This window comes from Perca fluviatilis, chromosome 1 (genome assembly GCF_010015445.1).
Source record: "Perca fluviatilis chromosome 1, GENO_Pfluv_1.0, whole genome shotgun sequence".
Classification (NCBI taxonomy): Eukaryota; Metazoa; Chordata; class Actinopteri; order Perciformes; family Percidae; genus Perca; species Perca fluviatilis.
In genome coordinates, this window is record NC_053112.1 from 41,293,930 (window position 1) to 41,582,287 (window position 288,358).

At 41.5% G+C, this 288,358-nt stretch overlaps 5 protein-coding genes and 1 long non-coding RNA gene across 9 annotated transcripts; 3 read left to right on the forward strand and 3 right to left on the reverse strand.

Annotated features, from left to right (window-relative positions):
- Positions 1-13,079: 13,079 nt before the first annotated feature.
- Positions 13,080-141,712, reverse strand: glra3 (glycine receptor, alpha 3). 3 transcript variants are annotated; one of them, XM_039811268.1, is made up of 10 exons: positions 141,245-141,712; positions 78,623-78,753; positions 74,716-74,783; positions 41,624-41,843; positions 40,405-40,491; positions 26,563-26,700; positions 25,997-26,211; positions 24,405-24,554; positions 15,471-15,602; positions 13,080-14,796 (listed from the first exon to the last, which is right to left on the reverse strand). In XM_039811268.1, exons 1-10 carry the CDS (start codon positions 141,307-141,309, stop codon positions 14,509-14,511), a joined length of 1,494 nt encoding a protein of 497 aa, XP_039667202.1. In that variant the 5' UTR covers positions 141,310-141,712; the 3' UTR covers positions 13,080-14,508. The 3 variants fall into 3 exon arrangements, with proteins under 3 accessions (XP_039667202.1, XP_039667195.1, XP_039667210.1); XM_039811261.1 differs by having other exon boundaries at positions 15,438-15,602; XM_039811276.1 differs by lacking the exon at positions 15,471-15,602 and having other exon boundaries at positions 141,245-141,710.
- On the forward strand, positions 89,931-90,702 carry LOC120565475. Of its 2 annotated transcripts, none has more exons than XR_005640257.1 (3): positions 89,931-89,977; positions 90,256-90,393; positions 90,554-90,702. It is a non-coding gene; the product is annotated as an uncharacterized LOC120565475 (long non-coding RNA). The 2 variants fall into 2 exon arrangements; XR_005640258.1 differs by having other exon boundaries at positions 89,936-89,977; positions 90,259-90,393.
- Positions 141,713-166,264: 24,552 nt separating the features above from the next.
- Positions 166,265-179,114, forward strand: LOC120565479 (docking protein 3-like). The gene is made up of 7 exons (XM_039811302.1): positions 166,265-166,375; positions 170,408-170,486; positions 171,136-171,275; positions 171,357-171,467; positions 175,408-175,477; positions 177,512-177,681; positions 177,862-179,114. The coding sequence occupies exons 1-7, from the start codon at positions 166,319-166,321 to the stop codon at positions 178,750-178,752; spliced, it is 1,518 nt and encodes a 505-aa protein (XP_039667236.1). The 5' UTR covers positions 166,265-166,318; the 3' UTR covers positions 178,753-179,114.
- An 8,153-nt stretch (positions 179,115-187,267) lies between these two features.
- Positions 187,268-216,642, reverse strand: LOC120565486 (neuronal membrane glycoprotein M6-a-like). Its single transcript, XM_039811315.1, has 7 exons — positions 216,420-216,642; positions 203,572-203,764; positions 199,779-199,935; positions 197,964-198,117; positions 194,375-194,451; positions 194,224-194,289; positions 187,268-190,080 (listed from the first exon to the last, which is right to left on the reverse strand). Exons 1-7 carry the CDS (start codon positions 216,454-216,456, stop codon positions 189,928-189,930), a joined length of 837 nt encoding a protein of 278 aa, XP_039667249.1. The 5' UTR covers positions 216,457-216,642; the 3' UTR covers positions 187,268-189,927.
- A 19,197-nt stretch (positions 216,643-235,839) lies between these two features.
- Positions 235,840-258,951, forward strand: wu:fc21g02. The gene is made up of 14 exons (XM_039811325.1): positions 235,840-235,966; positions 239,893-239,938; positions 242,916-243,063; positions 243,149-243,206; positions 243,671-243,752; positions 245,901-246,016; positions 251,200-251,368; positions 253,052-253,182; positions 253,975-254,058; positions 254,196-254,225; positions 254,357-254,425; positions 254,582-254,737; positions 255,266-255,388; positions 256,683-258,951. Exons 2-14 carry the CDS (start codon positions 239,893-239,895, stop codon positions 256,791-256,793), a joined length of 1,323 nt encoding a protein of 440 aa, XP_039667259.1. The 5' UTR covers positions 235,840-235,966; the 3' UTR covers positions 256,794-258,951.
- Positions 258,952-271,215: 12,264 nt separating this feature from the next.
- On the reverse strand, positions 271,216-276,524 carry tmem109 (transmembrane protein 109). The gene is made up of 3 exons (XM_039811336.1): positions 275,981-276,524; positions 274,950-275,052; positions 271,216-271,923 (listed from the first exon to the last, which is right to left on the reverse strand). Exons 1-3 carry the CDS (start codon positions 276,179-276,181, stop codon positions 271,553-271,555), a joined length of 675 nt encoding a protein of 224 aa, XP_039667270.1. The 5' UTR covers positions 276,182-276,524; the 3' UTR covers positions 271,216-271,552.
- Positions 276,525-288,358: the final 11,834 nt, after the last annotated feature.

Below are 288,358 nucleotides of genomic sequence, written 5' to 3' on the forward strand. Positions count from 1 at the left end.
TGTCCAGCAGTAGTTGAACCCTCTGGAGACCAGAGCCCCGCCGGCGGGAGCTCAGCAGGATCAAAATAATGATGTCATGTTTTTAGATTAATACATTCACAAGTTTTCATCATACAAGCATGGCGAACATATTGACAGAATCCTTATAGTTTACACTTTCCAAGGTGCCCACTGCCAAGTAATATGTCTTTATTATTAGGTGAATTAGATAAGACAACTTTTCACATTACTCACTCGCATCAGGTAACATTCCAAAGGGAGAGTGCAAACCCAGCCCCTGCATATTTGCGTCTCTATTCACATGCCGATTAGTTTCAGTATGGAGTGAGGATCCAATCACACTGGACTTACGCCCAGGTAAACCAGTGAAAATGCCATGCAGCTTTGAGGATAATTCATTTGGATACAAGCGTATTTTGGAAGATAGGCAGAATTCTGAACGCCGATGTCCGCTCCACACACACAGCAGAGCAGAGAGGTATAGTGTGTTCAACACGCAGAAGATGTACCTAACTGGGAACGGTACAGAGAGGATTATCAACGGCCCAGTGTGCAGATGAAGTAACGCTACGCTCATTACTGGAAGTACTATAAAACCTTCATGAGTAAAAGCCAATACTTATCAATGCTTACTTACCTGTTCAACAGGCATAAACACGTAGAAAGCGATATTCCAATCCACTCCAACAAAAGCTGTCGGTTTGTAGTCTAACTTTTTGTTAGTTTGACATGAATCTAGAAATTTTTACAAATTCTTGTAAACTCAGCTGCTGCTTGCCGTAAACAAAGCATCCTCTCCGCTGGAGCGATAAATCCACATGGCTGCTTGCACGTGAAATTCCTGATACTTTAATATCAGGAATTATATTAATTATTTTATAGAAAATGGTTCAAAGAAACATGGGAAACAATCATGGTACTTTGAAAATACTGCTTAGATTTGTTTAAACTGACAATATCAATATCAGAGCAAGCTAAAATAATCTGTTTGTCTGAAAACACCTTCCAGTCCAGAGGGTTAAAGGGAAAAGAAGTCTGTTTCTATAGAAGTCTATGAGAAAATGAGCCTACTTCTCACTTGATTTATTACCTCAGTAAACATTTTCATAATGAGTTCATGGTCTCAATCGCTAGTTTCAAGTCTTCTTTAATACAGCATGATGTTCTTGATGGAATTAATAAAAATAATTATAAGAAAAAGAAATACAGCATGATGTTCATTTAGTAAATGATGCTCCCATTTATTTAAAAAAAGATGATAAAGCACATTAAATCACTTTTTTTTCTTCATTTACAATATCTCCTACTAAAAGGCAGGTAAAGGGTATTCAATATAGGCTCTATCTACTATTCTATCTACTTTGACCTGTATATAAAATAAATTAAAAAGGGTTTATCCTCTGTACGGTGGCCAATTAAGGACATCTCAGAGTCTTAGCTGTGCTTTGACCTGAACACTAATGCTGGTTTGCTAACATGCTAAATGTTAAGGTGCCATAAGATCTGATATTTGCATGTTAGAAAGCTACATTTGAGCTAGCCATATAAATGCTTTAGGACCTGTATATTGTCTCTGTTTCTGTATTTATTGTTTATTCTTATTAATGTTTAATATGTTTGTTTGTGTATGTATGCACCAATCACCAAGCCAAATCCCATGTAGGGTAACTACTATGGCAATAAACTCTGATTCTGATTCAATGCATGTTAACACTGTGGACGTTAAAATAGACCTCATCTAGTTTTTGGCTATTGTCCATGTTTTCATCTTAAACTTTGACCCTCTCACTGTGTGTTTTCATTTCAGCAAAGTCAACTGGGACTATTTGGTTGCCTAAAAATGTCTTGTTCAGTGTTCTGCCAACCAAGCTTGCTAGCTACTGCTAGCGTTAGCTGGTAACTAAAGTTTGCAGATTTTCTGTTCTGCCGTACATGCAGATGAATATCTCCAGTACCTGGAGGTCTGTGTTAACCCGCTGGTGAATCTCCTTCAGAAGGGTTGAAAATCAGCAACTTTCCCTCTTTAGCGTTTAGCTTAGCAGTGCCACAGCAACCATAAACAACACTGGTTTGGCCACGTCATGCTCCCCATCCATGGCTCTATATTCATGGTATTGGAAGGGGGGTTTAATTCTTGCATGTTTTGTTTTCTAGTAGAGTCTAGCAGTCTTTATTCTAGTAGATCTTTACTTATTGTACTTACACTTTTTTGTTTTAATTTCACATATGCTTTGGCAATGTAAACGTCTCTCTCCCATGCTAATAAAGCTCCTTTGAATAAAATTCAATAGTGGTGTAAGGTTTCTCTCCATAAATGGGGCTAGCAAACATGAGAGTGAGGGAGATGTAAATCCTGAGAAGAGCTCTGATGAGGCAACGCAAGTGGTAACCCCTGTGAGTGAACCGTAGGATCTTTAAGGGTTAAGGCTGTTCCTACACTGGAGCAATATTAAGGACCATACTCATGTTTTTATTTACATCATTAGTACATTAACAACAAACAATGTTGACCTTAAATAACTGTCCACCTTTTCCACACAGATTTGGAAGGTTTTCCTTCCAGACAGCGACTGATTTGCTTTTTGAGTCGTCCAATCATGACTCACAGTTTAGGCTGCGGCCGTTGCATAGCATACTGACAAGATTCAATTATATTGTTTTAATTTTAACAGCTAACAATCAACCTTATCTATACCGTCATCTGAGTGATCACGCCTCAAGTCAAGTCTTGAGTAATTAACTTACAAGTCCAAATCAACTCTCAAGTCATTTTTTTTGTCAAGTCGCACATCAGCAAAACGCTGACTCGAGTCGACTCGAGTTTAAGTCACCAAGTCTCAAGTACACATCTCTGGTCTTGTTATGATTTCAAATCTGCAATTGAAAATTAATTTAAACACAATGCACATTGACAAAAATGTAAGCAACGATGGTCACTGTGAAGTTGATTTTGATATGAAAATATATCAATGTCATCACGGCACATATTAAGGTCTTCTGCTTTTTCCCAGATCCATAAGCACAGGCTTTGGAAAATACAGACCGTCCTCACCCAGAAAACGGCCGTATATGTCGATTGTGCAAGCCCTTAATAATGACCTCTTGTGGCTGTTGAAATTATTGCGGGAGCAAACGAGAAAGTGGGTTGACAAAGTATATGAGGGCCAAACACTGCATAAGGACACAGGTTATGGTCAAAAAACACAGGTTGGATGGTCAAAAAACACAGGACTTTCACACTTGATTTGTTTTTTAATTTTGTTACGGACGTCTGTGACGTAGTTACGTCCATTTATCATTTTAAGCCAATCTCTGACGTTTTCCTAACCCTAATCAATATTTTTTGTGAACTAGTTATGTTTCAATGTTGTCTACATGTTTAAAACTACAACCATTACATTAAATAGAACGGACAGGTGATTAAAAAGGTTGCAGAAGTCAAATATTTTTGAAGTCATTGGCAGTAGACTTAGTGTGTTATTTAAGTATGAGGACATTTTGGAAAAAAAGACTAAATGAAATACAGTGGGAAAAACATCAATACTCATAGAAAAAATTGGTGTGATAAAGTATGCACAGACAGTTACAAAATGTGAAGGATGATGAAGAGAAAGCTCCAGGCAGTGGCATACCTAAACCACAAGTATTGTACCATTTCCTACTAGTAGGCTACAATACATTGATTGCTTGTATATTAAGTGAAAAAGTATACTATGACCAAGTACTGTAATGCATAGAGTACATATGGGTACTAACAGTATGTAGCAAGGAATTTGGACACTGCTTTGTATTACATTTGAAACATCTAGATGCAAATCATATTTTACATACATAGGTCATGGTAGGAACTTGGCAACAGAAAGACAGAATGAAACAGCAAGAAGTTGTTTTCATTAGAAGCATGCAAATATTTTTGGGGGAAACACTGCTGTAAATATTGCACAGCAACTGCACGGGAAGGCTTGATGTTAACAAGCTAACTGAACATCCTTCCAGGAAGCACTGGACAAACTCAGTTTGTAGAACACAGAGTCTTTGAATGGGAAAGTTGACCCGTCATTCATTTAACTCTTAGAGTACCTCATATATTGTATGTTTTTAGTCCATTCAGGAGGAAACTATTTTTAAAGCATGCTGGAGAAATATATGTTTTTTGCATTTATTAACAATTAAAATAAATGTACAGAAAAGTGAAATTCATCGCAATAAACATTCTGTCTACCTTCATTGTTGTAAATGTTAAATTCAATTCAATTCAATTCAATTTTATTTATAGTATCAATTTATAACAAGAATTATCTCAAGACACTTTACAGATAGAGTAGGTCTAGACCACACTCTATAATTTACAAAGACCCAACCATTCCAGTAATTCCCCCAAGAGCAAGCATTCAGTGCGACAGTGGCGAGGAAAAACTCCCTCTCAAGAATATACCTCGAACAGACCCAGGCTCTTGGTAGGCTGTGTCAGACGGTGCTGATGAACAGTTGCAATAATAGTCACAATAAATAATGGATCCGATAATGGATCAGTGACTAGAAATAGTAGTTGTAGTAGTTAATGGCATAGCAGGGCACTGCAGGGTGTCACGGGATGTAGCAGAGTATAGCAGGGCGTCACAGGACGTAGCAGAGCACTGCATGGCGTAGTAGGACGCAGCAGGACGTAATGTTAGGTCCATATGTGTTTGTGTTATGTGGTGAATGTGAAAATTAGCTGCTACCTCCTCTGTCAGCTGTAGCCACTGAAAAGAAATAAGCGGAGAAATCAGGCCAATTCCAAAAGCTGGTCAGTCTGATGTGGTGTTGCCTGAGCTCATTTCTATTCATGAGCTCGTCCAGTTGCGCTGGGTAAAGGATGCTGATAGCCAGACTCTCATTGGCTAGCTGTTAGCCAATCAGAGTCAAGCAGCTTAGCTCGTTGAATATGAATGAGAACTGGCACAAATCGAGCTGAGCCTTCCTGCAGGCTTTTTATACCACACTAGAATGGCTTGAAACAAGGTAACCAAGGCATTTTATCCATGAGTCCATGGTAGAACTTCAGACATTACCACAAAGTAATGAAATACGTGTGTCAGGGCACCTTTAATATTGTATGATGGCTGACATACAGATGACTGCCTGGTTGGCAGCAGGCTACCAGGAAGTGTGCGGGGCTTTGAAGCAAATTGAAGCAGCCAAACAGTGCAATTACAACTCCTGGTCTGTCACATGATACCCTCTGGCCCAAAACTACTTTTTCCCACAGACATACATTGAAAAGAGATGTCTGTAAATCAGTGGAGACATTTGTTACATTATACATATTTGTTATTACACAATCCCCGCGGAATGATTTGTTCCACAGTCAGAATTTCTGAAAACATTTGGAAAGTCTACAAGAGTCACATGATTAAATCACCCATTCAAGTTAGTGGAGTGCTAAACAGGAAGTAGCCGTCAAGGCTCTAGTGTTCTTGCTCTATGCCGCGCAGTGAGGAAGCAGCGCTGATCATCCGAGTCATTTTTGTCTCCATGATGGATGGGTGCACTTTTAATATGTGGGTTGGTAGGGGAAAGACACATAAATGTAACACACAAGGTCCGTTTTAAAAGCATCAGTAATAAGGAGTGCATGTGAAATAGTAAATAGGGTAAAACATGCAAAAACACCAAAGTGTGGTTTGTGCCAAAACGTGTGAGTTAGTGCGAGGTCATGCTCGTTGGTGCATGACTGGCTCCTGGAAACACTGATCAGTGTTTGGGAGTTTGCAGGTTCACAGTCTCAGGGCCCTATCTTGCACTCAGCGCAATTGCCTTTGTACACCGACGCATGTATCATTCCTATTTTGCACCCGACGCACAGCGGACTTTTCCCTCCACAGACACACGTCTGTAAATTAGGGAATGTATTTGCGCTCCTGGGGGCGGTTCAGCGAAAAGAGGAGGCGCAAACGTTCCCTGGTGCTATTTTGCAGTTTCAGAAAACAATTCCGCCACAGACCAGGAAAAACCTGGTCTAAAGTCAGTGGCGCTAGTCTAAAGTCAGTGGCGCAGTTATTCAGATGCTATTTTAGGGGCACATGCTTGGCCATAATGTAGCGTGTGCACACAGCGCATACACTTTGCTTCTCTCATCTACACGGACGCAGCAGTTCCCATTTTTGCAAACCATACATAATTACAAAGAAAAATATTACTGAAAATGTGCTTCAGGTGTTTGGATAGGTCAGGAGGCACTTTACAGTACAGTCCTCAAAAAGTCACAGCATTCTTTGTGGCTTGTTGTGTTTTACACAACCTTTCCATGAATCATGGATGTGTTGATGACATAAATGAGGAAATATTAGAGGACTTATATTGTGATATTGAACTACGGCGGAATTGGACACTCCGGCGGAATCTGGTCCGGGAGTGGCAATGCGCGATGTGCTCCTGGTGGAGTGGGTGGACGGAGATGGAGTGGGGGGAGGAGGAAGGGGCACAACAGGTGCAGGTGGTGCGTTTGGAGGCCCACGCTCCATTGCTGCAGCAATCTTCTCCAGACTTGAGGAGATGCGCCCGAGACTGCAGCAACATCGCCACCCGGTCAAGACGGGAATGTATTACTTTGCCGCATCCCAGACAGCTCCCGCTGGCGTGCGCCAGGCAAATCCGCCGTCATAATAGCAATCCGCCACGGAACAAGCGCGGATCAGATCATTAAAATAGGGCCCTCAGTCTGTGTTCAACATGAGATGGACTCTATCTGAGACTTGTGTGCAGCTGGCTGTGCACAGAGCACAGAGCAGCCATTGGCTGTTTACTATGTCATGCAGATCCTGGTTCAGGGCCAACTATGCAAAAGGTAACTATTTATGAGTGACTATGCATTTTTTCTGTCACAGAAGGAATGTTTAAATGTTCATACAGGACTATGCTGCATATTTTAGCCCACACATTCTGTATACATTTCCATAGTATTTTTGACTTTTGAATGTGATTTCTAAGGTATGTAAATCAACTTGTAAAGGCCTGAAACAGTGTCCATCATATTACTATGATCACTATGACATATAGCATACATTACGCAAGTTTCAAAACTCTGCAAGTCACACTGTAGAACATTCTGAAGTGAAAATCTAAAATACTACAGTATGGTTTGAGAAACATTTGTCAGGAAATGAATTGTAGGTTGTAGGAAATAGGCTAAACCTGCAAATATATGTACCACTCATTTTGTGTAGCATGTATTTAAAGCACTCATGGTTGTCTCAGTAGAAAGAAAACACATCAAGAAATACTACAGCACAGAAACCTTTACAGACCCCTGCAGTCTGAATGTTACAGCTGATAGGAATGAAAGTTAGAGCCAAGCTGTTCCTAGAAAACACAACGCAATTCCAATGAAATGGTGTGAACTCTAGGGTCAGCATTTCACAAACCAACAATAGTTTGGCTTCAGACTGGATCTTATCTCTGTATAATTACAAAATATAGCATAGGAAGTTCTTTTCAGACTCATTTTGACTTTTATGGGACACAAGACACTTTACATCCATCACACACCATGTCCTGCTCATACTAACCTTTCACTGCACTCACCATTCCACTTATTTTCTACACAATGTTTTTTGTGCAAATGAATTTAATTTAAATAGTTTTTATCTAACATTGGTTAAATTGCTTATCAAAATGTCTTCCATTTGAATGTCATTTGCAGGAGATTTGACTGCTCAGAGACACAAAAACAATTCACTTTACATTACCTTTATCGTTTCAAAAATGTCCACACAAATAAGGGTTTATAACTGTTGGTTTTCTGAACAGTTAGAAAACACAGACTGTGGTTGTGAGTTGTCTTAATGCTTGCTCAGAACAAACCTGTGTGTGTGAATCTAAGGGGGAACTGGAAATGACCACAGAGCATTAGTCTCAGTGCAAACAGGAAATCAGTTTAGAGATATCACAGGAGGTGTTGAAGCTGAATAACAGTTCAGTGTGTGTGTGTGTGTGTGTGTGTGTGTGTATAAGAGATAAGAAGTTTGAGGTGGAACTGAAAGCGGACAAAAGTACAACATTGGCAGCTGAGCTGTAAGACACAAGTGGGCGAAACAATGTGTAATTCATGTGTGTGTGTGTGTGTGTGTGTGTGTGTGTGTGTGTGTGTGTGTGTGCTCTCTCTTGTGTATCCTGATATTCCACAATCCTTCAAGGAGACTTTCCACCTCCAGTCTGTTACAGTTTCTTTAATGAAACTCCTCCATACGTGTTGTCTTCCCATATTGTATCTGGAACCTTTCCTAGACAGTGAAGTCTATAAATGGAGTACAGTGTTTATCCAATCCACTTTCTCTTTCCGTTTTTTCTTGGTTTCTGTCACAGTGTTGGAAGTCTTGAAAGTCCCATGTTAGGGCAGATGTCTCACAGTAATAGTGTCAGGAAAAGAGAACTGGAAATTTGATCAAAATATACACAAAGAAACATGGATATAGCATCTTCAGTAAAACCACTTTGCGGTGCTTTTAAAGGGATACTGTGAGTTTCTGGCAGTTTTAAGTAAAACACGGATTGCCTCACTAGCATCAGAAACCTGAAGATGGTAATGTTAATTGATCAATGGCAATGTATCTTAACAACTTATGACTATTAAACAGATCACACTCATGCTCTCCACAGATTGAACCCTTTCCTGTTAAGACAAGTGTAACGTCCAAGATATTTTACAAAGTTCCATGAAATATGCTGATCACATTTATACTCTGTGTAGAAGAAAACCTTTTTTAATCGACTGCTTCGGCTGACTAACCAAAAGTTGGACTTCTTTCAAAAATGAGGCAAGTTTGCAAGTCTATTTCGTCATAGACTCAATGATTATATAGGTCATCTCCACCAATGTCAGTACAAATGATGGTACCCCCCCTTCATGGGGGTTGTGCATTATAGTGAACAGTTCACACCTGTGTAATGATACACCAGTGTGTAAGTACTGCAAGTGTGTCAACCAACAAACACATCTGGTTCACTGAACATTCTCCTAATAACTGCCCTTAATGACTCAGAAATGTCCCTTAAATGAGAATATATTAGTCAATTTAAGAATTGAAAGTTACATTTAGAGTAATATTTTGTTTTTTTTTTTCTCCCTCCCCCCCCCCCCCCCCCCTCCCCTTTTTTTTTTTTTTTCTCTCTCCCCCCCCCCCCCCCCCCTGCCTGCCTGCCTGCCTGTCTGTCTGTCTGTCTGTCTGCTCATCCATTCATCCATCTGTCTGTCTGCCTGTCTGTCTGTCTGTCTGTCTGTCTGTCTGTCTGCCTGCCTGCCTGCCTGCTCATCCATTCATCCATCTGTCTGTCTGCCCAAACACTAGTCAAAGCTGTCCTCCTGCTGTCCTCAGTTGGGCGGGATCTCCTGTATTAATTTAATGTTGTTCAAATTTGTAATGCTCCTCTGTTATTGGCCACAACATATGATGCTCCAACCATTCAACAACCAGGATACAAGATTGACATGGCGTTGGTCCAATGATAATTTCCAAATTTAATCAATTCTGAGTGTGAGGGAGTGGCAGTAAACTCTTTTTTCTTTTTTACAGTGTATACCCTGCGCACAGCGCACACACACAAACACAGACACACACACACACTGACACACACACACACACACCGCTGCACAGCGCACACACACAAACACAGACACACACACATACCGCTGCACAGCGCACACACACAAACACAGACACTCTGTCTGTTACATGCCCAGGCGCGAGCCGCAGCGGCTAAAACAGCACTTTCATTATAACTAGTGTTGTTCTAAAGTTACTCTTGCGACATAAAAAAACCTCCACCAATGAATCCCAACTCACCACGTAGCTAGTAAGCGCGGGGAGAGGAGAGTGAACCCCTGCAAGCCTGTCCTCTGCCAGTGCCTCTGCAGCGCTGCGTTAGATCCACAACTCCCTCTCGTCCGATATACTCGTTCTAAACCCTTTTCTCTGGGCCAGTAGGCTATTCCGTTGTACAGTCTGGAACACTGCATTTACGACCGTGGTTCTTTTTCAATATCCTTGCAAAACCTCCAAACTTTGTTCTTTTCTAAAGTACACTGCGCAGCTCGTGTGGGAGATCCTGACAGAGCTCCAGCTCAGCGGGTCTGTGAAGGGGGAGAGGCCGTCAGGGAAGGCAGCAAACCGGACCAGCAGCCGCCGCCTGTCTCGGCAGATTGTGGAGCTCGTAAAGTCTGACACTGACTTACCAAATTTGCAATTAGCCATCAATTTTCATAAAACGGCCCATATTTGAGCTTTACATGGTTGATTTCTCGCATAAAAAAGTCTCAGAAGTGAATTTTGTAATGGAATAGCAGAGATCTGCACGACCTAGATTTAGAAGACTAAAGGTGTCTTCACACCAACCAGACGGCCGACCCTTGGCAGAAAAGCCAGTCGAAATGATCAGTCTCCCCGTGTTGGTCCAAAAAGTGCCACAGAACACATCAACAAGACGAGAAGAGACGAGACGTAATGGCGCTAATCTGTATTGTTGCCCGGGAAATGAAAACCGGCAGCTGATTGGACGAATGCGTCACATGGGTTTGTTTTCTCCGGAAATTCAAAGCCAGACTGTCGGCGGCCGTTCAGAATACGATCTCATATTGTACTAAAATAGTTCACTGAAACATGTTTCTGAGAACATTTTAAGCGAGAAATAGGCCATGCAGTTGCTGAATCTGTCTTCATTTCAGATCAACAAAGGTCAGTTTAAAAGATTTTCGTCAGATTTTGAGAGACTCTAGTCACCTCATTCCGCTCCCCATTTCCGGGTGAGTCCCGACTGCCCTGCCGGCGACTGAACATGTCAGGTCGGCCAAAATGAAGGCCGACGGCCCCTCAGAGTGACGACGGCACGGACACACCGAACAGATTTGAGTCACTGACCTCGCCAGACTGTCTAACGGCCGATAATCGGCTAAGTGTGTCCCGGCTATAACTGACCTCAGATCAATTAGTGGCCTATGTAAATTGTGGGGCGTTACAAAGATAGAAGGTAGAGCCAAATGAGGAGGAAATGAGAAGTTGACGTCAACTTTTAGCTTTGTTAAGATTCGCCTGTTTTCAGCAGCAGTTTCAAATTGTGAGACTTCCATTGGAAAGAGGTGTCAATGGGATTTTGAGGTTCTTGTATGTCCTATTTACCCACCAAACAACCTGTCAACTATGACAAGGTAAAATCGGTTTTACATTATATCATCCCTTTAAACACCTTACTAAAAATACATTTTATTTAATCCTTTTCAACAGGGGCAATATCCATGCAGTTTCTATTCTTAGTGTGCAAATGCAATGTCCATTGATCTACAAGGACAGAATAGGATCTCATGTCTCAATACCTTTTTGCTTCTATTCGTTGACTAGTGTTTGTCTTTGATTATCTCATCAACCCACTAGCTGGCCCAGTGGAGTGTGGCCCGGGTGGGCTGGGTCTGACCCATGGCCCCTTTTGCTGCATTTCCTCCTCCTCTCTCCCCCCTTTCCTGTTTTCCATCGACAATTAAAGGCCAAAAATAATAAAATATAAATAAAAAAAGGTTAGATTATCTGGATCAGCTGTGTGAGAATCTCTGGCAGGTTCCTGGCTGCTGTTTTTTTGTTGCCAGTTATATAATTTTTGGGTCGGCACTTATTAGACTCTAAAGACGTCAGTACCTGGTAATTGGCTTTCACACTGGCTTTGCTCTCTGACAGGATCCCTGAGACAGAGATTATTGTGTAGCTGCTTCGTCAGAGCATCCTGTCACACTTAGAGGCTAAGGGACCATCTAGAATCAGATTGTTCAACTAAATACTGTATGTCTCATCACACATGAGCACTTACAATGAAAGAGTTCCACATAGCTGCTATGATTCTCTTATCTAGTGTGTAAATGTGACCAGATATTTGTTTGGTTTAAATCTCTCTTTTTAGTGTCACACTGTAACAACTATCTTGTATCACCTGCTGGGTTCTTCCATTCCTCAGCAGATTGATGATTCTAATATTAAAGTCATAGATTTGGATTCTGATGGGCCACATCACTCATTAGTGGGACATTGTCTTTATCTTGTCAGTTTATACTGGCTCTTTGACTATAGGATGTATCCATATGCTGGATAGGTTTCTGCATACTGTTCCAGACTTTTGAAATTCAGACACTGTCACATGGAGTAATTACCTCCACAATGTTTTCAGACATGGTTCTCTACAGTCAGTCTCTTAGAAAAATAATCTCATCATTCTGTCAGTGCAGTTTGTACTCTTTGATTTGCTCATCCTTGATTCTTTTCTAAACTTAGCACAAAAAGTAAGGACATTTGTGTTTGGTAGATAATTTCTCTATGGTAACAATGCTTTTTGGCAATAAATATTATACTGTTAGAAAGCCTGTTTAGTTCCCTTTCAAATGGTGCCCCATTTGTAAGGAACATGCTTATTCTTCCATTGACTCGTTTGGTGTTTGGTGGATTGGATGATTCTGCCTACGGCAGTTGGATCGTAGGGTCAAAGTGTGGAGAAGATGTGGAGAACGCTATGCTGATTGCTGCACCGATAGAGTAACAACTTTTGGTGGAGGCAGTGTGATGGTGTGGGGTGCCATCTCCCTCATTGGAAAAACGAGGTTTGTCATCATTGGAGGCAATCTCAATGCAGTGAGATATACAGATGAGATTTTTCAACCAGGGGCAATCCCATATCTCCACAGTCTGGGACCGAACTCTATCCTCCAAGATGACAACGCTCGCCCTCACAGGGCGGGGTTTATCAGAGACGACCTCCAGAATGTGGGAGTGGAGATGATGGAATGGCCTGCCAGCAGTCCTGACCTCAACCCCATTGAACACTTGTGGGATCAGCTTGGGCGTGCTGTTCGTGCCAGAGTGACCAACACAACCACGTTGGCTGACTTGCGACAAATGCTGGTTGAAGAATGGGATGCCATCCCACAGCAGTGTGTGACCAGGCTGGTGACCAGCATGAGGAGGAGGTGCCAGGCTGTTGTGGCTGTGTATGGTTCTTCCACACGCTACTGAGGCTCCTCTTTGTGAAATTAATAAATTATTAAATTGCCAATATGTCTTGTTTCTTCAAACTTCAATCATCCAATCCATCAAACAAGAATCAGCTGTTTGGCATTGTCAGAAAAGATTTGGAAACTTTTTCATGGGTGCAACCCACATACTTAGCACTGCTGCTCATCCCACAAAGGCATGTTCCTTACAAATGGGGCACCATTTGAAAGTAAGGTTTAGCCCCATGATGGAAGGATGAGACATGGACTCAGGTGTTCTTCACCTGGTGCTTTGATTTATTTCTTCCCCTCTCACGTGGAAAGTGCAGTAGTGCAAGGGTGAATTATTACAAAAATATATAAAAAATAACAAAAACAAAACAAGAAAACTAAGTACAAACTATTCAAATTATCATACCAAACAAATATTAAACAATACAAAAGACTAAATAATGCCCTGACTATTGAGATTGAGATTGAGATTGAGATTGAGATTGAGCACCAGCACCAGCACCAGCACCAGCACCAGCACCAGCACCAGCACCAGCACCAGCACCAGCACCAGCACCAGCACCAGGCCAAAACTGTTCTGGCCAGAGGAGCCTCTGCCTCCTTCCTTTATACCAGAAGCCCCTCCTACAAGACAAACCAAATTCAATTGGAAATCAATAAAACCCCATCATGTTCCCTCAACATTCCAAAATATTTCTGGCTACATTAATACACAAGATACCGACTATAAAACCAGAAATTAAATGTTACATGCTGAACAAGCTTCTCAAAACAGAAAACTTTAGGCACTCCAGTACCCCCTCTGAACTGGCTTACACTTGGACCATTCCATTTCTTCCCCCCTATAAATTACTCCAGACTCTGTCAACCCAGATCCCTGCTTGAAGATGAGAACAGGTGAGTGAAACATGCAAACATTTGGATGACCTTGGGTTAATCCAATAATCCTAAATAAATGACTTGAAATTAACTGTGTATGTGTTGTATTCATCAAATCATGATTTCTACTCCTTCGACTAGTACTTAAATACATTGAAATGAAATGACTTGAAATGACAAGCCATGTGTCCATTGATGCTAGCCCACATGCTAATAGTAATGCTAACAGTCCTATGCTAACGCTCATGCTAGGGTTAGCTTTGCATGCTAAGACCAATGCTACCACTGGCTTAAATGAAGGCATGAGGTAGCCCCATGACAGAAACTAAACAGGCTTTCCAACGGTATAAAATGTATTGCCAAAAGCATTGTTACCACAGAGAAATAATCTACCAAACACAAATTTCCTTACTTTTTGTGCTAAGTTTAAATTATTTGTGAGAACTAATATGACCATTTATGCCTTCAGAATCAGGAGCGTTTTGAAAAGGTGAGGTCATCCTGAATGCTCCTACAGGTCAGGGTTAAGGAAAGAGAAAGTGGCTAATTAAGTGTCCTCGTATGAATAGAGGTAGAAGGATGTGTGTGTGTGTGCTCACATGCTCTTTCTTTCTCTATTGCTTGAGTACATCTTCATATCGAAGGATCTTATAAAGAACCCAGTAGAAGATGTTGAAGAAGAGGAAGGCCAGAGGGAAGCCGGCCCTTGACACAGTGTCAATCTTTTTGGCTCTGTCGATGAATAGCTTCCTCATCTCTTCAATGCTTTTCCCCCCTCCACCTGCTGCTGTTCCAGGTGCATTCTTGGTGTTTAGTACAGTAACAGCATTGTTGGCGCTGGCCTTCGTGTCCTTGCTCTTACTCGGAGTGGAGGTCAGTCTGCTCTCGTGTACTTCCCCTTCCTGTTGGAGAGACAAGGAAGAGGAGGACGGCTCACAGATCAGATAAAAGTTATTATTCTCATCACAGACTGTCACTGAACAAGGCTTACAATGATAAACTTATTTGTTTTTATATATGTATATATCCTACATATGGCCTCGGATTGATTAGTGCAGAACAGATTAATTCACACCTGATGTCTTTAGGAATTTAAAAACTAACCATTCTAAGTTCACATATTTGCCTTAGAATGTATGCTCTGTATTTTGTTCACTTTAACAGCCTGACAACAATTTCACACTTTAGCCAATGTGAATATTTTCTGTATATTGATATTTTTTTGTTTTTTTATATGCAGCTAATGCCATAGTCCACTATCTCCACGCACACACACTGTTCCTGGAGACAGAATACTGTACAGAAGTGTTCTCAGTCTGAAGTGGAGCATCAGTAAAAGCTCTGCCAGTGACTCCCAACCTACAGGAAGTTTGAATAATCATCACACACATACACACACTCAATCACTCACTCTCTCTCTCTCTTTCTCTGTGATGTTAGTCACCCTTCTGCGGTCGTCGGTGCAGATGTTAGTTACCCTGCTGTGGTTGTCGGTGCAGATGTTAGTTATCCTGATGTGGTTGTCGTTGCAGATGTTAGTTACCCTGCTGTGGTTGTTGGTGCAGATGTTAGTTACCCTGCTGTGGTTGTTGGTGCAGATGTTGTTCAGAGATCCATTAGGAGGCTCTGCTGGTTTGAGGCTGTTGTCAACATTAACACGATGAAGGGAATCAGCAAGCTCCTGTGGATCGACTGCAGCTCCACTGCTCTACAGCCGACAGCATGCACACCAGCATCAACACAGACAAACCAAAAGGACAAAAAACAAATAGCATCCAACAACAGGGCTGGGACAGCCAGTCATTCAGTCAACCAATGTGTAAAAATAATACTGATTTATGACTTATGTGTTGCTCTGTTGCATCCTCATTTCTTCCATTTGACTTTTCTTCATAAAGGTTATCTTGAATAAGCATTATTTGGCTTGTTTACATCAGAAGACTTCCCTTTTCTTGGGTGTATTGTGTTTTTGATTAATCTCGTTCTGTATGCATCGACATCCATCCTCTAATCAATTTAAACGGCAGCTCTACTTCTCACTACTTTTTAGTCAAGTCTTCTCGCTACTTTTTTTCAACACACAGCAACACATCCTACACAATATACAAAGATACAGATATCTGTATTTATATCTGGAAATATACACTAACAAGACAGAGAACTTGTGGTTGACAGCTGATGGTAAATCCCACAGGATGATTCAGACCAGACTGAAGCTATTTTGCATGGGCTCTTTACTCATTGCTAGAGATGTTTCAACCCATTTTTATGATAATTTCCTCAACATTAATTCAGTCATATATTGACCTGTTTTCATAAATTGTAGTCAGATCAGTACAGGTCTTACATCAATTAATAATTTCATTAGTATCTGCGAAGGTGATATTTTACCTGTAACTAGTTTCACAACCATTTAAAATGAGTGGATACACAGTTTTCGGCAAGATAATTATACTGCACACTGAGAGAAAATATATATGTATTAGGGCTGTCAAAATCAATGCGATAATATCGAGTTAATGCAAATTCCTTTTAATACCACTAATTCCTTTGATGCGCTATAGAGGCACGTGCCTTCTGTGTTTTGGGACTTGGGCCGTTATGCAGCAGTAACACTGTGGATGGCTAGCAGAAAGTTTTCTTCCAGGTGAACAAGAAACCTGCCCTCTGCCGTCTGGCTCAACTTAAAACATGAAAATTATCCCTTTTAATTAAAGTTACCTAGCAGAGTTTCAGGAACAGGACCACGCCTCAATCAAGTCCCTTCGTGCATTTCTATAAATACCAGTCAAACCCACTCTTCCTGTTCCGCTCTTGATTCTTCATTGCATTCTGCATCAGATCAAGAGCAAACAAACACCTCTACGAATGCTTCAAGTAAGGAGAGTTACTAAACATTTGGTAACAACGCCACCTACTACTACTCACCACCTCTCCAGCATGGGCGCCATCTCACTGTCTCCCTTGGAGACAATCTTTTTGTATGGAACCAGGACGTACAAAATGAAGAAGTCCTTAGTCATCGCCAGCAGCTTTAGCTACAGAAGGTGAACATCTGCTATGCCCAAGACCCCGCTTTCCACCATCCATAGTTAATCCCGGAAGCGAGTAGTCTATACCCTTTGCGTTCCACTTCTGGGATTGCTCCAGTGCTGCAGGAAATTCTGCTGGATGCATGTATTTTCCATTTCCTTCCGCTGGAATTTTAAATTCGGTGGATTAATGAGGACTATTGTTTACTGCTCCTCATATCTCTGCAGGGTAAATTGAGACAGCTAGCTAGACTAGATGCTGTCCCCTCCATTGCCATCTACCAACAACCGCAGCATTCAGCTCTAGCTGAGGCACCCAGCACTGGGATTCTGGCGCCCCCCGCTGCACACTACCAACAACTGCATCATTTAGCTCTAGCTAGCCTTTCGTCCTCCCAAGGCACTAATTCGTAGTCCTTCTCCAGTCCCAGCCAATGTACGCAGATTATCGATGGTAATTACATAGACCTTGCCTGTCTGATATTACCTTCCCTTCATCAGCCACCCGCCAACAGATACCTTCAAGATCAAGATTGCCCCCATCCGAAAGGGGGAACATTTGCGTATGCCTGTTCTCTCTTGAGAGATGCACTCTGCTTACAATTCCCCAGCCGCCAGAAAGCATACCTGCAAACTCAGAAGGGCTGAAAATGTTATGGGCTTGGTGTGTTGTTCTGTGTTTTGTGTTTTTTTCTGTTTTGTATTTTTGCCCCATTTCCTGTTTTATTTTGACGGTCTGGTTTTACTTCCTGTCTATTGGTTTTTCCCGCTCTTGTGATTACCTGATGTTTTCCACCTGTTTCCCAGCCCTTGTGTCACCTGCCTCTCGTTACCTCATTACCCTGTGCATTTAGTCTTTGTTTTCCCTTGTCAGATCATTGTTTGTAGCATGTCCCTGCATCAGTGTGCTGTGTGTTTCCCTGCCTTTTCTCTGTCAGTCAGTCAATCCTTTATTTGATAGGGACAATGCACATTAATGAACATCTGCATTGAAACAAAAAAACAGACGTAAACACGCCGGATTATAGCCGCAGGGGCTAATTTACATCCGCAGTCCCTAGACAAATTACAGAGATACATACATTACATTACGTTACGTTTCTGTGTACATTACATTACGTTTCTGTGTACTTTCTCGCTTCCTGTTCATCTTGTTTCCTCGTTTTTTTTTTTTTTTAACCTGCCGTTTTTTTATGGACTTTTGTTAAAATAAAGACTCAAGCTCAGTACTTCGCCTGTCATCTCTGCAATTGGGTTCAACCTTCTCCACCACCCTTAACTAGTGATGGCAAACTGAAGCTTTCTGAACCAGTGAAGCTTTCAATCCAATTGTATTGAAAAAAAGGTTCAATACTCGAAGCTTCAGAAATCTATGAGGACATCTAGGGGTGAAAGGAAGAATAGCACTGTGTCACAAACTGTTTCACAGATGCTCCTGGGACGCGTTGTTATGTACCAGTGTATTGTTTGTTAATTGTATAAATAAAAATATGAGATCATGACAAAAATAAAAGTTTCACAGATATTAGGCATGAATGTCTACATTTTGAGTATGAATTCATGAATAAATATATGACAAAGAAATTAATGCAAAACAGACATTGTACACACGTTTCTGTGATTATATTAACATTAATTTCAAAACTCCGCACCAATATTATTTATTATTTTTATTCAGAAACTCAATTGTCTGTCTTGTAAACCCGAAAATACAAATAAAAAATCATTAAAATCATGAACTCAAGTGATGACGGGAGCTGGCTGCAGGATGACTCAATTAAAAACCACCATGAACAGTTTTTAATGTTCAATCAGACTATAAGTAGGCCTACTCCAGAGTCTGCTCTTGAGACTTTGCTCTAATTTTCGGGACACCGGAAATCGGGACACCTGCTTGGATTTCGGAACTGTCCTGAATTTTTCGGGATGTCTGGTCACCCTATTTGGGACAGTGATGGTGCTTATGGACAATAACAGTGCTCGTGGACAGGTCAGGGGGATAATATTGTGCTTGGTGACAAATATGTGTGGGAATAGACATCAAATGTCATTTTTATTCAGAAACATAATTATTTCCACTGTTCCAGGGCTGAGCCTATTTCTTTTCTTACCTGCAATAAACTCTCTACTCACTATAAACTTTCTATGAACTCTCTACTCGCTATAATAATCTCTATAATAATCTCTCTATATTCACTAACTCTCCTGACTCCTACTGCAACAACCCACAAATATGCACCCTGTGTCGCACTATTTTTAAAGCTTTGAATTCAACTTCGAAGCGGTCACGTGGGTGTGTGTGAAACGAAGCTTCGGACGTCACTGGTCACGTGATTATCTCAAAACGAATCAAGCTCCGATACAAAGCTTCATTCCAAATTGGTTCATTTCTTCGATACATGCCTCGAAGCAGGAGGTTCACGGGCAACATCACTACCCTTAACATAATGATCTGACCAATTGGACCCAGCAGAGAAGCTTCCTTTTTCCTGGTGGGTTCTCAGTTTTTTTTTGTTTTTGTTTTTTTTCTACTGGTTGCTGCTCAAGACCTATCTGGACCATGGATCCTGCACACCCTTTGTCTGATGAACTTTGCGAGCTAATTTGTGACCTGATAGAGCTGAAGGCAATGTGGAAGGAGACTGGCAGTGATTGCTAGAAAGAGGCGATTTTGTCGTTAGCTCGTAAAATGCTGGCTTAATGACTCAATTCCTGACTGGGTTAAACATTTTATTTCCTCTCCAACTCCACCACCTGCTAATGAGGTTTGTTCTTGCAAGCCTGTTAGCTCCATCAAGGCTCCTCCTCAGATTTTCGGCCTACCTCATTGCCAGCTAGCATCCACCAGCCTGCCTGTTGCTAGACCAGCTAGCATTTTGACTACTGGGGTTTTGTCCCTCACCCAGCCTACAACTCCTAGTCCTGTCTGTTCTCCACCTGGAGGAACGCAAGAGACTTTATTGACCATATTCCAGTATATGGCTAGGTGTGCTAGACGGACAGAGGAGGCCAAAGCTGCCAGCCTTCAAACTGGAAGACAACAGTCCAGTTCGCCTTCTAGCAGTTCCCCTGAAAGTTTGGCTATCGGCTCAACGGCAACCTACTCTGCGGGCACCCTCAACAACAAGCAGTCCTTTGAGGGGATCCGCCTGGCTTTATTCCCTGGGAACTGTGGAGGATGTAGACGGGAAAGAAGACAACATGGCTCCCGCCGCCATGCTCTCTTCAGCCCCGAGCCCGTGCTGTCCAGCAGCCCCGAGCCCAAGCTGACCAGTGTTCCAGAGCTGACTAGTGTTACCAGTGTTCCAGAGCTAACCAGTGTCACCAGTGTTCCAGAGCTGACCAGTGTTCCAGAGCTGACCAGTGTTACCAGTGTTCCTGAGCTGAGCAGCCGCCCAGACCCTCCGCTGACGTGCAGCCGCCCAGAACCTCCGCTGACGTGCAGCTGCCCAGAGTCTACGTTGGCCGCTCTCCCAGAGTCTACGTCGGCTGCTCTCCCAGAGTCTACATCGGGACGGCCTCCAAAGAGTCTTCACCGATCTGTTCGGCCGCCTGGGGGGCTTCGCCTTCGCAGCCAGCTGCCTCTGAGTCCTCGACGTCCTGCTTGGCCGCCTGAGGGTCTCCACCTTCACCGTCCTGCTTGACCTCCAGAGGGTCTCCACCTTCGCCATCGTGCTCGACCTCCTGAGGGTCCTCGATGGCCTGCTCGGCTGCCCTAGGGGTTCCACCTTCGCTGCGGTCCGTAGCCCTGGACCCCAGGCCTAGCTAGCCACAGTACCTCGGTGCCTAAGCCCCTCTGTCCTCTGTTCCCTAGCCCCATTTGGCTCTTGTGTCTTCCCTCGCCCCTTCGGGGTTGATTTATGTTGACTGTTTGGGGCAATTCGGTCCGGTAGATAACGGTCGTTAAGGCACCGGTGCCGTATTAGCACCGGGTCTCGGACCCCCCATCTACACGATTCACGTGGATGACATTTTCCCATTCAAAATGACGATTTTTGCCGAAAAGCGACTAGTTTGTAGGTATGAGAAAGAAATGGATGACTGAATGATAATGATTCTCAATCTGGGCTCTGTTTCGGAGGTAATGGTTTTTACCAATACCATATCCACTTCAGCTCCGAAGCTGCAGCCCGCCTCCACAAATTCAACAAATGCAATCTGGGGAACTCTTGATAACGAGTTCTACTGCCGCATCTTTGCTGCTGACACAGCCTGTGTTGCTCCGTCCCACCCAGCCTCTTCTTGCTTCATTCCTGCCCATGCTAAGCCACAGCATGCTCACACAAGAGCTTCAGCATTTCCTCTCTTATCAACAGCTCCTCCAGCAACCTTACCTCCAAAGCAAGCATCATCAACCCCATCTGTTATCTCCCCAGTGCCAAAAAGCATCAACAACAGAGGCAGACCCATTTTGTCCCAAGGAGCTCGAGCATTTGCAATAACTTAACACTAATGATAGTGGTTGCACCATGTCTCAGTGCCGCTTCCTCTATGTCTGCTTTTTCTGTGGCAGAGGCCATGTACATACCATGCACCATACAATACATGCACCAGCCTACCCTAACAACCCAACTTCACAAAACCTGGGGAAGTACCTTTCAACGCCCATTAACATTCCGGCCATGGTGGCATTTAAGGCAAGGCAGCTTTATTTATATAGCACATTTAAGCAACCGGGCAATTCAAAGCGCTTTAAATAAAACATTAAAGAGCAGTTCAAAACAATTAAAAATATAAAAACAGATAAAATACAAGATTTTAGGATGCTAGCATGGGACAATGTATAAGCTGTTGCTCTATAAACGTAATCCACCCGCAATCCTTGCCGTTCCCAGAACGGCCGGTCTCACTGGACTTAGTTTTTAATTCTCATTATATGAAATTCCAATTTTCAACAATGTAACTTCAGTAACAATTAAAAATATAAAAACAGATAAAATACGAGAATAAAAGTTACAGTGCAGTATAAGAAATTAACAATTATTTAAAGAAAGGCAGCATCAAAAAGAGGTCTTCAGCCTTGATTTAAAAGAGCTGAGAGTTGCGGCGGACCTGCAGTTTTCTGGGAGTTATTTCCAGATATGTGGTGAATAGAAACTGAACGCCGCTTCTCCATGTTTAGTTCTGACTCTGGGGACAGGAAGCCGACGTGTCCCAGACAACCTGAGAGGTCTGGATGGTTCATAGTGTAATTCAATTAAATTTTATTTATAGTATCAAATCATAAGAGTTATCTCAAGACACTTTACAGTAAGAGTAGGTCTAGATCACACTCTATAATTTACAAGGACCCAACAATTCCAGTAAATCCCCCAAGAGCAAGCATTTAGTGCAACAGTGGTGAGGAAAAACTTCCTTTTAGGAAGAAACCTCGGACAGACCCAAATTCTTGGGAGGCGGTGTCTGACGGTGCCGGTTGGGGGTGTGATGAACAGTGGCAATAATATTCACAATAAAGATAATGGAACTATGACTGGAAGTAGTAGTTGTAGTGGTTCATGGAGTAGCAGGGCACTGCAGGGCATTACTGGGTGTAGCAGGGCGCAAAGCAAAACCACGGCGACAGCTGCAACCATGATTTAGGTGCCACCCTAATCCAAGGAAAACTGCCGGGCGAAAAAAGTAGCAGATCAGAAATGTATTTTGGCCCCAAAACGTTAAGTGCTTTATAAACCAGCAGGAGTAGTTTGAAATCAATTCTTTCAGGCACAGGAAGCCAGTGTAAAGACTTCAGAACTGGAGTGATGTGATCCACTTTCTTGGTCTTAGTGAGGACTCGAGCAGCAGCCTTCTGAATCAGCTGCAGCTATCTTATTGATTTTTTAGGGAGACCTGTAAAGACACCGTTACAGTAGTAGAGTCTAGTGAAGATAAAAGCATGGACAAGTTTTTCCAAATCCTGCTGAGACATAATCCTTGAAATATTCTTGAGGTGATAATAGGCTGACTTTGTAGAGTCCACAAGTACACCAAGATTTCTGGCTTTGTCTGTTGTTCTTAACATTGTCGATTGAAGCTGAGCACTTCTTTTTAGTTGCTCTTTTGCTCCAAAAACAACCACCTCACTTTTTTCTTCATTTAATTTTAGAAAGTTCTTGCACATCCAGTCATTAATTTGTTCAATGCACGTACTCAGTTGTTGTATTGGACTATAGTCCCGTGGCAATAAGGTTATGTAAATTTGTGTGTCGTCCGCATAACTATGGTAACTTATTTTGTTGTTTTCCATAATCTGAGCCAGTGGAAATAAAATATCTTGGTCATTTTATAACTAATGACTTGAACGATGACAGAGAGATATACAGACAGTGCTGTAAGCTGTATGCTCAGGCCAACATATTGCTTCACAAGTTTAGTATGTGTTCTGCAACTGTAAAATGTTACTTATTTAGAACTTTCTGTACTCTGATGTATACAGCTCATCTCTGGTGGAGCTACAGGAAAAGTAGTCTGCGCAGACTCACTGTGGCATATAATGATGCAATGAGGCTGCTACTTCGAGTCCCCGGACGGCATAGTGCCCGCCAATTGTTTGTAAATGCTGGTGTTTTTACATGAGAGGCACTATTGAGGCAATAAATGTATACATTTATGTGTCGTTTGGATGAGTCAGAAAATAGCATCATAGAGGCTCTATCAAGTCGTAGGAAGAGCTTCGTTCGATTCTCATCTAAACTCAGGCAACACTGGCATGACAGCTTGCACACAAATCCTTAAAATGACAGATGTATTTTATTTTGTATGTATATTTATATATATTTTTGATATGGACCTACTTGTGAGTCTGAAATAAAGAATATATTTATTCCGGTCACTCCTTCAGGAACGGAGCCGCTACTTCGGCCTCCTGTAACGGCATCCCAGAACACCTAAATCATTGAAAGTATATTGTTGATGGTGTGGTCCTTGCTAGTGAATACATAAGTACATTTAGAACAGATAAAAAATGTGACATTACTTGGCAATATATCTTGAGTTAACTATGGACAATGGTGTGATTAATCACAGTTAAAATGTTTAATCAATTGACAGCCCTATATATATATATATATTTTTTTTTTTTCAATTTCATTCTACAAGCTTAAAACTTGTTTTAACTAAGTTCTCCCTTTGAGCCAGACTACGACAAACTAACATTTTTGTTGTTGACTGAATGTGGAGCCACGGACGTCTGAATCACTGACACTGACTCCTGTCACAGAAATAATACAACCAAACAATTATAAAAGCACAGAGATGAAGTTACAGCCATGCTGTGTCATGCACTAACACAGTGACACACACATGAAAAGTCACATGCACTGACACTTTCTATCTACTGTTGCACATCAGGAATCTAAAGTGGAGCAGCATGCCGCCACAAGGTGGCAGCCTCAAACCAGAGGTGAGGGAACAGCAGAATCAGTCCAAAGGTGTGTATGTGTGTACACGTGCACACTGTGTGCACATACAGATAGTGCTGTAAGATGTGTGTGTACCTTGCTCTTGTTCTTGTGTTGCCTTCTGAATCGCAGCAGCTCTTTATGTTGCCTCGACACAAAGTTGACAGCAGCATACTCCAGCAGTGCTGAGAAGACGAAGAGAAGACACACTGCCATCCAGATGTCTATGGCCTTCACATAAGAGACCTGTGAACACACAGGCACACACACGTCACCTACCAGAGGCCTGTGTATAGATGGAATTTTGTTTCAAGGTAAATGATTGTTTTATATGTTTTAACCACTAGTGAACTTAGGATTTAGCCATGGCCATTAGTTTGCTCTTAATCAGTGCTTAAGTCCAATTTTGACTTTTTTGATGTAGTTATGTGTGAAATAACTACATCTTCAAGATAGTCAGTCTGTACTTCCCTTGCATCTCAAACCCTACCAACAGAGTGGGATCCAATATGTTAACAACTGCACTGACAACTAAAGTCTTGACCTGGCTTACTTTCTATCTCACAGCAATAAAATTCAAATTTTTTATACCATAGTTCATTTCAATTCTTCGAATGTATGTCCCATTATTTTCTATCCAATTTATATTTACACACACACACACACACACACACACACACACACACACACACACACACACACACACACACACACACACACACACACACACACACACACACACACACACACACACACACACACACACACACGGCTGTGCCACTGATGCTTGTGGTGTCAAAATGATGCCAGCTCATTTCTTTATGAAATAATGACTTATTCAGACGTGTGTTACATACTGGAGTGCAAAGTTCTGTACTGAAGCACTGAAAACATGAGAAACCTCCTAACCTCTAAACACACACACACACCATGAGCCATGTTGTTGAGCTGGATGTGTACAGTGTGTTTGAGAGAGATGGTGTGCTGATAAGGGTTATGTAACAAAGTGCTCCATTTTTTCTCTCATGCATACAAAAGAGCAGAACAGACTGAGGGACTCACTGACAAAAACATATCAACACATACCTGTACACCAATAAAGAGGAGCTCTGCCACACACACACACACACACACACACACACACACACACACACACACACACACACACACACACACACACACACACACACACACACACACAGAATACTGCATGTGTGTATGAAAGAGAACAGAGCTGTTTTAGGTTTGGAGCTGGACTCTGTGGCGCCCTCTCCTGTGTGCCGGCCCTTCAGGCTACCTCAGGACTGTTCGCTTTGTGTTCTCTTTTCTTTCAGCATGCAGAACCCTCTTACTCCATGTTCGCCCCGGCACTTACTTATACTCACTTGATCACACTTCATTATTTATTTGTTTAATAATATTCTGTAAGAAATGATCTTCAACTCCAACCACTTGTGTGATCTGCCTCTTTTTGTCTGAACTCTGAGCCTTGATGGTTTTGTCATGGAGCGGAGACAGCAGACTAGAGTGGATCTCCTGAGCCCGAGGCTGGAGCGTATCCCTGAACACGCTGGGGGAAGAAGCAGTTCCCCAGACTATCACAGGTTCAACAAATACTCACATCCACACCTGCATGTGTTGGGACACCTTAGAGACACAGATCAATGATGAAATAGACAAAGACAGACCTTTGGCAGTGAAGTCCTGGAGCCTGAGCTCTGCGTTGTCATGGTGAGGACTGTGGTGATGCCCAGAGCCACTCTGGCCGGGGCAGCATCCATGTTGATCCAGAAGGAGACCCAGGACAGGATGACGATGAGCAGAGACGGAATGTACATCTGGATCAGGTAGTAGCCCATCTGCCGCTCCAGGTGGAAGCGCACCTCAATACAAGTAAATTTACCTGCAACACAGCAGAGACACGCTCACATGTTATAATGACATGATAATGAACACGGCAGAGACACACTCACGTCATAATGACATGATAACACGGCAGAGACATGCTCACATGTCATAATGACATGATAACATGGCAGAGACATGCTCACATGTCATAATGACATGATAACAAACACAGCAAAGACATGCTCACATGTCATAATGACATGATAATTAACACAGCAGAGACAACTTCACATGTCATAATGACATGATAATGAAGACAGCAGAGACAAGCTCACATGTCATAATGACATGATAATGATGATAATGTGTGTGTCTGTCTGTGTGTGTGTGTGTGTGTGTGTGTTACCCGTGTTGTAGTGCTTGGTGCAGTATCTGAGGTCTGATTCATCTTTGAGGATGAACTGTGGGAGCGTGAGGCCTTCGGCCACTTGGACTGGTCCATTTTCCTGCCACTCAAAGATCAGGTCGTTCATGGTGTAACCAACTGAAACAAGCAAAGCACAAGTGAATAATCCACAATTAATAAAAGTGATGCAACATAAATATAAAGGTACATATGGTGCAAAACGTGTAGACTTGATGTGAGCACTTGTAGTAACAAGTCTGAACTTGACTGACAATATTCTGTTTCACAAATATTCACAAATGTGTAGATTGATATTTACATAAATACAATGAAAGCTGCAAACTTGTAATGCAACATTTACTCTTATATTAATTGTTTTTTACTTGAGTCCATTCTCCATCACAACCACACACACAAAGTGGCCAAATCTGAGTGCCTTTTGCACACTTTTGTGATGTGATTTGGTGCAAAAAGAACTTGTAGCTGTGGAATTGAGAGAGTTTTCAATTTCACACGTGATGTTGACCAACCCAAGGTTTTAAGCAGATTTTCAACTCTGTCACAAAAAAAGAATTAAGAAGATGTTGAAAACAAAATCAGCTTTATTTTCCTGCAGACTTAGGCCGTCATGTTCACATCATCTGCATAAGGAAAAGTCAGCAGCCAGCAGTGGAACAAGTATTATGATTGAGGGAGAATTTGAGGTGGAACGTGCACACAGAACCGCCGAGCAGACCCAGGCAGGAGGCAGACCCAGGACCAGCAGACCCAGGCAGGAGGCAGACCCAGGACCAGCAGACCAAGGCAGGAGGCAGACCCAGGACCAGCAGACCAAGGCAGGAGGCAGACCCAGGACCAGCAGACCAAGGCAGGAGGCAGACCCAGGACCAGCAGACCAAGGCAGGAGGCAGACCCGGGACCATTCTAGCGATATTTCTGAGATCACAGGTAAGGTGACCTGGTGTTGCGGGCGGCGAGAAGCAAGGGCAAGCTGGCTTGGCGGAGCAACAACATAATGCTTTCCCTGGATTACTCCAAAACCACACAGATGAAGAATTAGTTAGGGTTGGGGGTTAACTATAACCAGACTCCGCCAGATGGATTGCTTAGCATTTGCTCGACATATCCATCTGGGAACTTTCCGTTGGAGAACTTTTGGGAAAGGGAGAAAATACTGGTTAGCTGATTGGATAAACCATCTGTCTATCACTACCTACAGTATGTTGGTGATAGACGGGCCAAATCACCAGACCAGGACCAATCAGATCAAACTCTTGCCGAAACCAGTCGGGAGAAGAGCAAAAACATATTTTCCTCTGAGAAAAGCCTCCAGTGACGTTTCTTGCTCTTCTTTCAATGAAGGAATACTTTCTCATCTGCTGCCATGTTGTTTAGACTAAACAGTCGCTTCTTGTTGCGTCACACCTAAACCCGCCTCAAAACCAACGCTGATTGGTCGGTCGTTTGGCGAATGGCTCCAAATTTTCTCTATCTCAAGATGCCAGACTGATCTGATAGTGGAAAACTGGAGCTCGCGAGATCAGGAAGGTCCCACGAGGCTAGGTTAACTAACCCTAACCCTTACAAGTTCAAGGAGTGTATGAAAAAGCTTAAAGGTGCTCTAAGCGATTTTTTAGGCATTTAACTTTTTTTGTCACATACAGCAAACATCACCTCACTATCCACTAGCTGCCTGTCCCCTGAACACACCGTAAAAAAACGCGGTCTCTGTAGACAGCCCAGGCTCCACAAACGCCAACAAAAACAAACTGCTCCAACCTGCACCACGAAACATAACAAACAGTGTTCCAGCATTCCAGCCAATAACCGACAAGAAGGATTTTGGGGTGGGGGTTGAGGGGTTAGTGCGCAGAAGCACGGAAGGGAGGGAGAGGGGACGGGATGAGGAGGAGGGAGGGGCGAGCTAGCCTCAGTTTTTTTGACAATACTTTGAATGTCAGCAAGAAGTAACGTCACCCAACATCGCTTAGAACACCTTTAATGAGAGAGGTGAGATTCAGAATCCTGTATTCTGCCAAAGCATAATGATGTGCAGCATCGTGCTCAATGTCGGACTTCTTTTCTGTGCCACTTGCTGTTGCCCTGTCTCTGTTCTCTTTTTTCAGTTTTCTCCTAGGGTGGACTGGCACTAGTGGACACTGGCTGGGATTCTGGTTGGACACTTTTTTTGTAACAGTGCATGGGAGACAGAGCGAGTGGAACGAGTGTGGATCACCGACTGTCGGTGATCCACAAGGGATTTGTACTGCGCATTGTTCAGGTTCTGGTGCACATGGACTGTTCTGTGAGTATTTGGGCGTTTGTTGTGTTGATGACAGTTATGTTTTCGAACTTAAGCTCTGTACGTTTCTCCACCTGGAATGTTCATTGAATGGGGAATCCCATTAAGGGGAGGAAGGTTATGTCCAGTCTTAAAAAAAATGTTGTTGCAAGAAGCATGTCGGCTGTGGAATCTGAAAAATTGTGTGGAGGATGGGTTGGATATGTGGTTCATAGTGTGGGGTCTGATACACTGATTAGCAAGCACCTGCAATTTAAATTAATTAAACAAATTAAGGATAATTCTGGAAGTTATTATCGTTCTGGCCAGAGCCGGCCCTAGACCTTAGGGGGCCCTATGCAAAATTTGGTTGGAGGCCCCTTTGACCATTTCAAGTAAGGCCTAAAGAAAAGCAATGACTACCTAATAACTATACGGTACATATTATTATTATTATTATTATTATTATTATATCTACTATGTTTGATGTCTAACAGAAACAATTATGATACCACTGAGCTGAGTGGCAGTGCAAGACTGAACACACACTGATGAACTTGCTGAATAAAAATACTGAAAAATACTTTTCACTGACCAAATATACATTTTTAATTGACAACAGTTTAAGAGGCACAAGCATATATATAATTTAAATTAAATAGAGCAAATAGAATAACATTTAAATAAAATATTATATAAAATAATAAATAGAACATTCAAATATTAGAATTTTTCAAATAAACAAAACAATAACATCTAAAACACCACAAACAAGATCAATAGTAACAATAATAATATATAACTGGCAGTTGTGACAGCCTCAGCTTTCGAGATCCTGTGTATTACAGTTTCTCTCATTGAATTGACCATCACAACTGTGCTCTGAAGCCACAACTCCATAACAGAAAGCATGGCAGAGGCACCTTCATTGAAGGTGGAGATGGCCATACTTGCTGCTGCTTCAAGCTTACTTCCCCCTCAGTCAGCCGATGGTGAAGCTAACTAACCAGGCTCCCATCAGCACTGGTTCATAACAACACAACAGAACTAAACTAATTATGAATCATTCAAAAGACCAATATTTAGAACATTGGCGAAAGCAAACAAAGTAGACTAAATTGTTATTTGACCACCAACTAGGTCAGACAGAGATGCATTTCCTCCTCCGCTGGGAAAAACTATCTTCACTAAGAGAATTACACCTTGGAAAAATAGCCGAAAAAAATAAAACTTCCCAAAGTTAATACCAGAAAAGAAGCCGGAAGTTCTCCTAGGAGAGGGAACAGCAGCTCTACTGACAGCCACAGCCTGAGGGACTCACAACCACTTTAGGATCCCAAAATTACAGATTTGTTTAGTAGCCTATTATATAGTAATTATATTATACAACAATTTTAACTGTTGTGTAATGTAATTGTTTTATAATATAGTGTGTTGTATCGCGATCAGTACAGTGTAGTATATATATGACACATGTAGGCTATTTGACTTTCTGTAAACTGCTTTGAGAGAGAGAGGGTCTGATTACCTCCGCTGTCTGAAAACTCCTGTTTTCTGAACGACAGTTTAAACATCGACGTACTATGTGAAGGCATTTCATCATCTAATCCCCTGTGTCTTCTTGCTGATAACAACTGTTTACTTCTTCTCTGAGGTGATTTTCGACCGTTTTCGAGCAGTTTTCGACGTACTTCTTTCGACTTTCTGAACTACCGCGGAAATGTCAGAGCACGTCACGTGACGATTCTGAACGAATCACGTTGTCAGAAATTGGCATCAGCCAATGAGATTGCGCATTTTGAGTTAAATCCCCCTTTTACTTTCATGATTGGTTGCTGATGAAAAGGAAATGACCATATTTGGATCCGACAGCATTATAGCAAGGGGGTAAGCTTCGCTTCAGAACTCGAACCTCCTATGGCGCCATTTTGACGCTACAAAGAGATCACCTCCCGTTAGCATTCCATTGACTAGCATACATTTTGGCGCCACTTTGACAGTGAATAACTTTACATCAGAAATGTTTAAAGACTCTATTTGTCCGTTGTTTATTTCTAAAGAAACACGACAATGTATAAAAGGCTCCATTACCTTGTACCTCACGTTATGGCTCCGTAGCAGACGGTTTTGTAAAAATAGGCTAACGATTGTGTCATAACCACGAGACTTACTGTCGCACAGTAGAGGAATTACCGTATAGTACAGGAGAAGCTCGCAGGCAGTTTCGATTTACGTTAGCTGTTTAGGTTTAATTACTAATGTTAACTAGCATGTTAGTTAGCAATAATTAGCCTGTGCCTATGTTATCTCCTTACATATACCTACGCTCTGCGTCTCTGTAAGATTGGGAATGATTGAGATTTCTCTTGGCACAGCTACTAGAAGACTTACAACTTTCAGACAGGTTGCTCACGTCACATTTACGTTGTCTCTGTCAGTTGGAGGCTGTGCAGTAAAGCAAGAGATCACCGGAAAAGTGCTTCTAATAGCCTTCACTGGTCTCCGTCCAGAGCAACGGGTGTCAATGCATTGTAGAGGAGAGAGAGAGGTTTCCAACAGTATATGTCTATGGCCATGACGAGGCAGACAGCCATTGCGGAGCAGCGGGATGATTTAGAATGCCAACTTGCTAGCAGTGACTCTAGGGGCCCTTTGCAATTGCAAAGGTCGCTTAGTGGCTGGGCCGGCTCTGGTTCTGGCTGAACTACAAGGGCAAGAACTCATTCTGGATAACATATCTGCACCTAATGTAGATGATCAGAGCCTCATGACCTCCAGAGCCTCTCTCACATTACAGAGGATGTGGAAGAATTTAGGCTTGGTTGATATTTGGAGAATTTTGAACCCAGCTGGGTCAGTGCACAAGACATACTCTAGTATAGATTTTGTTTTAATGTTCATCACTGGCTCCCTCTGCTATAAGATGTGTGATGGGAAATATCATAATCTCTTACCATGCACGGGTGTGCCTAGACCGGCTGCCTCTAAGTGAGAGAGGGTGCTCTGAATTCCTCCCTTTTACAGGAGCCAGAAAACATAGAATGGCTTAGGAGTGAGCTAAAAGATTACTTGGCGATCAATTGGTACTCATTTTCGTCTTCAGGGGTGGCATGGGAGGCCTTAACCCTCTGAGCCTGAGCTTGTCGTATACAAAAAAAAATGGTACGGAGGATTGGCGTACATATGGGCCTTTATTGAAGAAATGTAAATAGTTTGTCCACTAATGTTCATTATAATGATGACAACCAAGACATTGGAGAACTGTTTTAGACAACACAAATGCTTGTGTAGCATTGCTGTGTGTGATATCAATAAATATGGCATTACTCTTTTGAGTATTGGCATAAGCAAATGTTATGAGGGCAAAAGCGTCTGGACTTCTTTTGAAGAAATGGAGATATTTTGTCCACTGTATAAGTTATGTTTTTTTTTTTCTTCATTGTTTGACTCCCATGACATTGGAGAACTGTTTTAGAAAACAGAAATGCTTGAGTTGCAATGCCGAGTGTGTGATATCAATATCTGTGAGATACAATTTCTTTTTTTTTCATTTGTCTTTATGGTCCCATAACCTTTTTTTTACCTTCAAGTGACATCACTGCAGCACAAATATTCTAATAACCCAGTTTGTCCTGAAAAAAAGGTGTTTATAGATGTTTGAGACTCTGAGAAACCTGACTCAATTAAAATACAAATATAATAATATTCTACATCTTAGAAGGTTGAGACAAAAAATGTTGAATCGGGAGACAAAGAAGGAAAATGACTCGCTATATACATAAATCAGCTAACTATAGTAGCTACGTGCTAACGGCAGTAAAAGATGTCATCTTGCCTCAGCCAATTTGTTAAACTCTCCCCAATTCCAATGTCCGATTGGGTAGTGTTTGGTTCAGAAGCCTTTATCTGCGATTTTTTATGTAATTTCTCCCCAATTTCGGGTGGCTTTACTGCTGGGACAGGTCCGGTTGTGTAATATTTGGTTTAGAAACCCTTATTGGTGATTTTTCATGGTACAAAGTCCTGCTATATACTCTGTTGCAGTAGCTCCAGTTGAGTGAAACAGTGTGAAACAGCAGCGGAGGAACACTCTGGCCAATCAGAGCAGACTGGGCTTTGTCAGGAGGGGGGCTTTCAAGAGACTCGCGCTCCTACAGAGGGGGAATACAGGTGCCAAAGCCATTGGCAGTATGAGAAAAATAAAGTTGTTTTTTTTTATATTAAAGCATGTTCTAGTACAAACACAAAATACAAGTATTAGCCTGAAAAATTATATATAATAGTTGCCCTTGAAAAATAAAAAAAAAATTGTTAATCACAAATCTTGCAATTGCCCCTGGTGAGCACTTAAGGCAGTTACACACCAACCAGACTGACTGATCAGTCTCCCCGAGTTGGACCAAAAATTGCCTCGGAACACACCGAAGAGACGAGACGTAATACGTCTCCATAACAGCAAGCGGCACTAATCTGTATTGTTGCCCAAAAGATGAAAACCGGCAGCTGATTGGACGAACGCGTCACATGGGTTTGTTTTCTCCGGAAATTCAAAGCCAGACTGTCATGGTGGCTTGTTCAGAATACGATCTCATATTGTACTAAAATAGTTCACTGAAACATGTTTCTGAAAACATTTTAAGCGAGAAATAGGCAGTTGTTGAATCTGTCTTCATTTCAGCTCAACAAAGGTCAGTTTAAAAGATTTTCATCAGATTTTGAAAGACTTTAGTCACGCTCATTCCGCTCGCCATTTGCGGGTGAGTCCCGACTGCCCTGTCTCCGACTGAACATGTCAGGTCGGCCAAAATGAAGGCCGACAGCTCCTCCAACGGACGACGGCACAGAACACACGGAACAGACTCGAGTCACCGACCTCGCCAGATTATCGGGTTAGTGTGTCAGCGCCTTTACAAGTTCTGCTGGTCACATCAACTGCACACCTCAAAACATTCTTTCCATTTCCAACTGCTTCAGTCCAGTAAAAAAGAAGAATCAAATATATCACTGATACAGATGAGATTACCTGAGCAGGGACAATCCGTTACCCTCCAATCTAATTACATCCTACAAATTATAGCAGTATATGGAATATTATCTCATCCTCTCTGTCTGTCTGTCTGTGCGTGACTTTATATTTCCTCAGATAAATCTATAGTCATCTATAATATAGACAAACATAACTGGATGTGTGTATGCTAATGTCTGTGGCCAGTGGCTGGAGCTAATCTGCCCCCTGGGGCCAGGCTGCGCTCCTGATTGGATAAAGGAGGAATTAGTCATCATAACCCTATCAACATTATTAAACATGATTTTGTGTTTCCTTAAAAAGATACGGCCACGTGTCTGCCATACTGTATCCATATCATACTAAACTATGAGCTGTATGGATAAATGAAAAACGAGAGAAAACTTAAGATACAATATATGGAAGGATAACTAAATGGAAGGATAACATGGAAAATTATATATAATATGATGTGGAAATATTATCCACACATTGATACTTCACTGGGAATTACTGAATCAGACTGTGTCCAATGTGTACAGGTGGTGCTTCCTATTTGAATCCAAGCAGCAGGCTAAACGTTCCGTGGCATGCACAGTTCTGTCTCTAGACCAACAAAGGCCCTGTGGGTTTAGCATTCTGCTCCATCCCCACAGGGACAGATCCCAGAATGCATCTCAGTGAGGTACAAGGACATTCATATGGCATGAGCAGGAGAAGCCAGTGCAATTATGATGAATAATAAAGTGAAGCAGGAGGAGGCTGGAGCATGGGCTGAGCCATGTTCACTTATTAATCGACAATGTGTGACTGACATTGTGCATTTGTAGAACATTGATGTGAGAAGCTTTATTTTTTAACCAATTTAATTATGGCGAATGCTCACAGATAGAAGCCTGCTGTCAGGAAGCCCTGAGAGAGACTGCAGATGTGTCATGCAGCAGTAAGAGCTCCACTATGATTTCATGAATCATATGATGAATAATAAACCAGAAGAGAAGGGGGAAGACAGCAGCATGGAGTTGCATGTGATAGCAAGGTGAAACATACAGTTGTGTTCAGGTGTTGGAGGGGTAACAGAGTGCACCCCGAGCCACAGGTCTCGAGGTGCATCGGGCTCATGTTGGTAGTTGTGTATGCTACATTAGCTAGCTGTTAGAGTTTTCACTATGCTCATCCATTTCATAGCAGCCATGGAGCTCACAACTTACAGAATGACAGCAAGGGAAGGGGCGTTTGTCTCCACAGGCTGGCTGTGTTGCCTTAAAGGCTCACGACAAGAAACTAAAGTCTCAAGTGCAGAGTAAACAACACATTTTACCAAAGATAGTAACATAGATAGTGCACTGACATGCAGCTGTGGATATTTTTAGGTAGGTATACAATAAATTCCCTGCCAAGAGTTGCGTATATGTACCATCACACCGTGGTGCTCCAATCATCAACCAGCTTAATGACTTCTTCACCACATGCTGGTGAGTTGACACCTTTCTCTGAACTTGTTCCTCCGGATTATAAAGTCCTAAGCTCACCTAGGACGACTGGCAGAGGTGGAGGGTTAGCAGCTGTGTTTAAATCCACTGTCCAATGCCGGCAGGCTCCCTCGGACAGAATCGCTAGCTTTGAACTACAATTGTTTGAGTCATTGGAATCATTTTTTTTTAATCACGGATTTTGCTGACTTTTTGGCGTTGATTATATTAAGATATGACCGTCTTTTAATTGTGGGTTTAATATACATGTACACTGTCCAAACCGACCATTGGTCAAGGATTTCTCATCGACTCCTTCGATCTTGCTCAGTCAGTGACTGGCCCAACACACAAAAAAGGACACACGCTGGACCTTGTGCTGTCTTATAGTTTAAGTGTTGATGTTAGTAACATTTGTGATTCATGTATATCTGATAATCTGCCTGTTTTGTTCACTGCTGCAGTTCCCTGCTTTAAGGTTGGAAACTGTGTTCCCACACGTAAATTGTGTGCGATGGATCATTTAACTTCATTACATGTCTGAAATGCCTTTAAAGAGCGTATGTTGTGTAAATTGGGTGACAGCAGCGATCTTAGTGCTGATGATCTTACTACCTTCCTAGAAACCACCTGCACTGTTATCTTAGACTACATTGCACCCTTTAAACCTAAACGCTCTTAGCGATCTTTTGAGCCCCGGCTAAATGACAATACTCGCTCTCTCAGACGTACACTTAGACGAGCTGAAAGGAAATGGAAAAAAGATAAGCTTCAGGTCTCCCTGGGAATGTTACGTGACTGCTCAAAAATTATCAGAGAGCTGTTAAAGCTGTTAAAACACAATTTATATTGAACCTTGTCTTCAACATTCTTAGGCCTTAGGTTCTTTTTAACTCTCTTAAAGCTGCTGTAGGTAAGATTGTGAAGATCCAGGACTTTGCCAACAAATTTGAACATCGACAACCAGTGTTGGGAGTAACGGCGTTTAAGTATAACGGCGTTACTAACGGCGTTATTTTTTCAGTAACGGAGTAATCAAATTAATTACTTTTCCCATCGTTGCAACGCCGTTATCGTTACTGAGAATGTAAAGAGGCGCGTTAATACAATTTGGTTGAATGAAGCGCGAGTTGGCTGCACGCCAGCTGCCTGGAGAGAACAAGGGTCGGGATGATGACACCGTTGCAAATGCAATGATGATTGGCTGGGTGGGCGGATGCCCTGCTCACGCTGTCTCACTGCACACTCTGACCTATATATATGTCAATGGCTCTGACTACCACAAAACACAAGACAGCGACAATGGCGACGAGCCAGGGAAATTCAAAGGTAGCGTTCTCGAACTGGAAGTACCGGCACTACTTCTCGCTCATTGAAATTAAATGCAAGAATGTTTATGTAACATGCACGCTATGCCCAGGAAAAAAGACTTTATCCACGTCTGCCTCAAGCAACTCAAATCTTATGAAGCCCCTCACATCAACACATACTAACACGACACTTGTTGCTGCTGCTAACCCAAGCCCAAGCCCAAATGCAGCTAGCGTGAGCTCCAGCGAAGGAGATGGAGCCACTCTGTTAAAACAAGCAACGCTCGATTTTTCGGGTCAGCAACATCTTTGACGTTTGAGATGTTATCGAATGTAATAGCGTTATAGAACATAAAAAAATAACGTCAGTTACTTTGCTGAGTAACTAATTACTTTTACAATGTGGTAACTGAGTTACTAACTTAATTACTTTTTGGGAGAAGTAATTTGTAACTGTAACTAATTACTTTTTTAAAGTAAGATGACCAACACTGTCGACAACTTCTCAGTCCCTCCCCCCTTTCTGCTGCAGCCCAAACCGTCTCCTAAGCCCCTCCCACACAAGGGAGTGTGACAGAACTAACGGCATGTCAGACAACATTTTCAATAACTAAACACCAACACAATGTTAACTTTACTCACCAACAGTAAAACGATGCTAACTAGCAAGCTAACGTTAGCCATTTCAGCATCATATCAGACCGACCACTGTGCAAACATTACTATCATCCTCACCAACGTAGCTTTGTGGACTTTTGACTACTAATAACCAAGTGAAAGATAAATCATTCATTATGTGGCTACATCTGCATCGTTCTTCAGATCTTTAAAATCCCGCAGCTCACGCCACCTCTGAATAGCCACTCCAGGAAGGGGGAGGGGAGAACGCTCTTATATGCGTGTACGTGCCTGAGCAGTGATTGACAGGCAGATAGACCCCTGTGGCCCTGATTGGAGAAAATCAACCGGGAGCGGTGGAATTTTGCCAATCACACTACAGGCTGTAGGTGGTGCCAGCGGAGCTGGATTTTTTTTATATTACATAATTAATGTAGTTCTACTGGAACATAGGGTCAGTTTCAGCAAATATGACAGAAAGTTAGTTTTATAAGACTTACCTACTGCATCTTTAAGTCTCTTATAAATCCAAGCGATATGTCTTGTATTGTCCCAACAACTTCACTATGTGAAGATTTCGAAACATTTTTTACTGGAAAGATTTCAGCTCATAAATCTTCACCAACTATGGTTGCATTAGACCCCTCGGCTCCCCCTACTTACTCAGCTGTCTTCCAACAGTTTGAGCCTGTATCACTGTCCTTATTAACAGAGGTAGTTCACACTATGCAGCCTAAAAACTGCCCTCTGGACACCATTCCCTCCCTTTTTTTTTTCGATGCGGCTGGACCCATTATTCTTTTTTTTATCAATACTTGTCTAACCTCAGGGTGTGTTACAGCTGCTTTTAAACATGCTGCAGTGCAGCCTCTTTTAAAAGAAACAAATCTCGATCATAGTGTTCTTTCTAACTTGGCTGATCTGTAAGCTACCCTTACTCTCGACAGTACTAGAAAGAGTGGTTCTTATTCAATTGACAACATTTTTAGAAAATCAAGGTATCCAGGAGAACAAACAACGTCATAGTACTGAAACAGCATCTTCTTCTCTGCTCTGCCATTCTGGTGCTTTTAGACCTGACCGCTGCCTTTGACACGGTGGATCATCGGATTCTCTTGGAACGCCTAGAACAGTGCGTTGGCATTAAAGGTTCTGCCCTGAAATGGTTTGCATCGTACCTGACAGATAGGAGTTTTTCTGCTCGACCACGGCAACTCTAACCTGTGGGGTCCCCCAATGCTCCAATCTGTGCCCTGCTCTTTTCTCACTACATATGTTGCCCTTGGGGTCCATTTTTAAGAAACATAATATTGCTTTCACTGTTTTGCCGATGATGTGCTAATCTATTTGCCAATAAAAACTACAATTAAATATTCTGGGCAGCTTGTGTTAGACTACTTAAAGACATCAAAGCATGGATGGCTCTAAACTTTCTCAATTTAAATGAAAGTAAGACTGAGATTCTTATGTGTGGACGAGGTCACCTGTTGGGTGATCCTCTTGGTGCCTTGGGCCCTTTAGCCTCTCATAGTCGACCTTTTGTCAAGAATCTCAGTGTTTTCTTTGATAGCTCATTCACATTTGATAAGCAAATTAGTCTAGTGGTTAAATCAAGCTTTTTTCCAGTTGAGACTGTTGGCAAAGATGAAGGCCTATCTTTCTCCTAAAGACTTCGACAAAGTTATTCATGCTTTGTATCTGGCTGAACTATTACATTGCACACACCAGTTAGAACACTGAGGTCAACCAACCACTTGCTTTTGGATGTCCCAAAAGCTAGGCTTAAAAATAGAGGTGATCGAGCTTTTATGGTGGGTGCTCCAATCCTCTGGAATAGCCTTCCATTGTATATTGCAGAGGCACAGACTATATATACTTTTAAGTCCCTGCTAAAGACACACCTTTTTATTATGGCCTTTGGTCCTAGCTGAGACCGGGGCATCAAATGTCTTTTAATGTGTTTTGTAGGGGTGTCCCCGACTAAGGATTTACACATTCAAATCAGAATTGCCGAATCTTTCTATAGTCGACGGATAGTCGAATCATCTATGTTTGTGTGTGAATGGGTTGGGAGGGGCATGACACTAGTCAGCAGGAGGGTAAAACTATTTTATGGACACGTATTTTGCATCCACCGCATGCATAACCGTCTCTCTTTTGGGAACTGTGTATCCTGGCTCAAGTGTGCGCATTAATTCTTTAAAACCTTCACCATCCACAACATTCGCTGGCTTCATGTCGAGCGCAATAAACTCTGCAATTTTGTCAATTTTTCTCTTTTCTTTTTCTCAGACAATGGCAGTCTCAAATCTAGCTTTCTTTGAGTTAGTTTTGGCGCAGCTCCGGTACTACTACTAGATGAACTGCTGTCGTCAGTCTGAAGTCCCAACATATGATATTGCTAATCGTAAATTAAAAGCGCCATTATATAAGAAAGAGTGAACCGTCTTTATCGGTAATAAACTTACCCGTTTTAAGTGGAAAGCCATGTTTGTTGTTGACGAGTGGTAGGACATGAGCTGTTGGCACAACTTGCATATAACTTTTTTTGGATCATCTTTTACCATTTCAAAGTGCATCCACACTTTAGATTTTCTTTTTCCAGACATTTTTAAGTAACGTTAATCCCTCCCGCCAAGATGCTCCTCGTCTGTCACGGATCAGGGAAAGTGAAACTTAAATCTGTCACAAGGGTGGTTGGATTTACACACACACACACGTAAAAAATATTTATTGAACGCTTTCTTTCTTTTCACGTTTTTTTTTTTTTTTTTTACAGCATTATCATAATTAAAGGCTGTATATAACTTAATATAACCGTACAAAACCAGTAGTTCTGTGTGAAATTAGACATTGAGCACCCCCATATTGCCAAAATGGTATGATCCTCGTTTCATAATAACACCCGCGAAGATTCGACTGTGAGATTGGTGGTCGAATCAGGCTCCGCATATCGATGCATCGAATCTTCGACTATTCGGGGTCACCCCTAGTGTTTTGTTGTTTCATGTTATTTGTAACTACGTATTTTTATGTGATAATTTTTGTATTTGATATTCTGTCTTTTTCAGTTGTTTAAATGTGCTATATAAATACATTTGACATTGACCTGTGTGTGTGTGTGTGTGTGTGTGTGTGTGTATATTCTGCACTTACAGCTCTCCAGCTGCATGATACAGGTCTGAACATCCATAGGGAAGTTTTTTAGATCCATGGGGCATGACAGCGTTAATGTTAGCCTGAAAGCCAAGAGAGAGGAGAGAACAAGTGAGATTTGAGTCAAAGACAGTGACAGACTTTGAAGTCATCCATAAATGTCAAATACAGTATCAAAACCCTTTTATCTGTGCCTATTTTAGAAATAATGTAGCACTAAGTTGGCTATCTCTGAAGAGCTGAACAGCTGCCATCACATCTACTGTAGAGAGAACAACCACAAGGTTGGCAAAGGCATCAAAGATAAACAGAAACTTGCATACAGCAGTACACAACTTCTCAAAGGGTTTCAAAGCTGGAGTGCGGAACCTTGGTCACTGCTGACGTGCTAGCAATGTTGGTTGACGGCACTCTGTGTTGTCCTGTAACAACGTTGTTGGAGTTAATAAACTACTGGTTCTGAGTACAATAAGCTGTATGAGCGTCCTTCAGCCTAACCACACACACCACCCTCTGCTGTACTGAGAAATACAGAGAGCTTTCCCTGTTGGGGGGGGCTTCATCAGCATTGTGTAAACTCGTTTGGCTTCATTTAGACTGTAAGTCAACGTTCCGCACTCCACAATGAATGTAGTGGTAAAATAGAAACATGGACACTTTCTTAGGTATTTTTCAGAAAACACTTTTTGTCAGGGCTTGGAAATAAAAAAATATAATTTATATGGATCTGAACAGAACCAGACAAATATAACATTTTAGTTTTTGTGTCTAGGACATACAAAAATCTGATTCTATTTTTAAATTCAATTCTTACTATATTACAAATCAGTATAGTCTTGGATGATTAGTTCACTCCACATAATTTGGGGTTTTATAATTCAGTCTGCATTGTGTTGGGAGTAAACATGCTGTTGGTTCATGCAATGTTCATCAAAAAAGATGACTTCAGAAGACATTGTAAAATTACGGAACATGTTCTTTTTTTTTTCCCCCCCCCCCCTTTTTTAACAAGTACACATACTTTCAAAAAGGGGGCCACCACGAACAGGGTGTTTCTTTTCCCCCCCCCCCCCCTCTGGGGGAACAAAGCCCCAGCGGTTCTTTTTTTTTGTTTTTTTTCAAACCCCCCCTTTTTTTTTCTTTTTTTTTTTTTTTTTTTTAAAAAATCCCCCTTTTTCAACACCCCCCCCCCCCCCCCCCCCACACCCAAAAAAAACCATAGAGTACAGAACATTCCCATTCTTAAATATCCTGAGCAGTTTGTTATCTGTAGTGACTTCGTGAAAGTGGGCCCCCTTCTCATTGGCAAAGAACAGGTCTGGCTTCCAAATGGAGTCTAACATAGAGGGGTCCAGATCCAGAGAGTCATCTGGGTATTCTGCATAGGCGAGCCTGGGGTCATTCCACTGCTGACGGAGGAAGATATTTACCCTGTAGTCCTACAGACACACAGAATAACATGAAGATATCACTGACAGAGACATTTAGAGGAACCAGAAGTTAACAAATGAGCAGTATTCAAGCATCATGAAAGCTTTCTACATTAGATCAACTGTCATCCACATGTCAACAGTCTACATTGGTGCTCTTTGTAAAAGTTTAGATCATTGTGTATGTAGTGACAGTGTGAAAATAGATAAAGCTACACTCGTTTCTGGAAGCAGACTTCCCAACCATTCATCCAAGCTGCTCAGAGTGTTGCAACCGGCTCGACGTGTGCACGGAGGAGCACATTATTTCCATTGATCTGCTGACATGTATGCTGTGGTGGAACAATGTCATACACAATACATATGTTCCAACTGGATTCTTGATTTCTGCACAGGCACACCTTCCACCACAGCATCTGCATCCTCCTCATTAGCATTCACAAGCACACAGACATGCTTATTGCCTCAGGTAAGCAAAGTCTATGGTTTCTAATCCATGGGTGAACAATTATCAGAATTACTGATGTTTTTTACAGGAAAGGTGGTCCTTTTTTGGCACCAATTTCTTTAACCATGACATCATTTTCCCACAGTAACTCACTAACTCTTCTATCTGACCAATTAAATAAACCATCTGGAGTCAGAGTTGGTCACAGCTTCACCATCTCCCCACTGCTTCAACCTGTGAAATGAGAGAGACCTGTGTGGGAATTAAAAACAATGAGAGGAGATAAGCCCATCTTAGGGGGAGGGGGATGGGGAGGCATAACTCAGGAATGTTTTCATATGTGGTCTGAGGCTCCTCTTCGTGGAGGAGGAAAGGCTTTGGTGAAAATGAAAGCTGTTTGTTGATTTTTGGAGTGATTTGAATGATGGTCCATGAGAATAAAAGCAGAGTCGGTAACTAACCCATTGCACTACTTTCAGATCAGCTCCCTAGAAAATTCCCAGAATGCAGTGTAAAAGGCAGTGAGCGTATCTGCTTAGTATGCTCCCTGACTGGAAGTGACATCACTACTCTTCCACTTCACTTCACTGCCAACAGAGCAGAGTCAGCGCACGCTGAACACAAATGTGGCCACTGAAATGAAACTAAGGTGTGACAGTAATACTAAATGTCCCCTTGGTTTTGGCCTACATGAGTCAAACATGCAGTTTTATTTTATCAGCCATCTCCTTGTGATGCAACAGAGTCTCATTGAGAAGCAGTGTAACACATGCATTATTACAGTTACATATATTTAAATGTTTACCCACTTGATTCTTTATTTTCCATTACCTTCAGGCCACAATAAGTTGCCTAACTCTTAAGAGAACAAACATGTCATTATCATCGCTGCCTAGCAATCATGTAGCGGATTCATTAGCCTCTCAGTGTTCACTGATGCTGAACAAAATCAAAGCTGGAAATAAAACTCCAGCCTGCTGGAGGTTATCCCAAACAGTTAGACCTACAGATGGGATTTCTGTTGGCAGGTGGAGAGTCCTTTATTTCACTTATTTCAGGCGCTCTCCTGATGACCGTGTGTGTGTGTGTGTGTGTGTGTTTGTGTGTGTATTTTTGCTGTCATGCTGTGAATATATCCATTTCCTTCATGACAGTGGTAGACTAGTAATTACACTTAACGATAACATATTTCAATACATTTTCTATCTTGAAGCTGAGTCTTGAACGTATCTTTGTCTGTATCAGTTTATGGAGCTTTAATATGTTTATTAAGGATGAAATTACTTTGTTACTGAATGTGTAATAATGTGACAGGTGATGTGTATGGGGATGAGTGCACAGGTCAGCACCTATTCACAGTTCCATTATATTTTACAGTAAACATTTGTAGTTAAGAAGGTAAAACCTTTTCTTTATGCTGCATTTGGCTGAACTTTCAATTCCCTTTGTATCATGCAAACCTTCATCTCCCCTTCCTCCCACCTTACTCAGCAACTGTCTTCAAGACATTCAAAACTGGATGAACACAAACTTTCTGAAACTTAATGGCAACAAGACAGAAGTCTTGCTCATCGGCTCCAAATCCACTCTTTCATAACAGCACTACTTAAACATTATACCATAGATGAGATCTTGGTCCCTCTGTCAACTCAATTCAAAAGACTTGTTGTCATTCTGGACAGTTACCTTTTCATTCGAATCCCAGATTAAAGCAATTACCTGGACCTCCGCAACATCCCCAGACGCTCAGACCCTCACTGTCACAATCCAGCACTGAAACCCTAATTCATGCCCTCGTCACATCGGGTCTGGACTACTGCAACTCCCTTCTCACCGGTATCCCTTCTAAGCATACAAACAGACTCTAGCTCATGGAGACCAGGGCCTTCAGCTGTTCTGCAACAAGTCTCTGGAATGCCCTCAGTCAATTCATTCAAAAAATTGTTAAAGACCTATCTTTTTAAGAAAGCTTTTAATCTTTAACTCTTCATAGTACTGCAGCGCCATAGAAACCCTTCTGACAACTTTTTTTTTACTGCTTTTCTGACAACCCATTCTGACAACTTTTTTTATTATTATGAAAAAAACACTTTTTCTGGGATTTGGGGTGTTCTTTTGTGTCTCTGGTGCTTCCACACGCATACAAACTTTGAAAAAAATCCATCCATGCTGTTTTGAGTGAGATACGGTTTCTGAATGTGTCCTGCCTTCAGTCTCCGGGTGAGCTGTTCAAAATCTGTGCAGTACAACAAAAATATGGTGTTTTTTGAAAATTAAACCATGTAAACCTATTCTGGTACAACCTTAAAATACAATTGTGAACCTGAAAATGAGCATAATATGGGCACTTTAAATGTATTTCTATGAAGCTAAAGTATTTTATTGTAGTTTCTCCTTTTATGCCCTCTTAAACATGTAAGATTTCCTTGTGTATCTAGAAAGGCGTCCGCCAAATAAAATGTATTATTATTATTATTATGCACTAAGCGCTTCCTTCTGAACAGCTTTCTAGCCGTCAAAACAGCCGAATCAAATCTAAAAGTGTATCTCCTACACACAACATGCTATCTCTGAAGTTCTCCTAAATCTTTAAAACTTCTTTCACTTTGCCTTTCAGGGCTTCCATATGGCCATCACCAAGCTACAGATAGAAAACGTTAGTGACTAGCTGGTGAACATTATACAGCATCAAACACATCTTTCTCTCAATACTTTGATGAGACTGAAGCAGAGTTAAAACCAGAGGGAATATTTGACTTGACCAGAAATGTGAATTATAATTGTTTCCTAACGTGCAAACATATGGCATAAATGTCACTGTTAACAGTGTTTGTTAACAGTGTTTACAGCTCATTCCACTGCGCCACAGCCACAGGTTTTATGAAATGCATTTTATTAAAGGTTGTTATGCGGACAGACCTGACAGACATTATCATGACAGACCTGACAGACATTATCATGTCAGATGAAGTAAACACTGCTCACTCGCACACAGAAACAGAATGGATTAAGAGGGATGGAGAGATTGAGTGAACAAATGAAAAGAGTAGTAAATCTGTTTAACATGGATAGCGTGTACACACCAGAGTGAACCAACCTGACACTAAGCCATCTGTGTGTTTGTTTGTGTGTGTGTGTGTGTGTGTGTGTGTGTGTGTGTGTGTGTGTGTGTGCATGCGTGCGTGGTGTGTGTGTGTGAGAATCACTTGGCATTTAGAAATAAACTCTGAATGTCTCTTCCTCTTTCAGTGATGTAATGGTAAAACAAAGAAGGGAAAACTGTGGCAAAACATTTAGCATCATAAATGGTTATATTAACAAAAAATATTTTATTAAGGCATTTTATTTAAGACCACTACAAGGCGTGCTCCTTTTATGTGCCTTCTGATAATGTATAGGTGATTTAGCTAAGCTCTGAAAAATAAGAGGGAAAGTGAATTAACTTCACAACATCACAAGATACATTCACACAATGTTATTTATTCAAAATAAAAGGTTTATTCCAAAAACAGGCAGGGGTTAAAAACCAGAGAGGCAAACTAACCAGGCAGGGCGTAGGCAGGAATCCGAGTGCGAGAAGTTGCTCATGGTTCAGTTAGTCAGGATTGGGTAAGTGATTACAAACGCTGGGATGTTTAGCTCACGCAAAAAACAATCTGGCAAAGAGCAGGTGTGTGTGTGGCCGGTATTGAGACTGCAGGTCAGTGAGTGGGTGGAGCAGGCCGGGTGGGACAATTGGTGGGAAAGAGGTCACTGGAGGACAGTGGCAGAGTTTGGGATCAGAAGAAAGTTAGTAATGGAAACTAGTTAGCATATTCTAGTTCTGGCGGGAGGTGTAGTAAGTAATGTTAAAGGAGAACTCCGGGCAATTTTTACGTTAACTTGATCGCGAAAAAAAACCCGACCAGAATCGGTCCTCAAACTGGAGTTGCTGCAGCTAATGCCCAGAGTGATCGATCTTGTGTTGGTGAGTAGGAGTCTTGGCAGTGGCTATCTGTGTGGTAGTTCCCTTAGCCGAGCTAGCAGGCCCGACAACAATCCCCCGAGCACCCAGTGGTCTGGTGGATGTCCTCCGACTGACCACACCTACTAAATAATAGATATACATACAAATTGCAAATGTTACTATAATGGCTAAGTCTAAAAACTTAAAGCCACTGAGGGGCTGCAATACGGACTTAAAACAAACAACAAACAAACAGTCTATGGCTAGTAAACTAGCTGACACTCTCTCTTCTAACTTACACTGCTCCGTAGCCTACTGTGGAAATCACTGACTCCAATAGTCATTTGATGGTCATTTATTGATCACAAAGTTCTTCATATCAACGTGCAAGAAACCATGTGTCCATCAAGCTCCATCAAGAAACATTTCATCATCTCTGTGAGCGTTACGCAGTGTAGCGATTTGATGCGGTCAAAAACTGTTTGTGCTCCTTCACTTAACAGCACCCCTAGTTACCTGTTGAAAGGTTCCTACCTATATAGACGTCACTCATATGCCTACTAGTGCCACCAGTGGACAATGTGTGTCCTACACCCAAACCAATGAAAATGGCTCTTACATACCAGCCCCTAATTGTAATGGCATACAGGCACGACAATTCAAACATTCATAAGTAGAGAGCCATGGTAAAAAAAAAAAAATGCTTCTTTCTTTCGAACCTTTGACAGTCTACCAAAGAATGATCTTGAGAACAACACACACAAGTAGACTTTACTGTAGAGACATATGAGACCGATATGAAACTCTCATTTGATGACACAGGTGCAACGGCGGTTGCAAAGCTATTTCCCTTAGCTCTATTCCATGTCTGTGTTTTTAACCTGTTAACAACCCTTGATCCAGAATTTCCTGACGACGTTTCCTGAATGTCGCTAAAAATAAAGGGTCTGAAAGGACTTTGACATGTTTTTCGATGAATGCAACCAAATCCTTAAACAGAGCTCTGCGGTTGGATTTTTCCAGAATGTCATGTGCAACAGTTCTCAATCGCTCTCTTAACCTAAATGGCAACTTGGACATCACTGCTCTCATGTTGCTCGTCATATCCAACTCTTGCATGTACTGTAACTTCTCCATGACATTACAACATGAACGCAGGAACAGAGTAGGCTTGTAATGCATTCACATCTTCTGAATGTATTGATTGCCAAGCCAAAGCCTTTGCCATGTATGCAGCAGCAATTTTATATTAATTTCCAAAATGTTCATGAAACCAACTTTTTGCATGAGCATAACCTTCCGCAGGTTCAGCATGTTGGCAACTACGAACCAGCTCCCTTGGCTGCCCTCTAGTAAACTGCTCCAGGTAATACAGGCAGTCACCAGTACTGACCTTTTCCTCCACACCTTGTTCAAATGCTCTTTTAAATAAGATATATTGAAGAGGATCCCCATCAAATAGAGGAATATCTCTGGCAGGCAATACCATTAAACATTGCTGTTGAACAAGGGCATTTGTAATTTCATTTTGCCTTTGCATAATGGTGCAAATATCTCCAAGATGTTTGTCCTCCCCTGGTTGAGCATTGAACAGAAATGGCTGATTTTAATCCTCTAGCTGCAGGTTACGCCGAGTAGGATGCCTTTTATTTGCTGGCTGAGCGTGAAGCAAAGAGGGTTGTAATGGTGGATCCGTGTAACTGTACTGTTGTGAATTGTGAGGATAAACCCGGTTTTGTGGTTCAGTCCACTCCCTTGGTTGAGTTATCTGTTGCCAACTTGCCTCCTGTGGCTCCTTAACATTTGGTGTTGGGTTAGTTGCTGGCAATGACCAATCTTTACTCAATTGTGGTTTGTTCTGCTGAACTGACTGGTACTCCTTTGCCATTGCATTCAGCTCACTTGCTTCTTTTCTTTGTGCCTTTTTCAGGTAGGAATTCATAGCGTTTGATGATGTCCTTGAAGCACTTTGTACGTCTGAGGCCTGCAAAACTGCAAATTTAGCAGTAGATGCTTCTAGCAAAGCTTGCAGCTCCAGCTGTTCCCTTTGCCCTTTTAGCTTTTGCTGTTGCTCTTCCAAAACCTGTATTTTCTTTAAAACTTCCATACGAATGAGCAGTGCAGCTCTGTCTACCTCTTCCTTGACTCTGGCAGAGGAAGCAGTGCTTGATTTTCCACTGCACACACTCTTTTTGCTTGTGTGGTTGCTTGAAACATTTAAAACACTGTCCTCTGGATTTATTTTATCATCATCACCAACTTCATCATTATTGTCAACCTTATTTCCATGCTGTTAGCCACATTTTCAAATTGGAAATAAGATCATTATTACATAACATTTTTGCTTTGACACATATGTTATGCCTTTCCCTTTCATCATCAGGTAGCAAACCCATTAAGAACCATGAATACATTTTGCTTCAACACACACGTTTACCAAATCATCAAGAGCACATTTTACCTCTGATTTATTATCACCTTCTTGTTTAAGCTCTTGTAGCTTTTTCCTCAAATTACTAGCCTTATTTAGCTTAGCTTTCCTGTCACTCTGTAACCTTTCCAACCTTTCAATATGTGCTTTAGCAGTTAATTTCACAACACGTTTTTCCCTTTTTTCTCCTTGTGTATCACAGTCATTGCCGATTGCGCAATAGCCTCGGGCCTGTCCACGATTTCACGCGTATCCATTGTTCAGTTCAATCCAGTAGTTCACAAAGTCAATTGTAATTTGTCTTTGACAACCAATGCATTGGATTTATGACTAGTGTGCACACAAACAAAAATGGCCTTTGATGGTGTAGCGCTACTCATACCTCTTGCTGGAGCCCTTCCAACCCTTGTGAACGACTCCGCTGTCCGGTATTTGAAGAGCAGCTCCTTTCCTGGTGCAGTTGAATGGGCTCTGGATCCGATGGTTGAAATGTGGTACACACCGCTACACCGTACGCCATCCGCCGCCCGGCCTCTCGCTGATCAGCTGGATGCTACAGCTGACTCTGTGAAAAGCTGTCCATTTCCAGCAGCTTCCGACATCTAACGCCGCCGAGATGAAACTCTTCCAGTTTCTATTGTTTGAGCAAAGTTTTTGACTTGTATAATGGCTAAGCCTAAAAACTTAAAGCCACTGAGGGGCTGCTATACGGACTTAAAAGAAACAACAAACAAACAGTCGATGGCTAGTAAACTAGCTGACGCACTCTCTTCTAACTTACAGTGCTCCGTAGCCTACTGTGGAAATCACTGCGTTTTTATGGTCATTTGTTGATCACAAAGTTCTTCATATCAACGTGCAAGAAACCATGTGTCCATCAAGCTCCATCAAGAAACATTTCATCATCTCCGTGAGTGTTGCGCAATGTAGCGATTTGATGGGGTCAAAAACTGTTTGTGCTCCTTCACTTAACAGCACCCCTAGTTACCTGTTGAAAGGTTCCTACTTATATAGACGTGCCTACTAGTGCCACCAGTGGACAATTTGTGTCCTACACCCAAACCAATGAAAATGGCTTACAGTTACTGTGTTATGCAGTTGAACAAAGCTATTATTTTCTTACTAAATGGACTGTTCTTATACTTACTACTTCCTACTTCAGGAGACTGATGCTACTGGTGTGCCCCTGAGTGAATCACAATTTGCTGCAGTGCCACAGTCAACTCCAAAGAAGACTCTACAAAGAGGTAGTGAATCCGCATCAAGCCAGTCTGGTCTGTCCTCCTGCTTGACCCTACTTCTCTTTAGTCCAGAGCCATCATCTGTAAGACCTCGCACAAAGCCTTCACTAACTGGAACATATATAGCACGACCTCCTTCATGGGAACAATCAGTGGTAAAAATTTCCAATCACTTTTGCCATCACTAGAGTGTAAGCAATGTAAATGTATTTAGACCTCACAATCATATCATGTATGCTTTCAACAACAACTACATTGTAAATTTCACATACAACAGGATGATGAAGAACATTTGGCAGCATTGGATATGAGCATGAGCTTTGGGGAAATGCTTTTATCTGACACAAGTTTTTCACCATCTAGCGACACCCCACCATCAAGCTCTGGTTCAGGTTCTGGCTCTGGAAGTGAACCGGAAACGAAAAAAAGTGGATTGTGAATGAATCCAGACTATTAGAACTGTTCAATACATGCAACACCTGCAGCTCAGCGGTGGAAAACAAACAGATTATAACCCATGGCAGCCAAATCCGAGTTCTTTGGACATGCTTGAATGATCACTCTAGAGGTTGTTCTCAGAGGGATGGCAGAAAATAACCTGATCATCGGCGCATCCACTTTTTTCACAGGAACCACCCATACCACCATCTTGGACTGGGTTGAGCTTCTTCATAACCCAATTCCAAAGAAAACTCAATATTATTCAATGCAATCTGTCTACCTAATACCAGTCATTCAACAAGCGTACAGTGATCAACACGAGAAATTAATGGAACGTCTCATGCTACTTTGTGCCTCAGGAAAGAAAGTAGAGCTCTGTGGTGATGCTAAAAGTGACAGTCCAGGTAAGCATTTAGCTTGAACTGTAAACCCTAACTACAGGAGTTATAATAAAACTGATTGTGATTATTCTGATTATACTGTATGGCATGGCAACCCTACAAAATAGTTACCTATTCATCTCTGTTGCAACAGGTTTCAGTAGCAAATACTGTACGTATTAATTTCAAGATGATGCCACAAAAGAGATCATTCATTTCAAATTGGTTCAGGTAAATCATCAACTATGTTACGTAACACCAAATTACATTAATTATGTGAACTGTTTTCAAAACAGAATGTAGACATGCTTTGTCTGATCGGTCAATGTTATTCTCTAGGTTACAGAAACAACCAGCTTGGTTGCTATGGAGGTGTTGGGATTTCAGAGGGGTCTGGATTATTTGCTTGACAGGGGAGTGGTTGTTGATATTGTGACCACTGACAGATCGCTATCCGTCCGCAACTCATGAAGGATAACTACACTAGTATTCAACATGAATTTGATCCCTGGCATGTGAGCAAGAGTAAGTACATTTTGTGGAAAAGATACAGATTTGTTTGTACCTCACAAGACAAGCATGTTCTCTTTCATTTTATCAATAACTTTGTATAAATCATTTTTGGCTGTTTAGTACAGAAACTTTTACTTATATCCAATAAGAAGTACAACAAAGACTTGCAGCCATGGATAAAGTCCATCACTAACCATCTGTACTGGTCATGCTGCACAAGCAAAGGTGACAAAAAGGTAAGAATATAAAGTAGTACATAACATAGCTACATTATTTTCGGTTTAGAACATTTACTGTTATATCATTGATAACAAAACATGTTCCTGTCGGTGTAATGACAGTGGCAGTAAATATTAGTAATATGCTTTACCTGGCACATACCGTAAAATTTGCACCTGGAAAGTAATTCACCAACTATGACTTCAATCTAATTTTTGTAGGACTGTGTACGAAGATGGAAGTCACTTCTGCACCACATATGTGGCATTCACCGGTGGGAGGAGGATGGTGCTCAGTACACCTGCCATCACAAATCGTTTTTTTGAATGATAACAAGCCGAACTGAAATAGGAGTAACGAGGCTATTTTTCAAATGTAAGGAGTAGAAAGTACAGATAATTGCGTGAAAACGTAAGGAGTAGAAGTAAAAAGTATGCTGTAAAATAATTACTCCAGTAAAGTATACATACCCAAAATTTCTACTTAAGTAAGGTAACGAAGTATTTGTACTTCATTATTTGACACTTCTGCACTTCAGTTATGACAGCATGAGGGCTCGTACCCAACTTGCGATACTTGACCATAATTTCAATGTTGGCAGACCACAGGCGAAGACACAAGAAGGTATCATATTATATATGCTCATTTATATCAATATATTTTACATGACCAGAGTCACTGTATACTACCTAGTCACTTAGGGTTTCCATGGAGATGCTGGATTAAATTGTAATTTCATTTATGTTATGACCAGGGGTGTAGTGGTAAAAAAAAGAGGTGGGTGAACTATAAATTCTGTGATCAGGTGGACCACGACGCAGTCACCGGTAAGGTGGGCCACGGCCTACCAGTGTATGTGTATCCTGATGACATCACTATAGGCTATCATTTGATGGTACCAAGGGTATCACTGATTGTTCCCTCATAGGTCACACAATCACTATTCAATTCATACATTAATTCTCTCTCGAATTGTCCTGTCTCTGTTTCTTCATTCTCTGTTTGTCTTACCTCTTTTGCTCCTCTTTCCTCATCTCCTCTCTCTATCTCCCTCCTCTCTATATCTCCTCTCTCTGTGCTCTCTGCATCATTGTCTGTCTCACCTCGGTCTGTAAAATGAAGTTAAAATGGAGAAAAACAGCTAAAACAGCTTAGCACACCACATCCTGTCAAGTAGCCGGTCACATTATAAGGCCTATAGGCTAACCCTTTCAGACAAACCATTAAAATAAATTATTTAGCATGCATTCAATGTTTAGGTATCCAGTCTGAATGCTATAGCCCATCTACACCTTTAAGTTAATTGACTTAATACTGTCTCTGTGCCAGTACCATTTCGAGAAGGGAAAGGGGGAGGGTGGACTCCCCCGTCAATCATTTCAAATGGTAGCCAGTCAGAGTAAACTAGCCCAGTTATTTCTCTAAGGACTTTATTATGTCTGGGATTTGAAGCCATGTAGCATCATCCACAATTAGTTGTGAAGACATTGTACTCTAGATTGTGTTTTATTGGTGAGCTAATTATGATAAATTAAACTCTATTTCAGGCTACACTGCAAACATGGTTGGTTAATATTATTATAACATTAACTAGCTGACTAGCAAAGGGAGCTTGTTGTCACTAACTTTCAGTGGCTTAAATGCCAGAGAATGCATGAAATAACACCCAGTTATTTATCTGACAACATATCCTGAATTTTACTTGTAACATGGGCTAATGTGAAAAGGTAGAGGTGACTTGCAACTTTGTGTCTGAAAGGGGTAACCTAATCAACGCCGCGGCTTGTTGTCAGTGGCATGAATCTACCGTGAACCAAATTAACCTCAAAAACATGAAGTTTAGTACTGTTTTCCGAGCTCACTCACTTTGGGCTTGTAACCGAGGCCGTTTGCTGGCATCAGGAGGAGGGCTGCTGTCTTGATGGCGCTTAAAAAACTGGTGGATATCCATTTTTAAAATCCATTCATTACATTTCAATCAGGAGAGACTTCGTTGTAGATATGCAAATATTTATTGTCGATAAGCATAATATGAAATGTACATCAAATGTACAAAGTCTTTGGGGATTAGACTCTATCATTAAAATATTTAAAGGGGTAGAGAAACAGACATATTCCCCCGTGATGGAGCCTACACACTGGTGATGGCGGAGAGGGAACCAGGAGGCCGAACGAAGGACCTGTCTGCCGGAAAGGGACTCCGGTTGCAGCGGATGATGACGCCTGGAGGTGGAAGGGGAGGAGGAGGGTTGCACGTTTGCCTGAGAAGCCAGCTGATAGCAAGGAGAGAGACATTTAAAGCAGGATGTCATGCTGTCATGATTGGTGTACTGAAGAGTGAACACCTCTTAACAGCTGAAAAGATTTAGGGAGAGATAGTGGTGATTGCAGTAATTAGAAGTCTTCCTGAAAGAATGTGCGCTGAGCTTCATTTCAATCAGGAGAGACTTAACAGATATGCAAATATATATTGTAGATAAGCATTATATGAAATGTACATGAAATGTACAAAGTCTTTGGGGATTAGATTCCATCATTAAAATATTTAAAGGGGTAGAGAAACAGACAAATTCCCCCAAAAAACGTGACGCTAATTAGTGATTTGAAAACATGAAAGGGAAATATATGTTATGGTTGGGGTCGGCTGGCTGTGAGTCTTTGTTTTTGTTTCCTAGTTCTATTTGATTTCCACTGTCAGTTTCCTCTGTTTGCCTGCCTTTTTCTGTTTCCTGTGTTTTTCCCCTCCTCCCGCTTTCTCCTGCCAGCTGACTGCACACACCTGCTCATCATTCCGCAATCACCTCTCCCTGCCGTACACACCTGCCAGCCATCTACAATCAAGCCCAGTATATAAACCCCGGATTCACTCAACATCTCCGCTTGATCGTTGCTTCAGCCACCTGGGTGAAACGCCATACAAGCTCTCAGAAAAACTACTTCGTACTTGCCTGTGCTAACCCTGTCTGTGTTTCTTCTTGCAGTTATCACCTCCATCTTGCTCCGCTACCTCCAGTCAGCTGGTCTCACCATTCGGTCCCCTCCTCACGGCTCCCTGGTCCGCCCTGCCTCCGCTCCTGTGTTCAGCCACTCCTCCCTTGACTCCCCGGACTCCAGTGCCTCCTCCTCGGCTCCCCTAGCCCCGGTTTCCCCACGCTTCCCCGGCTCCTTCCCCATCCTACTTCCAGCCCCAGAAAGCCCTCGGCATCCGCCTCCCCACTCCCGTCCAGTATCTGTTTAATAAATCTGTGTTTTTTTGAGCCTTGCTCTTGGGTCCGTTCTGTCTCCTCACAACAACATATATACTTACCTGGAAGGGCAACATAGATCTGTAAAGATATACAGAATAGTCATAAAACCCCCAAAACCGAAACGAGAATTCACATCCCGACCGGTGTGGCGATGCGTGCCGCGAACATAAGGCAGTAAGACAGCATCTCTGCCAGTGAGGCAATGTAAACGTGAGGCAAACAAAGTTGACCAATAAAAATTATACCTGACGCAGCGCATGTAGTAACATCGCGCACCCAGCGATAATGCCTTCGGTGCTGCGGCCAGTATTACGTCATCTGTGCAGTGCCAGTATTGATATCTCTGGCACAGCAGCCGTATCAAAGGCAACGCACAATGCCAGTATTGACTACATCTGCGCAGCGCCAGCATTAATTACTTCAGTGCAACGCTGGTATCAATGTCGTCGGCACAGCGGCTGGCATGCGTCACAGGTGCAGCGCCCTGTAATATTTCTGTCTGCGCAACGGCCTGTATTATTTACTTTGGCGCAGCAGCCGTATCATTGTCATTGACGGCAATAATTTCTTCGGCGCAGCGGCCGGTATTAATTACTTTGTTGCAGCGCCCGGTGTTGAATAGCATAGAATGTGATATAGCAAGATCACTCCGTAGATGTGATGATACAAAACAGCGACTGTGAAAAGCACACCACCACCAGTTATATGCAAGTTTGCGAGAATTCAAGCTGAAGGAATCACTGATTGCGGGGACATTGGGCGAATGTAAGAGGAGGAGGCAGAGGATGACCCACAACCTGGTGGAATGTACATGAGATACCTTGATGAGCCGCAAAGCAGCAGCCTCCATCTGAATGAATGACCCGATAACGCTAGGTGAATGACCCGATAACGCTAGGTGAACGTAGCCTTGATGAGAATTGCATTAAATGATGTTAAACCAAATTTTAACAGGGAAAACTCCCAGAAGTAGAAGTTAAAGTGTGAGGGAGCTAGCATGAGCCCAACATAAATATATTACCCTTAGATTAAAAAGCAGATAAGTGTGTCTGCATGGCAACAAAAAGAAAGAGTGCGTCTGTGTTGAGAACGGTCAGTGGCAAGGAAAGCCTGCAAGATATAACAAGTTAAATCTCGGCAATTCAGGCCGGTGGCAATTTAATGCCTGCAAAATAAAGATGATTTAAATCTCGGCATCTCAAACCGGTAGCCATGTGATGCCTGCGAAATAAAGATTAATTAAATCTCGGCATCTCAAGCCAGTGTCAAGTTAAAGTCAGCAAAATAAAGACAAGTCAAATCTCGGCATAAGGGCCGGTGGCAATGTATGCCTGTAAAAGAAAGATGAATCAAATCTCGCCATCTCAAGCCGATAGCAATGTCATGCCTGCAAAATAAAGATGAATTAAATCTCGGCATCTCGAGCCGGTGGCAATTTAATGCCTGCAGGACAATTAAAATCTCGGAAATTCAGGACGGTGGCAATTTAATGCCTGCAAAATAGAGACAATTAAAATCCCCTCAATTCAGGCCGGTGGCAATGTACGCCTGCATAATAAAGACCAGCCCGAATCTTGGCATACCGAGCTGTGGCAAAGTAATGCCGGCAAACCCTGACAAACTTCCGGTGATTCGAGATTTTCTCTGCAAGTCAGACTGGCGAAAAGCCCATTCAAACCCATTTCCATTGTCCCCAATTCGAGGCACCAATCACAACCGCTGATGCGGGTTTTACACCAATCACGATCTTTGAGGCGGGCTTTACGGAGCGAGCAGCTTTTTGTTTACATTCAACATGACGGCTACCGCAGCTACCGAAGCGCAGCATCACCCGGATCGTTGGTCTGATTGGTTAGACTATCCAATGCGATCTGAGGCATTTGAGCGGCGTCCGTTGGGGATGCCCCTTTGGAAATTAACTGTCAATGAACCTTTCCCAAACCCACTCTCAGTTACACTGAGAAGGGTCTGGTGTCAACCAGGCTAGGCAACATAGGGAAAATATAAAACTCTGCATTGTTTTTTTTGTTTTAATCACTTAATTTATTTATTTAGCTATCCATACAGTTATTATTCATTCATCTATATATGTATCATTTATTTATTACTTTTTAAAGACGTGAGAAGACTATCATGAAGAACACATCACCACCAGTTATATGCATGCTTACCAGAAGTCGACACTAATTTACGCAAAATGCCAAGTGTATTTGGCTGCCCGAGGTCTGGGCTCCCTAACTCAGCACTCCAGGAAAACAGCAAATGTCTGCTTAGGTTTGATGACTGAGCTACGGCTAGCACATTGCAAACTGAGCTGCCAGCCTGGCATACCAGTGAGAGACTGATAGTTCTCTCTTGAAGGCTATACTGTCAGGAAATGTAGTGAGGTGACATGGGAAGGTCATTTGCATCCATTCAATACTCTTGCAGTATAGCCCCCACACGGATGCTGACCATGTCAATGGGTTAGCATATACGTTTCTGTAGACTTTGTCCATCACGCAGATTGCATGTGAGAGAAGCTTTCTCTATTTTTTTTTAGGAATAGGCTACGCAGAGCATTGAGTCAGGACAACCTGGAAGCTTTCGTGTAAATGTGCACGGAGAGGAAAATCCTCACATTTATGCAACGACACAGTTATCAATAAGTGGCTGAACCCAGTGCACTGCTACGCTGCTGTTGATACAGTTGGTGCTACTCACAATGTAGCTGAACTGTAGCCTACTGTGACTGAACTGGAAACATTAGTTCAATATGCCTCTTTGTGGAAGAGAGGGATACATTTACGATGCTTCTTCGTACTTTATTATTAATTATCAACCTATCCTTGTGGAACATTTATATTTATCAACTTCCCAACTCAGTAAAACATCCAAAGAACACCATGTCATGGACCTTCAACATATAAATTGTTAGGTGAACCATGTATTATACCAACTACGAAAATAATAAGCTAAACTGTTGCTTCATCATCCATTTTCCACCACCGTGGAAGAAGTGGGCCATCTTGACCTGAACTCCCAGGCTGAAGAATGCCCATTCCTGCCCTGAAAGAATCTTACACTTGCCCGAGTAATAGAACAGTGATTTAACCCCAGAACACATCACGAGAATGTGACAAATGCATAGCAGCTACACCGCCGCATCAGCATGTAATAGAAATGTACAAAACTAGCACTGGAAAAGACCGTCTGAAATTTTGCTGCATACCAAAGCATGTGCGCATGATCATGAAAGTACTGCCTCTCATGAGGCAGAAGCAGTTTTCCTAATATGCCCTCTAAAAATAGAATTGCCTGCCTTACTGCTTGTTTAACCTGATGCATTACAAGAAGCGAAACGATGCCCCTGGCTGTCTCTATTAAAGAATTTACGGTAAGTGAACCCGATTTAGGGAGTGATTGCAGTAATTAGAAGTCTTCCTGAAAGAATTTGCGCTGAGCTTCATGAGACGCGATGTAGTGTAGGCCAGTGACTGACGAATCTTTGATGCAGTCTGCTGCTTTTTTCCTCAGTAGGCATCGGGTCACAACACCCACACGAACACCACCACTTGCCCAAACTTCGTATTCTTGGGGCAGCTGCTTCATCTGCCTGTTGCTGCCCCTCAGTCTCGTTCTTTCCTACTCTTGTGAGGCTAGTTCTTCGTCTGTATACTCGGGTTCAAATAAATAAGGATGACCATCAAACTCAAAAGCCTCTGAGCAACGTGTTGTTGCTGGTGACACAATCACTGACTGTATATATGTATATTGAAGCGATCCTGGCGTTAAATACCCGCTGATCGCTGCCCGATTCTTTGAAATGAATGGCCGCATTGCATTGGGGGATATCGTCTTTGAATGCGTCCAGCTCGGGTCATATCGTTATGTTCTGTATTACAGCATATACTGTAATATTTCACCGGTAATACGACCGAAATAATATTATTAAAATAAAGAAATTAATACCATGATAACATCTAAATAAATGTTGATAGATGTAGCGTTACAGTTTAAAAAATATAAATAAATAAAAAAGCAACCCAGCTTCCCTGGCCAAAATAGACCGAAATAATAACATTAAAAGAAATACATATAAACCATGATGATATCTCGTGAATAATGTTGATTAAAACAGCGGTTATTGGGCTAAAAATACCAATAATAACTGTCACAGATTTCGTTTTTTCTTTCGTCGGTATTTGACGGTGAGGGAATAACATGAATGTCTATCTGATGGACCCCCTCGTCGAAAAATAACAAGGGTACACCTCTTTCGTTGAAACTTGACGCCAGGGTTCTTGACCATGCGTCATACATTTGACGAGTAGGGAGTGAGACTGTGTTGCTGTCCCAGACTTCCACGCAATGTTGAAGAGGTGTGTCAACCAAGATAGCCCCTCCACACCCAGAGCTTTCAGAATTTCTGGATGGATCTCATCAATCCCTGGGGCTTTGCCACTGTGGAGTTGTTTAACTACCTGAGCGACTTCCACCAGGGTTTTATCTTTTACCATTCATTAAAAAAGTAAAAGACATCAGTGATATTCCGTAGTGCAAACAAATATATTATCTAGCCTCAAGCGCAGCTACATCATGCCAGACTCCATTTAAAAAAACAATACTTTTAGCGTGTATAGAGCCAACATATTTTCACATGTAACTCAGTAAACTATGTGTTTATTTCAACCAAAACTTTATTGTGAGTTGTGATGGTTGGAAAAGTGAAAAGATGACCCAAAACGGCTTTTCATAGTTTTATTTTGTTGCTATCGACTTGAATGAAGTGAATTTTACGATGATAAAATTACTGTTTATTTAAATGGAGTCTAATGGGTAAACTCCAAACGAAATTTCGCAGATGTTTTTATGTTTTAAAAAAAGGATCTTACTCTTTAACAGAAAGGTCGACCTCCTTAGAAATCCTTTCCATAATGTTGTCAGACACTTAGAATATTAAAGGGGTGATAGAATAGCAAAAACCGATTTTACCCTGTCATAGTTAAATAACGACAGTTCGGTGGGTAAATAGGACATACATAGAAGCTCAAAATCCCGTTGACACCCCTTTACTATGAAAATCTCATATTTTGAAACTGCCGCTGAAAACGGCCGAATCTCAAAAAAGCTAGATGCTTACGTAAGCATTCCAGGACCTGCACCTTTGTCACGCCCATGGGTGTATTAAGAGAATGGTCATGGCCCAACATTTACATAGGCTACACAACTGACCTGAGATCAGGTAGTCTTCTGAATCTAGGTCACGCAGATCTCTGCTATTCCATTACAAAATTCACTTCTGAAACTTTTTTATGCGAGAAATCAACCATATAAAGCTCAAATATGGGCCGTTTTACGAAAATTGATGGCTAATGGCGACAGTCTGTCGGAGTTCAGCGTCCGGGGTCCCCCCCCGCCCCCCCCGGGGGCCCCCCCATGCCTATCTTCCGTCACAGACCCCAGCCTGCTGTGAGCTCGGCCGGCGGTCCGGTGCTCAATACCCGCGCAAACTCACCCTTTTCTGGGTGATGTTAAGAAATCTAAAAGACGTGTTCGTTTGATTTCTGAGGAGGAAGGAGAGGCTTGGGTCGAATTGAAAGATTAAGCAAAAGGTTTAATAAAACAGCATGATGAAAACGACATGACAAAAACAATCAAACATAAAACATGAAAACACTGCCAGCAGTGGACTGCAAGACATGCTTCCCCTTGTGGGGTCACAGTTTGCAGTCTTGTGACATGACACCACAATACACTGTAAACAGTGGACTGCAGAACCTTGTTCCCTTGTCGGGTCACAGGTCCGCAGTCCTGAAATCACCTCTATTTCCGAATTATATTCCTGTCTCTCAGGATAAGGACACACCTCTCAATTTCAGGTTTACTCCAGGTCACAGACAAAGGTCATTTATCATGGTAGTGCCGATTCTATTCAAGTTTACAGAGATATGCATTTCCTTTGTTCTAATCAAGTCTGGCTCAACAGGGGATGGCTCCCCAAAAGGCAGAAGCAACAGTTACCTTTTCTATGAGGACAATGAATCTTCTCCAATATGCTAAATGTCAGACAAGACCTGATGATTCTTTAGAAGCTTGAGTTTGGGGTGAGGCAGACAAATGCTAATTAGTGTGGTGTGATGCAATCATTATTGGTTCAATGTTTTTTTCTAGCTACAGTGTTCATTTAACTAAAAGTATATTTTTTATCAGACATCACCAATGGTTTAACTTTTTACAACCTAACAGTGACTGGAACTACCACACGCCGCTGCCCTGTTACGCCCGCAATCTCTTACCGCAGCCCGCAGGTTCCAGTTAATCTTATAATGGATATGTGTGTTGAGTTATTTAAACAAACAATCGGGGAAATAAATGCCTCTTGTCCACAAGTCTCATTGATAGAGCCCTCGGTGAGCTGGAGTCCATCAATGAGAGCTAGCTAGCCTCCTCCTAACGAGACCTCTGACATTCACAAAAATGCATTCAATTGAAATCCGAAATCGGACAAGTGTTAGCTAAGCTTTGTAAGACCTTGGTGAACCTGTAATATTCATGCCGTGACGAAATTCAAACTGTAAATATACTACAGTGATGCCGAAAGTGTAGCTAGCTAGCTAGCTGTGATATAGATAGATAGATAGAATAGATAGAAGATACTTTATTCATCCCCGTGGGGAAATTCAAGTGTCCAGCAGCTCACACATAAACACACACTCGTATACACCACACAGTTCCCTATAATTAATAAATAAATAAATAAATACACTGCGAATGCATACACAAGAGAGTTAAAAACAGAATAAAAGCAGCATAATTATATTATATTATGTCTGCGTTAAGAGTTAATGGGAATTAAGGGGAGGGGAGGGGGGGGGTTAAATAGCCTGATGCCTGTGGGGACAAAGGATCTCCTGAACCTCTCTGTCCTACAGTGCAGCGAGAGCAGTCGCTCACTGTAACTGCTCCTCTGTCCAGCCAGGAAGTTGTAGAGGGGGTGCTTGTCATTACCCATTATGGCGTACAGTTTGTTGCATGCACGCCCCTCTACTACAGTTCTCAGTGAGTCCAGTCTTCTGCCCAGCACTGAGCTGGCCTTTTTGACCAGCTTGTCGAGACGTCTACTGTTCTTGTCTGTCATGTTGCCACCCCAACAAACCGCCCCATAAAACAGGACACTCGCCATCACAGTCTGATAAAACATGAGCAGCAGATCGCTACTAATGTCAAAAGATCTGAGCCTCCTGAGAAAGAAGAGACGGCTCTGTCCCTTTTTGTACAGAGCATCTGTATTAGCGGACCAGTCAAGCTTACTGTCCAGGAGTACACCCAAGTACTTGTAGGTCTGCACAACCTCAATGGCCTCCCCCTTTATGCAGACCGGCTGACAGTTTGGCTTTGACCTCCTAAAATCCACCACCATCTCTTTAGTCTTGGTGGTGTTCAGGAGGAGACAGTTCTTATTGCTCCAGTCACAGAAGTCCTCCACAAGGTCCCTGTACTCCTCCTCCCGTCCACCTCGCACACATGCCACAACAGCCGTATCATCGGAGTACTTCTGGATGTGGCAGGACTCAGAATTGTACTTGAAGTCCGATGTGTACAAAGTGAACAGGAACGGAGCCAAAACTGTCCCCTGTGGAGCCCCCGTACTGCACTCCAGCGACCCCGAAACACACTTCCCCAACTTGACAAACTGCAGCCTTGATGTTAAGTAGTCCGTTATCCAGTTGGTCAAGGAGGGGGCCACCCCTATACTTACGAGCTTGTCTCTCAGTATAAGGGGCTGGATGGTGTTAAATGCACTAGAAAAGTCAAAAAACATGATCCTTACATAAGAACCAGGCACATCCAGATAGGCATAGGCCCGGTGCAACATGAAGAGGACCGCATCCTCCACTCCTATATGTTCCTGGTAGGCAAACTGAAGGGGATCTAATTCTTGTGCAACCTGCGGTTTCAGGTGGCGGAGGATCAGCCGCTCCAGAGTCTTCATAATGTGGGATGTTAACGCCACTGGCCTGTAGTCATTCATCTCCATCGGGCGTCCTGTTTTGGGCACTGGTACAAGACAGGATGTTTTCCACAACACCGGGACTTTCTCTGTCTGTAGACTCAGGTTGAAGAGGTCATGGAGGGGCTCCGCTAATTGAGTTGCACAATCCTTCAGTAGTTTTGGACACACACCGTCCGGACCTGCCGCTTTCCCTGTATGCAGTCTCCTTAACTCCGCCCTCACCTCTTCTATTGTTAAAGACAGAGAGCGCTGGTCAGATGTTGCAGTATCCACACTTGCTGATGACAGGTGACAGCTCCCTGTAAGAGAAGACCAGGATGGCAGAGTCGAAAGCAAAGTTGTAGTGGGGGCTGCAGATACAGGTTTGGGGATCCCGCTACAACATAGCGGGTACACCAGAGAGGATGAAAAAGCAGCAGCAGAAGGGGTATCTGAAGTAGTGGAGGTGACGGAGGTGACAGCGGGTGAGACCCTCCCGGCTGGGTCAGGGCAGCATCCGCCCCCCCTGTCAAACCTATTGTAGAACTGGTTGAAGTCATTGGCTTTGTCCACATCTTCCTCAAAAACCTGGCCATTCTTCTTTTTAAATCCAGTGATGTTTCTCATCCCCTTCCACACCTCTTTAATGTTGTTATCCCGTAGTTTCCCTTCCACTTTGTTTTTATAGTCCACCTTTGCCTGCTTCAGTGTCCTCCTCAACTCATGCTGCACCCCTCTGAGCCTCACTCTGTCTCCATTCCTGAATGCCTGCTTTTTCTGATTCAGTAGCTGTTTGATGTCACTGGTAATCCAAGGTTTATTATTAGCAAAGCAGCGTACAGTCTTTACAGGTATCGTAGTGTCCCTACAGAAGTTGATGTAGTCTGTGATGATGCCCACCCTCGCATCAATGTCCATGCTGTTTCCCTGGGACTCCAACAGCACATTCCAGTCTGTGCATTCGAAACAGTCCCTCAGGGCATCGCTGGCCTCTGGTGACCATTTCCTAAACGAACGCGTTGTAACTGGCAGCTTCTGTACACAAGGTTTGTATGTGGGCTGGAGAAAGACTAAACTATGGTCTGATCTGCCAAGTGGTGGTAGAGGTACAGCACTATAGGCCTCTTTGACATTTGCATAGAACAGATCAAGTGTATTATTCTCTCGTGTGGGACAGTCCACATACTGCACAAAACCAGTCAGATGGGAGGTGAGGGTAACATGATTAAAATCCCCTGTGATTACAATAAAAGCCTCAGGATGCTGGGTCTGTAATCGAGCCACAGCGTCATGAATGACGTCACACGCAGCCGCAGCCCCCGCCCTCGGTGGAATGTAAACAACAATGGCAACCACGTGTGAGAACTCCCTCGGAACATAGTATGGTCTAAGACCAACAGCCAGCAGGTCAATGTCCTTACAGCAGATCTTCTCATACACTGTACAATGTCGGGAGTTACACCATCTGTTGTTCACAAACAGAACCAGTCCCCCACCTTTACACTTGCCACTGGCCTTCGCATCTCTGTCGGCTCGCACAACAGAGAAGCCAGGTAAGTCCACACATGAGTCCGGTATGTTGTTGTTCAACCAGGTCTCGGTAAAACAAATCAGACTGCACTCACGGTACAGTCGCTGATTCCTCACGAGTGCCTCCAACTCGTCACACTTATTAGTGAGCGAGTTTACGTTACCCGTGAGGACTGAAGGTAGAAAAGGCTTGTACCTCCATCTCCTAGCTCTTAGCTTAGCCCCGGCTCTACATCCTCGATACGGCTTACACAGCACAGCCGGTATGGGATGTCTGCTTCCGTATCTGGTCTTCTGTATTACCAGAAGTTCCTCTCTTGTGTACACTACTCTTCGCAAAGTAGTATTCATCATACAACACAGGGAAACTCACGCAAAAACAGGACATACCGGAGCTACTCGGACCTGCTGCCACTCAGACGGCGCACACCTGATATTTCCCCATTGTATTGAATGGGACATATAGCTAGCAGCTGCTCGTCCTACAAAGACGCCTTGCGTTCATAAAAAAACCTTAAAATCAAATCGAACACAACGGTTAGCTTTATAAGACACTGGGGAATGATGTTATATAAGTGGCGTGACGAAATTCAAACCGTAAATATACTATAGTTATGCCGAAAGTGTAGCTAGCTAGCTGCGATATTTCCCCATTGTATTGAACGGGACATATAGCTAGCAGCTACTCATCCTACAAAGACGCCTCACGTTCATAAAAATGCCTTAAAATCAAATCGGACACAACAGTTAGCTTTATAAGACATTGGGGAATGATGTTATATAAGTGGCGTGACGAAATTCAAAACGTAAATATACTATAGTTATGCCGAAAGTGTAGCTAAGTAGCTGCGATATTTTCCCATTGTATTGAATGGGACAATTAGTACAGCCACTAGAATGGATTAAAAAAAAAAAAAAAGAGTTTAGCTTTATAAAACATTGGGGAATGATGTTATATAAGTGGCGTGACGAAATTCAAACCGTTAATATACTTTAGTTATGCCGAAAGTGTAGCTAGCTAGCTGCGATATTTCCCCATTGTATTGAATGGGACATATAGCTAGCAGCTGCTTGTCCTACAAAGACGCCTCGCGTTCATAAAAATGCCTTAAACTCAAATCGGACACAACGGTTAGCTTTATAAGACATTGGGGTAGATGTATATAAGTGGCGTGACGAAATTCAAACCATAAATATACTATACTTATGCCTACAGCCGGCCGTGGAGCCCCCGTAGTACAGTATCCACAAAGGGTGACTTTGTCCTGGGTATGGAGCCTAGTAGGCTGCCGCTTTCTTAAAAGTCTTACAAAATTTGCAATTAGCCATCAATTTTCGTAAAACGGCCCATATTTGAGCTTTTATAGTTGATTTCTCGCATAAAAAAGTCTCAGAAGTGAATTTGGTAAGGAAACATTGCAGCGTCTGGAATATGAGATTCTGTCGCGTCTCTAATGTGTGTGTATTGGGGATTCGCTCAACCAATCAGCGCGCGTCTCTAATGTGTGTGTATGGCAATTCGCTCAACCAATCAGCGCGCGTCTCTAATGTGTGCGTATGGCAATTCGCTCAACCAATCAGTGCGCAGCTCATCTAAATATTCATGAGCATACCATATTTGGAAGAAAAGCTCTTGTTACAAATAGGGCCAAAACACAGGGATGCATAAGGGCCAATAAAATATCAACCAGGCCATTTTCAGCCCAACCAATGTTACATACCCCATTAGGAGACCATAAGGAACAGTGTGAAATACCCTATATAATCATTCTATCACCCCTTTAATCTGTGCCTGTCAGTGGCAAAATGAGCACTTTTGTGAAAGTAAATACAAGCTGCACAATTGGCCTATTAACTTACATTGTAGCTTGTTTCGCCGCTGCCGACTGCAGCAATGTTGCTTAATATTGGACCAATTTCAAAGATTGTTTTTTCCATTAGTCACTTAGACACAAAAACATAGGAAAATAGGTTGAAAAAAACGTTATGTGCAATGCAATATATTCTTGAAAATATACCACATCTTTAATATAACAAGTTTAATTTTATTAAAGACAATAGAAGTGCAGATTATATTTTAATGTTACTTTAGCACTCCGTAGAAGAGAAATGTTTTTGAAAATCTAACAAAACAAATGATACCATCTATTGCTGAGCATATACTAAAGCTAAAACTAGAAAATCTACTAAACAACAACAATAAAATCAATAAAAAAGCAAGTCTAAAGTAGTGAATTTTTAAAAGAGACTTAAAAGAAGACAGTGTGTTGGCTTCCATGATCTCTTCCAGTAGGATGTTCCACAACTGGGGGGCCCAAGCAGAAAAGGCCCGATCACCTTTAGTTTTGAGTTTTGACTAGGGAGTGACCAAGAGTGACCTACCAGATGGACTGCCAATGGAGTGATTTTTAAATCAGTGTTATCTGTTCTCTCCTGTTGGACCTGGTAAAGAGTATGGCTGTGGCTTGAATGAGCTGAGTTTATGAGCTGTGTTTATTGAAGTTTTGTTGTGATAGACATGAGAAAAGTGCAATCTAACCGGGATGAAATTAATGCATGGATGACTGTTTCCAAGCTTTTGGCAACATTTCTGAAATGTTTCTTAGCTGAAAAAAGAAGGTTTAGTTTGAATTAATGTGCTGATCGAAGTTGAGGTGTTTGTCAAGCGAGGGCCCGTCCAATGCTGCTTGCAGCTTTAATTGATATTGTGTTTCCTAATTATTTGCTGGAGCGATAGCATGTAAATGGAGAATAGTACCCTGTGTAACGCCATACTGTAATGGGATTAAAGATAAACAAGAGTTGCCAATTTCCAAACAGAAAGAACTTCCAGACAGATAAGAACATAACCAATTTAAAATCAACCCTGAAATGCCCACCTAGTTTTTAAGAATTAAAATACTTTGATCAATGATGCAAAAGCCGCAGACAGACCGTAGTAAAACAGTGTTTTGACCACATTCAGCTGCTAAAAGAAGATAATTTAAAAGCCTGAAGAGTGCAGTTTCTGTGCTAAAACCTGCTCTAAAACCTGATTGAAATCCTTCAAAGAGCTCATTATCATTCATAAAAGAAACAATCTGTTCTGCAACGTTTTCTTCCAAAACTTTTGACAGGTTTTGATATTGGACGGAAATTATTGAGGGTATCTGGGTCTAATGTGGGCTTTTCAAAATAGGTTGAACTACAGCAGCTTTTAAATAATCTGGCACAAGGCCAGATAAAAGTGAGGCATTAAATACATTGAAAAAAAAGGTTTCAGAGGTCGACATGGATGTTTCGCTAAGGAGGGTCTGCTGTGAGTGACGGTGTGGTTCCTGCTGCTCATCACTGCTGCAGACTGAGACAGGTCTGGAGCAAGGGACTTCTACGGGCGGTAGGAGCTATTCTCATTCTACACACTACTACTACTGCCCTTTTGTGTCTTTTTTTCCATGAGCTCCAACTTTATGCGTGCAAACGAAACATGCTTGCTTAAAGTAAAAATTAACTCAGGTTAACATGAAACATTAATTTGACTCCAATAAATAAGTCAAATGAAAGCAATATTGTAAATTCTGAAATATGTCATGACAGCTCTTGCAAACAAACCAACACCCATACATACACACACACACACACACACACACAGCATATCCGCCAGAGAAGTCCCAGTGGTGCAGAAAGCACTTAGACTTGTCACTTCAATCATCCCTCCATCTTTAGAGAAGGCTTGACAGATCACTCTGCTAGCAGCAATCACTACCAACTTACACACACACACACAGAAATCTATCTATCTATCTATCTATCTATCTATCTATCTATCTATCTATCTATCTATCTATCTATCTATCTATCTATCTATCAATGTTGTCAACCAGTTTTGGTTTAAGAAGGCTAATAACTTATTTTGGAATTGGCTGCCATAGCAACTATTGCTTTGAGCCAAAAAGACTGAGAACATGTTCCCAGGAGGCGTGGCTGGTTAGCAGAGTAGCATGTTAGCAGAGCGGCACATTTGCAGAGCGGCACGTTAGCAGAGTGGCAGCATGCCAGTTCAGGCTCAGGACTGAGTGTTTCGGCAGTGCTCAGAGCCACAATCGCTGTAGTTCTATGTAAAGCATAAAAATACACTTTGTAGACCTGTGTAGACAGATTCACTGGAATCGCTTCTGTCAGATGCACTTGAGACAGATGACTTCATGAGCAGTTGATCAACTAAATATGTATAAAAAATACACATTTCAAAGCTGTTTTCCTCTGGGCTGCATGTGTATATTTAATCAGTCTCTTACATTCTGCATTGGTTTAGGAAAGTATCTTTATCTGTGCATTGAGCTGTGATGATATAGGCTACATGCTTTTTAAGACAGTGACAAATCCAACAAAATATTTCAATTACATTTGGTGGCCAAGAAACTATTGATAATTATGCATTTTATTGGTATTTTAAGTGGAAATAAACAACAACAATGAAATAATTCCTGTTGTAACTTTCTGTCTTTGTTGATGATTATTATGGGTGGATGACATCCTAGAAGGAATCACTGCTTCTTCTAATCCACCAGTATCTTGGAAGTGCATCCTGTAAATTTCCACACATTCTACTCTTGTTTCTAGTATGGTTTGCCCCTTATCGGGGGTCGGGACAGCTCTGCAGCGTCCACACGTTAAGAAAGTTGATAAAATGATTTTACTCCTGTGCCTGAAAATAGGACCAAATCTGTGTCACTGACAAGTTTGGGACATTTATACTAATGTAATTGCAGCATACCATGAAACCCATCAAAAACCTGTGTGTATGGGCGCCCAGATAGCTCAGTTGGTAGAGCAGGCGCCCATATGTAGAGGTTTACTCCTCTATCCCAGGTTTGACTCTGACCTTTGCTGCATGTCATTCCCCCCTTTCTCTCCCCTTTCATTTCTTCAGCTGTCCTGTCAAACAAAGGCCTAAAATGCCCAAAAAATAATCTTAAAAATAAAAAGTGTGTGTAGAAGCAGCTTGTGTGCAGCCTGAATAACTTAATGTCAGAGTCACTAAATGTCTTCACTGCACTGTGTGTCTGTCTCTTCACATTTCTGTCTCTGTGTGTCTCCCTCTGTCACTATCCCTCCTTGTCAGTGGGTCATCCGGTCTAGCCACAGTTTAAAGCTTTTCTTTCTTCCTCATGCAAACTATTTGCCCTTCTGGCAGGTGATAATACTGATAGATAAAAAATAGATGAGTGGCCCAGGCCATACATCCTAAATCTCAAAGAAACACATCAATAATAATATTAATAATTTAACCCTCTGGGGTTTAGGATTAGAATACATTTGTCATGTATTTAGAATAATGGTGCAGATGACAACAGACGTTACCTTCGTTACTGTAAGTGCAACAAAATCTTTGTGAGTAAAAAGCCAATACTTATCAATACTTACTTACCAACAGGCATAAACATGTAGAAAGTCATATGTCAATCTGATCTGTCTGCATGCAGTCTCTCTCTCCTCTGTTCTTTTACACAACCACAGCTATATTCACTATTTGCAGAGTAGCGACTCTGCAGTAGTGAATATAGTTTGAATTTTTACAAACAAGCTAAAACAAAAGCTGTTGTTTTGTATTCTTAACTGTTTGTTTGCCACCAATCTTGAAATTTTTACAAATTCTTGTTTACTCAGCAGCTGCCTGCCGTGAACAAAGCCTCCTCTCTGCTGGAGCGGTAAATCCACATGGCTACTTAATATGCATGTGAATGACGTCATCGTCATGTTTGCGTTCTTCAGTCTTCAGAAACTTGACAATCATGAAATACATTCTACTCAGATATTGAACCTGTATTGAACAGATAAAAGTACTTACTGCTTAGATTTGTTTAAATAGACAACAATATCAGAGCATGCTAAAATCATCTGTGTGTCTGAAAACACCTTCAGAGTCCAGAGTGTTAAAGCTCCCTCAGAATTACTTGATTTTAATTGATTTTACTTGACTTTCACTACTCTGTCAAGCTACCAGAGCTAGCATGGAGCCCACACCGTCACTAACTGCACTCCCTTAAGAAATATTATTGAATTTCTGGAAAAAGTGATTTCAAAGAGAGGCTTACAGAAGGGTCTACAATATGTGTTTGAAGGATATCCAGTATGTCAAACTGACTCAGCAGTAAAAACACATCTCCCTCATGCTGGATGAAAAAAACAGGCAAAGTATTCCTTAAAGTAGTAACATTGGGCCTCATTCACCAATATCTTCCTAAGTTTTCTCTTAAATATGTTCTTAAGAAGGTTCCTAAGAAAAGTCTACGTCGGATTCATGACGTGTTCTTAAACAGCAGATTTGTTCACACCTGTGTTCTTAGGATTGATGAATCCCACGTCTTCGTAACTGAAAGTGCGTGCCGGTTGTTCCTAATTAGCATAAGAAAACGTCCCGCAAATTCCCATATAAGGACATGACACTTCCTGTGAACCTCCTGGGAGACTGGTTTTTGAGATTGTCGGAGCCGCGGTGGAGGAAGTACTGAATCTCAGTACTTAAATAAAAGTACAAATAACCAGAGACATATTTACTTTAGTAAAAGTAGAAGGTGTCCACTACCACAAACAAGGCCTGGCTTTTAAAAAAAGTTTCTATCCTAACCAGCATAAAACGGAAATGTGTTGTTAGAATCGGAATGCGGTTGGTTTTATCCATGGATGTATTTTAAGACAGTTTTATTTTCTTTAACCATGCAAGTAAGCAAATAAAGTGTGTGAAGCAGCGCAGATGGGGAGATGTGAAGAGGTCCAGCCAAATAAATAAGATATGAACGCGTCTTACGCAGCCTGGCGGAGGAGTAAACGACGCTGTGGTGAGAAATAGATATAGCAACTTTGATTTAAAAACGGGAATAATAAAAAACAAACATTTTCATTTTCAATTTTACCGGGGGCTGTATTACCGAGGGTCAGCGGCGCTGTGCCCGGGCTCTGGAGCACCGGAGCCGGCTTGGATCGGCGGTGCCCCATATATACAGTATCTACGGCAACCAAACTTTACTGGTGAGACAAACGTGTGACGGTCAGGAAGACGTTTTGGCAGGGGGAACTGATCAGAAAATGTAACGGAACATTGTAGAAATGTAGTGGAGTGGAAAGTATAGATAATTGCTGCAAAATGTAACAAAGTAAAAGTCAAAAGTAGGCTATGCACTATTGAGTCTACTTAAGTAAAGTACAGATACGTGAAAAATTTACTTAAGTACAGTTAGGACGAATTTGTACTTTGTTACATTCTACCACTGCATTTTGGCCATATAAATAGCGATCAATCACCAAATAACGCAGGATTTAATCAGTTAATCACTGCTAATGTAAATTGCAGTGTTTGTGTTTTTTTTGCATACTATGATATTTTTTTCAACAAATGATCAGAAATACATTACAGTACAATACTATCATTGTAAACGACTGTAGAATTAAATAAAATGCAGTAACCAATCATTTGGAGCAAATTGTCATCACTGAAATGTGCGTAAGAGTGCTTTTCAGTGTTCGTAGATTTTGTTCTTAGCTAAGAACAAATCCAAGTTAAGAAAACATTAGTGAATGCCAGATTCTTCGTAAAAAGTTTGTAAGAAGGGTTTAAGAACACATTTCTTCGTAAGAACGGTTGGTGAATGAGGCCCAATGTTCCAGGGACTGTCTGTATTTATTGTTACAATCATTCAAAAGAAAAGGCATCACGTGCAGGCCCGGATTGGCCACTCTGAAGCAGGGCCGGACAGTGGAGGGGAAGTGGAGGGGCATTGGAGGGCGTGGCTGGCTGAGCTCGGGCTCTGCAGTGAGGCTCACCTGGAACTCATCCTCCTATAAAGCCTGACAGGACTCCATTCCTCTGCCCCATTACCCTGCTGCAGGCGGTAGTGTGCAGTGGCTCTATGTTCCTAAGGGCTCCTGCACACTGCCTGCGTGGCGTGAGCGTGGCGTTTCTGTTGCATGGCGTTTTCTATGTCTTTGCACACCAGAAATGTGTCTGATGCGGCGCTGCTGCTGCTAGCCTTGTCTGTACACATGTATGTTTCAAATTGATAAAATAAAATAATAGCGTGTTCTTCAACTTTATTTTGTCAATATTTTTGTGTTTGTACATCTGATTTGATTATAGAAAAGACAACGTCGGCAGTATACAAAAATAAAAACGGACATGCCACGCAGCTGACACGCTCACGTGTTCTAGGTTCCTAGTTAGCTGAGCTTTTCTACTGTGTGTGAGACTACTAGTTCAGTAGTATTTTTGTTCCTGCATTTTGTGACTCCTGGACTAATCCCGTGGATTATTTTCTCGATGTGCACAGTTTCGCTGTGGCCAGCAGTCAGAGCCAGCCTGCAGTCTCCAGTTTTGCAGCGTTGTCCAGCTCTCAGCTCCAGAGATTCCTCAAGCCAGACAGCCCTTCACAGCCTCCACCTGCCTCACAGACTAGTAGTTTTCCTCAATAAACACCCTTGAAACCATCTCTGTCTCCCTCTCTGCATTTTAGAGTCACAAACACAAAAACTCAAACATAACACCATAGATTGCTGCCTCCAGCTGTTGTACCACAACAACAAGCAAACATGATCAGATTATTTCCAATATAACCACTTTCTAAGCCCAATCATTCAATCACATCATTACAAGTAGGAGAGTAAATATACAAAGCCCAAAATTGAAAGGGAATAGGATGGAAGTAATATGAAATATCATATTTCATATTACTTCCATCCTATTCCAAAGGAAAAGGAGTGCCACACATTTAATTTATTTTTTTCTTTCATATTTGTATTCTTTCATTTCATTTCAAGGTTTGGTTATCTGAATAAATTCTGATGATGTTGAACATTACATTGTGTTGTTGTAAAGAATACTGTGTTACTATGTTAACTGTTATAATAAATCTACATTGTGAAGTGACACTGGAAATTATATTTTACAAAAATACACTGATTCACAAGGCTGTAGAGAACAGTGTGCTATTGCAGACTTATATACGAAGGTTTTAACTACATTGTTTTAATATAGTCAGTGGTGAACTAAAGTGTGGGCATGAAACTCCAGGGCTATAAATTATTCCCACTCCAGCCCTGAGCAACCCTACCGACCTAAACCTCCTTTAAATCTTGGGAAGATGTGAAAAGCTCAGAGCCTTGATAAGGATTGACAAACTAACAGCTCAGAGCTTTTGAAGTTTGACTTTTTTGGGGCATAAAGCTATCTGCCTTCAACTAACTTCTTCATGGTTTTAAATGGGAGCAAAGGTGAGCATTGCTATTCTCAATCAGAATCATTTCAACTTTTACATATCGTTAACTAGTGTGAATAAGATAGAATAAGATTAGATAAAGCACATATCAATCCTGGTCATATTCCCACTGGTCAAAGTATATACTGCACTCTGCATTTCTATATAAACCAAGGAAGAATGTCCCCCCTATGCAAAAACAAGGGAGGAGTGAATAAAGCTGCCCTAAAAGGTCCACAGTCTGATATACTGATGTCTGGCCTGACTGAGTCATGACAGCATCCTGTCAGTGCACTGAGCCCTCTACACCCAACTCAAGACTGATTTCTTTAATAGACAGGTTTCTAGGTTTCAGTGCATCTAGTTTAAAATATAGGTTTGTCTTAAAACAAGCTGCAAAGGGCACAAATGCTCACAAATACCAAAACCAATGGTACTTACTATTCACCTTTAATGCACAAAACATTGCAATGTTAAGTGCGCCTCCAATGACAGACTCATTTTTCTTTTATATTAACCCTTGTGTTGTTTCCCTGTCGACCATGCAACTTTTTGTTTTTCTGGGTCAAAATAAAAATGTCGTCTTTTTCGACACTTTTGTCACATTTTTCACGTTCTTTAATCATTTTTTTTTTAAATGATATAAAATTAACCCTTGTGTTGTCCTCGGGTCAAATCTGACCCATTTTCAAAGATTTTGAACAGAAATATGTGTTTCTTTCAACCAAAGTTCGCAAATATAACAATGGATGTGTGGATGTACGTTGTATGGAACCCATACAACATTTTAACAAATTAATGATTACTTCCATTGAGTTTTGGGTGTTTTATTACATTTTTATAGTATTTTAAAAAATAATTTAAATGGTTTCAAAACAGTACCCTGAAACTAAACTTTGAAATTCTGTGATCCACTCAACATCCTCTTATCTTTACTATTCGTCCAAATAATTCATAATTTCTGCTTTTTTTGGCTAAAATTAGGTTTATTGACCATGAATTTAAAAAAAGTGTCGTAAAAAGTGACAAAAACTTTTTAAAAAGCGTCAGAAGCATAAAAAAATGGGTCAAAAACATAAAAAAATTTGACCCGAGGACAATGGGAGGGTTCAGACACACAGGAAGTGGATACCTGTATATGACTATACATCTTTGAATGTTTTTATGAATGGCTTTTGAAGAAACAAGTGTTAAACATTTGAATACATGTTGCCTGTGCCTTGCTAATTGAACCTTAACTTCTAACTTCTTCCCATCACAAGACCTCTCTTTTACGTACCATAGTGGTTTCAGCAATGGAGCCAAAGCTGTTGATGAAGATGTTACACGAAACGTTGACTGGAGGACCTGCAGAGGAAGAGAGACACAGTGATTACAGTAGATGGATATGGGGGAGATGTTTTTTTTTTGCAGCCAAGATTCACGGATATTACACAGAAAGTGTTTCCAGTAACAAGTCACAGCATTAGATATATCCTTAGTACAGTAGGTATTCAATCCATAATGCAGGTAAATAAAATAAAACACTGACCCCGCCTTGCCTCCTCCAATAAATTAATATGCAAATGACTATACATGTGCCCCTGATGTCATTCTTTGTCCAATCACAATGGCTAATCCTGCTGCAAAACACGCAAAAAGAAAACGTCACCGACTGTGAGACTGAGGTGCTGATCAGGGAGGTGGAGGTGAGGAAGAAATGTTCTGTTTGGAGGTTTGTCTTCTGGGATAAGTAATAAAAGAAAACCTGTGAGTGGTAAATGATGACAGGGCGGGGAATGCAGCGAACCATGGCAGAAATATAAAGAAGGTCTGATGTCCAGTGCGAGGTAGACCCAAACCAACCTGACTCAGAGCCTTTGATGTGGAACGTTATCCACATAAATAATCAAACTTTGATGTTGTATCTGCGGAGAGGAAAATTTATTTTAAAATATTTGGTAGATTACAGAGCCAGACAAGACTGTGGACAGCCCGCACATTCTCACAGCAATTTTTATACATCACACCGTGGGTGTGAAAACCAGCGTATGCAAGCTTTTCGTGTGTATGCAATGTTTAAACATGAGACCCCAGGGCTGCTTGTGAAGACAGATTTCAAACTAATGCAAAAGATTCAGTTGTCAAGATTCTGAGAATGTGTACTTCATCTAAAACTCGAAAAAAATATTTTTACAAAGACTGAGCTCTATAAGTGACAAAACTGATGTTTAAAGATGCTTTATTCCCATTGACTGCAATAGCTTACATGAGGATAGGATTCAAAATATTGCCAAAAGTTCAGGTTCTGAAATAGAATTCTGAGATCAAAAATGTTTCATGTTGATGCACTGCAGGCTCAATATTTGATTTGATTGGTGTCAACTGAGCTGTGGGAGGAGTTAGTTTTAATTATTTTGATTGAGTGATTGACTGTATAATAATTCCTGCCAGCTCATCAAGACTCATTTGATATAAATTTTCACAGATTTCAACTTTAGACAGTTGCTGGAGAGCCACCATAAGGACTATTAACCCGCAAAGCCAGTTGAGGAAGTTAAGCATAGGACTGGACCTACTCTATGTGCAAAGTTTGGTGATTTTTCATAATATCTGCAATAACAAGAAAGACCAGCAGCAGAGCTGCCTGGCCCCTAAAAGTGTATTACAGGCAATGGTAACTATAACTCAAAGCAGTTATGACGCGGTCCAAGCCTCCCTGGTGCAATTTGCCCCAGACGACTCGCGGTGTGCGAAGGTTGAACCTAAAGCCCGGCGGCGGCTAGGCAAACGTCATAAGGTGTGTGAGATGCAAATTGAAAATGCAACTTTCTCATTTAAATTCATTTTATAAATCCATTTTAAAAACATCAATGCATGTTTTTGGTGTAATAGGCCGCGTCCACTTCGACTTCGACTTTGGCCACTCCTGAGGTCTACAATGGTGTACCATTGTAGACCTCAGGAGTGGCCCTAGTTCCTTCCTTTTGCTCTTCTTTCAATGAAGGAATACTTGCTAATTTGGATAAAACTTGCGCGATAGCTACGCTTATCTCATCCGTGGAAGCTGCCATGTTGTTTAGCCTGAACAGTCGCTTCTCGTTGCGTCACACCTCTAAACCCGCCTCAAAACCAACGCTGATTGGTTGGTCTATCTCAAGATGCCAGACTGATCTGCGAGTGGAAAACTGGAGCTTGCAAGATCAGGACGGTCTCACGAGGCTATATATCTCCACCTTGGCCTGGGAATGCCTCGGGATCCCCCAGTCAGAGCTGGTTAATGGGGCTCAGGAATGGGAAGTTTGGGGTCCCCTTCTGGAGCTGCTGCCCCTTGCGAAACCGACCCCGGATAAGCGGACGACAATTATTTTTATTATAGCACCCCTGACGGCAGAAGTGTGTACATTTTTGTGTCCAAGGTCCCTGCAGGACCTTAGTGCTTACATTAAGGTTCCCAGCAACGCTGGTACTGGGAGCTGCGTTGCCTTGCATGATGCAACTCATGCTTCACGCACGCACCATGGCACAGCTGGTAGAATATCAAGCGTTGAATTGAATGGCCCGCGGCACATCTGGAATGCAGCGCATACGTGCCCGGTGGAAAATAGGGGTAAGGCTTGGACCCCTAAAAATAAGGGTCTTTAGCTTAGCTCTAAAAGTAATCAGCATCTCATGTCTAAGCTCTATTTTGTTCCATATTTGAGCTGCTTGGAAGCTAAATGCACCTTTGGCGTATCTATGTTTGACTCTGAGTAAATAATCCAGACCCACCTGATCTGGGAGGTCTGTGAGGTTTGCAGTGGGTCACCAGATCTGATAACTATCTTGGACCTAACTGTTCAGTGATTGATGGATGAGAAATAGAATTTTGAAGTGGATTTTGTGTGAAACCGGTAGTCAAAAAGGCTGAGTTATATGCTCAGCCTTTTTGTTCCTTGTTACAACCCTGGCAGAAGCTTTCTGGATCAGCTCTAGCTGTCTAGTTGATTTTTTGGACAGACCAATAAACAGTGCACAGCAGTAGGCTAGCCTGCTAGAGATGTAAGCATGTACAAGTTTCTCTAGATCATGTTTCGGTAACAATTCCCTGATCCTGACAAATATTTTCAAAGGTGGTAGAGGGCAGATTTTGTTATTGGTTTAATGTGACAGAAATGTAGGTCAGAATCTAGGGTAACACCGATATTTCTAGCGTAATTTGTACTATTTAAAGGTCCCATGGCATGAAAATGTCACTTTATGAGGTTTCTTAACATTAATATGCATTCCCCCAGCCTGCCTATGGTCCCCCAGTGCTTTGCCCGCCCAGAGAATTTGGCCCACCCATGAGAGAGAGACAGCATGACTTTCAAATGAGCAAAGTGGCAGTTGGTCAAGGCCACACCCACACCCTCCACCTTGCCCTCCCTCTCTCCTCCTCAATAGCTACAGACACAGAAATAGCACATCCTAAGTAAAGCTCATTGTGGGACTGGCTCTAGTGGCTGTAATTCTGCACCAAGGCTGAATTTCGGGAAAGAGACTTATTAGGGGACCACTAAGGTCTATATAAAAGCATCCAAAGAGCACCACGTCATGGGACCCTTAAGGACAGATTATGAAGGTAAGCACAGACTTTGAGTCATTCTTCATTGACTCCAAAAATAACGACTTCAGTTTTGTCCTCATTGACGGGGAGCTAGCTACTATGCCACTAACATCCAGCCTTTAGTGTGAAGGCACCTCAGAGTTGTTGACAATACCAGCACGGATGCCAACATTACCAAAATATGATCTATAAATGTGTCAAAGCACAGTAAAATATGCTAGTATGAGTAAGGCATAATTTGATAACAATAGAGCAGGATAACTGGCCTTGGAGAACATAATAACTGTTACATTTCTGAAACTGGACTGGACAAAATTTCCAGTTTGTAAGGTATATTGTGTATGAGGAACTGTACCTGACATGTTGCCATGTCTGTTCTCAGTCAGCAGTAAAAGGGTTAAGCAAAGTATAAGTGAAGTTCAACAGCGTGTTTGTCATGGGGCTCGAATTTATCAAACACACTGAGGGGATACCAGTTAGTGTTTAAATTTAATTATTATCTCACTGTTACACTATTAATTCATATTAGCGTGTACAGTGCCTCACAGCCGAGGTCCACATAGCCTTGGGTGTTCCAGTGGAAAAATACAGACAGACACATTGATAACTAGGTAGATACCTTTGAAGTTGGGTCTTATCCTGGCATCGTATCCAGATGTCCTCCCCATCAGTTTGTCAAGGAAATCAGAAGGAGACATTGGGACCTGCCGTGTCCTCGCAGCATTGTCTACCTCCTTACACTGACCCACACTGTCAAAGAAACAAAACAGATTATACAAATAATCATCTTTGACATTTTCACAACAGGATAAGTAATTTGCTACTCTCCTTGTCAACTGATGTGAGGCGCCATAGTGAGCCAAGTCATTGGCTGTTTATGACAGCTTTGATGTTGATTTTATAAACCCTGAGGAGTAAACCTGCACAAGACTACTTTCCAACCAAGGAGTTAAAAGTAAACTCTGATTTTGATATGGACGAGACAGTCACTCTTAGCTCGATCACACCATCGTTTACAAAGTAATATTTTAATTCAGGGGTCTTTACTTTTTTAAGGTCAGGGACCCCTTAGCTAAAAGAGAGACCTAGTAGGAACCCCTACTACATATATATTATACACAATTGAGTTGCATATTAAACTGGGCTGAATGGATACAAATAAATGGTTATTATTCATACATCATGTTTTAATGCAAACATACTGTACATATGGCCCAGTGAATCTTGAAGCTTAACAGTGTGACTACCAAAGTGGCTACTTACAGTAAGCTTGTCTTCAATGTGCAAATATTGTTTTCACAAATACGCCAATGAGGCCTATTTGGGGTCACAGTGGGCTCGTGGCCAGCTCTAACCCTCCAGCAGGGAGTCAGGGCGGTCCTGAATCAGCAAACCTTCTGTTTACCACAACCCTTTACCCCCTGCTGCTGAAAACTACAGTTATGTCTTCATCAACCAGTCATGTTTTACTTCAAATTCATGTTTGCCAAGACTCATAATATATGTATTGACGACTTTGAAGGAATTTAATAAAAAAAAGTTCCAAGTGTATGTTTTGGCGAAACGTGGATGCTTTACACACATCTTTAACCCGGCAGCACAGAAGTTCTATCCAATCACTACAGTTTCAAGATCAGTGCCACCAGTTCAGTATCCCACCAAATGTCTCCCCATCTGTTCCTGAGTTATGAATAGAAAGCTTTTTTGCAGGACACCTTTGGGATATAAAATGTCATCACTTCATCATTTTGTGTGAAAGTCTGTCATAATTAGCATAGAAATTCCCTCCAGGCGTTCCTGAGATATCGTGTTCACAAGAATGGGACAGACCAACAACCCGAAAACAAAGAGTACACACAACAATCCTGGAGGAAACAAGCAATATCCAATATGATGCAACCCCTACCGGAGTATATATACTGGTGTGTGTGTGTGTGTGTGTGTGTGTGTGTGTGTGTGTGTGTGTGTGCGTGCGTGCGTGCGTTCTGCATTGAATGTGTAGTATAGCTTCTGAATGCTAAGCTAAAGCTTGATGATCCTGAAACTACACTTGTGTTTGTGTTTGTCAGTTAGGACAAGAGGGAACATTTCCCAAAATAGCTCTGCTCACGGCAAGGCTCATACTGCTGAACACACACACACACACACACAAACACACACAAAAACACACACACACACACACACACAGACACACACACACACAGCCTCTCCAGCAACCATCCAAGTGGTGTTTCAGGGTCATCAACCTTTCCTTTGGAAGCAACTACCATCTTCCCCAGCAGGAAAGAACCTTATACAACCCTGAGAGCAGAATAAGGGTGTTTACTATAAGGGTGATTACTCATTTAACCACTTTAAACATGCACTCACACTGGTGGTGACAGCAAGAGACAAAGAGAACGTAATCATACATTTGTAATAAGCTGTGGGGAACACAGAGCGACAGCTGGAGTGACTTGGAGACAGTTAGCAGAGTTCAACTCAGACCTGGCGCCAGGACCAAGTGACTGAGGGCGCAGGTAAGAATGGTGAGGGTGCAAATCTTTGTATGTAGTAAAATAGAAGGCTATCATCCTGCTATGCCTATTTCTGCATTGGTTTTCATTCTGCATGTGGCAATATAGTGTTTTGACTAGTTGCGAACAATTCCCTACCTTACCTTTTCCATGTGCGTGTGTGTCATGGCCATAATATGAAATGGGAATGTTTGGGGCCGATTGCCAGACCTAAAATTGGTCTGATGGTAGGTTTAATTAAATTCATTGATTTAACCATGCAATAGCATCTGAAAGGCTTAATACCAACAACACAAGACTTATGTTCAAAATCAAATAGATTTTTACAGAGCAGTAGCGAAGCCAGTATTTAACTGAAATATCCTCACACAATTGAGGGAATCTAAGCAATTAAAACGTCAGTCTAGACGCAAAATACTAGAATGTATGAACGATTCTCCCCACTGAGATGACTGCTAAAACAGAATAGTCATTATAGATGTTCACAACTAAAATGAATGCAGTCCTTTTAGTGCAAAACATCAGCAAAATTGCAAAGCAGGTGAATAAATAAATAAATAAATAAATAAATATAAAAGAGCCTCTAAAAGTCCTTATAAAAACATAAAAGAAGTAGGTTTTTTTAATAAAGAAAGTAAAAACACAAAACACAGGCATATCACACAAACAAGACATTCACTGCACAATTCATTCTCTAAACTCAAGTAAAATGAAGTGTTATGGCTTTTGGATAAAAACAGTTTCTGAGTGTGTATTTGAGACTAGACGTACTCCGGTGGTAACTCAATTCACATGGACAGTACATGCAGATAACTCTAGTCTGGTGGAGAGAACCATCTGGAAGGGCTTTGAAACTTGCCATTCAAAAGAGCCTTTTCATTATCCATGTCTCCTCAATGAGCTTTGTTTCTTTGTTTTGGGTCTTGAGATTCTTTTTAATGACCATTGATCTAGTTAAGAATGTAAGTAATAAAGCCTGTTCCTCAGAACAGGATGTCTCTCTTTAGATGAAGTGTGTGGCTCTTTTATTTGAGATTCAGGATCAGGTGTAATCTCTGAAGCTGTACAGGCATACACCACATCCATCGTGATCACCGTCTTCCCCTTGGCGTGCTCAGGGTTAGGCGTTAGGGGACGGCATCACAGATCACTCTCTCCCTTCAGCGCACCGCGGTCTCCTTGTAGATCAGACCGGAGATGCGCTTCACTCGGGCCGCGGCGGGCCAGATGGCGGGTCTGGTGATCCCCTGGATGTTATCATGGAGCACTTTACAGCTTCTGCAAGCATGGATGTACAAAATTACTGCTGCAACGCGTCCTGATTTCCCAAACAACGGTACAGCACGATGCCCAAATCACAGAACGCACATGTGATAATCGTGCATCAAAATAATTAGGTGGTGTTTAGTCTCGCATTGCCAGACCTACCTCCACAGCACTGCGAGGAAGGTTTAAATAAGCGCCTGATTAGTAATGGTAGTAGTCTGGCGGATAGCTCAGTTTTGAGCCATAAAAACAAGAATGAGGGAGGAGATTGGGTAAGGCCTACGTGTTCATGTTGAGGGGGCGAGGAGGTGGCTGGGAGTCCAATAAAAAGTCATTAAATAAGTGAACATGTAGAAAACAGAGTGAATAAGAAGTATAGATGAGGGGAATGTAATGGTGGGTTACTCTTGATATTTTGATGGCTATGGTGGTTTGTTTGAGTCGGGCATGGCTACAGCCTGGAGCCTCCCGTCTCATGCCTGCTGTGTCCACCGGTAAATCCAGAGGGACAAAAACACAAAATCGCTAATTATTTTCTAGATGGAGTCACAGTTAAGTTAGTGAGCATGTTTGTTACAATCATACAGTAGACTATAAAAACTATTGCAATCAATTGAAAAAAGCTTAAACTTGTACATTTTTAAACTCGCATACATATAGTTTGCAGATTTCTGGATCTTATTGTATGCCTGATGTTTATTTGATGAAACCTGCGATGACTTTACCATTCAAAACTGCATTAGCGTTTAACGTTGACGTTTGTTTTTTAGGCAATATTAAACAAGGGGGTTTAAGCATCACTGAAGTGCCAATAATAAGACGTTAAATCAAACTCTCGAGTGTCATATTGCAATTATACAACGACAGTTACCAACAAAATAAAACTTATATTCAAACTGTATTCATTCTATAGAGCAATTATAATAATAATAATATTAATAATAATAATAATAATAATAATTATAACTTATTTGTATAGCATCTTTAAAGGAGAATTCTGGTCGATTTCAAAACGTAGCTCTGTTATTTGTAAATTTGGAGTGCTGTCAGTAGCAAGAAAAATGAAAACTATCAGTGCTGCCTACACCGTGTTATCCCCCTGCTAGAGTTAGCACCCAACAGGCTTAAACAGGGCAAGTTTTAAACTTAGTTTTAGCCTCTAAACATGTTTGAGATTTCATTACAAGTGCCTACCCATGTGCAGTTATTCCTTCCGAGTGAACACAGTAAATTTGACTGCAATAGATGTGACAGAAAAACAGGTTTTGGAATATTGGATTGTATGAGTTCGGCAATCGACTAGTGTGGACTTCACCGGAAAACAGGAAATCAACAGAGGTATGTGCACTGGCTGAATTAACACAACTTGTATGCCTTTCTGTCACATCTACTGCAGTCAAATTCGCTGTGTTCACTCGGAAGGAATAACTGTACATGGGTAGGCACTTGTAATGAAATCTCGAACATGTGAAGAGGCTAAAAACAAGTTTAAAACTTGCCCTGTTTCAGCCTGTTGGGTGCTAACTCTAGCAGGAGGATAACACGGTGTAGGAAGCACCGATAGTTTTCGTTTTTCTTGCTACTGAATAGGGCTGCTCTCTCTTAGTCGATTAGTCGACAAATCGGTCGTTTTGGTCTTAGTCAACTTAGATTTCTTTAGTCGATTAGTCTTTAGTTTTATGCTTTTTTCATGCTGAATGACTTATTTCCAAGAAACGTACGAGCACATCTCTGGTAAACCCAAGAATTAAAGTGGTGCTTTTGAATGACTCTTTGCGGAGAAACTCAGATTTACAGATCTGTCAATTAAATCAACTAATCAATTAGTCGATACAATTGAATGAGTGTTAGTCGACTAAGAATTTCTTCAATCGAACACAGCCCTACTGACAGCACTCCAAATTTACAAAAAATAGAGCTATGTGTTGAAATCGACCGGAATTCTCCTTTAAAAACAACAGTTTACAAAGTGCTTTAACAGAAGAAACAAAAGCATAAACAAAACATAAATATACACAGCACATCAGTACACTTAACTATACATACACAACAAAAGATGGGGCAGCTCTAAAGGACAGGAAGGAGAAAAAGAAAAAGTAGATTGAAGATGAGTGGAAATCGCAAGATATAGAAGTGGCGATGGACAGAGAAAAGGCAAAAGGATAAAAAGGATAAAGACACAGAATCACATAAAAGCAATTCTATAAAAATGTGTTTTAAGAAGTGATTCAAAAGAAGTCAGTGATTCAGCAAGTCTTATCTCCTCGGGCAGGTCTTTCCAAAGCCGAGGCGCCCTGATCGAGAAGGCATGATCAACTCTGGTTACAAGCCTCGATCTTGGCCCGAGGATCTAAGGCTGCGAGCAGGCTCGTATGGGACAAGCATGTCCAAAATGGCCAGACCATGACGAGCCTTAAAAGTGATCAGTAAAATCTTAAAATCAATTATAAAACGGACAGGGAGCCAGTGAAGTGAAGCTACGATTGGAGTAATGTGTTGCCGTCTGTTAAAATCAGTGAGAAGCCTGGCTGCTGAGTTTTGAACCAGCTGGTCACATGAGACACAGCCATCTTCTAACCGTATACATACTGGGAACTATTCTCCACAGAAGGCGAAGCACTGCTACTTCTGCTACATGGGCGGAGTGATTTGCTCGCAGCACCTGAGAAGCCCCGTGGTGAGGAGCAGAGAGTAACAATGGTGCTTTTTTAGGTGTTGCGCTAATCACTCCACCCAAGTAGCAGTGCTTCGCCTTCTGTGGAGAATTGTTCCCAGTATGTATACAGTTAGAAGATGGCTTTGTCTCATACTGTATACATACTGTACACGCTGTGACTATACAAATCACAACACGTAAATAGGAAAATGTTAGCGTTATTTTGTCTCTTATTGGGAGCCGGTTACCTCCAGGATCTGTGCTAAGCAAGGCTAGTGGTGGGTGTGTCAGACAGAGTTACAACACGCACGGAGATGAGAAGGGTATGTATGGACTTATCTAACTCTGGGGGATACGGTGAATAAGCTAAAGTCTCAATAAGTCGACGTGTTCCTTTAAGTTTGTTGGTAAAATCATTAAGCCAGGGCTGAGGATTGATATTTTTATTTATTTTTATTTAAAAGGGGCGACTAAGTCCAGAACATATTTGCATGTTTGGTTAAAATTGGAGACCAGCTCCTCTGTATTAACATTTTGGTTAAGAGCAGTAAAAGAAGCAGAGGTAAAAAGCAAACAAAGAGTTAAAAACTGCTTCAATTCACTCTTAAAATAAAAAAGCAACAAGAAGGATGTCTAGTGTATGTTGGCTGGGAGCTTTGGTGATGCCAGGTCCAGTTTGTCCGTAGGAGAGTAGGCAGAGGGGAGGTCAGGGAGTTTGTCATTAAACATTGGACTGTTAATTGTGATGTTGGGTTTGCATCGCATCAGTTCTTCTTCTGGTAAAGATGTTGTGGTTGTCTATGACTACTGGTACGAGTGAAATTTACCTGTTAACAGCCTCTCAGTGGATAAGACCTTACCCCTCCCATTGCCTACTCTTGCTCCCAAAACAATAGGACATACATCACCTTAGATTAGATAGACAAAAAATCCAGCACACTTATAAAACTACTTTTTACTTTTTTTTTCATAAATTAGATTCTACTTAGATATTGTAGCTCAATTCATGGCGCTTTGAAAATACTGCTTAGAATTATTCAAATTGAGAACAATATCAGAGTATGCTCTGAAAATACCCTCCGACCCCAGGGGGATCAAACTACCCATGTACTAGGCCTAGTCTAATTAGGTGAAAGGTCAGTCTTCCTATGCTATGCGTTGTGCTCCACCTCTCCCAAGAACACTTGCTTTCTTCAGACAGCACACTTAAAGCCGCACTCGCACAGTTGTCAGCTCAAAGCATCTTAAATCAGCTGCTAAGCTGCTTAGGTTTCTGAAGCGCTACCTCTCCCTGTTTTCTTCTGCTTTCTGATCTCCTATTTCCTCCCTCCTCTATTTCCTGCCCCATTTTCCTTTTATACGCTCCTCCTTTAAAATATAATAAGAGATCTACAAGAAGCAGTGTAAAGAGACACAAGCATAACACCCAATCCTTATTGATAATGTCTCTCTCACACACAAAGACCATTTAAAAGGGGAGAGCTGAATATATTATTAAAGGGGTGATAGAATGATTATATAGGGTATTTCACACTGTTCCTTATGGTCTCCTAATGGGGTATGTAACATTGGTTGGGCTGAAAATGGTCTGGTTGATATTTTATTGGCCCTTATGCATCCCTGTGTTTTGGCCCTATTTTTAACAAGAGTTTTTTTTCCAAATATGGTATGCTCATGAATATTTAGATGAGCTGCGCACTGATTGGTTGAGTGAATCGCCATACACACACATTAGAGATGCGTGCTGATTGGTTGAGCGAATCACCATACACACACATTAGAGACGCGCGCTGATTGGTAGAGCGAATCCCCGATACACACACATTAGCGACGCGACAGAATATCATATTCCAGACACTGCAATGTTTCGTTATCAAATTCAGTTCTGAGACTTTTTTATGTGAGAAATCAACTATATAAAGCTTAAATATGGGCCGTTTTACGAAAATTGATGGCTAATTGCAAATTTGGTAAGATGTGTCGGACTTTAGGAGCTCCACACAGTCTGACGAGAAAGCGGCAGCCTGCTGGGCTCCACATCCAGGGCAAAGTCACCCTTTGTGGATACTGCACTACCGGGGCTCTGCAGCCGGCTGCCAGCATAACTATAATATATTTACGGTTTGAATTTCGTCACACCACTTATATAACATCTACCCCAATGTCTTATAAAGCTAACCGTGGTGTCCGATTTGATTTTAAGGCATTTTTATGAACGCCAGGCGTCTTGTTAGGACGAGCAGCTAGCTAGCTATATGTCCCATTCAATACAATTGGAAACACTTTCGGCATAACTGTAATATATTTACAGTTTGAATTTCGTCACGGCACTTATATCAGAGCTACCCCAAGGTCTTACAAAGCTAACCGTTGTGTCAGATTTGAATTTAAGGTATTTTTATGAACTGAGGGGTCTTATTAGGAGGAGCAGCAAGCTAGCTATGTGTCCCATTGAATACAATGGGAAATGATTGCGGCTAGCTAGCTACACTTTCGGCATAACTATAGTATATTTACAGTTTGAATTTCGTCACGGCATATATATTACAGGTTCCCCAAGGTCTTACAAAGCTTAGCTAACACTTGTCCGATTTCGGATTTCAATTGAATGCATTTTTGTGAATGTTAGAGGTTTCGTTAGAAGGAGGCTAGCTAGCTCTCATTGATGGACTCCATAGATATATACACTAGATGTCGCCTTGAGGTTCTAAGCATACGTCAAAACCGCCGCCATCTTGGAACAGGGGTCCGAAGTTTTCCCGCATTCAGATCAACGCTAAAGATGCCGGACTTTTGTGCTGCTTATTCGATAGAGGAAATGAAAAGAACAAACAGCAAGGGATAACATTTAACATGTGACAATGTGTTTTATGATATATATATGCCACCTTCGACCAGCAATCTGAGCTCCGGCGGCAGCGGGAGGCGGGGAGCTCCGTGGCCGGCTGCAGCGTCTCTTCCCCCGGGCAAAAACGCCGCTTCGCCTCGCTGCTGCACCGGTCCCCGCTGATCCAGATCGGACCGGCCAAAGACAGAAGGGTGATCGGGAGGATCTTACACGTAGTCCAGGACGACCTGTATGTCGATTTCGGCGGGAAGTTCCACTAAGTTTGCCGGCGGCAGGCGGACGGAGAGAAGCTACAGCGGGGCAACAGAGACCGTCTGCGGCTGCAGGATCTGGAGCTCAGTGCCCATTAAAATTATATTTAACGCATAAATACATACAGAAATAAATAGTGGAGGAGTGAGCCTGGACATTTCAGTCTGTTTTAACTTCACTTTGTAGCAGAAACTCTTAGTTCAGAAGGGTGAAGTTTCCATTTGGACTCAGATCTGTGAACCGACCATAATAAATATTATTTGTATTAACACATTAATTAGTCTCTTTGTTTTGTAGTCGATAGTTCATCTTAAGTTTACTTAAGCGGAAGCAGTATCAAGTGGAAGAATTGGACTATAAACCTAGGCTTACAGGTACTAGGCATTACATTTTGAACAAAGTAGATTATATTAATATCAAAAGCTTAATTTTTCTCTGGACTCGATCATAAATACATGTCTGACCTTTGGAACGAACCAAAAAAAATCGCATTCATGACGATTTTTGGTGATTTTATTTACGTTAGACCTTTGCCTACATTGACGCTGATGCATTAAAAAGGAGTGACTCCCCTGTTCCAAGATGGCGGCACTGTTGACGCATTCGTTCCAATGAACTGCCGTAGTCAAGGCAACATCTAGTGTATATATCTATGGATGAACTCCAGCTCACCGTGGCTCTATCAATGAGACTCGCGGACAAGAGGCGTTTATTTCCCCAATTGTTTGTTTAAATAACTCAACACAGATATCCACACTGTAAACCCGAACGTTCAAAGTAATTAAATAGATTAAGTAGTGTATACTCAAAGTTTTAGAACAAGTTCTACTAACTTAATTTTGTCAAGTTGGTGTAACATGTTCTTCCTTTTTGAGTATTGTTAACTAATATTTTTTTATTAAATGGAACTATTTTGTATATAAGTAAGCATAACTTAAAAACATAACTTAAGTACAATGTAATAGAATTGAGTAATAACATACTAAGAATGATAAAGTCCTGTTATTTCTATTGTTTAAAATAGGGATGATTTAAAAATAAACTGAATTTATATAGCACATGTTAAAATACAATAAAATCTCAAAGTGCTTTACCAAATAAGTAAAATCGATCATAATAAATAAATTGCAATAGCAAATGGTCTGAAATGCATTAGACATTAGTGGAGGACAAAATGTATTTATTTTATTTATTTTTTGCTTCATCAGTTTAATGTAGCCTATATATTCTTTTTATTTTTATTTAAGCAGCTGCAGGGATAATTTTGTATGGCGAGTTAATCTCTGATTCAACCTGCGAAGCAGAAGGTGGCGCTAATTTGCACACTACACTGATTCCTTACCGCTCTTTGGAAAAACACAGAAGAAGAAAAGTTTGAACAACGCAGCAAGGCGGGAAGCAGCAGACAGTAGGGTTGCAGAAACTACCTACGCAGCAGCAATCAGGCTCACTGGACTTATTGTAAGTTTTGAATGTTAATATTCATTCGCTTTTACTTCTTTTATAAATTTTGTATGTGTTTGTCTCAGAGAGCGTAGACCTTCTCCAAGCCCCCGCCCTTCACTGGCTTATCACGGGAGTCTTGTAGGGATTGGCAACTTGTCAGATATAGGTTAGCTGCTAAAGAGCGAGCTAGCCACTTAGCGCGACCAATAACGTTACCAGACACTATTTAGAAGGACTTTGACGTTACGCACTCCAGCAGCACAACTAGCGACCTAGCTACCACTAACCGACTCCCTGAAGAATTTGACGACGGATGAATCTAGTAATCACACGCTCATTCCCCGCTTAAAGGTGGTGTTAGAAAATTAGTTGTTAGTAGAAGCACTAACAGACACCTCGTATGCGATAGTTAGTTTTTTGTTGCTGGAAACTTTCAATAGTGCACAAAAGAGCATAAACGCCTCAAACTGAGTTCCTACACTGCAAGTCCGCGCTCTCTGTGTAGCTTCTAGGGACGCTAGTTTTAAATTCTGTGTGAGCAGACTGTCTGAGACACGGAGATTGCTGTTAACAGAACGAGTCAACTGCCCGTGCCCGCCTACTTGTGTTGCCTCGGTTTTAAAACAAACGACCCTGCTGGAGGCAAGCTGCTTTTCATGACAAAGATGAATAAAGTAAAAACCCTTAACAGTAAAGCTTTGGTTTGTAGAAATGGTATTATTGTTGATTAACCATGCACTAAGGTTCAAGTGTGGCTGCTTTTCTTTACAGTAATGTTAATTTTGCTTGATGGCTTTAGTAACTTGACACTTATGGGGATTAAATGAAAAGATCATTAACAGGGAACATTTATAAATGGAAGTATTTATAATTTGACACTCTTTGAATGCTTTTAATTGTTCAGTTTCAGATCAGTTTATGCCTTTGCATCTTGCTGTTCCAGTTTCAAGAAGTTAAGGAAGATAACTGGAGATGTGATAACGATACCAGGTAATCCAATGAATGTGAATTCTTCTATCACCCCCCCCCCGCCCTCTAAATACCAATAACTTGAATTGGTTTTTTTTCTCAGACAATGTTTTAGTGTGGTAACCCCAAATCATACGCACTCCCACATACACACATCATTGTTTTTTCTACTTGCCTGTTTGATCAAAATAAAGTGTTTTTGCTGTATTTAAGTCAACAATTAATGAATGTGTTCTGTTTACGAATACTACTAATCATATTTTACTTAACTTTGTATTTGCTTGCAAAAATTGTTGAAGAAGACTGAGAAGAAACTGCCCCTCATTAGAAAGATGATGGAGACCACATTTCCCCTACGCCGACAGACCATAGTGATGTTCTGCCCACCACTGAACGACCTCATGGACCTCTGGCCTGCTCTCAAAATAGAGTCTGAGGTAATATGGATCAGCTCTCTCTTTTAAAGTGAAAATTGTGATTCTTACTCATTTGGCTGATATTTTTGCTTTATGAATGTGTGCAAGATTCTTCAAATTGAACTGTTTTTTTTAATAAGTGTTGTTGCTGTATTCTCCTCTGGCTGTTATTTCTATGTAGTTGTATGCAGAGTTCCAGCGGATTACAAATCAGAACCTGCCCAACACGTGCTATGCTGAGCTTGACCGCTATCTTCCTCGACTGATGACCTTATTCAGACGGAAGGCATCAAAAACTGGGAAGACAGCAGATGCTCTGGCTGAAATTTAAAAAATCCACGATGAACAGGTAAATAGATTTTTACACATTTCATAGGTTGAACCAGTAGAACATTGAACAGGTTCAATGATTGAAATTAGCTTTTTGACTTTTGCAATTAGTCCACTTTGTTTGCCATTTGTCTGATTGCATTAAAGATGTTAACAGGTTATTTGTGGACATATGTTCTGTTTGGACTGTTTAAAATCAGCTTTATGTAAACTCTTCAGTATATGCAATTCTGTTTTTATCTGAATAGGAAATCCATGACATACACACCAAGCGCACTACTGTTCTCCACGTCCTTCCTGTGTATCTGCGCGAGGACGTCTCTGGATGTTTAAGAACCTGCACAGTGAGTCTCCTTAAGTCACTAACAGATTCTGCTGTGTATTATCTAACCCGTAAATACTAACATTTTATTCAATGTTCAGTAAAACATTTTCTTGTAAATGTCCTTGGTTTCAGTCAGCACTTAGATTCTCTGGTATTTTGGCTGATTCATGTGTGCAGTACATGGATCTTATGTTTTTCAACTCTTACAATGAGACCCAGATCTCTTTTGTAAAAGTGGTATTGGATTTCAATGGGACTTGGTTAAGGAAAGACAAATTATGTCATCTGTTCTGTTCCATGTGTTAGTTTGTGATTAGTATCTCTTTTTTCATTCATTCAGGATGAGTCTGATGAGCCAGAGCTTGATGGTGTTGCAGTGGGCCTCATTACTTTCATCGGTGACCATGACGCAAGTCCAGTTCACTACCACCCTGTGAGAATCACTGTCGTCATTGAAAGTGATGCCGTGGTCAGCCTTCCCAGACTTGGCGATGCCTTCCTGGTAATCTGTGGAGTGATCTATGCACTGCACCTCAGCTATCCCAAAGCACTGACCAACACTTTTGAATTCACTCTAAAGATTTAACTTGGTCTAGAAAGTGGTAACTATCCCCTAGGTTGCAGACCCTCAAGAATGAATTAATGATGTAGAAACTCAACTGAAAAAAAGGCTGCAGGGTAAAGCATTATAAAAGGCTAGTTCAAAGTTATCTCCTTTTGTCTAAATAATGCCTCAAAAAGTTACTGCACTACTGCAGGTGTTCAGCCAATAGGCCCAAACTACACAATATGCCTTTGTTCTCATTAATATAATGCAAAAGTAACGCTAATGTTTTGTATGTTTTAATGTTTTTCTTAACCATTGTGGGCTGCGCAAGATGACTCACATTTCACTGTGCATTTGATATGGTTTGTAAAACATTTACATTTTAGAGTTTTAAGTGAAAATGTTCTTAAACTCTATAGAATATTTTAAATTTCATCCAAATTGCTGCCCTGTCGCCTTACTCAGGAATTAGCAAGGAAGCCAAAAGCAGTGTTTTTTCTTTTATAGCTGTAACGAACGACAATTTCATTTTGGTATTATTGTTTTTGATTACTCCGATTATTTTCCTGACTATCTGATTAGTTGTCTGGTCAATATCAGAAATGTGTGATAAATATTTATTTCCTAGGGCCTTAAAGAAACATGCCTACCGTATTTTCCGGACTATAAGTCGCTCCGGAGTATAAGTCGCATCAGTCAAAAAATGCGTCATGAAGAGGAAAAAAACATATATAAATCGCACCGGACTATAAGTCGCATTTATTTAGAAATGTATTTCACAAAATCCAAAACTACACAATAGCACCCTGAACAACAGGCTGAATACGGTAGGTGTCCGGTATGTTAACGTAACACATTAACAGTTATTAAACTATACAATAGCACACAGAACAACTACCAGGGCGGCGTAGCGCGCAAGGCTAACTGCACCGTTGACAAGCCTCTCCCAGCAGCACGTTGTTCAAGCACCCATGTGTGACTCGTTCCTCCAGCTCTGGCCATCTTGCTTTCAGCCCGCGGATTAGCCGATTAGCTTTCTTTGATTTCTTCATTGCATAAGAGTCACCTTTCGCCAGTCCCTCACAAGTTTCTCCCTGGTTTCAAACTTTCTTTCTGCTGCTCGATATCGTCGGGCTGCATATTTTACTACCTGCAGTTTATCTCTCTTTTCTTTCTCAGTTGTCTTTAGGAGCAGCATTCTAGTTGTCACAAGCATAGAGCACCCTCTTGCGGCTGTAGATGGTAATGTGTTCAGTATGAATTAACATTTAAAAACATGTTAAATTATATATATTTTGATATACAAGTCGCACAAGTCACAGGACCAGCCAAAGTAGGAAAAAAAAGTGCGACTTATAGTCCGGAAAATACGGTACTTATTGGGATTTATTCACAGTATCACCCAGAGTTGGATAAGTCCATACATACGCTTCTCATCTCTGTGCGTGTCGTATCTCTGTCTGACGCACCCATGCCTAGCTTAGCACAGATCCTGGAGGTATCTGGCTCCATCTATGCTCCTAATAAGTAACAAAATAACGCCAACATTTTCCTATTTACATGTTGTGATTTGTACAACATGTGCTAAGCTAGGCTAGCAGTGGGTGCGCCAGACAGAGTTACAAACACACCGAGATGAGAAGGGTATTTATGGACTTCTCTAACTCTGGAGGATTACGGTGAATAAGACAAAGTCCCATTAAGTCGGCGTGTTCGTTTAAGTGACCAGGAACACATTTGGAAGGATAGGATCAGAGAATTTTGAGTTTTTCTTCTTAAAAATCTCTCAAATTTATTTATTTATTTAATATACAATTAAAGTATATAAGTATATTTTTAAATTATTTTTTATTTTAATTTATAAATGTTTTTCTATTTCATTTTAACATGTAACTGTTCAAAAGCAGACGTTCACGACTTTTAGATATATTAAGTTAGTTGAACTTAATGTAAGTGAGGCACAATTGCCCAAAAAAATTTTAAGTTTTGAATCACATGTTTTTAAGTAAACAAACTCAACATATTTGACTAATGTGTCCTAAAACAATGACAAAACAAACTAATAAACATTGAGTTTTATTAACATAAAAATTGTGTGGTTGTGTACTTATTTTTTAAAGTTCTGTGAACTTATTCCTGTGGTTTGAAAACTCAAAACTGTAAGTCATATTAACTGCAAATATTTGAGTTGAGCTAAATGAGCACTTTTAATTTAACTGTTATCAAAAGGTACAAGTAGCAATTCAACCAACCTTTTAAGTTCGGAAAATTTTGACTTTTAAGTTAATCAACTTAAAAAAACTTAGGCAACTGATTGCCTCACTTTTTTTGAGTTCTGGTAACTTATTCGGGTTTACAGTGCATTATAAGATTAACTGGAACCTGCGGTAAGAGATTGTGGGCATAACAAGCTCACTGACCGCACTCTCAGTCACTCACCGGCCGGCCATTTAGCAGGAAGAGGGGAGGGAGGACAGTGAGCTCTGTCAGGGCAGCGGCGTTTGGTAGTCCAGTCACTCTGAAAAGGGTGAGTTTGCACGGGTATTGAGCACCGGGCTGCCGGCCCTTAATCAAGCTCACAGCAGGGCGGGGTCTGTGATGGAGGACAGGCAGGGCGGCGATGTAGCAACCCAGGCAGCACCGGACGCTGAACTCCGACACACAGTCGGACAAAATTTGCAATTAGCCATCAATTTTCGTAAAACTGCCCATATTTGAGCTTTACATGGTTGATTTCTCGCATAAAAAAGTTTCAGAAGTGAATTTTGCAATGGAATAGCAGAGATCTGCCTGACCTAGATTCAGAAGACTACCTGATGTCAGGTCAGTTGTGTAGCCTATGTAAATGTTGGGGCGTGACTGTTCTCTAAATACACCCATGGGTGTGACAAAGGTACAGATCCTGAGATGCTTACGTCAGCTTCCAGCTTTGTTGAGATTCGCCCGTTTTCAGCGGCAGTTTCAAAATATTAGATTTTCATAGTAAAGGGGTGTCAATGGATTTTGAGCTTCTATGTATGTCCTATTTACCCACCGAACTGTCGTTATTCAACTATGACAGGGTAAAATTGGTTTTGCATTCTATCACCCCTTTAAATATATTTCTTTACTTTGTAGATCTGCTGCTGCTACTACTATCAACGTTACTAAATCAATAATAACACATTCACTTTCTGAGTGAGCATTATATTTCATTCGCGCCAAGACTTTCAGACTGAATACAGTCAAGCTTCTGATTTGTGGATGTGAAGCACGCAACTTAAAGCGCCCATATTATGCTCATTTTCAGGTTCATAACTGTATTTTAAGGTTGTACTAGAATAGGTTTACATGGTTTAATTTTCAAAAAACACCATATTGTTGTTGTACTGCACAGCTCTCTCTCACTGCTGCAGATCCTCTTTTCACCTGGTTTCTGTTTTAGCTACAGAGTGAGACCTCTTTTCATCTTCTTCTTCTGTACTATCTTTGATTGCACTCGCACATGCTCAGTAGCTCAGATGTAGATCATGTCAGCTAGCTAACTCTAGAGACAGTAAAAGAAAGCCTGTTTCTCCAACTTCAGTCAGTTACAAGGCAGGATTAGGTGGGAGACTTCTAAATGAGGGCGCACATGTAAGTAGTTCTTTTGTAGATTATGGTGAACTTGTGTGTGTTGTAGCAGTGCTTTGCTATTGAGAACGACGTAGCATGCTAGCCGGCTAACGCTAACGCTACAAGCTAACGGTTGTGGTTAGCCAGCTCATTTCGGACTGTGACGTCACAGTCCGAGGCTGATTTTGAACAGCTCACTAGGAGACTGAAAGCAGGACACATTCAGAAACCGTATCTCACTCAAAACAGCATGGATGGATCTTTTTCAAAGTTTGTATGTGTGTGGAAGCACCAGAGACACAAAAGAACACCCCAAATCCCAGAAAAAGTGTTTTTTTCATAATATGGGCACTTTAAGTACCACGTTGATGCATTCACATTTCTACACAGGACCAGGGGCCTCATTCATTAAACTGTGTGGCGGATTTGCGTCAAAAGTGGCATACGGACGAAACATAGGACATATTCTGATTTATAAAACCGTAACCATGCCCGTCCTACACCGGTTTTCCTTTATAAATCACAATCAACTCTTTGCTTTGGCGGCTTCATGTGATGCACATAGTTGTCCATAAATAGTCAGTGAAACACCCCAAAATAACATGCATGGACACTGCTGCAACTGTGTTGCGTTTGGGTCCGGCTCCATAAGCTTGTGTTGCATTCAATGTTGTTATAAAATACCCTTCTGCCATCTAGTGCTTACATCTTTTTGTCGTTTAACAGCAAATGAAAATAAGTATTACATCTTAAATAAATCCTTTAAATGTAACCATATGACCTGAGCAATAAACAAGCCTTTCTTTATTCTTCAATTTTCTATTAGTTTTTTGTTATGAAAATTCTATTTCAGTTGCAGGAGGACACATCTGCTGTTTTGCACAGCTTATATAAACAACTAATTCCGTAATTCCGTTACAAAAGATTCATGAGAAAATCGTACCGTGAACTTAACATCATGAATCGTAGTTATTAATGATTTATAAAGGGGTTTACAACCTAATTAATACACTAATAATAAACCCTTCTTAAACCTTTTTTTTTTTTTACCTTTAAACACAGGACTGCTAGAAAGAGCTTTAAGATCTGACATATACTGCTTTTCTCCAATACAACTTCACCAATTAATGCTAAAGGTTTCTTCAGATAAGTCATCTACCTCTGTCTCTTAGACCTCATCCCAACTAGGCTGCTTAAAGAAGCGTTACCCTTGGTTAACACTTCGTTACTAGATATGATCAACATGTCTTTATTAACAGGTCATTTAAAATAGCTGTGAGAAAACCTCTTTTGAAAAAAAACACTCTCGATCCTGAGGTCTTAGCCAACTATAGACCTATATCTAAACTTCCCTTTCTCTCCGGCCTCCAGCACTACTGTCAGAAATCTTATTTTTGATCAGTATATATATTTTAATTCCCACTTAAAACAAATCTCGACTTCCAGTATCTCATCTCCTCTGTATTCTTTCTCTTTTTCCCGGTAATTTTACCACGCCACTTTACTCGCAGACGTTCAAACAGACCACTAAGTAACTTGAGGGTAACTTTTTGGCGTCCTCTATTAACAAAATGAGCGCAAAACCGTCAAACCAACAAAACTACATCTCTCGCTGCCCCGCCGCTAGCCAAGGCTAGTAGCAGCAGCTGCAACAATGATGCTAATGACGGCGCTGTCGGTCACGGTGATCACCTGAGGAGCCTTCTGGGTGACATCCGCTCTGATGTCACATCAATGAAGGAAGAAATCCTGGCGGAACTGCACAACTCGGTAACTGCCTTGAATGCGGCATATAAAGGAAACAAGATCAGTATCTATCCGGACTACAGTGCAGACCTGGCTCGCAGACGGGGCTACATTCACACCGGCAAAAAAACTACTTCATCAGGCAGGACTGAAGTTTTCACTGTTACACCCGGCCACTCTCCGCTTCACGTTCAACGGCGCCAGACAGGAGTTCAAGTCGCCACAGTATGCGTGCTCTTTCATCACAAGAAATGTCCTGCCTGCCCTAAAGGACACCATTGAGGAGAAGGGGGCAGCAGGTAAAAATGACTGATGAGACTAAATTGCCCACTTCTCATTCTTGGCCGGAGGCCACATATTTGTAGGACGGACAGGATCTGTGACTTATATGGTGTTTCTCTTGTGCTGAATACATTGCTCCCGCCTAAATAAGTGACTAATTAGATGACTAATTTAAGGTTTCTGTGGACGAACCTCTGTTCTAATGTTATCCTTAACACACACTTAAACACATTGCGATGTTTATACATAAGAATATCCCTTTTGAAGCCAACCGAGTTATTGCGGACACCAATGGCAGATTTATAATTGTTTCGGGCCAGCTCCTGAGTAGACGTGTTGTTCTTGCCTGTGTGTATGCTCCCAATTGGGATTATAATAACTTTTTTAATAACTTTTCTGCCTCTCTCCCGAACGTTGATGACCATGCCCTGATAATCGGTTATTAATTGTTTCATTGAGCAATACAGCCTTTTTGACCCCTGGCGTTTAAATTACCCAACTGTGAAAGCCTTCTCATTCTTCTCTCCCGTATACCATACCTAGCCAGCCGACCAGTGTATCATGGTATAATAATTTCGGACCAAGGCCCTTTCACTTTCAATCTGTATCTTTCTATCTTCATTTGGGGTGATAAGCCGACGCGCACTTGTAGAACAGTTATGCAAAGGCCCAAACATTGCGGGGGCTAGGCTCTACCCAACCTACTCCATTATTATTGGGCCAGTAACATTCAGAGGATTATTGAGTGGGTTCAGAGTCACTCTGACCCTACTGTTCATGTCTGGGTTGGGATGGAGTCTCAGATGGCCCCTGTACATTCTCTGGCCACCTCTCCTCTCGCGCTCGTATCCAGCGTGCAATCTGACAACCCAGTAGCTCTTCAAACTGTTAAAGTATGGTCCCAGTTCCGGAATAAATTCGGCTTGCAGAGCCCATCCCTGATGGCACCCATCTTAACCAACCACCTCTTCACTACAGGTAAACTTGATCTGGCTTTCCAAGCTTGGCATTCAAATGGAATTTGTTTCATTAAGGACTTATATATTGATATATATTGAGTGTTGGCCTAATTTAATCAGTTATCAGAAAAATTAGCTCTGCCCTCCGCCAACTTCTTTCGCTATCTACAGATCAGGGACTTTGTGAGGAAGGGCTATGCCCTCTTTCCCAACAAACCACCCTCCACCATCTTAGATTAAATTCTGTCCTTGAATCCTAATCAGAAAGGCTCTATTTCTCAGATATACTCTTTAATAAATCATCTGGACATGCAACCTTTGGATAATTTGAGAACCCTTTGGGAACAATACTTTGACAGCCCTCTTTCTGAAGATATGTGGGAGGCAATATTAAAACAAGTATAAATCATCCCTATGCTGTAGACACGGTCTCATTCAGTTTAAAATAGTTCATCGCTCCCACCTTTGTAAAACTAAATTGGCAAGAATATATCCTAACATCGATCCCACTTGTGAGAGGTGCGGGACGGCTCCAGCGACGCTGTTTCATATGTTTTGGGCTTGTCCCACCCTTCTCGCTTTCTGGCAAGCAATATTTGGTTCCCTAACTGAAGCGTATGGTATCACTATGGATGTGCATCCCATGGTTGCCTTGTTTGGTGTTAATGCAAATTGGCCATCCAATATTCACAGTGTCAAGGTCAAGGTCAAGGTAAACTTTATTATCCCACAAGGGGAAATTCATGTGGTCATTCATTATGCACTCTTGTCACAACATATTCTCTAAACATATAAACAGTCAACAATAACAATACAAAGAATAAACAATACTAGAGAAATGACAAAGACAATCTGACATCTGATGTTTACGAAACATTAAGGTAGCTAAAGTAAAAAAATATATATAAAAATAACTAGGAATGGTTGTCAAAAATGAAAATTTGGATCTACCATCCAGTTAAAGTGCCAGTGCGGGATCAAAGTACTTGCAATGTGCTTGGTCATTATACAGTCTGATCGCTGTAGGCACAAATTCTCTGTTGTAAAATTCTACCAGTTGACCTATTGCTTCTCATAAATTTATGATGAAGAGGGTGAGTGGGGTCATTAAGGATTTGGTCGGTCTTTTTTAAAATAAGCTCATTGTACAGCTGAGATGCCGACACCTGGTCAAGTCCGATGATGGTACTGGCCATCTTGATCATACGCTGGCAGTCTCTTTTGGTCCTTAACATGCATGTTACCAAACACGCAGATAAGGCCAAAAGACAGAACACTCTGGAGAATACTTTTATAAAACATTACAAGGATGTGTCTGTCTAGTCTAAAAGTGTTTAGTTTCCTAAGGAAAAACATCCGTTGGTGCATTTTCTTAGTTTTATTCAATGCACAGTCATTAAAAATTAATTTAGAGTCAATTTCAACTCCCAAATATGTGTAGGTTGAGACTCTCTCTACTAGTTCACCATTGATCTTAGAAGGGGGGACTATAATTCTCTTTTTGGTAAAATCTATGACCATCTCTTTTGTTTTCTTCACATTTATTTCAAGAAAATTATCAGAACACAACTGAGTGAAACCCTGTAATTCCCTTTGGAATTCATTCACAGAAGAAATGTCAGATTTTAAAAAACCAACCAATGCTGTGTCGTCAGCATATTTAAAATAAGTGTGAGCTGAAGAGGAGGCTTGGCAATTATTGGTGTACAATGTGTATAAAATAGGCGACAGAACGCACCCTTGTGGTGCCCCTGTGTTTATAGTTTTTAAGGATGATATACATGAATTAAATCTGACTTGCTGACTGCGATCCGTCAAGAAGTTATAGATCCAAATAATCAATTGGGGATTTACTCCCAAATGCACCAATTTTTCCACCAGCATGTGGGGTTGGATTGTATTAAAAGCGCTGCTGAAGTCAATGAACACAATCTTGACCAGGCTCTTAGCATGCTCAAGGTGCTCATGAATGCTGTTAATCAAAAATAGCAGTGCATCCTCAACACCTCTCTCTGCACGATAAGCAAATTGATTTTGGTCTAAAAGAGGTGAGAGCTTATGGAGAAGATCCTTTAAAATTATTTTTTCAAAACATGTGTGGTTGCTTTCACAACACTTCTGGCGCACCGCCTCATTCTTCTAAACTGGAAGGGGTCTAGACCTCCTTGTCACGCTAGATGGCTGAGAGATGTATTGTCCCACTTAAAATTGGTCAAAATAAAGTACACTCTGCATGGAAGCAAATCCAAGTTTTATGAGGTATGGGGTCCTTTTTTATGTTACTTTGATAACTTGAAGGATATAAAAGACTGGGATGACCAACCTTAGAAAATAGGTGACATCTCTGGATCAGTATGGTCCTCTCTATCTGTGACAGGATGATGACTTTAGATGTAGCGCTTCTCTTTTTCTTTTTCTTTTCTTTCTTCCCTTTTCTTTTTTGGATAAGGTGTACTGTATAATGTTTGTCTATTTGTTTAACGATTTTTTTAAATTATTTGATCCCTTTTTGTAACCACAAGAGGATGTTAGGGGTGCGTGGGTTTAAAAAAAATTAAATAAAAAAGTAAAATCTCAACAGCCTTTTTTCACCAGCGTAACACTTTAAGCCAAAATTAGGCATATCTTGTCTCAAAACCATGCTCAAAAACTAGTCCATGCATTTGTTACTTCAAGGCTGGACTATTGTGATTCCTTATTATCAGGTTGCTCAAATAAGTCCCTTAAGAGATTCCAGTTGATCCAGAATGCTGCAGCGCGTATATCCACAAGAGCTAAGAAAAGAGATCATATTTCTCCTGTATTAGCTTCTCTGCATTGGCTTCCTGTTAAATCCAGGATTGAATTTAAAATCCTTCTCCTGACCTATAAAGCTCTTAATCGTCAGGCACCATAATATCTTAAAGAGCTCATAGTACCTTATTGTCACACTAGAGCACTGCGCTCCCAGAATGCAGAGTTACTTGTGGTTCCTACACTCCCTGCAGTGCCCTGCTACACCCTGCAGTGCCCTGCTATGCCATGAACTACTACAACTACTATTTCTAGTCATAGTTCCATTATCTTTATTGTGACTATAATTGCCACTGTTCATCATACCCCCAACCGGCACTGTCAGACACCGCCCTAAAAGGAAGTTTTCCTCACAACTCGAGGTTTCTGCCTAAAAGGAAGTTTTTCCTCGCCACTGTCACACTAAATGCTTGCTCTTGGGGGAATTACTGGAATTGTTGGGTCTTTGTAAATTATAGAGTGTGGTCTAGACCTACTCTCTGTCTTGAGATAACTCTTGTTATGATTTGATACTATAAATAAAATTTTATTTAATTAATATTTGATACTTTCCCATGTGTCCATTGTCTGCCAAATAATATGTGAACATTAAAAAAATATAAAACATTTTATTATACACCGTGGAAAAAATACCGAGAAGTGTACCTCAAGGGTGGGTAGGTCCAGCATCACCCCTGCACCCTGCAGCTAAGATGCTAAAAAGCCTAACCCTGTCTGGGAGAGCTTTGGTTTGAAGTCCTGACAGAATTATTTATAACTAGCTCTCTGATTATGCAATAAAACATAGCCATGAAGCCGACATGAAGAGACAAGAAGCTTTTGCATCTGGCCACACCGAGAGACCTTGGTTTACCCCTGCCATTATGTAACACCCTATCTCTAGCATGCAGGAAAGCCAAGATCTGGTTGGACTACTTAGAGTAAACGCCCACCACGGATGTGCACAGACATTTTGGGGCGCAGGGGCTAAAGTTAAAAAAGGTAAAATAATTAATAAATAATTATTTATTCAAAAAATAAAAATAAAACAAAACGTTAAATATATTAAAGTGCCCATATTATGAAAAAAACACTTTTTCTGGGATTTGGGGTGTTCTTTTGTGTCTCTGGTGCTTCCACACACATACAAACTTTGAAAAAAATCCATCCATGCTGTTTTGAGTGAGATACGGTTTCTGAATGTGTCCTGGTGAGCTGTTCAAAATCGGCTCGGACTGTGACGTCACAGTCCGAAATGAGCTGGCTAACCACAACCGTTAGCTCGTAGCGTTAGCATTAGCATGCTAACGCTAATGCTAACGCTAGCATGCTACGTCGTTCTCAATAGCAAAGCACTGCTACAACACACACAAGTTCACCATAATCTACAAAAGAACTACTTACATGTGCGCCCTCATTTAGAAGTCTCCCAGCTAATCCTGCCTTGTAACTGACTGAAGTTGGAGAAACAGCCTCTCTTTTACTGTCTCTAGAGTTAGCTAGCTGACATGCTCTACATCTGAACTACTGAGCATGTGCGAGTGCAATCAAAGATAGTAGTGAAGAAGAAGATGAAAAGAGGTCTCACTCTGTAGCTAAAACAGAAACCAGGAAAAAGAGGATCTGCAGCAGTGAGAGAGGGGTGCCCTGTTAAACCACAATTTTGTTTTTTTTAAAAAAAAAAAAACAAACCCCCATTCTGGTACAACCTTAAAATACAGTTATGAACCTGAAAATGAGCATAATATGGGCGCTTTAAAACAACTCTGACTTTGTTACCAGTTAATTCTAAGAGCAGGCAACAGCAAAGGAAACTCTGCCACAATGTGCATATTTTCTATGCTACTAGTTTCAAATATATATTAAGGCCTCATTCACACAGCCTGCGTCGGCCGTCCGATGGTCCAGCAGAAACGCAGGTATGTCCATTCATTTTGAATGGGGGTAGTGTGTTAAGGCTGCGGCGGGGGTTGCCGCTGGGGGGACATGCAAAAAAAGCGGGCCTGCTCTATATATATAGCTTTATATTTCATATTTGTTTTCCGTCAGATCCTTTATAAAGCTGGACGTTTCCGACCGCACCTGAAGGCAGCTTCATTTCCCAGAAAAAAAAGAGAAAGAAAAGAGACGGAGGGACTGAGGAAATAGTTAGCTGTTTTGACCACCAGCCACTTTGGCACGTGGATTTTTAAATCCACCTGCCACAGTGACTTTTTACCAGCCAGTTTTTTTTTTGGCCTCATAAAGGTGAAAAACAGGACTTGATGTGTCTCTATAATCATATCCTGTCCTATTCATGGTAGCCTACTCGTGGACATTGCGCCGTCATCCCGTGCTGTAGTAGGGGGGCCAGCCTTGATAATACTGCATAGGGGTCCAGTGTTCGCTTGTTACGCCACTGCATATAAGAGATGAGAGAACTGACAAAATCAGGAGTAGTCTAAGCGCACCACAACAACAACAAAACACTGGTGAATGTGGACCATAACACATGAGTTGTTGCAAAAAAGTTGCAACTTTTTTTGTATAGTTCTTAAAAATAAAAAAATAAATAAAAAGGAAACTTGTTTTGGGGAGAATAATAATTATTACTATTAATTAATTACTCTGGGCTGAGATTTTTTCTAGGAACCTTACCAAAAAGGCTCAGGATGATGATGTTGGTATAATAGGAAAACGGCTGGTGGATTTAAGACACAAAATAATAATTTATTGAATGAATCAAATATGAACATATCTGTCAGTGGCTTGTTGATCTTTACATTGTTAGTTAATTTCCTATCCTGGGCTGGGACTCACATTCATACGGTTTAATAAAGTACATATTGGACTTTAACTTATCACTGCACTTACAATAAAGTAGCTGTCCTCAATTTAGGTCATCCTGTAGGTCTCATCTGCGGTTTTTCCTGCATCCACCGTGTGTGATTGTGTGCATTTGTGTGTGTGTGCGCGTCAGTCGCGGGGGAAACGGAGTAACAGCCCCGCCCTCTGCAGACAGCTGACAAGATTGAAACAGCAGCAACTTTCAGAGACTTAAGAGTGAAAAATCGTTCATTGATGTTACAATGTACGATTTTTCGTACATTGTAATTATTTATTTTTTGCACGGTCTTTCACTGTACGTTTTGTTGGTAGAAGAGCGGACCAGGTGGGCACGGCACCAGGCGGGAGAGCATGAGACGGGAGCATAGACTGTATATTATTAATATATTATATTATGTATATGTATAATTATGTAATAATATTAATTTAATATACAGTCTATGAACAGGAGGGCATGAGACAGGAGTTCTCTTTTTACTATGCAGCCATACCCGACTCTAATAAAAAGGCAGAGTGCTCTCTCTCCGTGGGGTCAGAAATCAAACTGTTCCACTTAGCTGCTCCCTCTAGAGGCCTGGAGAACTTCCGTTTTGTAATCTGGATGCAGCGTTTTTTTGTTGCATTTGTTTTCGGGGTTTGTGTGCTTTTCTTTTTGCATCGTTTTTTATTCACAGCGTGTTTGTGTATTTGGTTGTGTTGTGTGTATTTGCATTGCGTTTATGTATTTGGTTGTGTTGTATGTATTTGAAGCGCGTTTGCTGAATGCTGCGCATGTGTTGTCAAATTTATGAAGTTGTTTTTCTTTTTGCATTGTTTCTTTTTTCAGGGTTTGTGTGCTTTTCTTTTTGCATTGTTTTTTTATTTGCATCGCTTTTATGTATTTGGTTGTGTTGTGTGTATTTGCAGCACGTTTGTTGAATGCTGCACATGTGTTGTCAAATTAATGAAGTTGTTTTCTTAATTTGCTTGTTTTGTCTATTTGCATTTGTTTTCTTAAGTTGCAGGGCGTTTGCCCCTATCGGCCACCGTACTTTTCCATGCTTTTGAGGTACATTTTTATGACCATATGTTCTCTGAAACATCTGTGCATACATGAAAAATAAGAATAAAATATACATCCTTAAATTAATGACAAGCTATATGGTTTGATATAAAATAACCATGTATTCAACACTTGAAACCAGTAAGATGTTTACAGAATAAAGTCCTAATTGACAAATTACTGGGAGGAAACGAGATTTGAAAAATAAATAAGTAAATGAAAGTGTCCAGTAAGAGGCATTAACTTCAAAAGGTAGTAGTATCAGAGAGAAACAGTTTTTTGGAATACAAGATCTGTAACTAAGATTTTAAACCAACTATGCACATGTTTATCTCCTTAGGGACCCGTTATATGTTGACAGGCACTTAATAACATTATGAGTCTGTCAGCAGCAAAAAATATTGTTCCAGGTTTCTGATGTTTTTTATAAGCGCAATATGATTATATTGTATATATAGTTTGCGTCGTTCTTAACATTCTAACTCAACACTGGCGAAATTTTGTAGGTGTAGTGAGAATTAGCCACCTTTAGTGCCCACAGTACCTCTGTAGCTAGAGCTTCGTTTCTGGAAACAGCACCCAAAATGGTCCCTTGTTTGACGGTGGACGAGAGGAAAGCGCTGCAGCTGGCAGCGGGTGTCACCTTGGTCATCAGGGTGAAAAAGCTGGCAATGTGGTGAGTGGATTTGTGCGCAGCAGCCTGGTGCTTAGCTCCTTTAGCATGGCTAGCTCGCGCTGCCTCTCCCATGTAAGAAATGTCGAACGTTTCACGACATAGTCCACATTTTGCACGCCCTTGGTCCTGGTCTTTCTCAAGCCATGTCTTGTATTTGTCTAAGTGAAACATACATTGTTAAAACGGCATTTTCCTGGCATTGTGCTAATTTACATCTCACAAAACCAACTTAACTCAGATTGACGTTAGCCCACACAACATAACAACAAGTGACGTGACTGCTCGAACATTCAATTATTGTTGAACCAATATAGATTTGTATCTGTTGATCTTAACTGAACCACACACTATAATACAGGAATTTGTGAAGAAAAATTCCATGCCTTTTTCAAAACTTTCTGTATTTATTTATTTTTCCAAAACTTCTCCATGCCTAGAAATTGTTATTTTCCACGACTTTTCCAGGTTTTTCATGACCGTACGAACCCTGACTTTATGATATGGCTAGGGATGTAACGGTATGAAAATTACGGTTATAGTGACCAAAATTATCACGGTTTTCGTTAGGGGTGGGCGATATATATCGTCTACGATAATATCGTCATTGTTGTGTTAGCGATGTGCAAATTGACATTAGCAAGTATTTAAATTACTTCGTAAAAAACACTTCAAAACACGCATTAAAAGTGGTAGAAGGGGCGACAAAGATGGCGGCGCGCGATTGTAACGTTCCCGTTACAATCAGTAACAACCAGTTCCGGCGCGCGATTGTAACGTTCCCGTTACAATCAGTAACAACCAGTTCCGTTGGATTACGATACAACACAACGGTTACCATAACATCCCGTAGGATATAGCCAGACCACCGGACTCCGTGGATTGTTGTTGTTGAGAGAAAGCAGAAGCGACCGGCCTGCTAGCCCGGCTAAGCTAAGGAAACAGTAGAAACTACAACACGGACCTCCACTGTCAAGCCTCCTCAGCATAGCAACGAACAACTAGCTACACACGGAACTGCAGCGTGATGATTATCACCAAAACCTGTCTGAACCCCCTCTTCCCGGACGCCAATGTTAGCTAGCAGGCCAAGCTACAGTAGCTACCGCCGGCAGGGTCGAGACGGCAAGACCAGAGGAGGAGTACTGCATATTTGTGCATAATGAATGGAGTACCAACAGCAGGATCGTTGCCCAGCACTGCTCACCTGACCTGGAAGCCCTGTTGGTAATATGCAGACCATTTTATTTACCAAGAAAGCACACTGTAGTAGTCTACATAGCCCCCGATGCTAACATTAGCACAAGTTTGCTTCACCTGCTAACAACAACACCAAACTGCAGCGCGATCACCCAGAGGGAATAGGCTACCTATTGTAGCAGGGGACTTTAACAAGGCGTCCTTAAAGTCTGTACTCCCCAGCTTTTTCCAGCATGTAGATTGTGCTACTACAAGAAAGAACACACTAGACCATGTATACTCTAACATCAAGAAAGCATACAGAACTACGTTTCTCCCTCACCTGGGCCAGTCAGATCACATCCAACTATTCCTGATCCCAGCATACATCCACGGTCAGAAGGACTATACAGCCAAGTAGAAGGACTAACAAAACCTGGCCGGACACTGCCCTATCCCAGCTCCAGGACTGCTTCAAATAAGGACGTGGTTGTGTGCAATATATGTATATATATATATATATATATATATATGTGTGTGTGTGTGTTATATGTACATATATATGTTACAGAACAGAGCACTTTGTTTATTATTAGGGCCCGAGCGCCGAAAGCGGCGAAGGCCCTATTGAAACTGAAGGAAATATTAGGGCCCGAGCGCCGACAGCGGCGAAGGCCCTATTGAAACTGAAGGAATTATTAGGGCCCGAGCGCCGACAGCGGCGAAGGCCCTATTGAAACTGAAGGAATTATTAGGGCCCGAGTGCCGAAAGCGGCGAAGGCCCTATTGAAACTGAAGGAATTATTATTGTTTCTTTTTCCCGTCAAATGGAAACTTTGTCAAAACTTTGGCGGTCGCATCAAGCCTGGTGAAAAATTTTGTATTTTAAGGGTTTCGGGAATAGGCGCACAAAAAGGGTTTGCTAGCGCCCCCTAGAAAGTTAAAGAAATTAAGCCCTTGCAGTGCGTTCAACGTAGACTCACGAAACTTGGTACACATATGTGTCATGTCAAGATGTACAAAAAAGGTCATTAGAGCCATACCCTAAACCCAACAGGAAGTCCACCATTTTGATTTCAAAGTTCGAAAGTAGTGTGATTTTGGCCATTTCCACGTCGTACTTTAACAAACTCCTCCTAGAGATTTCATCCAATCAACGTCAAACTCGGTCTGTGCCATCTTAAGATGTTAAAGATGAAAAGATGTTAAAAGAAAAACATTTCGTCATAGGGCGTGGCCGTGGCGGGGAAGCCATTTTGTGCGTTTCGCTTATAATTTATATTTTTATATTTTTTATATTTTATAATAACTTATAATGTGTGGTCTACATGTGACAATGAGCAGCCCCCTATAATTTAACCACGCCCACTTACTCAGGCCACGCCCCCTTTCATAACATTTGAACCGTTTAAGGTAGAGTCTTGTGTGAGGTGTCACTGAACTCAGCAGAGAGTTCATTCTTCATTGGTGATGGCCCGCCCCCTATGCTTAAGCCACGCCCCCTTTCATACATGCTGACCCATCTAAGGTAGAGTCTTGTGTGAGGCATCATTGAACTCAGCAGAGACTTGACTCTTATGACTTGATGGTTTAGCCCGCCCCTATATTTAAGCCACGCCCCCTTTTACAACTAATGACCCGTTTGATGTAGACCCTTGTGTGAGGTATCGTTGAACTCGGCAGGGAGTTCTCTTTTCATTGGCGCGCAAATGCATGGTCGCAAAGAGCGGCATCCGCCGGTAACCCCAATGCGCGCAGAGGCACGAGGGCCCGTCAATCGCTGCTCGCAGCTTTAATTATGATTTAAACTTGCTTGCATGCTGCACAATTTACATTACAGCAGAGGTGTACAACTGAATGTTTACTCAGAGTTCAATGTTCCTACAATTGTTTAATTAGGGCCCGAGCGCCGACAGCGGCGAAGGCCCTATTGAAACTGAAGGAATTATTATTACACCAAATGAATTGGCTTTTTGAGGGGCTTAACGTATTCAAAAACTCACCAAATTTGGCGGTTGCATCAGCAGAGACTTCCTTACTCATTGATGATGGTTTGACCCGTGGCGTCCGCCAGTAACCCCGACGCACGCTGAGGCACGAGGGCCCGTCCATCGCTGCTGACAGCTTTAATTTGTATTTTGTATTTATTTGAATTGTTTTTACTTAATACTTACATTTTAAAGAAAATAAATAAGGTTTTCATTCAACATTGTGCCCATTTGTATCATTAGTGAGTAACTCAGACTTTTAAAAACAATTTTTTAAAGGATATCGTCTAATTATCGTTATCATCAAAATCGCCAAAAATATTGAGATATTATTTTTTGTCCATATCTCCCACCCCTAGTTTTCAGTATTATCATGGTATTTTTAAAAGTGTGTTCAATATGTTCAGAAAGCACTGATAGGCCTACACAAACTGAAATAGTTTCAAAAAGTGTAACATTGTTTATTATATTACAAAAATATAGACAATAGGCTGGTAAAAACTATTTAAAACTGGCTACTGATACACTGGCCCGCTGTAGGGTGTCCGGTAAGAACTTGAACCAGTGATGTCTGACTTTGAGATCCGGGAAGATTTATTTACAACTCGAACATGAAGTTAACTATGAAGTTGTATTTCACATTACATGTGAAGTTGGATGTGGTTCTAAAATATAAGCAAATAATAATGCACATTAATAAGCATCTGAATTACTATGAACATTATTTAACAAAAACTAAATGTTATTGCCACCAGCATATAACAAGAAACAATACTTAGAATTACATTAATTTCTCTGTACTAATTAACATAAATGTGACATATTGCTCAGTAACACAAAGCCACATACAGTGCCTTGCGAAAGTATTCGGCCCCCTTGAACGTTTCGACCTTTTGCCACATTTCAGGCCTCAAACATAAAGATATAAAACTGTAATTTTTTGTGAAGAATCAACAACAAGTGGGTCCCAATTATGAAGTGGAACGAATTCATTGGCTATTTCAAACTTTTTTAACAAATAAAAACTGAAAAAGTGGGGCGGTGAAAATTATTCAGCCCCTTTACTTTCAGTGCAGCAAACTCTCTCCAGAAGTTCAGTGAGGATCTCTGAATGATGCAATGTTGACCTAAATGACTAATGATGATAAATAGAATCCAGCTGTGTGTAATCAAGTCTCCGTATAAATGCACCTGCTCTGTGATAGTCTCAGAGGTCCGTGTAAAGCGCAGAGAGCATCATGAAGAACAAGGAACACACCAGGCAGGTCCGAGATACTGTTGTGGAGAAGTTTAAAGCCGGATTTGGATACAAAAAGATTTCCCAAGCTTTAAACATCCCAAGGAGCACTGTGCAAGCGATAATATTGAAATGGAAGGAGTATCAGACCACTACAAATTCTACGGGCGACCCGGCCGTCCCTCTAAACTTTCAGCTCATACAATGAGAAGACTGATCAGAGATGCAGCCAAGAGGCCCATGATCACTCTGGATGAACTGCAGAGATCTACAGCTGAGGTGGGAGACTCTGTCCATAGGACAACAATCAGTCGTATACTGCACAAATCTGGCCTTTATGGAAGAGTGGCAAGAAGAAAGCCATTTCTTAAAGATATCCATAAAAATGTTGTTTAAAGTTTTGCCAAAAGCCACCTGGGAGACACACCAAACATGTGGAAGAAGGTGCTGTGGTCAGATGAAACCAAAATCGAACTTTTTGGCAACAATGCAAAAACGTTATGTTTGGCGGAAAAGCAACACAGCTCATCACCTGAACACACCATCCCCACTGTCAAACATGGTGGTGGCAGCATCATGGTTTGGGCCTGCTTTTCTTCAGCAGGGACAGGGAAGATGGTTAAAATTGATGGGAAGATGGATGGAGCCAAATACAGGACCATTCTGGAAGAAAACCTGATGGAGTCTGCAAAAGACCTGAGACTGGGACGGAGATTTGTCTTCCAACAAGACAATGATCCAAAACATAAAGCAAAATCTACAATGGAATGGTTCACAAATAAACATATCCAGGTGTTAGAATGGCCAAGTCAAAGTCCAGACCTGAATCCAATCGAGAATCTGTGGAAAGAACTGAAAACTGCTGTTCAAACGCTCTCCATCCAACCTCACTGAGCTCGAGCTGTTTGTTTAGCAAGGAATGGGCAAAAAAGTGCTCTCTCGATGTGCAAAACTGATAGAGACATACCCCAAGCGACTTACAGCTGTGTATCGCAGCAAAGGTGGCGCTACAAAGTATTAACTTAAGGGGGCTGAATAATTTTTGCGCACCAATATTTCAGTTTTTTATTTGTTTAAAAGGTTTGAAATATCCAATAAATTTCGTTCCACTTCATGATTGTGTCCCACTTGTTGTTGATTCTTCACAAAAAATTACAGTTTTATATCTTTATGTTTGAAGCCTGAAATGTGGCAAAAGGTCGAAAAGTTCAAGGGGGCCGAATACTTTCGCAAGGCACTGTATATTACAGCACACATATCGATAACGGAGCAAACAGTGTAATACACCTTTAATAGCTAAGCACGTGGCTCCATAGTGCTAGTCTTTATTGGCAATTGCACCTTGCTAGCAAATTGCCCTAACACAACCTGAATATCAACACGTGGCTGCACAAGTAATATTAAACAATCTGCATATCTATCAGCCATGCAATAAGAAACACAGCAACAGCAATATTATCAAGGCGATAATATCTCTCTCTCTCTCTCTCTCTCTCCAAATAAATGTCACATCGTAACACGGGCAAAAGTTAATCCACATTGTAGCAGTACACCTATTGAAATATGAATAAACGTAGCTTAAAAAATCTCAGGAGTTTTCTCTCAGGAGCAAGTGTTACTATGGCCTTTTTTACAAGCCTGATAAATGTCCTTAGCGCTGTCATCTCTTCCTCATGCCATGATTCCAACTTCAAGAAACGCACTGTAGGCTACGCAGTGCGCCCGCGCGTGCAACTTCAGGAGACTCGGATGAAGCCAGGAACACGCGCTTTCCATCCATCCATCCATCCATCTTCATCCGCTTATCCGGTGTCGGGTCGCGGGGGGAGCAGCTCCAGCAGGGGACCACAAACTTCCCTTTCCCGAGCCACATTAACCAGCTCCGACTGGGGGATCCCGAGGCGTTCCCAGGCCAGGCTGGAGATATAATCCCTCCACCTAGTCCTGGGTCTTCCCCAAGGCCACCTCCCAGCTGGACGTGCCTGGAACACCTCCCTAGGGAGGCCCCGAGGCATCCTTACCAGATGCCCGAACCACCTCAACTGGCTCCTTTCGACGCGAGGGAGCAGCGGCTCTACTCCGAGCTCCTCACGGATGACTGAGCTTCTCACCCTATCTCTAAGGGAGACGACAGCCACTCTCCTGAGGAAACCCATTTTGGCCGCTTGTAGCCTGGATCTCGTTCTTTCGGTCATGACCCAGCCTTCATGAACATAGTGTCTGACCGGTAGATCGAGAGCTTTGCCTTCTGGCTCAGCTCTCTTTTTGTCACAACAGTGCGATAAATTGAATGTAATACCACACCCACTGCGCCGATTCTCCGACCAATCTCCCGCTCCATTGTCCCCTCACTTGCGAAAAAAAGACCCCAATGTATTTGAACTCCTTCACTTGGGGTAAGGACTCATTCCCTACCTGGAGTAGGCACTCCATTGGTTTCCTGCTGAGAACCATGGCCTCAGATTTAGAGGTGCTGAGCCTCATCCCAGCCGCTTCACACTTGGCTGCGAACCGATCCAGTGAGTGCTGAAGGTCACACGCTGATGATGCCATCAGGACCACATCATCTGCAAAGAGCAGCAATGAGATCCCCAGCCCACCGACTACGCCTTGATATCCTGTTCATAAATATTACAAACAGGATTGGTGACAAAGCACAGCCCTGGCGGAGGCCAACCCTCACCTGAAACAAGTCTGACTTACTGCCGAGAACCCGGACACAGCTCTCACTATGGTCGTACAGAGATTGGATGGCCCTGAGAAGAGACACCCTCACCCCATACTCCTGCAGCACCTCCCACAGTATCTCCCGGGGGACCCGGTCATACGCCTTCTCCAAATCCACGAAATACACATAGACCAGATGGGCATACTCCCAGGCTCCCTCCAGGATCCTTGCGAGAGTGAAGATCTGGTCCATTGTTCCACGACCAGGACGGAATCCACATTTTTCCTCTTCAATCTGAAGTTCGACTATCGGCCGAACCCTCCTTTCCAGCACCTTGGAGTAGACTTTACCAGGGAGGCTGAGAAGTGTGATACCCCTGTAATTGGCACACACCCTCTGGTCCCCCTGTTTGAAAAGGAGAACCACCACCCCGGTCTGCCACTCCTTTGGCACTTTGCTGACTGTACACAGCTTGAATGGTTCCCCGCTTCCCCCACCTGAGGTGGCGAACGGTTTTCCAGAAGCACCTTGGTGCCGACCGAAAGTCCTTCTCCATGTCTTCTCCAAACTTCTCCCACACCCGCTGCTTTGCCTCTTTCACGGCTGAGGCTGCCCTTTGGTACCCTCTTTGGTATAGTCTTCTGGGATCCCAGAAAGACTCCTTCTTCAGTCGGACGGCTTCCCTGACCACCGGTGTCCGTGGGTTACCGCCCCTTGAGGCACCTAAGACCCTAAGACCACAGCTCCTCGCCGCAGCTTCAGCAATGGAAACTTTGAATATTGTCCACTCGGGTTCAATGCCCCCAGCCTCCACAGGGATGCACGAAAAGCTCAGACGGAGGTGTGAGTAGAAAGTCTGTTGGACAGTCTTCCCCCACCCCCTGATCCAACTCACCACCAGATGGTGATCGGTTGACAGCTCTGCCCCTCTCTTCACCCGAGTGTCCAAAACATACGGCCTCAGATCAGATGAAACGATTATAAAATCGATCATTGACCTTTGGCCTAGGGTGCTCTGGTACTAAGTACACTTATGAGCATCCGTATGTTTGAACATGGTCTTTGTTATAGACAATCCATGACTAGCACAGAAGTCCAACAACAAACAACCACTCTGGTTTAGATCAGGGAGGCCGTTCCTCCCAATCATGCCTCTCCATGTGTCTCCATCATTGCCCATGTGTGCGTTGAAGTCCCCCAGCAGAACTATGGAGTCCACCACTGGAGCCCCATGCAGGACTCCACTCAAGGTCTCCAAGAAGGCCGAATACTCCGAACTCTTGTTTGGTGCATATTGTCGACTGGTGTGGCAGTTTACTGAGGCGTCGCGTCACTCGCTTGGCCGAGCCAACCCCTTTTATTGCCTTCCCCTCAGAAAACCCCCGGCCCAACCGTGCCCTCTTTTGCCGTACAGATGAACACCAGTCGCCTGTCAGCGGGGCGGATGTTTTGACCTATACTAAAAAGGAGTTGCTTTTGACGCTTCCCTGATTAATTAGTTTATAAAGACACACGCCCTCCGTTTAAGGAGAGACCCTCGCTCAGATCAGGGAACCCAAAGGTGAGGCAAGAGGTTAGACACACACTACACCAGACGTCCCCAACACACAGGCTCTTATCCCCCTGTATATGACAAGCACTGCCCGAGGGGATCTTTAAAACCAATGATTTTTCTTTAGTACTTACGGTCTCAGCCATCCTTCCAGGGTCACCGGAGGCCCCTTCCTTCTCAAGGACGCCTGCCTTGCCCTCCTTGGTCGCCGGACTGAGAGAGGAGGCGCTCAGGGGCTCTGACCAGGCTGTAGGGAAATGGAGGGAAATGCACTCCCACTAGGAGATGACAGGAGGTCTGCGTGTCCAAGTCGATCCCCACCGGGACGCAACTCTCCACGGGCGGTTAAAGAGGAGTCACTAACCCCCGTAAGGGGGAAACCCTCCCCGCTTGACAGCGGGCAAGACGATCCCAGAGAAAATAAGGAACTGGCAAAAGTTGGGTCCCCTAGTCCAAAGTCGGACTCAGGTAATTTTTATTTTTTTAAATTAAAAGCAAGTGGTCCTTTACAAGATAGAAATAAAACTAAAAAGAAAGATAAAGCCTCCGCTCTAACAGAGGAATTTAAAGCTGCTTCTCTTTTCCTCCTATCTCTCCCACACTCATATGAGTACAGGCAATCTCCTCTCCGGTGTCAAAGAGGCAAATAAATCTTCCCCAACACAGCAAAAAGGCATCTGGGCAAACTAAGAGAGAAGAACAAAACACTTATACACAAAAACATTTTACTCCTCCCAAAGTTATCAAAAGGGATGTACTTTATGTACTTCCTTGTCCTTGTAAGGTAATGTAGGAAACACTTCACAAACAACGTACAGTACTGAACTTCATGAACTCTACAGCACGTGTGCTGTGTATGGCCACACGTGTCTGCAAGATGCACACACACACAGTTGCATGCACCCGTCAAGGCCGCAGCTTCTGCCTGTGCTCTTCTTATCTGTCTGGCTGTATTCCTCTACTTCTCTACAAGTTCTGAATGAAAACTCTCTCTGACATATAATGCAGAAACAGATCAGTATGTAAGCAAGAAACAGATTAATATATAAGCAAAACAGATTAATATGTAAGCAAAATATAGATGTTATTTTTTGGGGTTTTCAACACACACACTAAGCAATGATATAGTTTGCTCTTCGAAACCCATCTATCTAAGTGATTATATAGTTATCCTGGTAATACTGATAACGTTATATATGTTGTAAAGCAAGGAATAATATGGATTCTGCTATTTCTTTGTTTTTGGGTTTTCAATCCGACCCTCGCGGTCAACAATATGCACAAACAACAGTCAGAGTTTTCCCCCCCACAACCCGCAGGCGTAGGGAGGCGACCCTCTCGTCCACCGGGGTAAACTCCAACGTAGCGGCGCTCAGCCGGGGGCTTGTGAGTATCCCCACACCCGCCCGGCGCCTCACACCCTGGGCAACTCCGGAGAAGAAAAGAGTCCAACCCCTATCCAGGAGTATGGTTCCAGAACCGAGACTGTGCGTAGAGGTAAGCCCCACCAGATCTAACCGGTAGCGCTCCACCTCCCGCACCATTTCCGGATCCTTCCCCCACAGAGAGGTGACATTCCACGTCCCCAGAGCCTGCTTCTGCTGCCCGGGTCAGAGATAGGTGCCACGTAGCTTTTTCGGGCTGTGCCCGGCCGGGGTCCGTGGCAAAACGCGCTTTCCACACCATGGTAATCCACCATGATAACCAGTGATATTTTAAATGAAAACGGTTATTGTTATCTAAAAACATTTTTACCGGAGTTTACCGTTGCATCCTTAGATATGGCCATTTCTTTATAAATATAAAAGCTGCATTGGTAGCACTGCATATTACGGCTCGGTAATAGTGGGGTAACAGTGAGATAGTAAAGAGGTAATATATAGGTAATAACATGTAATTACCAAAGTAATAACGTGGTAATACATCACAGTAATAAGATGTAATACTGGGGTAATAAGGTGATAAGGTAACAGACGTAATAACATGCAATTACCAATGCAATAAGTAGGAAAGGGCTTGATAATAACCATATGTATATCTGGGTAATGGTAATATAGTTATATTAATATTGTAATAACATGGTAATAATGGGGTAATATATGTTGATGTTTTCACAGTATTATATGCTACTATCAGCGCAATACCTTCCAAATTAGATAAAACTTCTTGGAATTTAAAATTGGTTATTACTATTGGAGATTACCTGGAAATGCTTCTGGTAGTTTCTGTGTAACTTCCATGAATCAGTGCCGTAAAATGCAAAACTGCCTGTTTCTATTGTATTACATGCTAATATTAGAATAACAAAGGTGTAGAGATTACCTGAAATGCTTCTGGTAGTTTCTGTGTAACAACCATAAATCAGTGCCGCAAAATGCAAAACTGCCTGTTTCTATTGTATTACATGATAATATTAGAATGACCGAGGTGTAGAGATTACCTGGAAATGCTTCTGGTAGTTTCTGTGTAACAACCATGAATCAGTGCCGCAAAATGCAAAACTACCTGTTGCTATTTTATTATATGGTAATATTAGAATAACAGAGGTGCAGAGATTACCTTGAAAAGCTTCTGGTAGTTTCCAGGTAATCTCTGCACCTCTGTTATTCTATTTATATACTATTACCATTAAATGTGTCTTTTCCTGCATGCACGGACCAGCAGCTAAACACCTTCCACCATCAAGCACTGGAGACTGGGATTGTCGTAACTCAGTTTATTTGACTTAGAAAGGGTGAAACTGGGAAATGAAACACAATGACCAGTTGCTTAAGTATTGATGAGTCACAAACATTATACAATCATAATTGTAAAAACAATTTAACTACACGACACTGTAATGCAGTAGTATATACAGTAGCTAACATGTAAACTGAAATAAAGTGTACATAGTATAACCTATATTGTTTATCTAAATAAACTAAAATATACTTACATGTAGCACAACCCAAGATAACAGTGGCAAACTAGCTTAATGAAGTATACTGACAGTCTAATATGAGCTATCAATCATCATCAAAAATATACATATTGCACATCAAACTTTCTGACAATAATTAACAAAGATATCAGAGCGGTATGTCAGCATCTGTTTCACATAACGAGAATGCTACCAAAGGCATGGAACGTCGAAGATTGAAGCGGATTGTATGGAGAGATGATAACACGTGAGGCTGTCCTGCTCACATTCAACTTCCTGACTAAGTCCCATGGTGCAAAGGTCCTACAGTTCTTATAGGAACACACACGCATGTGGAACAAACTACTGCCAGCAATGGGAGAAGAAAAACATTTAAGTGAACTAATGTCCTGATGGGGACAGAACAAAATGAAATAGAAACAGGTAGTTTTTTTGCAGCACTGATTCATGGTTGTTACACAAAAACTACCAGACGTGTTTCCAGGTAAGAAGTCACAAGATTAAACATATCATTTGTAAAGTATTACCTTGAAACAAAAGGGAAATATTTGGAACATAAAGGGTGGATGAATTTCAGCATAATAATATAATATAACTATTTTAAATTCCAAGAAGTTTTATCTAATTTTACGGACGCCAACTTCTCTGCTTAATTGATTTGCGCAGTATATTTTCAGCTGTCTGGGCTGTCTTAAAAAAAAAACAGCTCAAACATCCCCTCAACTTGAATTATTTAACAAAAGCAAAGAAGAAAAAGTGTCTGACTGACAATGAACCGAACTTATAAATAACGATGGGCTCCGCGTTTTTTCAGCACCGTGTACAGCTCACCGGGTGGCGGGCGTATATTTCACCTGAGCCCTTTTTAGAAATCCACCCTTCTGTGTTTGAGCGCTGAGAATGCCCTGATAAGTTCATCTTTGTCCAGCGATTTTGTCACCTCGTGCTCAATAGAAATCTGAGCGAGAGCTGACAGCCGCTCCTGGAGCATTGTTGACCTCAGGTGTGTTTTCATTAGCTTCAAGCGAGAGAAACTCCTCTCTCCGCTCGCCACAGTCACAGGCACTGTCATCATGAGTCGGAGAGCAATGCTGAGGTTTGGATACAGTTCAACTAAATTGTTTCTGTAAATGTAGCTCAGAATCTGCAGGCCAGTGGTTTCTTTTGCTGGCACGGCAGTGACAGCAGCCGAGATCTTGCGCACAAGGTCCTCAGCGTCCACATCGCCGAGGTTTTTTTCAATATTTGTGAAGCTTTCTTTGAGGGTGTAACTTTCCACGGCCCTTTTCATTTCCTCTCTTCTGTAAATGAAACCAAACAGACCATGAAATGTCTCCATCAACTTGAAGCGCTCACTAGTGCCTGTAATGGCAGAGTTCACTAGTGGGAGGAAAACATCTATCCTGAACTTTTCCTCGGGTGTCACTGTCAAGGAAGGATCCGATTTTGGGGCTCGTTCGGAAACTGGCATTTGGGTTTTCGGCCTCGTGTAGTGGGGAAGACCATTGGCATCTCCATCTCTTCCGCAATATCTCTAGCATCTGTCTGGGTGGATGAAAGGCCGTTCTCTCTGTATTCCTTTAGGAATTTAAGAACATATCCCACCTCGTACTGTAGCACATCAATCCCAACTTGTGGGCTCTGGAGCAGCTTGCTGACACGATTGACCTCATGTAGAATGTTGTACCAGATGATGACAGTAAGCAGGAATTTCCAGCTCGTTATCTCCTGTTCAAGGCCTCTGGCAGCAGATGCAGTCTCACTGTCACCTGATAATAACAATAATGTTTTTTTTTTTGTTTTTTTCAACAATTTATAATGACGCTTTACAATGCCATGCCCCACTGTCTATTGTACTGAAACAGCTCAATATAATCCTAGCACCGGGTCTGGTTTAAGTTCTTAAATAGGTTAAAAACACCATAATAAGTAGCCTAACACACTAAAATCATACACTGTCTATCACAAAGCAAAATAACACACACTCGACTCGTACAAACCTTTTTTTGTTGCATGATCGACCAGTGAGAGAAGAGCTTCGCTGACGGCAGGAAGCTGATAGCACAGCACTTTCACATTTTCTACGCGGCATTCCCATCGTGTGTTGGATATGGCCTTTAGGGTCATCTGTGGTACGTTTGTCTCTGTGTGGAGGAGCTGAAAATGGTGTACAGACGTTGCAGCACCCCAAAGAAGCTCACAGACTCCACTGTTGACTTCACAGCATCTACAATGACGAGGTTTAGACTGTGGCTGGCGCATGGCATGAACAGTGCTTTTTTGTTGATATCAAGCACCCTTTTCTGCACACCGCTATTTTTCCCCCGCATGTTGCTACCGTTATCATACGACTGTCCCCTGCATTTTTCGACATCCAGGCCTAACTTCTCCAAATGCTTCAAGAAGACATCTGTTAGCCCTGCGCCTGCATTTGTCAAGCACTGGTAGGAAACCGACAAAATGCTCTTCAACAGTAGCCCCGGCACCGATTTGGCACTTGACAAAGCGCAGTGTCACAGAGAGCTGCTCTATGTGTGCAGCGTCCGGGGTGCAGTCCATTATCACAGAGTAGTAATGTGATTGTTTTACTCCTTGTATTATTGCTTCCACTGTCTTGTCTCCAATAAGACTGATCAGCTCATTTTGTATCGTTTTCCCCAGATAATGGTCAGCAATCTCTCTTGTCTCCGCTCGTCTGACATGCTTGCTCATCACTGGGTCAAACTCTGCAAGCAGCTCCACCACACCTAGAAAGTTTCCATTGTTTGTTTCATGTAGGTTGGAATTGTGGCCACGGAAAGCAAGGTCTCGTTCTGCAAGGTGACAGACTGTGGCAATTAACATTTTCATGGTACTGTGCGTTTTTACGCACTTCTCCAGCTCGCGCCAGCTGTCCATATTGGCACGGTGTGTATTCGATTTTTCATGATCCTGGAGTGTGAGAGTGAGTCGTTTCATTCTGAAACCTCTGTGAGTGAGACTACTCGTCCGCTTGCCAAATAAGGTACAGCAGAAACAGAAGACTGAATCGGATGATTTTGAGTACACTAACCATGACCTGTGTATCTTTTCTCCATTTTTCATCTTCATGAAATATCTGTCCTTGGTAAAACGGCGGTGTGATTGGCTTTGTGGGAAGTTAAACTCCTCTATCTGAACGGGACCGCTCCTAACAATATCAATTCGTTGGTCATCGGCAATATGCTCTGGCCAGCACCCCGGGTCTGTCTCTGTAAACGGGGCTTTCTCCCTGGCATCTCCCTCACCTGTCTCAGCGGTAGGATCTTGATCGTCATGTTCTTGTTCTACTAACGTTTGGTCATCATTATTGCCAGCAGTTTCGGTTGAAGACGGATAATCTGTATTTTGGCGAGCATCCTGTTATGGGGGTTTGGTAGCTGCTGTCGCCGGTAGGGTTACAGATGCCTGACCAAAGAAAGAGGTCACTTTTGGTAGACTGAATAAAGCTTTTCTTTTGTTGTCCGATATCTTTCGTTTTTCAGCACCACTGGCATATGTACGTTTCATTTCCTCTTAAAAATCTTTTCTTCAAAATAACATTTTAACCTAATGGCAAAAAGGCAAAGGTATAAACAAATAAACTACCGGTATTATACTTCAGATCGCTTAAGCCGTTCGCGGGGGAGGTAAACAGCGCCATGGTAACCGCAAGTGTGACCAATCAGAGACGTCAATGTTTTGCTTAGAATTCTGGGTAATGTAGTATTTTTTCCAGAAGATCGCAAATAACAAGGTTGATTTCATACCTTGTGGCTTTTATAGGAGCAGAAACTTTCGTTTCACAACCTCGTAGCTCGTGGTCAATCTAACTTGGATGGTTTAGACATTATGGCTGAAAATCAATATCCTACGGAGAAAATGAATGGGATTTTGCTGGTCTGTTGGGGCCCCCTTGGAGGGCGGGGCCTGTTTCAATTGAAACGGGTGAAACATAGGTAAGGCCGCGTCTGTGTGTGTTCCTTTAAGAACTGTAGGACCTTTGCACCATGGGACTTAGTCAGGAAGTTGAATGTGAGCAGGACAGCCTCACGTGTTATCATCTCTCCATACAATCCGCTTCAATCTTCGACGTTCCATGCCTTTGGTAGCATTCTCGGTATGTGAAACAGATGCTGACATACTGTTCTGATATCTTTGTTAATTATTGTCAGAAAGTTTGATGTGCAATATGTATATTTTTGATGATGATCGATAGCTCATATTAGAGTCAGTATGCTTCATTAAGCTAGTTTGCCACTGTTATCTTGGGTTGTGCTACATGTAAGTATATTTTAGTTTATTTAGATAAACAACATAGGTTATATTATGTACACTGTATAACAATACATTACGTATTTCCTTTATTTCAGCTTACATGTTAGCTACTGTATATACTACTGCATTACAGTGTCGTGTAGTTATATTGTTTTTACAATTTGATTGTATAATGTTTGTGACTCATCAATATGTAAGCAACTGGTCATTGTGTTTCATTTCCCAGTTTCACCCTTTCTAAGTCAAATAAAGAGTTTAGGCGAAATCTTTGGAACATAAAGGTGGATGAAATTCAGCATTATAATATGGTAATTACCAATTTTAAATTCCAAGAAGTTTTATCTAATTTGGAAGGTATTGCGCTGATAGTAGCATATAATACTGTGAAAACATCAACATATATTACCCCATTATTACCATGTTATTACAATATTAATATAACTTTATTACCATTACCCAGATATATATATGGTTATTATCAAATCCTTTCCTACTTATTACATTGGTAATTGCATGTTATTACATCTGTTACCTTATCACCTTATTACCCCAGTATTACTGTGATGTATTACCATGTTATTACTTTAGTAATTACCTGTTATTACCTATATATTACCTCTTTATTATCTCACTGTTACCCCACTATTACCATCTTATTACCTAGCCGTAATATGCAGTGCTACCGCTGCATTTTGCGTTTGCGCTAATTACAAAACCTATTCTCTTAATAAAGATTTGATGAAGAAGTGTTTGTGTTCCTCATGTTCTTAGCCAGAATTTTGTTAAGGCAACCAGTTGGCAAAAAAAATAAAAAATTGGCAATATTAGTATTCTGTAGAAACGTTCTATAGAGGAAAAGTACTAATGATGTTTTGCTTGTGATATTTTCACTGTTTCTGAACTACTGTCTTAGCGTGCATGTCTCAACACGTTTACAAATTATTTAGTAATGCTGAGCTGCTTTTGTTGTCAGGCAGGTTCTCCAAACACCAAAACTCAATTCCAAGCCTTCTGGAGGTGAACATGTTGTAGAGATGTATAAGAAGAGCTAAACTGGGCCTTGTCTTGATATTCAGCTTCAATAATGCATAATGTCTGTGTTCTGCTTTCACCAAAACACAACTTCATCATAGCCGGTCAGCAGCGACAGTCGGAGCGAGCATTTTGAGGAGGAAAAGAAAAAAACGATGGATGGAGAATGTAAATGGACTGTTTTTATATAGCGCTTTTCTAGTCTTAACGACTACTCAAAGTGCTTTTACATAGTACAGGAACCATTCACCATTCACACACATTCATACGCTGTGGCCGGGGCTGCCGTACAAAGTGCCACCTGCTCATCAGCTCATCATCTTCTGATTGGCAGGCAACCGCTCTACCACTGAGCCACAGCCGCCCAACTATTAAGAGGAAAAGGAGAAAAATGACAGACATGTTTTTTCGCAGCAGCCCAATGATCATCCTGACTTCCAGATATTTACAATAAAATACTGCAAACAGACTTTTTCCTGTTAATCGCATGTAACCCTGAAAATGTGGTCTATTTTGCAAACAGTGACAAGATGTATCTTATATTAGTACACATGACAAATACATTGTCTATAATCAGAACTATCCAAACTGTTAATTATTTAAATCTAAAATTACAGTATCTCTGATTATGTGTCTCCGATTCGCCAAGCATAATGCCAGTACACAATGGCATGTTAACCGAGGACACAAACTAATGTGTAGGTGTGTTGATGCTCAGACAAATCTAAAACATGCAGGGAGGTGTCCAACACGCAATGCCTGATGAGGTATCAGAAATTGCTACTGGGTAAAAGCATGGCAATGCTGGGGCAACAGTTTGACATAAGTTGCGATGTTGAAGCATGTACGGTTGATTTGTTCTGAATTTTTTAAGTTTAGAATTTGAGATGGCTGCTTTAGTGCCACATCAGGACTAATAGCATACAAATCGGACTGATTAGGTTTGGCACAGGACTGGACTTGTGTGCAGTTTTCATGCATGGGAACATGGAATTCTTAGGAAGGAGAAGAAGAAGACTGGCAAAAACACTACGGCCCCTAATCATAATAATAATAATAATTAGGGCATTTGCCATTAGGGTTGGGTATCGTTTTTTACGATTCCAAACCGGTACTTTTAAAACGATTCTGATTCTTAAACCGATTCTTGAAAAACTGAAAAATGACATTAAAAAGGCTTTTACGTCTGTTTTGGTGAGCCCAGAGGGAAAATATGGCATTTTAAAAGTAGCCTACGTTTACGGTAGCTAGCTAACGGTAAAAATGTTTACGTCCGTTTCGGAGCGACAGAGGGAAAATATTTCAGTCGAAAACATTAAGTGGAACCGAAATGAGGAACCGAAATTTGCATTCTAATCCAGTCTGATTCCTACCGGTTGTGTAGTGGAACCGGGGTTTCGGTACCCAACCCTATTTGCCATTGACTCATCATTTGAACTATTCTGTCATAACCACTGACATAACCACCTTTTACCTCAAACACAAGGCAGTCTACCTGGCCACAATCCAAACTGCATAATGCATTGCTGCATAATGTAACACAGTTAGAGGATATTTCTCATGGGGGGTTTAAAACACGCAAACAGGAAGACTGTCCTACCCAAGTACAAACATCTGATCACTGATGGGAATTACAACATAAAAGCATCTGGCATATTTTTGCTTCTTTCTACATGCCCACTGGGAAATTCAGATCCTGACATGATCCCTCTGACTCCAGCCAGACTGAGGCCAAGCTACAAGACTAGTTTCACTGAGAGGCCTTAAGATGTTTGAAGATGCATGATTTATTTCTCATTGAAGAGCGGTAACTCCCAAAGAACAAAGGAATCACATTCAACAATCCTGTATTGTCACCATTTACTGCTGTATGAAAGCTTGGAGCGGTTAAAGTCAAAAGTGTGAACCGTTCCGCTGGTCACAGTTCACGGCATGTACGTATTGTTCAGTTTATTTCAGCCTAACAGATTTCAGTCAAAAAGGCTTGTGCAGAAAAAAACTTCAGGAATAATGTTATTGGGGGAAAAAGCCTAGCGCCGTAATGAAACCTCAGTCTGCACAGATGAGGTGCGGAGTGCAGTTGTCAGTCTCAGTCTGCTGTACGAGAGCATTACAGATGTTCTGTTACCTGACTATGAGAAACAACATGAAAGCCCTGTGCAACACATGTGGCTAATGCTAGCGGCAATACTTCCAATATGATGGCGCATTTACAGAGACATCACCCAGTGTGTCTGTTGACAGACAAGGAGCAGAGAGTCAGGTAGGAAGCAGCAGTTCTTCTCCTGCAGCGTTAAACAGCCTCGCTATGCAACTGAAGCTTTGGCTGCGCTATCATAATATCCGCAGAAATTTCAATAACACAGGATATACTGCAAGGAAAACATAAATAAATAAATGAAAAGCATGTTGAAATTGACAATGCGCCCCCCCCCCCATACCAAAAGTGTACCGAACCGAATCGAAGGCAGTCACCCCAAAACTGTGACATGAACCGAACTGTAAATTCTGTGAACCCTTGGCACCAAGTTACACATATTTCTTTGGTCAGTGATTAATATTTGGTCCTGATGAGACAGCTTGTGTGGATTTTTCCATTTAAGACTTGCAGACACTTGACTCTACTTTGCGTTAATATGTATCCTTTCTAGACTATCTGCAGCTGGAGGACTTGTTCAGACAAATCACCCAGATTAACAACACCACAAACACTACATTTCCCAGCTACCCTTGGGGTACTTTCGGCATTACAGTCTAGTGCAGCCCAGTGCAGTGACAGCGATGGGTCGACTCCTGCCTTCAGCCAAATGTTCACTTAGTGTGGAGCAGCACTCAGCCACATGTTTCCTTCAGCAGTAACAAGTGCTCTCTGCTCACATTTGTCATGCACTGTTACAACAGACACACACAAACCCAAACACACATGCACAAACCTAACCCTGCTCTGGTATGATGGATTGCTGGTATTGCTTCCTTATTTTTTGTAGAATGTATTAGATTTTTTGTTAATTGTTTACCCACTAATACTGGTACTTGAGACAATGACCACAACCTGTAACTCATGTCCCAACCCTCTGAACCACTTCTGCTAAAATACAAGCACATTTCATGCGTTACACTCAGATTGCCTTTCTCAACCACACTTTTTTTTCAAAACGTTACACACAATTACATGTCTTACTGTACTATCCACTCTGACTCCTCACATGGGCAAACACATGTTGCACAATTCAATCAGACATTTAGCTCGAAAAGGGCCACAGGTGAGCTCCTCTGTTTTGAAGCAATGGATGCCGACCTAGCAAGATGAGTGAGAGTAAGAGGAGAAGGACGAGGAAGACCAAGACCAAGGTGAGCCATCATTTCTGGTGAGATGTGAGCCACTTTAGTTGACCATGTGGTCACCACGGTCAAACAATGAGGCAGGCTGCGCTGAGAGTACAACCAAACGGGAGCAGATTCACATCAGTAACATCCATCGTCCAGACAAAATGAGTATAGAAAAAAAATCTCCTCTCATTACAGCATTGTAGTACTGCATATCATTACAGCACTCAATGATTAGTGTATTACAGTATTGGAAGTGGACTGTAGTACAGTAAAAAGTAAGTCTATAAGCAGTGTATAGACATATTACAGTATTGTAATCTCATGTTTTGTACATCACAATATTTATTTATTAGGACGCTTAAAAGGAGAAAAAGCATGATGTCAGAACACATTTAAATAAACTTGTTTCACAGGTGGAAAAAAAACTCTGTAAAGTGTCTTTGTGTGTTGTAAAAAGCGTTATATAAAATAAATTTAAAAAATGCATCATAAGGCATAATCAGGGACATCCACACAGAAGCTATTTGACTTTTGCAAGGCAGATTGTGACATCAGAACACAAGAGTCCATTCAGAGGAATAGTAAACAACACAGTGAGACAGCAAACTGATTTAATTCCTTTTAACTTACCCAACAACTGAAATGATTCTTTCTCATCTCTATTACTTATCTTTGTTAATATGAGTGTTAAACCATACATTTCATAATTTCTATGCATAGTCATAAGATCTTTGTCTTCAAATACTTGCCCAATATGTTGCTGTGGGTACACAGCCCTCTGAAACAGCATTTAGCGCAATGGGAAACACAGATCAGAAAACCTTACATTCAGGCCAGAGGAGACGAGAAAAATACTAAAACATTCAGGAAAGACAGTTCTGTTTGTGTGCTTACGCGGTGCATACTGCATTATGCAACAAACTTTTATTCCTGAAAGAGGGCTTTCTACAGGACGTTTGAATACTATGACCTGTGGCCATAGACAATGTCCATCTGCATTCAGACAAAGAAAAAGAAAAAAATAAGGAGAGGGAAAATAGGGAGAAACAAAGATTTTGAGTATTATACATGAATGACAAGCTAAAGGCAGATCCAGTCTAGCTCACATTGAATGACAACTATAAGCCTATTAAATCTTGTCTTTGAATCCATCCATGACCCTCTAAGAAGATTTAGTGCCTTTGATCTTCTCAGCTGCTTTTTTATGCTAAATCTTGCTCAAACTTTTGGGAAACCAAGTGTTTAACTTTTCGACAGCCTAAAATTAATACAAGACAAAATGTCATGAGCCCAAAGATTCACATCATGTGATGAAAGGTAACTCAAGTGTAAATCCACTAGAGGTGCAACGCCTCCCAAAACCCAAGGGTTGGATTGCATCACAGACAGATCAGCAAGCAGCAAGCACAGAAGCACTGGATTAGATCCAGAGTGGATCATTATGCCTCAATTTAAGACTTGGCTGTACCACTGAATTTAATATCTGCATCATTTGTGCTTCATAAATTAAATTATTATAAAGAATTTAATTTCTCTTTTTCTTTTGTTTTCTTTTGTATTTCTTCTTGTGATCATTATTATGATTATTATATATGTGATTTTATTGTGTTATGTCATGTCCTGTGTATGTAAAGATAAATAAAAAGAACGTAAAAAATAAAGAATAATCAGGTAGATATTTGTATATATAATGTTTAGAAAATTTGAAAAATGATTGCTCTGCTTTTTAGGCATCTCAGTGTTGAATTCATTTGAGCCCACTGTTGTTTTGGAGCATGAGGCAGTCATTGGTGCATTCAGGTGCCTTAATGGCTCGTAAAAAATGAAACAGCCCACCACACAAACTACCCAAAGCTCTTGAGCCTTGCTGAGCTTCTAGGGTGTGACTATTTCAGGAAATTTAAGGTAAAGGTCACCTTTGGAACGATTCACGTTAAATAAACACCCACACGTGCAGAGCTGCCGTGCAGACAGAGCAAAACTACGTCACCTCAGCAGTTTGTTAAAGTGCCCATATTGTGCTTTTTGGCTTTTCCCCTTTCCTTTATTGTGTTATATATCTTTTTGTGCACATTATAGGTTTACAGTGAAAAAGCCAAAGGGACTTACCATCTTCCAGAGAAAACACTGTTCACAAACTGCTCCAAACAACTCTATTGTAGTCCAGCCTTTACTTCTGTGACGAACGTGCGTCACTTTGTAACACACGTTATAATGCTCGCCTAGCTGCTAGCATGGCACTCCCTCATACTCTGCAACTGACAAGCTAGCAGTACGTACTGTGCATGTGTGACTCCTAACAAAGATGGAATAGAAGTGAGATGTCTCAGTCTGTAGCTAAAACAGAGAGCTCAACACACAGGGTGACAAGATGAGCTGGAGCAATGTGCAGTACAACAAATATATGGTGTTTTCTGAAAATTAAACCACATAAACCAATTCTGGTACAACCTCTAAATACAATGATGAACCTGAAAATGAGCATAATATGAGCACTTTAAAGTCACAGTGAGTCACGGCTGTGGCAAGTGTCGTTTGACTTTTCACGCAGACAGCAATCTAATATAATAATATTAATGGCGAGCCGAAAGCAGCCGCAGCGCAGTTACACTTCCTTTTGGGCCAGGCATGTACACCAGTGTTCTCTATGCCCTGTTGACTGACTGACAGGCTGGAGGTTGTAAGGCATGGCAACTTTATTTCTACAGCACATTTCAGCAACAAGGCATTTCAAAACGCTTTAATTAAAACATTAAAGAGCAGTTAAAATGAGATAGAAAATAAAAACAGGCTAAATTAGAGGATACAAGTACAAGAATAAAAGATAGTGCAGTGTAAGAAATGAATAATTATTAGTTTGCAGGGAGGGGTTTGGGAGGGGAGAGGGAGGTGCTGTATTTTGTGTGGAGTGTAAAATCTTCTAAATAAATAACAAAATGTTCAAAGCAAATAGGATGAATAGGTTTAGAATTATTTATTATTATATTTCTTTTATTATTGTAAAAGTCTGTTGCTCACAGGCTTTTATTTTGTAAAAGTCTGTGCTGACTGCTGCCGTGCTTACAGGACCGGAAAAGGAAAGAACTTTTGCATGGCCATTTTCATTTTAAAGTTCTTCTAGACGGCACACTCGACAGAACCAAAGTTTTTTGTAACCACTGCAAAGTTGAATTTTCTTATCACCGGAGTAGCTACTTTCAGTCTGAAATATCACCTAAACGCAATACACACCATTGATACCAGCAAATCATTCAACAAAACAAACAGTCGCGCGAGGCTTCAGCAGACTACGTTAGATGCAGCGTGTGGGAGAAGTATAGATAAACAAAGGCAAGAGAAGCTAATAAATGCCATAGCGAAGTGGATAGTTAGAGACTGCAGGCCCGGTAATGTTGTGGAGGACGTCGGTCTGAGAAACATTCTGAGAATCGCAACAAATGACGGCAGGTAAGAGATTCCCTCAAGACACACCATCAAAAGAAGAATACACAAGTTGTTATTAAAAGGAGAGGACTGCAAAAGCGACAACTTTACAACGTGTTACTCTCACTGGGGACTACTGGACATCACAGGGTCCCCATAATTACCTCGGAGTTACAGTGCATTATATTGATGAACAGTGGGCGCTGCATTCACATGCTCTGACTGTAATAAAAACAGAGGAGAGACATTATGCTGAAACGTTTGTGCTTCACCTCACTCTAACAGGGACATTTGGCTGAACATAGACTGGTTATGCTACTCCCTGATAAAAGACAAAAAATGTTTCTGCTCTCAGAAATTGCCTGTTTTGATGTTATGATTGTGGCTCAGGATATTGTGGGCAGTTTTATTTTATATATAACAAACAGGATAACATTAATGCCCTGGCAGTGGCAATAAGATTTGCTTACTTTGTTTAAGTTGAGATTTACACTAAATATGTTATTTAACTGCTACTGTATAAACAAAATGTTTGCAGAACATGGCACTTTCGTTCATATGGCAGAACATTTAAAATAAAATTGCGCTATACACTACTTTTGAATTCATTATTGGATTTTGCGTATAACAATGTGATTAATCGCGATTAATCAGGGAAATCATGCGATTAATCGCGATTAAGACTTTTAATCGTTGCCTAGCCCTATTTATTATATTATTTGTACAACTGAAATAGGGAACTGAAATGGAAAAATGTGAAGGGTACCCAACCCTAGATGAGAGCACAGATGAGTCTATGTCCAGGCAACTTGATTTGCATGTCTGGTATGGGAACATTTACTTAATTTTGGTTGATCTAAGAATCCTATAGAAACATGGTTCTTTTAATGAACCGTGAATACTTAATACTATAATAATAATACAGATACCAGGATAAAGAGGGACATGTGTTTAACTAATTCCTGGACTTGGTCCCTATTTCCAATGGCAGAGCAGATACTGTTGTGACAGCCATCAAGCATGTCATCTTAAAAGTTATGACTGGTGATTATGGTATTCCTGTGCGAGATTATTTTGTTTGTTGTTTGGCACTTAATAGTTTTATTTAAATTCAGGTCATAGGTGTAGATGGGGTTGCAAAGCAATTTACAGACAGTGTCTGTGGCTTGGGCTGCCCACAGATTGGCCCTTGCCTGCAAGAACTCATGGAATGCTGTGAGGTTCACAGCCACTTTCAGGGACCACCTTCGACAACTCCACCATCCTCAACCACCCATCATAGTAGTTATCTTCAGGCTATTCATAACTAATCATTAGGTTTTTGATTGCAACATTTCCAGGACGTGAAGGACAAAAGCTGGCTCTCTCAGCACAAGGCCATTGAGAGTCTACAGAGGAACCTGAGTGCAGTCCTTGGAGCCTTGGCAGAGCAAGGAGTCCAAGAAGACCCCGGAGGAGGAGCAGTGGGCCAGGTTCCAGTGATTGCCTCAGTTTAAAAAGTAAGGAATTTTCCCCTTCTTCAAAGAACATTTTATCATTTGTATTATTATTATTTGTACTCCTTAACAAACTATATGGCCTGGCTCTTAATGACTGTAGTAAAGGTGGATGTAGGCTCTTTCTAAAAAGATGATCTGTTCATCATAGGTCATCTACCCTTACATAACTGACCTGGACATCCTTGGGGCCTTCAGTGTCGTGGGACCTCTATCAGCTGCTCTACGAGATGACAGAATCAACATCTGTCAAGTTAAATAAACATCCTTAGTGCACAGTTTTAAGTCACAGTGTAGTCTGGATCAACTGAAGTACATTTCCAGGATAACTGTCTGACAGGATGTCCCTCCCCTTCCTCTCTCTCGGTGTTGCTGTTCTCAAACTCTGTTCTCTTCAGGAAACAACAACAAATTGAGCTAGCAAGCTACACGCTGAAAATGTCAAGTTTTGAAGAAAATGTGGATCATGCAACAAGGCCGGCTTGCTTGGTTCTTTCTGGGAATGACTGTAAAGATTTACAAAGAATATGCAGGGTTTCCGCTAGCAGCTGCACATCACTGCTCCTTCAGCTGTTTATGAAATGTGCTAATTGCACAACTCTGCAGAGTAGTCTGCTCTACTGAACTCCAGACCCTTTGAGGGTGAGCAGCTGGAACAGTGACAGGACGTCGTCATCACTCGCAAAGTCATGGCAACCAAATAAACAACAGCACGAGTACAGCAGTTTCTCCTCAGTCAGAGTAACAAACAGCGAGGTCCCGTGAAAAATGACAGCTACAGTATAATGGAAAATAGTGTCATGGACACTGAATTTGATGAATTTACTGTTTATCAGACCCCAGATGAGACAGGAAGCTAACGTTAGCGAACGCTGCGGTCCCTCTGCGTCTGACTCCCAGGACACTTTGTATTCCCCTGACACGGTGCATTAACGTTACTGTTTAAAACCTTTACCAGGTTAGTGGGGGTACATACCACTTAAAACCAACATGAAAAAACATAGTAATGATCCCTCAGGTAACGGTACCCTAGGGTACCATCTATGTGCTGGATATTTCGGAGATAACGTAGCTAACATTAGCAAATAAGCCCAATGACGGCAACATTATTTTTTATATTTTGGCCCAAAGTTTAGTAATGACAGTAGTAGTGAGTGAAAATGTGATATGAAATGTGAGATGCACATTGCAAAAAGTGTTATGTATATGGAATTGTTCATTAGCTTTGTGCGATATCTGTAAAGCTGAAAGGACTCACAGTAGGACTCGTCAGTGGAATATGTTGCCTACAGAGCTGATAAGAAGCATAAACTCTTACATGTTTGCAAGACAGGCAAAGAAATGGCTTTTGTCAAATCAAATTTGTACCCACATGTGACCGGATATATATACATATTTATGTGTATGTATGTGTGGGTGTAAGTGTGTGTTCTGAGGTCTATAAGAGTAGATCTGAGTACATGAAAGGTGTGAATATGACCTTTATTTATTTGGTCAATGTAAATCTCACTATTCATGTATGTATGATGTATTATGTATTTCAGTTAAGATCAGCCTGCCCAGGGACTACGGGTGAAAATTAGCTCTTGAGCTAAAACCTGGTACTATGCATCTCTCCCCTTGAGGTTAATGTTTATTGTACGCTGTCCCTGTTTCTCTAAATAAATAAACTAAACTAAGTGGTAACATTACACTAAAACTGATTTTATTCTTATCCAAAGACTCTTTTTGTGAGTAAGGACAGAGAAAGGACACTAATGTTATATCCTGGAATGTAATTGTAAGACATATGATGCTTTTCAGAAACAACTGCAAGTAAAGCAAACTGTTGCTGAAAAGGATGCGCTGTTTAACTTAGGTAACGTTCAGAGGTGGGTAGTAACGAGTTACATTTACTCCATAACATTTACTCCATTACATTTACTTGAGTAAGTTTTTGAAAAAATTATACTTCTAGGAGTAGTTTTAAATCACTATACTTTTTACTTTTACTTGAGTAGATTTGTGAAGAAGAAACTGTACTCTTACTCCGCTACATTAGGCTACAATGAGCTTGTTACTTTTCTTTTTACCTCTTTGGTATTCTACGCGTCATTGTTTTTATCCCCCCCCGCGAATGCCTCATTTTAATGTTTTATTTTGAAAGAGAGAGAGACTTCCGCTAAAGGCTCTACCACGTGACTGTGTTTCACCAATCAAACGTAGTTGTGCAGTCTCGTCACGTAACCATACTCATTTTGATCTCAGCGGCGGGACGGGTTAGCTTTACAGTCGTAGCAAAACAAAAATGTCAGAATCAACAGTTGGCAATGCAGACACAGACGAGGAGGAACTTTTTTACTCTTAATCAAGTAATTATTTGGATGATTACTTTTTACTTTTACTTGAGTCATATTATTCTGAAGAAACAGTACTTTTACTTGAGTAAAGTTTTTGGCTACTCTAGCCAACACTGGTAACGTTATACTGTTGACGTTCATTCACCCCCCACTCACTAGCGGAAACACTAAAATGTTTAGGGTATTTCCTCTCCAACTGGGATGTTTTAGGACAGAGTGGTGGGATTGCTGTGGACGAAGTACACACAGCGATACACTGGTAAGAGCTAATGGGGTTTAACCATGTATCCAGCTAATTTAAATAGCTCACGTTACTGTGTTGTAACAACAGTTAACTTCATTTAAAGGTCCCATGGCATGAAAATTTCACTTTATGAGATTTTTTAACATTAATATGCATTCCCCCAGCCTGCCTATGGTCCCCCAGTGGGTAGAAATGGCGGTAGGTGTAAACCGAGCCCTGGGTATCCTGCTCTGCCTTTGAGAAAATGAAAGCTCAGATGGGCCGATCTGGAATCTTCTCCTTATAAGGAGCAAGGTTACCTCCCCTTTCTCTGCTTTGCCCGCCCAGAGAATTTGGCCCACCCATGAGAGAGAGACATCATGGCTTTCACACAAGCAAAGTGGCAGTTGGTCAAGGCCACACACCCCGCCTCCACCTTGCCACCTCCCTCCCTCTCTCCTCCTCAATAGCTACAGACACAGAAATGGCACATACTAAGGAAAGCTCATTGTGGGACTGGCTCTAGTGGCTGTAATTCTGCACCAAGGTTGAATTTCGGGAAAGAGACTTCAGATACAGTATTAGGGGACCACTAAGGTCTATATAAAAGAGACTTCAGATACAGTATTAGGGGACCACTAAGGTCTATATAAAAGCATCCAAAGAGTACCATGTCATGGGACCTTTAATATTGAATGTGCCGTTTTCTTTTGCGGGGTGAAAATGTTCCACCAAAACAAGTTCCTTACTGAGACTATAGCAGAGTCACTGTTGCTGCGCCCAGAGCTTAGCACCAGCCAAGTTGATTGTGATTGGTTTAAAGAAATGCCAACAACCCAGAGCGTTTTTTCTTCTATCCCAGAGCGCATCTGTGGTGTAGCCAGACCTTACACCACAGCGTTGTGGAGATAGAGCTGGACATGAGAGACTCATAAGCCTGTCACCATAACAAATTTTGCTGGACGATAAATTGTCCCAGAAATTATTGCGATAAACGATAATATTGTCGTTCTAATACCATTTTTATGTAATATAATGACAATGGCATAATAATGCAGATACACCTTTTCAAAGATCAATAAACTTTTATTTCTAAAGAATATTTAACACTGGAACTGGAAGACATTTTAAATATCCACAATAAATGAACAAAACATCCAAAACCAATAAATAAAATGGACTCTCAGTCTCTGTTAACAAAAAAATTCACTGGAATAAAAACCAAACACAATAAAAAAAAGAATTATCAAGCTCATTTTTATTTATCTTGCGATTAATTGATTTATTGCATATTGCGACAGGCCTAGAAACTCATTCAACCCTGCTCAAGAGTTGGGACAACGATATTTTTTTCATTTCATTTTTTTTATTTATCTCGAACAATCAACAGTGTTACAAAACAAAACAAAACACAAACAATCAGAATTTACCAAAGACCAAAATAAAAATAATAAAAAAAGATAAGTTTGAGAAGGAGCAGGTGGAATCAAATAGCTTATTACAGTAGGTCCTGCCCCTACTTCACAATATTATATTATTACGAAACAATTACATATGCAAATACAGCATACAATCTTTCAGGTCTTGCAATAACTTACAACAATACAACAATATACAACAATACCTTTACATTACAATTTGATTCCAATGTTTCGGTCTATTCTTTTCTGTATTGGTCAAGTATTGATTTCTTCTATTTTTTAACTGAATGATATTATGGCTCTGTTTGATGTCATTGTTCAGTCCATTCCATGAGGTCACCCCACAAACTGAAACACACATGCTTTTAACAGCAGTCCACACAAGAGGTTGTTTGAACATACCTTGTCCTCTTAGATGATAGCCCCCGTCTCTTTCATTAAAGGTAACATGGCATGAAAATGTCACTTTATGAGGTTTTTTAACATTAATATGCATTCCCCCAGCCTGCCTATGGTCCCCCAGTGGCTAGAAATGGCGATAGGTGTGAACCGAGCCCTGGGTATCCTGCTCTGCCTTTGAGAAAATAAAAGCTCAGATGGGCCGATCAAGAATCTTCTCCTTATGAGGTCATAAGGAGCAAGGTTACCTCCGCTTTCTCTGCTTTGCCCGCCCAGACAATTTGGCCCGCCCATGAGAAAGAGAGAGACATTATGGCTTGCAAACAAGCGAAGCATGGCAATTGGTCAAGGCCAAACCCCCACCCTCCACTTTGCCCCCCCACCCCCTCTCTCCTCCTCAATAGCATTCAAAGCTACAGACACAGAAATGGCACATACTAAGCAAAGCTCATTGTGGAGCTGGCTCTAGTGGCTCTAATTCTGCACCAAGGCTGAATTTCGGGAAAGAGACTTCAGATACAGTATTAGGGGACCACTAAGGTCTATATAAAAGAGACTTCAGATACAGTATTAGGGGACCACTAAGGTCTATATAAAAGAGACTTCAGATACAGTATTAGGGGACCACTAAGGTCTATATAAAAGAGACTTCAGATACAGTATTAGGGGACCACTAAGGCCTATATAAAAGCATCCAAAAAGCAGCATGTCATAGGACCTTTAAACATTGCGCGTATGTTACATGGTAAATTATTTTCTTTAACTTTAGACATAAATTTCAGCAAATGTGAATTCAAAAACAGATGATTAGTGTGCTCATAATACCCGGTGTGATTTATTATCCTGATTGCTCATTTTTGCAATGTGCAAATATTTGGTTATATACCATATACCATATATGTTAATATAACATATGTGGTAAAATAAGTATGCAGTACAGAGTATGTAATGTATTTTGGTTCATATGTATCTAGTTTTGCTCAATATAACAATACTCCTGGCTAGACCTGTAAATCCATGTAAAGCCATGTAATTAAAATAGGTATGCAATAAATCAATTAATTGCATGATAAATAAAAATGAGCTTGAAAATTTTTCATTTTTCACTTGCATGCTAGTTTGTTTCCCTTGTCTCTATCTCTCTCTCTCACTCTCTCTCTCTCTCTCTCTCTCTCTCTCTCAATTTCAATTTCAATTTCATGTTGCTTTATTGGCATGACAAAAAATACATCTGTGTTGCCAAAGCATAGGAACCTTACATACATATAAACAACAACAAGGAGTAAATACATCTGATATAATAATACAACTAAACAGGATAATTATGATATAAATGCAGATACTAAACACATTCTGTGCATGTCCCTCAAAGGGTATGTTGAAACATATAACATATATATAAAAAAAGAATACAAATAAACAAAATATTAGAAAAATAAAAATGATTATACAATTTTCTATTTATTTTTCCTTGTATTGTGGCAGGAGAAGACATATTTAGCTGCTAGCCATGCCGTGCTTTTATCTTCCCCTAATAAAAAAGGAAGCTTTTTGTCCTCAGTGTAGGTAGTCTTCATATTTGGGACATGTCCATAGGAAATGTAATTCTGTTTCGATCCTGGTGGCAGTCTGTGCAGACTCGTTCCTCTCTTGGTCTCCACACTTTTAAATGTCTACCTCTTTCAATTTCCAGCTCATGGTCACTGACTCTGTATTTTGTTAAAGTCCGTATTTCTTTTGGATTTTTTGTTTTGAGATATTCAGCCAATTGGATATCTCTGTTCAGGGACTGCTAACAGAGGAGTTTGTGTTGTATTTTATTTTCATTTTGCCATTGTTCTGTATACTCGTCTTTTAATTTAGTTTCAAATCTTTTGATTGAAGACAGGATTGTGTCTGTGGTGGCTCTGAGGCTCAGTGTACCTGTCTCTCTCTCTACCTGTCTGTCTACTACTGACTGTGTTTAGCTCCGTGTACCTGTCTCTCTCTCTACCTGTCTGTCTACTACTGACTGTGTTTAGCTCTGTGTACCTCCGAGCCAGCTGGTCGAGGGGGTGGACATCTGAACACTGCTGGTTGCTCAGGAGAGCTTTGTATGCAATGGATTTTTTATCAGCTTGATTTAAATGCTGCCAAAATTGAATTGACCTTTTTTGGATTTGAATTTTCAGAGGGAATATACTGAGTTCTGCACTGCATGCATTGTTTGGGGTGTTTGGGCGAACTTTTAGAATCATTTTACAGAATTCTAATTGTAATTTTTCACTGGGAGTTTTATCCCAGTTTTTAAATTCTGTTTTCGAAATCAGGCCCCAAACTTTGCTTCCGTAAAGCATTATTGGTGTTATCAGAAAATTTTAGATTTTAGCCAAATTCTTGCGGGGATATTTGCATTTGATTGCATACAAAGCTCTCCGAGCTTTATTACATTGTGTGTTTATGGCCAGGTTGAAACTCCCTGATGCACTAATTTCAATCCCTAAGTAATTATATGAACCTTTTTGTTCTAGTCTGGTATTGCCCAGAGTGAAGATGTAACTCTGTCTATTTACCTGAGCTCTGGCTCTCCTCTGAAATACCATAACACTGGTCTTTTTCAGATTGACTGTCAGTGCCCATTTCTGACAGTACTGCTCTACAGTGCTGCTACAGGACGGACAGGCCCTGTTGTAAACCTTCTTCTGTTGGGGACAGCAGAACTAGATCATCGGCATAGAGCAGGAACTTGAAGACATGAAGTGTGAGACCTGGGGCAGCAGATTGTTCCAACATCGCTGCTAGTTCATTGATGTAAATGTTAAACAGTGTTGGGCTCAAACTGCATCCCTGTCTCACTCCACGCCCTTGTTTGAAGAATTCTGCTTAAAGTCTATAAAACATGCAAATATTTTCCCATTTTTAATTTTGGTGTAGTTTTTAATAAGGGTGTGCGTGGGTTGTCCTTCCATTAACTATGTATAAGCCCAGGCTTTGAACCTGAATGATCTGGGGCTGGGGCAATGATCTCTCAGCTCTTCTCTTAGGGCGTGGACTTCAGCCTGTAGAACCTGTAGAGTCTGGAGCTGGTTGCTCTGGGTGGTGGAGGGTTGGGTGAGAGCCTCCATCACTCTGCACAGGGCTAACTTCAGGGCCTAATTGTCTTCCTCCAGCTCCTTCATGGCCTGGTACATCTTTTGGATTTCAGCCTTCTGTTTTAGGACCATACTGCTTGGCTCACTCCCTACTGGATGTTGTTTCTCACTGTTGTTGTGAAGGCAGGTCAAGGTCTTTTCTTTGAAGTCCACAAACTCCCTCTCTAGGATGGAGAGTCCTTCACACTGGAGAAGAGTTTGGGACTGCAGTGAAGGTCACATGACTGCTGCTTGGGATGGCTGGTCTCTCTGGGGTCTCTGGCTGTTGTCTATTTCCTTTCTTCTTCTTTTCTGCTACGCTTTTCATTGACTGGAAGTGTTTGTAAACAATTATCCAGGCTATTTTCTGATCCCTGGATCATGATTGTGCCATTGTGATAAATGTTGATGATCAGGGTGGGAGAGGTGGGGTCTTCCTCGCAGACTGTAACTGTCTTCCTTTGCTGATTCCATTCTTCTTAACATGGGTGAAGATTTCACAATAGGCTGCATGCCAGGCAGGAGGATGATGGGTGAAGAAAAGCAGGTTGCTTTTGATCCTACAGTTTCCCTTCAAGGTAAAATCTGCAATGATCCTCTCAGGTGAGTCCTGGAGGGCTTTTGTTTTGAAGGACTTCCTATCTTTTAGGGAAGTCACATGGTCAGGATACTGGATCTCGTATCCGTCAGCTGATAGCGGAGCCGTCCTCCATCGCGGCATCCATTCACTCGGACCGACGGTAGGTTTTATTTCCTGTAATTAACGTTACCGGTTGATGGTGTCGGTTGATCCTTGTAACGTTGATTAGTGTTCGGTGCTTCGTGTCTTCTTGTTTGTTTTCGGTCGTAATGTTAACGTTACCGTTACAAGCTAGCAAACGTGAGTGTTCCATTGGTGCTGTCAGTTGTCTTCTTTGTGTTCATATTTGAGGAAATAATGAACGGATTTTATCGGTCTTGGTCTCAAAAACATCCTCTCCGTTTTATGTTCTCCGTGTCAGGAGTTGAAATTGTAAAATTGAACATTTCACCGTGAAAGCACAGTAAATGTATAAAGTATCTCAAGAGCTTGTCATTTTGTTGCCAAACAGTTCGGTAACCATGGCAACCATCTCTCTCTCTCTCTCTCTCTCTCTCTCTCTCTCTCTCTCTCTCTCTCTCTCTTTCTCTCTCTACCAAAGAGACTGGATGACCACACCGGTGCATCGGTGACCCCTCTCGGTTCCTTAGCGTATGAGGAGTGAACCCTCGTGTCAGTCACTTGACAGCCGCATGGTCTCTGTGTGGGGAGGCGGGACTCCTGGCGTAGTCTACCACAGAGTGCAGCAAAAGAGCCGTACTGTAATAAGCTATTTGCTTCCGCCTGCTCCTTCTTGAACTTATCCTTTTTTATTATAATTTTTTTGGTCTTTGGTAAATTCTGATTGTTTGTGTTTTATTTTTGTGGTTTACATTTTTTTGTTTTGTTTTCTTTTGCAACATTGTTGATTGTTTGAGATAAATAAAAAAAAATTAAATGGAATAAATCTTTCAATTATTTCGTTATCAATTACTATTTTAACATACCCCCCCTGTCCACCAGCCCCTTTACCCTTGCTGTCCTCCTGGCAAAAATATCAGACATAATCAAGGGGATTTCTCAAATGTAATTTACTAACTTATCCAACTACATATATGTGGGCATATGAGCAGTGAGCACTATATTCAAATGTCTCAATTCAAAATGTCTATCAATTCAAAAAGCCAAAATCAATACAATATATTGCAGCATTGTGGGTCGGTCAAATATGTTTTTTTCTGACTTTATTTCACGGGCCCTGAAAGCAACTCCTCTGATTGGTCAAAAACTTTCAAAAACATCATGGGAAAGCTAAAACTGCTTTAGCATCACAGCTAACGACAATAAAAGGACCAAAAATTAATAAGATATGGACAAAAGACTATCAATATTAGATCTAAGAATACAGATTTATTGCACAAAGTCCTCTGAAAGAAATACAAGTTCTAGGAAAAGAAGCGCAAACTGTGGACCGGTCTTTTACACTTCTCTGTATACTGAATAAACTCTTGAAGCGCACCCGCTGTATAAACTCATGTGCTGTGTGCTTGAAAAAACCTTTATCATTTTTTTTACAGTTAATATTTTAGAGTCATCATTATGATAACATTTTTGGGGGGGTTAAACTGGCCACTTGTGATTATTGTTAACCCCCCCCCCCATCCCCCAAATGATACATTTGCGCATACTTATGGACCAACTCAACTCTGACAGATTGGGGAGGGGAGTGATAGTGGTCATAAATATTGGTAATATTGATTTATATATAATTTATTATTATTATTATTGTGAAATTAGTGTTCATAAACGAGGAATGTATGGTCTTTTAACAATTTCAAGTGAATAATATAACAATTTACGGAAAATATTGTTAAAGCTTGTGTCATGTGGTGCCCCCCCCCCCCACTGGTTGTGAACGGTTGGTGCTCCTGGGCACTGGCCCAAGTGCCCTTATGGATAAGCCGGGCATGCCTGTGGAACGCCACAGGAAATATTAAGGCTCACTGACCGCTGATTTAGATGGAGCTACGGTACTTTAAAGTTCAAAAATAAAAAAGCATATACAGATCAAGTAAAATAAATGAAGTAAACTAAATGAGTAGGTATTTTCACTGCTAATTAAGAACAGAAATAAAAACAAAAAAAGTTACATTGTATATGTTTAACTTTAAATATTTGTTGAAAATGCAGTCTTTAAAAATGTTGTATCCTGTCAAATGTATGCCAATATTGAAATATCTGTAATCAGCCGATGTTAATAACATTTCGGTTACTGAGCCCTGCCTTGATCCAACTGGCCCCAGGTGCAGACACAATCACCATACACACGTCTATCCCAAACCAAATAATTGATATCACCAAACACACCGTCTATTCCAAACCAAATCATTGATATCACCAAACACACCGTCTATTTTAAACCAAATCATTGATATCACCAAACACACCGTCTATTCCAAACCAAATCACTGATATCACCAAACACACCGTCTATTCCAAACCAAATCATTGATATCACCAGGCACATACACTGTCTGTTCCAAACCATGCTGGGGTTAGGGTTAGGGGGACTATTCCAGCTGGAACATGCGCGTGCGTGATGTTGTGGAATGAGCGGGAGCTTACCTGAGGAACTGGACTAGTTTCCAGGCGAGTAAAAAGCCCGCCACACAGAGCTGCTGTCTCCTCATCTCTCCTCTCCTTGTCTCCTCTCCTCGCGGCTCGCGAAGCTTTCAGCACCTCGAGCAGCGCTCGCGCTCCAGCTGTGCTCAGACAACACGCGGAGGGCAACTCGCCGTTACCGTAGTAACAGGAAGTCCAAAAACTCCGTGCGCTCGGTCAGTTAGCATCACTATTAGGGAAAACAGCACGCAGCTAGCTTCCTCTAGCAGAGACAGGTCACTGACAGGCTGGGGCTGAGGCCAGCTGTTCCTCTCCGCTCCGGTGGCTGGAGCGCCGCGCGGGGGCACAAAGACCCGCCCCCTCCGGACTGGCTGAGTGGCAAACAGCTCAGCCAATCATCTGCAGTGCTCTTAATGTTTCCAGTTGAATCGCATCAGAAATTAGAAGCCCAGCGAGCTGGATCAAATGAAACAGCCAGCCATGCGTTATTATGTCTCTCTCTCTCGCTCTCTCTCTCTCTCGATCTCTCTCTTCTCTCTCTCTCTCTCTCTCTCTCTCTCTCTCTCTCTCTCTCTCTGTAGATCCTCGTCATTTTCTTTCCCTTCTTCTTTTTCTACTCTGGGTTTCTTTCTCCATCTGTGTCTGTTATTCTGCTCTGTTAGGCAGGATGCATAGAGCCGCATGTGGCTGTGAAGTAGCCTATGTTAATGATAGTTTGCCATATGGGGCCGCAGTAGGCGTGGGTTGTGGAAGATGCTGATTAAAGTTCAGATTTACATGTAGAGCACCCTGAGGCCAGAGTGGACAGGTGTCGGCCTACATGGAGTCTGTGAGTAGGCTGCTGGGAGAATGATAGGCCCTATGTGTTGTAATTCCAGAACTTTGGTTTCCCTCCACACTGCCTCCGCGGAGACTGGGTACTCTGATCTGCCTGTGAGGAAGTTTATTCGTATTGGGTGAACAAAGAGCTACACCTTCTACACAGTTATCAGATGTGGATGCAAACAGCATCAAGTTTAAGCTGAGAGTCGGCGCTTTAGCCTCGGAGTCATTGTTCCATTTCAGATATGAACTGGAGCACAGCTCGAACACAGACTGTCTGAATACTGAGTGAGGTATACAGTATTTATGTTCACCCATCTATTCTCAGCTATTAGTTTTGCACACCCTATATTACACCCTAACCCAGCCTGCTGGAACTATCACTGTATTAATTGGCCTTTTTTTTTTGTGATTTCTGTACAGCCTGCCATTTTTCCTTCTAATATTAAAACGAGACATACTATGCTCATATTCAAGTTCATACTTGTGTTTTGGCCCATTGAAAGGGCAGATCCTAGACAATCAATCAATGTTAGCCTGTAACAAACAATGATTAAAAAGACCTGTTATCTGACAAAAAAAAAGACTCTCTGTATGTACTCTCTGTTCTTCTGCTTGATTCACCGTCATATTTTCCTCAGTAGAACTCGGAATTACAAGACCTGGGGCATTGTGTATAAAAGACTGCACAGCTTTCATACTAAATGATGCCACACGCACAAAACCTGAAAAGTACATACGCACAGAAATATTCACATGTATAAAACCGGGTGTACGTCAGGTGCACCTTTCTTTTATACGTCACAATCAACGTGAAATGGAGCGCACGTGAATGAGCCACCGACCCGCCTTGCCATCTGACTGCAGCTGCTGCTAACAAAGTTAGCTTACATAATTCAAGGTAAGCTTAACAGCTAAGTGTTAAAGTAATCTTAGTATCTCATTGCATACATGTCCACAGTTATATTAAATATAAGCAGGATGTAATCTGCTGAATTATTTTTTATCCCTGGTGGGAACAAAATGTATCCCCCCCTCAAAGTGATCAATGCTACTTCACCAGTAGACCATATTGTAATTATATATCTAAAATAGTAATGTTTTCAACTAATTAAAGCGCTGTAACATGAACACATAGTGCCATAGAAGGATAAAATCCGAGCAGCAGTTGCTGGTTGTATTTAGCCGCTACAGAGCTCCAGGACGCCGGCTACCAACAGCAGTTGTTTAGCCGCCAATAGGTGACTGTAAGCCGGGTACAGGTACCACCAGATGACGGTCCTTTCAGGGGCCGTGGTAGGGGGTTTAGCCAGAAAAAGTGAGTGTCATGCCACGATGACAGTTAAGTCAAGACAGTTCAGACACCAAAATGACTCGTTAAAGCTACATTGTGTAAGAATTACTCCCATCTAGCGTTGAGATCATATATCGCAATCAACTCTCTCTCGCCACGCAGTATTGCAACTACGGTAGCCTTCACGCTTCAAAAAGCGAAGGTGTATCAGCCGTCATTGTTGGAGTTCATGTGTTCTCTTAATACATCCATGAGTTCATGTCGGAGAGTGGCGCAGAGACCCGAGTGGGCACATGCGCCACCCGACGGAAAGGAGAGAGAAAGAAAATGAGACTGCAGCGGATAATTAACTAGTTGGGATTTGGTGTGTGCCTCCAAAGCAGCTCCAATGTGGGTGAAGAAGAAGACTCCTGTTCCTGAAATTTGGATTTTAATACATGTGGTCCTCCATGTTTCCTTCTTCAAACTTGCCGGGCCGGGAAGCTACAATACCCATTAGCAGCAGCTGTGAGTCGACAACGCGAAAGGCAGAGCAGTATAGCCTGTATGTCCCTTACTGGCTAACGTATTCAACGTATCAAGATGGCACATCATTATGGAGCGTCTACCCCAGTTCATGCAAGCGCAAATGTAAAATTCCAAGCCAATAGGAATACTTGAAATTGATGGTGGTGGTCAATATTCATGAAAAAAGACAAGTTTGTGAAGGGCAATACAGATTTTGATAATGAACAACTACAAACGTTACACACTGGGGCTTTAAGTTTAAGGAAAAGATGGTGGTTTGGATTAAAACGGGGTTTAATTCTTGCATGTTTTGTTGAGTTGTGCATCATCAAAAACATCCACCTCTCTGCTTTTTTTCACAAATTGCACCCTGCATATAAGAGGAGTAACACTGTAAAATAAATGTATCTGATGTTACCGTGTAAACTGTCTGTAACGTTAGCAACTTGTGGTAAAACATGTAACGTCAATTTTGTTATATAACTAGTTCTGCAAATCAAAGTTTACATTTCCTAACTTTAACCCAACGTTAGTGTCAGCAAAATGCAAAACGAGGATTGTTAATGTTGTTAGTTAACGTTAACTAACTATTAGAAACTGCATAATGTAGGTTAGACTTTAGTAACCATAATAGAACAATAACGTTTTACCATAGAAATGTTAACGTTATAGTCTTGCTAAATGCTGGCGCATTTTCCCTTGACATGCTGTTCAATAGCCTTTTTAATTTAACTAAGTTAATGTCACACACAGAACAGTTATTAATGTGTATTATTCTCCCAGTTAAATGAAGTACAGTTCATCGTTATGCTATTGTGCGTTATTGTTTAACTATGAGGGGCTCAAATATGTAGGAGTCATTTTTCTCTTTCAGAAAGTTATTGATAGTGTTGGCATCTCCATCTACACAACACCCCAGAATAGTTACTTTTCTATTGTAATTTAATGTAAATCATTAATGTTTTAGCAGACTTTTTGTATAACTAAGCCAAGGGAATAATGCATTTTTAGATAACTGTGTGTACTACTATTCATTTAGCATGTCTCTATAGCCTACACTATGATACATTTCTCACTATAACAATATGTTTTTCCACCCAGCCACAGTCTGGATCATTGGGGACAGCTGCGTGGAACCAAGAGAGCGACAGAGACCATGGAGACCAACCTTGGTCTGAATAGAGTCTACATCCATTGGTTAAGCAGGGTAGTCTGAGATAGAGAGCCTTTTTTCTTCTTCAACCAGATCCTATGAGGAAGAGCAGAAATCTCCTTCTCCTTCTCCTTCTCCTTAACATAGATACACTTCAGAACAGTTTATTTCCCCAAGCTGTGAGCCTGCTACATATAAAATGTCTCATGGTGTAGGAAAGTTTTTCATGCTGATTGTGTCGGCTCAAAGAACGGATGTCTTCTCTCCTGTAGTCAATCATTGCGACGCGGTCCGTGTTGGTACCAAATCTTGGAGATGCGCGGCTCAGTCAGTCGCCCAGGCTTTGTTTGCCTAATCCATCGCCATCCACACCGTGCTGACCATGCTGTACGCAAGAAGCATTAAACAACCATAATACATACTTCTAAAGTGGTAACACAAGGACACACGCAATACACCTCTGAATACTGACAACAGAATAATAATTTTAAAAAAAAGTTATTTTCTTTTCCAGCAAAAGAAGCTAAACTAAAAATATTTTTCTGGCATCATCATAAGACATTTGTGAACGTAGGATGTGATCTATTCGGTCTCTGTTTTCCACAACTAGATCACTGGCACCAAATACGCCACTCTATACACCAAGTCTTCCTTCTGTAGGCACTGGACATTCAGTTTTCAGTGTGGATACCTTTGTAATCTATCTATAAATTGCAGGAACGTCTGTCTGTCTGTCTGTCTGTGTGTGTGTTATGTGCATATCTCTCAAACTGTTAGTCCGATGGTTTTCAAACTTGACAGGTGTCTTGCTACGGGCACGAGTAAGTGCAGTGCCAAGTTTGACGTTGTTTGTATAAGACATGCAAAAGATATCGTTAAATATATAGGTAAAAGAAGCACACATTGGCTTTTGCCGCTCTAGCCGCTGGCCACTCCCCCTCTGCTCACTGAGTGAGCAGGACCAGAGACAGAGAGCAACGGAGCTTTGGCAGCTAAAATGTGACATACACCTTAGGCCCACAAAAATGTGCGAAGTAGCACTACGTTAATGAGACGTCTCTCTCTCTCTCTCTCTCTCTCTCTCTCTGTGCGTATGCGTGTGTGCGCGTGCACACACACACACACACACACACACATACACACAAACGGCCCGGTTCTGGTGGTTGATGAACGCAGATGTGCTGATTAGCTCTCATAACGGGCCGGATGGGTAGCGCACTGCCATGAGTCCATGACGCTAATGTCTGATTACTCCACATTGTCATTGTGATATTTTGTGATTACATTCTGAATCTGCAGCATTCTCTGTCAGGTAAATATAGTAGTACAATGTCTTCACCTGATCAGATATAGACGTAGCCTACACTGTAAGTCAGTAATAGGCTATACAGTGGAGTTGCATTGTGGTTTGGGGTCCTTCTGTAAGTCATTTTGGGGTACAATTTGGTTTTGAAGAATTCGAAAGGCAGCAATACCACAGGCAAAACAATCGGCCCGTTCCAAACAGGCATACTTTCAACGGGCACTGCACTAGTTACAGTAAAAGACAAACATGTAGTTAAGGCATGTTGGGTCACAATGAATCATATAAATACATGAGCTTGCGCATGAATGTATGCTTCAGTTGAGGACTTGCAGTATTATGTGAGCAAACATGTCTTACATGTCAAATCTTATTCTAGACAGTGTGTATTGTACGCGAGAACACACTTTTTTGTGATATGTACATTTGGAAACAGCATTTGTAAATATACAGTACAGGCCAAAAGTTTGGACACACCTTCACATTCAATGTGTTTCTTTATTTTAATGACTATTTACATTGTAGATTCTCACTGAAGGCATCACAACTATGAATGAACACATATGGAATTATGTACTTAACAAAAAAGTGTGAAATAACTGAAAACATGTTTTATATTTTAGATTCTTCAAAGTAGCCACCCTTTGCTTTTTGATAGCGCTGCAAACCCTTGGTGTTCTCTCAATGAGCTTCATGAGGTAGTCACCTGAAATGGTTTTCACTTCACAGGTGTGCTTTGTCAGGGTTAATTAGTGGAATCTTTTCCCTTATTATTAAGCAGAGGATCGCCCTGCTACTCGCCTCGTCACAGCCGCTCTCGATCCCGTTCTTAAACCTTTCTACCACCGATGTGTTGCCCTTTTGATGTATACCCTCCTGTTTTTACCTCTTATGAGTTTCTCCTAATGTCAGCAATTGATTTTTAATTTTTTAACATAACGTTAACATTACTCTGGGTAATCTTCCGGCTGTGTTGGGCCTTTCAGCAGATTCTACATGCAAAATCCGAAATATAATTATGGTTTGATGTGTGTTTAATTGTACTAACAGACCCTACAAGAAGTCTGCACTAAAGTTCTTTTAGAGTGTATGGTAGCCACAATTATTAAACATACATGTATAAACAACAGACCTGAGGTCAGCTAATAGTGGTTATAAATTACAACCATCATCAAATATTTTCTTTTGAAAAGAAAGCATATGTGCATATGTGAAAGCATGCATGTTGGCATATCTATTTATTTGTAAGTCATTTATTTACTGCAATTGCAGTTTGCACGCTAAACATTTCACATTTTGCAGCCGTGACGTACCGCACACATACAGCTCAGCAGTGTGGTTCTGGATGTAAAAAACCCATTCATTTTCTCTATAAGGATTTTGATTATTATCCATAATGTCTATGCCATCTGAGGTACACGGACCACGACCTAATGAAGGTTTCTGCTCCTGTAGAAGAAACAAGTCCATATGAAATCAACCTGGTTTTAAGAAAAACAGGTATTATTCACCATGGCATGCAGAAGTACTACACTCAGTCCTGAGCGTAACAGCCATGTCTCTGATTGGTGGAGCTCGCTGTCACCATGGAAATGTTTACTGCACCCGCAAATGGCTAGAGTGAGCTTCTACCTCTAAACTCTGTGATCGTTTCTGTACACGCTCTTGTTCCTTTTGACTTTTTGCCATTTTCTAAATGTTGTTTTGAGCCGAATCAAATGTTATGGTCCAACCCGGTCTCACGGCAGTTCGTGTAAATGTCAACATTATTCTTAATCTATTGATACGTGTTCACAAAGACATTTTTCTCGTTTTTTACGTGTAAATATCACGTTATTTTCTCGGGGAAAGGACGCCGGGAGGCGGCCGAAAATGAAGCTCCATAAGCCGGGAGGCGCCCGCCAGGTGGCCCGCTGGGGACGCGCCACAATAACGGGATGGCGGTTGGGTTTAGGAAAAACATTACGGGGAAAGGGCGCCTTAAACGCCGGGAGACGTGCCACAGTAACACGCGGGACAAAACGCCACACGCAGGGACGCCATCCCCGGGAAACAAAGCACCACACGCGGGACGCGATCCCCGCTCGCCCGGGTGAAAGTCCTGTGTTGTTTCATCCACCACCCCGACCAACCTCCCTCCGCAGATTTTCGGCTTTTTATATTACTCCCTACCATTTTCGTGCTGTGGCCACAAAATATGCTTCCCATTGAAATACATTACTTCACATTTTCGAGTTGTCCACCACGTAAAAACCGACAAAAACGTCTCCGTGAACACGTATCAATAGATTAAAATAACGTCACATTTACACGAACTGCCATGAGACCGGGCTGTATGGTCACGATTGATCATGTAGCTGGTTGGCTTGGTTCCACGCTTAAAACTCTTTACATAAGCATATAATTAATCGTCATTCCAGAACCAGAAAGTGGGCGCTCACTGTTGAGCTCTGTAAGAGGAATGTACTGAAGGCAGAGAGAGAATCCTGTTTAAAGAGCAGCAGGATAATAGACTACCATGCAGGTGTGTCACTTGCCAATGTATTTGAGTTTGCAGGGACATGTGATAAGGTAGACAACATTGATGACATCTCTGATGTGTGTGTCACCCTGCTATTACTAATATAGATTGCATTATTACATGCGGAACTCTCCTCTTTGATAAAGCATATAGTTGTGTATAGTTGTGTATATAGTTGTGGAAGTGAGGAGTTGCAGCGTTCGCCTAGACCAGCGTCAGATTCATCTCCTTTAACCATTCAACCCTTATAGAACTGGCTCAGGTTTGCCTTGCACCAACTCTTAATTACGCTGTTATAGTTTTAGACTGCCGGGGGACTTCCTTTGACACACTGAGCTCCTCTCTCCTCTCTCTTTCCATCTGTGTGCATCCATGTCTCAGAAATGCTTGTTACTAACTTAGCTCTGGGGAGCTTATTCCCCAGAGTCCTTATGTTTTTTTTCGGCCAGCAGTTTTCCTTGGATTAGGGTGGCACCTAAATCATGGTTGCAGCTGTCGCCGTGGTCCTGCTCAGCGCCTTGCTCTGCCCTGCTACGTGCTGCTAAACCCTGCTATGTCCTGCTATGCCCTGCAGTGCCCTGCTACACCCTGTAACGCCCTGCTGTGCCCTGCTACACCATGAACTACTACAACTACTATTTCTAGTCATAGCTCCATTATCTTTATTGTGACTATTTTTGCCACTGTTCATCACACCCTCAACCGACACCGTCTGCCTACCAAGAGCCTGGGTCTGTCCGAGGTTTCTCCCTAAAAGGAAGTTTTTCTCACCACCTGAGGTTTCTCCCTGAAAGGAAGTATTTCCTCGCCACTGTCACACTAACTGCTTGCTCTTGGGGGAATTATTGGAATTGTTGGGTCTTTGTAAATTATAGACTGTGGTCTAGACCTACTCTATCTGTGAAGCGTCTTGAGATAACTCTTGTTATGATTTGAGAGTATAAAAAAAATTGAATTGAATTGAATTGGAACACATCCTGCATGGAAAAACTGTGTCATTAAAGTTTTCTGTCAGTCTGACTTGTCCATCAAAATGTGATGTGCAGTGTAGTTTCTTTCTAGCCATGAACATGATCATCAAATCAGCAGAGGTGGAATGTAGATTCCCCATGTCTAGATCTGGTACTCGGCAGCCACCCATAAGAGCTTTTATGGATGACACTGTGACAGCAACTTCAGTTCCAGGGTGCAGATGGTTTCTTCAGGGGCTCCAACGTCTCATCCTGTGGGCAAGGATGAGTTTTAAGCCAGCCAAATCCAGGTCCCTGGTCTTAAAGAAAGGCAAAGTGGCCGACCGGTTCCGCTTTACCTTGGAGTCGGTCACAAATTCCATCTGTAACAGAAAGACCGGTCAAGAGCTTGGGGAGATCTTTGACAGCTCCCTGAAGGACACGACCGCTCTTCAACAAACCAGGAATGACGTGACGAAATGGCTCACTGCAGTCGACAAGTCGGGGCTCCTAGGAAAGAAAACCAGCACATTTACCTTGGTTGAAACTACTCTGCAATTTATTGAGCAGCTTCGTTAATTTAGAAAGCAACACAAATCAACCGTTATGAATTCTAAAGCTTACCTATTGTTTTTCTTTTCTTTCCTTGTCAGCTTTGTAGAGGTTGTACATTATCTGTTGATGGTGGTATTGATGCCTTTTGAGAGCAGGGTTACCGGAGCCTCATCTGGCTGATCCTAGGATTTTTTAAATTGGGAGCCCAGAGGGGATCAAGAACTAGTCAAGAGTGTCCCATGACAACTCAACACTTCAACTCAAAATCATTTCAAAACCAATGATACAGAATTGACTGTGGGTTTAGTACGGCATACAATACTCATCACTGCCTGTCCGTTCGCTGGACCTCAGAATCAGTCTTGAAGCCAGACAGCTTCACTCCAGAACTCTCTGCTGCACATTTAACCTTGAATATTTACTTTATACATTAAAAACACCACGTTGCACGTTTAGTCTGTGTTTTGGGTCAGACAACTGCAACGTAAAATATATATTTTAAACTGCAACTGTGTAGTAGTTGTAAAGTAATGCCATTTGCTTATGGCTAGGTAAAGCAGCCTTTATGTTAGGATTAAGGAGAGTAGAACGCAGCTATACTGGTAAAATAATAATATTGTAGTAGATTATGTCAGTCCGACAGTATCGGGACACTTTCTTATCACGATATCTTGAGATTCGATATATTGTTACATCCCTAGTATGTACACCAGTTCAGTAACTCCTATGCAGCATGCACACAGGGCAACGTTAAAACTAATAGCTTGTATTATTTGCTTAATATTACTTAAAAAAAATTTTTCATCTACTTTATTTACATGTATGATAGTTTCTATAGTCAATCATATTATACATAATTGTACAACAGTATTGCAACGTGCTTTACAAAGTAATATATCACATAAAGATGTTTTTGGGGATTCATAATTTGAAAGGTAGAAAAACATTTTGCAAAAAATGGGTTTTTTTTGGTACGGAGTGTTTGAATCACTGTCATTTTCTCACGCTTGATGAAACAGTAATTCCAATCAACTATAATGCAGTAATATATCCGATGGGAGATGCTCCTATGGAAACCTTTCCTATCGTCTTTGTTCACCAACAGCAGATGTCATGTCACTACTGCATCCCTACCCTGTCTTCCTTTCTCCGTTTCAGCTAACAGTCAGATAACGTCCAGACTGTATGTTCAGCCTACACACAAAAAGAGCTGGGTGCCTGTAAACACAATTATGCTATGAGCTGATTATGCTGGGTCTTAATTCTGGGATGTTTAGGGTACTGTACGTTAAATATTTAGGTAACATTGCTTGCAGCGCATTCAAAAGGAGTTGTTTTTGCATCCAACCATTTCGAAAAATTCTTCCAGGTACGGCCAGGGATGTAGAAGGGTTGGCTGGTCTCCCTGGCTACCAACCTCCTCGCTGGTGCTTGGTTGGGACATTTTGCTTGAGTTCTCTTGAGTCTCTGCCACGGACATCTTCGTACTAGGCTACATACAGAGAATTTCTAATAAGGTGGATGTGGCTCTGCTACATATGTCTGCTATTTCCTTGCTGGAGTGTGACGTGATTTGTGTCATGTGCAGGTGCGATGGATCACGTACAATACATTTACTCACGTTACTGTATTGAGTAGTTTTGTTGTGTATTTTGTATTTTTCAAGTAGTTTTTAAAATAGTATCATCATGCAATGCCAGATATGCCCGCCAAACATGACTGAACTGGCAGCATTCAATAACTCCACATCTATTCTGCGGAAGCATTTTTTGTTAAGTATTTGTGCATTGGTACTTCAAACAAAGTTTTCATGACTAATAGCAAATTGCCAATTAACAAAACAACATGTTTCGTGGCATTGCTTATGGGATGGTCTGAACTAAAATTGCACATTATACCTTTCTAAGGGTCTTAAATGTCATGTGTGACATGTGATAATGTAATGCAAAAGGATGGTGTACGGACGTGCCGACGTGTAAGGTGAGCGTATTGTGTCACTTCCGGTGTTCCCGTGTTACAAACGCTAGTTTGCTGCTCCGGCAAAAACTTATTGAACTCTGCTTCACTGTTTAAATTAGCGGCTATTTGCCTGGATTGCATTTGAATTACAATTGTTTTACTCAAGCACTTATACTTAGCCTCACTTACAGTGACTGACTCGCTGAATTTACAATTGTTAAAACACTGTTAGCTACTTTAGCTTAGCCATTAGCAATGGCTAATTCCTCTCCCTCTCCTGCTCTTTCTTGCTCTGTGTGTCAAATGTTTAGCTATTCCTCTGCCTCCTTTAGTGATAACGATACATGTAATAAATGTAGTATATTCGCTGTTTTGGAGGCAAGGCTTAGAATAATTTAGTCACGGCTCCGCACCATGGAATCAGAATCGTATGCTTCCGTAGCTCAGCACCATGTAGTTAATGCGGGCCAACATACTGTAGCTTCTGTAGCTTCTGCTAGCTGTCCCCGGCAGACCCCGAGCAGCCGGGCGAGTGGGTGACTGTCCGAGGGAAGCGTAGCGTTAGATCTAGACCAGGGAGTGCACATGATGACGGTCGCTCTAAACCGGAGCGTCTTCGCCTCTCTAACAATTTCTCCCTACTCAGCGATACACCCGCTGAGAAGCCAGTTCTGGTTATTGGGAGCTTTATACTGCGATATGTGTCATATGTGTCCCCGGGGCTGGAGCGGGCGATATAGAAACCCATCTACAGTGCCTTGCGAAAGTATTCGGCACCCTTGAACTTTTCGACCTTTTGCCACATTTCAGGCTTCAAACATAAAGATATAAAACTGTAATTTTTTGTGAAGAATCAACAACAAGTGGGACACAATCATGAAGTGGAACGAAATTTATTGGATATTTCAAACTGTTTTAACAAATAAAAAACTGAAAAATTGGACGTGCAAAATTATTCAGCCCCTTTACTTTCAGTGCAGCAAACTCTCTCCAGAAGTTCAGTGAGGATCTCTGAATGATCCAAGGTTGACCTAAATGACTAATTATGATAAATAGAATCCACCTGTGTGTAATCAAGTCTCCGTATAAATGCACCTGCTCTGTGATAGTCTCAGAGGTCCGTTTAAAGCGCAGAAAGCATCATGAAGAACAAGGAACACACCAGGCTGGTCCGCGATACTGTTGTGGAGAAGTTTAAAGCCGGATTTTGATACAAAAATATTTCCCAAGCTTTAAACATCCCAAGGAGCACTGTGCAAGCGATAATATTGAAATGGAAGGAGTATCAGACCACTGCAAATCTACGAAGACCCGGCCGTCCCTCTAAACTTTCAGCTCGTACAAGGAGTAGACTGATCAGAGATGCAGCCAAGAGGCCCATGATCACTCTGGATGAACTGCAGAGATCTACAGCTGAGGCGGGAGACTCTGTCCATAGGACAACAATCAGTCGTATACTGCACAAATCTGGCCTTTATGGAAGAGTGGCAAGAAGAAAGCCATTTCTTAAAGATATCCATAAAAAGTATCGTTTAAAGTTTGCCACAAGCCACCTGGGAGACACACCAAACATGTGGAAGAAGGTGCTCTGGTCAGATGAAACCAAAATCGAACTTTTTGGCAACAATGCAAAACGTTATGTTTGGCGTAAAAGCAACACAGCTCATCACCCTGAACACACCATCCCCACTGTCAAACATGGTGGTGGCAGCATCATGGTTTGGGCCTGCTTTTCTTCAGCAGGGACAGGGAAGATGGTTAAAATTGATGGGAAGATGGATGGCGCCAAATACAGGACCATTCTGGAAGAAAACCTGATGGAGTCTGCAAAAGACCTGAGAATGGGATGGAGATTTGTCTTCCAACAAGACAATGATCCAGAACATAAAGCAAAATCTACAATTAAATGGTTCACAAATAAACATATCCAGGTGTTAGAATGGCCAAGTCAAAATCCAGACCTGAATCCAATCGAGAATCTGTGGAAAGAACTGAAAACTGCTGTTCACAAACGCTCTCCATCCAACCTCACTGAGCTCGAGCTGTTTTGCAAGGAGGAATGGGCAAAAATGTCAGTCTCTTGATGTGCAAAACTGATAGAGACATACCCCAAGCGACTTACAGCTGTAATCGCAGCAAAAGGTGGCGCTACAAAGTATTAACTTAAGGGGGCTGAATAATTTTGCACGCCCAATTTTTCAGTTTTTTATTTGTTAAAAAAGTTTGAAATATCCAATAAATTTCGTTCCACTTCATGATTGTGTCCCACTTGTTGTTGATGCTTCACAAAGAATTACAGTTTTATATCTCTGTTTGAAGCCTGAAATGTGGCAAAAGGTCAAAGTTCAAGGGGGCCGAATACTTTCGCAAGGCACTGTAAAGCTGCTCGTGGACGTTGACAATGACAGCCTTAGTACTGCTTTCAACTCATTACTGGATTCAATCGGTTTCAGTCAGAGTGTGCACAAGGCGACACACTGTTTTAACCACACCCTCGACCTTGTGCTGGCATATGGTATTGAAATTGAGGATTTAATAATATTTTCGCAGAATTCGGTATTATCAGATCATTCTTTAATCACTTTCGAATTCTTACTACCTGATTATATTAAATTAGATAAAAGCTCCTACACCAGATGCTTATTTGACAGTGCTATTGCTAAATTTAAAGAAGATATTCCTACAGCATTCGACTCTATGTCATGCCTTAACATAACAGAGGACCTGTATGTTAACCTCAGTCCCTCTCAAATTGATGCATTTGTAGACGGTGTTACGACATGCCTATGGACGACCTTAGACTCCGTTGCTCCCCTGAAAAAGAAGATGATGAAGCAAAGGAAACTAGCACCTTGGAAACTCTCAAACTCGCAAATTAAAACAAATCTCGCGAAACCTCGAATGTAAGTGGCGTTCCACCAAGGTGGAAGAATCTCGTTTGGATTGGCAAGAAAGTCTTAAAACCTATAGGAAGGCCCTAAGAAAGGCCAGATCAGACTATTACTCATCACTAATAGAAGAAAACAAGAACAACCCAAGGTTTCTTTTCAGCACTGTCGCCAGGCTGACAGATAGCCACAGCTCTACTGAGCCATCTATTCCTCTAGCTCTGAGTAGTGATGACTTCATGAGCTTCTTCAATGATAAAATTACAACAATTAGAGATAAAATTCATCACCTTTTACACTCAACTTCTAACGGTTCACCTTTAAACACAGAGTCATTAGAAATAAAGACTAGTCTCGACATATACTTAGACTGCTTTTATCCTATAGACCTTCAACAATTAATGTTAAAGATATCCTCAGCTAAGCCATCTACCTGTCTCTTGGACCCCATCCCAACGAGACTACTCAAAGAAGCATTACCTGTGGTTAACACCTCATTACTAGATATGATCAATATGTCTCTATTAACAGGTTATGTACCACAGTCATTTAAAGTAGCTGTGATAAAACCTCTTCTGAAAAAAACCCACCCTGGATCCTGAGGTCTTAGCAAACTATAGACCTATATCTAACCTTCCCTTTCTATCCAAGATCCTTGAGAAGGTGGTTGCTAATCAGTTATGTGATTTTCTACATAGCAATAGTTTATTTGATGACTTTCAATCAGGATTTAAAAGAATCATAGCGCAGAGACGGCACTGGTGAAAATTACTAACGACCTTTTAACTGCTGCAGACAAAGGTCTTGTCTCCATTCTTGTTTTACTAGATCGTAGTGCTGCATTTGACACTATTGACCATTCAATCCTGTTACAGAGATTGGAACACTTGGTTGGCATTAAAGGAATTGCTCTGAGTTGGTTTAGGTCCTATTTCTCTGATCGATCTCAATTTGTGAATGTTAATGATAAATCCTCCAAGTACGCTAAAGTTAGCCATGGGGTTCCTCAAGGCTCAGTGCTTGGACCAATTCTATTCTCCTTATATATGCTTCCTCTAGGCAATATTATTAGAAAACACTCAATTAACTTTCACTGTTATGCGGATGACACCCAATTATACTTGTCAATCAAACCAGACGAAACCAGTCAGCTAGCTAAATTTCAAGCGTGCATTAAGGATATAAAATCCTGGATCACCTATAATTTTCTGATGTTAAACCCTAACAAAACTGAAGTTATTGTGCTGGGCCCTAAACACCTCCGAACTTCATTATCTAAAGATATAGCTACTCTGGATGGTGTTGCCCTAGCCTCCAGCACCACTGTTAGAAATTTAGGAGTTATCTTTGATCAGGATATATCCTTTAATGCCAATCTAAAACAAACCTCAAGAACAGCCTTTTTTCATCTTCGTAACATTGCCAAAATTAGGAATATCCTGTCTCAAAACGACGCTGAAAAACTAGTCCATGCATTTGTTACTTCCAGGCTGGACTATTGCAATTCCCTACTGTCAGGTTGCTCAAATAAGTCTCTTAAGACTCTCCAGCTGATCCAGAATGCTGCAGCACGTGTTCTCACAAGAACTAAGAAAAGAGATCATATTTCTCCTGTATTAGCTTCTCTGCATTGGCTTCCTGTTGAATCCAGGATTGAATTTAAAGTCCTTCTCTTGACCTACAAAGCTCTAAATGGTCTAGCACCATCATATCTAGAAGAGCTCCTAATACCCTATTGTCCCACTAGAGCACTGCGCTCCCAGAATGCAGAGTTACGGGTGGTACCTAGAGTCTCTAAAAGTAGAATGGGAGCTAGAGCCTTCAGTTATCAGGCTCCTCTCCTATGGAACCAGCTCCTGATCTGGGTTCGGGGGGCAGAAACTGTCACCTCATTCAAGAATGAACTTAAAACTCTCCTATTTGATAAAGCTTATAGTTAGGGAGTGAGGAGTTGCAGTGTTCACCTAACTGGCCCACCTGCTTCTCTTCATAATTGTTTGATTAATAATACATAACAAAGTAGAGGGAGGCAGGCCAGCCAAGCCAGATCCGGCAGGGGGAGAGTTCTAAGCCCGAAAAAGCTACCTCTCCTTATGACCTGTCTCTCTTAGTTACCTGTTATAGTTACGCTGTTATAGTTCTAGACTGCCGGGGGACTTCCTTCCTTTGACACACTGAGCTGCTCTCTCCTCTCCCTTTCTATTACTGTTACTATTACTATTACTATTTGTGTGCAGCCCGTCCCAGAAATTACTAAGTTACTAAAGTTACTAATCCTAGCTTCTGGGAGTTTTACTCCCCGGAGTCCTTATGCTTTTTCCCCCAGCGTATTTCCTTGGAGAACGTTGGCACCAAGATCCTGGTCGCAGCTGTCGCCGTGGTCCTGCTGCACTCCCTGCTGAACTCAGTGATGCCCTGCAATGTCATGCTGCGTCCTGCTGAACCCTGCAGCTTCCCGCTACATCCAGTCACTGTTCCATTATTAATGTGACTACTATCTCCACTGTTCATCACACCCCCAACCGGCTCGTCAGACACCGCCTACCAAGAGCCTGGGTCTGTCCGAGGTTTCTTCCCAAGAGGGAGTTTTTCCTCGCCACTGTCGCACTGCTTGCTCTTGAGGGAATTACTGGAACTGTTGGAATTGTTGGGGCTTTGTAAATTATAGAGTGTGGTCTAGACCTACTCAATCTGTAAAGTGTCTCGAGATAACTTATGTTATGATTTGATACTATAAATAAAATTGAATTGAAAATTGAATTGAATTGAATTGTTATGTTGTTATTACATGTGTATACATTTGTATAGATGTTTATACATTTGTATAGATTTTTCTTTAATTAAAAAGAAAATAGTTTGGGATTTATGACCCCTTGTACTATTTTCACTATGGGAGAGATCCCCACCGCCCCGTTTTATTTATTTTTTATGTAACTAAGTAACTTTTACTTAAAGTATATTTTAAATGAACTACGTATTACTTTTACTTGAGTAATTTTTTCAGATAGGTCATTTCACCTTACTTGAGTACTATTTCATCAAAGTATTGGTACTTTTACTTGAGTACAATATTTTAGTACTATTACCACCTCTGAAAGTGGAACGCGAGTCAGGTGAAGGGTGTTGTCGGAGTTCGTTGTTCAGAAATTATAGGCTTGTGTTATCGAAACGATTTTCAGTGCCATGGCTTAATATTTAGAAGATTTGGACAATGTGAATTAGGTCATAACATTTGATGGTCGCCCGTATTCATTTGAGCCAGAGTGTACAGATGAAGAGCGGAAGGAACAGAGAGAGAGAGAGAGAGAGAGAGAGAGAGAGAGAGAGAGAGAGAGAGGCAGCAGACATTTGTATACATCCATATCCCACGAGTGACTCTTATAACTTTACTTATGACTATACTGAAGAGCTGTCTGTTGAACATGTTTATAGTAATATAATGAAATATAAATTTCTAGCAGGACATCTGTTTGTCCTCAATTCAAAAGTTCTGAATTCAATATCCCTACTGATGCCATAATAATAATAATAATAATAATAATAATAATAATAATAATAGCACAACTTAGTTTCTTCCTATTTATTTCCTATCTTATACAATCCTGTAAATAATAATCATAATAATAATAATAATAATAATAATAATAGCACTACTTAGTTTCTTCCTATTTATTTCCTATTGTAAATAATAATAATAATAGCACAACTTAGTTTCTTTCTATTTATTACTTTTTATTTATCTTATAAAATCTTGTAAAATAGCTATATACAAACACTGTTTCTAGAAGAGAATAAGAAAATGCTTCACAAGAAAAATGAAGCTGTTGGCTACTCGGTTCAGTTTGACAGTTTGTTTGAAAAATGTCAAGCTAGTAAATCTGCCTTATCAGGCCTTGGAACAGGGGCGATGTTGTGACGTTTTGTGAGAGGGAAAGGACGCTGGTCCTCTCTCCTCTTCAGGACACCCTTCATAAGGTGCAACCCATTGTTGACTTAGTTTTGAAAATGAAAATCTGTACCAGTATTCTCCTATTTGAACAAAAAAAATGTATTAGTGAGTTGTTATAGGGCAGAATACTTTCCGAGCTAGTGAATTCATCATGTTCTCGCTCCCATCTCGTAAAATACGGACGCTTGGTCAAGTGCCTTTGTCGTTGTTATTGATACTAGAAGTCTCCTTTTGCATCATATAACGCACTTTAACTAAACGTGCTTGGTCGGGACTATTGGTGCCCCTTTTGACGCAGTTATGTTAAGGAAAAGGTCGTGGGTGGGCTTACGTTACCGTGACACAAGGGAATGACAGGACGGTTGGGTTTAGGAAACGGTCATGGGTGGGCTTACGCTTCCGTGACACGTGGGAATAATGGGACGATTAAAGAAGAAAGGAAACGTGACAAGTGGGACACGAACCCCGCTCTATCGGGTGAAAGTCCTGTGTTTGAACCATCCGCAACCCCAACCAACCTCCCTACACGGAATTTCGGCCTTACATACTACTCGCTAAACCCCGTGTAGCTGCCTGCTCTCCCCGGAACGTTATACGAACACGCTTAAGGTCGCCTTTTTCGTCGCTTCAGACGCTGACAGCCACTGTCCAAACGTCTATATTTTACAAATTCGGAGTGAGAATGGGTTGGTAAACAATAACAACATAAGATAACTATTTTAACTGTGCTGGATCAGTCACTAGACATGACCAGTAATTATCACATCTTTATCTTCCTTAATTGTTGCTTGTGGTCTGCCAACGTTAGCGTTATGATCTATGATTGCCAGCTGGGTACGGGCCCTCATGGAGTCATATCTGAAGTGAAGCATCTTCTCAGCATGGGAGAATAGTACACCTCCAGAGATCCTGTGCTAGAAACACAGTTGGTGTTACACCCACAGCTGTCAAATTACGTAATAAATTGGCCCTAGCCATTTTGGTGCCCGAGGCGAGATTAGGATTCAGGCACATCTGGCATAACTACAGAGTTCAATCTTCTTTCCAGATGTCGTTTCTTAAGTGAGTCGCTCCATGATGTTTTCATGTTGGTCTTGGTATTCATACTGAGTGACAGCTATAAGGTAGGTCGACTGAAAAGCATAAAACTGCACTGGCTTTGGAATTTTTAAATTGGGTAGTTGAGCCCAGTCTGCTGTGTATATGTTTGTTTTCAGTCATCCCTCTTCAGTCAGGACATGATGCCCAACTATCCAAGTGTCCATTTAGGCAAGTCCACAACATTTTTATTTGGCTGGATTTTGATGTAACTTGTCTGTCTACTATTGCACAGCCACCAATGCTGCATCTTTTAAAAAGTTCCATGAGCTTTGATTCATTGACAAGCCACTTATTTTCAGCCCATCCTCCTGGAGAATCTCCATGGAAGCTTCCTGAGCCAGAGTCACAAACAGATTGTGGGCTGGAAGGCAAGGTGGTGCTGAGTGGTCCAAAACTGACATCTAAGAGATCCAAAATATCCATCTCCCTGAAGCTCATGCTCAGGTCGACCACCTCATGTTCTGCAGCATTGTCCTGTTGAGTCTGAAGAGACAGGAAAGTTATAGAATATTTAACAATAACAGCAATGATGTCCTAATAATGTATTTTGAACCTAACATCAATACTAGTATAATGCAGCCATTCAACTCACGTGTGTAACATCTTCACTGGCAGTATGCGGGAAAGCCAAAGATGTGTTTGATACGGTGGCTGTACAGTCCTTGTACACAAAAAAATATCCACACTAAATGTCAATCTAGAAATGTAGGAAGGGGACCGTTACGGGAGAAATTGTTCATAAAAGGCACTGCTAAACTTACCACTGATTGTTCCCAAGGAGGCAGTGCAAGGTATGACCCAGATAATGACACCTGGGTGCATCTTGCAGCCTAATGTGGACTTGTAAGAAGAAGTCTAACACAAGAAGAGAGCCTAGGCCCAGATGATTCATTTTTTTTATCAAGGTTTATTTTTCCATTTTCAGTTATGAACAACACAGTTCATGCAGCAATCAATGGTTGCGTAGATTTGAACAAAATCCCCCAGGTAGCAGGCAGTTAAGAGTAATATGAATTACCAAAGGTTACACACATCAACAAGAAAAAGATAAAGAATAAGAATAGAAAAAATAAATAAAAAAGAATATATATATATATATATATATATCACGTATGAAGATAGTGGATAGGAAAAAAAGAGAAAAAAGAGTAAAATGCAGCAAGAATGCAAATGCAAGAAAAGGAGGATGTAGGAAGGTCAGCTGAAGTCAGATTGTATGTTGATCCCTTATAGTTAGTAACCGAGCATCCAACCCATCTATAAAGTCTAAAAAGGGCCTCCAAGTAGAGTACATTTTTGATGTAGATCCTCTCATGGTGTAACGGATCTTTTCTACTCTCAGTGACTGCAAAACCTCCTGAACCCAGTGCGCAAAGGCAGGAGGGGAAGCCTCCTTCCACTTGAACAGTATTAGTCTTCTGGCTGATCCAGATGATTCTTTATCCGCTATGTTGAGTCTTGGTAGTAGTGGATTGTGGGACTATAGCAAATTCAGTTGCTTGGAAAAAAAAATCACCAGCATCACTTCCCTAAAAACATTCCTATATTACAGGTCAAACAAAGGCTTGCTTTCATACAGGTCCTAATGTTGGCAAACAGGTAAGCATACTACTATTTCAGCCATTTAGGATGGATGTGTGGTGTAAATATTACACAGTCATGAAGCTAAAGTTTGGCAGTGTTGAAGAGATGTATTCAATGAATCTTTCAATGTGTACATTGTTAGAACATGCCATGTATAGTGGCTCATTGAATAACTACAACATATCCCTTCATTGTAGGTATCTCTATGATATATTTGTATGTATAGGATATGCAAAAGTAGGCATAAAAATTGTGTTATAGGTCTTATAATACCTAGCCTAAGCATAAAATTATTGTTTTACACCAAACACACTTTTGGTAATAAGATTACCATGCGGCTCAATGGTTAGCTTTATTTCTGTGTAGAGTTTGCATGTTCTCCTGGTGTTGGCGTGGGTTTCCTCCAGGTGCTCCGGTTTCCTACCACCATAAAGACATGCATGCTAGCTAACTAGGAATACAGTTGAAAATTAGCCATCTGGCTAATACTGGGGCATTTACAGAAATGTTGATTAATGTGAATTGTTTGGTAACTGTAGAAAATAAAGAAATTATAGATATTGTAAGTGAAAATATGAATAAAACTTTGAAAGATTCTAATGATATTGATATGTCTCTAATAAAAAGAATTATTGATGGGATTGTAGATCCACACATATACTATATGTATAATTTACCATTTAAAACAGGAGTATTCCCTGACTAAATGAAAGTAGCTAAAGTCATCCCATTATATAAATCTGGGAATTCACATATTTTCATTAACTATAGACTGATATCTTTTGCTTTCTCAGTTCTCAGAAATAGTTGAAAAAATCTTTGTCACAAGGATGGATAATTTCATTGATGAAAACAATTTACTAATGGACAGCCAGTATGGATTTGGATCAGCTAGATCAACGTATTTGGCACTAAACGCGTTAGTAGAAAGATTAACAAATTGTATTGAAAACAAAAACTATGCAGTTGGGATTTTAATGATCTTAAAAAAGCTTTTGATACTGTTGATCACGAAATACTGCTTAAAAAAATGGAAAAGTATCGGAGGGGTGGCCTATAACTGGATATAAAGCTACGATGAAAACAGGTGTCGGTTTGTATGTAATGGGTCATTACAGGTTAGTGAGCCTCCACATTTCCTGTGGCGTCCCATAGGGGTCAGTATTGGGCCCAAAACTGTTCATCCTTTACCTTATTGACATTTGTAAAGTATCAAATTTACTACAATATACTATTTTTGTAAATGACACAAATATGTGTGGTTGTGGGGATGAGTTGCAGCACATATTGAAAATGAGTTCTTACTTTATCAGGTCTCTCCACAAGCAACTTTCTAGTTTTCTGGATGGAATTTGGAATTTGGAGCGATCAGGGCTATGCTAACATTGGAGCAGCTCCACTAATTTCAGAACTTACCAGGAAGTCCAACTTTCATTGCTTACTTTTCCCAAACAAAGCTCCACAAAGCGTCCCCGAGCTTTCTAGTGTCCCCAGGCTTTCTAGGGTCTCCAAGCTTTCTGGTGTCCCCGATTCCCAGATTCCCGGCTGGCTAGCAGCCTACCTGAACCCCGGCTGGCTAGCAGCCTCCCAGAATCCCGGCTGGCTAGCAGCCTTCCTGAGCCCCAGCTGGCTAGCAGCCTCCCTGAATCCCGGCTGGCTAGCAGCCTCCCAGAGCCCTGGCTGGCCAGCAGCTCCCCTGACCCCCGGCTGGCTAGCAGCCTCTCTGGGAGGTTCTCTGGGAGGTTCCCTGCGTCTCTGGTGCCCCCGAGACCGCGCCTGAGACCTACCCAGTGATCTTGCCGGTTTCCGGTGCCCATGAGACCGCCCCTGAGACCGCACCTGAGACTTTGCTGACCTTCGGCTCCCCCGAGACCGTCCCTGAGTTTGCCGGTCTCCGACGCCCCTGAGACTGCCCCTGAGACCACCAGTTCGGCCGCCAGAAGGGATTCACCTTTGGCGACGGATGCCCAAGAGCCCTAGACGTCCAATTCGGCAGCCTGAAGGATTCTGCCCTCGCTGTCGGCCGCCTGAAGGATTCTGCCCTCGCCACCGGCCCCCAGAAGGCTTCTGCCTTCGTCGCCGGCCGCCAGAAGGGTTCTGCCTTCGCTGCTGCCCCCTGTTTGCCCATGGTTCCCTGTGCCCACGTGCCCTAGTGCCCTCTGTCCCCAGTTCCTGTGTGCCCTCTGTTCCCTGCCTCCAGTGACTTTTCTCCCCATGGACTCTCTGCTTCCCCCGGACTGGACTCTCGCCCTCCTTGGGTTGTTTTTGGTTCTTTGGCCACTTTTAGTTTTTTTATCTTTTGACTTTTTGTTCCTCCTCCAGTCTTCCCTCGCCGCCCTCCCTGGGTTGTTTTCGGTTTGTTTTTTGTGTCGTCTGGATGTGTTTCACCTGCTGTGTCACCTGCCCCTCGTTACCTCATTACCCAGCGTATTTAGCCCTTGTGTTTCCCTTTTCTCTTGTCAGATTGTTTTGTGTTTTATCTGTTTGCGTCCTGCTCAGTATTTCTCAGTCAGCTTGCCCATGTTTGTCCTCTCCCCTGCAGCCTTTTGTTCCTTTTGTTTGCCTGCCTCCTCTGGACACCTTGTGTTACCTTCTGCCTTTTGGATACCTTAGTTTGTGAACTCTGCCTTTAAAGTTAAATCATCGTGTTCAACCTTCTCCTGCCTGCCTGCCTCACCCTGCATTTGGGTCCATTATCCCCTGCTCCTTACAACAATACCTATATAATATATATCATGCATCACCATTCATTAATGTAATGTATTGAGCAGCATGTTTGCTGCCATTCATGTGGTTTTGGAGAAGGGAGACCACATCAACCTCATTATCTGTTCTCAAAAGCCTTATTAACAAGACACTACACACTTACAGTTCAGCTATTCTGATGGTAGAAAGTTTTAAGGAAGAACCAACCCCAATACCAACAGTAGATGGAGGTTGGCACTAGAGGTTGGCCCATTACGGTTTCCCCGGTTCGGTGTACAAAGCAGTGTCACCTTCTGGCAGATAAAAGCTAAATGTGCCGATGCGTCACGGCACTAAATCCAACTTGCACTGCAAGCAGTGTTGGGCAGTAGCATTACTAGTTTAACTACTTGAGTAGCTAAAGTTAACTTTTATTGATCAAGTAACGTTAGTGTGGTAATGTCCACACAAGCTAATGTACATTTTCCCCGGGGATTCTGAAACTCAAGCACGGAGCTTTCTTCTGCGGTCTGAAATAAAACTGCTGAGGATCACTGATGGTGACAAAATTTACTGCCAAGCCGAGCAGCGCTGTGAAAGAGATCAGTAACATTAGCGGGGGGAGTATGAGTGAGAGAGGAAATGGCCGAACACTGTTTGTTTAATGTAACTAGAGAGTTCATGTGTTTTTTTTTTATTGTGACAAGATTAATATGGTATCAAAGAAAACTAAAACTGCGCCGGATTTGATATATATATATTTTTTTTGCCCATGAAAGAAGTCAGCTGAAAAAGACGAGGCAAAGTGTAAACACCTAACCAAAGACTTATTATAACCAAAGATACTATACCGTCTCTGTTATAACCTCACTGCAGGTAAAAAAGTCATGGCTTAGAGGCACATTACCGCCACCATGTGGTCTGGACACAGGTCGCTACACTCTCATTAATTTCTCATTACTCTCACTCAGGAGTGGCTGAGACAAGTCACTAACTAGTGGTTTGTTATAAAATTTGGTAAAAAAATGTACCAGTTCAGTCAGGTGTTAGGCTTGATATCCAACCGGTTTGAACATTTTTACACCGGCCCAAGCCTAGCCGGCACGTTGCCAGTTTAGAGAAGTAGGCAGGAGTAACGACATGGAAGCTAAGCAATGTACTGCTGTGAACGTGAACACAGCAAAATGTATTTTAACCAATTTAAATGGCCCTAGAAAAGTCAATTTCAGTTTATGTGTACGCTATATTTAGAATATTATTCATGCCTAACCTTGCAGTCAGACAGCCCTTTCTTCTCCACAGAAGTTTCCCCTCTCTCTTTCAGACGTTCAGTCTCCCTCTGCAAAGTTCATCTGTGAACGGTTTATAAAGGTATCCTTTTGTCTCCACAGTGAAAATATCAAGAACTACTTTATGTTGTATTGTACTGTATTACATTATATTTGTAATACATTTACATTAATTATTTATATTTTTGTCCTTACTATCATAAATTTGTGTGTGTTCATTGTGATGATTAGTCAGTAGTAGCCTACCCTACAGAACTATTAATAAGCACTGAAATTTCTAACTGATAGATATCTATATAGGTCCATACAGGTGTCACAGTTTACATTAAAACATTGAATTGAACTCTCTCCCCCTCACTTTTGGAATCACGGCTACACCTCTGTATGTGTATCAGGTGAGGATCATATTTCAAAAATGTCTCACTGTGGGCACGCCCCTACATTACTATTCACCACAGGAACGCACACACGTCATTCTGAATTCAAAGGTCAGAACTGAAGTACATTTGCTTTCCAGATGGACTCTCCGACCAAAACAGGGAAGGTTTACCTCCAACCACACAGAGCCGGCAAAGTGAGTACATAGCAAATTTGAACATTTATGAGCCTGGGATATGACAAAGGATGGAGTATACAGCCTTATTTTCGAGCAGTGGATAGTACTTGCTTTCTGTTACGATTACAGGAATACAATTATAATCATATCAAAACACCTGTATATTTCACTTTTATCTTAGTTTCATTCAGGTTTCACAGTTAGATGAGGGAATGAAATGTGAGCCATAATTTAAAAGCTCTCAGCCTTTCTGTGCTTGGCTCACAGAGACTCCAGAGCAGGAATCCAAAGAAACAAGTTGAAACACAACAGAGTTTCCACATTCCTGTGCAGCTCTTTTTTTTTCTCTCTCCCTCTCTCACTCTGATTTACATAGATTATATATATATATATATATATATATATATATATATATATATATATATATGTATATATATATACACACAGTATAGCATATTTTCAAATGTAATATGTATTTGGGACATGTGTACATATGAAATCCATTTCTGGTGGCAGTTTGCACAGACAGTTTCCTCTCTCGGTCTCCACAATTTTAAATGGCCTCTTTCTATTTCCAGCTCATGGTGACTGACTCTGAATTTGGCAAAAAAAAAAATTCTTTGGGATTTGTTGTTTTGAGATAATCTGCTACTTGTTGTCTGGCACTGATCTGAAAAGGGAGGTTGTGGTTAAACTATAAATGCATTGATATCCTCTGGGTTGAAATCTTTAATGGTATAATCCACCACACTGTTACCTAAAACAGAGGAATAGGTCATTCTACCAAGAGAGTCACCACGGGTCCTTCCATTAACGATGTATAAGCCAAGGGTTTTACATATCTGGAGAACTTGTTTATCATTGTTGATTACAACAGTATTAAAATGTTGCTCTTGTGGTATTGCGTGTGCTGGGACTGGGGAGATTTGGCCAAATATGTGTTTGCTCTATCTACTTTGATGTGGTGCTTCTTTTTGCCAGTTGTTGCATTGAGATCTCCACATATTAAGATGTGACCCAATGAGTGGAAATTAATTATTTCATTTTGGAGTTCTTGAAAACTCTCCTCAGTGTAATAGGAGGAGATTGAGGGCAGGTTAAGATTGCCCTAAATAGATATCCCACTATTTAAAAATTCAGGATCTGTAGTTTTATCACCAAAAGTTGTGGAGTACAAACCCTGGATATTCCAACTACTAAATGATGACATTTGTCTATACTGGATCTGTTTCACATACAACATAAGTAATGTAATCTGCTATGTACATATATACTGTGTTTGTATATGTATATATATATATATATATATATATATATACACACATATCTCATATTAGAGTTACACCGATAGACCGGCCGGTGACCGGAATTGGCCGGTTTTCGGCCATGACCGGCGACTGGCAGGTCAGTCTGACATATGCCGATTTCATGCCGGTCAATGCTACAATTAACTGACAACATAAGTTATACCAGTTACAGTTCTCAAGTACGCACGCACACACGGACGCGACAGCACGGTCTCTTTTTCCTTTCTCTCAACTTTTCTGCGTACCCGCTCGCGGTGTGAAGCGCATGTCCGTGCTATTCTCGCACATGTAGGGAACCTCGTGAATTAACCTGCAACATGTCAGCTGTTTGGAAATTCTTCAGCATGTGTGCTGAACATAACAAGTTTGCAATATGCAACTCCTGCAAAGGAAAAAGTAGGGCGTGGAGGGACGACACCAAAAATCAAAATCACAGAAAAGAAGGAAATGGTTCTAACATTGCACTTTAGATGTGTGTGAATTTCCCACACCAGGAGTAATTTATATAGGTCTATTTTATAGTGATCCATTATCTGTTCAAGAGATGTTCTATGTTCTGTGCAAAAAATGTTCCATTAAAGAATAGATAAAAAAATAAATATTTGTTTGTGCTGTAAAGTGGTTAGAAAATGAAATCAGAATGGGCTACAATTAATTTAATATAATTTAGAGTGTTTCTCAGACCAATTCTAAACAATCTGGAGGGAGTCCAATAGAATCGATGCATAATCTTGAACTGAATGAGGCGCACCCTTACATCGCGTGACATAGTTTGAATATTCCTAGAGATTCTGTCCCACCCCTCATCTTCCAGTGTAATACTCAGATCCCTTTCCCATGTCTTTTTGGGGGCTGTCTAGGCTCCCTCCCCCAGGTTCTACATAAGCATAGAATAATACCCAGAAGCCTCATGACCATTCCATATTTCAACAACACCTAATCTAAACATTCTGGTGCTTTCCGGGGCTGAAGCACTGGATCCAAAAATCCCCACTAACAGATGGCAAACTTGCAAATATCTAAAAAAAATTGAGACCTAGGGATTCCAAATTGATGTACCACATCCTCAAAGGTTTTCAATATGCCACCGAAATACAGATCCCCAGTGTAACAATTCCCTTTTCCAACCAATCCCTTTAAAAAAGGGAGGTCTGCCAATACATAACTAATTAGCCAAATACTTGATGAGGTATTTAGATATGGATCCAGTTCAAACCACCGGGCCACTTTGGTCCATATGACATTTAAGTGAGGGATTATCAGATGTGTTTTTGCCTCACCATACAGTTTAACAGACTTTGTAGGGGCTTTGTAGGGGCGATAATAAGGCAAGAACAGATTGCTCAATACTATACTAGGGTGGGTCTCTCTCAGGAGGAAGTGTATTCTTTTGTATTTAATGTCACAGCATGACCACAGCCCTGGACAAACATACTACTATCTTTATCAGGTCTGGCTTTAGTTGTGCATTTGAAATTACAGAAACTAGTGCAAGTCTGCCAGACTGAAGATAAGGATGAGAAGCCTACTTTTAGTGTAGCAGGGTGTCGTTCTGCTCTTCTCTTCAGACCAGCCCAACACTTTATAGTTCACATTCAAGACGCGGACACAATGTTGACACATTTTGAGCATCTAGCCCCTAAAAAATGTGATTCATTACACGTAATAATAATTCTTCAGTTTCAATAGGGCCTTCACCGATGTTGTTGGTGCTCCTGCTCTAAATGTGTTTTAACTGTGTAAACATTTTCAAGGTATTTCAACACTGTAAGAAAAAAATCTGTAATATATATATATATATATATATATATATATATATATATATATATATATATATATATATTACAGATTTTTTTCTTATATATATATATATATATCCTGGCAAAATTACCAGTATCTCTTCTGTTAATCCAAAAATGGAAAATTCTGTAAAATCACAGCATACCTTTAATTCTAATAATAAAATCTGTACACTTTCTATTGACAATTTCTTCAACGTTTAAACATAAAAGCCTGTACTGTCAGATGTAGCCTCAGTGTTCTGATAAATATTGTATTTTTGAAACTCATGATATGTTATGATACAACAATGGCTGCTATGGTCACAAGACCAATTTAATGTTCTAGTGTGCTAAACTGCTACAGCAGGAAGCAATAAATCCACCACAATAACTGAACAAAAACTAAATTAACATGTTAAGTTTTTTACAAGGGTTCTTCCTCTTTCTGTAACATTCATGGAAGTGGATACCTTCAGTGTGTAAACATTAATACAACGGTGTTCCATGGCTTTTGTTTTAAACACCTTAAAAGACTAGAACACTTAAAGCACAGTTCACTTAACCATTAAAAAATGCTTTCTATGTAGAAGATGGTTTTTAACAGCAACAAATAGAATAAAACAATACAAAGATTTTAAAGTACTTATAGAAGAAGTCATTACAAGAATACTGTGTACAATTGGGTATAAAGTGATCAGTCAGATCACCAGTGTCGAGTCAAAGTGCGTGGTGATCCGACCACTCAGACCACTTACAGAGGTGATTAGTCTTATCAATTTACACTGTTACTGTGTGTGTGTGTGTGTGTGTGTGTGTGTGTGTGTGTGTGTGTGTGTGTGTGTGTGTGACAGAAATACTGTATGTTGACATGCTGGTGACACGGTTCCTTACACTCGACCGTAGCCAGTGTAATCCTGAGTTGTCATGCAACATTAACCATGTGTGTCACTCTCTCTTGGCAGAAATGGAAGCCAGTGTGCTTGTCTCTGTTCCCCCCCAGTGACAGTGCAGCGGGGCGACTGGAGATCCAGGACATGGGAGGTACACTTACCTTTTTTACTTCTATCACTATTTGTCCCAGTGTGGGGAAAGAAAGTTCCAGGACATCAACACTTTAGTCTCATTTAAGTACAAATTTATTTTTTATGTAACTGAGATGTGGTGGCATTGTGACATGGCTTAACACACTAACACAAGCAGTCACAGGGTGTCTTTTGGTAAATTGACTGGATACTCTTGCTGTTTCACTTCCTGCCCGGCTGTCTGAACACCCTGCGGCTCACGTGAAAGCTAAAGCTAATGTATTAGTAATTTCTGTAAGAGCTTCAGGAAATCTCTAGCCTGAGTAAACCTGACTGCGAGCAGCTTTTTGTTTACATTCAACATGATGGCTACCGAAGCGCAGCGTCACCAGGATCGTTGGTCTGATTGGTTGGACTATCCACTGCACCCAGAGGCATTTGAGCGGCGTCCGTTGGTGACGCCCCTTTGGAAATGAACTGTCAATTAACCTTTCCCAGACCCACTCTCAGTTACAACTGAGAAGAGTTTGGTGTCAACCAGGCTAGGGAATCTCCCTTCTCTTCCCTCTTCCTTTCCTCTCTCTTCAGTGGGGTTCAAGATTATTTGTTTGGTTTACTCAATAAATGGTCTTAATCTAACAGTCCTTGGTCCATGCTGTGTCCTCCAGGTGCTGGTGCTGAAGGCGATCCTGTTTCTGGGGTCAGGAGACACCGCCAGCCTCATGTGGACAGGAAGCTGAAAGTGCTGCGACTGTCCGAGCTGATCAGCGTCCTCAGACTCCCCCCGAATGCTGAAGCCTGTCCTATGGTCAGTCTTTCTGCTGCTTCTCATGTTTGCACTATTCATCAGTGACAGTTAGATCCTGACTAAAAGCTTCGCTGTTTGCAGGAGAACATGTCGGCGTTTTGTGTGGAGACCCGGGACAGAACCATGGTGTTCGCTGCACTAAAGGACGACTGTGTGGAGTGGGTAGAAAAACTGTGTCTCCGCTCGTTTCAGGTGAGAGGAAAACAGAATTGACATCAATAGTGTTAATGAATCAGTTTGTATACAATGACTGGTTAGTCTCTAGCCTAGAAATCTAGATGCACCCTAGTGACAGCAAATTTATTTTGCAGCCAGAGGGGGTCTTGGCACTCTCCATTGACTTGCGAGCTGGAAAAACCAAATTTTGGTCAGGCCAATCACATTGTGTATAGAGTCGGTGGGCGGGGCTTATGGCTGCTGCTGGGAACAGCGGTCTTCTGGAAGACTTGGAGTTAAGCTTTTCTTTGAGAAAAGAACAAAGAACGGCACAGAAATCATTCTTAAAAAAGGAAGATGTGTTTGGAGTTTTTACGACCGGATACGGCAAAAGTTTAATCTATCAACTAGCTTCGCTACCTTCTTCGTTGCTCTGCCTGGTTGTAGCGCTATCCTATTACGTGCAGAGGGGATTTGAAAGACAACCGTTTATCCCGCCCCTCGGATTTTACTCTGTCAGTGGTGAGTTCCCAGACCCTACATCTTGATGTGGGTCTGGCTTGTCAGGCTAGTTAGTCTCACATAGCCAGGCCTATTTTCACATTCGCTGTCGAGATAGGTCTGACTACACCACAGAAGCATTCTGGGATAGGAGAAAAAACGCTCTGGGTTGTTTGCATTTCTTTAAACCAATCACAACCGGTTTGGCCGGCGCTAAGCTCCGAACTATAGACTGTATAAAACTATGGACGGCCTGTCCGTGACGTCACCCATTGGTTTCTGAAGATCCTTAATGAAGCTCAAAGTGGGCGGCTCCCGCCGTCGCCATGTTGTTAGTGCTGACATCAGGAGGTGGGGTGTGGGAGGAGCTGAGGCGGGCAGGGTAGGCTGGATGAAGTCCAGTTGCTAAAAACTACACTCACCCAGCTTGATCCTCCCAAGCTAGCAATGTCTGAGAAGCTAGGCTAGGATGTGCTCCCTGATGGTAATTTAATCATTCGTCCCAACTTGTTACTTGAGGTAAGTTAACCCGACTTTAGTCTCGCTTTGCCAGACCCTCCTCCAAAGCGCTCTGAAGGAGTGTCTGGCTACTCTACACAGCATTCGGGATGGGAGGGAAATGTGCTCTGATTTAATGGCATTTATTTAAACCAATCAGAATCGTCATGGGTCGTGCCAAACTCCGCACAGAGCCGCTGCAAAATAGTCGTGCAACAGAAAACTTGGACAGATAGTCTAGCTAGCTGTCTGGATTTACCCTGCAGAGATCTGAGGAGCAGTTAACCATAGTCCTCATAAATCCACCAGAGTTTAAAATTCCAACACAAAGAAAGTGGAAGAAAACGGAAAATACATGCATCCGGCGGAATTTCCTGCAGCACTGGAGCAATCCCGGAAGTGAACGCGAAGGATATAAATAGACTAACCTGACTTAGACTTTTACACTGGCTCCCAGTCAAGGTTATAATTGATTTTAAGATTCTGCTCCTTGTATATAAAGCTCTCAATGGCCTTGCACCTCAGTATGTTAAAGTGCTCATATTATGCTTTTTGGCTTTTTCCCTTTCCTTTATTGTGTTATATATCTTTTTTGTGCATGTTATAGGTTTATAACGTGAAAAAGCCCAAAGTCCACCCCAAAGGGACTTACCATCTCCAACAGAAAACACTGATCACAAACTGCTCCAAACGTGCGTCATTTTGTAACACACGTTATAATGCTTGCCTAGCTGCTAGCATGGCACACCGTCATACTCTGCAACTGACTGGCTAGCAGTGCAGATGGAACAGAAGTGTGATGCCTCACTCTGTAGCTAAAAGAGAGAGCTAAACACACAGAGTGAAAAGAGGAGCTGCAGCAATGTGCAGTACAACTAAAATATGGTGTTGTTTTGCCCCGTATGTTTTGAGTGTAGCCCCAAATGTAACTTTGTCCAGTTTATTTTTCCGAGGCGAATTGAACAGGCAGCTATGTGCGGGGTCCGACCATGCTGTATTTGTTGCTATCACCTAGCAACCGTCTCTCCGTGAGGAAAGCTGTGAAAGCCGGGTAAAGTTTTTGGAGGAATCATAGCCATATCAGTCCAATACATTGATGCCATCAACACAAAGTTTAGGAGCGCAATACTAATGATTTAGTTTGAGGGTCCCGTGACGTTTCCAGTCTATCACGCGGAGCTCTGAAGCAGACCTATGCGTCGCTTAGTGTCCACTCTCACTGTAAAATGCAGGGCAGCTTAAGGTGTATGGATGCTCAGCTGTGGACATGCTGCGGCAGATGTGTTGCGTTTGAGCTCCGTGTATTTCTGCAGTAGTTTCGGTTTTCCACCTCCGACATAGAGCAGCGCACAGCCACTTCCCTAGCTAAACTATTGTCTCATTCCAGAGACCAGAGACCCAAAGGTGGCTCTGTGTCTGTCAGAAGGTCTGAGATCTACTGCATCACCAGAGCAATCAAGTAATGCACAGCAGACTATGGTGCAGGTATAGATTATTTTCTGAAAATATTATAGTTTATTTTTGTAATAGCCTATTATAACTTTATTTTTCTCAAAATATCACGACTCCTCCAAATCACAGAGAACACAGATATACTGTATTTTCAATGTGCATAAAGTTTTGGAGCAGAAATCTTGCTCAAACATCTGAAATATTACAGTCCAGGGGTTTATTAATAACAAATACATAATTTTTACGTACGCTATGTATTTTTCTTTTGGACATGCTGAGCAGTTCTTATTACGTCACTTTCTAAGAATCCAGACGGGTTGGGTACACTTTATTACAATGCATAACTTATTGTAAAAACTGAGCAACTTGTCCCACGGTTGCTGGTGACAAAACCACTGATTAAATATGTACATTGAAGCGCTACTGGCGTTATAGAGCTGCCTGATTGTTGTCTGATTCTCTGATATAAATGACGCGTTGCATTGTTGGACATCGGCTATGAACGCGTTCTGCGCGTAGTCTTCTGACAGCACTGTAATATTTTACAGTAACAGTAACAAGAGTGACAAAACAAAATAAAAATAAAAACCATGATACCATCTAGTGGATAAATGTTATAAAGAACAAAGCGATACAGCTTCCCTGATGCAAACCAGACTGACAGACTGAGAGAGAAAAAATGAAAGTTGCTTCCAATTGAAATACATTAGTTTAAAAATGTCGTGACTATTTCATGAATTGCCGTGAGACTGGGTTGGCCATCATGCAAACGCTTCAATTCGGCTGTGGAAGAGAGTACCAAAGTTAATCAGCGCTTCCCCTGGCGGATAAAGGGGGGGGGGGGGTGTTTTGCGGAAAAACAACAGCGAAATCCCAGGGCTGGGATGATATGCTTTTGTCCCGATTTGATTGTTTCCCGATACATGGAGGCTAGTACAAGTATTGTGATTCGATAGCATTGAGTATTGTGATTTTCTTTTCCTTCTTTAACAAAACAAAAGTTGAATAATACACTTCTAGAGACAACACGTTTGTAAGAAGAATGACATCACATGTCCGTCAGTCAGTCGGACATTTATTTTACTTTGTAAAGAAGAACATAACATGAATATTCAGCTTTTTCTGCTTCTGCTGGGAACAGATATGATGTAGTCGTTAATAACATCACGACACATACTTGAATCGATTTTTTTCCCACCCCTACAAAATCCCATCTAATTGGTTTTCTAAATAATATTCTATAAATTTGACGATATAGGAATGTGCGAATTAAGGTATTAGGTATTAAGGAAAGGTCAGGGCAGGAGCGACCATAACAATGAAGGAATCATTTTTTATTGCAACGTTCAATGGCGCGGGCTCAGGCGGTGTTAATGTTGTTACCTTTGTTTAGAGTTCTTTCTGTAGATTATTTGAAAGTTCTTTTGCAAAATGTCTTACTTTTAAGGTCCAATTTTGTATCCAAGTCTTGATGCAGCTAATCCTCATGGTATCGCTGTCTCTTCATCCCCACCCCACCCCTCAGAGAGGTGTAGCCTCCAGCTCTACTTATCTTCACATGGAGGAGAACCAGATCTATGCCTCAGCAGATGAAGGTAAATATTTTGTTCCTATGCTTTTATCTTCTTTCTCCTGTCCTCTGTTATCGTAACACTTATCATTTAAATAATAAAATATCCCTAAACCTCTTTCTGTTTTGAATGGATTTGTTTTTTAATGTTTGAAAAGTAATTGCCAAGTGAGCATATTTTCATGGAAAAGACGTTAAAAATGGCTATGGTCACCGGTGCTACCGTAATTGGTCATTTCTCCAGTAAAAACCAGGGCCTTTTATTTATGCAGAAGGTAACAGACTTTTAAATTTTTGTTTGTTTTTTTCTTTTCTTTTGCAACTTTGTTGATTATTCGAGATAAATAAAAAAAAAAAAAAAATTAAATTTAAAATTATTTAAAATATGCTTGTGTTAGATGCAGGCCCCAGATTCATTGATTAACGTTAACGTTAGTCTCACGTTACATACTGTAGCTAACAAGCCTGAACATAATCAACTCATCAGTTAGTATTCCCACAGAGCCATGTAATCTACACATACGATCAACTGTCTATCTTGTCTATTATCTCTAATGCACCTTCAGTTGTGGCATTCATAATTTCATTGTATGGGACTCTGGGCAATGACAGGAAAAGTTTATCTTATCTTATCTCTTATCTTAATTGAACTTGTGTGTAACGTTAGTATGACCAGCCACGTACCGGAGGGTGAATACGACCTGGACCAGGACAATTCTGGCGTCTCTTCTACAGGAAGTCGCCAGATTTGTCGCTAGCAGTGTTGGGCAAGTTACTTCCAAAATGTAATACATTATTATATTCCAGAGTAATTGAAGACACAATGAAGGAAATAATAAGATTTCTATCCTCACCTTTCAAAGGAAATATCACCATTATAAGTAATATCTAGTTAACAATAATGCAAATGAATGTCTTTCTCTACTGCTTCACTACAACTGTATCTGTGAATTTTATGAAAATAAACCAAAATACAACATTAAGGCCCTGTTTTGACCTGGCATTAAAATGGAATGAAAAAAAGGTGTGAATGCACTCGGGACGCATGGAGATGAGATAGAGCCCATTCAGAGGGGCCCTGGGTCACATGGGGCTAGATTCTCATAGAAAGTGGGTACATTAAAGACGGTTGGTATATCCGCTTCTTTTGATGCACTTCTAAATGGCGTTATCCATAAGCTTGTTCTATATACTACAATTATTAATAATGAAAATGAAATGTTTTATCATTAGAAATGAAAATGACGTCATAATAGATTATGATGGGATTTTTACGACCCTGGCCATCAAAATGACGGACAGCGAGAAAGTGGAACCAAACCACTGGCTGGTGGAGGCCAACAGCTCTAGTTTAATCCGAAATCAGACATGCAACTAATTTAAATAGCAATATGATATAATTCAATCAGCATCTATAGGGCCTGAACTATGGACTCTGCTATTAATTATTTTATTTTTTTCATGATCATTTTCTCTGTTTTGAAGCAATATTTTGGATGTTCTATTAAAACTGTTGTAGTGGTTTAAGGAGAGTGGTTGGACATGTGTCAAGAACAAGAGGACGCCACTCAAGTTCTGAAGCTGTATTCATCATTGGCACACAGCTAGCACACACTCTCTGTTGAAGTTTAGATGTGGTTCTTAAAGGCAGAATTATATTAATATTAATAATAATAATATTAATAATTATTAGAAATGATCTATCAATCTAATCAATATCTGTAACTCATCAATCACCACAACTTGAGGTAAACCTAAAGGTTTCCTGTGCAAAGATGTGCTTATGTTCACAGTTTCTCACCAAAATGCATCGCGTGTATCCTTTCGGCCTAATTGTTGAATGCATTTCCATCCTTCTACAAATATTTCCAGTCTTCTTTGTGTATGTGGTAAACACTATGCAGTCCCACATTCTACTTGTTATTCCTGAATTTTTAAGGATAATTTTGCTGTGAAAAATAATGTTGTCACTCTATTTAGTATACACTACATGATCAAACCGTGTTTGGCTTGATCAAACTGCAACAACAATAATAGTTAACGCCTATCTTCTGTCCAGCCTCAGAGTTCTGGGTAATGGTTCAAAAGACTGACGCAGCGACACGCTGCGGCCTGCAGGGGTCGTACTGGCTGCAGGTGGGGCGAGAGGCGCTGCTGCTGAGAGAAACACAGAAGAACATTGTTAGAGAGTGGCCGTATGAACGGCTGAGACGATATGGCAAAGATAAGGTAAGGTTTTCAATGTCAAACAATCCAACTTCCCCCTGAAATGCTCATACATACTGTGTCAATTAAAACTGAATTGTACAATTTTTACAAGGGTAGGCATTATGACTGGGGTGTTTCCTCGGATTGCTTTCCATTCTTGAAATTGCTATGCTTATGTGCCTCTTTGTGTTTTATCACCAGCTGGCCTTAACCATCGAAGCAGGACGACGCTGTGACTCTGGTCCTGGAACATTTATCTTTGAGACACAGCAGGCTGAGAAGATATTCGCCCTAATTCAGAGTACCATCAAGCGGAAGACTTTGACTCATACTGTAGGCAACCAAAACCAAGAGGGTCAGAAAGTTGTGGTAACCAACATACAGGCTCATTCCCCGCTCCCCAGAATACCAGATATGATCAGTATTGCTGCGATTCCGGAAAACAAACTGAGGACACAGGACAGTAAATGTGCTGCTTTAGAAGAGAGTGCACGTTCCCAGGAAGATTTGGTTGGTTCATCAGAGAGTGCATCAGTGCATCCAGCTCCAATCACCCTCATGCCTCTTCCACTGGTGCCCACACGTGGCAGCCACTCCGGAGGACAACTTGATGGCCAATCAGAAGCTGTATATGCTGACCCAGCTGATTGCATCCAACCTGTACCAAAAGCACAACCGACCATGGCTCTGTATGTAGACCCTGCAAGTGTTCTCTCGCTCAAACCCCCCAGCCCCAGAGAATCTGTCACTCCGTCTCCTAACTCCTCTACTCCCTGCTTCCCCCCCGATCAGCCAGATTCAGTCTACGCAGAGGTGTTCGACAAAATCAGTCTGGCTCAGAATAAAAACGTCGCAGATGACGAACCCATTTATACTGAGCCCATGAGCAAGGAGGAGAAGTCTGATAAAAAAGAAAGCAAAGCAGACCCTTTTGCACACCTTTATGCTCAAGTCTGCAAAACAACCCAATCATTTAGCCTATTGTCGTCCTCTAACACCATCCCTTCCTGCTCTGCTTCCTCTCCCGCTATGACTGCCAGTATAAGCACAACTAATGATGATGTCATCTACGAAAACCTGGGCACCATTTAATTTAGTTGTCAAGTGTAGCTTGATGCTACAATGCCTAAACCAAGTCTATGCAGAGCTTGACATATATTTTTGTACAATGACTGTAAAGAAGAAATAGAGTGAGCACATCTCCTGTATGGATGGGCTTTCTTTTGTATATCCGTATACAAACTATTGTTCATTAGTTCTGAAGAAAACAGGACTGTGTGACTACCTATTCATTAATAAAGCAAGTTACCAATAAAGTAGAACTTGTAACTAACATGGCAGTGGCGTAACGAGCCAACACCGGGCCCCTATGTAGGATTATCAAGGCGGGCCCCCCTACTACAGCACGTGATGACAGCGCAATGTCCACGAGTAGGCTACCATGAATAGAACAGGATAGGATCATATAGACACAGCATATAAGAGATGAGATGACTGACAAAATCAGGAGTAGCCTATGCGCACAACAACAACAAAAAACACTGGTGAATGCGTACCATAACACATGAAAAAACACACAAGGGCAATCCTTCCAGGATTTCTCGGCCTTTTTTTTTACATTGTTGCGGCCCAAAATGCCTGATTTCACGGGAGCTTTTGTAAAAAATTGCGATAAAAGTTGCAATGTCTTTTGTATGTTTGTTGCAATAAAGTTGCAGAAGACAGTGAAAGTTGCAAAAAAAGTTGAATTTTTTTTTTATAGTTCTTTAAAAAATAAAAAGGAAACTTGTTTTGTGGAGAATAATAATTATTACTATTAATTAATTACTCTGGGCTGAGATTTCCTAGGAACCTTACCAAAAAGGCTCAGGATGCTGCAAATGTTGGTATAATATGAAAATGGCTGGTGGATTTAAGACAAAAAATAATAATTTATTGAATGAATCAAATATGAACATATATGTCACTGTCAGTGACTTGTTGATCTTGACATTGTCAGTTAATTTCCTATCCTGGCCACACACACACACATTCATACAGTTTGATAAAGTACTTATTGGACTTTAACTTATCATTGCACTTACAATAACAAGCGTAGCTGTCCTCAATTTAGGTCATCATGTGGCCTCATCTGTCTCATCACCAATAGCAAGTCTCAGACTTTTCCCATGTCTACACCCAGTGATACATGATATGATAACATGATATGATAACTTTTTTAACGCCATAAAGTTGACTATATCTTAAAATGTTACATGCATGTTTGTTGGTTTGCGTCTGCTGTATAACTATCATATAGTCCTTTCATTTAAGATCATTTTTTTATTAAACTGTGTATAGTGATGTATAAATAGTGAAGATGAAATCAGTGTTTGTGCTGTATGTATAAAGTGTTCAAAGTTGTGCTTTCTAAGTCCTGTCGCGGCATAAATTCTACCAATTCTGTAATCACTGTGGATGTCATGTTTTCTTGTTGGTCGAAGCGATTTCACACAACCCAACCCATTTTTTTGCAGTGTGTGATTAAAGCAAGACTATATAAATAAAAAAACAAGGTTAAAAAGGTTATGAACAATAAAATGAACTGTCAGCACTTAAAACAGCTGTCATCAAAGCGTCTCTATTATTCTATTATTTTTTTTTTTCCCGTCTTCTAGATGTAGAAAGTACAAAAAACACATTTCACTCTTTTTTTTTAAGATTATTTTTTGGGCATTTTTAAGCCTTTATTGACAGGATAGCTGAAGAAATGAAAGGGGAGAGAGGGGGGAAATGACATGCAGCAACAGCCGCAGGTTTGAGTCAAACTCTGGCCCGCTGCGTCGAGGAGTAAACCTCTATATATGGGTGCCCGCTCTACCGACTGAGCTATCCAGGCACCCCCTTTACTTTTTTTTAAACAATGTTTTTATTGATTTTTTAATTGCATTTACAACTTTTAACATGCCATCTGTTTCTCACATAGGACAACAATATCATTCTGTGGTCAGGTTGGGATCTTTTCACTGCAGTAGAGCACACTCTTAATAATGCTGGGTTTAAAAATAACCCAACCTTAAAAGAACACGGCAACTTATTGGGACTTTAGCTTATTCACCGTATCCCCCAGAGTTAGATAAGTCCATACATACCCTTCTCATCTGTGTGCGTGTCATAACTCTGTCTGACGCACCCACTGCTAGCCTCGCTTAGCACAGATGCGGAGGTAACCGGCTCGATCTAGCCTACTGCTCCCAAGAAGTGACAAAATAACGTTTTTATAATAACTTTGTCCTTCAGCACACGTTTCATGGTCCGTCTGGCAAATTCAATTTTTTCAAAATAGTCGTCCTCAGTGAAATGTTCTGAGCAAACACGACGGTACTTGATGATGGCTACAGGTGTTTGGATCTATAGCTAGGCTAGCGGTTGGTGAGTCAGACAGAGTTATGACACGCACGGAGATGAGAAGGGTGTGTATGGAGTTATCTAACTCTGGGGGATACGGTGAATAAACTGAAGTCCCAATAAATCGGCGTGTTCCTTTAATCCAACTGCTGATCACCTATGGGACATAACACGCACTGGGTTTTCTGGGTTAACCCAGGTCAACCCAAATGCTGGGTTGTTTTATTTGTCCCAACCTGCTGATTGGAATTAACTCAATTGCTTTGTTAAATATTACCCATTCACTGGGTTATTGTCTCATTTACCTTTATTATGTAATATTAATAGTAAATTATATAAATATTGTGTAATTTACACCACCATGGGATCATTTTCACCTCTACACTTCTTTTTCATTATTACACTAGTCATGTATATAATCATTGAACAATTATGGTTATACTCACAATAAAGGGTGGCAGTAGTCTGTAGGGAGTTAGGTTGGGAACCAGAGAGTCGCTGGTTCAAGTCCTTGTGTCCACTGGAGTTCACCTCATGGGCACTGCCAAGGTGCTCTTGAGCAAGGTGCCAAACCCCCAACTGCACGGGGCGCCTGTCCCCATTAGTCCATGTAGGACCTGAGCATGTGTGTGTATTTCAGGCCTGTGTGTAGTGTGATCTAACAACAGAGTGAAAAAATTGTAATTTCCCCAGTGGAGATCAATAAAAAGTATAAATAAAATTTTGTAGAGCATGTATTGTTTTAAATTGCCCACCAGATGGAGCTGTTTATCTAGTAAAACGATGTCTATAGTAGGATAAAGGCAGGTAAAGTCAGAATATTCTGAGAGTGTTGACAATGTGTGCTCAGAGCAGAATGTGTCCTCAGAGCAGCATGTGTCCTCAGAGCAGAATGTCTCCTCAGAGCAGCATGTGTCCTCAGAGCAGAATGTCTCCTGAGAGCAGCATGTGTCCTCAGAGCAGAATGTGTCCTCAGAGCAGAATGTGTCCTCAGAGCAGCATGTGTATTCAGAGCAGAATGTGTCCTCAGAGCAGCATGTGTATTCAGAGCAGAATGTGTCCTCAGAGCAGCATGTGTATTCAGAGCAGAATGTGTCCTCAGAGCAGAATGTCTCCTCAGAGCAGAATGTCTCCTCACAGCAGCATGTGTCCTCAGAGCAGCATTTGTCCTCAGAGCAGAATGTGTCTTCAGAGCAGAATGTCTCCTCAGAGCAGCATGTGTCCTCAGAGCAGAATGTGTCTTCAGAGCAGAATGTGTCCTCAGAGCAGCATTTGTCCTCAGAGCAGAATGTGTCCTCAGAGCAGCATGTGTCCTCAGAGCAGAATGTGTCTTCAGAGCAGAATGTGTCCTCAGAGCAGCATTTGTCCTCAGAGCAGAATGTGTCTTCAGTAGGGTTGGGTACCGAAACCCGGTTCCACTATGGAACCGGTTCCTACGCAACCGGCAGGAATCGAACCGGATTAGAACACAAATTTTGGTTCCTCATTTCGGTTCCACTTAATGTGTCGACTGAAATATTTTCCCTCTGTCGCTCCGAAACGGACGTAAAAATATCCCACTTTCTCTGTAGTCTACCGTTAGCTAGCTAACGTAAATGTAGGCTACTTTTGAAATGCCATATTTTCCCTCTGGGCTCACCAAAACGGACATAAAAGCATATTACAGCTACCACATCTATGAAAAAGCCTTTCTTTTATGTAATTTTTCAGTTTTTCAAGAATTGGTTTAGGAATAGGAATCGTTTTATAAGTACCGGTTTGGCATCGGAATTGTAAAAATCCAAACGATACTCAACCCTAGTCTTCAGAGCAAAATGTGTCCTCAGAGCAGAATGTGTCCTCAGAGCAGAATGTGTCCTCAGAGCAGAATGTATCCTCAGAGCAGCATGTGTCCTCAGAGCAGAATGTCTCCTGAGAGCAGCATGTGTCCTCAGAGCAAAATGTGTCCTCAGAGCAGAATGTGTCTTCAGTAGGGTTGGGTACCGAAACCCGGTTCCACTATGGAACCGGTTCCTACGCAACCGGCAGGAATCGGACCGGATTAGAACGCAAATTTCGGTTCCTCATTTCGGTTCCACTTAATGTGTCGACTGAAATATTTTCCCTCTGTCGCTCCGAAACGGACGTAAAAATATCCCACTTTCTCTGTAGTCTACCGTTAGCTAGCTAACGTAAATGTAGGCTACTTTTGAAATGCCATATTTTCCCTCTGGGCTCACCAAAACGGACATAAAAGCATATTACGGCTACCACATCTATGAAAAAGCCTTTCTTTTATGTAATTTTTCTGTTTTTCAAGAATTGGTTTAGGAATAGGAATCGTTTTATAAGTACCGGTTTGGCATCGGAATTGTAAAAATCCAACGATACTCAACCCTAGTCTTCAGAGCAAAATGTGTCCTCAGAGCAGAATGTGTCCTCAGAGCAGCATGTGTCCTCAGAGCAGAATGTATCCTCAGAGCAGCATGTGTCCTCAGAGCAGAATGTGTCCTCAGAGCAGAATGTCTCCTGAGAGCAGCATGTGTCCTCAGAGCAAAATGTGTCCTCAGAGCAGCATGTGTATTCAGAGCAGAATGTCTCCTCAGAGCAGAATGTCTCCTCAGAGCAGCATGTGTCCTCAGAGCAAAATGTGTCCTCAGAGCAGAATGTGTCCTCAGAGCAGAATGTGTCCTCAGAGCAGAATGTGTCCTCAGAGCAGCATTTGTCCTCAGAGCAGAATGTGTCTTCAGTAGGGTTGGGTACCGAAACCCGGTTCCACTATTGAACCGGTCCCTACGCAACCGGCAGGAATCGGACCGGATTAGAACGCAAATTTCGGTTCCTCATTTCGGTTCCACTTAATGTGTCGACTGAAATATTTTCCCTCTGTCGCTCCGAAACGGACGTAAAAATATCCCACTTTCTCTGTAGTCTACCGTTAGCTAGCTAACGTAAATGTAGGCTACTTTTGAAATGCCATATTTTCCCTCTGGGCTCACCAAAACGGACATAAAAGCATATTACGGCTACCACATCTATGAAAAAGCCTTTCTTTTATGTAATTTTTCAGTTTTTCAAGAATCGGTTTAGGAATAGGAATTGTTTTATTAGTACCGGTTTGGTATCGGAATTGTAAAAATCCAAACGATACTCAACCCTAGTCTTCAGAGCAGCATATGTCCTCAGAGCAGAATGTGTCCTCAGAGCAGCATGTGTCCTCAGAGCAGAATGTGTCTTCAGAGCAGCATGTGTCCTCAGAGCAGAATGTGTCCTCAGAGCAGCATTTGTCCTCAGAGCAGAATGTGTCTTCAGAGCAGCATGTGTCCTCAGAGCAGAAAGTCTCCTCAGAGCAGCATGTGTCCTCAGAGCAGAATGTGTCCTCAGAGCAGCATGTGTCCTCAGAGCAGAATGTCTCCTGAGAGCAGCATGTGTCCTCAGAGCAGAATGTCTCCTGAGAGCAGCATGTGTCCTCAGAGCCGAATGTGTCCTCAGAGCAGAATGTCTCCTCAGAGCAGCATTTGTCCTCAGAGCAGAATGTGTCTTCAGAGCAGCATTTGTCCTCAGAGCAGAATGTCTCCTCAGAGCAGCATTTGTCCTCAGAGCAGAATGTGTCTTCAGAGCAGAATGTGTCCTCAGAGCAGAATGTCTCCGCAGAGCAGCATGTGTCTTCAGAGCAGTATGTGTCCTCAGAGCAGCATGTGTCCTCAGAGCAGAATGTGTCCTCAGAACAGCATGTGTCCTCAGAGCAGCATGTGTCCTCAGAGCAGAATGTGTCCTCAGAGCAGAATGTCTCCTCAGAGCAGCATGCGTCCTCATAGCAGCATTTCCCTCCTGCTCTATTGCTGAGATGGAGCTTTGTAACTGTAATTATGTGTCTTTACATGCATTACTGCCCACACAACAGCATCACATAGGTTAAACTTACCTGGTTGTTATTATTCGTTATAGTAGTAACCAAGCAAAAGAATTCTATAAAATTTAAATGATCTACAAAGTATTTTAGACAAGCACAAACGTGCTATAATGTAAAATAAAGACGCAAACATTCCCTTATTAACAAGTACACAAGTGTATTATTTTCTTTTATTTATATATGCAAGCAAGTTTATGTCTTTACAAATAAAAAAGCCACTGTCTGCCCAGGCTGTTGGCACACATATGTACAAAAATGGAGGCGTGAATCAGATAAAGCCTGCTACTAAGCAACCAGAGTGAAGTACAAAAAGTCTAGATTACTATGGTGAAACAGAAAAACAATACTCCCATTGTCCAAGATGTCCAACCTGACATTAAGCATGGGTCTGGAACATGTGATGATCACAGACTGACATTATCAGCTTTAGATCTGGGCAGCAGAGGATCCTATCTTTCCTCCTGTGAGACAGACCGGAGGGTTTATAGCTGCAAAAACAGATCAAATCTTTTTCACAGAGGGTTAGATATCATATTTCATGTTTTGAAATCCATGCTTTAATAAGCTGACATTGTCAGCTGTCTGAATCCTGTCACAATAAGATGTGGCCAGGGGTGGACATGAAGGACGCAGGATTAGGATGCAGGATTAGGACACATTCATCTTCACTAGGAGATGTGGGTTAGATGAGGATACTTAAACAATGGAGTGCGGGCAGCTCACATCCTCTCACTGATTCCAACAGCAGGCAGTAAATATCAGATTTCATTCAGGCTACCTTTACACCATCTGGCAAACATGACCCAATTTGACATTTTTGCTCAAATGAAATCTATTTATATGTGGAGATCCAATTCAAGACTATGTGCCAGGGTTCAGTCACTGCAGCCTGCAACCACGCTGAACTCTTCTTCACCTTCAAATGGGATTGTGCAGCTCTAATATGCTTTGAAAGTAACCTGAACTGTTATTTGTTATTTGTATATTACCCCTTGTTGCCACTGTCCATTACAGATGGTGATCTGGCTGTGTGTTGCTAGGTTACACGTAGCTTTCCTCATGCATCACTCTTGACTCTTGATACGCATGCGGGCACACAGCAAATCAGACATGGGTCAAATTTTAATTCAAATATGGTCACAAATGTGAATTGGTTCCCCAGATTTTAGCCCGAAGGGCCAGAATGAGGAAGACAATGTGAGCAGGATGATGGCTGGCCAGAGCAATACATTACACCACATCTGCAAATGTGCTTTATTAGGAGAAACAATTAAAAACACCATGATCATATCACTTGCAATCATAGATTCATGCACCAGTATGCCATAAATGTACGGCTATGGATTTCTTGTTTACGTCTTGATTTCATCAAATTGCTACAATATATTGCTCTGGTGGTAAACAACTGAGCAAGCAAGCTAGCTTAGCAACACCATTAGCAACAGGAACCGCAATACTGCACACTGAAAAGTGGAAAACAAATCCAAACAGCAGAACAGCACCAGTGGAAAATAAGGATTTTTTTTGTATAGTTTTAATCATTGAAATGATGACCATTGAATGCATAACCATGCCACAAACAACAACTAGATTCACTGTCTTTTTTTACCTAGTATAAGATTATCGTCATTATTATCAATTCATTTTGATATAAAACGAAGATGCAAGAGTATACAGATCCCACAATGGGAAAAGAGAGAGAGAGAGAGATAAGAGAGATAAATAGAGAAAAGAGAGAGAGAGAAAAAAAAAAAAAAAATTTACAATAGAAGTAAAGATGGCCAAACTATTCATATTGAATAAAAAATGAAATGATAGAATACTGTTACTGTAAAACTAGACCCTTAAAAATACTGAGTGAGCAGCCAAGACACACCTGAACAGGACACGAGTCTGCTGGAGTCCACACTCATCGGAGCGTCTTTCATTCTGTCAGAGCTGCATTTACACAACACAAATAACCAGATTTAAACAAAATAAGCTTGGAACCAATGAGATGGCCCTTGGTTTGGGAGAAAGGCCAGATGAGCCAAAAGCTTAGTGTCTGCATGGACACGGAGCCACTCAAGGTCTTCTGGAAGGGTGAAACCTCAAGGCTTCTCCCTGACCAAGACCAAGTCAAGTATCAAACAGAGAGATGTGGTCACATAGTGAGGCGCCATGTTTGCCTGTTAAAGGACCATACAGGTGCACGGCCGCAGAACCTCTTCCAAGGTACACCATTAGTTTTAGATAGTCAGCCAATTGATTACTGCCATGTGGGAATCATCTGGCACAGACTCAGACCTTTATATTCCCTCTATATTGATTTATGCATATGTGTGTGTGTGTGTGTGTGTGTGTGTGTGTGTGTGTGTGTGTGTGTGTGTGTGTGTGTGTGTGTGTGTGTGTGTGTGTGTGTGTGTGTGTTTGTGTGTGTGTGTGTGTGTGTTGGGCTCCTCCAGACTCGTTTCACCAACAGATCATCCTTCTCCGGCTGCTCACCTCCACTGTTTCACATATATATGTATATCTTTTTACAGAGTTGATGTAGGTACAGTGCTTAATACTGCCCACAAAAAGGAAAAAGAAAAAAAGAACATTTACTTTTCCCCCTAATAATCAATAATTTCACATTTAAAAAGTCTCATAGATTAAAAGTTGATAATAAAATAGTGAAATGTTCTTGGTGAAATAATTACAGCTCAGAGCAATGGCGGTGTGTGTGTGTGTGTGTGTGTGTGTGTGTGTGTAATGACTAATGTCATTCCACAGTACAGTAATGACGTCTCTACTGGCAGATAGAGAGTCTTCTCTTCCCTACACAGCTGGACCAATCCTCTCCCTCTAATGCTGGCTCAACACAACTTTACGTATGACACAAACATCCCGGGCGTTCCCCGTGGCCACTGAGGATTCACATCTTTTACATGTGACATGCTGAATAGGGACCTGGTCTTTCAGCGCCTCTGATTCACTGTTCCCATCTCTCATATCAAACACCTCAGCAACTCAACCCAACTATTCATTAGAAGGACAACCAGCTCAGCCTTTACAACCTGCACAACCAACACAGCACCCACAATGCATCTGGGCATGTCACCAACGACAAACACAACTTACTAAGAAGTGTTCATTTTGGTCACATTAGGGCTGGTTGAAAGAAAGTTATAAAAAATAAAACAAGACAATCAGAGATTATAAAGGTGATTGATGTATACGCGTGTGTGTGTGTGTGTGTGTGTGTATGTGTGTGTGTGTGTGTGTGTGCAAAACCACTGAAATATAGTATCATAACATGAAAATGTGAAAGTGATGTTACCCAACCCCCCCCCCATACACACACACACACCTGCCCCATATAAGTACCCCAATGTTGAAATTACACATAAATAATACTGATAAAAATGTGGCAAAATTCCAAAAAGTGAGAAAAAACATTATTTATCAGACTGATAAAAACATGACACATGTAAAAAAGATTGTGCTGAAAAGATGTGCTGTTTCTGAGGACAGATCCCCAGTTTCCACTGACGGGATGAAGCCCCGTTTCATTAGCCGTTTCAGTTCCCGTCTGCATCTCAGCTGCTTTTATTCTGAAATTTTAAGTGAGCTTAACGAGCCCGACGTGTGATATAAAGTACAAATAGAGCTATTTTTGGAAATTAAGATAATTTCTGACATCATCTTCATCTGCGTTTTTTCTCAATCAAAATACACTTTCATTATCATTATTACATGAAACTATTAAGCCTGCGTTTCATTTCCAAAAGCCGGCTGTGAGATCATGTTTAACAGGAATATGTGGAACTGCTAATGAAACTGAGCTCAGGTAGAAGAGGTACCGTAGCAGAGAAAGAGGAAGGGTTGGAGGGGGGGGGGTTATCAAAGCTACCCATCTGTACCCGGGTACACGTTTCCTTGGAGAGCGTCTTTCTCTGCAATACACCTTATCATAATGTGGTGACACGACACGACACCACCATAGAACACTGGCTGCACAACACCGACCGTGTGTGTGTGTGTGTGTGTGTGTGTGTGTGTGTGTGTGTGTGTGTGTGTGTGTGTGTGTGTGTGTGTGTCTGCTGTAGATCGTTGACTGCAGCATGCCATGCTAACAGCTGTGATGTCACAGTTTAGCACGGTGACCAATGGTTAGCCAGGAACACTGACACAACCACCCTTTTTTCGGGTAATCTTGGCATTTTTAAAAGGAAAAAGCACAGCCGGCCAAACGTATCAAACTAATCAGACGCTGAGGGCCCCCAGGGACCATAAAGCACATTAACATTTGGAACACTTTGGGTTCTTCTGTTCACTGCTTCTCTTTCTAAAACCCGTATCATCTTGTATGTTTTGTGTGCTTTTTTTTTTTTATACATGCACTGTACTGTTTTGTTAGTTTGTTACCTCTTCCATGGTTATTTGACTTTCTGTCTGTGATGTCAGGCCAGTTTCAGCTGATGTTTCTGCACACTGACGCACTGCAAAGCTACTCTGGGGAGTTGAAGGGGAAGGAAAGCTTAGGGCCCAAAAAGGCTGAGGCCGGGCCTGATCCATTTAGGCCTTTATAGAAGAAATCTTCAGAGTGAAATATTATGAACTCCTTAAAGTTGATTCAGCCAGATTTCCTATCTGGAACCATTTAAATTGAGAAATGATGTAATGATGGAGTTTCAGCAGTCTGCCGTCAGCAGCACCGTGCTCTCGCTTGTTTCCACTCTGAAGGGAAAGCTAAAAGTCCGGCTTAATCAAAGTGGAGCAAAGCAACATAGCGGATGCTAAGGTGTTAGCATAGATCACCTGAGCCAATGATCTACTGCATGGTGTCTGTGTTTTATCATTTTTATGTCATCAACTCATCCCTGCCTTCTCCTGTCTTTGAAAGTATGTTTCTGTTGTTTTATCACTCATGTATGTACTGTGTGTGTGTGTGTGTGTGTGTGTGTGTGTGTGTGTGTGTGTGTGTGTGTGTGTGTGTGTGTCTGTATATGTGTGTGTGTGTGTGTTTATGTGTAGGCATTGAGACGTTCTTTGGAGCGTGTGGAGTGGATGTCGTGCAGCTCCTGCTCCTCCTTGGACTTGATGTCCTCGTACTTCTGCATCCGGCTGGCGTCCTTCAGGTAGCCCCAGTTAGCCGCCAGCGCCATCAGGAAATGGACCTGAGCAAGGAGAGGAGAAGCCAGGCTTAATCAAAGTACGCATCTCAACTTGAAAAATCACATCACCAGTATCACCAGAACAGTGTTTCAACTTAACAATATATCAAATCGCATTCATCCTACTCTCTGGAACAAGCTGCCTGGTGACCTGAGCTCCATTACAACTGTCCATTATATATATATATATATAGTGTGTGTGTGTGTGTGTGTGTGTGTGTGTGTGTGTGTGTGTGTGTGTGTGTGTGTGTGTGTGTGTGTGTGTGTGTGTGTGTGTGTGTGTGCATTATTATATGCTTTGTTCTCATGTTACAATTTTTGTCAATTGCTTACACACTGAAATCAAAAGTATCACACAACTATCAAAACCTTTTTTCGGTATTTGTAACCTGGATACAGTATTGTTGTTGGCCTTGACCAACTGCCACCTTGCTCGTTTGAAAGCCATGATGTCTCTCTCTCATGGGTGGGCCAAATTCTCTGGGTGGGCAAAGCAGAGAAAGGGGAGGTAACCTTGCTCCTTATGACCTCATAAGGAGAAGATTCCAGATCGGCCCATCTGAGCTTTCATTTTCTCAAAGGCAGAGCAGGATACCCAGGGCTCGGTTTACACCTATCACCATTTCTAGCCACTGGGGGACTATAGGCAGGCTGGGGGAACGCATATTAATGTTAAAAAACCTCATAAAGGGAAATTTTCATGCCATGGGACCTTTAAGCAATCGAAAAAAAAAACTGTAATGCCAATATTTTAATATTTTGTCCTTCAATGTTATATACTGTATGTAAAGTGTAAAGTGGCACATTTAGTCCAAAAGGTGCCCTGAAGCCAGACAGATAGGCAGGCAGGCAGGCAGGCAGACAGACAGACAGAGATAGACAGATAGACAGACAGTCGGAGGCTGACTAAGGCCATAGATGGGTGTGGTTGCATCAGATGCATGTAGGAAGATTTACTCTCACATTCATTCTTTAATAACTTTCAAATTCATATTACCCGACTATACACCGTTAAATAAAAGCTTCTACGCTATATGTCTATCTGATAGTGCTATAGCTAAATTTAAGGACGTTATATTTAATTTAATACCATGCCTTAATATAACAAAGGAATCTTATGTTAACTTTAGTCCCTCCCAAATTGATAATTTTGTAGACGGTGCTGCAGCCTTGCTACAGACGACATTAGACTCTGTTGCTCCTCTGAAAAAGAAGGTGATGAAACAAAGGAAATTAGCACCTCGGTATAACTCCCAAACCTGCAAATTAAAACAAACTCAAAAACTTGAAAGTAAATGGCGTTCCACAAATCTGGAAGAATTGTGATTAGACTGGAAAGATAGTCTGAAAACATAAAGGAAGGCCCTCAGAAATGCCAGACCAGCCTACTACTCATCACTAATAGAAGAAAATAAGAACAACTCAAGGTTTCCTTTCAGCCCTGTAGCCAGGCTGACAGAGTGTCACAGCTAATTGATCCAAGTCTGTTATGGGGCAGCAGTGTTTCCCTGTTCCTTGTGTGTGTTTCCCCTTTCCCTTGTCTATTTGTCTGTCTCCCAGTGTGTGTATGCATGAGGGGCGTGGCTGTTCAATCAGCCACTCATCCAGCGCAGTTACTGCCAACCTGTTCACCTCTCCAGTACTAAAGCTCAGGTTGATCTCACCACCATCGCCAGATCTTTCTCTCCACTAGTGTGGCAAGTCGGCCCACAGTGTTTAAGCTTTGTTCGGTCCTAGTTTGTTCCCAGTCTTGTTACTGCTTCAATTAAGGGACTAACTTGCCACCCCCACATTTGGATCTGAGGGAAACTGGTTTGGATCACCACCGCCTGCCTGCCGTCTAAACCCACGGCCTTGGTCCCTTCATTCTCTACTGCTCCTCATTCAAACTCTTTAAACCTGCTTCTCAGTGGCTCCTTAACAACTTAACAATATATTCCTATAGCTCTCAGTAGTGACGACTTCATGAGCTTCTTTAATGATAACTATTAGAGATGTAATTCATCAGCTCCTGACCTCAACCTGTTCCTGTTCATCTTCAAATGCAGGAACCCTAGAAAAAGCTGTAAGCCTAATGCCTGACTATACATTAATATTTAGACTGCTTTTCTCCTATCAACCTTCACCAATTAACGCTAAAGATTTCTTCAGCTAAGCCATCTAACTGTCCATTATGTTTTTATATTCTGAATTGTCATCACTACGTTTCCCTTTACATAATTAAAGATATTTCCCGCATAAATTGACGAAGAAAAAGGTAGAAATAGGTGCATAAAAATTCAGTGTTCAAGTGTTACATGCTCAAATTTTTGCTGGGGGAGGACCCCCACACCCACCCACATCAAACATCACCCAACAAATCAGAAAACCTATGGCTATGGGTTTGCCGGCCAGCTGTGATGAGGCCAAATGTTTGAGCCATCTAACTAACATCTACATACTGGGGAGCTAAAATGAACCTGCACTGGCTGTAACAAGCTGGGCATGCCATTCACTGTTTTTGTGATCTGATCTGCGTGCGTTGCCTTCAGTTTATTTAAATGTGTCCGGGCTAAGCCCCGAACCTCCTCAAGTCCTACAAACACCCATGATGTGGACCAGTAGGCCTGAGGGAGGGTCACACAAGTTAAACGCTGCAACCAGTTGGGATGCCACAAGGTTGTTTCAAACCAACACTAGGGAGCAGCCATTTACATTCTGAAAGTTTCCCCCTTAACATATTTTCTGTGACATTCTGCCAGTTCTTCTGGACCATGGTTTCTTTCCCCAGAAACACTCCCAGGTATTTTAAACCATCTTATCTCCAGGCCAGGCTTTGGAAAGAAGAACCTTGTAGGGTGGAGCGTAGTTTGTTGAGGAGGGGTTCCAGGGAGAGTGCATAGAACATCCCGGACAGGAGGGAATCTACGCTTAACATCAAACAGCCCCGAAATCACCAAACCCACCAGACTCCATGTAAATAAACAGTACTTTTATCATCGTAAAACAGACTTCATTCAAAGTTGACAGGAATAAAATAAAACTATCAAAGGCGGTCTTGGTTTCTCTTTCCACTGTTCCCATAATCACCACTCTGGTTTGGTTGAAATAAACCCTTAATTCACCCATTTACATGTGGAAATATGCTGGCTCTATACATGCTAAAAGTACTAATTATTTACATGGAGTATGTAGAGCAGGCAAAAGGGATTTGTGGAAGAGAAAGCATTCAGAATACAGGTTTGTTCTATTGGCAATGTAATACAATAAAATAAATCACCTGGGGAAAACAAGTCACAAAGGAAAAAAGTGCTGTCCTGTCTGTGGTCACAAGAGGGCACCAGAGTTCAACAAGCTAACACAACACAGCTGCTGATGCTCAAAAACCATGAGCTGAAATATGCTATAAAGCTCTGTATTCAATTTTATTTATAGTGTCAAATCATCAGGAGTTATCTCAGAACACTTTACAGATAGAGTAGGTCCAGACCACACTCTATAATTTACAGAGACCCAACAATTTCCCATGTGCAAGCATTTGGTGCAACAGTCATGAGGAGGTGACACCATGTATGGCAGCCTCGGCCACAAAGTATTAAAATGAAATGAGCTGTTTGCATGGGTGGTCAGTTTCAGTGTCAGTGGTCAGTGTATCGTTAGTCCGCTAGTGTGGCACGTATAATTGCACAAATCCACAATGTCATCCTCTCTGGGTTTTCGTTCTGAGATGGGATTCTGTAGAAACACAACCCAGGCTGGCCTCCTTTTGGTTTGTGCATCCAATTAACCAACATTTTGGCTACAGTGTGGTTAAAGCTGAGCTGACTAATTAGCGGACAGTGGTGGGCAGCTTCTTTTTGCTCTCCAGGTGGGCGTTCCCATAGTGCCATGACGTGAAAACTACAAATAGGTGCTTTGAGAATGGTTTCTATCATTTGCACTTTTAAGGACAAAAACTAATGCAAACACTTGAAGGACAGAACATTGTCTTCTTTTTTTTTTTTTAAGAGATTTTGTACAATATTAGACTTTTGAATATATAGCACTGTAGGTGTGTCCATTTCATTCCTACAGTAAAGTAGATCCACGGGTTGGAGGCCATGCCTATTAGTGCCGATTAGTAGCCCCCGCCCATGGCCAATCAGATATGAGTATAATGGTCCTCACCATGGCGATGACAGCAGCTCCTGCTCCTGCCAGTGTGCACACGAACAGATGGAAGGTCAAGTCCAGCTGTAACACAAGAAATTCTGAGTTTACATTGTTCTGCTCTTTGTCTTGAAACAGGTCACACATTATGTCAGCTGGTTCTTCTCACCTCGTTGGATTCACACATCTTGAAGAACTTCTCAGATCCTGTACACACCTTTCTCTCCTCAGAGATGGCCACCGCTCCTGATGAACACACAAACTCCTCATTACTCTAGCCATCTATTTAACGCTGATAAATCAACTGAAGAACTTTACTGCAGCTCTGAAAGTGTCTCTGTAGTTATTGAATTAGATTGGCAGAGATTGCTGGTGCTGCACTGTTGGCCCCTGGGAAGTGTCCTGTGTGAGCAGAGTGTGCTGCTGGGGACAATGCACTCACACTGACCTCAATATTATCCAAACTTTCATGAACCAGTGAAATGTTGTAATTATTCCCTATGAGAAATGCCCATTAGATGCAGTAATGAGTCTGCTGACAGCAGGCCAGTCTGCACTTTAAAGTGGACAGCACATGGCAGTGCTGCCAGAGACTGCACAATGCCTCTTGGTGTCTTTGGTTAATCAAACAATTATAGACCTATATCCATTATATGTTCTGTTCTGTTGCTAAAGTCTTTGAAAAATGAAATATTCATATTCAACTTTTACATGATCTCAGTACCAACAATATCCTATCACCATTTCAATCTGGCTTCAGGTCTAATGACTCCACAACTACTGCCCTTCTTTAAATCACCAATGATGTGTCCCATGCTCCTGATAATGGTGAACTCACAGGAGCCATCGTTATTGATTTACCTACAACTTTTAATTTTATTGACTGCTATTTGCTTTTAGATACGCTCCATGCCATCTTGGTGTATGGCTTGATTCTGAACTCTCATTCAATTTACACACTGATCATGTGATGCGTAAAGTCAACTTTGGAATCAATGTCTTACATCTATCTTGAAATCGCTTCACACGCAGTGAAACTTGCCTCTCAACTTGCCTCTCAACTTATACTTCTGATTCTTGACTATTGTGCTGATGTTTTCGTATTGATAATTGTATTTCTATTTTTTATGTCACTCCTCTGTTGGTATGTAGTGATTGTGTTATATGTTGGGACCCCCTTGAAAATGAGATGATACATCTCAAGGGGGTTATCCTACTGTAATAAACACAATTTGAACAAAATAGACGATAAAGGACGTGCTTCACGGCGTGGCTATACGCCGAGCTGTCAATCAGGACAGAGGCCAACCTCAAGGCTTCGAAACAACCACACCACAAACCAATGGGTGGGTCACTGCCGCTACGTCCATTATTCTTACAGTTTGTGAGTTAAACAGGGTTACAGCGTGTTAAAATGTTTGTACAGAACCCAACTGTGCCCACAGCAAACATGGAACTTTATGCTGTACAAACCTCTGTATTGTTAGATTTGAAATGCATCTTCTGACATTTCTTATATTTCCTATTTTTCTACAGGCTTTGTGATATCAGTCTAAATGATTGTATTTAACTTATTTGATCCTTTGTTTTAGGGTTTTTACTTTGTTATTTTGCTACCTGTATGTTCTTTCACACAATCTATCCTCATATCCAAGCAGAAAATAGATGTGGTCTTAAAACAGACACATATGTAAAAGGATAAAGTCAGAGAAGTGTCAGTGCCACCTTAATAGTCGCACCGTCCTCACCCAGAAAATGGACGGATTGGCCGATTGTGCAAGCAGCTTCTTACCCATATTCAGCTTGTTGTTGGCCGGCGACCTCTAGTAGACGTAGTAATTATTGAGGGAGCAAATAAGGGAGTAAGGCAACATAGTCATAAGGGTAGATCCTAAATCGGGATCTGCTACCATGGTCGACGTAGTTAGGTCAGAGAGGATCTTTGGTTTGGTTTGGGCATGGATAGTGATGATTGGTTAAGATTAGGGTAAGAATACCAGCGTAAGCCAATCAGAGACAGAATAAGGCAGAATAACGCCACCTTCACACTGGCACTTGAAATCAGCTCTGTAATACGCAATGCGCCCCCAGTGGACGTTGTACTACACCACTGAAAGCGTCGGAAGCGAGTAGAAAAAAAATGGCGGAGAGACTAAAAAAGGCTCATTCTGTCAGTGTCCTCTCATCTGAGGGCTATAGAGATATAAACAGAAAGGCTGCTGCGTGGAGAAAAGTTTCCCAGCATGTTGTAATGTCAAGTCTTTTTTTTATTATTATTTGCAAACTTTACAAATATGTTATACAGTGTTTGAGCAATTCGGCGTTGATATGTCTGGTTGGTTAAATGTGATATAGCGGTATAATGTCAATAGTTTGATGTCTGCTGCTAACCAACTTAGCCATAGCAGGTTTCAGATTTGTTTATCAGTACCATAGCAATGCTAACTTCCGCTCGGATTGTTGGATAGGAACCGTCCGTTGCCTGTCGAACGAGTTACATTTTTTTAACACATCCGGATGACCAACGGACGAGATTTTTTTCACACCACACTCATTCGCATCGGTTCGGACCCATTCACATGTGGTCTGCGAATCTCCATAGGAAATGAATGACTTCCGGTCGTTTCGCAGCCGTATCTACTGTGCCAACGTAAGGGTTAGGGTTCCTTTCGTCGATGCGTTTAGCGGATACGATCTAGCATCTAACAGTTATAAGAGCCCCAGACTCTGCATAAGGAAGAAGATTGAGATAGTGGATCGGTAAAACATGTGAAGCCAAAAGTCAACTTTGACAGTTTTAATGCCACTTGTGTGATCCCTGGAATAGCACGACCACCAACTGAGACAAACACATGTCCAAGTCCAAAGGCCGTCTAGAAACATCTTCTAATAAACTCAGAGGCACAGACTGGGGTTGTTCAACCACTAATAGAGTCCAGGTTAGTTCAGCTTCATCAGTCCTTTTGAGTAGGGAGAAGATTCTGGGCTCCATTGTGGCACATGGTACACTGTGGGCTTTCTACTGGTAATTTGGCAATGTTGTCGCACACACACAGGTTTTTCCATCGTCTGTGCCAGTTACTTGCCTGCACAAAATGGGAGGATGCACACAGTATGTGTTTTGTCAGTAATCAGGCAGTGCAGGGAGAATTTGCAGTCAAGGATTATGAGAACATGTATTGTAGCACAAGATGAATGGCAGACTGTATTCAAAAGCTGACCAACACCTTCTGTGGACAAGAAGAAACCCATTTCTACTTTAATAAATCCCAAAGGGAGGAAAAAGAGATGTTTCTTTCAAACTGTATCATATAGAGTTGTGATCTGAATGATCAGTATGGACAGCAGTTCTCCTCAGCCCAGAGCAGCATGGAAGAATTTGGATTCAGAAAGCCAAGACAGATAGAAGCTTTCCTCTGTCGTCTCCATGGTTTAAATTCAAGTGAGTGGAATACCAGTGTTGAAAGTTGACTGCACCGTAAAAAGCAGTCTTTACTCCCTGTGGCGTATGAACATAGAAGATAGGTGTCTCTCTCATCAGATGCATTCTTTACTTTTTTACGTTTCTTTACTTTTCTGCTACAGGACTTGTGAATTTGCCCAACATACTGTAGGCAAAGGTTGTCTGCTGCCATAACTTTAAAGAACATTGCATAAGATAAAGCAGAGATGATAACTATTTTCTATTTCAAGAGATGGATATCTATTTTAATAATATGTTAATATTTAAATATATGTAATGTTACCATGGCACATACCGAACTGACGCAGGTCCAGGCAGAGGTTGGCTCCCTCCACCAAGCTGGTGTTCTGACACATGGACCAAACATTGAAGTACATAAAGACTGGCAGGCTGGTGAATGCTGTCACTCCGAGCCAAACCAGGAAGAACAGGTAGGCCAGGAAAATGAGCTGAGAACACAGAGACAGCACATCAGCAGGGACAGACAGGAGGGACGGGTCAAACCATTCAATGGAAACCATTTGTTAAAAGTTGTAATTGCAATGAAACATGTATAAAACATTGTTAAAAAAATAATAATAAAAACCCACACCATTCAAAGATCCATGGTGTTTGGTGTTTGAGTTTTTTATTATTGCTAAATGAGGTCACAACTGAAGCCACATGTGCAAACATTCAGTCACCTGAACTAAACAGTTCACATCACCTGCAGAACTCATTCCTAACAACACAACTCTTCACACATGTCTCAGAACAGGCTCAGTGCAGCCAAACACTCAGAACTCACAACACACTGAGAGTAAAAACACCAAGACACAAATTACAAACTTTTCATCTTTACAGTTTCAATCATTTGAGTGACTTTACACTAATCCATATTTTATTTAAAGAAAAGATATAGATTGTATAATATACCAATTTTAATGTAAGGTAACCAAGCAGGAATGAAAATCAGCAGTTTGCTTCAATATAGTATTTTGTTACCTTAGAGATGATGCAGACATCCAATGTGATGGAGAAAACATGACGCATGATGCTGGAGAGAAGCAGGATTAGTCACACTATTCTTTGTTACTGTTATGTACCTTTAGTTTTTTTCAGTAATTCCATAAATTACTAGAGACAAAATACTATTGATGCAATATATACATATATATATATATATATATATATATATAACTATTGAGTAGTGTGAAATCACTCAAACTGTAAAGAGGAAAAGTTTTTAATTTGTGTCTTGATGTTTGATGTTGAGTGTTTTTACTCAGTGTGTTGTGAGTTCTGAGTGTTTGGCTGCACTGAGCCTGTTCTGAGACGTGTGTGAAGAGTTGCGTTGTTTGGAATGAGTTTTGCAGGTGATGTGAACTGTTTAGTTCAGGTGACTGTAGGTAATGCAGACTGTAGTTTGCGTTTTGCACATGTGGCTTCAGTTGTGACCACTGTCGTTTAGCAATCGAAAAAAAAAAGACAGACAAACAAGACAGCTGCTTAGGCTTTCAGCTGAAATTGCAATCAGCAGTGTTTGATAGGCACCAGACTAAAATCCATTCTGTTTTGAATGCATGGTTTTGACAGCAGTGTGTTAGCATTTGAAATTAGAAAATAAAAGGGAAAAAAAAAGGTAGACTTTTGTAAACTAAGTGTTGTGAGTGTTCAAACAATGAAAAAAGAACTTGAGTTTGGGTCCACATGAACTGCTGCGTGCAGCGTAATTAGATTTGCAACTATTTAGAAATTTACTTAATCGAAAAAAATATATATTTTAATGTAATAGGGTTGCTTATTGACAGGTATATATATATATATATATATATATATAAATAATATATATGGCTTGGCAGTAGCTCAGTCCGTAGACTTGGCTTGGGTCAGCGGTTCAAGTCACCAAGGCGCCTGTCATGTGACATGAAAGGTCTCCATTAGTACATGTATAGGTCTGGTGACCTGAGTGAAAAAATGGAATTTCTCAATAAAGTGTGATGAAATATCATATTATTAGACTTATCATTAACTACACAATCAGTCACTGCCAACTAGCCAAAACATCTTACTACAAGCACCCTTTCTGAGAGAGTCACAGTGGAAAATAGAATGTCCGTGTATGACATACGAATGCAGTGAGGCAGCGTCCACACGCAGAGATTTTGAACTCTCCATAGAGATCCCTGATGGCTCCGGTGGTGAAGAAGCCCTCCACCAGTAACAGCACTCCAAACACAAAGAATCCAGCTGCCAGGCCATAGATGATGTACTTCAGGATGTCGATACTGTGCAGAGAATACACACACACACACACACACACACACACACACGCACACAGTCAGAGATAAGAAGTGAAGATGGAGGATGTCGCATAGTAGAGGAATTAGCGTACAGCACAGGAGAAGCTTGCAAGCAGTTTCGACTTAGATTAGCTGTTTAAGTTTAATTACTAATGTTAACTAGCATTTTAGTTAGCAATAATTAGCCTGTGCCTATGTTATCTCCTAACATATACCTATGCTCTCCATCTCTGCAAGATTGGGAATGATTGAGATTTCTCTTGGCACAGCTACCAGAAGACTTCCAACTTTCAGACAGGTTGCTCACGTCACATCTACGTCGTCAAGCTCAGTTGGAGGCTGCTCAGTAAAGGCCGTTTTACAGTTGTGCGGAGGCTCCACGCAGAGCTCTCGCCGTAGCCTACATAAGTGGCCTGATGTTTATACTTGTGCGCTGGTGTGTGCGTCGAGCCGGCATGTGTGTGTGGGGTGGGTGTTCAGACTGATCTCATGAATTGGCGTATGTATGAAACGCCAATTTGTATTCCGTTTTTGCGTGTTATCAAGACGCATAATCGCATTTTTGCGTGTATATCAACGCAAATCGGCCGCCATTGGCCTACTTTGCGAGTCAATTTCCGCCGTAGCGAGTAGTATAAAGGAACGGGGGATTGGTTAAGGAGGTAGGTTGGGGTAGCGGATGGGTAAAACACAGGGCTTTCACCCGGAAGAGCCGGTAACAGGCGTGTGACGTTGTTCTCGCGATAGTACGTCGCGTTCTCGCGATAACGCGCAACGTGGCGAGGCCACGTGGTGGGTATGTTTACATCAGCTGTATACAGCGTGTATCATACACGTGGATAGCTGAAAATGCGTACAATAACACGCCATTTGTCTTTATGAAAGTGGCGTGTATATTTACGCAAAGTCATGATGCCATGTTGGGGTGTTAGAGTGAGGGAGAAGTGAGAGAGTGACGTCGATTAGCTTTGGAGCGAGTAGCAACTCTAGAGTCATAGTGAGAGAAACAAAGTGTCTCCCCTGTGTTTTCTGTCCACGGTGGGAAATCTGTACCAGGTAAAGTTAACCCTCTCCTTGATTTCATGTTGTTTATGGAGAAGGAGAACCAGGAAATAAGCCGGGGGAAATGCAACGCTACCAAACCATGGCCCGAGCGACGTGCGTCGCTGTGACGTGTAGTTACATTTTTCGAGAGGTGCGCGTCAGGCTACGGCGTAGGGTCCGGCATAGACGCAGAGGGGTCTGCAGGGTTCTGCGGGGCTACGCCGTTGATTTTACGCACGACTATAAAATGGCTTTAACACTCAGCCATCACCGGAAAAGTGCTTCTAATAGACTTCACTGGTCTCCGTGGAAATCTACGCCGTCACATTGTCTATATATTTAACTGTCTATGTGCGCACTATGGTTCCGTCACATATTTCCACAGTCATGTGACAAGGGCCATCTTCAGGGCTGTTTTCGGTTTTGCAGCTACCCATGTTTTGTATAATGTAATTTTATAATATTTTTTTAAAGGGATCGATACCAAATGAGTAGCTTGTAAGTATCAAAGTATCGATACCACAGTATTAATCTGCCCATCCCTAGTTAACGGTACACAGAAGTCCAGTGGGACTCGTGGAAGAGAACGAAATGCATCGGATAAAGTGATTATTTTCTCTAATTAATAAATAAGTCATGACAAAAAAATTATTTATTTTTCCAAAAGTCTGCTATGTTGGCAATTATTACTTAGCTTGTTTGGTAGCTTGATGGATAGTTGGTTAGCCAGCTTGCTAATTCCAGCCACCATGTTTTCATGCTACACACTGGTTATAGAAAATGAGACAAACAAAGTTGCTCATCTGGCGAAAGCCTTGTGATTTTCTACGCTGTGAGAAGAGTGTGTGAATGAAACATTAAGTTGTTAAACTTTACTAATTTAGTGGCCGGCTGGTTAGTGAGCTTGCTAGAAGGCAGTTCTCAGTTCAGCATCATCTGTATTAGAGAAAAGAATCACTTCATCTGATGTTTAAAGTGATAAAACAGCCTTCCAGCCTATTTACTGGAGTTCCACAACTACACATATCCTATACAAGTACAATTTTGGTTGTATTATTTGTGTCCCCCTTCAGAAGTTTGTTGTCCCTACCGTGAGCATGGTAAGTAACTTTCATCTAACAGATGGGGATCTGTTAGATGAAAGTTACTCACCATGCTCACGGTAGCCACGCCCACTTCTTTTATACAGTCTATGGTTGGACCACATTTGGCCCTTACGGTAGGGTTCCACACAACGAAATACCTCGCAAATTTCGGCCAACGAAAGTTTGCCTCGGGGGCGTGGTTGCGAAAACAACACGCAAGTCCGCAACATTTTTTTAAATGTCCCGGGCTGTCAGAAGACAGGGCGGTAAAAATGCACAGCAGCAAACCATCGGTAAAATGTTAGCTCATAAATGCTCTGGTAACCTGGCTATATAGCCTAGCTGCCTTGCTATGCTTACAATGAAATGCAATGTCTGAATCATTTTGAGTGTTTAAACTATCTACAGTGTCTATTTGGTGGTGTGTTTGTCCTGTTTAAGTTTGTGTGACATAAACAACAATCCGTGTTGCTACAAATGTCAATGTTCGCCAATAAATCATGTAATCAAACAAATGTACAAGTAGCCTAGCTAGCTAGCTGCCTGGCTAGGCTACAATGAAATCCAATGTCCGAACATGCTAGCGATTAGCCTGTCGGCTAGCTGAAAAGTTCGAGTGTTTAAACTAACATATACAGTGATCTATTTAGTGGTGTATGTGCCCTAACTAAGTTTGTGTGTCATATAAAACACAATTTGTGTTGATAGAAGTACCAATGTTCGTGTAGAAACATTTTAATCACATCAAAATTTTCATGATACGCCACTGATAACCTCCGCTATCTTTGTCAGACTTTTTTTGTAACTCCCGCCTCCAAACACAAACACACGGCCCTGATTTGTTCTCGAGTGGTCCTCATTTGAATAAAGTTAAACTTTCGTCAACTTTATTTCGCTCCCCTCGGCGATTCGCTCTCATTTCGTCTCCATTCAACCTCAATGAGAGCAAAGCGAAATTTCGCTGTGTGGAAACCTACCGTTACAGCTGACAAACTGACAAATACTAAAGGCGCCGATTTATGTTATCCTCTCTGGGTGCTCATGGGCGCACGGCCTTTAAAAAAAAATACTAAAGAGCGTTTTCATCCGAGAGACGCTGTGATTGGTGGATAGTATATGGAGCAGGGGACTGACAGCGACATAACCAATCACACTAAGACAGACGCTCCACTTAGCACCAACTGCAATGTTTAATTTTAAATGGATATAGCCTACTGGCATTCTGGCAGACGTGGGTGCTCAGTATTTTATCAGCACCTATAACAAAGACTAAAGGCTGCAATGGTCTTTGCAAAAGTGATGGAGAAATGCTAGAGCCTTCCCAGTAATGTAACTCAAAAGAAAAAGTTTTTTCCTGTGATCAGTCCATCCCTACTGTTATGAGAAACTTGTGGCATGAATGGAATATAAGGGGATTGCAATTTATAGTTATTATGCCAAAACATGAAAACCCACAGGTTACGGTCCTTGGAGGTAAAAATAAGTCACTCACATGGTGAACACATCCAGTGTTTCTCCCGGGGCTCTGATGACTTCAAAGTAGTTCTGAAGGATGGTGACGGTGCCGCTCAAAGCCTCGTGGCCACACCCACAAAACAAGGCCACGCCCATGTAGAGGAGGACCGTAGCGATGAGGGAGGCCCAGGGCAGACTGCCCACGCAGCGCTCACAGCACTCCTTACAACCTTAACACACACAAACAAACAGAATTCATCTTTCACATATTCAGTATGATGAAATAAATAAAGTTGAATCTATAAATGAGTACAGTAGGCCGCAGAATGTTCATATGTACGAATAAGATGATTCAGAAAGCTTTAAAGCACACATACGCACCATGGACATGACGATATGAGGCACGCGCAGTTGTTAAGGGTTAACACTCAAAGTGAACTAATCAACCCGTCAATGAGAGGCAATATACTGCGTCTCAAAGTGTCTTCTCAGACTTTATCACCTCTGTGGAGAAAAGTCATCTTTTTTTCTTTTTGTGATAAAAAAATTTTTTACCATACAATTTACAACATTCCACTCCTCATCCTAGCCATCTCTTCCCTTCCCAAAGCCCATCTCTGACTGGCTCAGTGAAGTAAGAAAACACAGGGTGGATTGATATTTATATGTGAACGCTACCGGCCTCGGATAATAAAACTATATTGGGGTGGAGGTGAAACTAACTAGCTGTCATATTGATGGATGATAACTGTAGTGTGAATGCACATCAGCTGTTGGTCACATGTCTGGGGATGAATGGACTCAAACTCTATAGTTAGGCTACCTGTATCACACACACACACACATACACACACACACACTGTGTGTGTGAGTCATCGTGCAGGTTTAATTGACCAGCCTTGTTGCCATGCCAACCGGGGTGTGGCAGGAGCCTGCTGACCCACTTTGCCTGTAGCGTTGTCATGGCAACAGTGTGGCTCTGCAAGTATTACAGTCACACTAATGCACACTTTCACACACACACACACACTTTCACACTCACACACACACACACACACACACACACACACACACGGTCAGTGTTCAGCTTCCTGAAGGAACAGAGGAACAAAGATGGCTGCTGCCCACTAGGAAGCTACCATTTTACACTGACTGTATCCATTTAATAAAAGATTCATGGCTGCTGTGCTACATGCTAATGTTGCTCTGTATACACACAGCTGAGTCATTTCATGTCAGTTTATGTTTATAAAGCCATGTAAGCCTTACATAAAGACTGTGATTGGTGCAGTGTGATCCAGGTGTTAGGAGCATGAGTGAATGTGTTTCTGATACATCTGTATGTGTATGACTGTGCACCTTGATACTGTGTGTGTTGGTGAATGTGTGGCAGCCATGTTATAATCCTGGTCATATTTCCATATTTGGGCTGTAAGCGCAGGAAAGACCCGCTGACCTGCTAAAAAGTGGGACAGGCTGAACACACACTGCTGTGTACTGCATCACTGTACGGCTGGCTCTTTTCTTTGTTTAGGAAGATTTGCAGACGTGAAACGACAGCGAGCATCTATTGGCTGTCCTGAATGGATCTGCAGCATGGATGTAATGCTTCTTTAGTGATGCACACAATGACTCTGATCTGTTTATCACATGATGGCTGCTACATAACATTCCCTCAGAGCATAAGGGTATCTTAATATCTTTCACTATTTCATTAATGGAAATTTACATCTTGAAATATGTCATACAACACTTTTCTTCTATTATGCAATTTCTTTTTTGGGTGTCTGTGGTACTTTTTATCTCGTATTCATCATGGGGAAAAATAATTGATTGATCATACAGTATGATTGTGGTTTCTATTATTTAATCATTCATAAATGTATTCAGATCTCATATGTTGTGTTTCAAAGATGGATATGATTGGTGTCATATACTGGAGGTATATATATATATATATATATATATATATGAATAAAGAAATAATGTATAGAAAATTAACAGAATGCCTGATGATGTAATTTGTTGCAAATGCTATTGTTAGTAAATGTCTTTACATTTCAAGATAAAACCTTTACTGGTAAATATATAGTTAATAATAGATGAGGATATATTTGGTTTGTTTTTAGCATTAACATTTTTTCCAACGGAAAAGGCCAAGCCATGTTTGTTCAAACAACATATAGTTTTTTATTTTTGTTGTTTTTTCATTTCAAGCTTTAATTTTTCAGATAAAATCTCCTCCTTGACACATTGTTGTAGTTAATGTAATATATTGACATAGATCAAATGTTTATATCACACATATATGACATGGTTTATATTGGCTTCATGGTGTTTGAATGGGAGCGTCCTGGATCATGGATACATTCTTGCTGCTTTCTGTCCACAAAACAACTGGACACTGTGATGTTAGTACAGCCCAGTCTCTGCCTAATGATGCTCATACCATTCGTTCCACACCTGCGCAGGTTACTGACATTAGATTGAGTGTTCCCAGAGGATAACTTTAATCCAGTATCCCCCAACACCAGGACAACATTCTTATTCAAAAGATCATAAATAACTCCAATGAATGTGATCAAGTTTACGCAGTTAACAAGCTGCATTCAACTGGATCCATCCTTTTGACTTGAATGAATGAATGAATGAGATCTTTAGTTCAAACAACTAAAAATAGTATATATATAAAATGAATAAAAGAACAACAAAACAAAACAAAATGAATAAAAGATAAAATCAACAGGGATGGGTAGAAGCCATGGGCTTTTCAGGTCTTTAACATGAATGGAATAATAATCCAATAAGATAAACTAAACATTTTCAATAATACAAAAATACTACTATTTTTCTTGACTTTACAGTAATCACTGATCTCTCCTGCGGCATATATTGTACCAAATCATCAGAATGAACACACATACACACACACACACACACACACACACACACACACACACACACAAACACACAAATGATTCTCCTAACTGCCAATCAAATTGTCTGTTGGTCCACAATTCCCTCTGTCCATCACTCACAGTCTGAGCTGTGTGTGTGTGCGTGTGTGTGTGTGTGTGTGTGTGTGTGTGTGTTGTGTGTTGTGTGTGTGTGTGTGTGTGTGTGTGTGTGTGTGTGTGTGTGTGTGTAAGGAAGCAGTCAGTCGTTTCAGGAGTCAAACTCTGTTCCTGTTGTGGGTTTGACATGCCAGATTATGACTCCACATTATAATAAAGGTTTGTCTGGATATAAGTTGTTGTACTGGATGCTTTTCCCCTTCGTTGAGCCACAGTAGCAGCTGACTGGATGAAGAAATGGTTCATCACCAACAAATAGTTCACCTGCCTCAAAAATCACTTAGAGAAGAAAATAACCCATCAAAGTATTGCACAAACAATAGGCTGGGGTCTGCCTGGAATGGTTTAAAAACTATTGCAGGTTCAGAAACCAAAGGCAAAAATAAGGTGTCTCTTGATGGTTTAATTCTGACAATAAATTGACATAGGAGTTTAATAAGTTTTATCTCAGGTTTGATTGCCTTGATTTTAATAGTGAAATTGTAAATTTGAAAAAAAAACTATCCAGTTTGGGACCTATTCCCTTTGATGTTCTCTGTTTTGCCAAATCTTTTAAAGCTAGGAAAAGCCCAGGGGTTTCATTTATAAATGTGGCGTATGCACAAAACGGGGCTGAAAATGTGCGTACGCCACTTCCCACGCAACGGTTGTGATTTATAAAAAACAAACTTGACGGGAGACAATAATATGAATTGACGACGCAGATGGTGAGGTGGTGAACTGAAGTCAGACTGTAGAAAGTAAAGTGGGAATAATGATTACTCTTAATATTTTAAAGTATTGATGTCTCACGCACATTTCTTCACTCTATATCATCTGGACGTATGATCGACAATGTCGCTGTTTGTTTCGTGCTGGATTGTTTGTGAACTGGGCGCAGATGTCACGAACGAATGACGCTGTTTCGTGGACATGAAGGGTTGATGACGGATGCGTCTCCTTCACACCGTTTCGGATGCCGGACTTGATGACATTACCATCTGCCGCTATCATAAATTATGCCTGATTCTCGACTACGGCGTATCGAACTCGCACACGTTGATGGCTACCAAACAACGCAGAAACACTGGCGCTTATTTCGCCAGAATGGATATGCCAGCAACCATTACGACTGTCGGGCTTTCACTTATTCGAACACCCCACGCTATTGATGGTGCTTCTTCTCGACAACGTTTGTTGTTCCCAGCGCTGGATGAGCTTTGAAGCACCAGAACTCGGGCTGGATGTGAGACTCCATGCCGGTGTCTGCGCTGTTCTGCCTGAGCGTACAACTTCCCTATTATTATCTGTTTTCTGGCTGAACGTCATTTTAAGCGGACAGGATTGCTGGAACCGGTGTGGTGTGTTCTCTCTTAACTGGATAACCCGGTTTGACATGGTTTGTTCTTGTTCGGCAATGGGACGCCTTCGAACGCTGAGCACGGGTAACCTTCAACTTCATTCAAGAACGCCTTCTGGTGACGGACGTAAACTGGCTGGACTTAACCGATATCGCCGGTGCCAGTTGCGCTTATTGCTCTGGTGCTGGTGCGTATGCGGATTATTACCGAAAGAACATGGGCACGAACCGCCTGGTAAGGATTGATGCTGGTTGGAGGTCTGCTATGGACCAGGCTATGGTGAAGTGCCGGATGCGTGGCAGCTGGACGGTGACGCACCGCTTCTGTTGCTGGACGGACCGTGATAAAACGCGTTTCGCTGGCGTTGCTGCCGTTTCGTTTATGATGTTGTTTCACGTCTCGATGATGCCACATGAAATAGCCAGCGCCAAGCGCCGACGTACGCCAGAATTGGTGTCTTTGGTGCTGAACTGTTCGCTTTTGCTACACGCTAACTGCCGGTGCCGGGCGTTCTCAGGTAGATTGTGCGTTTGGTGTGCGGATTTTGGCGTTATTTGCTTCTCGTTTACCTTATGCGTATGAAGATACCGCTACTGGTTACTGCACCCGTTTGTTTGTTGTGTTTCCCCTTATTTGTTTTATGCTGTTGTTGGTTACTCCTTCCCCGTTTAGCCTGGTGTGATAACTGGAATCGGACGCTTTGTTCATGGTTGTGGAATGGCAAACCAGCAGGTATGGCGTGATAATAACCGTATGGAAGCCTGGAAAGAAGGATGGCGCCCTGCGCTGTTTCGGAGCTTTGGTATTCGTCAGTTTGTTGTGGAAGCAGCCCCAGGGAACTCCATGGGCATTGAGAGCCGCTCTAAGTTGTAAATAAAAGAAAACTGTCGAGCCAGAAAGACTTTAATTATCCTTTCAGACCTGGAATGCTCAGAGTCTTTTGCCATGTGTTGTCAGATAACACGTGTATAGCTTTTCTGCTCAGTGAGGAAACAAATAGGCTTACCACCCAGTGTAATGAAGCAGTTCTTAAACAAAGGAACATGCAAATGATATTTATGAGACACTATCATTAAACCTATGGATCGCCAAACCAGCATTAGATGAGCGCTGATGGACCCAGACTTAACCAAACTGTTTATGGAATATTGGAGTATTATTGAAACATTTTCTAACGATGTGGTTTGACTCTAGCTTCTCCTATAGGGTGCCAGGAATTTGTCACCTCGAAGCTGAACTCTGTGCTCAATCAATGAATAGTGAATGACCAAAAGTAAAATTTCAAGTTTGGTATATTTTGACCACCTATGTTTTTCGATAGTTGGAGAATAGCCAATCTTATTCTTGGACGCTTATTGTTCAGATACATTTGTTGTGCAGAATAAAGAATGACAGAATGACAGAATGACAGTGTGTGTGTGTGTGTGTGTGTGTGTGTGTGTGTGTGTGTGTGTGTGTGTGTGTGTGTGTGTGTGTGTGTGTGAGTGTGTGTCTGTCTGTGTGTGTCTGTGTGTAATGAAGCAGTCAGTCGTTTCAGGAGTCAAACTCTGTTCCTGTTGTGGGTTTGACATGCCGGATTATGACTACCATTATAATAAAGGTTTGTCTGGATATGAGTTGTTGTAATGGATGCTTTTCCCCTTCATTGAGCCACAGTAGATGCTGACTGGATGAAGAAATGGTTCATCACCAACAAATTGTTCACCACCTCTGAAATCACTTATAGAAGAAAATAACCCAGCAAGTGTACACAAGCTACTCATTCTGTATTGATACATATTAAAAAGTATTGATTACAAAAGGCTTTTGTTCTGTAAACTATGGCCTAGTGCATTACCTGCAGAACTTCATTCTATTAGTCGTTTGTGTCAAGGAACAGAGCACTATCCCCTACATGTAAGCATCCCCAGTCTGTCCTCATCTGGCACAAGGCAGAGCTAACATGTAGGATAAAGTACCATCCTCTCTCTCATGATCACCATAACTCTGCAAACGTCTCAGGCGTTACGCTGATTACGAGAGAGAGAGAGGACGAGCAGCAATGTCAGAGAGAGGAGGAGGAGGAAGCTGGATGGATGCAAACCCCAGAAACTAGGATAGTCCTTCATCAGCTGATAATTTGAAAGGGTACACTTTTGGAATATAAGAATTACAGCATTTAGTTGTCAAATAACAAAAACAAAAAGTCTAACCTTCTCTTCCTTGTTTCTGATTGTTTCACAGCAGTGATGTTTTAAACTTAGACTGTTAATATTAATGGACAGAGCATGTGTGACGTCACCCATTGGTTTGTGGAGATCTGCTATGAGTCGTCAAGTTTGCCGTTACAGGCGCAGCCATCGTTGTTGCGGATGTGACAATTTTAGACGAGAGGGAGGAGTGAGGGAGGAGCCATAGACTGTTGGGCGCTATCTGACTGTGACGTTAGCTGAGAGTTGGCAATGCTGCTTACACTCCACATTACACACTTTCACTGGCAATCTGGATGCAACTGCCGCTGAAAGCTAGCCTCACACACACACACACACACGCCTCGCACGCACGCAAGCACGCACGCACGTTCGTACGCACGCACGCACACACACACACACACACAACACACACACACACCAATCTTTTTTTAGGATAATACTGAATATTATACCTAAAACAAAAATCAAATGCATTCCATGCCCGTAAAAATACTCCAATAAGACGTCATAAGGCTCTGACACACCAACCTTCGGCAGAAAAGATGCCTCGGAACACTCCGAAGCAACGCCGACTTGAGCGTATGTTCTGAGCGTGCGCGAGACTTAATACGTTTCCATAACAGCAGGCGGCGCTAATCTGTATTGTCGCCCAAAAAATGAAAACCGGCAGCTGATTGGACGAACACATCACGTGGGTCTGGCTGCTCCAGGATTTTACAACCGGGCATAATGGCGGCTTCAGTCGGTATACGATCTTATATTTTACGAAGACAGCTCACCGAAACATGTTTCTGAAAACATTTTAAAGCCACACTATGTAACTTTTAGCTGCAGCTGTAGTTCTAATGAGATAAGCTGTAGGGGGACCGAAGTGGCAGGTAGCGCGAGCTGTAGTTCTAATGAGACAAGCTGTAGGGGGACCGAAGCGGGAAAAGTTACATAGTGTTGCTTTAAGCGAGAAATAGGCCATGCAGTTGCTGAATCTGTCTTCATTTCAGATTGACAAAGGTCAGTTTAAAAGATTTTCGTCAGATTTTGAGAGGCGTTAGTCAGGCTCATCACTTCCGGGTTAGCGCTCCCTCCACCAATCAGATTGGCCATCGAGTCCGAGTGCCCGCCTTCCGATTCAACATGTCAAATTGGCCCAAATGATGACCGACGACTCCTCCTACTGACGACGGGATGGAACACACCGAACAGACTCGAGTCACTGACCTCGCCAGACTGTCCGACGGCCGATAATCAGGTTGGTGTGTCAGGGCCTATAGAAAGAACTCCTGTATACAGAGCAATCAATTCCCTCTTTCCTAATTCGTTTCTACAAACACAGGACTTACACCCAGGAAACCGGGTTTGTGTTCCGTGTGTAGCCAAAAGTTAACTGAAATTTGAACCTTGCACACAATTTACGGACTTACAAATGATTTTGGGGTGATAACTTTCAGATCCATAAACTGTTCTGACCACAAATTGCTGGTCGTCTGTTTGACATCATCAGTCTGTGTGACAACATCCTATCTCTCTCTCCTTCACTCACTGTCTGTCAGCTGCTCATTGTTCGCCTTCTTCTAAAATAATAGAAACACTAAAGCAGAACCAGACGTTATACAAATGGTGTTGCTCTGTTATTTCTGAGACCAGAAGTGTCAGCAAGTTTCAGATATTCTGTCCAATAAACAAGTGATCATTTAGGCAGTGTGATGTGTATTTACAGTGTTTGGTGCGTTTCACAAAGTGCAGTGTGAAAGCAAACCCAACCAAATGAAAAATGCAACTTCACCCCCGAATCGCAGGCCACCGAACTATAGGTGTGAAAGCGCCCTAATACTTTAATCACTGAAATATACTGTGGGCCAAAACACATGTCTTCCAGAACCTGCCAAATGTAGTGCCATTCAAGGCTGTCAAAGGCCTTCTCAGCATCTAAAAATATAACAGCACATGGTGCCGACACTTAAGTAATGCCTTCAATGATATGCAGGAGACGACGGACGTTATCTGGAGCAAGGCGAGATTTAAAAAAAACAGTGTGCTCATGGTGTACCAGGTGGGTCATAAATGGGTCAATTCTAATTATTTTAATTTCTTATGCCAATGGGAGGTAAGGGAATTACCTTCAGAGATTTCCTCCTCTCCAGTATGTTCTCTCTCCCCCACTTCTCCCCTGCTCTCTTCTCTCTCACCCTCTGTGGGCCTGCTAAATCAATTTGTATTGACCTATCCATCTCTCCATTAAGTTGCTTTCTATTAGTGGTCATAATAATGAAATGGATATAAGGCAAATACACATAGTCCACTTTTAGTTGTATGACTCCTGTCAGATTTCCCACTGACCTCTACAAGAAATCAGTCCTGGGCCAGTAATTATTATATATATATATAAATAACATATATATATTGGCAGGTTTGGGAAGTGTCCACATGAGGTCTCACTGGATAAACCACCAACTCACATACCCGTACCAACGGTTCTTATTGCTGATGTATTCAACAGTCAGTTAGAGTAGCCAGTTCTTTAGTTCAATAAAAGGTTCAAATAATCACGTCAGCTCATCGACCATGGCCCGTTAGATGTCTTTGGGACAGTTTGAGGTCTGTCTGGGGACACTGCTGAAGCCAGAGAGACAATCACTCTATCAATTTGTCAATCAATTTTTCAATCAAGTTTTATTTGTCACATGAAATCATACAAGGTATAATTCCGATGAAATGTAATCCCATCAGCTCCTTCAACTTGTGCATGATTCATCATCAAGCAGAGTGTAATACTCAAGTAAATGTACAGCAGCTAGAGTCTGCAGTTTGAGTTCCTCCAGACCAGCAGGGCATCCTGTCTTGTTTCCCCTGGCTGCTGAGTGGGGACGGGGTTAGCTCCAGACACTCCAGCCCCATCTCCCCCAGTGCTGTCCCACCACTAAGCTACTGTAAGCTATTTATTGAGTTGCCTTGGTAAACAGTTCCGCGGTGTATCCCATACAAATGAAGCCAGCTAGATTTTCCCTCTAAACCCAGCCTTGTTCCAACCCAATCTCCAGCCAGATTCCAGGCACTGGCAATCCCTGCTCTGACTGACCAGACTGTCCACACTTTAGGCTCACTTTTCCCAAGACTCTTCAAAAACACACAATAGTGTTACTTGTTGAGTTAGGGGTAAGACTATAAACTTTGTGAACACTGCCTATGTCAAATTTATAATTATTCGTGAATTGTTGTAAATTTGGCAAACGTAACACATGAAGTTGTTTCTGTCAGTCAATGGCGCTAATTGTTCCCTTGGAGAAATTCATTTCTCTAAGTTTTATCACAGCCCGGTCTCATGGCAGTTCATGGCAGTTCGTAATATAGTCACGTTATTGAATGGACTGAGTCGTGGACAGGACACGATAATGTCGTTTTTTTCGTGTCGTGATTACGAATTTAAAATTAATGTATTGCAATGGGAAGCATATTTTGTGATCACAGAACGATGACGGTAGCGAGTAGTATTGATAAGGTGAAAGTCCGCGCAGGGTGGTTGGTCGGGGTGGTGGCTGGGTCAAACAACACAGGACTTTCACCCCGGAGACTGGGGATCATGTCTCGCGTGTTGCAGTTCCTTTCCTTGTTATTCTCTTCCTAACCACAACCGTCCCGCTGTTGTCAGCATGTCCCGTGTGTGACAACACAGGACTTTCACCCCGGAGACCGGGGATCGCGTGTTGCAGTTCCTTTCCTCGTTATTCTCTTCCTAACCACAACCGTCCCGTTGTTGTGGCATTTCATTTCCCCGTTGTTGTGTGCCCCTGCGCCCGGGGATCGCGTCCCGCAAGTGGCGGTCCGTCTTGTTGTTGCTGCCGGCGTGTGGCGCCTCATTTCCCCGTTGTTGCGTCCCCCAGAGCAGGTTCGAAAATCGTGACCTGTACACATTCAAAATTCGTGACGTGTACACGAAATAAACGTCAAAATCGTGACCTGTAAACATATCAATAAATCTAAATAACGTGACTATTTCACGACCTGGCGTGAGACCGGGTTGTTTATCAACACCATTTTGACTGGTTTAATAAAACGGTTAGTGTGAGAACTTTATTCTGGTTTCTGACTCGTAAGTGGATCATTACAATGAGCACAGGGATTACGTAGGCTATTCTAGGATTTCTGCCATAAATCAAGCCGTTTCACGAGTGTTGAGATGTCGGACATCTTATAACTTTGTGAAACCCTATCTACAACAAATTCATAAATATTCCTGCCTTGTTGTTAATTCAGCATATGTAATACATTATGTTATTTTTTCTTTGAGTAAAAATCATTGTGTCAGTGTGTCCCGGCCTGTTGCACGGCTGAGATGCTGCTCTCCCTGTTATTACTAAGTTTGGGAAACACTTTGGCTTTGACATGCTGAATGTCCATAATGGGTATTACAGTACATACCATTGTAGACAGACAGACAGACAGACAGACAGACAGACAGACAGACAGACAGACAGACAGACAGACAGACAGACAGACAGACAGACAGACAGCTCACCAGTCAAATTCAACACTGGCAGGGACTCACTTTTATGCATCATTTAATTTTCAATTTAATCATTAATCATTCATTTAATCCCTTTTTATTATGAAATGGACATGAGAGGCTGGACATACTCAATGGGTATGCATGCTGTATAATAATTAGTAGCCTCTAACCAGACTTTAGAATCCTACTACAATCAATGTTTTTCTCAAAGATGAGTAGTTCATTTCTCAAATTGATTTTTTCTTGATTTAAACTGATGTAGGACCCTGAGCAGGTCTCTGACATACTCTAAATAAGAAGCTGTGCATCTCAGTGAGGCCAGTGAGAAAAACACAAGGAATGGAAAGAATTAAGCCAATGTGGGATGGGAACTAAAAGGATGAACAGAAGGAGTGGGGGTGACAGCTAGTAAAGAAAACAAAATGTCTGAAATGAAAAATCACGTTTGCTTCAAACATCATGCCTCCGCATTGAGCTTTCTGATTGGCTAAAACAGGTTCCTTGCAGAAAATACACATGAATCCGCCTATCACACAACAGAAGACAATTCCATAACACTGTTACCATGGATACAGTGTTAATAAACGTTAATACGGTGATAAAAGCAAATCATTGCTCATTAAAAACCCCTCCATCAAAGTTTGCATGTCTGAGTGCGTGCACTGCTCAGGTCTGATTCAGACTGGATAAGGTGCAATGGAGAAAATGGACACGCCCATTTTCACCGCTGACAGCAACAACAATAATATGGGAGGATGAGATAAAAAATATGAATGCAAAAAACAAATATACATGGACGGCTAGACAATTATTTTAATAGAATGTGTAAGATTAGAAATAGATGGAGGAAGAAAGGGAGGGATGGAGGTGAGGGAGAGATGAGTCAAAAGAGAGGGTTAGGGAGAGAGAGAGACAAAAAAGAGAGAGACAGAGAGCTGCAAAGGCCCAGAGACAGACAGATGGAGTCAGAAAATCCAGTTTGAAATCCAGTGAGTCAGAAACCAAAGATAAAGGGAGAGGGCTAGTGATGGAGAGATATGAAGAAAATGGAGGGGCAGGGTGGGAGCGACAGACAGACAGCAGAAAGACAGGGAGACATGCAGAGAGCGAGGGAAGAGGAGAGGAGAAGGCGTTCAGACAAGCGTGAAGCATCAACAATGGAGGCTAACAAAGAAAATCCCCACGGAGGCATCAATCACTGCTCCACTTATCCCTCCTCCCTCACATTTTGGGCTTTATTGCTAGGTTTTGCCCCACACTCTCACACTCTTCTACCCCTTTCCTCCCCCCTGCCACTCCCACCTCCACCATCCATCCATCCATCCATCCATCCATCCATCCATCCATCTGTCTGTCCATCTGTCTGTCCTGCCTCCAAAACAACACAAACCCTCCAGTGTCTGCCATCTCTTCTCCATCTTCAACCCAAACAATATGCAGATTTATGCATCCATTCATCGAAACACACAACAAACATGGGTTATATAATCCGAGCAGACATATAGACGGCATGATTAAAATTCACAGCCTATCGTTCCATTCTTGCTGGGATGAAACGATGAGGACAACAGTCTGGTTGAACTGTGCCAATGAAATGTGCAAATTAAATGGGCTGCCAATAAAACTAAACAAAATATTTCTGCAGGACACGTATGTTGTCTTCTTTCCCTCTGCCCACACCACACACAAAGGAAGCCTATGATACTGACAGGAATTGCTGAACATAACAAGGCACAGCTGATTAAAATAAAAATTAACAAATTACTCTTCCGTCTTACCTTTCTGGCTTTGTGAGTCATCCATGTTTTCCTCCATTGTGGCAACTTACAGTCCCTTTGTCTCTGTTTAGTGTAAAGCTGTTTAAAGCCCCTTGCTAGCTCTCAACACAGTGTGCGTGTGTGCGCGTGTGTGTGTGTGTGCTTGGGAGGCTGTGTGTGTGAGAGTGTTTTTTTTCTCTCTCTGTAGATGATGGAGGCTCAGGGAAGTCCCTGTTCCAATGCTCTGCTCTCTCTCTCTCTCTCTCTCTCTCTCTCTCTGTCTCTCTCTTCACTCTGCCTATCTGGGCTACTCTAGCATCTGCACTCTGTATCTATAGCTTATATTGATTTCAATAGTGTATGTATCTAAAATAGAAAACCTGAATGTAAACCACAAATTATATAATGTTTTCTTAGTATGAAGCTATTTTTACACTCAGTCGAATTAAATCTTTATTGTTGGGACATTATTAGAAAAAATAATACAAGGTATGCTAATGAGCCATGACAGAGTAAACCCTTTCATTTAATATAAAAACAAATGAAAAGCAGTTGATTTCAGTCTTCATTCAGTGAACAAGTCTCACGATTGTGGGTTTCTGTTGTAGTTGTTTCCTGTTTTATTTTGTAGTCTCTGCTCTGCCATGTTATGTCTTGTTTTACTTCCTGTCTTCTGCTTTCCCACCTGTGTGATTGATGTTTTGCACCTGTGTCTCATTGTCCCTCCTGTCTTGTGTACTGAAGTTCAGTCATCCCCTTACTCCTGCGAGATTGTCTGTTTTCCTTGTGTGCAGCCTTTGAACATTTTTCCTTGTTTCCTGTGTTCCTGTGTTCCTGAGTTCCTGGTTCCCGTTGAGTTTGACCATTGGCTGTTTTTTGAACTTCCCCTTTGCCTGTCGATTTTGAAACTGCTGCCCGTGCATTTTGTTTGTGCTTCAAATAAAGCTTTTTGGATTTTACCTACTGGAGTCATGCTTTTGTGGGTCCATTGCCTCTGTGAGCGTGACAACAAGGCACTCTGACAAGATCCTAGAAAATAATTACACATAAACGTAGACTAGCAAGGACACCTTGAAAGCATCCTTAGTTATGGGACTGGTCGGAGCAAAGCACACTGGAAGACACCAACAAAGAGCACCCATCAAACAAGGCAGGTCTACACAATCACATGACAAAGATTTGAAATGACAACAGGTATCACGAGTGTAAGTTTCTCAGACTTCACACAGCAATACATGGTGAGAGATAGAAAGCTCTGAGCAGTACTAAAGCAGTACAAAATACCTTGGAACTTATATTAGCCATGATAAGACCCAGTTGTATAAGGATAACTTTCTTCCACTTGTGAAAGACTTTAAGAAGGATGTTAGGCATTGGCAAGACTTTAAGAGTAAACCTCTAATGTGGCTACCGAAATTCTTATTTAAATTTCTAACTATTCCTATAACGCCTCCTAAAACCTTTTTTAAAGAGGTAAACTCAATAATGTCTTCGTTCATTTGGTTTGGTTGGTGAAACTTTTGTATCACTCAAGAGCAGAAGGGAGTCTAAATCTCCCTAACTTAGAGTTTTATAACGTAGCAGCTCAGTCATTTTATATTGATCGTATAATAATAAAACAAACGAAGATCCATGGATAGACATAGAAAACAATCAATTACAGTGCAACAACTTACTGTTAGCACTTTTTTCCAAGGGCAATATCAAATCAACAAATGTTGTTATTAATAGTACATTAAAGGCCTGGAATAAAATTAAAAAAATTCTTCATCAAGAAATAGGGCTTCCCAGGCATATACCTATTTGGAGCAATCCATCAGAAATATACAGAGCACACAACTTTACTGGGAACATCATCCCTGAAATGTCTAACATTTTAAGCCAAAGTAACAAAAAAAGGAGGCTGATCGGCTCTATGTGCAATTTACTGATAAGCATGGAAAGCAGCGATGCATTATTACAAAGTATATACAATAAATGGACAGAATACCTAGGGGTTGACGTTAAAGAAAAATGGAAAGAAAGCTTAACTCACTAACATACAAATTAACTACTAACGAAAATCTGCATCTAATACAGTTTAAGATAATGACAAGAATATATTACACTAGAGATAAAATAAACAAGTTTGATAACACATCATCAGATATATGTTTAAAATGTAATCTATATGGTGACTCCCTTATGCATGCCTTTTGGTACTGCAAAGGAATTAAGAAGACTTGGGAGAATATAGAGATTTGGTTATCTAACAGAAAAATCATATTCTCTCCAAAAATGTGTATTTTTCAAGATATAGAGGGAATAAGATATCCAGTTAAAAAATTGGTATTGCAAAACTGGAAAAATAAGGAACCACCTTCAATAGAGAATTGGAAGGCCCTAATGAAGTATTATCTGTGTATTGAAAGACCAATGTCAGAGGACAAAAATAAAAAGAAACAATTTGATAGCCAATGGAGCAAAATTTATAATGCCCTCTAGAGCACGTCTTTAGAACCGCATTTATTATTTTATTTTATATGTGTGTGTGTGTGTGTGTGTGTGTGTGTGTATGGGTGGGGGTGGGTGATCTGTATTAAATGAGGACCAGCAATGTGCAGGTAAATGGGGACGGGGGTGGGAGAGGTGGGTGGATGGTAGGGTGGGTTGGTGGGGGTGAGTCGATATAATCAATAATAAGTATTTAGGGAAGCATATTATATAAAAAATAGAGATGAAATTCTGACAAAACTCTGATTTTGATGACATTTTGAAATCTGTCTTTATTGATTTATTTTCTTTTTGTTTATTTTTTTATTTGTTGTTTCGCCTTTATTTGATGTATTTCCTGGAACCAAATTATGACCTACAGAAATTAATAAAAAAAGAAAGAAAAAAAGAAAGAAAGCTCTGAGCAGGCTATATTCATTCTAGAAGACTGTAGACTGTGTGTCTGAATAGGGTAACCCTCCTCCATATACTGGGCTTAGCGACCCAGGTGGCAGGTGGGTTGGATCAGGGTAGACTAGGGTCCATTTTGGTGTGAAATGCGCACAAACTGGGTCACTAACAGCCGGGGCGTGACAAATTATGTGATTGTTTGGAAATGACAGTGGGGCAGTCGTCACAGGTCGCCGCCTATGTTCGCTGCACACTTTGCACTTCACCGGCTAATCACTTTTTTTTGCGAGTAACTAACTGGAGTACTCTATATAATTTAATGCGAACACATGAATGTTGAAATGAATGAAGATGACTATCCCTATGTTAGCCGTGATATAAATGAATGAAGCTCAGTGCTCACCTTTCGGAGGAAATTAGTAAACTCAGGGTCCTTTTGGGCTCTAAGCTGTTTCCATCTTTTAAATGCATCTCCTATATTTACCCGTGTTTTACCTCGTCTCTGGTTATGCAACCGTTTACAAAGATGGTGAGATTTTTTTTTAAGGGTGTGTAGAATGAAACTATCTCCGTTGATCCCGTTCGTTTGTTTGCTGCTTTCATGGCTGTCCTAACGTTACAGCTGTAGCACACTGGGTTTGCGTGTTTTACAGGTACATCTGGCAACCCGGCCTGGCTGTCAACCCTGATAAAAGCTACATAACCAGGGATATTTGTGCTCAGCTGGGAGAAGCAATATCGCGGAGGCCAAGAATGTTAAGAAGCATATGCACTCAGGCGGACCTGAAGCTATGTAAGCACAAGATGGTGGCCCTGCGCCTGGCTCTAACAGGCAGCAGTCTCATAACATGACGCCAGACATGGGTAACATTTTTGCAGCACTAACCAAGATCACAGCCGACTTGGAAGGTACTGTATGTAAGAAATTCTCAAGAGACATAGCTTTCCACCTTAATCACCAGAATAGATGAGGAGCGTGAGGAAAACCTGGAAGCAGCCAAGAAAGAAGGACAAGCTGATCCAGCAGCTAGCAAGAAAGAGGTAAATGTGCTCTGGGAAAAGATAGAAGACATGGAGAATCGTTCGAGATGCAATAATGAGGGCATTCCTGATGGCAAAGAAGGAGATGCAGTAAAGTTTTTAGCGGAGCTGATGTGGGTTTAACTGGAGATAGAGGGAAAATGCAATATTGAATGTGCACACAGACTGGCCGGCCAGCAGCCCGGGCCCGAGCCCGACAAATACATTTTGATTGACAGCTTTTTAAAAGCCTGAACCGGTTTACAGCCTGACATTATTCAAATGTGCACACGCACACAGCTCTTTTGCCTTTTGTCAAGAATGAGTCATATATAAAAAATTTTAACAACATTTATTCATGACTAACGTAGGCCACTTCGAAGTTGGAACAAAGAAATAAAATAAGTCCTCCAGAGGCCAGCCTCCGTTTCACCTCCTCAGCATCCATTTTCACGCTAATCGAAAAGCAATTTTTTTTTTTTTGCAGGATGGTAGGGGAAGACTCATGAATATTCATTAGGGAACTCATCCCTGAATGGCTAGTACTCGTTGCCTGCTCTGGTTGGGTTGGTTAGGTTTACGCAAGAGGAGGGTTAGGTTTAGGCAAGAGGAGTGGGATTGGTTATGGTTAGGGTAAGAATGTCAGGGCGAGCCAATAAGGGGTGAGTCTTCCCCTACCATCCTGCAAAAAAAAAAAAATTGCAGCCCGGCCCGAATTAAAACCAAAACCGACCGATCTTCAGCTCTAGGCCCTTTATCAAGCCTTGCCATCAATGCCATTTTTGAGCACAGAGAGGATCTCATTCGCTGTTTTGAGAGCATACGAGAATCAGGTGACTTTGACCCCAATACCGTCAGAGAAGCAGGAGCCTTGGCCATGCTACTGGAAGATCAGGATTTTAAGTTCTTTCTGTAACTTTATCACCACATCATGCCATATGTAGACTTCCTATATGCCAAGCTCCAGAAGAAGAACATTGATTATGTCCATGTGAAAGGGAGCATCCAGCAGTTCCAACAGGAAATACAAAAGATCAGGTAACTCTATTCTAGGGTGACCACCTGCTAATAAGCCCAAGGGGGGACAAGGGGTATGTTTCTGAGGGACAATGTGGGACACTGCCTTGCACGGCGGTGCCCCCACCCCACGGGCAGACTCACTGATAATGGTTTACCCATTTCTAGCACATACCACCTTACATGGTATATTAATAATGCCCTATTCCCCTAAACATGTGTCATTGCTGATGTATGCTCATGAATAGGCCAACCAATGTGTATTTTTTTCTAAATAAAGATTCATAATATTTTGAACATTCAATGAATTCAATGCACTTCCACTTACGATTTACTTTAGCTATTTAATTTTATTTATTTTTCATTACAATTTATTGACTTTAAATAAATTATAATATAAAATTATAGGTTTAACAGGAATTATAGTTGCTCAACACCACAGGAACAGTTAAAAAAAAAAGTCTTAACTCACAACTCAAGTGGTTCATGGAACGAGAAAGGGGAGGAAGGATGGTGAACTTGCATATTAGTAAAGGCAGGCGCAGGAAGAAAAAACTGTTCAGTGTTCTGGGGACTCCTTTAGGACTTTGGGGACACCTTTAGGACTCAAACCTTTTCACCAGCATCCGAATCAAATAAGGAAGAAAGATAAGAGACAGAATTAAAGCAACATTCATTTTTATGATAAGCTTCCAAATGGTTTTCCAGTATAGAAAGAGGAGTGCAAACCCATCACCATCACAAGTTGACAACAATACAAAAAGGTGCCAAGATACAATCCTATGCAAAACAATGACATATTTCAACCTAAAAGGCTACTGTTTCCTAAAAGTGACACATTTGCACCCCTGTAGACAGTCCACCAATGTTCAAAATCAATCAAACTTCATCTTAGACAAATGGGGTCTTACATAACTAGGTTTCTTACCTTCAGGTTTCTTCTTGAACTTGTATTTCTTGTTGGAGCGTACAGCATTGAGGAGAACCTTCTCTTTCACTACATAAGTGTAGAAGTCCTTGCAACTGAATGTGAAGTTGCTCTTCACCTGGATTTCTGACTTGATGAGGTTTACGGAACATTTGTTCCTTGTGTCCGTCCAGCATCCTGTCATCAGTGAAAAGACCCTCTCTACTGAAGCATTGGTGATTGGTACACTCAAGAGGAAAGAAGCTAATGCTGTCATGTTTGGTGTGTGTGTGTGTGCTTGAGTAAGGTGGCCCACTTCTCCACGACTGAAGCTCCAGACTGCACTATGGCACTATGGCACGGATGTGGCAGAACGACACAATACTCATCATATAGCGCATCCATGTCCAACTTCTTGCTTAGCTGCAGGACCTCTACAGCTTCACAGAGATGGGAGAAGTTGAATGGGCTCTTCTTTAGTGCCAGGCTAGCCACTTTCTTCTGGTAGTTGGAGTCTGAGAAGTCATAGAGCTGCTCCAGGTAGGTGAGAGAGGACTGGTAGAAGTTGCACATGTCCTCTCTGAGCACAGCTGCCTGTCTGTCTGGAAACTGCTGGAGGAGTACACCCGTCTTGGCCCCAAAGAAACCATGGTCGTTGCTGTAGCTTGGTTTTTAGGGTGAACATCATATCATAGAGCTCACAGACAGTCCCATCTTCTCGCTCCAGCACCAGCACAGTGTCGTGGAAAATCTTCAGCGCATTGCTGAGGAAGGACAGGTAAACCTAAAAGAAGTAAGGAGAGTCAATGATCCTGTGTATTGGCACTGTTTGCATTATCATCATTTCTCTAATCCCTGTTTCATGTAATAATATTTAGATGAAAAAAAAACAGTTGAGTGCAATTAAAATTAATTACCTGTAGATCAAGGGGGTTGCCCTCACCATCCTGGTCATCCTTGAACAGCCGCCATAGTGACTTTGGGCACTGGTCCTCTCCCAATGAGAGAAAGTAGGTCTTGATAGGAGCCCAGCTGTCGTGAAGCCTCTTCACTGCAGGCCACAAGCTCAGCCATCTTGTGGGCACATGTCTAAGCAGGGACTGGTACTCTATCTCCACAAAGGTGTGAATTGACTTAAGTTCCTCAATGCGTTTGGCAGATGAGGAGAAGTGGCTAAAGGTCTTGTTGACGACATTTTCAATGTCGATATTTAGCCGATCTCCTGCGTGTTTTGCACTGTTGTGAACGATGTGGGCTACACAGTTTGCCTTCAAAATGCAATTGTTGTTCTCTTTCAGTTTCTGGAAGACAGAGTTGTATCTCCCGTAATTCAGACTAGCATTGTCAGCGGAATACGCAGATATCATGTCTAGTCCCAGTCCGTTTTCATCCAGCTTGGTGACTATCTGGTTGTGGATCGCGGCAGATGTTTCATCACTGTCATCATAGAAATCAAACCTTCGTCTGTACTCCCAAGTCTGGCGTCCAGTAACACACTGACAGTGGGAAGAGCTTGGTGGTCCCATGATTGGAGGCATCTGAAGAATGGCGTGTGGGCTGTGGAGACACACACACAGATGGGATGAACTTAAAAGAGATTCTCTAAAAACAGATTATTATAAAAAAATACAAGATACTGCTTTACTCTTTTGATCATTATTGATTTTATATAAATATTATCTATTGAAATATTTATACCTTTTCAAAAATTATTGTTGCTTTTGTTTGTTCAGTTTGGGAGATAACGAATAGTGAAATGTTACTCACAATCATGTAAGGATACACAGAGCCTGGTTTCACGAAGGCACGGATGAGCAGCATACAGTGCCTTCTTGAAAGTATTCGGCCCCTTGAACGTTTCGACCTTTTCCCACATTTCAGGCCTCAAACATAAAGATATAAAACTGTAATTTTTTGTGAAGAATCAACAACAAGTGGGTCCCAATTATGAAGTGGAACGAAATTCATTGGCTATTTCAAACTTTTTTAACAAATAAAAAACTGAAAAAGTGGGCGGGCAAAATTATTCAGCCCCTTTACTTTCATTGCAGCAAACTCTCTCCAGAAGTTCAGTGAGGATCTCTGAATGATCCAATGTTGACCCAAATGACTAATGATGATAAATAGAATCCAGCTGTGTGTAATCAAGTCTCCTATAAATGCACCTGCTCTGTGATAGTCTCAGAGGTCCGTATAGCGCAGAGAGCATCATGAAGAACAAGGAACACACCAGGCAGGTCCGAGATACTCTTGCTGGAGAAGTTTAAAGCCGGATTTGGACAAAAAGATTTCCCAAGCTTTAAACATCCCAAGGAGCACTGTGCAAGCGATAATATTGAAATGGAAGGAGTATCAGACCACTACAAATCTTACGAAGACCCGGCCGTCCCTCTAAACTTTCAGCTCATACAATGAGAAGACTGATCAGAGATGCAGCCAAGAGGCCCATGATCACTCTGGATGAACTGCAGAGATATACAGCTGAGCTGGGAGACTCTGTCCATAGGACAACAATCAGTCGTATACTGCACAAATCTGGCCTTTATGGAAGAGTGGCAAGAAGAAAGCCATTTCTTAAAGATATCCATAAAAAGTGTCGTTTAAAGTTTGCCAAAAGCCACCTGGGAGACACACCAAACATGTGGAAGAAGGTGCTGTGGTCAGATGAAACCAAAATCGAACCTTTTGGCAACAATGCAAAACGTTATGTTTGGCGTAAAAGCAACACAGCTCATCACCCTTGAACACACCATCCCCACTGTCAAACATGGTGGTGGCAGCATCATGGTTTGGGCCTGCTTTTCTTCAGCAGGGACAGGGAAGATGGTTAAAATTGATGGGAAGATGGATGGAGCCAAATACAGGACCATTCTGGAAGAAAACCTGATGGAGTCTGCAAAAGACCTGAGACTGGGACGGAGATTTGTCTTCCAACAAGACAATGATCCAAAACATAAAGCAAAATCTACAATGGAATGGTTCACAAATAAACATATCCAGGTGTTAGAATGGCCAAGTCAAAGTCCAGACCTGAATCCAATTGAGAATCTGTGGAAAGAACTGAAAACTGCTGTTCACAAACGCTCTCCATCCAACCTCACTGAGCTCGGAGCTGTTTTGCAAGGAGGAATGGGCAAAAATGTCAGTCTCTCGATGTGCAAAACTGATAGAGACATACCCCGCCGACTTACAGCTGTAATGCGCGCAAAGGTGGCGCTACAAAGTATTAACTAAGGGGGCTGAATAATTTTGCCCCCCATATTTCAGTTTTTATTTGTTTAAAAGGTTTGAAATATCCAATAAATTTCGTTCCACTTCATGATTGTGTCCCACTTGTTGTTGATTCTTCACAAAAATAACAGTTTTATATCTTTATGTTTGAGGCCTGAAATGTGGCAAAAGGTCGAAAAGTTCAAGGGGGCGGAATACTTCGCAAGGCACTGTATGTTAGCTAACGTTAGCTACTGATGCAATTTCAGTGAACTGAAGGAAAAGTTGACTTTTAACATACCAGTAGAAGAAGATGATTAGCTAACATTAGCTAGCTAACGTTAGACAAATAGCTAACACACAACAATGTTACATCCATGAACATAACTTTAACTTTACCTTTGGTTGTTCCCTCTCGTTGCTCATTCAGTGGTCTTCTGAGGACTTTCAAGCAATCTTCGATGGAGGCAGGGGCAATCACATCCGTGACAATGGCTTCTGCCTTCGTCCGACCACAGGCCATCCTCTTGGCAATGTCCGAGTCCGGATAAATCGTTGGGGCTAGCTTTGTGCCACAATCTCCTGCTCGATATGATGTAGCGTGTTGGACAGTGTGATACACACTCGTCACCTCTGCAGCAGTCACTTTGTCAGCTAGAAAGTCGTTTTTAGATCGGAGGAAAGCATCCATAGATTTGGATGTCTCTTTCTGTTGGACACGTTTCTTTTGAGTCTCCGTGAGTCTGTGTCGTTTGACATCGTATTCCCCTCCATGTCCGATTGAGAAGGACGTTTTGCAAAGGTCACAACAAGCCCTCTCGGTATCCCCCTCAACAACTTTCAGACACAAATATTCATTTTCCCAGTCTTCCTTGTACCCACACCTTCTCTTTTTAATTGATGATGGCGGTGCCTCAGAGTCAGACTCAGTCTCTTTCTCCATTTTTCGAATTGGAAAGCGCGCATCTAAAAGTTCCTTTCCAGTGTGTCTGGTATGCACGTGCGTGGCTGCGTGCGCTGTCATAACAACAACGAAAAAGTTGACAACAACCTAGTCAGCAGTTCAATTAAGGGGTGGGCGTGGTAACAGTAGCGTGCTGAACTGTCAAGTAATGTTCGTTTGGCTGCCTGGGGCTCGAGGATATAGAGCGACCAACTTTTTTTTTGAGCAAGCATTGATTATGCGTGACACGGTCTCAATTTGCGGGACGCATGAATTGGGCTTCAAACGCTGTGCACGCACGCACTACGCGGGACGGGTGGTCACCCTACTGTATTCCTGTTAGCCATATGATCATTATTTGCTTTCTCTTTCATTATTAACTCTCTTTCTTTTTCCAATATTATTATAAATTCTCTTTGTCCTTTGCAGAAACTCTCTCCATTTCATTAGTGAGCAAAGCAGTGGCTCTTGGCCAACAAAGAGGCGTCGGACCTCTGTCTACCTCTGGTACCTCTGTCCACCCCTGGTACCTCTGTCCACCCCTGGTGCCTCTGTCCACCACTGTTACCTCTGTCCACCCCTGGTACCTCTGTCCACCCCTGGGCCTCTGTCCACCACTGTTACCTCTGTCCACCTCTGGTACCTCTGTCCACCCCTGGGCCTCTGTCCACCACTGTTACCTCTGTCCACCCCTGGTACCTCTGTCCACCCCTGGGCCTCTGTCCACCACTGTTACCTCTGTCCACCCCTGGTACCTCTGTCCACCCCTGGGCCTCAGGTTTTGGGTGTGTTGTGGGTTTAGTGCGGGGAGAAGGAAGCACTGGACGCAGGATTCTTGTGATTGAGACCTGACTGGCTTTAATTTTCTCAGTCTGCTGGCTTTAGTACCTTTATGAAACAGTGAAAAATACAATCTGTGGTCTTATTTCTCTTAACCCTCGTATTATGTTGAAAAAAAATGACATTGATGATGTTACGGGTCAAAATGACCCGTACAGTGCAAATACACTCAAAACTAACTTTTTTTCCTCATCACAAACATTTTTTCCCCCAAAACTGTTTTTACCAATTATTTAGTGAAAATATTTCCGGTATACACTTGCATATTCCATGCATAGTAGCTAGATTTGGCATCCTAGGATGCCCATATTTTGATGCCATACTGCAGGCTTGTTGGGCATGTACTGTCAGAAGGGACAGCGCCCCCTGAATGGAACAAGGTGTTCATCTACAGTGACATGGGGACCAGGATTGTACAAGACAGGTACAATTTTGACCCATTCATCCCATACATCTCTGATCTCAGCTAGTTTGTCTCTTTCACTCGACCAGCTCTGGTGTTGCGGAACACCCAAGCTTTCGTATGAATTGACTCCAAAGACATTGTTGCTAGAAATATTGGCCTTCCACTCTCATCATTCCACAGACTGACAATTGCTTCTCCCTTTGACTTGTACACTCCAGCTAATACTATTCAATTTTATTTTATTTATAGTATCAAATCATAACAAGAGTTATCTCGAGACACTTTACAGATAGAGTCGGTCTAGACCACACTCTATAAATTCCAAAGCCCCAACAATTACAGTAATTCCCCCAAGAGCAAGCATTATCAGTGGCTGTTGCTACAGTAGCGAGGAAAAACTCCCTTTTAGGAAGAAACCTCGGCAGACCCAGACTCTTGGTAGGCGGTGTCTGACAGGGCCGGTTGGGGATGTGATGAACAGTGGCGATAATAGTCACATTAGAGATAATGGAACAGTGACTTTGAGGTAGTCATGGAAGTTCATGTCATAGCAGGGCACATTGTGTCGTACTGAGTAGTGCAGTCTCCAATACCGGATCCTGACTACTCTGTGCGTATGAACATCACAGCAGGGTGTTGCGGGATGTAACATGGCACTGCAGAGCTTGGGTGGATGCTGCGGACGCAGCAGGACTAGGATTTCAATGTATGCATGCAAGTCAATCTTATCCAGTGACTTCCATTTCTTTTGAAATACACACCTCCCCTGCAAGTTGGTCATGTCCACTATGATCCTATCTATTGTTTGGGATATGAAGAGATGAAATGGTGATTGAATATCATCAACTAGTGTGGCAGAAAATCTTGTGGGGCTTGGAGTCATCTTGATGACAGTCTGCCTTTGGCGTCAGTGTTTTGATGTTGACCATTTTATGTTAGCATCTTTAGCTGTCCATGTTGAGGATGATTGCTGCCCATTGTTTTCAGCTAATGTATACTACACCAGACTGGTCCCCTGAATCCCTCTTCATCATAGGAAAATTCACAATCCGGATCGTCAATAGCATCACACACACACACACACACACACACACACACAAACACACACACACACACACACCCACACACACACACACACACCTAAATGGGTGTTGAAAGTTCTCGGGGTCAAAATGACCCGCAACATCATCTTTGTATACAAACTCTGAACAGACATTCCACTACACATCAGTGTGTCCAGATTTTATGAACAAGTTCATGACCCTAAATGAGGAAATGTCATACAATTTCATGGAGAAAAAGATAGGTTAACCAGTATTTTGGTCAACACAAAACGCAAATGGGTCAAATTGACCCTTAACATAATATGAGGGTTAAAAATAAACCTTAGAAATAAATCTCTTACACAGACAAAAAACTATTACTGAAAATAATACATAAAACATAATACATACAGTATACTGTTAAATATTTCTACCTGGTTAAATTAAAAACAGCAAAGAATAAATTTGCAACATAAAAATAAATGATCAAATTAAATATTAAGTCAACTTAAATGCTACTGCTTCACCCTTCTCCACTACTTGCTAGCCACAATCATCTGACATCGAAAAACCTCTTTAACATTAAATGAAACCACTGAAACCCACAAACTGCAGCTCGACACCCAAACAAACTTAGAGTGTCAACAAATTAACTGAATTGGCTGTTTAAAACAGATTTAATAAAATAAAGTAGGCCACCGCTTATACTGCTGACCTTCATGTAACATTGAAAAATACAGTCAGCAACATGGCGACACAGATGGAAAAGAAATCGCAAAACTACGTGGACAAAAAAACTCAAATGGCTGTATTTTTCTTTTGAAAGCCAGTGCAACAGTGACACCTAGTGGCCTACTCCAGGCTACTACATTACATTTACATTATCTTTTTTAATTCTCTCTCTAGGTCTGTGACACCATCCTGGGACACACTAGGGAGCACTTCTCCTTCACAGACCACTTTGTTGCAGGGGGACAGGTTTGAGGAGTAAAGATGCACTGAGCAACATCTTGAAGGTGTACGCGATGCTCAGTGGAAGCAAGCTGAAGACAGAGCTCAGTCTCATCTACAGCAGGGAAGAGTTCAAAGACTGTGCTGTTTATGGAGAATAATCTCAAAGAAGTATTTTCAAAAACTGTCACTCTCATGAAAGTTGTCATAGCCACACCCATGGCCACGGCTGAAGCTGAGAGGTGCTTCTCAACCTTGAAAAGAATAAAAACTTTTCTCAGAAACACCATGACCCAGGAGAGACTGAATGCACTGGCCATGTTGTCCATGGAAAAGAGACTTGTTAATGAGATGACTGACTTTAATCAGTCATTGAGAAATGTGTTGGCCAGCAGTGTTGTCACAGTTACTTTGAAAGAGTAACTTAGTTACTTTACAGATTACTTGATTGACAACCGGTTTTGCGTGAGGCAGCTCGGCGTTGCCAGTAGTAGGGATCTGGTTTATTATGGCACGAAAGAGAGCCAGTCAACCGTGTTTAAGGGCAGCATTTCCGCTACAACATACTGCCCGACCAACTTCTTCAACTCTCCCCCATCTTACTGGTTTTGGAACCGAGTCCAGCTTTTGTTGTTTGGGGGGGGGGGACCGCTTCCCCTTGTTGTTGGGGGGGGGGGGACCCTCCCCCCTGCGCACGCAACCCGCTGGGACTTGCTCTGTAAGTTTGACTGCAACGAAACCTTAATATTGCCATCTTTAACTGACACAAACTCAATATAGCGACTGTATTTCCAGCTAGAAAACGCACATCTCTCGTCCCTCCATTGTTGTTTACGTTTGTGTCGCTGCGTGGTACACGTGAACTGTCCTCATGCTGAAAACGTGACTTGTCGCATACGTGACTTCACTCCCCGAGACGAGAAGAAAGCAAAAATATATATTTTTACTAAGGCAAATGACAAAAATAGTAACGCACAGTGACTTGGATAAGTAACTTTAATCTGATTACTGGTTTGGAAATAGTAACGCGTTAGATTACTCGTTACTGAAAAAAGTGGTCAGATTAGAGTAACGCGTTGTATTACAAGTAACGCGTTACGTGGCATCACTGTTGGCCAGTAGGAAAGGAGAGCTAAATGTATGTTCAAGTATAGTTAACATGCTTGTTGGTAGCGGGTGGGAGGACATAGTTAAAACCCAAGAGAGTCACTATCTTCTTGTAAATTGAATTTTGTATGGTATTGTCTTGCTCTTCTTAAATATATAGTTGTTTGAATAAACTAGTGCTTGTTGTTTTGCTGAGCTTTCAAGTGTTGCTTTCTGTTTGTTTGCCCCCCCTCCCAAAAAAAACAACTGCGCCCAGTTTTTTTTTTTCAGTTTTTAACCCTAACCCTTACGTTCTAAAACCAGCCTTTTTTTATTTTTAACAGTGGAAAGCGTGGTATAAATACATTTTACTGACTTTACTTACTTACTTACTTACTACCAGCATCTATCCCTTTGCCTGTAGGTGGGTCCCTAAACTCCTGAAAATAGGCTATAATTACTACACTGTGAAACTGATTGTTTGAATGTATTCCCAGTCCCAAAATACACTATTTCAAGGGCCACTGCATCTCTAAGTATTTTCTCTAAAAACAGGAAGGATCTCTCAGAATGAATACAAAGCAGAGAAACAGGCAGATCCCCTTGTATTTGTCTTTGAGGTTGTTCCATTTCTTTTTGACCAGTTTGGCAGTTACTGCCAGGCCTGAAGTGGTAACACAGTCCCTGGGCAAAACTAAACAGAAACATAAAGCCAAACACTGCTACTTTAATCAGACATTAACCATTCCCCTTGTTATTTTTCCCCACATCTCATTCAACTTTAAACAGTTCAGAATCAGAATCAGCTTTATTTGCCAGGTATGAGGACACATATGAGGACTTTTGCTTTGGATTATACAATGCTCACAATGTGCTTACTCATACAAAAACAAACAACAAAAACAAACAATATATACACACTATAAACAGACAATATAGACAGGTTGAGGCAGTTGTGCAATGAAGAGTGCAAAGTGTGTAGGAGTAAATTATTTTTATGATAAATTATTATTATTTTAATTATGGAGCATAGTGCAAAGGATGCTGGAATAAATAAGTATTATGTTATTACATAAGTTTTATATTACAATATGAACAGTATGAACAGCTCTGAAATAGAGAATGATGAATTAATAATACGTGAAACCAGTAAACAGGTGCTGATTAGAGACAGTGTTGCTGGGTTATTGCAGGAATTGAACCTGACACTGTGAGTCAGAAGTCAGCTGTTCTTCAGAGTGATGGCTTGTGGAACAGGTAGTGTCCGGGGTGGGATGGGTCTGCAATGATGTTTCCTGCCCGTTTCCTGACTCTGGTGTATAAGTCATGAATGGAAGGCAGGTTGACACCGATGATCTTTTCTGCAGTCCTAACTGTCCATTGTAGTCTGCTCCTGTCCTTTTTGGTGGCAGATCCAAACCAGACAGTGATGGACGTGCAGAGGACAGACTGGATGATGGCTGTGTAGAAGTGGATCAGCAGCTCCTTAGGCAGGTTGAGCTTCCTGAGCTGGCGCAGGAAGTACATCCTCTGCTGGGCCTTCTTGATGATGGTGTCAGTGTTGGGCTCCCACTTTAGGTCCTGGGATATAGTGGATCCCAGAAACCTGAAGGATTCCACAGCAGACACAGGGCTGTTGAGTGTGGTGTTGGGGGGAAGAGTGGGGGGCTCCTCCTGAAGTCCACAGTTTTGAGCATGTTAAGCTCAAGGTTGTTCTGACCGCACCAGAGAGCCAGCTGATCAACCTTCCGTCTGTAGGCCGACTCATCACCGTCCCGGATGAGGCCGTTGACCGTTGTGTCGTCAGCGAACTTCAGGAGTTTAACAGATGGGTCTCCTGAGGTGCAGTCGATGGTGTAGAGGGAGAAGAGCAGTGGGGAGAGCACACACCCCTGGGGGGCGCCAGTGCTAATAGTCCGGGTGCTGGATGTGATGTTCCTCAGCCTCACCTGCTGACTCCTGTCAGTCAGGAAGTTTGTGATCCACTGACAGGTGGAGGCTGGCACAGTGAGCTGGGTGAGTTTGGTGCTTTGGTTCCTGTATATTATACATTTTGTATATGTATGTATCATATATTTTATATTATTATTCCTACCAAACATGTTTTACATTTTGCAACAAACAATCCATTACCCTACTCACCCACCCCAGTACGATCAGTATAATAACCCCCCCTCACAATCATCTCTCTTCATCCTCATATCCTTTTAATAAAGTGTTTTTATACAGCGTTTTAAACTTTATTATGTTTGTACAATGTTTTAGCACCTGCTCCAAACCATTCCACAAACTCAGCCAACAGATCGTGATGTAGGCTACATACGTTTTAGAGTTGTTCTTATATTGAGCTTTTTAAAGTTGAGTTCTTCTCTCAGATTATAGCCACCCTGCCTTTCCAGCAGTGGTGTAGTCTACGTGATACACAGGCAAACGCAGTATACCCACTAAGAAAACTCCAGGATTTCCATATACCCACTTAAAAATGCACAATGACATGGAACAATATACGTTCCATTATAATTTTGATATATTTTGAATTGTCATTTGTGTTTTTTTTCTTCGCATAGGCTAAATAACCGTAAATTGGTGCAAAAAAGTGTATCAGAATGCAGGAAATGAAGTCTTTGACGCTCACCCCACTATGATATATATATATATATGCTGTTGAAACAAATTATATCTCATGCTGTCCCGCCGGACCTCAAACTGTAACGCCGCCTTCACACTGGCAGTTGAAATCAGCTCCGTAATACGCAATACGCCCCCAGCGGACGTCGTACTACACCGTTGAAAAGCTTCGGAAGTGATTTACAAAAATGGCAGAACAACTAGAAGGACTGATAAGTGTCTGAGTTTTGTTGTGATTGTTGCGGGCAAAAATCCTTGATTATGCGGCACGTTTTCTTAAAAAATGCGATGGAATATGCGGGATATTTATGCAATTTTATGCGATGAAATTGCGGGAACTTGCAAAAAATGCGGGAACTTGCAAAAATTGGGGTTTGATGACAAAGAGAAGAAAAAGTGATTCCCCCAACACCCTGCTTTTTTTAAACTTAATTTCCAAAAATAGTTTACAGATATTCAGTCATTGCAATAAGTAAACAAATAAGATACAAAAATATATACAAATAATATAATATTAAAGTAAAAAGAAAAGTAATAGTCTAAACAGAGGGAAATAAAAGATACAAAAGAGACAGACTTTCAAAAATCGTTAATAATATAGACAGCAGGAGCACTTAAACAAAGAAATTTGAGTAGACATCAGATATTAAGATAGCTTTCTGATACCAACTTAAGAGACTCATGTCACATTCAACCTCCAACACCTGCTTTTTTTTTTTTTTTTTTTTTTTTCTGTCAACGCTTGACATCAGAATATTTTATTTTTTTATAGTTATAATCACATTTTACTCTGGGTATCCCAACTGCCTCGCCAAACTTTTTTTTTTTTTTTTTTTTTATTCACAAAATATAGATGACAAAAATCAGGTAAGCAATGATAGCACGTGAACAACAAGTGCACAAACTTATAAAAAAAATAAAAATAAAAAAAACTTATATAGAAACAAACGAAGCAACACAAAGGAGATAAGAATATATATATATATATATATATATATATATATATATATATATATATATATATATGTGTGTGTGTGTGTGTGTGTGTATACAATATAAACAAAAACAAAACAAAAAAATAATAAATAAAATGTACAAGAAGACATCAATTTAGTCAGAGGTTTCAGGGAAAAATCCAACACCTGCTTTTCGATGATGTTCACGTCGCGTAATTACGTCACTTTATAACGTTCCCATGGCAACAGGGGGAAAATGGCTGCTCTTGTGTGAAGTAAACGCAACATTTTTTTCAACTTTCTGTTAAGATATATGTGACTTTTTTGCAACGAAAATGCGGGAATTATGAAATCATGCAAGCACCGCATATTTTGCGCGGATATCGGCAATTTATGCGGCGAAAGTGCGGCATATTTGAAAAAATGCGGCCCCCGCATGAATATGCGGACTTTGGCTGATTATGCATTGAATTATGCGATCGCATAATCGCGTTTTTCTGGAGGGACTGTAAATAGAAAGGCTGCTGCGTGGAGTAAAGTTGCCCAGGACGTTGACATGTTACGTCGGTTAAATGTGATGTAGCGGTATAATGTCAATAGTTATGTCACAGTTGTGTGTTTTCTCCTCCGCCAAGTCTTTGGCTTTGCTAAATGCATTTAGGGATACCTGGCTGTCCAAAGTCCACACCATTGGTCCACACAGGTCACCTCCGATGCACCCCTGAAAAAAATGGGCGGAGCAAGTCCCATTGGGGCATTTGATTGTACTTGGCTAGAGTTGGAACACTTCTTGGTCCACGAAAACAAAAAGTACAGACAAGACACAGACTGAGAAAAGCTCTGAGAGTAAATAGTGACCAGTTGTGGAGTACAATAATGTAAACAAAAAAAATAATAGTCTGAATAAAAGTCCTGAATTCAAAATGTTACTGAAGTAAAAGTACAGAAGTATTATCAGCAATGTACTTGAAGTATCAAAAAAAGGCTAGTCATTATGCAGAATTGCTCCTTTTTTAGAGTATTAAAACACTCTAAAAACAGCACCATATAGGCCTATATGGTGCTGTTTTTAGAGTGTTTTAATGTTGAGGTTTGTCAATGTGGAGCCAGTTTTAGTATACTACTGGGTAGGGTAGTAAAGTAATCCTGGCAGTTCCTACAATATCCATTAATAACAGTAATAATAACGTGTGTAGATCATGAGTTTGTGTGGAGTGTATGGCTTGGCTTGTGTTTGTTATTTGGTATGAATTTTGCCTAGAAATGCAGTAAATAAGCAATAAATGCAGTATAAATCACTAATGTCCCTGATGAAGGTGTTTGTAACAGGCAGACTACATCGTGATATAATCAGGGGATCCCAGGGGGCTCCGCATTCTCAGCACCCGTATTCTCAGGAATTCCTGTTGCAAAGGGCCATGTTGTAGTTAATTTTAAGAATAAGATGTTTAAATAAATAGATTATAACAATGTTGTCGAAGTGATTCAGGTTATATCACACCAGTAGGCGACGGGATTTACCTCCTTGCACTTTTGTGATATTTCCGACAGTACCCTGAAGGCAGCACGCCTTGGCCACTCCCCAACCATCTCCTCTCCAGTCCAACCGGCAACTGCGGCAGGGAGCCCCTGATTCTGAGCCAAAACCGCGGCCGGACAGACGGACCAACACTGGAAGGTAAGAGACGGACTCCAGGCTGCAGTCCCATAATGAAGTAGGGTGGGGGTGACTACAACACACTGAATTCGTGTTTCCTAAACGTCCACTGTAATTAATGGCGTGACTTATATTCAGACAAATGCATATTTCGCTCCAATCTCTGTGGAGTAATTAATTCTCTCTTTTTGCCAAAACTTTTGGCAAAAGAGAGAATTAAGCGAATTACTCCACTATGGAATATTCGTGGAATAGATCGGAAACAAGTATTTTAGCGTATTTTTCCACATGTTGTAATGTTGTGTGATAGGGTTAGTTGTTATGGAACGGATGAGACGCCGCCCTGCCATCCTGTGTGCCTGTGTGTCTGCCGTCAGGCTGCCCCTCTGCTTCTCATTAAAACAACATGGCTCCAAAGTTTCGGCATGAGTGAGCTCGTTTTAAAGGCACATGAAGCTTGTTCTCCCCCACGCCAGCGCGCGCTCGGTGGGAGAACTTGACAAGGTTCGCAAATGGGGGTCGTCTGACTTCTGATGCAGTGTTTTTCTGCCACGCCCCTGCCTTCGCAGTAAACGGAGCACGGCCGAGCCACACCTTTCTACAGTTAGACATTTAAGATCCAACAGTAAGAGGCGGGTCGCGGGACCAGAGGCTGCCGGAAGCCTCCATCCTTTGTTGTTATCTCATGTTGATCTCACATACTGCCAGGCCCTCTCCCTGTGAGGCTTTCAGGTACTGTCGAAAATATCGACGGTAAGGGAAGCTCGTTCTAACACAGGGACCGAGAAGGAGTGAAGCCGAGAAGGAGTGAAGCCGAGATCGAAGAGTGGCTGATGGTCGACCACTGTGGTACATAGGCATATGCCAATCCCCTGCTGGCACATGCCGCTCTCTACAGCAGCATTTGCCAGTGGCTGATGGCATATGCCGGCATAAACCCATCCCCTGGCGGTTGGGTTGCACGATATTGACAAAATGCGATTATGAATATTGCGATATTGCGATATGATTTCTTACAGCACAAGGTTTATTTCAACTGACAGTCATGTTGGACTGGTCCAACATGAATAAATAAATAAGGACCATGTCTACAGAACAGGACATGTTTTACTGGTTGTACAGTATAAAAACAGTAAATAAAGAGAACAGGACACTACTTTTCTTTCACTTCTCTGATTCGTTCCGTTTAGTTGTCTCTATCTATTTCTTCACTTACACTGCCACTCTGTCGAAATATGCACACACGCTCCCCATAGGGTTTGTAACGTAGTGGACCCGTGCGTTGATGTGCACTAACGTGAGTGGCACGGTAATTGTCCAATGAAACATGATCATTACAGCGTTTCAAGTGGGCTCTAAATCAAGCACAACTAAGCCACACAGCCAACGGACGGGATGCAGCGCTCCACAATATAAACAAAATATTGCATACTTATTGTGACACTTATTGTGACACATGAATATATCATGCACCCCTACCTGGCGGTACAGGCCGCTCACTACACCGACCTGTGCTGGTTGTGTTCCACCAGCTCACTGTTTAACGTTAGGCAAAGGTCAGTGACAAACAGTTAAGTAATTTCATATATCCTTGCAGATGTAACCAAAGTATTAGCGCTAACATGAGCTAACATGGCTATTGTTGGCTTCGCTACCGTAGTGTCTTATTCCATGGATGTATTACAGTACCACAGTGGCATATGCTGGTATCGGTGTAGTGAGCGGCATGTACCGCCAGGGGATTTGCATATGACTATACCACCACCATAGACTGTATCATTTTACATATTTGTATTCTGACGCACCTTCCGGTCTTTTCGTGGTACTTTACGTTTACGATGGTCATCAAAACTTTTAGCAGAATTGATCAATACCCACATACTCAGCGCTGCTGCTCATCCCACAAATGCATGTTCCTTACAAATGGGGCATCATTTGTAAGGGAACTAAAAAGGCTTTCCAACGGTATAAGATGTATTACCAAAAAGCATTATTACCACAGAGAAATAATCTACCAAACACAAATTTGCTTACTTTTTGTGCTAAGTTTAGTTGCCGCCGCTGTTTCAGCATTTTATAAAATGTCAGGATGTTGAATTGACCCGGTGATCATTACCTAAGCGTTACAACTACTGAGACTTTAAAACCAGAAATCCTTTGAGACATTGACAGCAGATAGTTGTCCTCAGAGACAGAGTTAACAGTTGCTCTGATTTGTTAGTTTAATTTTAGTTTATGCATTATAAATGCACATGTGATCACCATTTCTTCTAGCCCGTTGTTCATTTTGTATTTGACTTCATCTCAGACGTGAGCTTGTCCTTTATCTTTATCAGATGAAACAGTTGTACACAGAGCAGCATAGTTTAGGAATAATTTAGGTGCAGTTGTGCTAATTTAAGAGCCAGGCCTCCTCGAAATAGAAAGGCAGCAGAGACAGCTGCAGTCTGACTGCACACACAGCTCTACATTACTACTGATAAGTGTGCCATTTGCGCCAGTAAGATAAACCAAAAATTTTAGGGGGATTATAGTGAGTGGTTGGTAGTTATGGTGCGTTCTTTTTGTCTTGTAATCGCGATTAGTAGCTCGAGCGTGACGTCACATCCGTGTCGAAAAACAAATAACTGCAGGTTGTTGCATTCTTTTTGTCACCCAATACTACGAGTCGGAGAAAAGATGGATTTTTGTAACATTTTTAGTAACATTTAGGATTCTATTCACCCAGTTATTGACATATTACACACATATATTTCACAGTTTGATACATGAAAATTACGTTTTGATTAACGTTAACGTTAGGCTACTGGTCTGCTTTCTGCTCAAGACTCGGCTTAAAGCCATTGTTGTCATATAGCAACCGAGCGTCTCTAGCCAACTTCAGCTGCACAAGCTACAAAATAACTAATCAGGCGGTATTTAACTCCTAATAAGACTGTAGAGACATGCCTATAGGTAGCAGTATACAGCGCTATGTTTAACTCCTAATAAGACTGTAGAGACATGCCTATAGGTAGCAGTATACAGCGCTATGTTTAACTCCTAATAAGACTGTAGAGACATGCCTATAGGTAGCAGTATACAGCGCTATGTTTAACTCCTAATAAGACTGTAGCGACATGCCTATAGGTAGCAGTATACAGCGCTATGTGTACGACTTCTTCATTTGGTTACAACAAAGACAAAAGTGCTTAAAATTGTAGATAACCACAATGTTTACTACGTGTGATGCACGACATAGCCATCTTTGAAAGTGAGCTCGGGGTCCTCTGAGTTCAGACGACTTGACGAGTCGTAAATACGACCTCGGGGGCGTACTTTTTGCAACTTCCAGGTCGTAACTCCGGAAAACGACTCGTAAAACGACTTCGGTGGACAAAAAGAACGCACCATTAGTTCATCAGTTTGAATTCAGATCATATTTACATCACAGAAAACAGACCTACTGCACTGGAGGAAACGCATATGTGATGTCAGAATACAGTGTGAAAAAGATAGTAAATACCAGGCTACACTAATCCACAGCAACTTTTAACTATATAATATGTTCACGCTGGAAAAGTGACAAAAATAACTATACTCTTAGTATGCACATTATAAAACATTTGTTTTTGAAGTCAACTAAAAAACATTTTTCCTGCTCCCAAGTTTATTTGGCAGTCGAATGCTGAAGTAGCAGTTTGTAATCAAACTGCAAAAACTTTAGACTGTGTAAATGAGCTACACCTCTGGTTTATTCCCTTATGGACATAAAGGAATGTTGTGAATGGAACGGTTGCTTCATAACTCTTTTATTTGTGAATACATCTAGGGATGAAACATTCAAAGCTCTTCTGAATCTGCTTTGTTCATGTGATTTTACAGGGCAAACAATTTAATGCTGTGATATGTGTAAATAATAATATTGATATGATAATAATAATAATAATGTGTGTGTGGGCTTGCAGATGATGTGGAGCGTTGTGCTGCTGCTGGCTGCTGCCCTCCCTGTGGGTGAGTCTCTGAAAGCTCTCTGTCTGTCCGTTCTACTGGACACATTCTATTCTGTTTATTGTAGCCTGTATGCGATGTGATCTAGACTTAATGTAGGTACACACTCAGCCAGTTTGACAAGTAAATGCCAAGATGGCTGGTTTTTCTAGACAGGTACACTGTCAGAATGAAACAATTTAATTAATTTGCATTCTTTGCACAGTCCACAATTACTTCCTCTATGATTTAATGGACGTTTTCCTTCTTTGAACCCTTCTGGGTGGCTGTTGAACTGAATGAGTGTGAAGCACTATTTTGATATATCTGCTGGAATTGAAGACACAAAGCTGTGATATAATGTTGAAAGAAATCACATCTTTAAAAGTAAAAAATATATTAAAGTGTTTCCACTAGGATGTTTTTCCAGAGCTGGGTGGTGTTGTTGCTGAATAAATAAAAACAACATTGATTTACACATCACATAACTATTGAGCAACAGTAGAAAATAGGGGCAAGGTTGCGTCACTTTGGCGACATTGAACGTGTATTAGCGGAGAGTATGTGCCGCGGAATGTACGTTTTAACAGCTGCGCACACACAGCGTAGGATTGTGTGAGTCACAGGCGAGATGGAGAGCTTTTGCTTTGGGATTGTTGTTGTTTCTTCAGTTTTTTGGAGCCGGCACAGTGCTGTGATACATCAATCTACTGTCAGCTGTTATCAGAGGACACAGGGGAAGGGAAACTAGAAATAAAAACAGAAACTCTCAAAACGAAACTGCCAATACGCTCATTGACAGTCATTAAGTCGTTTCCTGTATATCGGTAGTTTAATTGAAAAGAAACAATGACACTTGGTGATCCATTTCTTTGTAAAATACCTCGCATAAAAAATATAAATAGAAGACTGTCCTATTGTTACGTTTTTAGAGCGGATCTCGGCGGAGCATATGCCCCACTACGCACGGCTCTCGTGCCCGCTGTCGCCAGTTTCATTGATCATAGTGGAAGTGTAGTATTGGAACAGCCGCTCCGCATACGTTATGCTGCAATGTAGGGGAGGAACTGTATGTGTGAAAACAGCTTTATCTCGTGCATCCATTTCTTTTGTGTGTTGAATATCGTTTGGACTTTAACAATTCTGATTCCAATTCCGATTCTTTCTTTCGATTCCGGTTCTTAGCGATTCTCGATTCCAAATCTTTAAGGGGTGGAGTTGAAATGGGTCACGTGCCTATTTTCACAAATCAGAGGAAAGTTTTATTTTGATTCAGTGGTGGTTTGCTGTTTTACAGGGCTTTTTCAATGTAAAATAAAGCCACAATAGAGCTGTCACACCGGCACTGGGCTCTCCCTCAGCCACGCCCACTACACAGTCTCCTCTCAATCAGTATCATCGTTCACTATCCCCAGCCTATTAGCACTCCTCACCTGTTGCCTGTTTGAACTCGTTATCTCATCTACAAGAACCCTCTCCATGGCTCAGTTGTTGTCTGGTCTCATCATTACAGGACTCTACATGTCATATGGACTCTCTAATTTTTTTTGCTGCTGTGCCAGGTTCCTTCCTTTGTTTATCTCCTGTGAAGTTAAGGTTGTTTCCTGGCCTTTGTGCATGAAGTTTTTTGGAACTGTTTTGACTTGAAGTGTCGAGAGTTTTTCTGTGTTTTTTGTACTCGTTCCAAGACCTCCATTAAAGTTGTTTGGATGGTATTCTGTGTCCTGAGTCTGAGTCCATGACAAGAGCGCTGCTTACTGTGCTCCAAGGCTGCAAAAAACTTGCACATGTTAAATTGGGAAGCGATGATCGGATTTGAAATGAAATTCTCTAAATGATTCCAAACGATTCCAATATGATGGAGTATCTCCTGCCACATGAATACATCTAAATGTTTTAATAATTTTATAGCATACCACCAGCTGTTTTATCAGATAAAATACCTTTCACATACAGTACCTGCCCCTACTCCACCCTTCACACAGACCTGTTGGTGCATTCTTAATGTTGCTCACGATTCAGTGCACGCAGTCGAATGCAAAATACACTGTATGTATGTCTAAAGTAGCTAACAGAGCTAGAGCGTGTAAACAACTGTGGGATTAGGAGAGAGTGCTTGAGTGAACTAGTGTAGGTTTAAATTTAAATTGGTTAATCAGCCGCTGTTATGAAGAATAGGACAAAATAAACTGCGTCGAGCTGCTGAAGCGAAAAGCTACCAGCAGCAACAAAGAAGCGACCGCCAACGCAACACACACACCGCTGCATGCCAGCCAAGCCGATGTAGCCAGTTTGATTGATGAAAGTGGAAGCTGCTCCGTTTGAAGGATATCCAGGATGGCTCAGCAGCAAAAACCGGTTCAAAAGACAAAGAGAGAGAAGCATACAGATCACAGATCACAGTGTAAAAGTGAACCACCACAGCAGCAAAACACAATGAAGGTAAAGGGAAACCTTTCTGATCTTCAACCGCTGGTGTCACTCCAGTGCAGGCGGTACATACAGATGAGTAGCGCTCCTTTTCCCTCCATGCCGGAGCATTTGGGTTCGCTCCTCTGCTGTTCACACACAAACACATTACTTGAAGCCTGACAGGATGGGTCTTCATATGATATAGAGAATCCAGCTGCCCTGCAAGGTAACACTGGCACCCGCAGTGGGAGAATCAAAAAAGACTTTAACCAGAATTCTCAAATACTTGTATAAACTATTCATAGTATCAAATCATAACAAGAGTTATCTAAAGACACTTTATACAGTAGGTCTAGACCACACTACAATAATTTACAAAGACCGTTTTGACAGATTGGCACATTGTAGCTTTAACATCTCTTAGCCATTTGAAAAGATTACATTGTACATTGCCATTTTTGTGTCTTAATTATGAAGCATAAACTAAATGCATACCACCACTCTTGAACAGGAAGTTTTCTTTATTTTGCCCCAAATATTAAAAAAATGATGTTTGTATTCGGCCTCATTTTCTCTCCCTATGTTTCAGAGTCCTATACTGTCGTAGACCTCCATGAGCGTTTGGCCCATGGTCGCCAGCTGAAGATCTACCTGCCCAAGAGTGTGGAAACGCTGGACTTCATCCCCGCTGATGAACCTGGAAAGACCTTCACCTACTGGGAGAGGGGTAGACTGAGGTCAGAGACTGTAGGGAGGGCCGTGTTCTGCCCGCTTCTTCCATTGTTGCTTCTGTCCATGTGACTGTTGTTGTGTCCTCCGCAGAATGTCCAAAGGCAGAGTGTCTGGCACCGGCACCGACAGACGCTGGTACATCGACAAGGTAACCAAAGTCTGAATTAATTAAACTAATAAATCTAAAGTTAAGACTTTCTGTTGATACAATTAATTCATTGTTGTCACTTTACCTCGTAACTTTGTCTTTAATAGCTCTTGTATCGTTTCTATTTTTGTTTTATTCTTATTCTAGTGGTATTTACCTCTTATTATTATTATTCACTTTTTGACTTCCCTATTATCTGTACTCATTTCTGTCTTTGTGCTGCTGCCACAACTCAATTTCCACTCTAAAACTTCTTCTAGAGGCTTATCTTATATAATCTTATCTTATCTTAGGGCAGCAGTGGTGCTTGGGAGTTGTGTGTTAAGTGAAATTGCCTCAAGTGTCCAGACTCATTCAGCGGTGTTACTTTTGTGTGATCAGTGGTGGAAAGAAACACCTGCTCATAGTGTGCCAGTGGTTGTAGGTTGTAGAGTGTTTTAATGTGGTCTGTATGTTTGTCTCAGGTGACCTATGAGGACCAGGGGACATACATCCAGAAAGACTATTGGAACAAAGAGATTTCCACTGTCAAAGTGGCCGTCACACGTGAGTTAGCCAAGGCTTGTATTAGCCATGGTTGCTAATTACTTTGAGAACATAGCTTTAAGTGAGTGTAGAGCAGTTTTCTCATATGAACAATGAGGTATCAGGTCCCGACATTGTCCGGAGTTTCCCTTTCACACATGTAGCACCCAACAGGAGATATCCGGGTCAGACGCCTTCTCACTCACTGGAAATCCTCCACTTGGTTTAGGCGAGCGGACATTCATTAAATTTGTCTGTAGATTTCGGCGTCGCCCCTTACCAACAGAAGTTCCTGAATCTCGTTTCTCTAGTTAGACATTTTAGTTGCCGTCTTCACGTAAATCACCCTTCTCTTCTTCACCTCTTAGATGTTTGTCTTCTTCTGATTTCGCATGAGCCACATAAATTGTCATCAACACGCTTGCTCGTTCGCCATGAATCCTCACACTTTGGGCACCATTGGAGATTACACCGGGTAAACACTGTTCGGTGTCCGGTCCAACTGATTTGGAAATTTGTGTTCTGACATACAGCTCTGCTGGGTAGTGTCTGGGTAATGTCAGGTTTGCAGTTTATCGAACATTTTCTAAACACCAGCCGCTGTGACCAAAAGTCACACTTACCGGACAATGGTAGAGATTAAATTGTAGCAAAACAGTAGCAAAGAAGAGTCATAAAGTCCATGAAATGACTCAGTGATGTCAGCCATTGGGTGCTTTTAATTGCTTCTTTTTTTTTTTATCAAATTTTTATTAATTTTATAACATACAAACAACCACAACACCCCTCCAACCCACAGGACTTGCAGACAGCACGTTAAAGTAATGTTTTTACACTTTCTGCGGCATCAACTACAACAATCAAGTTCTTTTGTTTTGCATTGTTTAATCTTGCAACCAACTGTTCTGTGTAGATACTGTCCAAAAAAAAAAAGAGACTTATTGGCCACACTGGTTGTTGAAAAAGAAAACCTTAATAAAAAGTCATCATTCAAAAGCAAAACCAGTGGAGTAAACGGTACAGTGCATTCTAAGATTACTGACAGACATGATGAAACACATTTCCAAAATTAAAACACCTGTGGACATTCCCAAATCATATGTCAAAAAGTGCTCGGGATTCCCTGGGAGCAAAATGTGCAGTTAAGGGATTGTCTGGCTGTCATCCAAAATAGTTTACTGGATGTACATAAGTTCTCCAGACAAAATTATAATATATAATCTGATGATTTGAGTTTCTTGAAGAAAAGAAAATGTTGGACCAGACTCTGAGCCAATTTATATCAGAATGGATTAACGATAAGTCTGTTTTCCATGTATTGTCAATTGCCATAGGTTTATTTGTTGCCTTTATCAACAGAGAATATAATTTAGAAACCAGACCTTGCGTACCAACACAGGAATATATACAATGTAATGAATGCAGAGGTAGTTCTTCCCACCAGGGAATTCTCACTTAAAGCAGAATTAAGGATGCTCCGAATATTCGGCCACCGAAAAATTTTTCGGCCGAAATACTTTTATCACCGAAACAATATGGCCAAAATGTTGTGATGACGCAAACAGAAACCGCGACCTGCACGTGTGTCAGTACCCGATCCGTTCCACCTGCAAAGCGTCTCCTAAGCAAAGAGGTTGAGACGGACCACGGAGTGAAAACAATGAAAAGTACGCTCTTAGAGTCTGTCAGCACACGTTTCAGTGAGATCTATTCGGATCCTCTGCACTTCATCGCGACTGTACTTGATCCGCGTTATAAAGACCATTACTTGGATGCGGAAATAAAGCAGGGCGCACGAGAAATGATCCAGGCTGCGATGGATGCGGAGAACCCGCGTGGAGACAGAGACGGAGCGCGCACGGAGCAGATAAATGGAAATTCAAAAGCCAAATATTAAATCCAAATGAAAATCCAATGTTAAATTGAAATTCAAAAGCCAAATATCAAATGAAAATTAAAAGACAATGATAAATTGAAATTCAAAAGCCAAATATTAAATTCAAAAGCCAAAACCAAATGGAAAATAAAAAAAATAATAATAATATTTTTAATTTAATCTCGCTTTGTTTTCTCTTTGTACTTTCAATTTCTCTTTGGACTTACAATTTGAATTATGAATAAATATTTCCTCCATAGGGACAAATCTAACTCTCGTGCTCTGTCTTCCAGCCAGACGCAACTATGTGAAGCGTATAGCAGGAGAGAGTCTGGACATCTCACTGGAGGGCATCGACCTGGCCGACGCTGTCCTCTCCTTCTCTGGGGAGGCTGCCAACGTCACGCTGGTGAGGAGGGGGGGATGGGTGGATGGATGGGTAGATGGATGGATAAAAACGAGCAGGGAGGTGGATGGATGCATTGTTAAAGGTGCAGAGGTACAACCCAGTCTCACGTCAGTTTGTGATGGCATCACGAAAATAAATCTATTAGATCGTGATACCATCACGATATTATGAAGATTTACGTGTTGGGGTCACGTTTTTTAAACTAATGTTTCAATGATCACAACACAATTCTTTCTGCCAGTCGGCTGCAGCAGAGAAGCTGTATACAGCGTTTATATTATTGGTATTTTTAGCCCAATAACTGCTGTTTTAATCAACATTTATTCACCAGATCTTATCGCGGTTTATATGTATTTCTTTTAATGTTATTGTTTCGGTCTATTTCCAGGGAAGCTGGATTGCTGTGTTGTTTATTGATATTTTTAAAACTATAACGCTACATCTATCAACATTTATTTAAATGTTATCATGGTATGCAATTTTTTGCATTTCGGTCTTATTACCGGTGAAATATTAAAGTGAATAAGACAGAACAGTAGGCTACAATATGAGCCGAGCTGGCGCATTCAAAGCTGATGTCCCACAATGCAATGCGGGCATTCATTCACAGAATCGGACAGCAATCAGTGGGTCTTTAACACCAGTATCGCTTCAATGTGCGTAAAGGGATAATGTGGAGCGAGGCGGTTGTTACAGCGAATACAACAACGACGATCAAGACCCTGACGCAAATCTTCTTCCAGCGGATGATTGATAGTTCTCCTCCAGAGACAAAATATTGATTTAAATGGGAGTTTATTGATTTAAATACGATTGAATTGCTTCCACTAGAGAAAATAGTCCGTTCCGTCTCTACGGTTGGAATCCTGCGTCCATAGCAACGTAAAAACTCTGTAATGCAATCCTTCGTCTATTAGCTATTCAACACCACCTTACGGGCTGTGGTAGTAGCCGTATATAACAGTGGTTTTGTCACCAGCAACCACACGTTGCTCAGTTTTGTTCCAGTAAGTAATAACCGTATGCACTGTAATAACATTTTAAAAAATTAGCTGAAGACTCCGGAAGTGAAAAAATTCTGCACATAAAAAAATAAAACAAATTGCTGCACGTTGTATGTGAGAATTTTATACAATAAAAACACCAATAATGAAATTTTTTTTATTTATGCTAAGCACTTTGATTTGCCCAAAGTGGGTGGTAAACTCCATCTAAGGCTAAATAACGGCATGAGAACGATAGTCGACCAGTACCTTAAGGGAAAGTTGAAAAGAACTTTGATCACCATGTCGTTGTTGTATTCGTTATAACAACTGCCTCGCTCTATATCTAATAATATCAAAGCTGTATACAGCTTCTCTGCTGCAACCCGACTGGCAGAAAGATTCGTGCTGTGATCACGTAAGATGCTTCCCATTGAAATACATTAGTTTAAAAAACGTGACCCGTAGTTTAAAAAACGCACAGAGCCTTCTTTACTTCATACAGGAGATGGCTGTCAATATAAACACGAGTTAAAAACGCAAAAGAACATTCATTGCATCTTAGAAAAAAAACATATGAATGGGTGCCCGGTGTTATGAGGTTAGTCAGTGTGTGGTTGAGTCTCTGAGCCAAAGAGAGGGAGAGATGGCAGCTGTGTTGGGTAGCCTTGTTGTTTAGGAACTGATACCCCTCCTGACCACATTCAGCCCCTATGCACCCCACCCCTCTTTTAGCTGCCTGTAAGCCAATAGTTAAGGTATACCTTAACTTTGGCAATAAATCTTTGAACTGTCCCTGTCTGCCTCGATTGTCTGCTTTGGCGTCCTTCCCCTATTACCTCGCACACTCACCTCTGAGGAGGAAACCCAAATGAAAAAGCATTTGTTCAATAAGTAATTATCCATTGTGGTTGTATGTGGTGCGTTAGCTGACCTTAAGGAATAATAATTTCCCAAACATAAATTACTTCTTTAAAGCTTTTCAGGTGGCTGTAGTTGTTGGATGCCTCATGGATGCTATTTGTTTTAATATATATTAGGGCTGTCAAACGATAAAAAAAATTTAATCGCGATAATCGTTGAATTTCTATAGTTAATTAATATGTTTTATCACATGATTAAAAATCTATTATTTTGCATTTCAGAACTGTTTTTAAGTACATATTAACAATGGAAAGCAATTCTTACCAGTGTATCTTGATTGGGAATCAAATGAATGCAAAGAAAGTGACTTTATGAACTTGATTTTAAGATTTGTATTTGTTTATTATTTATTCATTTACTGTAAACAAAAGAAAAATGTGTGAATCTAGTCACACATTTGAATCTAGAGTCAATATAAGGGTTGGGCATTGTTTGGTTTGTATACCGATGCTAAAGTGGTACTTTTAAAACGGTACCGGTGCCTTAAAGGGGTGATAGAATGATTATATAGGGTATTTTACACTGTTCCTTAAGGTCTCCTAATGGGGTATGTAACATTGGTTGGGCTGAAAATTGCTCGAATGCTATTTTATTAGGCCCTTAACTACCCTGTGAATATGGCTCTATTTGGAACAAGAGCTTTTCTTCCAAATATGGTATGCTAATGAATATTCCGAATGAGCTACGCGCTGATTGGTTTGAGCAAACTACATAGAAACATATGGGAGACTCGGCAGCAGGCCTCATATTTCAGACACTGCAAAGTTATACATTGTTTGTCGGGCTATTTCGTTATTAAATTCACTTCTGAGACTTTTTTAAGCGAGAAATCAACTATATAAAGCTCAAATATGAGCCGTTTTACGAAAATTGATGGCTAATTGCAAATTTGGTAAGACTGTGTGTCGGAGTTCAGCCGCTGGTGCTGCCTCGCCGCCCGCCGGTACTGCCTCGCCGCCCGGCCTGCCTTCTTTCACAGACCCCGGCCTGCTATGAGGTACTTGGAGCTCGGTCACGGCTCGCAGCCCACAGCAGGGACTACCAACACCGCTGCCCTGACAGAGCTCCAGGGCCTTCAACTCCCCTCTTCCTGCTAGCTAAATGGCCCGTTGTGTGAGATTGAGAGCGCCGTCAGCGAGCTTGTTACACCAGCAATCTCTTACCACATGTTACACACATGTCACGCCACTTATACAAAATCTAACTAAAGGTCTTATAAAGCTAACAACTGTGTCCAATTTCAAGTTAATTAATATTTGTGAAGACAAAGTGTTTCGTTAGCTGCGTCTGTCCCTTCAATCCTAGCTATGTGTAGCTACAAACCACGGATCGTTAGCTTCCTTTTCGCCTTAATTCGAGTGTGAATTTCGTCACGCCACTTACACAACATCTAACTATATGTCTTATAAACCTAACAACGATGTCCGATTTCAAGTTAATATTTGTGAAGACTAGCTAGCTATTTCGTTAGCTGTGACTGTCCCTTCAATCCTAGCTACAAACCACGGATAGTTAGCCTCCTTTTCGCCTTAATTCGAGTATATTTACAGTTTGAATTTCGTCACGCCACTTACACAACATCTAACTATATGTCTTATAAACTTAACAACGGTGTCCGATTTCAAGTTAATGAATTTTTGTGAATTCCAGAGGAATTCTAAGAGGAAGCTAGCTAGCTCTCATTGATAGAGCTCCATCCAGCCGCAGGCTCTATCAATGAGACTCACGGACAAGCGGCGTTTATTTCCCCAATCGTTTGTTTAAATAACTCAACACATTATAATTACACACATTAAAAGAGTAACTGGAACCTGTGGTAAGAGAATGCTGGCGTAACAAGCTCGCTGACTGCGCTTTCACTCACATACACCGGGCATTTAGCTAGCAGGAAGAAGGGAGTTGGAGGCCCTGGAGCTCTGTCAGAGCAGCGCCGTTTCGTAGCCCAAAACGCTGACTTTGCGCGGAGTGCTGTAGGTTGCCAGCCGTGACTGAGCTCCATCTACCTCACAGCAGGCCGGGGTCTGTGAAGGAAGGCAGGCCAGGCGGCGAGGCAGCTACACAGGCAGCACCAGCCTCTGAACTCCGACACACAGTCGGACAAAATTTGCAATTAGACATCAATTTTCATAAAACGACCCATATTTGACCTCTACATAGTTGATTTGTCGCATAAAAAAGTCTCAGAAGTGAATTTAATGGTAAAATAGCATATGAACAATGTATACAATTTCTGAGATCTGCACGACCTAGATTCAGAAGACTAACTGATCTCAGGTCAGTTGTGTAGCCTATGCAAATGTTGGGGCGTGACAAAGAGAGACTAGAGCCAAATGAGGAGGAGCCGCAATAGTAGACGTCAACTATGAGGCTCGTTGAGATTCGCCCGTTTTCAGAGGCAGTTTCAAATAGTGAGATTTGCAGAGAAAAGAGGTGTCAATGTCATTATTCAGCTATGACAAGGTAAAATCAGTTTTGCATTCTATCACCCCTTTAACGGTGCCTGAACCGATACTTTTTAAGAAAGTAAAAAAAAAGAAGGGTACTAAACAACAGTTGGCGACTTTAAAGAACGGCTTGTTTATTGCTAAGGCCATATGGTCAAAATTAAATGATTTAATAATAATGTAATAACTATAACAATAACTTATTTCACTAGTAAATAGCTGTTGAACGACAAAAACAACCACCAGATGGGAAAAGGGCATTTAACAATAACTTTGAATGCACCACGAGGCTGTAGGTTACCAGTTTCCTCGAACGCACCGTCTGTGTTTTTCTGACAACGGCAGCTGCAGATTGTTACATCCCAGTGTCGGAATCCTCTACAGTGAAATACAGACAAACTACACCGTTTAGCGTTAGCTGTCAGCATTGTAACCGTGTTTAATCCAGCTACTAGCTAGCGGTAGGCTAACATTAGTTGCTGTCGAGTGTAGTGTTAACTAGCATCGCGTGCAGCGATGTTTCTGTTGCCTGTAACGTGTGTTTCAGAGCATCAGAGAGAAGTGCAGGCATATCAGTGGCACCGGAATGAGGCACCGAAATCCGTGTTGCTATTCCTGCAGCAGCAGGATGTGTTACAAGGAAGTATGGCAAAGTGCGGCAAAGGGTCAAAATAGTAGCCCGTTAGGCATGACGCGAAGCCAAGTGAAAATAAATTAATAAATGCGTGCGATTAATGTGATTAAAAAAAAAACTAAAAATATATTTTAAAAGCTAGTATAAAATTGCCTGTGATTCCAGAGTGATGCTCTGACAGGAGTTTGTCTCCCTCAGGTGCGTGATGGTGCTCGGGTGTCCCAGGATCTTCCGGATTATTGGGACCGGGTTGAGACCCACTCCATGAACATCGAGATCAGGAATGTTAACACCAGCGATGTGGGCCATTACATCCTAAGAGACCGCAGGAACCGGGTGGTGTCTATTACCAGGATGGACCTGACAGGTGGGTCCCTCTTAGGGTTGGCTATTGTTTGTTGTTGTTTTTTTCAATACTGGTGCTAAAACCATTTAAAAATGGTGCCGGTGCCTTAACGCTGCCCGAAGCCATAATATAACAACGATAATTTATTCCAGCAGTCAAAAACAACAAAAAAGAAGAACCACTAGTTGGCAGAAGGGAACTTTCTCCAGGTGCACCTGAATGCACCATGAGTTTACGAGGTGCACTTGAACGCAGCATTGCGTCACATCAGTATTTCTGAGTTTCAGAGTTTCTCTAACAGTGTCCTTGCTGTCTCAAAGGTCAGCTAGTCTCCTCTGTGTCTTTAGCGGCAGACTGTTGGACTTCCTGTTGTTAGAATCCTTTCCAGTGAAATACAGACACATGTTACATTTTTTAGCTCTCAGCATTTTAGCTGTGTTGAAAGGAATACGCCACCGTTTGTTGAAATAGGGTTATTCACCGTCTCCTCTATATTTATATAGGTGGGCAAACGCATTTTTGTCTCAGTGCATGCATTGCCTTAGTCCGGCAGCCCTGCCGCTAGCGTAGCTTAGCGTATTGAACGGAATGCTTTGTTGCCGTTAGCATGTCGTGAGTAAAAGTGACCCAACAACAACAAAAACAAAACCTAATTACTTCTTGTGACCTGCATATTCACAACGAGTACAAATAGCAATGCAGATTAAGACTAGACGATTTCCTAGGCAGATATTGATTTGGCACTACATTGGGTGTAAGCACAGCCGAAGCACTGCTACTTGGGCGCAGAGATATATTTCGCGTCTGAGCGCGTAAGCGCAAGCTTATCTGTCCTCTGCATATTGACAGAGAGCGAAGCTCCGACCGACACTCACACACACACACACACGCAGAGGTGCAGACGGAGTAAACTACGTGGGCTCTGCAGTTTTTTTGAAGTTATAGTGAGTCACAGCAATACCAATAAAGTGGTTTCAAGTGTGGTTACAGTTTTCAAAACTTCATGCAGACAGCGTTGATGATGATGATATTAATGTAGAGGCGAAATGTTGTAAGGCAAGGCACCTTTATTTCTACAGCACCTTTCAGCAACAAGGAAATTCAATTACATTACTTTGCACTTAAGTTAGTTCTCCATTCGTTCAATGGTGACAACAGGGCAGTCACCAAGTTTATTGTTAAAGGTTTGTGTTGTTTACATTCCTTTGCATTTTAGTTAGTTCAATATTAGCCTGTACACAGTGTAATTTGTTTATTTATTTATTATTTATAATATGTTCATGTTGTGGCAAAAAGGTTTCTGTTTTTTTGTTAATTTTTAAAGTTCGGATTGATACCAATCCTGAGTATCTGACTGCCGCACCCCTATCCAAAAGCACAACCAGTTTTATTAATGTTACTCTGAGTGAGTAGTGTTACCAGAATTTTTTAATTTTGATAACAATTAAGGTGGAAAATAAAAGTTTTGTGTTTAATGTATTTTTGTTGATGTTGAAATGTATCGTTAAGGAACCGGTATTGAAACTTAGGTATCGAAATTGGCACCGGATCGAAAAAAGAGTTTGAACGATGCCCAGCCCTACACACACATACATACACACACACACACACACACACACACACACACACACACACACACACACACACACACACACAGAGTCAGGCTAAGCTAAGCACCTCCGTCCCCCTCTTTCCCCCCTCTAGACCGCCATGAGTACACACAGGGAAACCCTCTCATGGCTCTGCTCTTACTGCTGGGCATCCCCGCTGGGATCTGCTGCTGCTGTCGGAAGAAGATTTTCAGGAAGCAAGCCGGCACCACTGTAACGCTACAGGTACTAACAGCAGGCACAGACAGCAGTGTTTCCCACAGATTAGAAAGCTATTTGTGGCGTGGGAAATGCAGCTGAACGAATACGCTGCTTGTTTTAAATAGCGTTAAAAAAAGATAATAATAACGAAACGCAATTATGTGGTGGCCGGTGTTGATTGTGTGGTGCACCGCCACAAATTAGTCTATGTGTGGGAAACACTGGACAGTGTTACATAAATAACATAAAGGAAGCAATGTCAGCAAACATTTCTTACAGGAAATGTTCCATAGTTTGACTTTCGGTCAAAGTGTAAAGGCACGAGCCTGGGCTACTTTACTTCATCTTATACAACCAATGTGCTGAGCTTGGTTTCTTGGTTGTGGGAAGAGATGAGGTACAAATATTTGCAGTTACACATCTATCGGTCTGTTTCTAAAAACAGTTCATACACAACTCAATTGTTTAAGTCAATCCCAAGTTTAGCTTCCAAACAATTCCCCATTGGCTATTCAGGCGGAAGCATCAAATGTGGGACAAAAGAACTTGCCCTTGCAGATTTTGTACCATTTTGTTTCTATAGACAACACGTTTGTAAGGACTGATGTTTCAGTCATCTAACTCAAGCAGAATGATAATAATATGAATGTAGAACAATATATAGTTCCAGCTTGTGAAATGTGAGGACTGATCTTTTTAATATCGTTGTAAATGGAACATCTTGGGGTTTAGGACTGGTCACAGAATGGTTATCAACCGTTGTTGCCAAAGCACAACAATCAACATATATTAATATCTCTCTTTGTGTGTCTCCAGGCCACCCCACACACAGTCCACCCTCCTCCCAGCGGTCCTGTTGGACCGTGTCCTCCCTACAGCAGCCCCGGGACCCCAGGAGTGGTGAGAGTATACTGATGTTATGTGATTGTGCTGTCTGTGTATCTAACTTCTCCAACATGTCTTCATTTAACTGACTGCATGTCCCAGTGTGTTTATACCAATGTCTCACTGTGTTTACTGTGTTTCTGTGTTGGCAGGTTTACTACCATGGCACTGAGCCCAGCATGGTACAACACACACACACACACACACACACACACAAATATTTTTTACTTTTTATTTATTACATCACACATAGCATGTGTTATGCTAAACTGAGACAATTTTTTTTCTTGTGCCCATGTGTGCTCCTATTCAGGGTCCTAAGGAGCACCCCCCACCTCAGCCCACTGGCCCAGGACAGTGGAGCGGCCCCCCACCCTCCCCAGTTAGTATCCCACTCCAGGCCTGCTTTCATCACTAACCGAAGCCTAACATGCTCTGACAACATGGAACCGAACGCTCTTAGTTTTCCTTCAACGCTGATTGTTTTTTAGTGTTTAGCGTAATAACTAATCTAACTCCTGATTTTCTTGGTCTGCAGGGTTTTAACCCGGCCTACCCACCCCAGAACCCAGCCTACCCACCCCAGAACCCGGCCTACCCTCCTGCTGGTGGAGCTATGATCCCCCCTGACCAGCCTCCACAATGGAACGGTCCACCACCAGCCCAGTACCCCACCGGACCTGTAGCGCCGATGGTACAGGTCTCTTTAACTCAAAGCTGCTCATTTTGACAACATGCTGTAGCCTTTCCTCTGATAATGGACCATTACTGTTGGATGTGTGCACAAATGAAGTTCAGTAATTGTGATGAATTTAGCTGGATCTGCCGTTCTGCATCGATTCAATTTTTAATTTACTTCAGGTCTAAAAGGCTGATTCATGTTGCTGTTTTAGAGAAAAAGAGTAATGATTATATTCAAACAGCAATTAGTGTGTTACAGAAGGAGCCGCAGAGTGTCCCTGTTCCTTTTGAACATTTAGTTGAAATTGGGAAGAAAAGGCCTGAGAGCTGTGTAAGTTAAACACAGTGCTAGACACACGAGGCGGGAGTAAAACATGGGACAATGTCAGCTAGATGTGATGCAGAGAAACCCCCCTGCCTCATGCTCACTTTTCCCACCTCTGTGATCAAGACCTGTGTGTGTGTGTGTGTGTGTGTGTGTGTGTGTGTGTGTGTGTGTGTGTGTGTGTGTGTGTGTGCGTGTGCGTACGTGCGTGTTTAGGGTTATGCTCCAGTCATGCATAGCTCTCCTCCAGCAGCAACCGTTGAACCTGATCATCAGGACGTCAAGATGGAGAGTATGCTTTCCTCACCGGCTGACCCCCTGCTGACTGCCACACCACAGGTACATACACACACACACACACACACATACACACAATTGAACTTTTCCTGCTACAGATTTCCCACCGTGGTCAGAAAGCATAGGGGAGACACTTTGTCTCTCACTACGACTCTAGAGTCACTACTCGCTCTGAAGATAATCATCATCACTCACTCTACCTCACACACACACACACACACACTCCACACAGACATTCCGGCCCTGCAATTCTCTTAAAGAGATTGTCCCATACACCAGCGCGCAAGTATAAACCTCAGGCCATTTACGTAGTCTACGGAGTAAGCTCTGCGTGGAGCCTCCCTGAAGCATAAATCAGCCTTTACTCTGCATTCCTCCAGTTCGTCCTCGTGGAGGAGGACCAGAGACTACATTAGCTGCTTCTGGGGTAACACAGCCCAATCTCTGACCAAACTGTCAGCGGGCTAGTTGCATTGTGGGTAATGTAGACGCAAGGTTTTCATCTACTCTGTTACTCTCTCTAAACTAAGTTCATGTCATGTTAGACTGTTAGACTCAACTCTTTCTAGTACTTTTGAAAATAATGTAACTTTAGAGACTGGTTGATAGTTAATTCAGACATTCAGTAGTAGTAGGATACAGCTAGTAGGGACAAGGTCCCAGAGATGACCAGACATCTTTGACGTTTAGCTGGTAGGGGGTGGAGGAGGCAGGTGGTTGGGTTAGAAGCTAAAACCAGCTGAGACCATGTTCCAAGAGAGACAGTGTCAACATTTGTAAGAACAGAAACTAACTTGGAGCCACAGTTTATAAATGCTAACTAAAAACGTAGAGCTACCTACATGAAAGAACTTCATTCAGTTCATGTGTCAGCATTTTCCAAAAGCTCGTTTTCCTCATTGACTCAGAATGACACGTGTTTGAAATTATTTCTGCAGAGAGGGCTGGTTTCAGGGCTGTGAAATGTGAGTTCAGTCTTTGATTCAAGAGCAGGAATCTGCAATGCCCCTTCCACGGTCTTGGAGGCTGTCCTGGCCAACCTCAACAAGCAGGTGGCTAACAGCGGAGGGGTGTCAGCTGGGTGCTAAGGCTATGAAGCTGGGCCATGTGTTGTTATCTCTCTCCCTTGCTACAGCTGACATCCACCCTGCACCTATAACAAACGCCTTTCATTGCTGATCTACACTCTGTAGTTTAATACATGGTGTTGGGACTCCCTCTTTGTCACATTCCCTGAGCCAGTCTGTCACATATAAAACTAAAATAAAAAGGCATTGTCAAATGTATTCATATGAATGTGGAAATAAAGTGAACATGCGCCACCCCATCCCCCCAGGCTGGAGCAGCATCCTGTCCGGTAGCTCCGGGGTCCGACATCCTCAGCTCCTCTAATGGTGCCTACCAGTTCAACATCGACGGAGGCAAAAACTCTAGCAGCTTCTTGTAGGGATGCTGACTGGTGGAGCAGCGTCCTGCTGCAGTCCTGCTGCAGCTGGAAACATTGGACAGGATTTGGACAGTAAATTCTATTCTTTAATGTGGTAATGTGGTATTAGGCTAAATCAGCAAACATGTATGGTATAAAATCTACTGGCTCAGACAGCTGAGGTTTGGCAGGAGGAGTCAATTATTTTGGGGATCCAATTTCCAGAGGTGAGGAGACAATGAAAGGAGGTGTTTTCTTCAAGCGTTAGCATGTGGAATAGAATTGTAACATCAACATCATAAGTACATCCTAAACACAGGGCTGGGTTCAGTTTACCGAAGGTTTAGTTGTGTGGTTTCAGTAATCAGTAAAGATGTCTTCACTGATTCCTGCCCTGCTGTTTCTCAGTGATTAGCCAGGAATACAAACCAGTCCACATGGGGAAATAACTCGATAGTAACAACTAACATACACAAAATGAAAAATGCTTCACTGACAAATTAGTTGCCTTGAGGTGTGCTTCTGTACAATGAATTAGACTTAAGCAGCCTGTGTACTGAGTGACTATATACAGCCATGGACCTGAGCAGAGGTCTGTAGCTGGGCACTGACTGGGTCTGTGTGTAAGATGTCTCAGAGTGAGCCACTCAACAGCCCTGTCCCTGTCCAGTTACTAGCTTCACACTCGGTCTGAACACACCCACAGGGCCTGTTCAATGGTCAGCAGACTGCATTGATATACTGTTGCGCTTTTCTAGCGCTTTACTATACAAGTCACTTTCAAGGAGGAACTATTTTCTTTCTACCGGACTACACCCACCAAAGTGTCCTCATGGACGAGAGGCTCGTGACAGCTCGATAAAACCATGAATGGCATCCTGCTCGGCTGAGCTGTAGTGTTAGCTAGCTCAGGCGAGCTAGCAGTATGGGGTGTAGTTTGGTAGAGAGAAAATAGTTCCAACATGAAACTGCTGGTCATGACTTTTGGAAAGAAACATTTTCAGAAGTCATGACTTCGCGCTTTGAGTACTACAAGCCAAGGGCCGTAGTTCCATTATCTTGGAGAGAAGGCAGACATCTCTTTGATCGATATCTCCAACACTGGGCAACTCACACCTAAATTATTTAGACTGATAAATAGTACTACAGGTTAGAGGAAACATATGTATTTTGATTTAAACTGTCCCTTTAAAGAGCCCAGGTACCAACAGAACTCTCAAATCATGACATCAGATAATTTTCCTAAGGAGAGATGTATGAAACAGAATTGTGAAAACAATAGCTACCTCATTTTTGGATTCTATGCCTCTTTATAGGTCAACACTTGTCGAGTTTGTATTGGTCAGTGGTACTGTGTGTGTGTCACATTGATATTGCCTGAATCATCTGATAGTAATGCTTCCATTCATTGTAAATGCTAACAGCTTAACTGTAAGAATGCTACCTCATGCCTCCTGACCATTACAGCAAAAACCAATCAGAGCCTGTGTGCCTGCCGTTTATCACCCAACTATAGCTGATCAGGAAGTAGCAGCATTCACAAACTCTGGGTCAGACAGTGTAGGAACTTCATGTTTGTCAGTTACAACTATTACTTCTGCCATAAACCTTTTGAATGTTCACCTTACAACCACCAACAGACATGCATTGTACTGTAAGTGGCATCACAGAAGCCTTTCTTTATAGTAACAGAGTCTTTAAGTGTTTCTGGAGGTCCGTAAATATAGTGAAGCTTGATCTCCACAGGCTAGATGTAGATGTAGAGGGTCTTAGGGTGGCGGGACTCACTCTGGGTACTCTGGTGTCTGGGCAACTGGGTTTTTAGAGTCACATAATAAACTGGGACGAACATATTCTGAACAGCAAGCCGAGGTTGCTTTTTTACCTTTGTGTCCTAGATCTGATGATAATGTTCGATGTTATTTTCTTTGATTGTTTTATGTAAATGTTACAAATTATATTTACGAAGTGTAGATGTAGTTGATGGTTGTGGGTGTTGATGGAGTTGGAGAGACTTTTAAAACTTCTGTTGGTCTCTCCAGTTGTGTCCACCTCTGGATCTGCCAATGAACCTTGGTTTCCTGCCTCTCATTTTATACCTAACATTATATAGTATACACCCTGGTTATGGAAGTGCAACTACTTATTTGTGATAATAAAACTACGTATGAATATGAAATTTCTTTCATTTTCAACTCATTTTCAACTTTTCAAAAAAATTCACCATTATAATGATTTTACAGTGGACTTCCACTAGATAGATCGATAGATCAATCGATCGATCGATCGATCGATCGAGCTAACAATAATATGTACTTGGCAAGGTTAAGGAAACTTTATTTTCCCAGAGGGGCAAGTACCACACACCAGACAAGCAATGTAAGAATCATAAAAATACAGGGAAACAATAAAGAACAAAAAATCAATGGAGCATAACATTCAACAAGTCATAAATAGGTAACATTTTTAAACTACCTTTCTTTGTTTAAAAGACAAATGACAGTTGGAATAACCGAATTTTGAGCCTATTGGTCGTGTAAGTAGACAGACAGTATCCGCGGCCGGACGGAAGCAACTTGATTACATCAGAAACAGGATGGTTCGGTTCAGACAGGACGGACTGGGCCTTCTGAAGCACCCGGGCCTGATACAGTGTGCTCAGGTTGTTCAGGGTTAGGCTTCGCTACAGCCTGCATCCTGCTCCTTTTTTTTTTAAGAGACTGAACAGTACCAACTGATAAAAGAAAAGGTTTAGATTGATTCGATGAAACACAAGTAGAACATCCTCATACAACTGTTATCCACAGTAAAAGCACAACGTTTTTGAAAGAGAGGTCCACCGGTCAGGGTACTAAAGTATAATCCGTTTTTCATTTTAAACCAAAAACGGAAAAACAAAAGTATGAGCTCCGTTTTCTCGTTTTTCCAATGTCCATACAAATTAAAAATTAACTGGAAAACTCCTCGTTTTTCAACTGTTGTTTTTTTGTTTTTCATTTTTCCGTTTTAACCCAAGAGCGAGAATACGGGCTCATTTTTATTATGTGCATAATCATTGAAAATCTGATGGAACACAGGTCTCGTTTATGTTATTTTGGTCTTACGCGTTAAGATCAAAGTTGACTAAAACAAATCTGCTCTGGACAGGAAGTAACATTAACGTGTCAGAATAAAAGTATGAGAGCTGTAATAACTGCCAGAAAAACAATTTACTTTAGCTTTTGCCTGTAGCTTGTTAGATTAAGCTACAGTTAATTATTTAGGGGTTATATAAAGTATTTAATTGAGCAACATTCATTAATAGCCACAAAGGGAGTACAAATGGATATTGTTTTAAAATAGAAATAAGATTATAATTTTTAAATCACATTTTAAATAAAATCTGCATTATGTGTGGCATTATTGACTACTTTTACTCTAATCTTACATCAGCCAGTAAAAAAAAGGCCAAAAATATAAGGGCTTTTTTAAATTGCTCTGCAGAATATTGTATGTGACATGGTTGACCACATTAGTTGCCAATGAACATGTCATTGTGATGAAGAACATAAATTAACAAGTTAAAGTGTACTGGAGACTCTCTCATTCTGGTCTGGTCTCCTCATGCTATGCAGACTGGACCAGAGTTCATGGTGAGCATGGTAGACCTCCTCACTGCTGGGCCTGAGCCTGGATCATCCAGCTCGTTAGATGTTCACTGCTCATACTAAGCCCTGGAAACAGTAGTTGGCCAATATTGGATAATAAAATATAAAACATGATAGGTATTGTGTTGTTGAATTACAATAAGGAATGGTCAATGGTAAGTACTGTGGCCTCACAGCAAGAAACTACTGGGTTGGAACTCTGGTGACTCCTGCTTGGAGTTTGCATGTTCTTCCCGTGTCTGCATGGGGTTTTCTCCAAGTGCTCCGGTTTCCCTCTCCCTTTTACTTAATCGTAAGTCGCTTTGGATAAAAGCGCCAGCTAAATCACATGTCATTTAATGGAATGGAATGAACAAGTGAACTAAAGCACATATAATAAGACGTAGAACATAACACCGTAACAACATAAAACTCAAATAACTAAATAACAAAAACTATGTGCTGCTGTGTGCTTGTGTGCATGTGTGTGTTGTAAATAAAATAATTGGTACCAGTCCTGACTTTGCAATGCATTATTTTTCTGATCAAGATAACTGACATCTCCTTGTAAGCAATATAAATATTTACTGCCATTATATTGTTGGAGAATCGTGCAAATGTTTAATGTTACAACCAAGATCTCTCTCTCTCTCTCTCTCTCTCAGAACATACACTTTCACAAAGGCCGGTGCATGTTTATCATATATTGTATGGTGTTGTGGACTCAAGTGGCAAATCTGAATCAGCAAAGTGGCCTACTGTAATATTCTAGCAGTAAACCACAAGTGTGGTCCAGTCTGCAGGGCCTGAGGAGACCAGGATGAGAGAAGCAACATGGCAGCTTCCTCACTAATATGATGAGAAGTTTGCAATGTGGCCCAGTTGTATCTGCAGGAGTTCTTCATCACACTCAAATTACAGTATTTTACAATCACTAATTTCAGAACCCTGATGTCATTTTTCAAAACTCTAGACACAAAACTCACAAGGGTCATCACTTGTAACACAGACTGTCCAATGTTCAAAACATTGCATTGTGAATTCATATCTTTAAAGAAATCTTGCACTTGCACAATCATTGGATCAAAAAACGAATGGATTGTGAAATACCATTGAAACGTTACTTTAGAACACCCACACACAAGCTACTCATAGTTTCATGAGTAGTCGGGCAAACTTCAGCACTTGCCCAATCAAGTCCTCTGCGTCTGCTGCAGTCAGCGCGGGGAAGTTTTTCTGGGAGACTGCTAGAGTAGAAGTCAAAATGAAGCAACGTTACAAGTCAAATTAAAACCTTATTAGCCAATCTAAGCATAATACTGATGTGAACAAGATCGTCAGGTCCTGGAAGGCCTTCTTTCCCTTTCTGCCCCGCAGGATATACTGTTTTAGAACATCATTGGTTGCCACTCGCCGTAGCATGCGACGGATGGCGGTACCTCTGGTCGAACCTCCGGGCTTGTCAGGAAAAGTTGCTGTAAAACGTATAGAAACAAATTATACACATGGAACAAAGTGGGGAGCTGTACCTTGTACCTGTACCTTCAATTGTTCATATTTCTTCCAGCTTTATTATTTATATTTATATATTATGAAATAAATGAATCAGTCAGTCTCAACAGTACTTTTATGGGCTAGATGTGATTAAAAGAGATTCTAAATCATATTCACGGTCATCCCATTCATGTTGGAAACATCTTTATTTATGGGAAGTAAAATACAGGTGACAATTCAAAATATAAAAATAGAATGGAATATAATATAATTCATAAAGGGTTTTTTTTTTACATCAGGGCCCGGATTCAATTTCAATTCAATTAAAATGTTGTTTATAGTATCAAATCATAACAAGAGTTATCTCGAGACATTTTACAGATCGAATAGGTCTAGACCACACTATAATTTACAAAACCCAACAATTCCAGTAATTCCCACAAGAGTTGCGTTGAGTTAGCGAGGAAAAATCCCCTTCGAAAGTACACTTGACCCCAAGACTAGTTTGATTAGTGTGAACACATCGGTTGCCTGAGTCCACCTGTCTCGGTACAGTTCATGTGTTCTCCCGTTCACTCACAGCGGGTGTGAAAACCAACTGCACCAATACATGGAAGTGTTCTGCTATTTACCACGACTACGAGGACTTTTTAACCAGGTATGAAACTGTCTCAGTTTAAGACTGATGCCTCTGTATCAGATGGCAGCTTTCCGTGCCCCAGCAGGAGGCTGAGAGCGCCCCAGGAGCAGAGCTTCACCTCACTGAACCCATTTTCTTTCTCCAATGCAGTTTTTCAATTATTAAATCCAGAGTACCCGGGGTCTTAAAAGCATTGAAAAAGTCTTAAATTTGATAATTTGAATGAAAAATTAACTGGAAAACTCCTCGTTTTTCAACTGTTGTTTTTTGTTTTTAATTTTTCCGTTTAACCCAAGAGCGAGAATACGGGCTCCATTTTTATTATGTGCATAATCATTGAAAATCTGATGGAACACAGGTCTCGTTTATGTTATTTTGGTCTTACGCGTTAAGATCAAAGTTGACTAAAACAAATCTGCTGTGGACAGGAAGTAACATTAACGTGTCAGAATAAAAGTATGAGAGCTGTAATAACTGCCAGAAAAACAATTTACTTTAGCTTTTGCCTGTAGCTTGTCAGATTAAGCTACAGTTAATTATTTAGGGGTTATATAAAGTATTTAATTGAGCAACATTCATTAATAGCCACAAAGGGAGTACAAATGGATATTGTTTTAAAATAGAAATAAGATTATAATTTTTAAATCACATTTTAAATAAAATCTGCATTATGTGTGGCATTATTGACTACTTTTACTCTAATCTTACATCAGCCAGTAAAAAAAAGGCCAAAAATATAAGGGCTTTTTTAAATTGCTCTGCAGAATATTGTATGTGACATGGTTGACCACATTAGTTGCCAATGAACATGTCATTGTGATGAAGAACATAAATTAACAAGTTAAAGTGTACTGGAGACTCTCTCTTTCTGGTCTGGTCTCCTCATGCTATGCAGACTGGACCAGAGTTCATGGTGAGCATGGTAGACCTCCTCACTGCTGGGCCTGAGCCTGGATCATCCTGCTCGTTAGATGTTCACTGCTCATACTAAGCCCTGGAAACAGTAGTTGGCCAATATTGGATAATAAAATATAATACATGATAGGTATTGTGTGGTTGAATTACAATAAGGAATGGTCAATGGTAAGTACTGTGGCCTCACAGCAAGAAACTACTGGGTTGGAACTCTGGTGACTCCTGCTTGGAGTTTGCATGTTCTTCCCGTGTCTGCATGGGGTTTTCTCCAAGTGCTCCGGTTTCCCTCTCCCTTTTACTTAATCGTAAGTCGCTTTGGATAAAAGCGCCAGCTAAATCACATGTCATTTAATGGAATGGAATGAACAATTGAACTAAAGCACATATAATAAGACGTAGAACATAACACCGTAACAACATAAAACTCAAATAACTAAATAACAAAAACTATGTGCTGCTGTGTGCTTGTGTGCATGTGTGTGTTGTAAATAAAATAATTGGTACCAGTCCTGACTTTGCAATGCATTATTTTTCTGATCAAGATAACTGACATCTCCTTGTAAGCAATATAAATATTTACTGCCATTATATTGTTGGAGAATCGTGCAAATGTTTAATGTTACAACCAAGATCTCTCTCTCTCTCTCTCTCTCTCTCTCAGAACATACACTTTCACAAAGGCCGGTGCATGTTTATCATATATTGTATGGTGCTGTGGACTCAAGTGGCAAATCTGAATCAGCAAAGTGGCCTACTGTAATATTCTAGCAGTAAACCACAAGTGTGGTCCAGTCTGCAGGGCCTGAGGAGACCAGGATGAGAGAAGCAACATGGCAGCTTCCTCACTAATATGATGAGAAGTTTGCAATGTGGCCCAGTTGTATCTGCAGGAGTTCTTCATCACACTCAAATTACAGTTTTTTACAATCACTAATTTCAGAACCCTGATGTCATTTTTCAAAACTCTAGACACAAAACTCACAAGGGTCATCACTTGTAACACAGACTGTCCAATGTTCAAAACATTGCATTGTGAATTCATATCTTTAAAGAAATCTTGCACTTGCACAATCATTGGATCAAAAAACGAATGGATTGTGAAATACCATTGAAACGTTACTTTAGAACACCCACACACAAGCTACTCATAGTTTCATGAGTAGTCGGGCAAACTTCAGCACTTGCCCAATCAAGTCCTCTGCGTCTGCTGCAGTCAGCGCGGGGAAGTTTTTCTGGGAGACTGCTAGAGTAGAAGTCAAAATGAAGCAACGTTACAAGTCAAATTAAAACCTTATTAGCCAATCTAAGCATAATACTGATGTGAACAAGATCGTCAGGTCCTGGAAGGCCTTCTTTCCCTTTCTGCCCCGCAGGATATACTGTTTTAGAACATCATTGGTTGCCACTCGCCGTAGCATGCGACGGATGGCGGTACCTCTGGTCGAACCTCCGGGCTTGTCAGGAAAAGTTGCTGTAAAACGTATAGAAACAAATTATACACATGGAACAAAGTGGGGAGCTGTACCTTGTACCTGTACCTTCAATTGTTCATATTTCTTCCAGCTTTATTATTTATATTTATATATTATGAAATAAATGAATCAGTCAGTCTCAACAGTACTTTTATGGGCTAGATGTGAGTAAAAAGAGATTCTAAATCATATTCACGGTCATCCCATTCATGTTGGAAACATCTTTATTTATGGGAAGTAAAATACAGGTGACAATTCAAAATATAAAAATAGAATGGAATATAATATAATTCATAAAGGGTTTTTTTTTTACATCAGGGCCCGGATTCAATTTCAATTCAATTAAAATGTTGTTTATAGTATCAAATCATAACAAGAGTTATCTCGAGACATTTTACAGATCGAATAGGTCTAGACCACACTATAATTTACAAAAACCCAACAATTCCAGTAATTCCCACAAGAGTTGCGTTGAGTTAGCGAGGAAAACTCCCTTCGAGTACACTTGACCCCAAGACTAGTTTGATTAGTGTGAACACATCGGTGCCTGAGTCCACCTGTCTCGGTACAGTTCATGTGTTCTCCCGTACAGCTCACAGCAGGTGTGAAAACCAACTGCACCAATACATGGAAGTGTTCTGCTATTTACCACGACTACGAGGACTTTTTAACCAGGTATGAAACTGTCTCAGTTTAAGACTGATGCCTCTGTATCAGATGGCAGCTCGGTGCCCCAGCAGGAGGCTGAGAGCCCCCCCAGGAGCAGAGCTTCACCTCACTGAACCCATTTTCTTTCTCCAATGCAGTTTTTCAATTATTAAATCCAGAGTACCCGCGGGGTCTTAAAAGCATTGAAAAAGTCTTAAATTTGATAATTTGAATGAAAAATTAACTGGAAAACTCCTCGTTTTTCAACTGTTGTTTTTTTGTTTTTCATTTTTCCGTTTTAACCCAAGAGCGAGAATACGGGCTCATTTTTATTATGTGCATAATCATTGAAAATCTGATGGAACACAGGTCTCGTTTATGTTATTTTGGTCTTACGCGTTAAGATCAAAGTTGACTAAAACAAATCTGCTGTGGACAGGAAGTAACATTAACGTGTCAGAATAAAAGTATGAGAGCTGTAATAACTGCCAGAAAAACAATTTACTTTAGCTTTTGCCTGTAGCTTGTCAGATTAAGCTACAGTTAATTATTTAGGGGTTATATAAAGTATTTAATTGAGCAACATTCATTAATAGCCACAAAGGGAGTACAAATGGATATTGTTTTAAAATAGAAATAAGATTATAATTTTTAAATCACATTTTAAATAAAATCTGCATTATGTGTGGCATTATTGACTACTTTTACTCTAATCTTACATCAGCCAGTAAAAAAAAAAAAAAAAAATACAGGGCTTTTGAAATTGCTCTGCAGAATATTGTATGTGACATGGTTGACCACATTAGTTGCCAATGAACATGTCATTGTGATGAAGAACATAAATTAACAAGTTAAAGTGTACTGGAGACTCTCTCTTTCTGGTCTGGTCTCCTCATGCTATGCAGACTGGACCAGAGTTCATGGTGAGCATGGTAGACCTCCTCACTGCTGGGCCTGAGCCTGGATCATCCTGCTCGTTAGATGTTCACTGCTCATACTAAGCCCTGGAAACAGTAGTTGGCCAATATTGGATAATAAAATATAATACATGATAGGTATTGTGTGGTTGAATTACAATAAGGAATGGTCAATGGTAAGTACTGTGGCCTCACAGCAAGAAACTACTGGGTTGGAACTCTGGTGACTCCTGCTTGGAGTTTGCATGTTCTTCCGTGTCTGCATGGGGTTTTCTCCAAGTGCTCCGGTTTCCCTCTCCCTTTTACTCGTAAGTCGAGTCGCTTTGGATAAAAGCGCCAGCTAAATCACATGTCATTTAATGGAATGGAATGAACAATTGAACTAAAGCACATATAATAAGACGTAGAACATAACACCCGTAACAACATAAAACTCAAATAACTAAATAACAAAAACTATGTGCTGCTGTGTGCTTGTGTGCATGTGTGTGTTGTAAATAAAATAATTGGTACCAGTCCTGACTTTGCAATGCATTATTTTTCTGATCAAGATAACTGACATCTCCTTGTAAGCAATATAAATATTTACTGCCATTATATTGTTGGAGAATCGTGCAAATGTTTAATGTTACAACCAAGACTCTCTCTCTCTCTCTCTCTCTCTCAGAACATACACTTTCACAAAGCCGGTGCATGTTTATCATATATTGTATGGTGCTGTGGACTCAAGTGGCAAATCTGAATCAGCAAAGTGGCCTACTGTAATATTCTAGCAGTAAACCACAAGTGTGGTCCAGTCTGCAGGGCCTGAGGAGACCAGGATGAGAGAAGCAACATGGCAGCTTCCTCACTAATATGATGAGAAGTTTGCAATGTGGCCCAGTTGTATCTGCAGGAGTTCTTCATCACACTCAAATTACAGTTTTTTACAATCACTAATTTCAGAACCCTGATGTCATTTTTCAAAACTCTAGAGAACAAAACTCACAAGGGTCATCACTTGTAACACAGACTGTCCAATGTTCAAAACATTGCATTGTGAATTCATATCTTTAAAGAAATCTTGCACTTGCACAATCATTGGATCAAAAACGAATGGATTGTGAAATACCATTGAAACGTTACTTTAGAACACCCACACACAAGCTACTCATAGTTTCACAAGTAGTCGGGCAAACTTCAGCACTTGCCCAATCAAGTCTCTCGTCTGCTGCAGTCAGCGCGGGGAAGTTTTCTGGGAGACTGCTAGAGTAGAAGTCAAAATGAAGCAACGTTACAAGTCAAATTAAAACCTTATTAGCCAATCTAAGCATAATACTGATGTGAACAAGATCGTCAGGTCCTGGAAGGCCTTCTTTCCCTTTCTGCCCGCGCGAATATACTGTTTTAGAACATCATTGGTTTGCCACTTGCGGCGTAGCGATGCGCGGCGGTTGACGGTACCTCTGGTCGAACCTCCGGGCTTGTCAGGAAAAGTTGCTGTAAAACGTATAGAAACAAATTATACACATGGAACAAAGTGGGGAGCTGTACCTTGTACCTGTACCTTCAATTGTTCATATTTCTTCCAGCTTTATTATTTATATTTATATATTATGAAATAAATGAATCAGTCAGTCTCAACAGTACTTTTATGGGCTAGATGTGAGTAAAAAGAGATTCTAAATCATATTCACGGTCATCCCATTCATGTTGGAAACATCTTTATTTATGGGAAGTAAAATACAGGTGACAATTCAAAATATAAAAATAGAATGGAATATAATATAATTCATAAAGGGTTTTTTTTTTACATCAGGGCCCGGATTCAATTTCAATTCAATTAAAATGTTGTTTATAGTATCAAATCATAACAAGAGTTATCTCGAGACATTTTACAGATCGAATAGGTCTAGACCACACTATAATTTACAAAAACCCAACAATTCCAGTAATTCCCACAAGAGTTGCGTTGAGTTAGCGAGGAAAACTCCCTTCGAGTACACTTGACCCCAAGACTAGTTTGATTAGTGTGAACACATCGGTGCCTGAGTCCACCTGTCTCGGTACAGTTCATGTGTTCTCCCGTTACAGCTCACAGCAGGTGTGAAAACCAACTGCACCAATACATGGAAGTGTTCTGCTATTTACCCGCGACTACGAGGACTTTTTAACCAGGTATGAAACTGTCTCAGTTTAAGACTGATGCCTCTGTATCAGATGGCAGCTCGGTGCCCCAGCAGGAGGCTGAGGGCGCCCCAGGAGCAGAGCTTCACCTCACTGAACCCATTTTCTTTCTCCAATGCAGTTTTTCAATTATTAAATCCAGAGTACCCGCGGGGTCTTAAAAGCATTGAAAAAGTCTTAAATTTGATAATCTCAAATTAAGGCCTTAAAAGCCTTGAATTTGGTATACAAAGTCTTGGATTTCGTTACAAAGGTCTTATATTTTTCGCCTTTCCTAGGATTAAGTTCATACCGTAACAAAATGAACTGTTACTAATGTAGGCTAATTTAAAAACTTACCGGACCCGTCTCTGGGCCCCCGGAGGACGCGAGACACAAAGTAAAACGCCTCTCTGGGTGCGGGGGTCGGTAAACGGGGATGTGCGGAATTTTGGTGTGTCGAGCCTGGCTGGCCACTCAGCGCCAGACAAAGCTCAAGGTAACAGCTAACGCTATTACTAGCCAAACACCAGCGGCTCCATTAATCTGCTAGAACAAACGGGCGAGCAGCGCGGCCTAACATCTGTGACCGTGCAGGACTTCACGGTGACGGACTGTTGAGAGACCATGTGACTACAGGTCACGGTAAAGGTTGCTGCTACTGTAGCGAGCTGCAAGTAAACCAGGGCTCTCAAATGTCACACATTGAGCGTGACAGTCACCCATTTCGGTCTTTGTCACGCAGTCCCGCACACATTGTATTCTCACGGAAAAACTATAATATATTTAATTAATTCAATTCATTAATAAATATATATTTAATATGCGCCGCCCGTAATATTTTTTTCTGGCGCCGCTCTCACTATGAAACTGACAGGAATCCAGTGTGTGCTCCAGTGTGTGCTTGCCTGTCCTTAAAACTTAAGATCCCTGAGTAAACGCTGAACTGAGCTGTGTGTTTTCAGTGTTAAACACAGCTGCAGGTATTCATGCACGACTGTTGTTGGTGATACAGAGGTGGAAGACTTACTCAGATCGTGTATTGAAAGTAGAAAAAACTGTGTTGTAGAGTTACAAATTACTTGTCAGTTACAAGTCCTGCATTCAACATAACAACAAGTAAAAGTGCTCTTATGCAGTGTAATTATCTTATTTTATTGGATTATATTATAACCCAATAAATTGTATTAAATGACTGATACTTTAAATACAATGTGTTATTTAATTCAAGTCCGTACATAAACTAGTTTGATTTATAGATTTAATTTTCCCTCTACCTGTGAATGGTGCAAGTTGGCATTGAATTTCATTTGAAATGGTATTAAAAAGGTCTTAAAAAGCCTTGAATTTAAGTTGGAGGATCCTGGGGGTACCCTGAAATCATTAGATGCACAGAATTTGCGACAGGGAAACAGAACCATGAATCTAGCTTTGTAGATGGAGTCCTCCAGCCACGGTCTCCCACAGTACCTGCCTAGGTTTATGTGGTGCACTCTCAAAGTTTATAATAATTATAATAATGCGTGTGCAGTTCGGCCAAAGTAGCCTACCCCGTAACAACAGACGCCTTTTTCTCGTCTCTCTCCACCTCTGTCTTCAGACTTTTGCGTTTTTACCCTTTAGACGGTAACGCGACGGTAGAGCGTTTTTAAGATTTCCACTCTGGAGGGTGGTTTCACTTTTTTGCGTTTTTAAGCCCCAAAAAACGCCGTCGCCGTATAAACGAAAGGCACATCCGATAAAATATTTTTTCGTTTTCACCCGAGAGCGTCATCGTGTAAACAGGGCCTTAGTCGATTAGTCGAATAATCGGTCGTTTTGGTCTTAGTCAACTTAGATTTCTAGTCAGTTAGTCATGTTTGATGCTTTTTTCACGCTGAATGACTTATTTCCAAGAAACGTACGAGCACATCTCTGGTAAACACAAGAATTAAAGTGATGCTTTTGCATGACTCTTTGCGGAGAAACTCAGATTTACAGATCTGTCGCTTACATTGACTAATCGATTAGTCGATACAATTGAATGAGTGTTAGTCGACTAAGAATTTATTCAATCGAGCACAGCCCTAGTGGAGCAGAAAGGAAGACTTGTCTTAAGTATCATTACTTTTATTACAAGTTAAAGAAATGGTTTTGAACATGCTAATTAGCGTTGTTGCCAAAATGAGATAACAATATTGATATGATGTACATACTAAATACAGAGCTGGAGTCAGGCTAGGTTAGCCTAGCTTAGCATAAACACTGGAAACGGGGAATCCTAACTGGAGCAGAACAGCTCCTAACCCTCCTGCTTTATCTGGAACGGAGAACAACCCAACCTTAAAACCAAAAGTCAAATGGAACCTTGGAGAATGGTGAACCCTCTACTAATGAACATGTTGTGTCCTGTTGGCTTGGTTTGTACAGGAACATGAAAAGAATCATTTGTGTTGAGCAGGAGTTATACATTTCTACATTTTCATCTTTGTTTCTACACAGGTTAAACAGATAAGATACAAGAACAGGTTGTTTCCCAGTTTCTCTATGCTAAGCTAGGCTAACCACATCTGTGTTTTTCATCTAACTCAAGAAACAGAGAAGGAGTAGTAAGGAGTTGTTCCCCAAATGTTTCTTTAATGTTGTAAAGGACAGACAGAACATGGATGTAAATGCGTATTCCTTCCCACTGTGGACATTCTTAGAAACTAACTGCTATTTAAAAGAGATAAACAGTATAAAAACATGTAGACTAATAAAGCACTGCTTCCAGGAATGACTCGGTCATCAAATAGGGATGAGTAATGAATGACATTATAGAAAACTTCCAAACTGCAGAAACCTCTTTCTCTTGAAGTTCCAGAAGTCCTTAAAGGCATCATGTGGCATGAGGGAGGACAGACACGGGAGACAATGGACAGACATAGTCTCAGTCCCTCCTCAGTCACTCCTCCGTCCTGCTCCAGCGCTCCATGTCTCCGAGCCGTCTCTCCAGGATCTTCAGCTGTTGCTCCAGCTGAGCCGTCCTATCAGCCGCCGCAGAGCCCCGCCCCGTCCACACGCCCAATAGCACGCAGGCGCACACCAGGCCAGCCAATCGGATGGCGGTGGTGTCTGTGCCCACGCTGCGGTCGCTCACGATCAGGCCAAAACACAGCAACGCCACGGCCACTTTCAGCAGCCACAGAGCCCGCCTCAGAGCCGAGGCAACCAATCCGAAGACAAGGGAGATTAGCCAGTAGCCAATGAGAGCCAGGAGAAGCCACTGGGTCACAAAGATCAGGCCGTCTGGGGACACTCTGGGGACGGGGACACCTGCACAGGAAAACAGCACAGCACAACTGATTCATCCAGGATCACAAAGAAATGATCATTTCATTCAAATAATGGTGACAAACAGGATCCATGTTCATATTAATGAGTCAGACAGACGGTCTCAGTGTCCTCCTGATCCACCCTAGGAAGATTTCAGCTTTGACTTCTGATCCACACATGACAATGTCTCCGTTAACATTTCATGTGAGGATATTAAACTATAAAAGGACTGCAACCAACAATTATTTACATGATCAATTAATCTCCTGACTACTTTCTTGATTAATTGTTTGGTTTATAAAAATAAATAATATCTTTAAATTACTCTTTTGGTCAAAAACACAGAGAAAGTTCAATTTATTATTACATAAGACAAAGCAAATATACAACAATTACACTAACAGAATCCTTGTTTAGGGTTTTTGTGATCAATCCTTTATTTTGTATCTTAAAATAAATTGTAACCCGGGTCTCTCTCTCTCACTCACACACACACACACACACACACACACACACACACACACACACACACACACACACACACACACACACACACACACACACACACACACACACACACACACACACACACACACACACACACACACACACAGGAAATGCTTTAGTTTTCTCAGTAAAAGAACTCTTTCCCACAATCCATCTGTGAAATTAATTCCCTCCCCACCTTCAATCCCAGCTCAACACATATTTCATATTTCAGACTAGCAGATTCTGTCTGACCAGGCCCTTCTCACTCACTGCTGCTGCTTCTCTTCTTGGTTTTGTTTCCATGTAGCTGTCTGTCTTAAATAAAATTATTATTTGTATTACTATAGAACATGTTTATTACTATGAGTTATGGTACTCACTAATACCCCTTTCACACCAATGGCTTTACCAGGGTTATACCCAGGTAGACTGATTATCTGAAAGGGGTAAACCTCCTCCATCTACCAAACAAATTATGTGATTGGATGGAAATGACAGTGGGGCAGTTGTCACAGGTACTCTTAGAAAAAACTAATCTAACTGTGCTTCATGCTGAGTTTTCACCATAGACTGTATAAAATTAGGATGTTCACAGGTAGTGTCAACAACAGCAGAGGGGGTTCAAATCATTTCCCAACAGTCCGCTGGCAGTGGGTGCCCCGATGTTAACTGGTCTGCCATTTTGACAGGCAAACTGGCTGTAAAAACCCAGTGTTAATTCTCTCGGCACCGACATACACCTGTCTCCAGACCGCAGTTCCTCCCGGATGCTTTCTACTGTTGGTTTATTATTGTTACCTTCCATTTTACCTTTAACTTAACTGCACTGTACAGCACATTGTAACCATGAGTTTAAAAGCTGCTTCATAAATAAAGTTTACTTACTTACACTTTAGTTTTTTCTTCTTAGTAAGTTTGCTTTGGTTCTAATCTGTCTAAGGGGGCTTTCACACCTGACAGTCCGAACCAAGGTCCGGACCAAGGTTCATGTTTTTGCATTTGATCCGGTAAGTTTTGGCAGTGGCGTTTTTTGGCACGTGCAAAGCGGGCAGCCGCCCTGGGCGGCATTTTTTCATGACACATGGGGGCGGCACGAGCACTTAAAAAAAAAAAAATCCTTGAAGCGGTTTTCTACTGTATTATCTATCATTTCACCGTGTGGGGAATTGGCAAATTGGCGCCCCTGCCTGCTGAGAAGGTACCGTGCACACTGCACAGAGAATCTGTGAGAAGGGGAAAGGGGAGGGGGGGACAGTTCACCTCTGGGTCGAACGGGTTGCTGGGCATAGGCGCCGATACCGTGGGTGCTCCGCTAATACTGAGCACCCACGAAGCTGATCGCGATTATGTGTCAGTTAAACTTTTCATCTCCAATCCTATCCTGAGTTGAAAGATAGCCTACTTAACGGCTTTATTAAGGAGTTGATAGGCGTGTGTTCGTGTCGGCCGTCTGAAATGCAAACATTGTTTGACAACTTTTTTTACATTTTTTTTTTTTAAAGGGCGTGCGCCTGTGAGCACCCACGGAGGAAAACATAAATCGGCGCCTATGTTGCTTGGTCTCCCAAATGGAACGGTCCGGACAAGGGGGGGGGACGGGGGATGATAAGGATCTATTGGAGATCTACTCCAACTTTTGGACTGCTGGATTTGGATTGCATTTACTCTGCCAGTCACTGTGGTTCAAGCAGAGAGGAGCTTTTCAAAACTAAAGTTGATCAAGTCATACCTGAGGTCAACCATGTCCCAGGAACAACTCACTGGCCTTTCCTTCAGTATCAATCATTCAATAGGGGAGCAGATTTCATACGATAACATTATTGATGATTTTGCATCAAGGAAGGCCAGAAAGGTCAGGTTTTAGTTTTTGTTTGTTTTCTGTTCTTAGTGCAATAGTGTAATAATTAGATTCTCTTTAGGCGTTTTCACATTTGTGTGATGAAGGATTTGTGCTATTTAGAATATTTATTCTATAATGTATTTGCATATTATTCTCAATATTTGATATTATTGTTGCTTATACATAAGTGAAAGAGAAAATTATATTTCTCAACTGCACAAATCCTTCATTAGAACATTTGAAAAACACACTTAAGAGAAATGAAACTGGACTTACGGTGTAAAGTGCTCATATTATGCTTTTTGGCTTTTTCCCCTTTCTTTTATTGTGTTATATATCTGCGTCACTTTGTAACACACGTTATAATGCTCGCCTAGCTGCTAGCGTGGCACGCCCTCATACTCTGCTTCTGACTGGCTAGTAGTCCTTACCTGGGTACTGCGCATGTGCGACTCCCAACAAAGATGGAACAGAAGTGAGATGCCTCACTCTGTAGCTAAAACAGAGAGCTCAACACAGGGTGAAAAGAGGAGCTGCAATGTGCAATGTGCCACAAAAAGATGGTGTTTTTTGAAAAATTAAACCATGTAAACCTATTCTGGTACAACCTCTGATGTTGCAACATCACAGGGAACCACGAGGCTGGCGCCTACGCCTGTGTGATGGACAGAAGAGACTTGGCTGTGTGGGACGGTACCTTGGACTCCAGCAGCCTGCAGGATGTGTGAAACATTCTGGAAGAGCACGTTCAGAGCCGCGGACACAGCTCCCGCCGCAACTGCCAGGACCTGAGAGAAAGCCTGGGGGGGGGTAACCAGGGGTTTAGAAGACAGGAGACATGTTTAACACAATGCCTGCTTTACCTACATTGGTCTAAAGGCCTTTTTATGGTTTTGTGCAGGCTCCACGCAGAGCTTTTGCAGTAGCCTAGTAAGTGGCCTGATGTTTATACTTGTGCACTGGTGTGGTCGAGTCCAGTATGTATGTATGTATATGTGTGTATGTGTGTGTGTGTGTGTGTGTGTGTGTGGGTGGGGGGAAGAGATGACGTCGATTAGCTTTGGAGCAAGTAGCGACTCTAGAGTCATAGTGAGAGAAACAAAGTGTCTCCCCTGTGTTTTCTGACCACGGTGGGAAATGTGTAGCAGGAGAAGTTAACCCTCTCCTTGATTTCATGTTGTTTATGGAGAAGGAGAACCAGGAAATGAGTCGGGGGAAATGCAACGCTACAAAGCCTCGGCCGAGCGACGTGTAGTTACATTTTTCGAGAGGTGCACGTCAGGCTACAGAGGGGTCTGCGGGGGTACGCCGTCGATTCAATGCACAACCATAAAAAGGCCTTAGTCAGTCCACACATGGAAGCAGGAAGTAACCCTCACATGACAGAGAACTTTCCCTCATGAGAACTATAGATGTGAACATGTGAACTTTGGATGTGAACATGTGAAATGTGAACTATGGGTGGATGTGAACGTTCCAGCACATAGCTAACTTGCATGTCAAAACGTTTATTGATAAAAATAAAAATGTAATCCTAACCCTAAAACATGTCATTTTCCCTTGAGGGATCAATAAAAGTAGCCTATATGTCTTAAAATAATCTTAAAATAGCCTGACATATTTCAGATTCCTTGTCAGACACTACATATAGCTACAAATCTATAGCCTATTAGCTTCTTGAGTAAACTGTTGCACTCTCTTACTGACTCCATTGTTTCCATGTCTCACCTTCTGTACCGAGAGCAGCGTCTGCTCCCCGGCCAGCCTGCCCAGGTAAGTCCTCCCCTCCCCGGCCAGGTCGACCAGGGCTGTCCGGAGCTCCTGGATCCCGGAGCGGCTCTCCCACACTTCCTCCCCCGAGACAAGCAGCAGCGAGGCGCTGAGCACACACAGCACGCTCAAAGCTCTGCCATCTGAATGGACAAACATCTTAAAAGTGGATGCAACAATAGCGATGTGTTATAAAAGACTCCTATGAGCGACAAAACTTAACGGTAAACTCTAACGTTACCGTGGACGTGCCAGGTAAACAGCGACGGGTGGTGACGTCACATAGGATGCGGAAAAACCAAGTCCAGTTAGTGGAGATGGAAGAGAGTGTGCCCCCACTGGCTCAGTGTGCAACAAGTCTCCATGACGGCTTCACCCAGCTCGCTGACCAACAGTCTTCGGCTGTTTTCGGTCGTTTTCGGAACCCAGGCTTAGCAACATAGACAGTAGGCTCGTTCGAGATGAACTGCGCCTCGCCTGTAAAGCGGACGAGGGCAGGCGGGAGAAGCCGGGGGCGGAGACAAAGCCCCAGCAAACAGTTTCCAGCAGCCTTCAAAGCATGGACAGGAAGTCACACATTTTCATTTGATAATATTTCTAACTGATTATTAATTATATTAGCTTAGCACAGCATTATTAGTGAAGTGGAAGACACTATAGCCTACCTTAATCATTTCTGTGTCATAACATGATATTGATCATATTAACTTTGTAATTACTATTACAAATTAGCGCAATCCACGCTCTCAACACTCAATCCGCCATTCACTCAGAGAGCGAGAGAGAGAGAGAGAAAGAGAGGAGAGAGGACAGAAGGAGAGAAGGAGAAAAGCAGAGAGGACAGAAGAAGGAAGAGGAGAGAGACAAGGAGAGAGGAGGAGAGAGAAGGAGAGAGGGAGAAAGGAGAGATGAGGAGCGACCACCATTTCCTCCAGAAACTCCCACATATCTTCCATTCAGTGAAAGACAAACTTGAATGGCTTTAACTGATGCCTCGTCTTCATCCATGGCTGCACACAATAAAGCCCAACACGGTTATTTTACAGTTGTTGCATATTGCTTACACATGCAACATGTGGCTCATTGTGTCAAAACTTTTCACACAAGCCAAGATATACCCCTTTCACTAGTCTGCCTTTTTGTTTTGTTTAATTCTATTGGCACTGCGGCTCTTACTCCCTCTCTCTGGTACGAGACACCCGTAAAAAGAGTTGTGAAGCCAACAACAAAGCCCAACTTAATGAAATCAAACAAAGAGAAATGTTCTCCCCTCCTCTTAAAATTGTTATAAATCTAATCTGCCAGAGGAAAAAGTGCACTGGTTATTGACAATCACAATCGTCATGGGCGGTGCTAAGTGCCGGACAGAGCAACGGTGCCTCTGCAAAATAGTCTCGGGAAGGAACTTGTTTTGGTGGAACATGTGTATGTTCAAAAGTCGTTTTTAGACGTGCAACAGAAAACTCAGATTGGACAGATAGTCTAGCTATAGCTGTCTGGATTTACCCTGCAGAGAGTGTTAAATATCAAGTTTCCACCTGACCTGCTTCATTCATGGACTGTCAATCACCACTGAAACCACGCCCCTTTCCAAACTTATATAACTCTGCCCTTCAGGCCTGTTACACTCTTTTTCCTCCAAACAAAGCAGGTAGAACAAAGAGAGGAGTGATGTGAGTCTAATGGACTTTTTCGTTGTATAACACTTATATTTGGTCACATTGAATGTTATGTCTGAAAGTTTGATGTATATTGTTTGGTTTATGTTAGATTGCAGAGTGAAATCCTGTTTAGAGTTAAGAGAAAAACCAAGTACAGATTGTGGATGCAGTGCAGACTGTGGATGCATTACGGATGTAAGTCAAGCTGAATCCAACCTAATTTGTTATGATTGATTGTTCAAGGCTATTTAGATCTGTGACATTTTCTTTATATATATTTATTTGTTTAGACAAAATCATCCATCCATCCATCCACCATCCATTATTCACCTGCAACCAATGTAAACCTTTCCCCTGCAGTGACAACAATAAAACTTTGGAACGGCACTGGATCCTGTGTTTAAATGTGCACACCACATCAGATGTTCAGTGAACCAACACCATCAGCACTTAAGAGTTTTTTTTCAACTAGAGTAACCTACTTCCTTGTCCAGCTGCTATGAATGAAATGCATGATGATGATGGTTATATATTTGTGCTTTAGAACCTAATCACTGCTAAACAATCATAAAGTAAGCTGTATTTCTCTCTCCCTACTGTACAATGACAGATTCAAGTACCTAAAAATCATTAGTTCTGCTGGTGTACAGCTGGACTGGAGTATGTGATGTTAGCTGTTCATTGAATACGACTTGTAAAGCCCGCTCCTTTCTAGAACTTAGGTAATTGTCATGTATTGCTCCCGGGTTGACCCAGGTCATATCTGAATTCTCATGACCAGAAATATACCCATGTAGACTGGCTTGGTTTACATTTCCAAAAGAAGGGTTGAACCCTGATCAGGTAGCAGGGCCCAACCCTGGTCAGTGGTGTGAAAGAGGTGTAAGAAACAACACTTGGAGATAAATATCTCTCTTCTATAGCAAGATGAAACTCTCAAAACTTAACAATTATTTTCCAAAATAGCATTTTTCGCCGTCATCATTTGAATTACTCTTTCAAAGCAGCAACAACACACTGATCTACTTCATACAAAAGCCTGCTCTCTTTAATACTTTGAGTACATTCTCATAGAAGCTTCTGTGAAAGAATGTTCCAGTAAGGAACATCTACTTACATTTCGATTAAGGCATCAGAAAAAAATATATACAGTTGTTTTCCTAAAGCAGGTTTTTACAAACAAAAAGTAGAATTACATTACTGTAATTTATTTTTCAATACTATATGTTTCTGTAAACAAACAAAACAAAAAAATTACAAATAATTGCAGTAAAATTACAGTGCAATGGCAAACAACAATGGTTTTGTAAAGAATGGGGTGAATGGTTTATGTTAGGGTCTGGAAACATTCAATTCAATTTTATTTAGAGTATCAAATCTTAAGAGTTATATCAAGACACTTTACAGAGAGTAGGTCTAGACCACACTCTATAATTTACAAAGACCCAACAATTCCAGTAATTCCCACAAGTGCAAGCATGTAGTGCGACAAAAAAACTCCCTTTTAGGCAGAAACCTTGAGTGGTGAGGAAAACTTCCTTTTAGAGAGAAACCTCGGACAGACCCAGGCTCTTGGTAAGCGGTGTCTGACAATGCCGGTTGGGGGGCATGATGAACAGTGGCAACTATAGTCACAATAAAGATAATGGAACTATGACTAGAAATAGTAGCCGGGCACTGCAGGGCGTAGCAAGGCACTGCACGGCGTAGCAGGGTTCCTAGCAGGACCACGGCAACAACTGCAACCATGATTTAGGTGCCAACCTAATCCAGGGAAAATTGCGGGGCGAGAAAACATAAGGGCTCTGGGGAATAAGCTCCCCAGAGCTAAGTTATTAACAAGCATTTCTTGGACATGTATGCACACAGATGGAAAGAAAGAGGAGAGAGGAGCTCAGTGTGTCAAAGGAAGTCCCCCGGGAGTCTAAAACTATAACAGCAGAGCTGCAGAGAAGCAGAGATAGGGAGGGGGCGTGCTGTGACTGTGGCTACACAACCTCTCCCCGCCGGTCTAGGCAAATGCTGCAACTCCTCACTCCCTAACTATAAGCTTTATCAAATAGGAGAGTGTTAAGTTTACTCTTAAATGTGGTGATGGTGTGATCAAACATCACCTCATTCACATCACAGACAATATCAACCCTGGCTGGGGAAATATGGCCTTGCATTGCTTCCAGAAGAGGCATGCAGGCATGTGATTGGCCGCCGTACACTTTCCAATGCCAAGCTGAAAATAATTCCTAAATTGGATTAAGAAATGGGGAGTAAGGGGACAAGTATACAACTGTGAAGTTACTGTGGTTGGTGAACCAGTTCTGCATAGCAAATAGCATTTATTTTAAAGCGCCCATATTATACTCATTTTCAGGTTCATAATTGTATTTTAAGGTTGTACCAGAATAGGTTTACATGGTTTAATTTTCAAAAAACACCATATTGTTGTTGTACTGCACAGCTCTCTCTCACTGCTGTAGATCCTCTTTTCACCTGGTTTCTGTTTTAGCTACAGAGTGAGACCTCTTTTCATCTTCTTCTTCTGTACTATCTTTGATTGCACTCGCACATGTTCAGTAGCTCAGATGTAGATCATGTCAGCTAGCTCCATAGAAGTAAAAGAAAGGCTGTTTCTTCAACTTCAGTCAGTTACAAGGCAGGATTAGCTGGGAGACTTCTAAATGAGGGAGCACATGTAAGTAGTTCTTTTGTAGATTATGGTGAACTTGTGTGTGTTGTAGCAGTGCTTTGCTATTGAGAACGAGGTACCATGCTAGTGTTAGCATTAGCATTAGCATACTAACGCTACGAGCTAACGGTTGCGGTTAGCCACCTCGTTTCGGATTGTGACGTCACAGTCCGAGCCGATTTTGAACAGCTCACTAGGAGACTGAAGGCAGGACACATTCAGAAACCGTATCTCACTCAAAACAGCATGGATGGATTTTTTTCAAAGTTTGTATGTGTGTGGAAGCACCAGAGACACAAAAGAACACCCCAAATACCAGAAAAAGTGTTTTTTTCATAATATGGGCACTTTAATATAAATTTGGAAACTTCACACACAGAACAACTGCATGTTAAACTAGTGCTAACGAAATCCTGAGACTCAGCCTTCTCTCTCAAAATGCCAAAAAGTGCAGAAGTCCAAGTATTGGAAGATGGCGAGGGAGGGATGAATGGATGACACTGAATTTTTTAAGTGGGGTGGTACGGGGGAATATAGGAAATACTGTATTTAACTTGTTTTTATTTTCAACAAATTGTGTATGCAATCATATTTCGGGGGGGTGCCATCCCGGACCCCCCCTCTAGACCCGCCCCTGCTGAGATACTGTGGAAGGATGAAGAAAAGAACAGGTCCTGCTCCACGTGTGCAGTTCAGGTGAAGTTAGCAGCACGGTGGCTCAGTGGTTAGCACATCTGCCTCACAGCAAGTAGGCACTGCAGAATTGGATCCCCGGTCTGGCCAGGGCCTTTCTGTGTGGAGTTTGCATTTCCTCCCTGTGTTTTGCATGGGTTTTGCAGGTGCTCCGGTTTCCTCCCACCACAAACACACGCATTCTAGGAAACTAGGAATATATATGAAAATTAGCCATCTGGCTAACACTGGCACATGTTGGGGACCAAGAGTCTGGTTAAACCCGATTTTAACCAAAAGGCCTCAGATTAAACTGACCTATGGATTCAAGACACACATGTGCTCAGAGACAAGGGGACATGTGGCCAAGACAAAGGAATCTTGGCCTGTATGTAAACCTCAAAGCCTGGTTAATTCACACCTCTATGTGAAAGTGCCAGCCCGAAGGGAAACGCCTCACAACTGGCAGGAAGTCAAAGGACTACACGACTGTAGTTTTCACCCTTTCAAGAGTTTCGAGTCTTCCTATTGGTTCAGCGGGACCATAAACACAGCAGGGGGTCTGAACCTATAAATAACCTGACCCTAGGAAACCCCCTCGTCTTCACCTGCAACTCCCGTTGCTGACAGGAGACCGCAAGCCGCTGTGCTCAACTTCTATTTTCTGGAGAAAGTGGATTTAATTTCGGAGGATCCTATGAAAAAAGCACCAGTGTTTTTCATAACTGCAGTGAGAAGGAAACAACGTTTTTCTTCTCAAAGTCGACCAAACTCTTCCCCTTACTGCCTTTCTGGAGGGGAGTTTCTCCGTGGCCCTGACGAGCGCCGGGGATTCGTTCTGTTTCATTTCTGTAGAAATCTATCGACAGAAACAACGGACTGAACACACCGTATAAAGGCTGACGTCTGGGCAGAGATAAGTAGTGTGTTTACTAATGACCAAAGGGTTCGCTACCATTGTTGCCATTAATGTGATCTGATTTAATCATGTACTGGTCCATATGTGATTATTAATCTGTCTGTGAATGTATAAACGATCAATTATACCGTTGATTTATATGGTGTTAAGTAGCTGGGTATAACTGTAATCGCTACCTGCTAATTCATTCCTTTCATGGAATTTAGTTACTGTCTGCGATAGAATCGCGAAAATCAGCAATTAGCTACTGGAGTGGTTATAGTGACGTTTCCCTCAGCAAAACCAAAAGTCTCAGTCTGTAGGACAGTGGCTGAGGGGAACTAGGTCATTATCGATAATTAAGATCAAAGTGACTCTTTTCATTACTCTTCTTCTCTTTCTCCTCTTACTAACACACACACACACAGGCTAGCCGCGTATCTCCCGAGCTAACGCTGTAGGCTAGCTTCACACGTGGAGTCGGCATCACCTTGTACAGAGCTAACACATGACCTAGCATACTAGGCTAAGCGTGCGCGTTGCCTAGCAACCCCCTCGGCTTCTTCAGCTCCTCCCCGTGCACGCAGCACCACTACCGCCCTCTTGAGGCTAAATAGTTTTGTGCAGCTCACAGGAGTAGCCAGTTTGGTTTTTGTGTTAGGAATACATTTTGACACCGCCCCTCCTCCTTCGCTCACACACACACACACACACACACACACCCACAGACGTGTCCATGACACATGCTGCTTTGTTTTGGCTTTGTTTTGGTTGTGATATGGTAAAAGATATATAAGTTTATTATTGAAGGATTATTGTTTAGCTACTGATAATTGTGACGTTAATAAATCTTATTATACTTAATTAGCAGTTGCTTGTGATTATTTGTGTACTTGTTGTAATAATCGCTGGTCGATCAGGTCCGTGCTTGGATTCACCCCTTCCTTTATTTCCTTTTTTAAAGGATTACCACAGAAATGAGACTGTTCCACAGTTTGATTATTGGTCCCTGACTAGCAAGGTGGTGCCCCGTTTTGATTGTTTGTCGATTTGATAACGTTATTAATAACCATATTCATAACTTTATTAATATTGATAAAACATCTTTGATAATTTGCCAATGATCTGTACCCTACGAGAATCCTACACACATTTACAGAAATGTTGATTAATATGCATTGTCCTAATCAAATAAATGCATGAGACTGTTACATAAGAGCCTCTGGGTTGATTAGCAGTGCTGTATTTTAGGAATACATAATAGTTCTGTTGTAAAACTGTCAATAGAGCGTTATTTAACAGATTCTCTTTAGTATTCAACAATAACAGGTTAATACTGTTAAATCCTGCTGTAAATTGACACCAATCATTCACAGTGCAGCAGTATATAAAGTCAGTAAAATCTGGCTTTTCATTCAGACACCGTGCAGTCTACGGCTGTACCAGCAGACGGCGCCACATGATTTCTTATGATGAGTAGAGGAAGCTCTGCAGCTTCATGGCTTTAAATGGTTTTTCTTCAAGGAAGTTCCTCTTGAACTCAATAACTGCTTTCAAACTTAACACAAGTCACTAAAATAATAAGTTTCCTTTAATTGGTTTCTCCAGGAAACCTTTATAAATGATGAAGAACTTATTAAGAAGCAGACGGCCTTCTGACATCTTACATTTGAAATGTCAAAATTGGACCAAACTTCACAGCTGGGCTCAGGTCCATGCAATACAAAAATAACTAAATGACTTGATTAACAAATTATTATGCCATTAAAAGTACCAAAAATAGTGTAAAATACAAATGCATATATTGACATTATGCATTTTTATGTCTCTCTGTGTTTCTTTGTGGTTGCTTTGCATTTTTAGAGCCAATGGAAACATGTCTCTGGTCTCTATTTTTTAAGTCTGAACCCCCCCCACACACACACACACACACACACACACTGTCCCATCTGACTTTCAATGACTTCCTGTCTTCTGCTGCTGTTGGACTCGGATGAAAACAGACTCTTTTGTTCCCAACTGTTACAATGCTGGGAGCTCTGGTCCACACTCTGTTTCCCATGGAACAATACACACACACACACACCACACACACACACACACACACACACACACACACACACACACACACACACACACACACACACACACACACAGTTAAAGTACTAACAAGTGAAGGCTTTTGTAAACAGCCTGTTTTCAGCTTTGTGGCGATGCATTTCCCAGCAAATCAACACATCTGGAGATACATGGTTTTCACTGGACAGGAAGGGGATGAAGAACTGTCATCTGTAAAGTATCTAACGCTGTCAGACTAATGGAGTGTAGTACGAGCTTTCCCTCTGAGATGGAGTGGAGTAAAGTAGAAAAGGAGCAGCTGTAAGTGATTAATTTGAGTGTCATAACCAATACGTGATTATTGACCGTGCAGCCAACTCCTGGCTGAGCTCCCAAGATGAGCCCCCTTCATGTCTGTGTTTATGTTGATATGCAATAAAGACATTTTGAAAACAGGTGACAGAAAGTCTAAGAGATGGTTTCCTTAAGTCATCTTCAGGCTGAGATGATGCTGAATAAATCATCTAATGAACAAGTACTGTACTTATGTTCAAGATACTTTACTTGAGTAGTCCCATACACTGTAAAAAACTGTAATTTTATTTTACAGATTTTCCTGTATTTTACACACAAAAATATCAATCTAAACATTGACTGTGAATGTACGTACATGTCTGTAGAAAAATAATGGGAAAAACCTGTAACTCAGTGCATTTCCATGCACAGCAGTAAGTTCAGTGAATACCCGGGTTCTGCCAGTTCTCCCCGTATACATGAGAATGGGGAAGAATGAGAAGGATGACGGTGGCTGGATGAGCCCTCTAGCAAGTAAGCTAGCTAACTAGCTGACCGGCCGGCCAATAAATTATTAAAATTTAACAACGTAATGTTTCATTTACACACTCTCACAGCATAGGAAAGCACAGTGTTCTCACCAGGTGAGTGACGTCTTAATCTATATCGACGCATTTCATTTCTGGCATTACACCGGTGTTGCTGGAAATTCTAAACTCCGTGTTATGGTTTGGTGTTGTGCCTTGTATTTTGTTCTGTTTCTGTCTCGTTTGTATTGTGTATTCCGGTTTGTTTCCTGTTTTATTGTGAAAGTCTGGTTTTCTGTCTTGACTCTTGAGTTCTACTTCCTGTGTTTTCCCGCTTTGTCTGATTGTCCTACCCCACACTGATGTGTTTCACCTGCTGTATTACCTGTCCCTCGTTTGTTCATTACCTCATGTATTTAACCTCTGTGTTCCCTTTGTCTTGTGTCCGATCGTCTTGCGTTTGTTGCTGCTTGTGTCAGTTTGTTCCTGTTTGTGTGTTGCCCGTCAGTTTCAGCATTTTGTATCCCTTTGTTTTTGGATCTCTCCCTGCGGGGCTTTGTAAGTTTTCCAGTCTCTGTACTGCCGTTTTTTGTTGAAATTAAATCCTTGAGTTCCCACCATTTCCTGCCTGCCTGCCTCTACCTGCATTTGGGTCCTCTATCTCCCGCTACACATCACACTCTGGTGGACTATGGTTAATTGCTCCTCAGATCTCTGCAGGGTAAATCCAGACAGCTAGCTAGACTATCTGTCCAATCTGAGTTTTCTGTTGCACAACTAAAACTACTTTTGAACATATACTTGTTCCACTAAAAGAAGTTCCTTCCTGAGGCTGTTTAGCAGGGGCACCGTGCCTCCGTCCAGTGCTTTAGCACCACCCAAGACGATTGTGATTGGTTTAAAGAATTGCCAATTAACCAGAGCACGTTTTTCTCCCATCCCTGAATTCTATGTGGACTAGCCAGACCTTCCTCTACGGTGCTGCGGAGGAAGGTCTGGCTATGCCAGACTAATGACATCTCAGCCATTATCTGTAACCTTAATCAGTGTCGCATGAAGGCATGTTGGGTGAAATTAGCAGTGGCCGCAGCGACTGTTCTATCCCTCCACTTCTTTGCTGAGACACAGCATTGACAGCCCCAGACAATCTGTTGAGCCATCTCCCGGTGTTCCCTGCTGTCTGCAGATTGACCGTAAGTAAGTAAAGTTTATTAATATAGCAATTATCACAGACAGAGCCAATAAGTGCCTCACAGGCCAAATAAATAAATACATCATACTGAATAACAGTAAATCATAACAAATCACAAAGACATAAAATACATAGTACAGTCAACAATGTGGCTAAACGAATGCTTGACTTTGTCTTCAGCTGTTTTTTTTTAAAGTATCAACAGAGGCTGCTGCTCTCAAATCATAAAGCAAAGCATTCCACAGTCTAGGAGCCATTGTTTCAAAAGCTCTGTCACCTTTAGTTTTCAGCTTAGTATAAGGAACAGCCAGTAAGCCCTGATCATCTGCTGACAACATCAGGCTGCAGCAGATCACTAATGTAGGCCGGTGCCTGACCACTGATGGCTCTGTACGTATTTACAAGAATCTTAAACTGGATCCTAAATTCAACCGGTAGCCAGTGCAAAGAGGCCAGGATAGGGGTAATGTGACATGCCCTCCCTGACTTTGTCAGCAGCCTAGCAGCAGCATTGTGGGCCAATTGTAAACTATCTACAGATGATTTACTGAGGCAAGTAAAAAGAGAATTATAGTAATCCAAACGCGAGGAAACAAACGTATGTATAATCATTTCTAACTCAGCGTAGGATACAAAACGCCTTACTTTTGCAATGAGGTGGAAGAAACAGGTGCGGGTTAAGGACTCGTAGCCTGATCTAAAGTCACGCCAAGATTTCTCAGTCTAAAATGCACGTTTGAGTTCAGCAACCCAATACTGCTAGCCACCTTGGAGACAATGCTGTCCGAAGCAAAAATCAGAACCTGTAGGAATTTTAGCTAAAATGTGACCGATGACCGGTGTGGCCCTAAAAAGGCCAGACCTAATCTGACTCCAATTCTATGGTCACTACACTGAATAGTTTTTGTTTACTGGTAGATCAGAGAAATAAGACTCAGGATTCGTCCAGTTAAAATTAATAACAAGCTATTCAATGCTGTCCCATCCCTGGTGGTGCTGTCATCAGTTTGGATACAGTCCAGAAAAAAAAATAATATTTTGATCAAGGCAACCTTAACCTAGAGCCATAGAGAGAGAAGAATTGAGACACTCTTTGATCTCGCTAGCGGGGTGGTCACGTGGTTCATGTAAGCCTGTATAGTTCCAAACACACGTCTAAGTCATGTTCTTCTATGGGACAGCAGCAATTGTGATATTGAATGGTGTATATATAAATGAAAACACATAACCAAGTACTTGTTTGATTGTTATTGCACATTTGTAAATGTCAGTTTTACATTTGGAGTGGTAGTAAGTAAGTAAGTAAGTAAAATTTATTTGTATAGCACATTTCACAGATAAAAATCACAAAGTGCTTCACAACAAAATGCAATTCAACACAAGAAGTCACAATACGAGCACATTGAAATACAAACAGAAAATATAACAAACAACCATAGAAAACCCATTGACTAAGCAAAAGCCTGCTTGAACAGCAGAGTCTTCAGCTGCCCTTAAAAGATTCGACAGAATCCACACAATACGAAGCGAGAGGCAAGTCATTCCACAGCCTAGGAGCCACTGCTTGGAATGACCGATCACCTCTACTTTTAAAATTAGTGGGGGAACCATTAATAGCATCTGACCTAATGATCTCAGACTACCTGGGGGGGGTATGTAGCTGTATCAAATCAGAGATGTATGAAGGAACCTGCCGTGCCTGGCCTAAGTAATGACCAGGATTTTAATTGAATTCTATACTGGACTGGTAACCAGTGAAGAGCTGCTAAAACAGGCGTGATGTGTGCTCTTTTGTTAATGTGCATTAAAAGCCTTGCAGCAGAGTTCTGAACAGTCTGGAGACGATAAAGCTGATTCTTACTCAGACAAGTAAAAAACTGTTGCAGTAATCTAAGCGTGAAGAAATAAAAGCATGAATGATCATCTCTAATTCATCCTTAGTGACAAGTGGTCTTAACTTAGAGATATTTCTCAGGTGAAGAACGGTTCCTAACTAATAGTTTAGATAGTGATCCAAACGCATAGCTGAGTCAAAACCACACCTAAGTCTGAGACTGCTGGACAGACAAGCCTAAGTCCCCAATATGATGCTTTATCTAGGGATACACTTAGGGCAATAATTAGAGTTTCTTTTTTCTGAGTTTAAAGAGAAAGTTGTCACATAACCACTGTTTGATACTAGACAAACAGCTTATTAAAGATGACAGTTTGGAGAACTCAGTTTCCTTAAAAGAACAGTAAAGTTGGATATCATCCGCATAGAGGTGAGATATGTCTCCAAATTGACTAATTATCTGTCCTAAAGGAAAAATATACAAGAAACAGAATAGGTCCCAAGACAGACCCTGAGG

Bases quoted from the DNA above. Each gene is read 5' to 3' on its own strand.
- glra3 (XM_039811261.1), bottom strand. From the start codon at position 141,309: ATGAGGAGACAGCAGCTCTGTGTGGCGGGCTTTTTACTCGCCTGGAAA. The intron at 40,492-41,623 runs TGGTTTTTTTTG...CTCTCTTGGCTT, and splicing joins TGGGAATGTTCTGTACTCTA to TCAGGCTAACATTAACGCTG. The intron at 26,701-40,404 runs GTAAGTGCAGAA...TGCTTGTTTCAG, and splicing joins TATCATGCAGCTGGAGAGCT to TTGGTTACACCATGAACGAC.
- LOC120565479 (XM_039811302.1), top strand. From the start codon at position 166,319: ATGGACTCTCCGACCAAAACAGGGAAGGTTTACCTCCAACCACACAGA. The intron at 171,276-171,356 runs GTCAGTCTTTCT...CGCTGTTTGCAG, and splicing joins ATGCTGAAGCCTGTCCTATG to GAGAACATGTCGGCGTTTTG. The intron at 177,682-177,861 runs GTAAGGTTTTCA...TTTTATCACCAG, and splicing joins GACGATATGGCAAAGATAAG to CTGGCCTTAACCATCGAAGC.
- LOC120565486 (XM_039811315.1), bottom strand. From the start codon at position 216,456: ATGGAGGAAAACATGGATGACTCACAAAGCCAGAAAG. The intron at 194,452-197,963 runs GTATGTGCCATG...TGTGTTCATCAG, and splicing joins CCTGGACCTGCGTCAGTTCG to GAGCGGTGGCCATCTCTGAG. The intron at 190,081-194,223 runs GTGAGGACCATT...CTCCTTGCTCAG, and splicing joins GAGCTGCTGTCATCGCCATG to GTCCATTTCCTGATGGCGCT.
- wu:fc21g02 (XM_039811325.1), top strand. From the start codon at position 239,893: ATGATGTGGAGCGTTGTGCTGCTGCTGGCTGCTGCCCTCCCTGTGG. The intron at 254,226-254,356 runs GTACAACACACA...GCTCCTATTCAG, and splicing joins ATGGCACTGAGCCCAGCATG to GGTCCTAAGGAGCACCCCCC. The intron at 254,426-254,581 runs GTTAGTATCCCA...CTTGGTCTGCAG, and splicing joins GCGGCCCCCCACCCTCCCCA to GGTTTTAACCCGGCCTACCC.
- tmem109 (XM_039811336.1), bottom strand. From the start codon at position 276,181: ATGTTTGTCCATTCAGATGGCAGAGCTTTGAGCGTGCTGTGTGTGCTC. The intron at 275,053-275,980 runs GTGAGACATGGA...ACCCCCCCCCAG, and splicing joins CGCTGCTCTCGGTACAGAAG to GCTTTCTCTCAGGTCCTGGC. The intron at 271,924-274,949 runs GTACCGTCCCAC...TTTCCTGTGCAG, and splicing joins GCAGGCTGCTGGAGTCCAAG to GTGTCCCCGTCCCCAGAGTG.